The sequence below is a fragment of the Megascapheus bottae genome, chromosome X, assembly GCF_031878675.1.
Source record: "Megascapheus bottae isolate mThoBot1 chromosome X, mThoBot2.hap1, whole genome shotgun sequence".
In the NCBI taxonomy this organism is placed as follows: domain Eukaryota; kingdom Metazoa; phylum Chordata; class Mammalia; order Rodentia; family Geomyidae; genus Megascapheus; species Megascapheus bottae.
Window position 1 is genome coordinate 43,687,389 of NC_143547.1, and position 288,358 is coordinate 43,975,746.

At 37.8% G+C, this 288,358-nt stretch overlaps 1 protein-coding gene, 1 long non-coding RNA gene, 1 other non-coding gene and 1 pseudogene across 3 annotated transcripts; 2 read left to right on the forward strand and 2 right to left on the reverse strand.

Moving 5' to 3' along the window:
- Positions 1 to 20,816: 20,816 nt before the first annotated feature.
- Ar (androgen receptor) lies at positions 20,817 to 191,128 on the reverse strand. Its single transcript, XM_090326049.1, has 8 exons — positions 188,853 to 191,128; positions 95,718 to 95,869; positions 52,278 to 52,394; positions 33,923 to 34,210; positions 27,858 to 28,002; positions 23,463 to 23,593; positions 22,218 to 22,375; positions 20,817 to 21,427 (listed from the first exon to the last, which is right to left on the reverse strand). Exons 1-8 carry the CDS (start codon positions 190,370 to 190,372, stop codon positions 21,272 to 21,274), a joined length of 2,667 nt encoding a protein of 888 aa, XP_090182175.1. The 5' UTR covers positions 190,373 to 191,128; the 3' UTR covers positions 20,817 to 21,271.
- On the forward strand, positions 81,063 to 140,462 carry LOC150040964 (uncharacterized). Its single transcript, XR_016533758.1, has 4 exons — positions 81,063 to 81,137; positions 86,764 to 86,882; positions 102,590 to 102,650; positions 140,299 to 140,462. It is a non-coding gene; the product is annotated as an uncharacterized LOC150040964 (long non-coding RNA).
- A 4,256-nt stretch (positions 191,129 to 195,384) lies between the features above and the next one.
- Positions 195,385 to 195,519, reverse strand: LOC150040965 (small nucleolar RNA SNORA13). The gene has a single exon (XR_016533984.1). It is a non-coding gene; the product is annotated as a small nucleolar RNA SNORA13 (small nucleolar RNA).
- Positions 195,520 to 234,028: 38,509 nt separating this feature from the next.
- On the forward strand, positions 234,029 to 235,641 carry LOC150040966 (5'-nucleotidase domain-containing protein 2-like; annotated as a pseudogene).
- The last annotated feature ends 52,717 nt before the right edge of the window (positions 235,642 to 288,358 follow it).

The window sequence follows — 288,358 nt, forward strand, 5'->3', positions numbered from 1 at the left end:
GCACAGGTGGACCTCAGCTTCCATTTGTGCTCTCTGTAGCTTTAAGACAAATGGTTGATTTCTTTCAAGGTAAAATTTATTCCAATTAAGAATTAGAAAGATCAGAGTGCTTCTATCATTTTTATTTATTAGGAGAATCTGGCCTAAGAATAGCCAGACCTACCAGAGAATAGTAGCATTAGGATGGAAATAAGGGAAAAGAAGTTCGGCCCTTGGCTTGTGGTCCAGGCCACGGGATACATAACTCAGATGATGCTGGGGAATTCTTATAGATCCAGAGTGTGCATGATAAACAGAATAATCATTGCTTATTTTCTTGTTATTTGTGAGTGACAATAAAAAGTATCCTATGTGAATGTGAGTGAAGATTGTAAATGGCTCCTTAGCTTTCCCACACATGGTGGTATATGTACATGAAGCTATAGAGGGGGAGTTTGTCATATAAGCCAGAATAAAGTAGTGGCAAAGGACCAGGCATTCTTATAGGTGTTCCTAATGACAAGAACATTAGATTTGCGATCCAAAAGTCGTAGTCCTGACTCTGCTTCTTAGTCATAAATAACTTTATCACCTTCTACTCAGCTATAATTTTCTTATCCTTAAAGTGGTTATCAGCTCTTTACTCTAGTTAAATGACAAAACAGAATATGATGCTCATTATGATGTCTCCAGAATATATTTGGTAAGCCACAAATCACTTGTGGCCCCCAAGATTTGTTCAAATTTAAGTTGAAAAGGTGAAGCCATGTATTCTCCCCAATATAGCCATAAATGTTGGCACAAAGAATAGAAATATGTTAGTCCTGACAGAGAAACATTGAAAAGGCGGTTCTCATAGTCACTGCTTGCTACCAGAGACTAGAGGTAAGCAAGAGGAAAAGGGAGAGAAGTGGACAGTATACAAATTTTAACAATGACAGCTTTGTCATTGTCATGGAGGTCAAGAACATGTTTGATTTTAGTGTTTGAATGGATGGAGATGAGGATTTGGTACTAAGTGCTCAGCAGTACCAGCATTTTTACTGCTGCCACCATCTCATTATCCTACCTAAAAATAGCCTTGATTCTTGTCATTTAACCCTATCCTGATGTACATACTATCTTCAATTTTGTAAGAGTCACTAGACCCCTGTTCTAATCAACCAATAGAAAATGCAGTCCACCCAGATGCAAAGGGTAAATAGTGATTATTGGTTAATATTATTTTCACTTACCTTATTGATTAAGAATACCTTAAGTTTACAGAAGTGAGAAATGAAGCATATAGACATAAAGGGACTCTCCTACAGCTGCAGATTTGGAACCAGGAGTAGAACTCAGGCATGTCCAACTATCAAGACTTCAAGAACAGTCACCCAAAAGAAGTTTGCATAGTACATTGGAATGAAAGGCAAGACATCCCCAGCCTGTTATTCCTTAGCACCTAGATTACTAAGCCTTCTTCATGACGTCCTCCTGGCCAGAATTTTTATAGCCATGGCTGTCTTGTACTGACAAAGTAAAATTTTCCTCTTGGAGTGATCCACATGTATACTCTTGTATTTCTTTCTATTTTTGCTGGGGCTTGAACTCGAGGCCTCAGCATCTGCCACTTTGAGCCATAGCACCACTTCCAGCATTTTCTTTGTATGTGGTACCAAGGAATCAAACCCAGGTATCCTTACATGTAAGTCAAACACTCTATCACTATGCTAACCCCCCCCCACATGTATACTCCCTACTAGACAGTACATATCAGTCTCAGGGAATTCTGTTTCCTCATTCCCCCTATCTCTACTCCATCATTGAGGCAAGTTTAATATTCCTCTAGCGTCCTCAAGGAAAATACAATTCATTCTGGTGGCGTTTGATGTACACAGGGTTCTGGTTTCATCTATTCCTCTGACAACTCCCCCATTTCTGAGTTGGATACTATTTTCTACTGTTGCCAGTGCCCAAATGCTTCTATCAACTCATGTAATTTCCAAATACTAACTCCACTCTAGGTCCCATTCCTTTTTCATTTCATTCCTGTTTTTCTAATGTATTTTCCAATCACTCAGTCTTTAGCTGTTCTTGCTCAAGCACTATCCACTGGCTCTCTTGGGATTCTTACTACTCGTTTTTTTTTTTTTTCAATTCTCGGGCTTGAAGTCAGGGCCTGAGCACTGTCCTTGGATTTTCTCAAGGCTAGAGCTCTACCACTTGAGCCCCAGCACCATTTCCAGCTTTTTCTATGTATGTGGTACCAAGTAATCAAACCTGGGTCTTCACACATGCTAGGCAAACACTTTACCACTAGGCCAAACGCCTGGCCACCTATTATTATTTTCTTAACTCTCTTAATACAAAATTATATGGTGTGATGTCAGTCTCTATTGGCTTCCAGGTAGCCTTTATTGTATCTAAGCATAATGATCAAGAAGTTTCATGGTAGCCTACCCTCCAAGAAATTCTGGGCTGGAAATAAGTCTAGGTAGCTCTATCATATGTGTAAGGAAGATCTTGAGTTTACACTGTGAATGTACCAACATACCATACTTGTAGTCAACCCCCCCCACACACTTGATGTGATATAACAAGGAGATATTAAAACATTAAGAGAGAAAGGAAAGCGTCTTTTGCTTTCTTGGGACCCCAAACTAAAACGCAGCAGGGAGTTAGGCCCTCCTGTGGCAGATTCTCCAATTATGGTACAAGTGTGCAGGTGGCAATTACTGCAGTAAGAGGTGTGTGTTGGAATCATTATGCTGCGAAATGAAATATTTGTATGACATTTTTTCTTCCATTTCCAATAAAATTAAGAGCTTTGGGGTCTAAATGCTATAACCTTCAAAAGATACAGTGTGAGCATGGCAGTGTTTGTCTATGTACCAGAATAAAGCTTATAAATTAGAATCTGTCAGTCAGAGTTCTCCATGGAAAGGTTATGCTGTACCTGAGAAACGTGTACTACCTAATTAATTCTAGTCTGGATTGTAGCTGCAGAAGCAAGATAGTGTGATGGGGGAGGAGAAACAGCCTCAAGTCTTTCTTTTTTAGGTTAAGTTCTGCTTTCTCTATTACTCAGATTCAGGACTTCAGGGCTTCCCAGACCTTAGTGACATGTGTCTGGTGGGGAGAAAATAGCCCAAGAGAATAATATTGTAACTATAGTGATAGAGTTCACTAGATGCAGCAGTCTAGTAAGGGCATGTCAGGTCAGGGCAGGGTAGATAGGGTGGAATTCTAGGTCACTCCATTACTTATAAGGTAAGTGGTGTGTTATCTAGCATGATTAATGGATTGGAAGAACACAGGAGTGGAACTTGTCCTGGGAAGAAGAAGACTAAAATAAGAGGTGATGTGATTGTTCAGAGCCCAAAACCTGTAACCATATGAGATTGTATACTCAGGAATAAGGCTAGGCTTATGTATTGGACAATCATAATGAAAATGTCAAATTACATCATTCTTTTACCCACAAAAAATCAGATTCAATAATTAACAGCAAAGTAGACTAGAGGAAAGCATAATTCCCAAGGATCACCTCAGGCCTGACAAAAGCAACTTCCTAGACTATTGATTAGAGAGACTAAAAATCCACAATTTTTGTCTGCCATGGTCATTGAGGAAGAAGAACTGAACTCATTAAACTTGCAAAATTTAGGATGGTAAATTTGGAAGATGACAAGCTGAGACTTGTATAACCTAGCCATTTCTTCAGCTCCTCATGCCAGCCTTCCAATTGAACTTTCCGTTTTGGCTCTGGGCATGGTATCAATTATGCCCAATTAGAAAGTAGGGATAACATAGGCTTTGGGATCAGATATAAGTCTTTATCCGGTATCTGCCTAATATCTCATTTTAGTTATGTCTTTTTTGCCAGTCCTGGCTTAAATTCAGGGTCTGAGCACTTTCCTTGTGGTTTCTCAAGGCTAGAGCTTTACCATTTGAGCCACGGAACCCCTTCTGGCTTTTCCTGTGTCTGTGGTCCTGAGGAATCGAACTCAGGTCTTCGTGCATGCTAGGCAAGCATTCTACCATTAGGTCAAACTCCTGGTCCCAATACCCTTTTTCTTCTCTCAACAACGTATCTTGGTGCCTTTCCTTGTTTGTAAAATAGAAGTGATGATCTCTTCTTGTTTTACAAGGTTCTTGTGGAGAGCAATGAAATTACATATGATTGTGCCTGACACAAACAGGTTGTTTTTGTCAATGCTTATAAATATTTGTTACATTGTTATATAAGCATATGTTGAGGCCAAATTGAGAACTATCTGAGGGAAAGATTGGTCTTTGCATAACTCCCAATTAACTGCATTTTCAACTAGTTCCTACACACTTAGAAGGAATTGGTCAGAGCTTAAAAGCAGGACCTGGGAGAGCTCAGTTAGGATTAAGACAAATGAGAGAAAGACTGAGACTGAGGAGACAGGAGAGAGGAGATGGGTAGAAATGATAAAAACAAGACCGTTGAATGAGGATGATTGAGATAGAAAATATGGATAGAAATAAAGATGGAGGAAGAAATAGGATGGGTAAAGAAGGTCAGAAAGGGCACGCAAGGGAGAAGAGGACTGAGAGAGGAAAGAACCGTGATGCACAAACAGATTGAGAAAAAAGGAAATAAGAGAAAATGCGAATGAAAATGAATGATAATTTACAATCAGCCAAAACTCAGTTGTCAGTTGGGCATATCCTGAGATCTGAAGAAGAGTAGGCAGAAAAGTGAGTCAGAGAAGATTTTGACAGAATGTAGGTTGTAGATTTCTTGTCTGTCTGGTGGAATAAAGGAATGTTAAGAAAAGTACTCTCTCAAGCCCTTACCCCTCCCTGTCTAGAGCTAATCTAACTAGGAAACCAAAAGTTGCAGGGCTCCTCATGCTCTTGCCTGCTTCTCATACCAATCCTTCTAAGGACCTTTTGTCCCATCAAATTGTGCTCCCAAATATTCCCTCCTCCCCTCTCCCGAAAACTTCATTGCCTGCTATTTCTGAATGGAAACCCAAGAGGTATTCATTCTTCTTCTTAATATCCCAAAGAGGAGTGTCATGCCTTTTTTATATCCGTGTTAATAAATCCCGTTAGGGCTAAGAGGGATAACTTGCGATAGACTTGGCACCAGGTCCCTCCATCCAACACTGATGAGGGAGAAAACAGAATTTGGAATTTGCAATGTGCTTCATACTGACATCTGAAGAAAATTCCAAGTCTTGTCTTTTTTCTCCAATTTGAGCTTATATATTACTAGATCTTAAGTGGAGAAGTCAAGATGACCAGGTCCTGGACATAATGACATCCTTGGATGGATCTTTCTAGGTGATAAAGCGATAGGCTGACAGATTGTTCTCTACATAGATATTTCCCCTCTTCAGTAACTTAAGAGAAAGTACGTCCCACACCTTTTGTTGCTTCTGGCCTACTATGCATTTTATTTTCTGGAGTCCACTGTCTGTGAACTCCCAACCCAGAAAGCTTCAAGTGAGATACATCCTTAGGATCCCCCTCTTACTTTAGTGAGTTCTCCTTCCAAATGTCTCAGTATAGCATCTTGTAACTTCCTGTGGCACAGCCTTGACTACATAAGGTTGTTGCATATGTACTAGGACCATAGCCAGCTCAAGGCCATTTCTCATATGCTCATGCTTCTCAGCAGTTATCTCAAAGCCAAACACACACACACACACACACACACACACACACACACACACACACACACACACACCCCTACCTGTTCTTGATGAGGAATTCTTGAAAGTATGAATAAGACAAAGAATGTTCTCATTTTGGTTGTTTAACTGAAATACCGAATGCAAGTGAATACAGCAGTTAAATTGAAGAATTATATAATGAGCACTGATTTCAATCACCTTGGGTCTTATTTAATCATATTTATCAATTTATTTTCTTATTTTTTTAGCCAGTCCTGGGTCTTGAACTCAGGGATTGAGCACTGTCCTTGAGTTTTTTCAGTATGGCTAATGCTCTGCCACTTGAGCCACAACACCACTTCCAGCTTTTTCTATGTATGTGGTACTGAGGACTAGAACCTGGGTCTTCATGCATGCTAGGCAAACACTCTACCACTAGGCCAAACTCTTGGCCCCTGATAATTTATTTTCTACAACCACTGGAGCTTGAACTCTGGGCCTCTCACTCTTACTGAGCTTTTTTCCTCTCATGACTGGAGCTGTATCATTTGAGTCATGATTCTGCTTTTTTATTTTATTTTTTTTTGCCAGTTCTGGGCTTGAGCTTAGGGCCTGAGCACTGTCCTTGGATTTTCTCAAGGCTAGAGCTCTACCACTTGAGCCTCAGCACCAGTTCTGGCTTTTTTCTATGTATGTGGTACCGAGAAATCGAACCCGGGTCTTCATGCATGCTAGGCAAGCACTTTAACCACTAGGCCAAACTCCCGGACCCATGATTCTGCTTTCAACTGTTTGCTGGTTCATTGGAGATAAGAGTCTCATGAGTTGTTTACCTGGGCTGGCAGACTGGCTTTGATCCTGGGTCCTTAGATCTCAGCTTTCTGAGTAACTAGGATTATAGGTGAGAGCTACCTGTGTCTGGCTCTTACATAGTTAGTATTCATTCAAAGTACAACTTCTGCTATGGTAATAACAGAGTCTACATATTTCTTACCTGAAGAATATGAAAAACCATATACACTGAATATCTATTAAATGGAATGAATAAATATTCATATGCACTAAACCGTGTAGGCAACCAAACTTGCCAATGGATGTCTCATGGGCATTACTAATGACTTCTGGATTGCTACTCAGGAAGGCCTTTCGTTTCTTATCTTGAAGTAGGCGGTCCCAAAACACATCTGTTAAATGAATACATGGATTCACGAAGACATTTTTTTGCTCAGTTCTAGGTAAAAACTAGGTATAAAGAATGCAGAGTAAAATAAGTAGCAGAGATAAACATATGTTTATGAACATAATGGATTAGAAAAATACAAGATGAAGAATTTGGAGGCTTTGGTTTCAATCTGAGCTAGAAGTCAGTTACTGGCTTTTAACAGTATAAATTTTCTTCTGTTGACAATCCAATTTATCCACTTGAATGTCCTCCAATTCTTTCAGCCTGTGGGAAGCAATCATTTCCACTAAAATTTGAATTTAAAAAGCAGTGTTTTCCTACATAAACTGTCCCATTGAATATCAGATATGTACAATGAGATTTTATTTTTACAGATGTATTGCAGCAAGTAAATGAAAAATGACGGAACTGAAATATTATTGTTTTTGAAATGGGATCTCACTATGTAACCCATGATGTATTTAAACTCATGGTCCTCAGTTCCTCAAGTGTTAGGATTATAGGCATGTGCAACCACATTTACCTGGATTATTACTACTTTGCAACCACTAAATGACTAGTATTTCTGGAAATCATCAATCAGGACTGTCACCACAGCAGCAAGATAGCCAGGTAGTTTGTACTTTAAACATTCCTATTAAATTATTTTGCAAAACAAATCAAACATGAATTTTGTTAAAGCACTTTGCTCCAAATACTACGTTGCAGAAGATCCAAAGGACAAAGAAACTTGTTACACTATGAGGAGGCAAAAAGACAAATGCACATTAATTATACTTTCAATATCATAAGAAAGCATAAAAACATGGGAAAAAATTAAACAGGTAGGTTGAAGAAGTATACACTGAAAACCCTATTACATTGCTGAAAATAAAAACACCTATATAAATGAAAAGATAAGTGCAATAATGTGAAGAATTAATGTTGTTAAGATGACTACATCTCCCAGATCAAAATGTGGATCTATGACAATTCCTATGAAAATGACTGTGATTTTTCTTAAAAATTTTGCAATCTGATCCTATTTCACATAGAATTTCAAGGAATCCTCACATAGCCAAAACAATGTTGAAAAAGGTCAAATTTGGAAGATATATTTCCGAATTTTTTTTAAAAAATTGTAAATCAACAGTAATTGAGAAAATTAGCCCTGGTGTAATGATAAACGTATAGAAAATGAAATGAAAGTCCAGCAATAAATCCTCTCACCTAGTATCAATGATTTTGACAAGAGTGCTATATGGTTCTGAAGCAATCAGATATTAATTTGCAAAAGAATGAAGTTGGGCCTCTATCTTACATAATATCTAAAATGAATGGAAGACTAATTGCAGTAGTTGCAAAATACAAAACTATAGGCATCAATAATTTTCATCTTGGATTAAGTTTGTATAAATGGTTCTAAAGGCAAAAACAGAAAAAAATAATAAAGATATGAACATTATAAAAATCAAAAGCTTTTGTATTTCAAAGATCATCATGAACCAAAGTGGAAAGACATTCCTTAGGATGGTGGGTTTTTTTTTGAAAACCATATATGGGCTTTATTTCTATAATATATACATATATTGAAACTCAACAGTGAAAAGGTAAAAAAAAACCCTCAGCTTGGAGACAGGAAAATAATCATTATTTTTCCAAAGAAAATATATAATTGAACAGTAAAATGTCACACGGAGATATTCAATGTATTTATCAAAGGAATGAAAATGAAATGTGCAACATGATACCATTTTATATCCACTGAAATAGAAATGAATAAAAAAGCCTTAACATATGTTGATAAGTATATGAATAAGATATACTCCTAATACACTGTTGGTTGGAATGTAGTGTTTCAGGCACTATGGAGAACAAACTGGCAGTTCTTCAACCTTGTAATCTTAGATCAACTATATGTTCAGTCTATGTGACCACCCTCCTAGATGTGTACTCAAAAGGAAATAGAAACATGTGTCAGGAGTTTGGCCTAGTGGTAAGAGTGCTTGCCTAGCATGCACAAAACCTGGGTTCAATTCCTGGGTACCACATACATAGAAAAAGGCCAGAAATGGTACTGTGGCTCAAGTGGTTGAGTGCTGGCCTTAAGAAAGCCCAAGGACAGTGCTCAGGCCCTGAGCTCAAGCCCAAGCCTGGCAAAAAAAAGAATCTTACATATGAGTATTCATAATAGCCTAATTTATACGTGGTAATGGGAATAGTTAGAATATGATATATCCACATGACAATTATCAATTGAGACATGAATGCAATGGGAACCCAAAGGGATGGGGAAGACAAACGGAGGTGATGTGTGTGTGTGTGTGTGTGTGTGTGTGTGTGTGTGTGTTTGAATATGACTGAAGTACTTTATATACATATACAAAAATGAATTAACCCATTAAAAAGTCTAGGAAATTGAGGTACCAGTGGTTCACATCTATAATCCTACTTACTCAGGAGGCTGAGATATGAGGATGGAGGTTTGATGTTAGCTTGGGCAGAAAAGTCCATGAGATTCTAATGTTCAATTAACCAGCCAAAAGCCAGAAGTGGAGGTGTGGCTCATGTGGTAGAGTGCTAGCCTTGAGCAAAAATATTAAAGTAGAGCATGAGGCCCTAAATACACAGTCCCGAGTGCTAACCATTACACCATGGAACCAGTGAGGCCCTAACTTCAGTCCCAATACTTGTAACCAGAAGTGCCTGCATGCGCACACACACACACACGCGCGCACACACACACACACACACACACACACACACACACATCTAAAGGGAGAGGGAGAACAAGAAACAGAAATTGAATTCGATTAAGGAATAGCATCTGTATGTATGAGCATATCACAAGGATATTCTGAGAATGGTCATATTGCATATACGTTTATGTTTATTTGAAGTAGGGAAGGGAAGGGGAAAACAAGATGATTGGGAGGGGGAAGGGGTATAGAAATGGGGATAAAAACATGAGAAGGGATGTCAATGTTCGAGAAGTAATGCACCTACTTCCTGACAAATGTAACTGTAACTCATCTGTACATTATCACGACAATAAAAAAGGAACGGTCACAAAAAATAATATACTATTAGGTTCTGCAACATGGATAGACCTCAGAAACATTAGGCTAAGTAAAATAAATAAGTCACAAAATGTATAATTTCATCTTTATGTAACATTCGAAAGAGGCAATTCTGTAGAAACTCAAAGTATATTAGTGTCTTCCTAGGGCTGCAGGGCAGGGCTATGTGGGGAAGTGTTGAAGGCTGATGAGGTAGGGAGTTTCTTCGTTGGGTCATGAAAGTGTTCTTTAATTCATTGTGGCAGTGAATGCACAAATCAGTGAATACACTATCACTGAATTGCACACTGAAATATATGGTGCATGACATATATATTTATATATATCAATGAAGTGATTGAAAAGGGAATATGAAAACCAGTCAAACTTTTGAAGATACTATACACAGTGCTAGAGGTTCCCTTGAGAGTATATCGCTAATAGTATAATTGTGTTTCCCTTGGGGCTGCTGAGAGTAACTGGTCTACAGAAGAAATGCTACTTCTTTTTAGTAGTGGTTGTGCTGGGCTTTGAACTTCAGGGATTTGAGTTTGTCACGGAGGTGTTTTATCACTTAAGCCATGCCCTCAGCCCTCTTCTCTTTCCTCTCATCATTTTTGAAAAGTGCCTTTGCCTTAAATAGTCTGGGCCATGATCCTCCTATTTACATTTCCCACATAGTAGGGATAAAAAATGGATATCAGCATGACCAGATTTCAATTGATTGAGATAGGATGTCATGAAGAGTTTGTTGCAGCTTCCCTACAGATCTTAGCCTTCTGAGTGGCTAGGACTACAGATGTGAGCCATTGTGCCTGGTGAAAACTTACTTTTTAATAGGATACATGAGGCTTTCATAATGAACACTAGCCCAGATTTATCTCTAACTTACTTTCCATTAGTTTCTGTTCGCTTTGAAAGCCCCCAAACAGAAGGTACACCTTTTATTCTACCTGCCAGTGATGGTATTCCCTCTGCTTTGGTTGTCTGTCCCCAGATGTTATGAGTTTTCAATGGGGTCTTGTATCTACAAATGTTTTTAGAAATTAAAATGTTGGTAAATGTATTGATGACAGCCCTCTAAGGATAATGGCCACATTCTTATCTAGATTTGCTTTTGCCTCCTTCTCTACCTTTATGTCTCAGAGTTACACTATTCTTCAAACACTCCCTTCATTCCCAATCAAAGTATTTTCAATTATCTGAGGAAAAAGAACCCCATTTCTCCACTCATAGCCCCATCTTCATTCTATTTAAATCATAGCCCTGGGTTTTCAAGGATTCTCTCTCATCTTTCTGTGGGAATTACAGAATCCTCAGATTCCCTTTCCTTAGTACCCATTACATGAGATTACTGTTGTCTGCATCTTTGTTTTCCCAGTAGACAAGGAGATCTATGCTGACAGAGATCATGTGCTTTTTGTTATATAGGGTGCAGGATGGCTGCACAAATAGTTGTTTAACAGGGGAAAAATCAAATGGGTCTGGGGAAGAATTATAATGTGCTCCTTGGAGGGGTCCCTGCAGTATTTTGAAACAAAGGGTTTTCTTACAAGGTTAGGCTGTCCTAGGCATTGTGTACATCCATTGAAAAGTTCTCTTTAGCCAGGCTCCAGTGGCTCAGGCCTGTAATCTTAGCTACTCAAGAGGCTGAGATCTGAGGATCATGGTTCAAAACAAGCCTGGACAGGAAAAAACTATGAGATACTTATGTCCAATTGACCTCCAGAAAATCAGAAATGAAGATGTACCTCAAAGTGGTAGAGCACTGCACTTAAGCAGAAAAGCTCAGGAATAGCACTCAGGCTCTGAGGTCAAGCCCCATAACTGACCAAAAAATTCTCCTTCTTTTGTGGACAAGTGCCACTCAAGGTGGTGAGTGATTGTGTTTCAGGCTATCTGTCGCCTCTGGCTGGCCTGATTTCTGGTCTGAGAGTTGTCTTCTAGTGGAGGTGTGGGGATGGCTGTTAACATAGTGTAGCTTAAAGTGGCTGTTCTATATGGTACCATCCTGGTCAGCAGCTGTGCCATGTCCTCCAAATGACCTTTTACTTTATTGAAGCCATGTAGGGGGAGAAACTAAGGAAGAAAAGGGAAATTGTGGCCTGGAAAACCTAGTCGAAGGCAGGTTTACCTGAGCATTTGAGTCACATGTGCCTGCTAACTCAGGAAGCTGATTTTATATCTCAGACTCTGTAATGTCTTTGATTGCTTTTGCAATCCCAATTACAGCTGACCCCATAATTCGGTCTTCTCTCATTCTACCACTCAGCCCACCCCAGCTGAATGACATGAAGAAAACCTCTGGGACAGATTGGAAGGTGGAGCAGGGTCTATAGTTTGGTTTCTTGGTATATGTGGGAGCCACACAAAAAGGTTATCTCTCACCAGGCTCTGAACCAACATGTAATGCAAGTGATGATAGGTGTTCTCAGAGTCTCACTCCAATGGCATGAGGCCTGAGTGAACATAAAGGTGCCAAGAACTGGGTTTGAATACTGGCCCCTTGTTGCAGGCTGTAATTCACAACAACATTCATGAAATATTTTGCTGCAGCTTTTTCATCTAGCAGTTTAGACAAGACAGTATCTGCAATCCCTTCCTATTGTCAAGGAAGTGATGAAAAATCAATGGTCAGCCCAACTCCTTTGGATGGAAGAATATGGGAGGGTTGAGAATTGTATGATGACTTGGAATCCCAGATTGGTCTGGCCTAAGGCCTTTAATACACTTTAAACTTACTGCAGGCACATATAGTCCATGGACTATGGCTTCTGTGTCTTCTACTTAGCTCTGCTATTTATGTGAGCATCTCAATGGGAAGCACATTATTTCACCTTTGAGACTTTTTCCATTCATCATGGCATTGATAGCCTCTCGTATACAAGATTTGATTGTCGTTTTGTCCCTCTGACTTCCACTTGTTCTGTAAATGTTTGTTGAGTACAGATATGGGGATTTGATCACCAATATTACATTTTGGGGGAAGTGAAATTTCCTCTCTTTTCTCTCTTAGGTAACAAATAAGAAAAGTACCACTGCCAGGCACCAGTTGCTCATGCCTATAATTCTAGCTATTCAGGAGGCTGAGTTCATAGGGTCATGTTTCAAGTCCAGCCTGGGCACGATAGTGCATGACATTCTGGTCTCCAATTACTCGCCAAAAAAGGTGAAAGTGGAGCTATCACTCAAGTGGTAATGTACCAGCCCTGAGCACAACAGCTCAGAGACAGCATCCAAGCTCTGAGTTCAAACCCAGGCCCTTCACAAAATATACTGTTATGGTTTGGAGTAGCCATGGTGTCCACACTGGAAGAGACTTCACATCTCATTTAGCTACCCAAACCTAATACACATTCATTTTAGAAACCTCTTTTCTAGGGCAGTGGGAGTACCAGTGTCATACAGCAAACCGGCATACCCTAATCTTAACTGTCCTCTAGATGTATAGCCATAAGCAAGTCAAACACAATATTCTTGGTTTCAGGATCTTTTCAACCTATTATGTGTCCTGTATCCTTGACCTCTGTGCTTTGCTACTCCTTGGAAGATCTGTAGTGAATGCTAACCATGTTGCCTCTTCAGAGAGAATCTGAGGAATCCAAGTAGGATGGGTTTTCATCATTGGCCACAGAAGAGAAAGAAGGCCTTAGCAATGATGGGCAGGGGCTTCTCTGAGTGCAGGCTTTGACATATAAATACAACTCCACCCCATTCTTTCTTTTATGCACACACACACACACACACACACACACACACACAGCTAAATATCTCAAGAATCACTGATTTCCTTCTCTCTGTGAAACATCAATCTGAGGAAAACATTGAGAAATCTCTACTTTGAGGTGGTCAGTGATAAACATGGCTCAATATGGGATTTCTTTCAGGGGTTCTCGAATCTTAACAAGGAGAGCCAGACCAAATAGCTCACCAGCTGTGTCACATATGTTCTCAACTGCATCCTGATTCCAGCCCAGGAGAGAGGCACTGGAACAATTCCTAACACAGGTGAACACCTAGCAGCAGAGAGAATTGTCATATTAGTCTCGTGATACCAGTGACACCTCTATCACAAGCCTAAAATTGCACTTCGGATTGTTATAGTCATCCAGAGTGACAGGTAACAGGAGCTGAAGACTCCAAGAAAAGCTGTCTCAGATTTCTCATGGGTTGCTGAAGACAGTATGACACTGCAAAGCAAAAAAAACCCAATGAGTATGTGATTATGCCCATTCTTTAACTAAAGTTTGGTTTCAACTAGATAGTGATGTCACCATTTTATGGTACTACAAGATGAGGGTGAGCAGCTGGGATGTGTGTGCTTTTCCCTGGAAAAGCATGTTTGCTTTATTTATTTATTTTTTTAATGAAAAGTTGTGATGGGCTGCCAGATCCTTTGTTATTTTGGTGGTCTCAGGACAACCAATGCTAAGGCCAATATGGGGCAAATTTATAACCCCTGTGCTAAGGTTTATAAAAGTGTCTGAAAATCAAGGTAGCATAAAAGGCCACTGGGCATGATACCAATTCTTGTCTTCAATAAAGAAGACAGCCAATAAAAAGAGCAAATTAAAAGAACTCTAATGACATTTGCCTGAAATTTTAGATTGTTTTATGTTTTAACAAATTAACAGCAGTGATAAGAGGATCTTAGCAGCTTTTCTTGGGTCTCTTTGTTAACAATAACTTGAGCCTACAGCCACAACAGGGGCTGCAGCCAAGTTGTAGCTGGCAAACCAGCAAGTCAGTATTTTACACAATAGATAATATTTCTGAAGCCAGACGCAGAAACAAACCCAGAGTCAAACATGTATTCCAACAAACAAGTTTCTGCCATTTTTAATTGTATTTAGAGCAACAAAAGATTTCAAGATTACAAAAAGAGAACAGAAACACTAGCGCTTGGGGCTGGTCCTGCTGCCCTGTGGAGGCCAACGGCTGCTGTGAGAACTGAAGCCCCATCAAAAGAAGTTTCTAGCAAAATTAATTGGTTTCTTTTAATAGGATTTTGAATAATTCTCTCTCTCTCTTTTTTTCTCAATATCAAAAAATGAATTCTTATCTCGGGTTACAGTCTGCTCTCTTCTGCTACTAAATAATTCTCAAGGCCAGCAAAATAATGCCTATCTGAGCCACTCCCTAATCAATGTCCAATCTAGGGGAAAGCAGAAAGTTGTCCCAGGACAGAAGAGGTCAGTGGGGATAAGGGCTCTTAATCATCAATTCATTTGTTTGTTTAGCTCATCCAAGAGGGAGCTGCTCTCAGTACTCAAGTGGCTTAGGAAATAGTAAGCCAAACTCCATAGGCACTTCACTGCCGGGCAGTTAGCACCAAGGGTTGTGAGAGACTGAAAGTCTGGCTATCCGTTCTGAAGAGTACAGGTTAACACACCACACTGTGAGAGGCAATAACTAGAGAAGATACCATCAGAGAAGCAGCATCATTTCAGAATTGTCTCTCCTTTGGGGTGTGTGTGTGTGTGTGTGTGTGTGTGTGTGTGTGTGTGTGTGTGTGTGTGTGTCCCAGTCTTTGGTGGTCAATGAAATCTTCAGCTACATGACACTCCTGCTCAGTAGCTTATGTGGGAAAGATCTCAGGCCACAAGGTCCACCCATTCTATAGCTTCTCATTTAATTTCATAATAGATTAAGAGAGAAATGGAATAAAGAAAGGAAGCAACTGCCCCCTGCTTCTGTAATGAATTGGGATTGAAAACCAATCAATACCTAGAATCTACTTTCTTGCCAAATTACATGGAGGCTGTATTACACTCAAGACCTCCCCTAGTTAAATTCAAATAGTACTCATTGCTTTTGGAGATAAGAGAATTGCAAGTGATACTATTATAGCTGAACTGTCTGAAGTGACAAATGTGGGGTTTTCTGCCTTCACCTAGAATGGATGAGGGTTGGGAGGCTCTGGGCAACAGACCCCAGTGTCGAACTCTTAATTGAAGAAAGACACTTCTACTGAGTAGAAGTGGACTTGTACCTATAGAGATACAACTTCTAGCGCACTGACAAAGTTTTAACAGAGAAAAACATATTTTTCAATTATCACAATCTTTTACAGACATATCCAAAATCAGAATTATAGTACGTAGACACCCAGTAGCAAGAGCACCTCAATCGCAGGGGAGAGAATTGGTGTGAAAGATGGAGCACTTGCTCCGGGTTCCCAAGTTCAGGTAATTGCCCTTCTCTCACAAGAATGATGAAGACCAAGGAATAGCCTTACTTGTCCCAATGGCTCAGATCCCATGATAGGCTACTGGCCAATCTTTTGGGGATGGGCAATTTGGCATCATGTCTATATCTTCCCTATGGTTAATCCCAGCCAGTTCCAATGAGTCTTCAGTACCTTTCCACATTCATCTGTCTTAGGCTAGTAAAGTGCAATACATCATGTACCCTGCCCTTTCCCCTCTCTTCCCCTTTGCAAAGCCTGTTTCAGGCCCAACAAAGGCAGAAATCTCTTGGTTATGTAATCAATCCAGGTGTCTGGTCCATTCTGAGAGAGCTTCCAAAATGTAACTGTGTCCTCTCTCATAAGTACATGACATCAAATAGGACCTGGAACCAAATACAAAGGTGCAGAGAAAGGTAAAGCTATTAGAACACATTACATCTATATATATAATTCAGTTTTGAAACATGGATACAAATACTCATTTACAATATATTTCAACTTTTCTGCCTTAAACTGCAGAGAACTTTTTTTGTGCTGTCCAAAACTGGGCAGAAATGAGTTTCTGCCTGCTGTCCTTCTAGTGCAAAATCTATTCTTTTCAATGTTCCCCTTCTCATCAAGGGCTTCACATCTTCAGATAAGCTAATATGGGCAACTAGCAAACACAATGGCCAAGACCAGCTCCATTTTCAACCATGCAATTATGGAGCTTCAAGAATTTGCTCAGCAACTACAAGAAATGGAAAGCTAGTTCTGCTTATAAAAATCACTTAGTGAAGGACCCCAGAATCCCATTTTTTTCTATTTTCTTCCAACTTTTCTAAATATGTAAATGGTGAGGGAGAACCTACCCTCACACACAAAACTCTGAGTCAGTAATCAGCATAGTCCTTTAGTCTGTCTTTGGAGAGTTTACCAAAGAGGCACTACTGCTTATTCTCTCTCTGCCCTCAAAAATTTTGGTGTCTTAGCAGATACAATGTAATCTTTGGTTACATAAGGTGATGCTTTCATCTTTTTTTGTTCTCTTTTCTCTCTTTCTCGTTTTCTTGTCTCTTTTTAAAGCAAATAACTTTTAAAGATTTTCAGAGATCAGGGAGGAGAACAAATCTGGCTAGAAAAGCAGTAGGGATACAGATTTCCTTTTGCAAGAAATTCCACATGCAAACAAATAGCATCTTTTTCCTTTAAGTTTGGGATTTGATCTGGTGCTGAAGCATTCCTCATTCCTAAGATCCCTTAGAATGGGTAAAGCATGAAAATGACCATGCCTTTGGCCTAGTGCCCACTTGACTGGGCAAGTGGCACAGGATAATTCAGTAGTCAGCCTCGTATTTTGCCAGGACTACATTAGATTCATGCAGGGATAGTTCCTGGGCTATCTGGAGAGAGTCTCCTAAAGAGCAGCACTGGCACAGGTAGGGCTGGCAATGAGTAGAGATGGGGGGGCGGTGGTTTGGGCCTTTGTGCCTGCCAAATGTCAAAGCAGAGAAGGGGGCAAGGCCACATTTGTGCTGTGCCTAATGGAACAAACAGAAGCTACTTGAAGCTCAAAGTCAGGTCATTATGTAGTGTCATTATCATGTGGATGGTAGACACAGTTTTCTCTTAAATACAAGTTGAATACATCTTGTTATATGTGTCTATATGTGCTGAGAAGTAGAGTATGGACAGAGAGGGCTGGAGCAGCAGCACATTATTTTGTTTTTGTTTTTGGTGTTTGTTTGCTTTTTTTTTTTAGCCTGGACAAATAACCCTAGCAACTACCCAAGTACGGAGTGAAGCTCTTTTTTTTCATGTTTTTCTGTTTTTTTAAGTGCCAGTGAACATACATAAAAATATAAGTATTACCGATTTTCTTTTTTTCAAAGATATATGAGAGTATCCTTCAAAAATCCCTTTCTCAAGAGTAATTGAAAAAAATAATGAACTTTCCAAGAACAACAATATTGTCTATGGTATAGAAAATCTACAGAACAAAGAATCAAAACCCCCATGTCAGCTCAGAGGCCAGATCCCAATGAGCTGCCCAATGAATGAGAGCTGAAACTGACACACGACTCTTATTCCATTGACTAGAGTTCGTGATCTTGACAGCGTCTGCTGCTCAGTAGAGATGGGGTCCTTCTCTATGGTATTCCTTCTTTTGCTCTTCTTCACTCTATCCTCTTCAAACTCCTTTGGAGATGATCACTTTGACTTGTCTGGTGAGTGAACCTCATCTTTGCAGCTCCCCAGGAGAGTGGGTCTGGGTAGTAAGTCCTTCAAAGGTGAACATGGCATAGCAATATATCATCTCCATAGAGGAAAGTGCTTGCAATGAGAGACCTCAGTTAATCACATAAGCTAGTATCTTATTGACCACAAGAGAAATAAAACAATCCTCTTCTTTTCATCTCTAGGAGAACAGAGCCAAACTAAAACCTCCTTTGCTTATGGAAACTCTAGTGCAGAAACAGTAGTGGAAAGCCTCCTTTTGGCTCTTTTCACCTCATTTTGCCATTTGGAAAGTTTGGCATAATCCAGTTGTTGCATTTAATTTCACTGCTGTTTCACTGATTTTTTTTTGGCTTTTGCAAATGAAAAACATACATTCATAAAGACAAGAGTCACAATTGGGAGATCTATAAAGATGGAAAATTTGATAAATGGAAAGGAAAGTCTCAAATATTTACAGAGGTATTAGAATGATATAATCAAATCCATGTACCACAAAAAGATAAAAATCACTTCCAAACAGATGCAAAAGAATTATTAAGATGTAACATAGTTTTAACTGAAGAGTGCTGGACAATTTTTTTCTGTTTAAGATAGCTAAAAGTGATCCTGTATATAAGCCAGATGGTGTCATCAAAAAGAAAACCAGAATCTACCCTACCCCAGAAGGAGAAACCGTCAGCATCAGTTTTTGTCCAGCAAGCTTGAATTGGTATATCACCCATCCTAGAGTCCCCTCTGTTGTTACTTCATGAAGCTGTTCGGCAGGTTTGTTTAGCTAGTAATACCAACATAGGAATCAAGGAAGTAAACTTATATGTATTGTATCATGTCAATTGCAAACTATATTCTCAACACAGAGAATACCAACTCAAACGGGCAGCTTGGTGACTGGCCTTTTGTGTCTTCATTGAACAGATTTAAGAGCTAAGTGAAGAGGCAGTGGCCAAGATGAGAAAGTTGGTGAATGTTCCCCACCTTCTGAACTGGGGAGCAAGACCCATTGGAAAGAAGTGTGTCAAAAACTGTATGAAACTTAGGACCCAGGGACAAGCCCTGAGTTCATGGGTGGCAACCTATGGCAGCCACATCAGATAGGATCTTTCCAAAGGAAATTGTGGTTCTGTTGAAAGTCTCAGTGGTCCAGCACTCAGGAATCTGAGTGAGGGTGGCCACTGTCAACCCCAAATCAGCAGCAGCTGAGGAGGAGGAGGAGGAGGAGGAGGAGGAGGAGGAGGAGGAGGAGGAGGAGGAAGAGTACACTGGTACTCATCTGCCAGAAATGCTATTCATCTGGCTTTAAACTTTGCCTCTTCAAGATTTCAGTAGTCCAAGACGAGTCTTCTCTTGGAGCCTTTTCTCTTCTCCCTGTGTCTTGTGCAGGTGGTTATGCTGGGTGGAGAGTATTTCAGTGTTTCTAGTTCAAGAACCTTCATTCCTCCCACCCTAGTTAATGAGTTTCTCATTCATCCCAATTTGGGTAGTCCCTTTAGCTGCTTTGAGAAGGAATATTATTTCTGCACTCGATGTGAAGATATCATCTTTAGGGGACAAGGGCAAGACGCTGTTTGTCGAATCCCTTTGATGCCTTCTTTCCAGTTTGTCTAAGGGCTCCAGCAATCTGACTTTTGGTGAGAAACATTTAGTAAGATGTCTCTCCAGACATCTAGAGATAGATGGCAGGGCTGCGGGCCTGCTAGCCCTCATTATACTGGGGCATGGTAGATGTTAGCAGAATCTAGGACCATGCCCAAAGAAGTGAACTTTACCACTATGGCAGAAACACACACATGGTGAAGTCCAGGCCCACCAAACACTGAAGGGAGCGTGGAAGAGCTTGCCGCTGCATGGAGTGTTTGGTCTTTCCAAGAAGGAGGAAAAGTTGATGGCAGTGAGAGATCAACTACTCAGAGCCCAAAGCAAGAGAACAACCAAGATATCACTTCCTTTTCCTCTGACTCTGGCTACAAGCTTCTTGTTGGCTTTCACATGGAAAAAACACCTACATCTGAATGGAGCCTTCCATGGGGTCAGAGGTCTCCTCTTTTCTCACTGATCTGATTCTTCAGTGAAAGTGCCCAAGTTTTGGCTGAAGAGAACATTTAGTTCAAAACTCTTAAAAACACTATTGAAAGTCAATTTAAGGGTGGATGCAGAGGCTGAGAGAGAAGGGTTTGAAGGGGGAGGTGTTCACATGCACACAAGTTGTCAAACAAGCACATTGTCAGTACAATAAATTGCACTGTAGTTGAGCGGTCTCACCTTCAGGACCCAAAGTAATGGGCAGGTACTGGTGACCCATCTGCCCATCTTGTCCTCTCTTTTCTCTAGCCCACCTCCCATTTAAGCTCTGGGGTCATTCTGTCCTCCAATGGCACTAGCCATTGGCAAATATCAAAGTCTCCCAGAGAGGGAGGGAATGACAAAAACAGTGATTCCAGCAATCATGTTGGCTTCTTTGGGGACCTCTAATTATTTGTTTTCGAGGAAACAAATCTGGCATGGTTTTTGGCATATACGTTTTTCATTTATGTACGTGTGTGTGTGTGTGTGTGTGTGTGTATGTGTGTGTGTATGTGTGTATGTGTGTGTGTGCATGTATGTGCATATGTTTGATATTTTTCCCCAGATACTTTTAGCTCTCTAAACTTCCCATGGCTTAATGTAAGTAAACGTTTGTGTGGCTGGCACACAGCGCAGTGCTCTAAACAAAGCACATCTCGACAATGGGCCACATGGAGACCATCACAGATTCAAAGAGATACAATACCATTCAAAACACATGTAGAAGCCACAACAGGGAGCAGAGTTTGAGGGTGCTGTGGGAGGGTGAGATAGGGAGGGAGGAAGGCAAAGAGAGGAGGAGAAGAGAAACCAAGCCCAGCAAATAGAAACATATTCATGACAAGACTATACATCAATAGAGGAAATTCCCCAAGGCACTGCAGAGAAGTAGTGCAGAGTAAGAACAGGCAGAAGACATCTGAAAAGGACAGTGGGGTAGGCAAGGGAAATAAAGGCTTCCAAAGCTTCATTGTGTATGGAAATAGATGGGCTTGACTTTTCCAGAAAGGATCTTGGGCACTTGCACAGAGATGATCTCTGCCATCATTTCCGGAAAGTCCACGCTCACCATATGGGACTTGATTAGCAGGTCAAAAGTGAACTGATGCAGCTCTCTTGCAATCTACAAGGGAAAATAAGAGAAAGAGACATTACAATTGACAAACTGTTTACTGCCAGATTCCGTCCCCCTCCCGTGCCCCACTGCTGACCTGTTTTGATTACTAGTTCTAGTCCTTCTAGTATGTTACCCCTTGCCTATCTTTTGGTCCTGTTCCATGATATCATGTGTGTGTGAATGGGTATGTAAGTGAGAAATAGTCTCCATGGACATCACTTGAGGGCTCCCAAGAGACCTTTTACACCATTACACCATTCAGGTCTGGGTGTTCTTTTTCCCTAGTACCCTCCCCTTCTCTCTTCCTCTCTTTTCTTTCCTCTCCCCCTGTCTACCTGTCTCCCTGTCTCTCTTTCCCTCTCCCTCCCTCCTTTTCCCTCTCTCTCCCCTCTTTTCTCTCTTTTCTTTCTGTCTATGCCTCTGCCTCTTCCTCCCCACCTCTCTATCATGCACATATCCCATAAGACAGAAAGAGAGAGATATAGAGGAAGAGAGAATGGCAAGCTCTCAGGTACACAAGTCAAGGAAAAGAGAAAAGAAAAAAAATCTAGATCTGCTTTAAGCTTTGTCCTGCAATTGGAATTTCTCTGTTCTCAGCTCCTCCACCCCTGTCACAAAATCCAGCAGGGACATTGTGACCTGTGCTCCTTTCTTCTCCATTGCATTTTCTTCCTGGACCATATTCAAAGCAAGAGGCAAATGGAAACTCCTCCCAACAAGTGGTGTCCGACCCTACTGGAGCCTATTATCACATGGCTCTATCAGTCTGATAAAGCACCCTCCGTCATTTGCTTACAGGCTGCACAGAATCCAGGAGCTTGGTGAGCTGGTAGAAGCGCCGTGAGCAGGATGTGGGATTTTTTCTTTTGCATGCAATGATACGATCGAGTTCCTTGATGTAGTTCATTCGAAGTTCATCAAAGAATTTTTGATTTTTCAGCCCATCCACTGGAACTGATGTGGGATGAAGACAGAATGGGGAGGGGAAGCATGCCCACGAAGGAGCATTAGACAAAGTACCAAGTTTCCTGACCACAAACTTGACCCCCACCCCCACAGGGAGGAAACTATCTACTCTGCTTCCTGTCAATTGGAGCCCATGTACCTGGGGCTATCTGTCTGCCAAAGAGATATTTGAAGTAAGGATACCTGCTCAAAATGAAATAAAATAAAATCTATTAAATCTTTCCTGTTACTAGTCTTTTCATAGATCTATTTCTTATTTATCTGTCTGTGATTTAGACAATCACAATGTATGGCTTTTTGCTTTCTTTTTGTACTGGCATTGTGGTTTTTACTCAGGGTTTAATGCATATACTAAGCTGATGGTTTCCTATTTGAGTCATACCAGCATTCTTTAATGCATGGCTTTGTACATTGTTTTGCCTCTTATGCCCACACAGAGGCTAAGACAGCACTCTATCTAGAGGAGACAAAACAAGCTTTCTTGACTGCCAAGTAGATGTTGCCTGAGTTGCTTAAATAGATCGCAAAGTATTGTAGAATCATATCCTGCCTTCCAGGAGATGATTCTTCTTGCTCTACAAAGACTATAAGGTAGTTCACTCTTGTTTGTGCAGAATTTTTCTGCATAAAAAATTCAGGGGCCTGGTGCCGGAGTTTGGCCTAGTGGTAGAGTGCTTGCCTAGCATGCACGAAGACCTGGGTTAAATTCATCGGTACCACATACATAGAAAAAAGCCGGAAGTGGTGCTGAGGCTCAAGTGGTAGAGCTCTAGCCTTGAGAAAGTCCAAGGACAGGGCTCATGCCTTGAGCTCAAGCCCAGGACTGGCAAAAAAAAAATCAGGGGCCTGCTACAAGTTAAAGAGAGACTTATAAGTAGATGAGGATCTGGTGGTTGAATTCTACCCAATAAATGGATCTCTAGCCATGAAATTGGTCTTCGTTAGAACAAGGGATGATGACAGAGAATGAAAGGGGAGGAGAAAGAAGGAGGGAAATGTCCAGGATCTGGTTCCTTAATAATCTATGAATAGAATAAGTGGCCTGTACCGAGGTTCTGTACTTCCAGGTACTTACTAATGCTGAAAAGTAGCAGTGCTTTCATGCACAGGAATTCCTGGGGGGTGATTTGGAGCCATCCAAACTCTTGAGAGAGGTGTCTCATTCGGACACACTGGCTGTACATCCGGGATTTGTGCATGCGGTACCTAGATGGGAGACACACAGAAGAAAAAGAGGAATGGGGAGAGGCCTCAACAACTTCTGAGGAAATATTTCTAATTGCACTCTCTTCCTAGATATCCTCCAAGAAAAGCTTGCTTCTTCTCCTGCTGATACTTCAGTGACAAGAAACAAGGTTGTTCTCCCCCCGCCCCCCAGACTCTCCAAATCCTGATAACCACTCATCTTTCCTGGCCAGGATATGGGTTAGCACATGGAATTTCCAGGTCTACATCACCCTTCTGTTTCCTGAGGCAGGAAATCATAACCAAATGAACACAATAGGGCAGGCACATGGTCTCCCTGACTTCAGATATGACCTCCAAGCAACGTTCAGAACCAGAGCCTGTGTTTTAGGCAGCCTGACTTGGAGGATTTCTAGAAGAGAGGACCCAGCAGTCAGCTTTTAAGAGGACACCAGGACTTGCAAGTGACCATAAGAGTTGATCCTATCAACACCCCTGCCTGTCATCTTTCATGGTAGAAATTTAATCATGTCTTTAAAATCTCCTAACAATGGAGATTTCACATTGTCCCTTTGAAATGAGTTCCAGTATTGTTGTTGTTGTTTTAAATTTTCAATTTCGAATCTAATGACCCTGCTAACAGGAGCCTATTCCCTTATAGATCAGCAGATCCTTTCCTGTTTGAGAGCTGTAAACATGAGATGCTTTTGCATAGTGACTTGTGAACAAATCATCCCATTATCACCTATAAATTTTATGGGGAAGTAGTAAAGGCTTGGACAGCTTCTGGGCAGGGGGTGGGAGGGTCAGCCTTTTTGATCCAAGACTGGTCACAGTATTCTTCTAAGAAGAGATACCACCTCTTTCTATTAGTTACTTTCTGGGTTTTAGTACTATAGAAATGAAGTGTGTGTGTGTGTGTGTGTGTGTGTGTGTGTGTGTGTGTGCGCGCCCGTGCATGGCGCACATAGACAGTAATTGATTTTGTAGCATGTTAAAAAAAAAAAAAAGAAAAGAGAATTTGACACCCACTTGTGTAGTGAAAACAAAGATCTCCCAGATGGGAGGTCTGTGCTTTGACATTTTGATTTTCACGACACTACCCTGGTCCATAGGGTGAATTCCAGACATAGGGCTGGAATTGCCAGGGACCTAGCTGAGCAACCTAGCTCACAGAGATCTTGATTGCCGTAGTAAAAGCAAAAAGGAGGAACATAGTGTAGAATTATTCAATTCACGCTGAAATCCAACTAGAAAAAGGAAGTGTTTAGGTAGTATCACAAGTCAATTGACTCTAACAATATTGTTTTAACCTTTTTCACAATGGAGAATTTTTTCATGGCAATACTAGGATTTGAATTCCAAGCTTTATGCTTGCTGGGTAAATACTCTAGCACTTGAGCCACAACCCCCAGATAGCACTTTTGGGGGTTGTTATTTGTCAGGTAGAATCTCAAGCTATTTCTTGAGGCTGGACTCAGACTGCAGTCTTCATACTTCTGCTTTTCAAGTAGCTGGGATTACAAGTATGGATCACAAGTGTGACTCCCTAAAGGGTTGTTTGTTTCAGTAAGATCTGCTGCCTCTGGAGTCTGTTCCTACTCTGGTCCAATGGCATTTCCATACCTTTGTTGATGAAAAATTGCAGTCTTTTTAACCGTGGAAGTCACGGTCCTGGCATAGGGATTCTTAGAATACTGCTGCAGGCCCTTGAGAATGGGGAAGAGGGAATGGAGAGAAGAAGAGAAGAAAAGGCAAGGCAAATAACGCAGACGGGGAAGAGAATCAGAAGTCGGGGGAACGGCTGAAAAAGAATCAGGAGAGAGTTAAAGGAAGAAAAGGGAAGTTAGCAGAGATTAGAAATGAGGAGGAAGGCTGGGAGAGGTGGCTTAAGCCTGTAATCCTAGCTACTCAGGAGGCTGAGTTCAAAGCCAGCCTGGCACGAAAGTTCGTAAGATTATTATCTCCAATTAACCAGAAGTGGGGCTGTGGCTCAAGGGGTAGGGCAGTAGCCTTGAGCTGAAGAGCTCAGGGACAGCACCCAGGCCCAGGGTTCAAGCCCCACGACCGACAAAAAAAATAGAAAAGAAAAGAAGAGGAAGGACCGGAATTCAGGATGGCAGGGGTAGGGGGAATAAAAAAAAGAGTGAATATGAGGGGACATGAAGATTGGAAAACACTAAGCACAGTTCCTGGCACATTTTAAGTGCTCAATAAATGAAACATAGGAAGGTGCTATAATGATACTAGTAATAATTTTACAGATGAGATTTGAAACTCAGAGATGTTCAGTACTTTTTCTCATGGTCATACAGTTGGCTTTAAGTTCCATTAATTACACACTATGTGTTCTCCATAGAGAGTGAAGAAAAGAAGTAACCTATGCTTGGTATCAGAGAGAACAGCAAATGGTCACAGCCTAGCTTATACAAGTTGCTTTCTCTCTATCTTCAGGTAACTTAGAGAGGCTGAAAGTGGCTCTCAACTGGAGACTGCTGGTGTCACAAATGGGTGGGGGCAGTTTGGGCTATCTGCATGACTGGAATATTATTTAATATTTAGTGGACATGGTTCAGGGATGCTGAATATATTCAAATATGCAGAATGTCTTACACAATAAAAAGTATCAACAGCATCCATGTTGAGAAACACTGGTTTGAGTGTTTACAGGTGTCCCAAAGCTCTAATACAGTGGCTTCTATAAGAGGAAGGGTCCTATTGTTTCAAAAGCCTTGGAATGTAGCGGAATGTAGGTCTCTGATTCTGTAAGGGGAGCTCTGTGGAACCTTGTGTGAGCTAGAAATCTGAGATGGGATATCACATGCTTATTTTGGGGAAGAGAAGGAAATGAAGTTTTTAGAAAAGAACCAATTTTCTCTTTGCAAAATTTCGAAGATCTCAGGGCTTTGGGAAAGATGAAGTAGTCAGTGAGAAAGTTGACTCAATCATTCAAGGGCAACAGGGACTTGATAGTAGGAGAAGAATAGTTAGAAGGCTTTTCAAGGTCTGCCCCAGAAGATGGCATCATAGGTAACTCTTCAGATGTTTGGAAATCACAGAGCAGCTCATGCCAACATCGCACTAGCTATTCATAGCTCTGGCTACCAGGACTGGCAGGGTTGAGTGAGGGCAACTTGGGACACTTACACTGCCTTGCATGGCACTGTTGTACTGTAAGGAATCATTGGCCTGTAGATTTTATTTTAAGGCTCATCTGGGTTAAAGGGATGAAGGAGGGGGAACTCAATCTTGGCTCCAATTAAAAGAATTAAAAGGATTCTCTGTGGCAAAAGTAGCTCAAGGTTCTTGGGGATATTATTCTTGTCAGCTCATTTACAATGTCACTAAGGGAACTTAGAGGACTATTATTGGTAAGGAAAGATCGAATCACAAAATTCTCTCTCTCTCTCTCTCTCTCTCTCTCTCTCTCTCTCTCTCTCTCTCTCTCTCTCTCTCTCTCCCTCCCTCCCTCCCTCCCTCCCTCTCTCTCCTCCCCCCCCCCCCCTCTCTCTCTCTCTGACCAGGCACTGAACACACCTCAGTTCCTTCTAAGGAACTGCTAATTCAGAAACTGAGTTACAGAAAGAAGGATGTTCTCTAAAGATGATAAATATGGGAAATAGACAAACCAATAGTTTCCACTTTTTAGGGGAAAAATGTAATTTCAGAATGTTAGCCCTTGGACAAATTGATGAAACACAAATATGGCTGGTGGTAGAACAGATATGTTTAAGAAAAGGAAAGTGGTAGAACCAAGGTCACTTTATTTGTCTATACCCAATCTCACCATCGATATATAAACATATGAATTAGCTGTAAAAAGTGATAAGAACCTGGGCATGGTGACTCATGCTTGTAATCCTAGCTACTCAGAAGGCTGACATTTGAGGATCAAGGTTCAAAACCAGCCCGGGCACAAAGGACCTGAGACTCTTATCTCCAATTAATCTCTCAAAAATGGGTAAGGCGGTAGCCTTGAGCTGAAGAGCTCAGCGACACCAACACCGATGGCCCAGGCCCAAGAGTAGGGCAGTAGTCTTTAGCTGAAGAGCTCAGGACAGTGCCCAGGCCAAGTTCAAGCTCCACGAATGACAAAAGAGAAAGATTGAGCGGGGGTGGGGGGTGGAGGTGGGGGGGGGACAAGATTATCAAGAAAACTAAAAGACATAAGAGTTAGGAAGTAAGCAGCATAGTCCTTTGAATACAATATGTATACAGCAAATGCTAACCAAAATAGCCTTCAACAGTAGCGAAAGGATCTAAGTCTGGAATTAGGAGCACTTACTCATTGAAAACCAGGTCGGGGGCGAAATAGAGCATCCTGGAGTTGACGTTGGTGAAGGATCGCCAGCCCATGGCAAATACCATGAGTCCCATCCAAGAGTACTGAATGACTGCCATCTGGTCATCCACGTGCAAGTTTCGGAAGCCTAGAGAATAAAAGGGGAGTAGATATATTGTCATCCAAGATGTTGACAGGCTGAGTTACAGTGAAGCTTCTACTGAGCTGAGAATTTCTAGCACTATGGCAGCCCCAGAGAAGCCTGAAGACATCAATAATGGTAGTTAGGTAAGTGGAGAGAGCAAAAGATTATATGGCAGATCTAATCTTCCTTGCCCTCCACACTTGACTGAACCTTTCAAAGAGATTATGATGGAGAGAACATGGAGCATTTTCATTTGGAAGAGAGTAAGAGTCAAACACTGAGTTCACTAGTCTTAGCCTTTTACTTAACATTAGCTCATATAATTTGTACAACTCCCATTATCCCCCATCTGTGAATCAGGAAATGTGAGCCACAGAGAGGTCAAGAAACATTTCCAAGATCATTTCACCAGTAACTGGTAGACCAAGTTCCATAGCCAAAGAGACTGACTTCAAAGTCCATGCTCTTGATCACTAGACCTTTGGAAAGATGCAGTACAATGACCAGTTCTCCTACATAGACAGCTCTTTCCCACTTTACAAAAGTCTTTTATTCCTGTAACCTTGTGTGTGTGTGTGTGTGCACACGCATGTGTGCACGCGCACGCGCGTGTGTGTGTGTGTGTGTGTGTGTGTGTGTGGCAGCCGGGGGTGGGGTGGGGGGGAGGTGGTTCTTGTGCAGAGCTGGAGCTTGAACTGAGAGCCTGGGTGCTATCCTTTAACTTTTTAGCCCAAGGCTAAAACTCGACTACTCAAGTCATAGTCCCACTTGCGGTTAGTAGCAGGGAGATAAGAGACTCATGAACTTTCCCACCTATGTTAGTTGTGAACTGTAATTCTCACATTTCACTCTTTTGAATAGATCGGATTACAGTGCCCAGTTTCTAGCTATAATCTTATTTGACCCTGATAAACATCCTAGGAGGGGGACTTTTTCCTATATCAGTAAATACAGATGGAGCTTAACAGCCACTGCCTTCATAACACTACCTAACTTTTCTTTGGCCCTCTTTCTGCACCATACTTTCTCTCCATTCTTTTCAACTGAGTAGGTAACGCTGGCCCTGAAGGTTTCCTATTCTTTCACTCAGAAAAAAAAAAGGTTCTGTATTATTTGCTATTTTACACTGCTTTCTTGAAAGCTCCCAGGAATTCTGAAAAACTTACATTATGCTGAACACTTCATGCTTTCCAAGGTTTCTGCAGCTCTGCTATCTGTACATAGTCAGTTGCCTTTGGCTATGATGTTCTCCTTCTTTCTAGGTTTTCTGATAAACACTTCATCATCTTTCTAGTCGTGACTCAAAACCCACCTCCTGTTAAGCCTTTTTTATTTCGTCCAAGCAGAAGGCTTTTGTACTGTGCCTTACGTACATATCTGTTTCTTCCACTAGAGTTGGACTTTCTGGAAACCAGGGACCATCTATTCTTATTTATCTTTATTTTTTTTTTCTAGTACATAGCCATTTCCAGTTATCTGATTTGTGCATGTAAGAAATATTACTTAAACAAATGGGTTAAGGACTTGTAATTCTTTGTACTTTTTGAAATGGGAATTAGCTGATTTCCAAATGACTTCCCTAAAAGTCAGAGAACAGAGCTTCCCAGATGTAACATCTGCAAGAACACCCAGTCATAGATAGCCATATTCTCCTGGATATTATAAATGTAGCCATCTCACCACACATCTTTACCAGCACTCTTTCTTCTTCCAAATCTGGAATTCTCTGTTTTGTCATGCTGTGTTTCATTAAGAACACTATCTTGAATTCAGATTAAGCTTCTCACTTTCCCATTGACGACCTCATTTAAACCTCACAATAACCCCAGTGGATAGGCAATGTGACACTTATCTTTATCAACATGGAACCTGAAGATTAGCTGCCTTGTCTAATGTCATCAAGTCAACATGGGCTGAATTGGTTCTGGGATCCAGGTGTCTTGATTCTTTGTTTAAGCACCTTTTCTACTTCATCACTGACAGTTACACTTCAGGAGCCATAAAATTACAAGCTTTCCTTTTGGACATAGGCTCAGATGTAAAAGTCATCACTCTCTAATGATCTGCTTGGTTGGTCCTTGTCTACTTACATATTGGTATTCCTCTTTGCTTTTAGTTCTCAACTAGTTGAGTCATCAAGGATTCTAAAATCTCTCATTGCACTGCCCTTAGCTTAATTCTTAGCCTCAGCAACCCATCTATACTGTACTGACATGTTAACAGACTGGCTGGTGCCTCAAAACCCAGAGTATTTCCTTCCTCTGGAATTTTTATAGTACAGGATGTCTGGACTTGACCTTTTCCAGTAGGATATAACAAGTAGGGTCCAAGTGAGTATACCTAGAGAACCAGCCTGCAAGTTTGAAAAATAGATCTCTGTAGTGGGAGACACTGGTCAGCAAAGAAAGAAAATGCCTTAGGTGGTAATACTTGATTTTTCTAATGGAGTCTATCAGTATCAAGATATTCTGAGGAAAACAGGATGAGTTCATCAGAAATAGAGATAATTCCCCAGTTTTGATGTACCAGAGAAATAACACAGAGATGAAAAGAAGGAAATTTTAGTCGTCATGCAGTACTAAATGGACGGTCCTTAGAGGTGCTTCGCACTCAATACTAAGAAGTGCATACATGGTATAACTGGCTCATTCACCTGTAGATCTGTCTATATGATTGTGATACAATATTGATCTTGAATGTCCAGCGTTTAGATAGCATAGTTAGCCAGGGATAAGTAGAAGAAATATCAGTCTCAGTACTACAGATTTCCTAAGGAATTCAGTCATTTAAGACTTATCTGTTACAGTGGTAGGCTATTCTGAAGATACACAAGAGTCATCTTGAGATTTTGAAACACATCAAACAGGTTAGAGGGAAGAGGGGCATTTGCTTATTTTTACAATCTAATCAACATCACTATTAGCATTTTTCCATGGAAACTTGTAGTTCTATGTCTAGGCTGGGAGAGCAGGCTCAAAGCAAGGTCAGTTTGAAAATTTTTGATGCTCTAGCATGCAAGTCAATAATAGGGTCCATGTATGAACTCTTGGATTAGATTGAAATATGTAAGAGTGGTAATTTAGCACTCTAGTTTCATTATAATAACCTATCATTTACACAGTACCTACTATATATCAGGTACAACACTAGGCACTCTATACACAATCTCTATATTGATGACATTGTCATGTTATAATTGTTCTATCATCTCTACAAATGAAGAAAAACAGGCACAAGCAAGTCATAAGGTAACATAAGCAGTGAAGGGTGAGGACACCAAATTAGATACATATGGTTCCAAATCCACTGTGTACACACCATCTGCTCATCTGCCCCCAATTATTTGTTATAATTTATTAATATGCCAGATATCCTATGAGTCCATTTTCAGATGTTAGTACCATTATTGAAAACTTTCAACAAAATTTATCTGACTAGGTTCTTAGCACAGTGCCTTAGACAGAACTGGCACTCAAGTCTGTCAAATGAGCAAAATCACTTGAAGTAGATGGTGATTATTGAAAGTGTGAATAGTACTTCTTATAAATGTACTAAGCAGTTTCTTTCAGAAACTATCCTTCTAAGCTACTTAGTCAGAAATCCTTTACTCTGGCAATCTAGATGGTGAACGAATTTTAACTTGCAAATTTGAGGAAATGAATTCCCATCTTGCAGGATAGGCCAGTGATTCTCCAGTCATACAAATTCTGCCATGGTGATTGGCACTATGTTGCTGACAAAACCAAGTAATTAGACACAAGAGGGTCTGAGTTTGAGTACAGTTTTCATTTGTTGAATCGCCAATGGATTAAGTTCATTAACTTCTTTGAGCTGTGGTATGGAAACAGAAATAATAATCCTTACAATTCACAGGGCTGCTTTGAGGTCTACATATATCTAAAGGTCTCCATCTAAAATGAGTCCTGTTAAGTATTTGGAAACTGCTTGGGAAAATTAAACTTTGAATCTCTATCCAGCACATGGCATCAAAGGACCCAGCAGAAGAAATGATAAGAATTACAACAGGTTTTTATTCCTTTTTATATTTGTTCCTCCCTGTGTGAACTCTCAGTTTTGGCACAATGAATGTGCAGCCAGAGTCCTTGGGCCTTCTTCCCAGTGATTTTACTGGCTTGTCAACTTCAGCTCCCTAAACTGCAAAAGTATTAGGGACAGTGTAGCAGCAGCCATGGGACGTTGTGAGTTTGAAATAACAACAACAAAAAAGGCTTGATAGCCAACACGAATATCTTCAAAAGCAGCAAATCCACCATATGGCCTAAACGGTTCTCAATGAAGCTTTCAGCCCTTAACTTTGGCAAGCCAGGACTTATAATACTGAAGGTTACAATAGACTATAGTGAAAGTAAAAGAAGGAGAGGATTTGGAATCAGAGGCTCAGATACTGGAAATGCCATTTTCTAGCTGTGTCCCTGTGAACCAATCATACCTCTTCTCAGAATGTCAACACCTTTGTAAAATGAGAGAAAAGAGCTTCTACTCCATAGCTTTCTTATGAGAATGAAATTAGGTAATATCTAGGAAGCTTCTCTTTTTACTATGAATATAAATATCCATCTGAATAGCAATTATTATTAGAAGGCAGGTTAATCTTTGACTCAACAGAAGGAGATTTAGATTGTTGATATTTCAAAAGAATCTTTGAATCATAGAATCTCAGGATTAGGGGAATCTTTAAAGAGCATATGCTTCACTGGTTTTCAAAGTGCATTCCCTAGAACCACATGATTATGCAAGAGCGACCTGGGACTTACCTGTGGTGGTGGTAAGGAAGAGGCTGAGCTGATGATGCCCAGACCAAAGACTCTGGCTTTAAGTCAATCAGTTCCACTTGTACAGTGCTTTGGAGAAATAAAGCATTTGGCTACTAAAGGAAAGTTTGTGAATCCTTAGAGGAACTCTAAAGCTGTTCTGTTTTAATAAGCACACATGTTTAAACAACAGATGACTTAGGAAGGAAGTTCTGTAGTATTGCAGACAGCCAAGAAGAACTCAATTACTTGCTCTCTAACTTTTGCTCCAGTTAGGATTGTTAAGGTTGTTTAAAGAGCAGTGAAGGTTCAATAAAGCAAAATTGAAAAACTGTCCATTTAGTCCCAAACATCCTTTATATACATAGATGAAGAAAAAGATGTAGAGGGCAAAATGCTTATATAATGAGTTACCTGTAGAACTAAGAGTAGAATGCAAATGTGTTTACTCTCAGCTTTCTACCTACTGTATTGGAAGTGTTCCTGTAGTAATCTTCTGTAGTGATAGTGAAGACAGAATGTCAATGGGGAGCAAGATTATCTTTGGGGTAAGCCTATATGTGTACATGTAGAACAGCATCCTATGGCACATGTCCATGGGTGTGTGATTATGGGGAAATTTGCTCAGCAGGAAGTTGAATAAGAATGTATCAATGTACCTGCTGTAGTCCAGTACAAAATAAATGGTCATAAACAACTTTAGGCAGGGTACAAGTGGCTCATGCTTATGAATCGTAGCTACTTAGAAGGCTGAGATCTGAGGATAGGGATTTGAAGCTAGCCCGAGGCAGGATGTCCATGACATTATCTCTTATCTTCAATTAACCAGTAAAAACAGACAAAAGTTGGGCTGTGGATTAAGTGATTAAAAAAAGAAAAAACTGCTCAAGGACAGTTCCCAGGCCCTGACTTCAAGCCCTAGGACCGGCATACAAAACGTTTTAAAAAGTATTGTGTATCAATGTGTGCCATATTTTTTCTCTTGTTCTATGTATCTCAAAGCCCTCAGTATTTTAAAGCAAAGAGGACAGCAATTCCTTCCCCATAAGGTTATAGTGAAAACTGCATAAGCTAATGATTACCTGGGTTCAGAGGAGCATTCACGAAATATCACATCCGTTATTCCACACCCTCCTTTTCCTTTTCCTTACCAGGCAAGGCCTTGGCCCACTTGACCACATGTACAAGTTGTCTTTCTCCAAGCTCATTCAGGCTAGAGAGCAAGGCTGCAAAGGAGTCGGGCTGGTTATTGTCATGTCCGGCACACACCACGCCTGGCTCAATGGCTTCCAGGACGTTCAGAAAGATGGGCTGACACTCGTAACCTTCAATGTGTGACACTGTCATCTTCTGGGATGGATCTTCTGTAGGGCTGCTGGCACTGGAGCTCTCTCCTTCTTCCTGTAGTTTTAGATTGCCAAGTTTCTTCAGTTTACGGGCTATTGAGAGAGGAGAGAAATTTGAATTTATCATCAGTGGCCCAAAATACACAGACTCAGCAGGTTCGGAAGATGGTTTGGGCTAAGAAAATAAGAATAAGAGTGTTCATTCTTCCTGGTCACAGAGTTTAGGATCCTTAAGGGCAAATCCTCAATCAGATTCATCATCCCAAATCCCTGCTAAGCACAAAGTTTCAAACCTGTTTTCTTCCTGACCCTACTGCCAGAATAACCTGGTATACCCTTGGATTAGGCTCTTTCTCAATGAAGCCTTCAGAACCTCATATCTGAGACACTTCATTTGTAAAGATATTCTTAATTTGTTCATTCATGCTACAGATACTGTGTTAGCACTATTTTTAAGAGTGAAAAAGGTACAAATAAATGAACATAAATAATTTTACAAAATGTCAGCTTGGTAGATGCTAGACTAGAGGCAACAAAGATGGAGAGTGAGCCAAAAATCACTCTGCATAAGTGGGGGGGTTAGCAGGTGCTTTCCATCAAAGGTAGAATTTACCCCAGTGCTTATAGACTGATGAGGATTTCACCAGATAGAAATGGGTAGAAAGGGTATTAACATAAACACTGAGAAGTGTTCTGAAAATCAATGTGGGGGGTCAAGAGTTTGGCCTAGTGGTACAGTGCTTGCCTAGCTTGCATGAAGTCATGGGTTTGATTCCTTGGTACCACATTCACAGAAAAAAGCCAGAAGTGGTGCTGTGGCTCAAGTGGTAAAGCTATAGTTTAAGAAAACCCACGTAGAGTGCCCATGCCCTGAGTTCAAGCCCCATGACTGGCAATAAAAAGAGACCAATGTGAATGGAGTGCACATTGTATATACGGGGATATTTATGGACTATTTATGAGATTAAAAATGCTGCCTGATTTTAAATGGGCATATATACTGCTGTAACAAGTTAAAGCTTTATCGTACAAGTGGTAGACAAATATTGATATCAAGAAAGTGATGTAAATATGTCAATTTCTAGTAATTGCTGGGAAAAGAAGAGTACATAGGCAAATTTGTTGAAGACTAGATTTACTTTCTGAGTAACAAAGAAGTACCAAAAAATGTAGGGACTTGAAATACTTGGATTTTTTTTGCCAGTCCTGGGTTTGAGCTGAAGGCCTGAGGACTGACTTGGACTTTCTCAAGGCTAGAGCTCTACCATTTGAGCCTCAGGACCACTTTTGGATTTTTTTAATGTATGTGGTACTGAGGAATCAAACCCAGGTCTTTGTGCATGCTAGGCAAGCACTCTACCACTAGGCCAAACTCCCAGCCCAGATTTTTAATAGTTACATCTCTCTGAAGACAGAAATGTCTCTAGGCACTCATGTTGCTGTAGCTGATCCAAGATTATGTACACAGCCATTGAGAATTTAAGCATGAGCTGGGAACGAGTTTTAAACAAATCGAGTTGAATATTCTTTGTATCCTCTGAATACTATAATCTATCATCCCACTTTGGGTACTATGAACAGGAATTTCCTAGTATTCAATTTCCCACTGAGCACTATCAAGAATTTTAGATGTCAGAATTATACCCATAGTTGAACATATAGTAAAGCACGTATTGATTTTTTTCCTTTAGCAAGGATAGAGGAGGAAGGTAAAGAAGGGCTGAAATCTATAAGAGTATCAAAGAAATGACAGTGTCTTAGCCTTCATCATTTGTCTGTAAATGAGAATGATGCAAACAGGCAGTCATTAGAAGGGTAATTAGAAATAACATTATTCTACATTACCACAAGAATTACCAAATTAAACATTCAGTACTATCTTTCTGACATGTAATTTTGTGTCTGTTTTAATGTCTCCCTCTCTCTCTCTTCTCTGTCTCTATCACACACACACACACACACACACACACACACACACGCACACACACACAGAATTTTGAGGTCTTGGGCATTGCATGAATACAACTAATTGTACAGCTCAAATGTTTCTGGCTTTTGTAGAAAAAGGTACATATCTGAATCTACCTGTCAGCTCGAACTGGAAAAAAGAAACCCCACAGTGCAAACTCAAATCACAATCATTACTCAGTTCATCAGTGCAAAATTGGATGACATTTTCATAACAAATGTAGTAGGGGTGAGGAAAATGGTGGGGTTGGGGGTACAACAGGAGCACAAAGGGGAAAGTAAGGAGAAAATAAAGCAACCCTGGGTACAAGACTTCTTCAATGATCATTTCTGTAGGGGTTGGTTAATCAGCTGCACAATCTCTGCTAACTTCCATCTCCCAACAAGGACCTAGGCTGGGAGACATTCAGTGGGGAGAGTCCCATTTTTTTCTATAGCTAGATTCTTGGGCTATACAATCAGCTTTTTATCTGGTAAATTCATTGAGTTCTTCAGTGCAGCTTCACAGACTTGCAATCTCTGTCAGATCTGGTCTTAATGCCATTCTTATAGATCATAACTCAACATATCCACCACTAATATCTTCTTGTCTTGAGCTTAGCAGTTGCCAGACCATGAAAATACCCCTTCTAACCTACTATAGGACAGAGATGTAATTAGCCTGGTTTCTGAGTAACTTAGAGAGATAAGAGTAATTACCAATTTTTCAGGGCTATCTATGGACCTGTATTCAAAACCACCTTATGATATTTAATTTGATGGCACTGGCAAGAGCTAGAGATTTTTCCTGTCTCTGGTTTTCAAGTACATAGAGATAACACAGCTATCAGAAAAGAGAAGCCAGTAACAACAGCCTCCTCTGCTGACTACAAAGTCTACATTTTGTCTATATCACGATGCCTCATCAAGGTGTCTGAAGCACTATTTAGCCTAATCAGAGACAGGTAAAGCTGGAGCTTTAACGTCCCTATTTGCCATCGTATTTTTTGCCAGTTGTGGGGCTTGAACTCAGGGCCTGAGCACAGTTCTTGGGCTATTCTCAAGACTAGAGCTCTACCACTTGAGTCACAGCACCACTTCCAGCTTTTTATCTATGTATGTGGTACCAAGAAATTGAACCCGGGTCTTCGTGCATGGTAGGCAAGCACTCTACCACTTGGCTAAACTCCTGGCCCCCTGTTTGCCATCTTTACTCACTCAAAACTTTAGTTTTGGCACATCCTCCAGAAAGGAACAGAAAAGAAGCTATGAGAATACAACTGTCACTTGCCTGAATAGAAACAGAGTTAGTGTACTACCATGGCATAAACATTCATAGCATGAGAAAACAGTCTGTAGAAATGTTGTTTTTTAATCCAGATTGAAATACTTCTACAGGTTACACCCATAACAAAGTATGAGGGTGTGTGTGTGTGTGTGTGTGTGTGTGTGTGTGTGTGTGTGTGTGTACACACACTATGTATGTATAGATGGTTGGTACTGTGTGTAGTGAATTGGAGTGAATGTCTTATTGCCTTCCTATGTCTTTTGACTCTCATATATTCTAAAGTTGAATCCAATTCTTAGTCACTATTTTGGAATTTGTGATATGAGCCCAAATTTTCAAATAAAAGATTGGGGGGATCTGAACTCAGAGAGGATAATATAACGTAGTGGATTAGAACTAGAGTACTTCTTTTAACTTAAATTTTTGTACTTCACTGGTTCTCTCTCTATTCTAACTTATTTCTGACCTAATCCAGCAGTCATATGCCATCCTGAACTCCCTTTGAAACCTGCATTTTCCAGTATCCAATAGCCGCTAAGCCATGTGTGATTGTTTGAATTTAAATGCTTTAAAACATAAGAAAATTTAAAATATACTTCCTTGGTTCACTGGTAATATTGCTAGTGCTTATCAGCCACATGTAGCCAGTGGGTGTTAAATTAGACAATGTAGATAGAAAATATTATAGTTATCTCACAAAGTTCTATTGCATAGTACTTTGAATACAGACTGCTCTCTGGGACATCTGTTCCCTTTTCCATACCATTCTCCAAGCTATTGATGAAGAAGAAAAGAACCCCAAACAAATTATGTACAAGTGAATCAACTGGCTTTTTTCAAAAGGTAGAGGAACAGAGAGCAATTGGTGCTGGCAGAAACAATGAGCTATGATCTGTCACCTCCACTCTCCCACCAGTGACTCAAATCTCAGTGGGGTGATTACTTGTGGACCTAAGCAAACTCATTATAAAAAAGATCAATATGTGCAGAGACTGTATGGAGAATCCATGAAGATGAAATAATCCCTCCCCCTTTCTGAAGATTGCCAATGAGAATTTGGCTGGCATTTTCACCTTCTCCCAGTCCTATAAGGCATCGGCTTGGGGAAGAAAGGCCCAATTTCTACTTGCCTCCAGGGCCTGGATAATGTGTTGTCCCTGTGGCCACAGGGGTATAAGCCGCACCAGGTGTTCTGGCCTCTGCCTAAAGAGGGTGACTGTACTGGACATAATTGAAATTAGATTCCATTCATTCTGCTGAGGGATCCTCTGTTCTGTCTCTGTGGTAGAGGCCAGCATATAGCTAGATGACTTGGAATGCTGCAAAATGAGCCTTGCTAGTCTCAGCTGTTACTCAAAGCCCAAGGCCTTGTTTTCATCCATGAAGGCTATCCCCATTCCCCTCCCTTCCTCTGCACCTGAGCCCCAGAGTCAATGATAATCCTTCTGTGTGAAGTACAGGCCACTATGTCAAGGCAGAGGCTCACTGGTTTACTTAAATGGAGGAATGAAGCTATGGGGGGAGGGGAGTGCAAGTGGATGCTTATCTAATAATGTGTTAGCTTCCTTTCATCTCTTCCATGCCTTTTCATCTTTGGTCAGAGCAGTCACAAGAAAAGACCTTTGAAGATACTTCCCCATTCTTAGCAGCTCTTCAGGGGCCAAATCTACCTGGATCCTAAAGGAAGCTCATTTCTCAGTCTAGGGTCCCTAGACTTCTCTGGGGGCTCTCTCTATAGCTCCAGGGAGTTTTCAAATTGGGATTCATGGTGTGTTTTTAAGAAGTAAATGTGATTAATCTGTAACTTCTCTTGGCCCTGTGACTGCCTGGCACTGTCCCAAACCCATTCTTCCTTCCTATTCAAGAAGTATGCCTTCTCATCCATGGAAGAGGTGTAGATGGGTTTGTGGAGTATTCAAAGTCTTAGAAAATTTGAATCTCTCAACTAAAGGTCAAGGGTGCTTCTCTTCCTCATATGTTATCATGGGGTCACATTCTGTGGGAGGATGATTTTGAAGCTGACCCTCAATATTTCTCAGGTCCTCAAGCATATACACTTTCTTCCAGTTATGTAATCAAGCAGTAATGTAGATATTGTGAAAAGACTGGGGCAGATATAATTAAGGTCCCAATTCAGCTGAATTTTAAGGGTAATTAGCCTTGATGGGCCTGGCTTAACCAGAAGAGCTGGGCTCTTTCCTTAAAGACATTCACCTAGTGAGAAATTCAGCACAGGGAAGAGTCTCTTTTTACTGGTTTTGGAGGATTTGGAGATCACATGGTAAAGAAAGGACATCCTTCAGGAGTTGAGAGGGACTGTTAGTCCTAAAACCACAAAGAATTGAATCCTGCCATAATCATGCAAAGTTGGCAGAGGACCTGAGCTGTATGGATTAAATACAGGCTGGGCAATGTGTAGATTTCATGGGTTTAAATTCCATCTCTGCCAATTGTTAGCTTAATAACTCTGTCCCTTTTGTTTAGATTCTCTAAATTCAGTTTTCTCATTTATGAAAGGAGAGTGCAGCTATCTGTTTCTTATGTCGTTCCTGAGGTCTCAATTAAAGAGTGCCTGGCACAAAGTATTTCTCCTAATGGTTTCTTCAGTCTCCATCCATTACTAAAGAGTAAAGAATAAATCGGCAGCAGGCAATCTAATTCAGCAGGTGATAGCAGGATTGCTAGGGGATGAGGATACAGGAGGGGATGAAAGCATAAGATATAATGGTATTAATAACTGAGTTACATGAGCACATGACTGCCTCCACAACTAAAGTCAGATCTTAAATGTAATTTTATATGTGAGAATATAATAATGTTTATTATAATGCTTAAATATAAAGGTCATGAAATCATAAATCTTTCCAAGTCAGGGACTTAGATAAATGAGTAAAAGAAAACAACAACAAAAAAGAAACAGAAAAAAAACTTGGAGAATATAAATAAGAAGAGCCAAAAACGTGACTGTGATTGATGACTTGCCTCCAGAATGACTATGTAAATCCCGACACTCTCCCAATACTGCTGTGGACAAACAGAATCATACACCTTAATATTGACCTGGGAAAGACTAATGTCTGGCCCATAGCTTCAATCAGGACAACTGTATTTTCTTCTACTAGGAAGATTTCCTAGCTACAGTTAAGGAATATCACTTTATAGCTTCAGGATTAAAATGCTTCTAAAGAATCATAGGAATGTCCTTTTGCTTTCCAGATGTTTGTTTCTTTACATAAGTAGAAAAGGTAGCAATTATGAGCAATGCTCTAGAATCAGATTGTCTCATTTATAATCCTGGCTCTATCATTGACTAGCTGTGTGACTTTGGTCAATACTGAACCTTCCTGTAGTTCAGTTAATTCATTTTTAAATGGTAATATCAGTTTCTGATTCATCAGATTGTTTCCAAGAATATAGATAGTGCGGTGTTGTAGAATAAAAGAATTCTTGAGCATGATGAAAAAGTGCATTAAATTTCAGGACGCAGAATTCATTAATGAAAGTGAAGTTCTAAAATGTTCTTCCCCCAAAGGCCTGTGATATGTCTTACCATGGTCTTATGTGATGGGTGACTTTGAAAGTCCCTTGATTTCTTCTTTACATCACTTTTCTCATTGATGAGATGACCTGACTAGAAGACGATTTTTAGGAAGAAATAACGTAAGTCTAATGAAAGCTCTCAGAATCCTATGAAAGTGGATGCCAATTGGAAGGCTGAGATATGCTCCATGGACTATCTAGGTAGAAAGCTTCCTGAAAAAGTGCATATAATGCCTTTCATCTTGGAAATCTTGCATGAAGCTAAAGATAGAATGACAAAAGGATAGGTTTCAGAAATCCTAAGCATAACCTCACAAGGTTCTTGTGATTTGTCCCAAAAGAAATGTCTGCAAAAGTATTCATCACAGAATAAGTTCTGTAGGCCAATCAATACTAGCTATCACAATTGCTAATTACTGATTGCCCTTGTTGCTTCACTTTCAAGCTGTTTAGTTCAAGCAGGTGAACTTCTTTCTAACAAAGCTAATTGATAAAACATTTCCACCAGAATTTCAGTCTAATAAGACAGAAGAGTGAGGAAGATGTCCCAAACAATCTAGTATTGTAGTTTACATCCCTATGAATTCCTTTAAGGGCCTCTGTGGGAAGGCAAAGAGGGCCCAAACACATAGCTTCAACCATGCTACACCCTTTCAAAGCAGAGCAGCAGAAGTTGATTCTATACCTACCAGTTGGGATTCTGTCAGATGTTGTTGAAGATTCTACTTGCAGAAAAAAAAAGATTTGGAGGCCCAAGATAACCTATTTCCTCCTTTCCTTTCCAAACCAATTCTTATTTTATGGATGAAGAGATTGGAGGCCAAACATAATCCTACCCGAGGTCACATAGTGGCAAGAATCCTTACTTCTAGGGTGATAGTACTGTGCTTTTCATGTGGTTAAGTAACATGTTAATGAAGAGCAGGGTCAGTTATGGGAGTTAGAGTTGGGTGGGGAAGAACTAGGACTGAGACAAAAGGCAGGGAGCAGAGCCAGTCTTTTGCAGACATAAAATGAGACATGGGGGGGTGTGCAATCAAGTGGGATTAATAAGTACACCAAATTCCCTCAGGCAAGACAGCTCTTCGGTCCTTCCCCCCACATACCTATTCTGCTCCCAGTCCCCATTCTGGGTCAGAGGACTAGCCAGAGGGGAAGAATATCAAATTTTATCTTTCAAGGTTTATGTAGGACTATTTAGTCTAATGGTTTTAGTTCATGGAGGAGTACAAATAATTAATAATAGAAGGATATGCAATGCTGTGTATCCTTGCCAAAGCACAGGACCTGTCAGAAATGATTTCCAAGTCTTCTTTCTCAGACTACTGAGCCAGAAGAAAGGGGTTCACTGTCTAAATGCTATCATGAGTAAGAGACTCAAAGTCACTACCCAAAGTGCTCCTATGAAATTGCAAAGCCTGGAAATGGTTTTGCACACCAAGCTTTTCCACTGGAAAAAAAGTAACTACATGAATTTAGAGCATACGTGCTTTGACAATTACATTTAAAGTGACATTAAAAACAAATGTGAAACAGTCTATGCTGAACAGGTCAGCATGACCTGAAAAGTAAATGAGAGAAAGAAGAAAAAGAAAAAAAAGGAAGAGGAAGAGGAGGAGGAGGAGGAGGAGGAGGAGGAAGAGGAGGAGGAGGAGGAGGAGGAGGGGAAAGGGAGGAGGAGGAAAGGAAGAGGTGAAAGAGGAGTAGGACAAGAGGAAAAAAATAAAGAAAAAGGGGAAAAGAAAAAAAGTCTACGGTTAACAACATGAATTCTGTTAGTCTGTTGTAAATAAGAAAATACCATTGGTGTATTAATGGTTTTATTAAAGGAAAATTTCACTAGCACAAATACACAGCATTTAAGCAAATAGAAATCAGTTAAAAAAAACAAACTACATTAACCTTTCAATTCACATTCGGGAATTTCTTGTTGGTCTGGAGATTAAACTTTTGCCTCAAGCAGGGGAAAATCCCCATAATGAATTAATTCCCTTGGCCTTTTCCCAAATGTTTCTGAATCAAGAGAAAAAGGAAGATGATTATGTGAGTATGCACATGTATGAGTGCATGTGGCCATGTATAGGTGAGTGTATATGTGGAAGGAATGAACAAGGACTATACAGTGGGAAAGGCAGGCCCCAGGCAAGGCAAAGAAAACACTTTCCTATTTTTCTGCCCTCGGCTTCACAGACTGGACCTCCAGCAGAAGGAAACTGCTTTCAGTACAGAAGCCCTGAGGCAGAGGCAAAGTAAGACACTATAAATCCTAAGTGCCTCTTCTTTAACATCAGTGCAATTGTTGAAGCTAACTCAGGATATGTCATTCCTGATCAAGTGACAAGTTTGTGACTTGAAGGAGTAGAGAAGAACTGTGGGAGCACTAGGGCCAAAAGTAAGAAAGTCAGATCCACTTTTGTCCACTGTCCTAACTCCAGTAGGAAATAAGCGAAGTAGGCACTGCTCTTCATATTTAGCTTTCTTCCTTATGAAAGGTTCAAGTGTGTGGGTTCCTGAAAACAGAGTCACCTCGACTTGGAAAGAAGAGAAATATCTGCTTTTCATCTCCTCGTATGTTTTAAGAGAGGGGCTGGATAGTACCTCCTACAGAAGAGGCAGAAATCTGGTTCTTGTTTACTCAGTACCTTCCGATCCATAACTACTTTAGCTCAGGGATGAAGCCTGAGACCAAGCGCTAGACCCTTGACAAGGGTACTGAAGGTTGGGAATAAGATGGAGGACATCCATGAGCTGCCTAATAAAACAGTAAAATGGGCCACAGGAACCTCAGACATATATAGTGACTTCTTGTCCAGGTTAGGACCTCAAGTCTCGTTGGCAAAGTTTCTTCCCAGCAGCTCACACTGAAAAGCAAACAAGTCAGCCACTGCTTCAGTATGTCCACCTGTCAATGTCAATGTCTGGTTGCCATCACATGTGATCACAATCAAGAAATAATCTGCCAAATGTGCAACCATCTACATAGCCACTCCTCTGCTTCTAGGGATAACTCTTAACAATATCTGTGGGTCCCACTGGGGAAGAGTCATCAACCAAAGTTAGAGTCTATTCAGAGTTAGCTGCTAAGCTTCAGACTCCAGACTAATAAAGTCTATGCACTACAGCCTTCATTCTTTGTACCCATACTGGATCTTGGACTCCAGGTCTGAGTGCTGTCTGTGAGCTTTTATGCTCAAGGCTAGAGCTATACAACTTGAGCCACAGTTCCACTTCCAGAAGTTTCTACTGGTAAATTCCAGATGAGAATCTCACAGAGTTTTCTGCTTGGGCTAGCTTAGAAACAGGATCATCAGATTTCCAGATCCTGAGTACCTGGGATTATAGTAGTGAGCCACTAATGTTCATCTAGATTCTTTTTTATTTAGTTTCAAATACTAGCTTAAGTTTTGTGTATGTACTTGGTGCTTACATGGTTTTAATTACACACTGCTAGAAGGTACTGAAATATATATCAACAATGAATGCTCACTTTAGCTATGAAAATGAATGAGTTATTAAGTACAGAAGGCATTGATATGACTGGATAAATGTATCTAAAAATTAGCATGGTTTAATTGCACTCAGAAAATGGAACCTGATGCCCAAAGAAGTGATGCCAGGCAGAAATTTCATTTCCAGTTTGCTTCCTAAAGGTATTAATTGTGATGGAACTATATCTCACAGAAAATCTGAAGGCACTACTGATTTTTAAATGGTATGTATTTTTTCCTTTAGTTTTACTTCTATGCACTATGATCTCAAAAGACACACAAAAGTCACTAAATGAGTATGTCACTCAAGTGTAAGTCTATGTGTAAGTTCAATAAAATAAACTGTTTCTGACTTTTATGGCTTTTGGTTTTATTTTCTGTGGTTCTAGGGATGAAGCTCCATCTCCATCTTGCTTTTTATGTTCTTAAAAATACACACACTGTAATTTGTAACATCAGGTGGTATTCTTAAATTAAATCAAAATTAGAATGTTTTCAAATAAGCAGTTAGGTTATTATAAAAATGATGCTTTTTAAAAATGATGCTTTTATATAACACTTGCTTTTGTGTGTACACACACAGAACACACACACACACACACTTTTATGTGCTATGTATACTTAGTTATTTTGCATACTACTTTCAAAACTTACCATTCAGGACATCAGTTTTACTCTATCATCAAGGTCAAAGGATTTTGTAGTGTTTACAATAAAAGTACAGAACAATACAACCATTCGACTGCTATTACATTTTTAAAACTCAAAGATTTGAAGGAGAAATTCTCCAAGTGAGATACCCATTCAAGTCTTAGATATGAGATACCATCAATTTTGATGACTGGAAAAACGTAACTTACTTCTAATCATAGTTTCCCCAAAACAAATGCTTAAAGATGGAATATATATATATATATTCCAAGATAATGTAGTTTGGAAGAATTAAAAGACAGAGTCTATGGTCTCTCAATGTATAAGGTCCATTGAAAACAACAATATGCATATAGATAGGCAGTGGGGCTATGTAGACTATGGGGAAAATATTTCAAGTTTAACTCAAGGACCAAAGAACCAAGGATCAAGAACCAAACATTGTACTGTAACATCATATAAAGGATTATCTGCCTTGGTGCCCAGTAACTGAAAGGAACACCAGTGCTTATCCCATGAATAAGATGGGACTGTGATATTTATTGTGTGCCGACTACATATCACTTTCTTTGTACACTTATAGCAATTCTATAAGGAGTTTATCATTCTTACAATATAGTTGGGAAAACAGGTTCAGAGTTATATAAGATTTTCCTGAGGTCAAGACAGTAAGTGATAAGGTTAAGACTATCTGTAGCTGAATTCATCATATTCATTACCTTCTTTCACAAGACCTTGTTTGAAAAAGCAAAAAAAAGGGCTGGATGTATGGTCCAGTGGAACAGTGCCTTTCATGCATGCAGCCCTATTTCTATTATCTTCATCACCATCATCATCAACAATAGCACAACAGCAGGTAGAGAGGATACAATTATTGTGTGGTTTCTAGACCTCCTATTTTGCAGTGTGATCATGTGGTTGCATCATGTTGGGGGTCTAGATAGACTTGATGATGCAATAGGATGCTTAAACATTAGAGTAGAATGCCTAGATACCCATTCTGTGCAGTACTGAGAGTCAGTATTTGTCTTAGAAATCCACTCACTAATGAATTCTTGTCTAATTCATCTAAATAATGACACACATTTACAAAATGGATGATCTGGACTAGACATATTGTCTGCCTACAAGATAAAGTCATTATCTGTATCTAAATTTTGTATTATGCAGATTAATTATTCTATTATGCAGGTTATTATGCAGAACAGTGTTTTGGTAGGATATATGCAGGTGATCTATGTAAAAGAATCTGTTGTTGATTTAACTGTGGGAATCCTCAATTGCAAAGTTCCTCAGTTTACTTAATGGCAGAACTTGCCGGCCCTATACTATGCTAAAAAGTATTGTAAATCTTCCAAAGAAAGATTATAGTATTCCAGGTTTCCGTCATTTAATTGGTTGTACAAATTCTTTTTCTTTTATTGTGGGCTAAGTACTGGGCTTTATTCGGCAGGTGCTCTCATATGTCCTAGAGGATGCAATGGAAAGATATTCTGTTCAGAAGCCACACAGAGAAATGGTGTCCTGGACAAAGACTATTGGCTTTGGGGATTAGATAGGCTCCTTATACAAGCCAGATGCCTTGGTCAGGATCAGAATTTCCTCATGTACATGATTAGTCCTGTAGCGATCAGTAGAAACAACTAGAATCAGGACTCAATCTTACATATTTAGCAAAAGTAAGGCAAGAAATCTCTCTCTACATGGTCTATTTTACTTTCTAAAAATCTGATCCTAATATAATACTGCTATGAATGCTTTAAAAAACAAATAAGAATAAGAACAAATTGCTAGGTAGCTGAGTTTGTCTAGTGGGAATAAATCTTCAAATGCCTAAAGCTCAAGCTTCTAAGCTTAATAACCAAGTAAATGGATACGAGTTAGTGGATACAACTTTTCTTCCCATTTTCCTCTCTCTGGTCATATTAAATTACTTGCTCTTCCACAAATTTCAAAGCAAATTTCTTATGTCTCTGTACCTTTAGTCAAACTGTGCTCTTTGCCTTGCATGTCCTGTTTTCCATGTTACTTCTCACTAATTTCCTGTTTATTCTTTAAGGTTAAGGTATTCATTTTTACTGCCTTTGTTTTTATGTGTTAGCACTAGTCCTTGAAGTCAGAGCCTGGGCACTGTTGCTTAGGATTATTTATTTATTTTAATTCTAATTAATAGAAGGGTTACATTATATTCTCCAGATAGAAGGTGCATTTCTTCACAAACATTGATACCCCTTCTCATGTTTTTGTCCTCATTTTCCTCTCCCACCTCCTCCTCTCATCTTGTTTTCCCCCCTTCCCTCCCCTATTTCAAATAAACAAAGAAACACCAGATAACAAAGGTAAGATATTGTAACAATATGAGATAACAAAGAGACAACAGAAGAGATGAGAAATAACAATATATTAAGAACATCAATCACACATTATATGGCTCTTGTTTCCATATCCTAGAGGTCCTTTCATTTAGCCTCATCCTATATGGCCTTATGTATCTAGGTTTTGCCCTGTTGAAAATTTCTGCTAATAGAGTCCAAGGTTTAAATATATATATATATATATATATATATATATATATAGTTAGTTAGTTCCATACCACTGGAGGCACAGTTCCATCTCTGACTTTTTGGTTAATTCGATATGAGTGTAATAGAATTTTTCTTCCCCAGACTGTCTTCAGATTTTAGCTTTTGGAATAGCTAGAATTTCAGGCTCGAGCTGCTGACACCCAGCCCCCTTATGTAAATATTATAGCAAAGATTATGTCTTACTTGTCTTTGCTTTCCCTAAATGTATAGATAGCATCTGGTAAATAGTTGGCACCAAATAAACACTTGCTAGGTGATAGAGGAGTTGAATGAAGGGAAGGATGAAAGAAATTGTTTCTTGAGTGGCTGGAAGGATGCATGGTTAGATGAATGCTGTAAAGACCCAGGCTGTGAATGATATTGTAACATTGGAATTACTTTCTTGCATCCAGGGTATATGGTTTAGAAGTAGCAGTGCTAGGATTCTCTTGAGCATGGCTTCAACACTAGAAACTGCTAAGATGATCATATATTCTATGAGGATATCAGATTATGACCAGAAGCTCTGTTGAGCTATTATTCCAATTAGAGAACTCATAGAGGCTGTCAAAACTTCAGACATGTTGTTTTTATTCTTGAAATACAGAGTTTAGTGTCCACTAAGAAAGACACAACTCAAATAGCGTTTGAAGGAAATGCTTCACATGTCAGGTTCTCACATAGAGGGGAGATCCATGCTTGTGCTTCTCTAGCTGCTGTGTTAAAGGCCTATAACATTTCATGTTTCGGGAGATGAAGGTGTAAACAGGGCTGTTCTATTTACTAAAAGCAGAGAAGTTGAGAATTGAAAAATACAAAAAGAAATAATGTTTAGGGAAGAACAGCCAGGCAAGTGAGAGATGATGACAGGATGAGTGATTCTTCCGCATTCCATCTTAGAAACTGGAAGTGTATCCTTGGAAAGGGCAGGGACAAAAGAGATTTGTTTGTGTATTTATTCTACTTGTGCACTGTGAAAAAGATATTTATGGCAAGGCAAGGGGGACTTATATTTGTTTGTTTTCTTAAATGAAATGTAGGCAATTTAAATTCTTGAAGCAATTAGTAATATGTGGTTTCCAAAAGCAGCCAGAAATTAATCACATGAAAAGGACGACCTAACTTTTTCTTGGATGAGCACTTGAGAGCCAGCATGTGGTCTTTAAAGGTACCATCCTGAGAGTCTAACTTACAGTACCCTTTCAGAAGAAGACCTGCTAAGGAAAGAAGGAAGGGATTGGGTAGGTAGGCAGGCCTGGAAAGAAAAGGAAATAATGTACTAAATATCTGTTAGTTGAGGAGCTCCCATCACCAGAGAATGCAACACAATAGAGCCAGTGCTGTGGTTTGATTTCAGGTTCTGGCCTATCCCTTATCTTTTCTGTTCAAAGGTAGCACTCTACCATTCAAACCATAGCTCCACTCTACTTCTGAATTATTATTTAAGGGGTTTATTGGAAATAAGAGTCTCACAGACTTTCCCTGCAAGGGTTGATTTCAAACTATCACCCTCAGATCTCAGCTTCCTGGTTAACTAGGAGTACAAACAAGCCATTACTGCTCAACCCAGATTAGAGATTTTGAGACAGAGCTACCAAACAACCATAAGCCTCAGAAAGCCTTTCTGCCCTCCATTCCCTAAGCGACCTACGTATTCACTCTACTTTTAGATATCTAATATATCTTATGTAGGTGTGAATTGAGTGAGCTAGGTGAAATTAGTGTGCAAATCAAAACATTTAAGTCTCAATTCTTTGTGTTTCTAGGAGCAAGCCAAAACAGTGTTAATAAACGTTAATGCCAAAATGGTCTACTTTCCTAATTTATGAAGGGAAAACTGAGCCTTAGTGGGGAAAGGGGACTTGCCAGGGCCATATTCCATGTTGCTAGATTGGGATATATTAGATGGTTTTGATTTGAATGGTGAACAGGAGAAAATTAAATGATATTAATTCTTCTTCAAGGTGATCTATCTGTTTATGCTATACCCAAACCATTTGAAAATGGAAGTCCATTCCTTCAGTATGCACAGGCTTGCTTTATTTTCTTCGTTGTTTGAGGTAGGAGGTGACATATACTGTTTGCAAGTTAATAAACGTTGGAGGTAGCCAGGTAAGAAGGCAGGGAATGTGAGAATAAATTTATCAAAATGTACAAGATTCTTTTTCAAGCAGTGGCTTAAGTGAACAAACTTTGACTTCTGGTAAACCCTCTGCTTGGTGCAGCTCTTACATGCTATAGGGCAGGGCAAGATACTCAAGTAAAAGTCTTTAGAATGAGCTATTTTCAGGTAGACAGTGAAGTCACTGTCATAAAAATGCCCTATATTTATTGAGCACAGCTAATGAAAGTTGTTCATATTCATCTTGTTATTTGACCCTTACCATAATTCTGTGAGAATGATGTTTCTGAGTGATGAACAAATGGAGGGTCAGGAGAAGTAAACAATAAATAATGGAGCTGAATTCTTAACCTAAGTAAGTCTGACCCCAATGACAAAATCATCAAGAATCCTGGGAACTTGTGAGCATTTCTTGAAGTATGTCGGCCTGAAGCTTTAGAGCCAAGCGCAGTGATATACAAAGCAGATAGGCAGTAAATATGGGAATAGAACTGAAATGAAAGTCAGACAGGGCTTCTTGGCTTATATTTATTGTGTTAATCAGGTTTTCTCAAATTTGAGATTTTTTTTCCAGGAAATTAATGCACAAAATTTATATTTGAGTGCTCATGTGTGTTATACATAGGCTCTTTTGGATTCATTGTAATCTGATCACAAGCCTGCTCTCCTTCCTTCCTTCCTTCCTTCCTTCCTTCCTTCCTTCCTTCCTTCCTTCCTTCCTTCCCTCCATCCCTTTCCCCTCCCTTCTGTTCTCTCTTTCTGACTAGGCCAGAGTTTCTTCAAATTGCTCTGTAGTCTAGGCTAGTCACAAACTCTTGGTCCACCTAACTTAGGGATCTGAGGTTTGGAATTATATGTACCACCACACCTGTCTATAAAATAAATTTATATTGGAGCATATGATCAAGACATGGCACCAATGTCTTAAGATTTGTATCTAAATGCAATGAGGACTTCAGTGACTGATAAACTTTACCTGTATCAAAGTAAGCTTAAAATTCCTATCTGCAGATGGCAAATCACGGGGTTCTTCTTGTGGGACCGAATGCCTTACACATAATTCATAAAAAGCTAAATAATTGAGAGGTGATGTGTCAGAACCTTTTGTTTGATTTGCAACCTTCATATGGAGAAAATTCCTCTTTTTTGTTCCCATCTTGTCCTCTTCTCTATTACAGACAACAGTTGTTGGACTTCTTTGGAGTACAATGAACAAGCAAAAACAAAGGTGATTTATCTCAAATATTTCAGTGTCAATTTGGTTATTGGGAAAGGTCCTTCTATGCTATAATATGCCCATGATAGGTGAAATTATTAGATATTACCTGAGATGCTGCTGTTGAAACACAGTCAGATTGAGCATGCGCCAGTCCATTTGTGATAGTTTTGTCTATATAATAAGCACTATCAGCCACTGGGGAGGGGAGGATATAATTATTCTACATAGAAACCTATATGTGGCCCTATTCCAGACTTAGCAAACAAGTTGGTTTCTATAAATGTGCACATAGGCAGCTGAGATATTAAATATTCCATAGAAGACAAAAGATGAACAATTGCTTTAAATTAGCCTTCAGAGAATGGAGAATGGGTTGGATTCCAGGTACTTGGTTTGTCCAAGCGGATAATGAATAATCACATATGAGACTCTAGTTTTAGGCACTCAGAAATAGGTTTGCCTTTTCTTCAAGTTCCATTTCTAAATCAAAGTACACTAATGAGCTTGCTTTTCTAATGAAAGATGTGCCTTTTACAAAGCAGCAGGCACAGGGAGGCCTCTGGCACTAGACAGATATAAATATGAACAGATGAGGAGTTTCGAGAGGGAAAATATAAGGGTCATTCAACTGGTGTTAAGCCATTCTGGAACAGTGACAATGCTCATGGTAGACACAGGCTTAGGGGATAGAGAGCCTTATGATAGAGGGTCATTCTTGAAAGAGATGTATCTTCCTTCTATTGAGCTACAGCACTACTAAAATGCTTTTGGAAATGATCAATAGGTTTGGAAATAAAAGGAAATGATTAAAAGGTCTGCACATCCCTGGGAGATGTAGGATAGGAAATCATCTCTGTTTGGTGGGCTGAAAAGAGAGGCAGCTTTTCATTCCAGGTGGCTGGCTTTACAACATACACAACACTTAGCGAAGGATACTCCTGAGCATTCACAGCCTGCCTGTGCCTGGGTCATCCTGCACCTGTTACCTATCTCAAAGTCCTTAGGTAGTTTATTCTAGCTTCCATTAAAGAGCAGCAGACCAGTACCATTATACCCGCTCCAGAACTCCGTTCCTTATGTCCACTCTTACCTGTTGTTGGCTCGTGATTCCTGCTTCACAGTCCTGCTCTTATGTTGAATCCAAGAATAAGGAGTGGTATGTTAAAGGTTAAAAAGGCACAATCGGTCTGATAGCCACATTGTATCCGAAAAGCTCAGCTAGCATCTAAAGCATTGCTGGTATTATTTGCTGTATCACAGAGGGAAATCAGGTTTAAACATTCAAAGTTGTGTGTGTATTGAGGGTGGGGGGGTAAACCAAGAGAAAGAAAAGTATCATACCTCCCAAAGTCATTCCTGCTTCATAGCATTTCCTGAGACGGCACGATGGACAATTTTTCCTTCGAAATTTATCAATGGTGCAATCATTTCTGCTGGCACACAGATACTTCTGTTTCCCTGTATAAACAAGTACAAGAATAACAGACTTGTTAATGTGTTTAAGAAGTCTCTTTCTTTGAGAATTTCTAGATGAGAAGGCATCAAGATGTGTGTGTATGTGTGTGTGCATGTGTGTGTGTGTGTGTGAGAGAGAGAGAGAGAGAGAGAGAGAGAGAGAGAGAGAGAGAGAGAGAGAGAGAAAGTGAACAAACAATAGCTCCAAACCATTTGATAACACAGAATCCATTAAAAGATTAGAACACCCAAGAGAAAAAAAAATCGAGTGAAGAAATTATCACTTTTGATTTAGCATGGCCCAGCAGATGTATCCTCCAGACACTTTTAATCATGCATAAAATTGTATTTGAGATAAGGTGCTTATTTTTCATAACATCTGTACAAACAAAAGTTCCAGAAAAAGGAAATCTTTGAGATCCCTGACTGTTTAAATTGCTAGTAAGCATACTCCCAATCCTGTGGGTTACAAAATTCAAACAGAGATGAAGTCTACTTTTTTATGGTGAGTGGTAGCAGCAAAAGGAAGTATTGCAAAGTTCATAGGAGAACAAAGATCATCATTGTACACAATTGCGGTTATCACAAATAACTCACACACACATGCATGCATATACACATGTATGTAAGCAACAACATTGTCTGGATACCATGATGATAGCAACTCAAAGAAAGGAATGAAGATCCACCTGGAAACAGATGTTTTCCTCAATACTTTGTACTTTTGCATCCAGTACAAACCTGGTACAGAGTATATGCTCAATAAACTCAGACACACAGTCACTGAATACACACATGTAACAGAGGAATATGGAGGCAAACAGATCCACCAGCATTAATAGACAAAATACATCCTCAGCTATTCTCAAACGGCCAAATTTCTCATGTGCACATCTGTGCTGTGGCCTGAGCTTGTGTATTTTCCCTACTCTGCCTTTTCATTTTTCAAGACTTGGCATTTTCTTCTCATATATATTGCTACAGATAGATTGAGATTTAGATGGGAGTTTATTTTGGCAGAGGAGAAATGTTTGTGGTGGGAAAAGTACAAACAAAACAAAATGAGAGTCTTTGCTACTTGGTAGCAAGAAAAAAATATCTCCACAACCAAACAAATTGACTAATAGCTCAGTTTTTCTCCCTTCGCTAAGTATAGACTATGTGCAGAAAATGCATTCATCACAGGAGGTGATTTTTTTTTATGGGAGATTCAGGAGTAACCAGGTCAGAAAAGCACTGCTGCTTTCAAGAAATACTGCAGGAATATGGGGTTCCCTTTACTCTAATAAAGGACTCTTTTTCCTTCTTTCCCTTTTTTGGTTTTCTATCCTCATTTCTTGTCTTTTGCATATCTTCTTTCTTTCCTCCTTTTGTCAAAGGATTCCAAAATGCTGGGTATAAAGGCACTGTTAAAAATCACACCCACACAGTCTTTTCATTCCAAAGATGAATTCTGGGACAGTGACTAGTGTGAAAAACCTTACCAAATTAAGGTCTTTGAAGAGAAAACTATCATTCACTAGGCACCTAGTACAAACTAGGCCTGTGTGAGAGCTTTGCATACTTTCTGAGTAAATTGCACCAGAAAATTGAGCTGGAAAACATGATCACATTCATTTATCAAATGAGAACACCATGGCCTCCTGGCCAGTAATCTTTCTTTTTTCTTTTCTTTTCTTTCTTTTTTCTTCTCTTTCCTTTTCCTTTGTGTTGGTACCAGAATTTGGTTTCATATCGGATTGGCTTGCTCACAAGAAGATCCTCTACCACTTGAGTCATGTCTCCAATCCAGCATTTTACTGGTTAACTGGAGTTGGGGTTACAAGAACTTTTCTGCCTTGGTTGATCTTCAACAGTAGCCCTTCAGGTTTTGATCTCCTGTGTAGCTACAATTACAGCCATGAATCACTGATGCCTGATTGTGGCCAGTACTCTTTCTACCATAGCAAGGGATTCTATTTGTATAGCTAAACACCCAATATGCAAATAGCTTTATTTCTTCTGTAAACTGAAGAACGTAATGAGTAGACACAAAAAGTGGCTCTATGAGTGTCAATATAGCCTTAGGGAGTCAAATCTTAAAATCAAATGCTAGATCCAATTCCAGTGGGTTCAGTTCCACTTTTGTGTGTAGTCTGCAAGTGAGACACCCACAGTATTGGCACAGCTGTATTGCTCAAGAATACCTCAACACATCAGTTCCTGAAATAAGCTCAAGTTGACTTATCCTCAGTAGAGCGCTAGCTCTATGGAAAGAATTCCTTTACATCAAAAGTGTTCTAGATTCCATTTCTGAAATAAAATCATCATGTGGCATAAGGGAGGTTAGAGTGGGAAAAAAACTAAAAAATTGGGGTTGTTCAATTTGTAACTCATATCATTTCCTTATACCTTTCTTAGGTATATTTTGACTTAAAACTAAGTGATCTAATATATATATATATATATATATATATATATAATGATTTGCCCTGGTACAGTGCAAAGCCTGGATAACCAATGTTACTGCATATTAATTAAATAATCATTGAGCATGTGTTAAATGCAAAGTATTATACAAGGGGTTGAGGTTATGGAAGAAAATATCTGCTAAACATAATATCCAAACACCACATAAGAGCACTCAGCTGGAAGTCACAAAATCTGGATACTTGTTCAACTTTATCACTAACTCATTACATGACCTTGGGCAAGTTATTTATCCTCTCCATACACCATTACAAATATGAAAGGAATTGCACTAGAAAATCTCAATTCCACATCTGAAAGAAAATGAACATTTTTTCCAATCCAGCAGGTCTTGAAGGATGTCTATGTTTTATATTTAAATGGCTTAAGTATATCCGGTAAATAATGAATTATACAAATCAATGGTTGATTGTCTCTTTACTCATATTTTTGGGATAGTAACTAATAGTACATCTTGCATCTAGAGATCTTTAGTCTTGATTTATTTTCTAAATGCTACCAGAAAAAATCATGGTGCTTTAAAGAGGCACTGATTTTGCAAGCTGTATCCAACCTGGGCATAGCAGCATAATTATGCATGAATGTCTATTCATGCATGTGTTAATATACAGTGTGTGTGTGTAAGAGAAAGCAGGAAAGAGAGAGAGAGAGCGAGAGAGAGAGAGAGAGAGAGAGTGAAAGAAGAAGAAGAAGAAGAAGAAGAAGAAGAAGAAGAAGAAGAAGAAGAAGAAGAAGAAGAAGAGGAGGAGGAGGAGGAGGAGGAGGAGGGAGGGAAAGAGAGAGGGGGAGGGAGGGAAACAGAGAGAAGAGAGAGAAACACTCTGTAATTCCTGAAAATAAGACCAATACTTCAATACTTTCCTGCAGAATTTTGAACAATGTACAGAAGTAAGGGATGGATCTAAAAGACTCTCCACTATATTTCTTCTATCTGATTTGTCACTTTTATCAAAAGATATCAAAGCCAGTGTAAAATCTTCCAGATTCTATTACTTTGCTGTTGATTCTGTTTCTCTACTCATGTGGCCAAAGGTTTTAAGGCTGTTAATAAAATCAACAATAATTCCTAACATTTGATTTGTTTTTAAAGTACTACTAATTTTGTACAAAGTAAGTTTATCAGGATGATTAGCTATACCTTTATATAATAAAGAAAATTACAATCATCAAGATGGACTCCACTATGGCTTATAGCATTAATGTTGACTAGAAGTGCTGAAAGTAAGCACCTTCATGTCTTTATTGATCTTAGTGGGAGTACTGAAAGCTTGTCACTGTTAATTATGATTTACCTATACCTCTGTTCTATGTGTTCTTCACTTAGTGTCGCAGAGTATTTGTTTTATGTATAACTTTTTGAGAGTTCTTCAGCTCAAGGCTACGGCTCTACCACGTTGAGCCACAGTTTTCTACTTCCAGGTTTCTGGTGGTTAATTGGAGATAAGTGTCTTACGGATTTTCATGCCTGGGCTGGCTTTGAACCATGATCCTCAGATCTCTGCCTCCTAAGAGGCTAGGATTACAGGCGTGAGTCCCTGGCACCCATCTTGTTGAGAGTTTTCATCACGCGAAGATGTTGAATTTTGCCTTTGGCTTTTTCTGACTCTAAGATGATCGTCCTTTTTTGTCTTTCATTTGTTCTGTTGATGTCATCATTGCATTTATTGAGCTACAGATGTTGAACTATTCTTACATTCTAAGAATGAATCTCATTTGATCATGGTGAAATGTCTTTTTAATATGCCATTGAATTTGGCTTCCCAGTCCTTTTTAAGGATTTTTTTAAATCTATGTTCATCAGAGCTATTGATCATCCTGGCATCATGGCCTTGATTTTCTCTAAATCTCAATCTATATGGCTATGTATGTAAGATATTAGAAAGAATTTTAGATATTGTTCAATGATATCATTCCCACTCCTTCATATAAGGCTTGAATCATCTCTGTAGCACTTCTGCAAGGTAGTTGCTCCATATTTCACAGCCCATTGTATCTCTAGATTCCAAAACTCTTCCTTCTAGAAACTCAGAATTTGTCTACAATCTCCGACTCATCAGATCTTTTTAGAAATACTGAACCTCTGAGTTGTAAAGAGCTTCAATATGATACTTGATGCCTCAGTAATGAAAATGGACACAAATTATTGAGATCCAGCAAGTTTGTGATAGAGCCAGTATCAAATCTGGCAATTGCAGCTAATGGAGACATGATTGGGTGTGATTATATTCTGAAGATAAAGCTTTCTGAGTGTGTGAAATCATGTTTTTTAAACCAAATGTTAATGGTAAAAAAGGGTTTAATTTTGATATCCCACACATACATGTGATATACTTCGATCAAATTCAAATCAATTATTATTCTTTTTTTATCCCTCTTCACAGGTTCCATGGCCTTATGAGTGGGTTCTCTATACTTAGTTGTCAGTGAGTGTGTAATTGGGGTCAAAGCCTGCTTCAAGGTAGTTCTAGAATGTCCCATGTTTCGATGATGCCGTTGAAGTGACTGAATAATTAGCACACAGCATACAAACTCCTATCCACCTCTCTCACATCAGCTACCACAAAAAATTAACTCAGTTCTTTGACACTGTTGAATTTCAGCTGTAAAATACTATCAACAACCTATAATCAAGATTTACAAAATGTCATTGTGAATAGCTGACAAAATACAAAACCCTTCTTGTATGTTAAAATATGCAAGGCCACAGAAGAGATGTAAACTCAGTTAAATTCTTTGTAACAACATTAACTATTTAACCAGTTTAACTGATCACACAACGAGCTGCTTTGAGGTATGGTACATGTAGGTTGGCTCTGAAAATTCTTGATTGCTTGATGGTGCTCTATGTCTTTCTTCAGGGTCCCATTCGTTCATCATAAACCTTACGGACCATTCAGTGCCCTAGCATGGACTAAGAATTTGGGAGTAGCCTTTAGGTTTTTATGTTTTGTTTTGTTTTTTGTCTACAAGTTGTCCGAGTTTCCTATTTTGGTGTGCTTCTTTTAGAGGAGGGGATTCAGACCCTGGTGTTCCTATGCAGTAAAAACTTGAAGTCAACCTTGGATTAAGCTTTCCATTTTGTCATTGTAAAACAATTATTTGGTGTTCCAGAGAGCCTGAGGTAAGGCAAGGGAGTTATCCACTATTTATCAAATAAATGAAGAAATAGTCACTCTATCATCTTTATGATTAACCTAAAGAGAATGCAGAACTTCTTTTGTGTGCAAGTGCTGGGGCTTAAACTTGGGTTCCGGCTGCTGTCTCTTAGCTTTTTCACTCTACTGCTTGAGCCACAGCTCCACTTTTTACTGGTTAACTGGAAATAAGAATTTCTCAGACTTTCTTGCTAGAATGGCTTCAAATCTCGATCCTCTGATCTCAGCCTCTTGAGTAGGAGAATGTAGAATTTTTACACTTTATATAGAATGTGTTAATGAGGAACCCATGTGAACAAAATAAAGAATCCACTGAGGTATGTACGAGAAGACTTGCATCAAATGTTCCAGATTCCTAAATGAGATTTAATATTGTGAAATTTCAGTTCTCCCCCAATGAAGTCTATAAATTTACAACCTAAGCAAAATACTGATAAAATAATCCCAAAGCTTATCTGGAGGTATAAAACATGTGACAAGGCCAAGAAAATTGGGGAAAGGAGTGTAGTGAGACTTTTTCTACTAGGCACTTAAAGTATTGTTAAGTCATAAAATTATAATACTTTGGTATTGACTTCAGTATAGGTCAATTACCAGAAGAAAGCAGAAGAGCCCAAAACATACATAATATAAGAAATATATCATTTCAGTTCAGTGAAGAAAGAATGGATTATTCAGTAAATGGTGTCAGAACAATTGGTTGATCATTTGGAGAAAAATATTACTAGTTAAAATAAAAATAAATTTCAGATGTTTGTAAGAAAAAACAAGTAAACCAGTACTTTTAGAAAACAGGTTAAAAATAAAAATAAAAAGGCGCAAATGGATTTTTAAAGGCACAGCAATGAAGAATGCATAGGCAAAAATATTCACTAGAAAATATTTGAATTACTTATGTCACATAGGCATCCTAATAAATACAAAGACAGACCACATACTAAGAAAGATCGGTGCAATCATATATGTGAAATCAGTGTTTAATATCTTCAATATCACAAGATATAGTACAGTAGAAAAGCAGGCACTTGAATGAGTAGGCAATTTCATGAAAAAATACAAATAACTGATAAACATAGGAAAATGGTTCATTTTCCCTAAAATAACTATGACTAATTATTACTTTAAACAAGTACAATTCGTAAAGATTAAATATCTTTGTTGGTGAGAGTTCAAATTCTCCAGAGAGCAATTTTGTAATATTATTCAAATAATTTAAAATGTGCATAACCTTTTTCTAGAAATTCTACTTCTAGGAATATTTCATAAGAAAATAATCAGAGTGGTACAAAAGAAATTCATTGTGGCATTATTTAAAGAGGGAACTTTTGAAACATTTAAATGTCCAACATCAGGGGAATGATTAAATAAATTATTCCATATTCATGCAAGGGAACACTGTGCAGTTATTATTGATGATCTCAACTTTTTTTTGTAATTTGAAGTACGTTCATAATATCCTGGTTTGCTAAAACAACAAAAATGAGTTGTTAAACAGTGTACTTGGTTGGATCTTATTTTTAATACCTAAGACCTTACAAACTATCAAGTGCAGGTTTTGAAATATTTGGAATTGAGAAATAATTGTATAGCTTATGAGGCATGATGTAATATTTGGATATATGCCTTGTAGATAGATTAAATCTAGTTAACATCCACCACTTTACCAAATTATTTCTTGTTGTGAGGATGTTCAAAACCTACTCTTTTTATCGGTTTAGCAATATACAATACATTATTATGAATTATGATTATATGTTATACAGCAAATTACTAGTTTGTTTTTTCTTTCTGTATCACTGCAATTTTAGACTCTGACAAATATGACCATTTTCTCCAATCCACTCCCAGCCATTCAACTCTCAGCCTCTGTGAGTCTGACCTCTTTTTAGAATTACATTTAATTGCTATAATATAGAAAGAACCAAAGTGTCCATTATTGTATAAAGGGATAAATTCAATATAGTATACATACAGATTGGAGTGCCATCTAGCATTTCAAAAAAAAAAAGGAATTCCTGTCATTGTGACATTCTGAATAAACATTGGGTACACTGTTAAGTGAAAAAAGCCAGAGACATGACAAATGCTGTATGGTATCACTTATGTATGTGATGTAAAACCAATTAGAAATAACTAACGGTATTTTTTTCTTTTGTAGTGAACCCTTTGTACAAATCAATATGACATAGAGCCCTACATAATCTAATCTGACTGAAGCAAAGGAAATTTGAAACTTCTGTAAAACTATCCCATTGTCCCGTTTTGTGATGACACAGCCTTTTTGTGATATTACACCTTAGAAAATTGCTGAAAGTTGTATTTCCTCAAGACTTTATATCAGCATAAAGACCTGTGAATTTTTTCCAAAATTTATATGCCTTATTTTACAGATTGATAGACTGAGGTTTTACAAAATAAGAGAAACTTTTTAAGGTCACATCATGTATCAATGTCAAAACAAGATCAAGAATCCAGATGTCCTTATTCCAAATCCTAGCAGTCTGACGCTAATCTCATGTATGATAATAGATGGAAAAATCTATAATATTACAAAGCATCACACAAACTTTTCTATAACTGCTTAGTTAATTAATAAACTCCTTGCATGCCAGATCAAACAAGGAACTCTGCAGAGAGCATTAAACACCCTTCTAACTTTCCATATGGGGAAACACATCCGAGGAGCAGGGTGACAAGAATTATATATGTCAATGACAGTGATGAAACAAAAATCCCACTCTTCTACCCGCCACATTCTCTGCATATGGGCTTTATTATCTTGAAATTATCTTCATATTGATTATCTTGCTCAATCATTCTTCAAAGTAGAAAAGATGTATAATTTATCCTCAATTCATATATCAGGAAACATCGGATATTTAGTACTTACTAATACCAGCCAGGATCATTATGGGTCCATATGTTTTCTACTTAACTACTGAGAAAATATTTGCTTGTTTCCTGATTTATCTGTTCTGTTTGCTCTAAACCGGCCAACTGTCTCTTCAAAATGAGGAAGAGAAACGTTTCAATTGCTTAAAGAACAAGGGAGAAAGGTGAACCTGCTCTTTTCATTCTTCGAGATGACTAAAAAGATGTTACGTTATTTCCTTTGGAAACTTTTCCAAGTGAATGCTATCCTTTATTTTAGAGATGAGAAAAAGAAGACTCCGAGACACAGAACGACTCACAGGGCAGTAAGTGGCAGAAGCAGGAAAGGAAGTCAAGTGTGTATGACCCGGGTGCGGGGTTGAGTTCAATGTAACATGTCCTCTGAAATGGGGCCTGGCTCTGTGCTTTAAAGAGAGCAAAATTGGTGTGTGGGGGTAAGAGCACAGAGGAAGAAGGCAGAGGATCTGAGGACTAGCCTTATTAAATCATTTTGTGACTTTATGTATATCTCTACTTCTCTTTGATCCTCAGTTCCCTTCATCTATAAGAAATGAGTGTGAGCTACACTAAAAGAACACTAGTGATCCGTGAAAGTTAGGCTCAAGAATTTTCTATTCACAGAGTTTTTCTGGGAGTTTCAGTCTACTGAATATGACTCCAGGAAAACTCAAGCCAGTTTATGCTCCCAGCTTTCTTTCCCCATCTCAACTTTCTTAGATCTGAAGATTATCTCTTAAAGTACCAATATACTTCCCTACAGAAAGGAGCAGTTCCTCTTCAGAGTGATCAGATTTAATTGAAAAGAATGAGTCTAATATCTATATAAGGCCATGTACATGGACATTACATTCTCAGGATGAGCTGGCCAGTGTGGCTGTCACATGATAAAGGAGGGGAGATAGCAGAAGAAGTTGAATAAATAAGACCAGATTGTATATGGCAGTAATTATCAAACTTGGCCATCAATAAAAATCAAAGGAGAGTTTACAAAATATTGAAACCTGATTTTCATCCTGGTAGTTCTAATTGATTAGGAGTAAAGTGTCAGAAATGTGATTTTTAGAAAGTTCCTCTGGGAGACTGCTGCTGCTGAACTCTGTAGGTACTTAATTCTCAGGGAGTTTTGTAGCTGATACTAGATTAATACCATAATGAATATTTGGCGCTGGAAGAATATCTGACATTTCTCTTCTATGACCTGGTGAGTTTCAAGCCACTAAGTCAAAGAGGATGGGAACACGGAACAGATAATGTTCTTTGGTTGAAATCTGGATAGACTGCCTGGGAGAAGTAGAAGACCAGTCTTATGGAGGAAAACACCAATAGGAATGGCTTAGCCCTTCAATCAAGATCATCTGACATCAGAGCAGACCAACATTTATATTATCACACTACCTTGGAGCTGGCTTATACTGACTTGCAAAAATGATTGTGAACACCTCTTCTCCAATTCATTTTGTTTTATCACTTTCATAGTAGTTTAGAATTGGCTGTGGTAATAACAGATCATAGAAATGAGCAAGCAGTGAAAAGTAGCTCAGCCCCTAGAATGCAAATTTAGAGTTCTGTTCTTGGGAAGGTTTAATTTTTTTTGGCTGGATTTTACCCCCTGGTTCATTTTCCTCTACATTTCCAGCCAAGAATGTCATCTGGAATTTAGTGATAAAGTGGGAATCACAGCTCATAAAGATTCAGTTGCATTTTAAAACACATGTCCGGGCTGGGAGCGTGGCCTAGTGGTAGAGTGCTTGTCTAGCATGTGTGAAACCCTGGGTTCAATTCCTTGGTACCACATACACAGCAAAAGCTAGAAGTTGTGCGGTGGCTCAAGCAATAGAGCTCTAGCTTTGAGGAAAGCCCAAGGACAGTACTCAAGCCCTGAGTTCAAACCCCAGGACTGGAAAAACAAAACAAAACAAAACAAAACGAAACATATTGCCAACTTTATATGTGTTATGCAATAGATACAAATTGTAAAGTGATCATTTCTAACATATGCTCTGGTGAATATTGTTGTACACGGGTTCACCCTTTGTCCTTAGTCCAATCATCTTGTTTTTTTCCCCTCCCCTTCTCTGATTCAAATAAACAAATAAATGTGTATACAATACACCAGGTACAAAATCAGACACAACAACAGGGGATAAACTACAAGAGGAAAACAATAACAACAACAGAAAAAATGAGTGAAGAAATAACTTCATATAGTACATTAAAGCCAGCAACAACAAGGATAAATCACTTGTTTCCCTGTCCTGGAGTTCATTTTGCTTAGCCTCATCCTACATGGTCATATGCAAATAGATTTTTTTTGAGTTATTGCACTCCTATGCTAGTAAATTCTTAGACACATACTATTTATCACAAATGAGGGAAACCATGGAGCGTATGTTCCTTTTAGTCTGGTTTACTTCACTTACTATGATTTTTTCCAAGTCTTTCCATTTTCTTATGAATGGGACAAGATTATCCCTTCTGGTGGCAGCATAGAATTTCGCTGTGTATGTATACAGCATCTTCTTGATCCATTCATCTACTGAGGGGCCTCTGGGTTGGTTCCATACTTTGGCTATGGTAAATGATGCTGCAGTGAACATGGTTGGCTGGTAAGTTTAGTATGTCCTTGTTTGTGGACATTTGAGTAAATGCCAAGGAGTGGGATTGCTGGGTCATAAGGGAGCTTTTAACTGAACACTGCTTTAGGGTTTTAACTGAACACTGCTTTCCAGAGTGGTTGAATGAGTTTATACTCCCACCAACAGTGTAGTAGTGATCCCTTCTGGCCACATCCCCGTCAGCATCTGTTGTTATTAGAATTCTTGATCATGGCCATTCTAACTGGGGTGAGATGGAATCTCAAAGTTGTTTTATTTGCATTTCTTTTATGGCCAGAGACATGAAGCATTTCTTTATGCATCTATTGGATATTCTCATTTCCTTTCAGAGAAGACTCCTTTTAATCCTTCAGCCCATTTATTACTGGGATGGTTGTTTCTTGGAGGATTTTTTTATTTGGGGATTTAATTTTTGAGTTCTATGTATTTATATATATAGCTAGTGCCAGGGTTTGAAATTAGGGCCTGAACAATGTCCTTAGGCTTTCTCCAGGCTAATGATCTATGATTTGAGCCACAGCACCATTCCTTGTTTTTTTTCCTATGTATGTGGTACCAAGGAATCAAACCCAGGTCTTTGTACATTCTAGGCAAGCACTCTACCAGTAGGCCAAACTCTCGGCCCTTGTATGTTTATTTTTCATGTAAGGCCCCTGTCTGTTGTATAGCTAGCAAAGATCTTCTCCCAATATGTGGGCTTTCATTTATCTTGTTAGCTTTGCCCTTTGCTATACAGAAGCTCTACAGTTTAATGTAACACCATGTATCCAGCCTTTCTTTGATTTGTTGTGCTTCTGGATCTCTGTTTAGGAAGTTTTGACCTATGCCAAGGAGCCCGAGGGAATCCCCTATTCCTTTCTGTAATATTTTCAGAGTATCTGCTCTTAGCCTGACGTCTCTTCTGGGTATCTGCTCCTAATTTGACGTCTTTGATCCATGTGATTATGAAAGCTATGGAGAAAGTAGGAATCCATGACACATTCCTCAAAGTAATCAAGGCTGTATATGAAAAACCTTCAGCCAGTATTATACTTAATGGTGAAAGGTTAAATCCATTTCTTCTAAAATCAGGGATGAAACAAGGATGTCCACTCTCTACACTCTCCTTTAATATTGTATTGGAATTCCTAGCCTGTGCAATGAGGCAAGAGATAAACATAAAAGGGATCCAAAATGGAAAAGAAGAAATATCTCCCACTTTGTAGGTGACATGTTCCTGCATTTGAAGAACCCCATAGACTCCTCTCCCAAGTTACTTGAGCTGATATAAAACTTTGGCAAATTAGCAAGGTATAAAATTTATCCACACAAATCAGTAGCTTTTCTGTATTCCAACAATAAGAAGAGCAGATTTAAGTGAGTGATAAACCCTATCATGCTCCTGGATTTGGAGAATTAACATTGTGAAAATGGCAATAATGCCCAAAGCTATCTACAAATTCAGTGCAATACACATCAATATACTAACAACATTCTTTAATGAACTAGAAGAAATAATCTAAAACTTCATTGGAACAATGGAGGATCCCTGAATAGCAACCAATCCTTAACAGGAAGAACAGTGCTGGAGGAATGTCAATACCAAACTTCAAACTCTATTTTAAAGCTGTAGTTACAAAAACAGTGTGTTACTTACTGGCACATGAACAGGCCTGAGGAACAATGGAAAAGAATTGAAGACCCAGAGGTGATCCCATAGACCTATGGCCACCTAATCTTTGATAAGGTAGCCAAAATTATCTGATGGAAGAAAGACAGCTTCTTCAACAAATGGTGCTGGAAGAATTGGTTCTACACACATAAAAAACTGAATTTAGATCCTTATATATCAGAGTGCACCAAAATCTACTCTAATTGGTGTATTTTCAGATATGTTCATAAATGTTATACTCTATAAGCGTAAATGGAAAACAAATATATAAAATATAATTAATTTTATAAATTAAACCTTTATAATAAAAAGTAATTATTCTGCCTGTGAGTAAGAGACATGATTTTTGGGTGGATAAGGGATTACTTTTCACTGTTTAATCTTCCATATTTAAAGAATATAATGTCTATCTGTATTTTCTACTGTCAGTATCAGTTTAAATGGTCCTAGATCTATTAATAATATTCCTAGGATACAGAAATAAATTCTATTCTTTCTCTGTCTGGACTTTCATAGGTCTATCCATCTACATAATCAGAAGTTTAAATTTAGTAATACTTCAGTAAAAACAAAGGCTGCTCCCAGCAGATTCTAGTTTCCAAATTCTAGTCACTATTCATAACATATAAAATGCCTATTCAGTCCACTATGTAATCAGGGATGCTCTCCTAAAAGTCAGTAAGTTGGTCTCTGTTGCTGCCCCAAAACATCAAGTAGTGAGTTAAATGCTTTCTAAAATCCCAATGGTCTATCACTCTGCAGAAGTCTGTAAGGGAGGAAGGGAAATTACAGCTCCTACCTTCTAGAAGTTTCCAATTTAGAGGGAGCTAATATAAATATGTCCAGGTCTGAAATAATACAAAGGACTATATGAGAATATGGTGTGGTTTATCAGCATTGGCTATTTACAACAAATTTTAAAAATAAATTCTCCCACAGCAAGAGGTATTCATACTGAGCAATATCTAAGAAAAGTTAAATACATTCCTAAAGGTGAATTTCCATGATGTAAGTAGAAATCCAAATAATACAAATTATTTTAAAAATGACCCTTCCTGGTTTTGTGGGGCTGCTAGTTTTCAGCATCATTGCAGGCTTTTCCTTTGTGTGTCTGTGAAACTGGATAGTGGAGACAGACAAGTCATTTTGAGCAAGTTATTTCCACTGGCTAATTGTGAGTCCTTGGAAAGAAATACTTTTTTCCTTTGATCTTCAGTTTCTTCATATAAAATGATAGAGTGACCCAAGTGCTGGTGACTTACACCTGTAATTCTAGCTACTGAGGAGATTTGTGAATCTCAGGAAAGTCTGTGAAACTTTTTATCCCCAACTAACAAGCAAAACTCAGAAGTGGAGCTGTGGCTCAAGTGCTAGAATGCTAACATTGAGCAAAACAAGTAAAGGTCAGTGCCTGGGCTCTGAGTTCAATCCCAGAACTGACACCCTCAAAAATGATAGTGTGGATGGAATTCTATGCTGCCATCAGAAAGAACGACACTGCCCTATTCATAAGAAAATGGAAAGACTTGGGAAAAATCATTTAAGTGAAGTAAGCCAGACCCAAAGAAACATTAGCTCCATGGTTTCCCTCATTTGAAATAATGAGAATGTCTCTAGGATTTTACTAGCTGAGGAGCACAATAGCTCAAAAACTATGTGCATATGGCTAAATAGGATGAACCTAAGCTAAAGGAACTCCAGGACAGGGAAACAAGAGATTTATCCTTGTAATTGTTGTTCTTATTAATGTACAATGTGAAGTTATTTCTTTACTCTTTTGACATATTTTTCCTCTTTTTCTGTTTTCCCCCTTATGGTTTATCCCCTGTTTTTGCTGTATCTGACTTTAGTACCTGGTGTATTGTATATACATTTGTTTATTTGAATCAGGGAAGGGAAGGGGGGAGAAGATGAGACAAAGGACAAAGGGTGAACCAGTATAACAGCAACAGTCACAAGACAATATGTTGGAAATGAACTTTACAATGGAGGAGAGGGAGGGGAAGTGGGGAAAAAGATGCAAAATGTTAACAATGTTCAAGAGCTAATGTACTTACTACTTTACAAATGTAAATGTATCCCATCCATGTAGCACTCTGATAACAAGATTTTTCAGAATGATAGTATGAGGGAGGTAAAGTAATTTCTCTGTAAATTTATATTCAGTCAGGAGATTGAGAAGCCCACAGACATTTATGGTAAGTTTTACAAGTGGTCTTTCATGTTTGTTCATCACCATAGCAGTGTGACATATGGTGGCAGGAGGCCAGAATTAGGAGTCAGAGAATTGGTGAACAAATCACTTGAATGTCACTTTTGGCAAACTACGTAACTTCTCAGATTCTGCTTTTCTTTTTAAAAATAATATGGATAATGCAACGCATACCTTTGCACAGCTGTGGTGTTGAAATGTACACACATGTGAAGTATCTGGCAAATTTTAGGCACCTTATAAATCAAAACTATGGAATGATGGGTAGTCTCTCGGGAATCACATGGAACTTAAGAAGAGCTGATCAGGACAGAAGTGTCTGTTGCAATGTTTATTGTACAATACTCAAGGACTGCACATAATGTTGTTGACTTATCAAGTGTTTCACAATAAGAGCTTTTATCATTTTTTCCCATTTTTTTCTTCCTATAGAATCATAAAAGTATATAGTCGTTGGTGATTGAATTTGAAAACTTAAATGCAATCTTCAGCTTAGAGGCATACCTGTATTTTGCTCTGCTTCTGGGTGCTGTTCTGCTTTGCTTGCATAAATATTCACAGTGATTACAGTTTTTCTCTTAAAGGACATATGCCACTTGATGATGATGGAGAGAAGAAGGAAACGGGAGAGAATAGAAAAGGAAGATTGGGAGGGAGAAAGGAAAGAGAAACAAAAGAAGTCTATAAGGGAGGAAGAGAAATTAAAATTCCTACCTTTTAGGAGTATGCAATATAGTAGGAGCTAACATAAATACACCCATGGCAGGTCCAGGAGTATAGCCTAGTGGTAGAGTGCTTGCCTAGTATGCACGAAGCCCTAGGTTTGATTCCTCAGTACCACATACACAGAAACCCAAATTCTTTTTTTTTACTTCTAGAAAAACCTCACATAAGTACCCAAAGATAAGATATGATACCTTTTCTACAGAAAACTATCAAGATATAATTCTTCTATAAGAATCAATGGCAACTAAAGAAAGAGAGAGGAACCCCTGCAGTATGTAGGAAGAAATGCTACATGGATGGTAGTATGATAGGTGTATTTAAATTCTTGCTCTGCTTTTCACTAGCTGCATTTGTTGAATTCTCCAGACTTGAGTTTTGCCTATACAATAAATTTAATAATACATACATTTGTCACAATATTTACATGAAATAATGTATGGGAAACAATTCAATACAATGTCTGGAACAAATAGGCATTACTAAAGATTGTGTTAGAGACATAGAGTTTTTAAAGACGAGACCTAATAGAAGATCTACAAAAACATTAGACAAAGGCTAGTAATAGTCATCAAATGTTACAAGAACATACAATAGCAGGATAATAATCTATCAAAAGAGAAATAGTGATGTGTATTAAATTATTGAGTGGTAAAATTTGCATTTCACAGAAGGCATATTCTTGATGAAGCACAGAATTTTGCCTAGTAAACAAAGCCTTATTATGGTATTCTAGGCACACAGGATGCTGAATTTGAAAGCACAGGATGGTTGTTTCTTTGAGGATTTTTTTTTGAGGGATTTAATTTTTTGTGTTCTCAGTATATTTTAGCTATAATGCCTTTGTCTGTTGTATAGCTAGTGAAAATCTCCGAATCTGTGGGCTTTTCCTTTATCTTGCTCGCTATGTACTTTGCCATGCAGAAGCTCTGCAGTTTAATGTAATCGTATTTATCCAAACTTTCTTAGATTTGTTGTGTTTCTAGGTCTTTATTAAGAAAGTTTTTATTTATGCCAAGGAGCTTTAGTGTTTCTCCTATTCCTTCCTGTAATATTTTCAAGGTGTCTGCTTTTATTACCCCATTAAAAATGGGCTAAAGTCTTAAGAGAGACTTCTCTGAAGAGGAAATCAGAATGGTCAATAGAAATATGAATAAATGCTCAATTTCTCTCACCATAAAAGAAATGCCCCTCAGTAGTATGCATATAGTGGAATTCTCTGCTGCCATCAGAAAGAATGACATTGTCCCATTTGTAAGGAAATGTAAAGACTTGAAAAAAAGTCATTATAAAGTGAACTAAGCCAGGAAATTGGCCTAGTGGTAAGATTGCTTGCCTAACATGCATGAAGACCCGGGTTTGATTCCTCTGTACCACATACATAGGGAAAAGTAGTGAACTAAGAAGGACCAAAAGGAATGGTTTCCCTCATTTGTAATTAGTATTTGTCTGAGATAGTCCTAATGGATGATCACAATAGCTCAATAGTTATGTATATATGACCAAATAAGATGATGGTAAGCAAAATGAACTCCAAGAAGAAGTTGATATTTTTAAAGTAGTACGTGAAGTTTGTTCTTTTTTTTTTGCCAGTTGTGGGCTTGATCTCAGGGCCTGACCACTGTCCTTGGACTTTCTCAAGGCTAGAGCTCTACCACTTGAGCCTCAGCAACATTTCTGGCTTTTTTTCTATGTATGTGGTACCGAGGAATCGAACCCAGGTCTTCGTGCATGCTAGGCAAGCACTCTACCACTAGGCCAAACTCCCGGCGAAGTTTGTTCTTTTATCTTTCATTTTGTGCCTATGATTTATCTCCTGTATTTGATTTTGATACCTTGTGCATTTTATGTGTTTGTCTGAATTAGGGAAGGAATGGGGAACAACAAAATGATGAGGCAGAGGACAAAGGGGCAACCCATGCAACAGTGACAATCTTAAGACAATGTGTTGGAAATGAACTTTACAACTGGGGGGGGGAGTGGGATTGAGAGGGAAAATGAGAGAGCGGTAACAATATTTGACCAGAAATATACTCACTACTTTACATATGTAACTGTAACTCCTCTGTACATCACCTTGAAAATAAAATTAAATTACAGAAAAGAAAGGATATGATAGAAAGAGCCAAGATTTATGCATAAAACAAGTTGTGATATCCTGTTTTGTTAGTTCTCAAAAACTCCAAAATATTTAATCAACCTTGAGCAAGTACACTGATTCTATCTTTTCCTACTAAAAAACATTTTGTTTATCTTTTAAATCAAAACTCATTTTTTGGTGCTGGTGCTAGGTCTTGAACTCAGGATTTAGATGCTGTCCTTTATTTCTTTTCTCACGACTAGCATTGAACCATAGCTCAACTTTCATCTTTTTAGTGATTAACTAGAGAATCTCTCAATTTTTCCTGTTCAGGCTGGCTTTGAACAGGAATTCTCCTATTTCAGCCCCTTGAGTAGCTAAAATTACAAGTATGATCTAATGCACTGAACCAAAACCCATTTTTTTTGCCAGTTCTGGGGCTAGAACTCAGGGCCTGAGCACTGTCCTTGGGCTTTCTCAAGGCTAGAGCTCTACCACTGGAACCATGGCACTACTTCCTGCTTTTTCTGTGTATGTGCTACCAAGAAAACAAACCTGGGACTTTGTGCATGCTAGGCAAGCACTCTACCATTAGGCCAAACTTCCGGTGCCCCAAAACCATTTTTTAACTCAAAGTGTTTTTATTTTTTTAAGTTGACTGCAGTAGCTTCCAACTTACTATTCAATTGAAGTTGGAAATCCAGCTCATGATTTTCCTGTGTCAGTCTCCTGAATGCAGGTAACACATGAAAATACTTTCTTCTTAGATTTATGTTAAGGCAAAAAGAAGTCTGATTTTTTCCCTTAATCTCTATTTTGTCTGGCACCAATGTGATTAAAACCTGTAAGACCAGTTGCAGGAGCTATGCAATGGGCATGATCCCCAAAATGTCATCTGGAAACTAGTGGAGCATTGTTGGCATTTTGAGAACTTAAAGTAATTTTTTTCATCTCCCACCTTATCAAAGGAAGGAAGATAGATTCAAAGAGAAAGGTTGACCTACATCATCCACTTGGCCATGAAACTAATGTATTTTCTTGACATATATTTGAGTTACTTTAAAGAATTCCAAATGGTGAATTAGTTTGGGTTTTCTATGGCACAATAGGGTAATCATGAAAAGTTCCAAATTAAGTAGAAAAGATGAGCATTAATGTTTCCAACATATAGATTTTATTAATATTTATAGAGAGAAAAGTTCTTATTACGATTGAAGTTGTCATTACACATTGTATGTATGCATGCATGTATGTATGTATGTATGTATGTATGTATGTATGTATGTATCAAATTATACTGCAGTCTATATATACTGAACTATGTTTATATTTTGCAATATTTTATTTTCCCCAAATGTTGCTACCTGACTTGTTTATTAACAAAATAATGGCTACTGTCAAAATAAGAAACCCCTCATGGCTAACAAATTAAAATTTCTCTATAACATAGAGTGAATGTTGCCCTTTTTCATATGTGATTTGGAAGGTCAGAACGACTCCAAGGTAAATGCTACTGGGATTTCCTTGATAGAAAAAATATAACCCTCTATCACACCATAGCCATCTTGAACAGTATCAGCTGAGAAGTAGTTCTGATTTCACCTGTTATGTTTCTCACTGTCCTCAGAGTACTAGTTATTTGGAAGCATATGTATTCTACATCATATTTTCAACAGCAAAGGTACCAGAGATTTCCCTGGAGATTAGAAGTGTCATCTTTGGCTTCAAAACATCATAATTTTTAACAATCCAAAGCAAGGAAACCTATGAAATTTCAATTTAAATGATGACTTGCAAATATCAGGAATGGATAGTTACATTCCATTAATGCTAATAATAGTGGAGTTATTGAGGCTTAGCTACTGTCACATTGAGTATGTGCCTTCTCGGCTACCTAAGCACCTAAACACAGTCCTTTCCTGAATCATAAACATTTATATCACTTGCATTTATAGGTAATTTTACAACTTTCAGATAGTGTTCCTATGAATTATCTTCCTTGGACCTCATACAAATTTAATCATGGTAGTTATAATTATCATCTTTCCTATGATCCAACTTGTTTATTTTCCATGTTCAGACAGTAAAGTAAGAGATGAAGCTGTAGAGATGAAGTCATTATCAGGACGAAGTATCCTGACTCTTATTCCTATCATTTTCGTAACTTCATAAGTATCAACAAAAATGTTAAATTACAGTTAGTCTGCTGTGCTCTGCAAGGCATGCAAAATATTTATTTCACTAAAGAATATATAAAATTATTAAAACTTGGATCTTTTCAAAGATCAGTTTTTTGGGGAAAATTCACTTTTTGTAGAACATTTGGTTTGCCAGTCAATAAAGTGTTAGAAACAGCAAAATACTCATTATGCTAATCAGTGGAAAATTATTAACACCTACTAAATGCCAGGATATGTTAGATACTGCTTCCTCTCTCTCTCTCTCTCTCTCTCTCTCTCTCTCCCTCTGTCTCTCTGCCTCTCTCTCTCTCTCTCTCTCTCTCTCTCTCTCTCTCTCTCTCTCTCTCTCTCTCTCACACACACACACACACACACACACACACGACTTTAAACAAAATCATCAGACATGCTTAAGAAATTCATTCCTTCATGCATTCATAAATTCATTCATTTTTATTCAATAAATACCCACAAAATTCCTACTCTGTGCCCAGAAATTCTATGCATAAATGGAAAAGATGCAGATACATCTGTCTTGAGGAATATCCATTGTTAATGTATGTATGGAAGGAGAAGGTCCAGGAGCATAGACAAGTCAAGAAGAGGAACCAGGCAATAAAAAAAATTGAAGTTGTGCACCTTGTCTCATGGCTGTAATTCTAGCTGCTCTGGAGTCTTGGATCTGAGTATGCTTATCCAAAGGTAGCTCTTTCAGAAAAAGCAGATAATAATAGATAACTTTTATCCCCAATTAACCTGCAAAAAGTCAGAAGTAGAGATATGGTTTGAGTAGCAGAGTGCTATCTTTGAGCCAAAGAAAAACCAAGTAAGAGTACGAAGCCTTGAGTTCAGGCACCAAAAAATGAAAATGAATTAGAAAATTAGATTGCATGTAGAAACAGAGGCCAGGCACTGGTGGCTCATGCCAGTAATCCTAGATACTCAGGAAGCTGAGATATGAGGATTGTGGTTTGAAACCAGCATAGACAAGAAGTGTGTGTGACTCTTAGCAATTAAATACAATATAAAGCCAGAAATGGAGCTCTGGGCCAAGTAGTAGAGCACCAGCCTAGTGTGTTTGTGCTGGTACTGGGACCTGAACTCTGAGCCTGTGTGCAGTACCTTAGCTTTTTTTACTTAGAGCTGGAAATCTGCCACTTGAGCCATGGCTCTACTTTTGGCTTTTTGTTGGTTTAATATAGATAAGAGTCTAAAGGACTTTATTGTTTGAGGTGGCTTCAGACTGTGATCATCAGTAGCTAGGATAACAGGAATGAGCCAGTGACAGCAGTAGAAGATACAGTTTTAAAGCAGGTAATTTTGTTTTGACTTATCTAGTGATTCCCTGGAAAATTCCAGTCTGAAGGATACATTTAACTACATGTAGAACTTACCTATTTTGAATATTATTTTTCTTAGGAGAGTTCATAAAAAGCATACAACAAACAAACAAGAAAAGCCAGAGGCCAATTCTGAATCATGAATTCTGGTTAAATTGTTGGGTAATAACTGAGAAAATAATAAGCTAATGAAAAAAGGCTTAAAATTAAAAGCTAGGTGGAACATACTTCATGAAGGACTAAATTTGAAATAAGCTAGTAATTCTATATGGATTGAAAATATAAAAATGTCAGCTCCTCAAAAAGTGAAATTACAAATAAATAATAAGAAAACTTGAAAAATTTACAAATCAGTAAAAAAATAAGCATTACTGACAGCCAAGAAATGAGACAATAAATTACAAGATAAATAAATAAATGATTTTGGAACAGTGGAAATGAAGAAAATCCAAAGAATCTGAAATCTTATGCAAACAATCCTTTGAGGGAAACTATGTAAGTTGTGAGTGTCTAATACAGATTTAGCACTGTAATCCTACCAAATCTGAGGATTGAGGTTCAGGCCAGCCTAGGCAGAAAAAAACTGAGAGATTGGTATTGCTTATTAACTACTCCAAAATTCTTAAAATGGAGCTGTGGCTTAAGTGGTAGAATGCAAGCCTTAAGAGAAAATAAGCAAAAAAGCTTAGAGACAGAACCTAAACACTGAGATCAAACCCTAGGAGACTCTCTCTCTCTCTCTCTCTCTCTCTCTCTCTCTCTCTCTCTCTCTCTCTCTCTCTCTCTCTCTCTCTCTCACACACACACACACACACACACACACACAGAAGAAAGATCTCAGATAATAACCAAACAGTAAAAGGTCAACTAAAGAGAAAGCAAGCAGGTAGAAAGAAAGTGTAATTAGAAATAAATGAAACAAATAATTAAAATTAATATGCGAATTACAGAATGAAAGAAAAAGCTTGTAAATCACATATTTGATAATTACTTGTAGTAACTCATAAAGCACAAACACATACATATACATACATACACACACACACACACACACACACACACGCACACGCACACACACACTCCCAATAGTAAAAGCCAAACATCGAAATGTTTTTGTTGGTCGTGTGACATGAACTCTGGGCCTAGTCATTGTTCCTGAGCTCTTTAGCTCAAGGCTATCGCCCTATCCCTTGAGCCACAGTGTCACCTCTGGTTTTCTGGTGTTTAATTGGAGATAAGAGTCTCACTAACTTTAGTTCCCCGGGCTGGCTTTGAACTGAGATCCTCAGCTCTCAGCCTCCTTAGTAGCTAGGATTACAGGTATAAGCCACTGTGCCTGGCCCATACAATGTTTTTAACACTGGCAAAGGATAATTATGTTTCCATGGAAGACATAGTAGCACATGAAAAGCTGCACATTTTTATATATTGGAAAAATCCAAATCAATTGAAATATTATAGAAATATTCATAATAAGCAGATTACATCTACAATGAATACATAAACAAAATTTGGTTTAGCTGTATAATGGTTTATTATTCAGCCAGAGAAATACTGACATATCTATAACATGAATGAACCTTGAAAATGCTATGCTAATTAAAATGATCTAGATACAAAAGGTCATGAATTACATGAATTCATTTATATGAAATGTCCAGAATGTAGGACAGAATTTAGATTGCTGTCTGTCAGAGGCTGGGAAGAAGGGAATTTGTCAGCAAGGTCTTATGAACACAAGATGTCTTTTTGTGGTTATGAAAACTCTCTAGAAATAGACAGTGGTGATGTTTGCAAAATTCTTTGAACGTAATTCTTAAAATCTATATACTTTAAAAGAGTGTGTATTCTAACATATAAATTATTTCTCAAATTAAAACCATCCTAGAGTGTCTTCTTTGTGCCAGTAATTCTTACTCTCTAGGAGAGAAATCAGAAAAAGAAATCAAGAGAACCTTATAAATTAGATTAACTGGCTTTATTTAAAAGAATCCAAAGATCTGGGGCTGGGAGTTTGGCCTAGTGGTAGAATGCTCATCTAGCATGCACAAAGACCGGGGTTTGAGTCCTCAGTACCACATACATAGAAAAAAGCCAGAAGTGGTGCTGAGGCTCAAGTGGTAGAACTCTAGCCTTGAGAAAGTCAAAGGATAGTGCTGAGGCCATTAGCTCAAGCCCAGGACTGGCAAAAAAAAAGAATCTAAAGATCTTTAAGGTCATTCCAGTCATTAATAAAGATTTTCTAATTTCACGAAGTCCCATTTTTTCATATATTTTTATTGTAATTAATAGAAGGGTTACATTATATTCAAAGCCCTATTTTTTATGATAGGCTGCCATTGACAAATGCATCACCTCTCAATACATTCTTGAAGTAGAAATGGCAAAGCCCATTAATGGCTTTGTGGATTCAGAAGCATAAGTCCAATGAGCCTCCCTGACTTGCCTGCAGTCACATGACTGGCCTTCTTTGTGTCTTCTTTGTGACTTTATTCTGCCATTGTTCATAAAGTAGTCTTTTTGCTAAAAGAAAATGAACTCTAACTCTTCCCAATTTCTCATCTCATTCATTTCATTCTATTACCCATTTGGTCGCATCTACTGACAGGAAGATTCTATTATCTGTAGTGCAATGGGGTGGTATTTCAAAATAGCCCTTTGAAACTGCAATCCTGGTATTTCAAAATGGAGCTTTGAGACTGGCTATATCCACATTCAATCCTTCATCCTCTGGCCTCTGTCCACTTTTCAATCATTGCTTTGTGCCATTACCATGTGAATATATCCAGCAGTGTATGAAATGTTACAGGTCATTATATACTTCAGGAATGGTCCTTTTCTTCATTAAATTTTGAAGGGAGCCAAGTGTATGGCAGATTCTTTCTATCACCCACTGTCGAACATACCGAAAATTATCAATACAATTTGCATAATATTTTCTATCTGTCTAAATGCAATGATCCCTGTACTTTCTCCTTTGCTGTTTGACCAAGGACTATCTGTCAGTATATGTAAAATTTTATGTTCCCTGGAAATTGAAGAATTTACTTGTACTTTACAAGTTGCTTCTCAGGTGCATGTGTTGTTAATGCTTTGATATCTGATTTCAGCCAAAATGTTAATATATTTATAGGTGAAGGAATTAATTATCCTATATCCAAATTTTCCTTTCACCTCCCATCTGTCATAACTGTTCACTAAAAATCAACCTTTTAAAGGAGTAATTTCTTTCTTGAGGTTGAGATTATCCACCCATAATAATGTTGCGATAATCACTTGTAATAATGGGAGCCTTTGCTGGATGTCATTGTCTCACCCCTTTTCTTTAGTTTTTTTGGGAATCTGAGATGGGGAAGATTATAGTTTGAGGCCATCTTGGGCAAAAATGATTGCAAGACCCCTTCTTAAAAAATGGTTGGAGTGTGTTGGCAAGTGACTGTTATTCTAGTTTCTTAGGAATTGTAACTAGCTATATCACATTCCAAACCCATATCCAGGAAGAAAGTATAACAGTTATCTCAAAATCAGCCAGTGCACCAAAAGGACTGAATGTATAGAATAACAGGAGAGCACCAATTTAGCAAGCAAAATGTCTGAATTCAAATCCTAGTACTGCCAAAAATAAAAATCATGAAACAGTCTTCTTATAACCACAGTATATTTTATAGTATAATTTTTTTTGTTGGTCATGGGGCAATGTTCCTGAGCTCTTCAGCTCAAGGCTACCATCTTATCCCTTGAGCCACAGCCCCACTTCCAGTTTTCTAGTGGTTAACTGGAGATGGTCTTTTGTGCTGGGCTGCCTTTGAATAGTGATCCTCAGATCTCAGCGTCCCAGAGTAGCTAGGATTACAGTTATAGTATAACTTTTGAGTAGTATTTTACAATATGAAAGTGCTTCAAAAAGAGACAGATTTGATTCATCTTTCATGTAAAAAGTGATTAGGTTCAACTTTGTAAGCTCCGCTGAAGAATGTAGAATTTACTTTTATACTTACAAGAACTAAAATTTTATTGAATTACTGCTTAAAATGACATTTTCACTGAGATTTTGGTTTAATATAAAGTTGTTTAACTAAAGCTATCAAGAGTACTATTTCTGTTATAAAATACTCTAAAAGAAAAATCTTCCAAAATAAAATCCAAGTATAAATACCTGAATTCAATGATTGGTGGGTTGATATTTTATAGATTGCTGGCCAAGAGAGTGTGCTTAACAGTAGCCCAGGTCCTTCCAGATACAGTATCTTTCTCGAGTAAAAATAACCAGTAGAGGCAGTACCTAGATTTGTAAACTTTCAGTTTCCCTCCTTTCAGTTAGTCCTAAAGTTTCATTAATCTCACTGCACAAAATGCTGGGTGTCCCTAGCATGAACAGTTCAAGAGAGATCTGAGGGCAAATGTCAGCTTGCTGCCATCTTATTGTCAGTCAACTACTGTTGGTCCACCACTACTGCTCCTGGGTGCTTGGGCAGCAAGAGCAAACAAAGAAAAGGACCTTCAAATACAATTTCATAAGATCCATGTGTGTGCCAATAGGGATATTATCCATGAACTCAAAACAGGCACATTAAAAGCTGAGAAGCTATTGTCACTGTGGAACACAGCTAAAGTTTAAAGGTTGATGGGGTTGGAAAAGCCCATGTACTTATAAGTTAGTACAAATATATTCATTCCTGTAAGATGACCACTGGAACTTTAATTGTACACAGACAATTGGGAAACTACACTATTGCCAAATGTCAGATCAAAGGAATGTGTGCTTGAGTTTCAAAGCACTACACAATGAAACAAAGACTTGCTCTTGGAGAAAGTTTTGCTTCTGCAATAAATTCTATAAGTGATCTACACAAGCTTCTAGTAACCTTTCAGCTAAGATGGAAAGCTCAGCCTCCATGGGAAGGCACTCATTATTATCTCCTGGCCATTTGCTGACCACTGTTTACTTTCTGAGACACAATCATCATCTCTATAATGAAATTATGTATCTGTCTAGTCTTGCATTATGAAAAAGAGATTGGCTATACTACCATTCAATTTGGAGGTTATCTTTGCAGTACATTATTAGGTTGAGAGCAATGGAAAATTCACTATGAACAGGTACTTGAAGGTACTTCAAAGATAACATCATCATGAATATACAGAGCAAGGATGCATCCAAGGGAGAATGAAAAGCCTTTCCTAAGTGCCTGCTCACTATACAGCAGGGCCTGCTAGTCTTTATCTTACAGAGGAACTCATAATCCGGTCTCATGACTGGTAGACACTGATTATTTTGTGTGTTGAGCATTACACACTGCTCTCAATTCTCCTGAAACTTTTCTCATTTCCAAACTTTCATGGTTTTCTGATGTCAAAAAAGGCTGATTTCTGACCGTGAGTTGGCCTAGTGGTAGAGTGCTTGCCTAGCATGCACGAAGCCCTGGATTCCATTCCTTGGTAGCACATGCATGGAAAAATCCAGAAGTGATGCTGTGGCTCAAGTGGTAGAGCACTAGCCTTGAGAAAGCTCAAGGACAGTGCCAAGACTTTGAGTTCAAGCCCTAGGACTGGAAAAAAGGTCAACTTCAACCAGTATGTCTCCTTTGGCAATGATTCTTACAACTCTTAATTTCCAAATATATGCTGCCTAGTTTAAAGTGATTTCCGTGCTTCTGTTGTGTTCATGATCCAAGTATAATTTCAAGTCAAGTGGGTGAAACATAATCATCTCTTCTCCATAACCCTTCCTTTAATTCCATCATCTTTTTTTTCATCTTACCAAGTGCTTGATGCCTTGGATCCTCAAGTGCTTATACCTGTACCTTCCTAGTTCAGGTAAACATCTTCTGTTCAGAACCTGTTTTGAACCCTATTCCTTTCAAAATAGGAGATAAGGACTCCATTTTTCCAGAATCCTGCTCAGAGACCTATAGATAGTCTGATTCATCAGTAATATGTGCTGATGTGCTATGTGTTTTCCAAGAAGTAAGGGCTTCCAAAACAATTCAATGTATAGGAATTTTGAGAGTATATAATAGGAGTTTCAGAAAATATGACAAATCATGGGTGTTAATATATTTTTAGGAAGAAAGCACATGGCCAGGAGCATGGCCTATTGATTGAGTACTTGCCTAGCCTGTACAAAGTCTTGGGTTCGATTTCGCGATACCACATACACAGAAAAAGCTGGAGTGGTGCTGTGGCTCAAGTGGTACAGCACAAGTCTTGAGAAAGCCTAAGGATAGTGCCTAAACCCTGAGTTCAAGCCCCAAGGCTGGCAAAAATAAAAGAAGTCATGCTGATCTTAGTGCCTAATGTCTGTATTTTTAACTACGCAGGAGGATGAGTTCTGAGGATCATAGTTCAAAATCAATCCAGTAAAAAAAAGTCCTCAAAGCTCCTAAGCTCAGAGAGCCACCAAAAAGGTGGGCATGTAGCCAGGAGTTTGACCTAGTGGTAAAGTGCTTGCCTAGCATCCATGAAGACCTGGGTTTGATTCAAGAGGTGCTGTGGCTCAATTACTAGCCTTGATAAAGTTCAAGGACAGTGCTCAGGTCCTGAGTTCAAGCCCCAGGACTGGAAAAAAAGCTGGGCATGGAAGTGTGGCCCAAGTGGTAGAGTACCATCCTAAATTTAAAAAAAAGCCAGGAAGGATGGCAAAAGCCCTGAGTTCAAGTTTTTCTTTTAAAGAAGAAGAAACTTGATTTACTTAGCATATAGATATATATTGTGCTGTACACTTTCCTTATATTCCATTTTCATTTTGGAAGATTTTATTAACACTGATTTTACATCATATTTCAATGATGTTACATGAATTCTTAAGTCATAAAATAATTGCTTGTTCCCACCTACAAATCCTTTTTATTATTACTTGATTTTTTAGTCAATCTAGTATTTCCATTGATGGAAACAGAACCTAAGAAAAATTTCAAAACAGAAAACACATATGCAAGAATATAACCTAAGTAGATGGAAATGACTGAAATTTCCAATAATACATGTGATAGCCAAACCAAAAAAAATAATAATGACTGCACACATTTTGCAAGGGGGTGGGGCCAGATCTAGAGGAAGTAAAGATAGCTGAGTGCTGAGCTTTTCAAAAAGCTACTAGTAGAAAGTATAAATCTCAAACCAAGTGATAAAATTGCACATATTTAAGAATGAAAGGTGAAGCCCACCAGGGTCAATTTACTCCAAAAGCTATTTTTGATGCATTTGCAATAAAATCATAGTTTCAGAAAAAACTGAGCTTTCCACTAAGGAGCTCACAGTACTGGAGGCAAAAGATCAGTTAAGTGTGTTACTGAAAGATAGAACAGGAAGTGGTAACAACCACGAAAGACAACCAAGAAGGGCTGTAGTATGGGAGAGGAAGGGGTACCTTTCTATGGGGTCACAGCTTCATGGAGGAGGATGTACGCTAATTCAGCCTAGAAGAAAGGTAAGACTGGTATTCACTTGTGGAGAGTAAGTACTGTAGGCAGATAATTAGAGCTGGAGAACCAGTGAAGAATGGTGTGGGGAAAGATGAACATGCATTGAGGGATCAGAATAGATTTGACTATCTTGTAGTACAGTTTCCAGTAGTAGCCTTCTAAACTTGATGGGAAATGAGATGAAATACAAACAAAAGCTATTGGCTATAAGATGGTAGCTCATGCTTGGAGGCTGAGATCTGAGGACTGACATTTAAAGCTAGCCAGTCTGGGCAGAAAAATCCATGAGGGTCGTATTTCCAAATAACCAGCAAAAAGCCAGAAGTGGAGCTGTGGCTCAAGTGCAGAACACAAGGTTTGAGAAAAAGAAAAGCTGAGGGACAGAGCCAAACCCTGAGTTCAAGCCCCAGGACGGCACCAAAGAAAACAAAAAGAAAAAGCCAAACAGCAGAAAAAAAAACTATCAGGCACAATGAAATAAAATGTGAAGATGCAGTGTACATTGAGTTTATGTAAATCAATTAGTTGCTGTCTAATTCTCAATAATCCAACTAATAATTTGCCTCATAATCTCTCATTTTATACTTATCTCTCTCATGCTCCTTATCTAAGAGATATTTAATCTTTCCACATCAACATGCTGCATTAAAATTTGAGATCTTTGAGAGAAGGTTTTCATCTAATTAATAACTGAGTTCCCACCTTTGTGCTGTCTTTTGTTTCCAGTCAGTTGAGACCATCCGGTACCCTTCTCTTTCTCCCTAGAGAGACAAGGTCTGACACATAACAGATGTATAATGTTTATTAAGCTGAGATGGATTGGGTGCATTTAAGTTCCCTTAGAAAAACTGAAGTACTGAGTACCTTATTTGTAAGGTAAGAAGAGAATTGAGTAAGCATATAACATAGTATCTCAACTACAGAAAAGGTTTTTAATAACATTGGGTGCTGTGTCTATTTATTTTTAAATTTATTTGTATTTGTTTTGGCCTAGAACTCAATACTTAGCTCAGGCTAGCCTCAAATTCCTGATCCTCCTGTCTCTGCCTTCTGAATGCTGCCATAGCCATGATATCTAAGTGTATGCTGTGATAATTATCACCATCATCACTGTTTGTTGGTAATGCTTCTAGACCTTCCAGATGGGAAAAGATTTATGAACTTTTGTCATCTCAGTCAGAGTAAGGGTTATCCCTGGACTGGGGCAGAGGGTTTTGGCATGGAAATTTTTGTCTCAAGTCTCATCACATTGCTTCTGCTGTATTTCAATACACCATTCAGTATTAACATTGTAGCATTGGACTAGTAGTTCCCTGAGTATATGACTGGCTCATCTTGATCTCTGAGCCCATTTGGGACCTACCATAAAACATGCTTTCTGAGAAAATGAGTGAAAGCTATTTGCCTTTGTGTCTTCTCCCATATGAGAATACAAATGAGTCTAGAGTTTCTTCTAGTAAGAGCCTAGGGCCTAAGTTTAGTAGCCCCCACATTGTCCCGGCTGTAGTCAATCTTAGATTTTGGTACATGAGAATAGAGTCAGTCACCTATTAAACTGCAAAAGTGTTCATGCCTAGAAGTTATCACTATCCATGTGAATGACTATTCACTGTAACATTTCTATAATAATACTGGAGATCTAGAAAAGTGTTCTACTTTGTTGGGGGACTGATTTTTTCCTTTGTGCACTAGGAGGCACTGACAGCAGTGTTTAGTTCACTTTATCCTTAAAAGTCTGGCACTGGAGCCAGGAGTTTGGCCTAATGGTAGAGTGCTTGCCTAGCATGCATGAAGACCCACTTCCTTGGCACCACATACATAGAAAAAAGCCGGAAGGGGTGCTGAGGCTCAAGTGGTAGAGCTCTAGCCTGGAGAAAGTCCAAGGACAGTGCTCAGGCCCTAAGCTCAAGCCCAGGAGTGGCAAAAAAGTCTGGCACTGTGCTGGGAAATTTCAAGTAGTGTTATGTTATATCATCTCAGTAACTTCTCTGTGAGAGCTTATCATTATTCCCATTTTTCAGGTGCGAAAACTAAGCCTAGGGTATGATTTCTCATGATGTTGTATAATGGCAGCAAGCCCCAGCTCCCAGTCAGCCACGAGATTATGACTACATCCTTGACATGTACTATATCGTTAAGTTTTGATGTTTAGGAGGTTAGATGTCTTAAGTGCATTTTAATTTGGGTTCTAGTTTTAACACCATCATGAACTGAGGATCATTGATATTGAACAGAAGATGAAATCTTTTGCCCTATATCAATAAAACTCTATGATAGAAAACTAATGTATGTGTAGAGCTCAGTAGGTAGGCAAGAAGTTGGTCTGCATCTGCTCAATATAAGCCTTTCTTTTGGTTTCCCACATCTTTCTCTGTTCTTGTAAACCTACAATCTACACATAAACTTGTTTCCTGGTTCTTGTCCAGTTGCTTAAGAATTCGTGTGTGTGTGTGTGTGTGTGTGTGTGTGTGTGTGTGTGTGTGTGTTTTAGGTAGGTAAGTACACACAAGTACAAAGAAAGGCTTGAACTGAGTACCTAGGTGCTGTCCCATATACTTCTGGATTTCTGGTTATTAATTGGAAACCAATCTCACAGACTTTCCTGCCTGGTCTAGCTTTGAACCATAATTCTCTGATCTCAGTTTCCAGAGTAGCTAGGATAACAGGCAAGAACCACTGGTGTTCAACTCAAGAGAAAAATCTTTTCAAGTGATTTCAACTGTAGAACATTTTCCATGGAGTTAACAGTACATAATGGTGGTATGGCAGAAGAAATAAGTCATGCAAAAGAGTAGAAAGTAGGAGTTTTAGTCATAAGTAATAAAAATGAAGGACCAATCGCATTTTATTCTGAAGTTGAGCAGAGCTAACATACCCCCTAAGGACTAGATACCAGTTTATTAATGAGCCCTCATGGCCTTAGGCAGAATGCTAACATCTTCTCTTCACATGTGGTATTGGAGAAGATCTGAAATTGATTCGGGTAGGAGTCAGAGATCAGCAGTATGTACTTGCTGGTTTGGGTTGGCTGCTTTTGAAAAGCATTAAAATTTGTTAGTGGGTGGTGGTAGATGGATATAAAGCCAATCAATGAGAAAAATGATAAATTCTAATGTATCAATAAAGTTTCATTTTAAATGTAGTAGACATCCCTAGGCCATATACCAAGGCATTACCTTGCATTTAAAAGAAATGTTCCCTCCCTCTCCCCCCCCAAAGGCAAACAAAACAATATAAAATTATAAATAACCACATTCCCCCTAGTGGTCCAAAGCACTAGGAATGTGAGAGATGGCACTCTAGATAAAAGATAATCTGGCTGAGTTTTTTTTTTTTAAACTCATCCGGCTGCAGGAAGAGAAGCTTGAAAATTATTTACACAGGTGCTGGCTCAGGTTTCTATTGAATATGGCCTCAGCATACTTTCAGACACGCCTCTGGTCAGACAAGGGAAACCAATGGCTGAACAAAATGGAGGATGATTTATGAGCTTTGTTAGCTTTTTTCCTTGGTCTGTATTTGAATTTGCTGGGGGGAGACTAGTCCTATCCTTTTGGTAACAAAGATACAGACAGGGCTCTGACACCTTCAAATCTGAAGTGTGGAAACTAAGAGAGTTACTTAACCTGGGTCATCTGGGGAAATGTTACTCACAGGGTCCTAGGAGGTGAAGAAGAAATAGGAAGAGACTGACTTTTGCTATATTCCAGTGCAAATAGTATTACACTTTCTGCTCACTAATTCATACTGAAGAGAAGTGGTTGACTATAAATCTTACACCAATATTGGCTTCCTTTATCCAAGAGTATGGCACAGATCCAACTCCCAATTTTACCTTCTATTTCTCTATCTACTCTGAGAGACTTCTAGAAGAAAGAAGCAAAAACTTACTGGATATCTAGAAACACATTATTTTGTTCTTCCAACAACCCTGTGAGATATTATCACCCTCACAGAAATACAGAGAAATTAGGTAAGTTCATTTCTTTTCTTTTTATTTTTTACTTGCCAGTCCTGGGGCTTGAACTCTGGCCCTGAGCACTGTCCTTTAGCTTTCTCAAGGCTAGCCCTTTACCATTGGAGCCACAGCCCCATTTCCGGCTTTTTCTGTTTATGTCCTACCAAGGAATTAAACCCAGGGTTTTGTGCATGCTAGGTGAACACTCTACCACTAGGCCACATTCTTGGCCCCTGGCTGATTTTCTTAAGATCATTTATCTATTCAACTTTGGAGGTAAGAACTGAACACAGGTCTGCCTATTTCAAAGATTTATACATTCCAAGTAAATAGTTTACTAGTTAATGGACATATCTGGAGTATTTTCAACAAATTAGAGATATATTATAAAAATGCTAAACGTTTAGATTGTTATATATATGTGTGTGTATATATATTTATACAGATACATATCTTTGTTAAAATATTCATGATCATTCAGTTCAACTATTTTGCATGTCAAGAGACATGCACAGCGGGGAACAAGTCATGCCTAAGGCTACATGTAAATCAGTTGCAGAGCCTCTGGCTTAAGATGCGCTTGTATTGCATCTTGTTTCACTACCTGGATTATATAGTCTGCTTTAAAAAAAAACTCAGAGACTAGACTTGGGAACTATGCACGGCTTAGCATGGGAATGGGACTCGGTCATCAAAAGTCAATCACAGCCCTATGGACACATTTGCTGGAGCTGGTCTGGTAGGAATCTCCACAAGCCCTTCTAGATTCTACCTGGTTCCTCAAACCTGCCTCGTGCTTCCATATTGCCTTGTCCTTATCTCAGTCTTTCCCCCATTCCTGAAGGTCTTTCCCTACCTTTTTTGGGGAGATTATGGTAATGTATAGAGGGGTTACAGTTACATTCACCAAGTAGTAGGTGCATTACTTCTCACACATTGATACCCCTTCTCATGTTTTAGTCCCCATTTCTCTCCTTACATTTTTGTACCTGTTAAACTCTTATACATTCTTACCTTAAAAACTTAAATATTTAAGTCCTTTATGATATCTTATTAAAGTTTTCTGATGAAATAAATTATTTTCTCATTCTGTCTGTTAAGTGAATTTTCTATCTAAATTCTAGCACATGACTGACTTCACTCCATAATAATGAAAATTAGATGTCACATTTACCTCACAGTGACTATCTGTATGACTTTGGGTACATCACTTAACTCATCTGTGCCTCAGTGTTCTCATTTTAAAATTTAACTTGAGGTCAATCATAATGTTGTGAGAATTTAATGGGAAAATGTTTATAAAGCATCTAATGTCTTAAGTGCTCAGCAAAGAGTTTTTGTAGTTATATCCCCTTGCTGGTGCCTTGTACAGATCCAGTATACACAATAAGCATAAACTGATGAATAAAAATGCATACCCTATATTGGGAAACCGTCAGTTACCAACTAGCCTTTTGGATGTCACTGTTGTCAGGATACTCTCTTATCAGTGTATAGAGTCCATATAAAAAAGTAGAGCAATGTCCTGTAATCTTCTCTGAGTGATATATCCTGTTAGAATCACTTGAAAGCCATGGAAAATTTCCCTAAAAATTCATACATGCACTTACTAAAAATGAACTAGCAAAAATCTTCCAACCATTGACTTCCATTATCATGCATTCTCCTACTAGGTGGAAAGACACACAGTTACAGAAGATGCTGTCACACAAATTGCAGAAGAGTAGATTAACAAGGTGCTGAACATGATGAATGCTTACTATGCTGCCTCATATCCCTTGAGGTTTCCAAGGTAACAATCTCTACAGTGCTGTTGATCAGCTGTTGGGATAGGAAAGGACCTCAGACTAGAAGTATTAATGTGGGTAGATGCTCTGCTTGTGCTATTATGGAGTTAAATAAACCTAGGTATCATTTCCCCTCTCTAGGCCTTAGTTCTTAGTTTCTTTTCTTTTGTTTTTTGAAATGGGTTGGCCACATTTTAGATTTCCAAGTTTCCTTTCTTCAACTTTTACTAGATGTATAACTCTTATGATTCTGAGAACTTCACATTTTGGCGAACTATCATCAAACAACTTTTAACTGAATGACATATCTTGGACATGAACAAACCTGTTTGCCATGTAGAAGGATGCATTTGTGTCTTTTAAGAAACTGAAAGAAGGGCTCTAATCTTCAAAGTTCACAAGCCAAGACCACAGTGAAGTTAAGGGTGGTAAGGTGTATACAATGAGCTATCCCAAGCATGAAAGGAAGAGTAAAATTTTAACACACTAATGGAAAGAACAAAATTTTTTGCCAGTCCTGGGGCTTGAACTCAGGGCCTGACCACTGTCCTTGGACTTTCTCAAGGCTATATCTCTACCACTTGAGCCTCAGCATCACTTTTACCTTTTTTTCTATGTATGTGGTACCAAGGAATCAAACCCAGGTCTTTGTGCATGACAGGTGAGCATTCTATCACTAGGCCAAACTCCCAGCCCCAAGAACAAGACTTTGTAATCTTTTCACTTCCTAAATGAGAAAGGTATGTCCAAGGAGAGGAAAATATATTTTTCTTGTCCTTGGCCCTGTGAAAAACACAGGGCATGCTTTTCTAGGACAGCTCAGAGGAAACTGCCAAAGATTTATGGGTGAGCCATTTCTATCCATATACTCTGACTTGGAGGTATTCTACCTTTCCCTAGCAATAAGGAGCATGATGGTCATGAGTACATATGTTAACTTGTGTTCTGTGGTTATGTCGAGAGAGTAAATTAAAAGCTACCAGGCCTAGTGTCAACTGAATCAGATCCTTGTCTTCTGAAAAGTATGAATCAGTAGATGATGACTCTCATGTCTCTGGCCCCACCTAATTAGATGGAGCATGTGAATTACCTTCTGTTTCCTGTACTTCTGTGCCATCTTAGAAAGATAGGCTTCTTGTAATGTCAGTGCTATTTGATAGCTCTTCCATCCCTGTCCATTGTACTTATCTATTTCTTGGATTCTTTCTTTCTTATTTGACTCTGTTGTTCCAATTCATTATTGTCTTTCTTGTTTATCTAGGCATAATATTTAATTTTTACTCGGAGTTACTATATTTATATATATGAGGGGGAAATTGTGGTGTAGCAAAGTGAATGCTGCCATTGGCCTAGAAAGACCCAAATTCAAATTCCAGCTGTGCCATTTATTCCCTATCAGTTTACTAATTGGCAAAGCGTCACGAGGCTCCTTCAGAAAACCAAAAGAAGGACCTTTGTCTCTCCACTTGTCAGGAAGAGTAGACAGGGTAGTCTTTCATCCACTGAAGAATATTAAACATAGCCAGGATTATGTTCACTAAACTCTAAGCTCCTCCAAGTGTTCTCTGTGGCTTGAGTGTGTGAGTCTATTATTCTAGGGGTAGTAAGCACTTGGAAAAGGCTTACTGACTGCTTATCAGGCCTACTTATATAAGTGTTCCACCGGAATCAGCATTGACCCTGCCAGGAGCTTTAGTCATTTTACTGAGGTATCTCAGTATTCACCACATAGACTAGAAGCAAAGGGATTGAGATTTTTTTAATTCCTGGTTCCCTTTATTCAACTTCTAATCTCAGCTATGCAGTTTATAGTTACAAAGTTCAACTGCCTCCTTGGAAAGCTGAGGGCATTTACATAGCTAAGAAAGGGCACAGAGGAAGCAGGAACACTTGACGAACTGGTTCCAGAGTATGCACACATATCCATTATAGTGGAGAGATCTTTTTGACAATGAGTTCTTACAGAGTTCAAGTACCTCACTGAGTGGTATGTTTGTTGCCCTAGGAATAGAATACAAAGGAGACACACATTACCTGTTATTTCTGAACCAAAAGTGTACCTAGAACTTATCCTTGTTAAAACAGCTGACTACAAAAATGAACCACCCAGAACTTGACAGTCACCACAAGATTCTTTTGACAGACTGAAGAATCTTCTGACATCAGTTTATACACATGCCCACATACAAACACACACAGAGGATAAGAGACTGGGAAATCAGTAAGACATGACAGAAGGAGGCCATATACTCAAGAGATTTTGCAAATGACAAAGGTCATGTAAACATTCCAGATATTTACATAATGGGGCAAGTGCTATGGGAGGGTTTTTTTTTGTTAATCACTGTTTAATAAAATGAGCTTGCTATAAATAAGCAGGCTAAGAGCATCAGTGGCAAACTCTTGGCATAGCTCCCAAGTTGGGCAGTGACAAAGCCTTGGGTGGGCACCAACTGCAGTGAGTTATAGATCTAAATTATTTATTCTGTAAGCCTGTGGTCCAGTCTTGTTGTGGGGAAGTCCAGAATGAGGGCAGCATGTGTGTGAAGTCAGATGACACATCTATAACTCAGATGATCATCTGGCTTTACTCTGTATGAGGCAGTGCGTTTTTAATATAACATTTGATACCAGATTGTCCATAATATCCTTCCTTATTACTATCTGGAAGATATGTGCTATTGAGAAAAATTATTTCATGAAAATATTACATTCATTTGTGGAAAAACATGTCTATGTATTATTTATGTTTGCATGTCGTAGTTAAGTATGTATGTAGGCATGCATTTTCTACTTATGTGTAAAGTTGAAGTACAGAATGTCTGAAAATGTGCAAAATTCTTTCAATTTTTCCTCTTGGCCTTGTAAATATAACATCTTCTCATTACTAGATTTGTGTTTGTTTCTCCTATCTGGTTGAAAAAAATGACTGAGGCAGGCCACCATACTAGGCATTCTGTGTAGACTCTGGCCAATTGGGAAGAATTTTAAAAATTAGATAGAGAGTTCCAAAAATACCAAGAGACTTGGAAGAATAAAATTTATTATGCAGATTTATAAGCACAAGAGAGACCATTGGAAACATGAGCTAGGAAAAACCGGAGTCATAAGCCAACTCCAATGTACCACCTGTTTGGGGAAGACTTAACTTAAAAGAGTATATTTTTAATCCTTAATGGCTATAAAAGGTCAAAAGAAAAATAATATATAATGTCATGTGAAAATTAAAGAAATTCAAATTTCAGCATCTGTAATATTTTTACTGGAACACAGCTATGCTATCCCTTGGTGTATTCTCTGGGGCTGCTTTCACACTACAAAGACAACATTGAGTAGTTGAGATAGACTCCATGTGACCTATAAAGCCTGCAATATTTACTACCTGGCCTTTTATAGAAATAGTTTATCAAGCTGTGATCTAAGGTTTGGCAGTAACATTTAAGAAAAAAAAGAGATGGAAAGATAAGAGGAGTTTTTGTGGCAAGATGGCTAAGATTAACAAAGCCAGAATCAGTCAATTCCCTGGCTAAAGTAACTGATCAAGTCTTTGCTGAAGCTACAAGCAGATTCTCTTAGTAGAATTAATTTGTCCCTGGGAAACAGTACTTAAAAAGTCAGGGAGTGAAGAGGGCACTGACATGTACCAAAAATCCTATGCACGTCAAGAGGTAACATTCAATTCCACATGAGTTGAAGTGGGACAGACTGGATTTAAAGCACAGAAAGAGTTCAGTAAGGGTTCACTTACATTTCTTCCTTCCCTAAAAAACCCTGGGGCAAGAGACAGAATCAAAGCCATACTTATATAAAATTTGCCAAAGGAACTAAATTGGGACCTATTGTAAACATCAGTGAAGATGGTGTAATTCTTTGAATTCAGAATGTAAACTACAGTTTCAATTTTATGATGTGTACCAAACAACGCTCCATGTGTACAAAACAAATGGATGTACAATCTCAAATGTTTTACTAGAAAATGTCTGAAAAATAGTAAATTCTTAAGCACATAATGCACATGATGAATTAATTAACCCTCTTTGAAACATGATGAGCTAGAGATGGGGTTCCATATCCTGGTTTTTCAGATGAGAAAATGGAAAAGGAAGGAAATTACTAAGCTACGAGGGAGAATCTCAACTCTTGCCTGTGTTTCAACACTGCCGGTCAATCGTCCATTTTCTCAGTTGCTTCTATCCCTGGCTGAATGTTTATATTTCATTCAAAGAACTCCGGATTTGACATTTGTTAAGAAGGTAAAAATCCATTTTATTTTCTTATACATCATTTTATTTGATTTTTTTCCCTGCAGAATCTTTCTGTGTAGTATAGGATAGCCTTGAACTGGAGATAATCTTCCTCAGCTTCTGATTGCTGGGACTATAGGTGGGCACTACCATGCTTGGCTTGGGAAGGCATTTCCAAAAATCTGGTTCGACTCCCCTATTACAAACAACAACAAAAGCCTGATGCCCAAAGGTGAACATTTCTGTTGTTGTTGTTGTTGTTTTAAATTACCTTTAGTAGTTGTACAAAGTGTTTCATTCAGCATGTCAGTTTATGAGTACAATGCATGTTGGTCAATGTTATCCCTTCCATCTTTCTACTAAAAAGGGGTAAATTTCTTATCTCAGGCTACATAATTAAAGCCCTTCAGAGCTTTGTGTATGACATAGTATCACCTTTCCATGGATTATCTGACCTATTTCCAACCTCAAAATGATCCTCTACTTCCTCATTTATCCTATCTACTAAACAAAGAGTTTCTTTAAATACCTGTATCTAACCTACAAACATTACCCCCACAACTACACTTAAATCCACACTCACATCATCCCAAGTATTTTATTCTCAGCGTGATGTGCAGAGGAGTTATAGTTACATTTGTCAGGTAGTAGGTCCATTACTTATTGAACACTGATACATACCCCCTTCCATGTTTGTCTCCGACTTTCCCTTCCTCCATCCCCTCCCCATCATCTTTTTTTTTCTTCTCATCCCTATTTCAAATAACCAAACGCATATATATTATACAAAGTACAAAAGTCAGATGCAGTAACAACATGAGATAAACCATAAGGGGGAAAAAGAGAAAAGAAATAACTTCACATAGCACATTAAGAACAACAATCACAAAGATAAAACTCTGTCTTACTGTTAAACCTACTTCAACTGGATTTCTGAGACTTTTGCTCCTAGTGTGGGTCAACACTATGCAAATTTTCCCCTGCTCACTTGTATTCTTAATCAATCCCCAGTATAGCTAACAAACAGGGAGACTCTCTCCTCCAGTTCCTTACCAGCAACAAGAAAAAAATGTGGCCAGGGCCAGGAGTTTGGCCTAGTGGTAGAGTGCTTGCCTACCATGCACAAAGACCCAGGTTCATTTCCTTGGTACCACATACATAGAAAAAAAAGCTGGAAGTGGTGCTGAAGCTCAAGGGGATAGAGCTCTAGCCTTGAGAAAGTCCAAGTCTGTCTGACATATTAGGCTTTCAACTCTTGTATCCATGCCCACTCCAGAGATTTCTGAAAACTATGAATGGAGTTGTAATCAATAATGACTATTCTGTCTGAGCTAAGTGACAAGAAATGAGGAAGAGAAATGTTTCTTCTCTTTCCAAGGCAGGTACAATTCCAAGCTTCAGCAAGCTAAAATCAGAACTATCTTCAGAAAGGCCACTTGGGCAATAAAATACATTGAAGGGATTAGAGACAAGGGAAAAGAGGAGAATGTTAGAAGGCGAACCATGTCAAAATGAATTGCATCTGTGGATGAAGATAGGAAAATGAAAGTAAAACTGTTGAATCAGTGGGGGAGGTGAGGAAAGTGAGAGTAAACAAAGGAGTTAATCTGATTAAGGTGTTGTATATGCATGTGTGAGATACCTGGTGAACCCTCTTTGAACAATTAGCATACACAAAAAGTGTCTGGCAGGAATGTAAAACAGGTGGGGAGGGTAGGCAGCAGTATGAGAAAGGAGAGTAAGTGGAGAGGGAGAAGGGTGAGTAGGGTTAAAAACAAACAACTTTATATACATGTGCGCAAATGGAACAATGAAGCTTGCTGAGACTGGTGTGGAGAAAGGGGATAGAGGATGTGAAAGAGTGAGACAGGGATTAAGTCTATTTAGGTTCATTGTATGCATATATGGACATGTCAAAATGAAATGCCCTTGAACAACTGATTGATGTTAGCACCAAATGAAGAAAAGTAAGGGAAGGATTGGGTAGAAGGAGAGTAAAAATGGTGGAGGAGGTGACTGATCAAGATGCACTGTATTTATAAACTGCTTTGTTAAATGTCAATCCCTTTGTAAAAACTACTTAAAGATAATAACTTTTTGTGTGGGTCATGGAGCTTGAACTCAGCCTGGGCACTGTCCTCAAGGCTACCACCCTACCCTTGAGCCAAGCCCCACTTCCTGTTTTCTACAGGTTAATTGGAGATAAGAGTCATGGGTCCTTTTGTGCTTGGGCTGGCTTGGAACCTTGATCCTCAGATTTCAGCCTCCTGAGTAGCTATGATTACAGGCATGAGCCACCACGCCCAGCAAAATAATATTTTTTATGTGAGGGAAAAGATATGTTGTAAAAACTAGAAGCAAGTCAAAAATTGTTCTTTTGGGGTAATAACATAGCAGTAAACTCAAGCTACCTAGATTCACTCATTGGAAAAGACAGAAACACCAATAGTGTTTTGCTTTATTCCCCCTAAAACCACCTTTCCCCTGTCTTTCAAAGGGCTCAGAAGTACAATCTTGAGTACATACTCCAAAGTAGCCAAGAGATTCAGGTTTCTTTTCTGTAGCTTTTCAAGAAATCCATTGGTAATTTCGTCCCATGAGCTCACTAAGGGTCATTTTTCTTAAAGAAAATATGCATTAGTGTTTTCTTAACTTAAATGGCTCTAGGACTGGAAAAATTTTGAAACCTTGCTGGATTTCTCAGTGTTCTTATATTGGATGATTCTTCATCCCCACTTTCTTATTTCCTCCCTTCTCCCTGGCAACACCACCAGCTGCCTTTCTGCCCACCTCTTTTCCTCAGCTCTAACTTCCACAACAAGCTCCCTGTGGAATATAAAACATGACAGCAGTCTTCCTTTCCATGATACAGTTGATCATTTACCATATTTTCCAAAAAGTTTGGTGACCCAGATTTATAAACTCAGAGGCAGCATCAAATCTAATCTAATCTATGTGGCTATTGAATTTTTTTTGCTAACTTAGTCACTTGAACTAATTTCTCATCTGATGTGGCTCCTACACTGGTCCAGGTTTGCTAAAATATAAGCTCTGGATGGCTTCTTAGGGTTGTTCGTGCCTGTGAGGTGGCAGAGTATGTGGAAGCAAGAGAGGCTTAATGGGAAGTTGAAGTTATCTAGAGCATCCCATTATTTCCTTTTTCTATGAGTAGGAAAGGCACTCTTCTCAAGCTCTTCCTTTTCTTTTGGTGAAATATATGACCTAACTACTAACTTTTTAGCCTTTTCTCAGAGTTTATAGCCCTTATTTAAGGATAGGACCTTCTGTTTTTGGTTTTACTTAAGAGTTTAATTCTTCTTGGCTGAAACAAAGATAGATAAAGGCCCATACAAAAAAGAAGTATATCCTCTGTGACAAATGGGGGCAGGGTGCAAATTAATGTTTAATAACTCAGTCTAGTCCCACAGCCCCCCATAGCCTCCTATCTAGGTAATGCTCACCAGTGTCCCTTTGAAAAGGAAACACTAGTACAGACATGGAAGTGAAGTGGATGAATAGGAGGCTTACGCCTAAGCTGATTCAGTTCAGAAGGAAGGATTCATCAGAATATATGAAGTCTGGCAATGTTGAGATCCTGCTAGAGGACATAAGTCAAACACCTCTGAGGCTGAGTATCCTCCAAGGTTGGGAGAACTAACCTCAAGGGGAGCACAGGCCCAGACTTTCTCCCTAAACCTTTCCTGGTCTGGGAAAGTACAAGGTTGAAGCTCTGCCCCTGGACAAGGAAACTACAAATTCCAGCTCCCCCAAATCTCCCACCATCAGGCTTGAGACTAAACTAACCTCTGGGTTAATCTATGCTAAATATGACTAAAGGGCTGAGGCTTCAGTGCATTTAGGCAGGTAGCAAATTTGCTCAGGACTAAGTGCCAATGGGAGGCCCTTGAGGGCAGCTCTCTGGAGAGGAGTATGAATGTGCTGTTTTCCTAAGGCCCTTAACCTGCCTAGGAACTATTAATGCAAAGAGAGGTCCCAAAGCAGCAGCAGCAGCAGCAGCAGCAGCAGCAGCAGCAGCAGGAGCAGCAGCCGCAGCAGCAGCAGGAGCAGCAGCCGCAGCCCCAGCAGCAGCAGGGAGCAGGTGCAGAGACTGATGATTTGCTGAACAGTGAGAACACTTCCTTTCTGGTGCTGAAGCCAGGAAGCCTTTGCTAAGGAACAGTCTTGTATTCACCACAGAGAACAGCCTGGGGACTCAGTTGGGGTTTCTCCACTTCTAACCTCTCTAATAGGCACAATATTTTTTCCCCTCACTGGACAGCACAGTGCAAAACAAAAAGGTAGGAAATTAAATTTTTCTCAAATCATTAATTTTTTTTCTTTTCCTCTTAGGATCCACCAAACAGCAAACAGCAGCTGGGACCATTTTCATTTTGCCTACATTGCCTGTATAAGCAAGGCAAATCAAAAGCAGGAGACTGGCATGTATGAAAATTCATTTCCTCAGGTTTGTGAGGTCATTGAGAAGGCCCTGCCACTGTCCTTGACATTGGGATGAACATTGGGCCCTTGAGTCAACATCTTTCTCTTTGAAGTGATAGAGGAAGTGATAGACAAGTGAGTGTGGAAGTTCTTTACCTTCAGCAGCTCTTTTAAAGAAGACTTTGCAGCTACCACAAGTGAGAGCTCCATAGTGACAGCCAGACGCTTCATCTCCACAAATCAGGCAGGTCTTTTGAGGTGGAAAATAATAGTCGATGGGCAAAACATGGTCCCTGGCATTTTCCAAACTGGAAGGACACAGACAGACACAAAACAAAGTAATATATGTTAATACATAGCAGAAGTAGGAGACTTTGGGAATGAACTGTATGCATTATTTATAATTCATTGTTTACATGAGTTTGCACAGAATTATTTCCTGGGACATTTTTGCCATGGCCTGAACAGAAAAAAATTTAATCCTACCAAGTGGTTACAGAAATTCTGCTCAATTATTCAATGGCATGGGCTCTGTCTATATGGTACTTAAGAAAGTATCTACTATAATCACCTTTTCTCTCGGAAGATCTGAAAATAACTTCTCCAACTAGATTAAAAGGAGAAAGGCCAGAAAGCCAATTTGAAAACCTTCATGGAATGGTAATTCTTGATATCTCAAAGTAATTAATTCAATTTGGAACAAATGTAGCACGGTTCTTTCTAACGAAAGTCAACTTTTAACCTAAACAAAAGTCATACAGATGAAAATTGCTCACACTCTCCAAGGAATATAAACTCTGTGCTTATTAGTACTTCATCAAGGAAGTTGAATAAGACTGTATGGGAGCCTATTTGCTGGTTTGGGTAGCATTAGCAACCTCAAATAAAACAGGTAGATAAGAATATTTTCTCATTAGTATAGCCATTGACTAAATAAACTAGACTGAGAGAGGATAAGCCCAAGATGGTCTGACTCCACGTTAGTTTGTGTTCCTGTGGTAGCTTCTACTACTCACCTTCACTTTCTATGACCCTTGGATTAATCATGTTAAGCACAGTTCCCAGAGTCAAAAAATGCATCAAAGTGTTTCAACCCCAAGAAAACTGCTTTTAAAGTTCAAGAGCAAAGGAAGCTTTCACGTAGACAAGGCTTTAGAAGTATTTTATCTCCAAAAGCCAAGTCATCAGTCCCAAGTACAAGACAAAGCTCTCAGAATGTTCTGTTGATAGGTAAATTTAGCAGCAGGTTATGGTGGCTTGTCTTCCCTCCCATAGTCCTTTCCTCTTACCCTAACTAGAATGCCAGCAAGAGTCGGTCCACTAAATCAGGGCTATCAGGGTCATAGGTTTCACAGAAAAGGAACTACAACTCAGTTAAATGTGAAGAGCATCACTCTTCAGTTATTTCCTTATGTAGCAATTTGTGCCCTGTCCTCAGTCCTGAAGCAGTAGTAGCAGAAACTTTCACAAGTTTGATTTTCTTCTTTCTACATTTTGACTTTTTACAAAGAAAATAAGCAGTAGACATAAAATCAGAAGAAAAGCTATTTAGGTAATCCAGATACCATTTAATTTCCCCAGCAATTCTGCCCAGTAGCCCTATATTATAAAATAAGAATTAATACTGAGAATAATTTAAGTAAATTTGTCAAAGATCACACATCTTGGTAAACTGCACTGCCAGAAATACATTTTGGAATCTAACTCCAAAATTCAAAGTTCTTAGTTTCTTAACCACAGACAAATTTCATTATGAGATTTGAGGTTCAGATTAAGTAGTTTATTCAGTTGAATTCTTGCCATCTAGTCCTAGATAATACAGGATATAGGGATTATCAAGATATTTTTCTTTCCTCACAGCAACTCATCAGCTAATTCAGAGGTAAGAGGAAGACCAAAATAGTAAAATGACACAGCAAATAATATGCAGATAGTTACATGATGAGAAAGCACCTCAAAGACAGGGCTATTTTTCAAATATGTTTTAAATAAGTTTGAAAAAGATGATTATAATTATCACATAGTTACAAAATAAATAACGGATATACAGAATGGATGCTTGCAGTAAAGAATCCTTTGATAAAGATCTTTGAAAAAAATAGACTCGGGTAGTTGCTGTTTAATTGGACATAAAATTTCAGTTAAACAAGATGAACGTGTTCTAGAGATCTGCACATTATACCCATACAAAATAATATTGTTCAGTGGAATTTTGTTATGAGAATACATTTCATTGTAAATATATATTCAAAAATATTAAATATGAACATTTCTGTGCAGTGAAAACTGTTGTAAATATTGTAGTCAAATATGTGATCCATACTAAATATATTTTATATGAATCTTGACTTTTATTAATAACAATTTTTGTTGGACTTGGAACTCAATCTGTCCCATTCAAAGCTGGTCCTTTAACACTTGAGCGAAAACTCTATTTCCAGATTTGGAGTGATTAACTGCTGATAAGTATTATGGACTTCCTTGCCCAGGCTGGCTTTGAATATTGATCCTCAGATCTTAGCCTCCTGATTAAGAAGGATGGCAAGAATGAGGTGTGGGCCACAAGATGCCCACATTCATTTTAACTAGATGTCTGAGATAACTCTAGGTCTCATTAGATGAGCTTTCAGATCTCTCTTTTCCTTTCTTCCTCTTCTCTCTCCTTCTCGTTTCCCTCTTTCCATTTCTCCATTCAGCCCCTTTGCAATATTTTGAGTAACACTATCATTGATCCTGACTTACTTGGAAAATAAGTGTTCTTTGGTTCTGGGTCATAGATTAATTTTTTAGTTGGAAATGAGAATTCCAACCTAGAGAAACTAACTCATACACATGTGTACTGGGAAGGATATGCAGAAATGTTCATAGCAGTTGCTTATAAAAACAGAAATGGTAAATGTCCACTTTGAGCATAAGGAAATATAAATTATGGGTCATTCATTGAATAAAGTAGAATCCAGCAAACACAAACAACTGGGCAAACCTATAGATCTCTCATGCTAATGTCATGTAGTAGGTCTAATGTACTTATAATTCTATGAAAAATCATTTTAAAATAAGTGAAAGCAAGCAATATGTTATTAGAAACTTATTTTTCAAAATCAACATTGCAAGAGAACAATAAACTTCAAATATAATAGTGTGGTGAGCTCTGAGTGGCAGCTGAAAGGCCTGATCTAAAGACAGATTCATATGTATTTATATATTTTTTTTGTAATCTACATCTTGAACTCAGGGCCTTTTGCTCTTCCTAAGCTTATTTACTTTCTACCATTTTAACTCCATCTCCATTCCTTGTATTTTGTTGATTAATGGGAGATAATGAGTCTCATAGACTTTTTGCCTGGGCTTGCTTCAGATCTCAGACTCATGAGTAGTTAGGATTACAGATGTGATCACTGGCTATACATTCATTAAAAATACCACTAGGCCCTTTCTGCATACCATGCACCCTTCTAGATCCTGAATAAGTATAGTAGGGAACAAAACATAAAAACTCCAAGCTCTCACTGAGCTTGCCTTTTAGAAGTGTTGATGCAGGTGTGGTTAATGTTGTTGCTTTTTTTTTTTAATAGAGCTCCTGAGTATGCATTTGTATTGGTAGTTTGTGTCAGTTAATTGTAAGTTAGTCTTTCGTATGGTAAAAGCAAATTCAAGGAAAACTCTCAAATGTTTTGAATATTCCCCTAACATAGAATAGCAACATTTTAACATGCATAGAATTTGCATATGTCACTGTGTTCCCTTCTATCTCACCGGAGTATATTCTTACTTAGTATCCAAGAGGCAGGGCATGTGCTTTTTTTTCATATATTTTTATTGTAATTAATAGAAGGGTTACCTGATATTTGCCAGATAGATGGTGCATTAATTCCTGTACATTGATACCCTTTCACTTGTCTTGGTCCCTATTTCCCTCCCCCCCCACCCCTTATCTTGTTTTCCCCCGTTCCCTATCCAATTTCAAATAACCAAATACAAATATATCCGATATATCAGGTAACAAAGTGAGATACTGTAACAATATGAGATAACCAAGGGACAGCAAAAGAGATGAGAGATAACATAGTACCTTAAGAACAACAATCATTCATTATATGGCTTATGTTTCTATATCCTAGAGATCCTTTCATTTAGCGTCCTACTTTATGGCCATTTGTATCAAGATTTTGCTCTATTGCAAATCTCTGCTAGGAGAGCCCAAGGTTTCTACTGATTATGACAAATGAGGGAAACCATTGAGCCTAAGTTCCTTTGAGTCTGGCTTACTTCAGTTAATATGCATGTGATTTTATGGGCATTGAAGCAAAGGACCTGCCACATAGAACTGGTTTTCTAATCAGAATACTACTTGCTATTTTGCAAAAGTTTTACAGCTAATCAAGTAAAAGTGGATCATTAGAACTATCTTCAAGTTTTACCATAATGAAGTTGAGCTCAGAAAACTTTAGTACTATCATGACTACTCCAAATTTCTGTCCTGGTTTGTTCTTTTTTTTTCTTTCCTCACTCTTTCTCTCAAGGAAGACTCAGGAACTACTTATAAAGTGTGACCCCTTTGGGAATATTCTCCAATGAATATGGAACCAGGGTAGAATGCAATAGTCACAACATTAGGTTTTTTTGGTTTGGAATCACGTGGACCTGGGTTGAAATTCTGCCTACATGACATTGGGTAAACACATTAAGGTTTTCTGAGTTCCAATGGCTTCATCTGGAGAGTTGGAGTTTATCTCATTAACTCCATAGGGTTTGTGAGGAATACATTACATAACACACATAATGGGTTTCCCTCTCAAGCCATATAGAATGTCCACTGAAAGTCTTCATTATTCTTACCTTTTGTCTTATAAAAGGAAATACCTAATACTTTAAAGGACTTCAATCATTCTTCTTGGCCATAGAAATAGCACTGAGTTGGGCACTAGTTGCTCAAGCCTGTAATCCTACTTCAGGAGGCTGAGATCTGATGATCCTGGTTCAAAGCCAGCCCAGGTGGGAAAGTCTGGGAGAACCTTAGGCCCAATTAACCACTATAAAGCTATAAGTGAAGTTGTGGTTCAAAGTGGTAGAGCACAACCTTTAGCACAAAATCTTAGGGAAAGTGCCCAGGCTCTGAATTCAAGCCTCTTGACCGACAAAAAAAAAACAAAAAGAGAACAGAGCTGGAGTACAGTGTCCAGGCCCTAAATTCAAGCCCCAGGACAATAAAAAACAATAGCAAAGAAAGGTTTACACAGATTATTTTTTTACACAGAAATGAAATTTGCATGTATTAGCAGTCGTTCCCCATTTCCTTGTCCTACAAGACCCTGATAGCACTAATTTCCTTCCATTCCTAAAGATTTTTACTTTTAGAGACATTGACTGGGAATGAAATTATCTGGCATGTGATCTTATGTGACTGTCTTTTTCTTCTAGCACAGTGTTTCCATGGTTCATCCACATAATAGCATCCATCATATCATTATTTAATTTTTGGTTATTGTCAGATTATATTCTGTGGCATGGATCTACTAGATTTTCATTTTGCTGTTCATCAGTTATTTATACGTCTTTGATTTTGGGGGAAAATGCTGCCGTGAATATTTGGGTACAAGTCTGTGTGAACATATTTTCATTTCTGTTGGGTATGTACCTTGGAATGGAACTGTTAAATCAAATAGCACTTTAAGACACTATAAGAAACTTCGAAGCTGATTTTGAAAGTGGCTGTATCATTTTATATATTTTTTTTTACCAGAAAAGGATAAGAGCTCCAATTTCTCCACATCAAAGCTAATATTTATTATTTCTTTCTGTCTTTCTTGAAATGGTATGACCATTTGGTAATTTTTATAACACTTTATTAATTGTACCAAAGAGTTTCATTGTGATATTCTCAACACATACATAATCCTTGATCAAATTCACCCTTTTTTTTCTTTTCAATTTTCATCCCTCTTTATTAATCTTTCTTTTTAACTCTCTTCCTAATCCTAAAATATTATTAAATATTTTTTATTCTGTTTTCACTTCATCACCCTCGCTTTTTATCCTCCTTTTAGAAGTAACCTCCTTCTCTAGTCTCCATTCTTTTTAGTTCTAAATTCCACAGAATCTCCATTTCTGTATCTGGATTACTTTAGTTTAATGTGATGATTTCCAGTTCCATTCATTTCTCTGCATATGGCATTGTTTCATTCTGCTTTTCTAAGATTCATTTTTTAGCCTTAACACTTAGATCTTAATATCATTTGAAATGAATTTTGTATAAGTGTGGTCCAAATTCAATTATTTGCAATTGGCTATTCCATTGTTGCAGCAAAATTTTTTTGAAAATTCTATTTCCCAGCCCTGCCCCCTCCACCTAGTTGAATGGTCTGGACAATATTGTTGAAAATCAAATGACCATAAATATGAGTTTATATTGGAATGCTCAATTGTATTGTATTTTATCTATGTGCCCCCCCTTATGCCAACACCACACATTCTTAATTAGTGTAGCTTTGCTGTAAGGCTTGCAAAAAGAAAATTTGAATATACTAACTTTGTTTCTCTCTCAAGATTGCTTTGTCTATTATAGGTTCTTTGTATTTCAATAGGAATTTCAGGGTCAGCTTTTTCATTTCTACTAAAAAGTCAGCTAAGAGTTATACAACTATCATTATTAACACATTTTCACAAATTAGTTTCATTCTGTTGTGTTTCATTTGGGTCCCCTCCCCCTTCTACCCATGCTTTCCCTCCTATCTCGAGAGTTTTCAGTGAATTAGCTTTGCATTTTTTTAGTTTCATGTATTTGAAGTGTTCTGGAATTTTGGTGATATTATACATGATGTATTTTCTTTAATTCGGTTTTCAGATTACTCATTGTCAGTGCATACAAAACTATTGAATTCTGCACATTGATTTTGTATTCTGTAACCTTCCTAAGCTCATTTTATTAGTTGCAATGGTTTGTTTTAGATTCTTTAGAATTAGCTAAAATATAAGAGAACATAAGATCTATTAATAAAATAATTTTTATTTAACTTCTTTCCTTTCAGTTTGGATGCCTTTTACTTCTTTTACATGCCTAATTCCCTGGATAGAAGTTTCAATACAATGGTGAGTGTAAATGTTGAGGAAAGTTACCTGTATAATTCCTGATTTTATAGGGAAGGGTCTCAGCAATTCATTACTAAAGTATGATGCTAGCTTTTTTTCACAAATGTCCATCAGGTTAGGAAAAGTATTTCCTAAACCTAGTTGTCTGAACATTTAATCATAAATTGGTGTTGTAATTTTATCAAGTTTTCCCCTATGTATATTGATCCCATACTCTTAACATAGTGTATCAATTAACAAACTTTTAGATGATGAACTAAATTTTATTCTTGAGTTAATCCCACTTGGACTACCTTTAAAACATGATGATAAATATTCGATGGCCTCTATTTATAATACTTTTATTTGGTTAAGCTTAAATAATCTGAGTGTGAAAGTTATATTAGCTTATATTTTTCTTTTTTATTGTAATTAATAAAAGGGTTACATGATATTTGCCAGATAGAAGGCAAATTTTCATTTTCAGCTTTATTAATCTTTCTTTTTCCTGCTCGCTTTGTTTTTACTTTGACATTCTTTACCTAGCTTACCATGGTGGACAATTAGGTTGCTTATTTGAGATCTTTTGTCTTTGTCGTTATAGGCATTTTACAGCTATAAATCCCTCTATATGTAACTACTTTTGTTACTGATTTATAATTATTTCCTTTGTGAACACAAAACTTAAAGCAGTTTTTCTCCAATAAACACTTCTTTCTTTGTCAGTCCAGGGGCTTGAACTCAGGGCCTCGGCACTGTCCTTGGCCTTGCTCAAGGCTAGCACTCTACCACTTGAGCCATAGTACCACTTCTGTTTTTTTTCTGTTTATGTGATAATGAGGAATCAAACCCAAGGCTTCGTGCATGCTAGGCAAGCACTCTACCACTAGGTCAAACTTCTGGCCCCTAAATGCTTCTCATACTTATTTCTTTTCCAGAGTTCTGAAGTCACTGACTTAAAAACGTACTTTTGTTAGCATTTTTATGATATGGTGGCTCTAAGAAAGTCTTTACCACTCTTGTAATCACTCTTCTCAAGTCATATTGTAGTTTATGTGACACAAAAGAGAGCAACCCCCTTTTATCAGGAAAGAAAGGATATTTATAGACTTCATTCATTTATTCATCGAATAATTCTTTCATTCAGCAATTCTGTCATTATAAAGGGACAGCTCAGCTAAAGGACAGGTATGTAAAGATGAGAAAGACCTTGCCTCAGGGAACTTTCCTAAGCTCTTCCAGTACACAATAAATCAAGTATGCAAATAATTAATGGGAAATATGGCAAGAGAAATGCTGCAGAAGGGGACAAATTGGTGACTACTATTGAAAGAGGAAATTTGTTTCACCTTTAGGTATTGAGGAGAATTTTTGCGATGTACTGAACCCTACTGTTTATAAAACTAGACATTTTACATGCTTGCCAAATATTTACTCTAGAATTTAAATATCAGATGGTGGTGCTCGTGTCATATTAAATCCTCAAACTACGTACACAGCAACTGCTTTGTATAACACATAAACATAATTTAGGAAAATGATTTCTCTCTATGCATCAGACAGTTACAGTCTTACTGGTGGCTTCCATTTTTCTAAATATTATATCACTGACAAACACAACAAGACAGCTGGTAGGGTGATAGCAAGACTTTTTTTTGTCAGTATCCAATCAACATGACAAATCTGGATTTTACTCATGGTATCACTCTTAGAAATAGAGCTGAACAGACAAATCATTATTATTGTCATACCATTGCATTTCCTAAGCTACATCTGTTATCTTTCATGTGCCAAAATTTTCCCAATAGCATTCTAGTCATCGTAGCCAATCGGCTATGGAAGAAGTAGCCAGATTGTTTCCTGTAGTGTCATCAAATCTTAAGGCAAGTGCTGTTTCCACATTCTGTTTCCGGAATCCATTGCCAAGGAAACAGGAAATTAAGAGAAAAGAACTTAGTTTCATTTTACATATTAAAATCTCACTGGACACTATTTTCCTCATATTCTTTATTTGATCCTTTGATACTAAAGAGACTATTTACTAAAGGTTTACTGTTTTCTGGACACTGCTGAAATCTTTAATCTCCACAGTTCTTACTGTTGGGGTACATAGTATATCTCTATTTGACAAATGAAGGAATAAAACATTTAGAAACATTTGTGATGGTTTCAAGATCACTCAATATAGAGTCAGGATCTGACATTTTAAACATTTATTTCTAGTTTCACATCTCCCTCCTGCACTCCCTTTCCCATATGATCTTCCAGTGGTGCCACCCAGCTGCAATACCCAGTCTATTCTCACTGCAAGTCTTTCCACTTTGAGTTTCTTCTTTCTGTCCCCAACCATCTGTAACGTTTGCTTCATGCACAGGTCATAATTTGTGTCTCAACACAAGTAGTCACTACCTTGTTCATGAATCCATTCCTGACTATACATTTCTTAGATAGAACATGCCCACACCCCTACTTGTGCAGTCTACTATCAAAGACCTGAAAGTGTTTGCAATCACAAATACTGAATGCACATTTCCACTTCCCACCTTCCACATGGCCTTCATTGATTCCTGTGTGGTGTCTAGTTCAGACACTGTCTGAAAAGGTCCTTTTCAGATATTTTTTTTTGCCAGTCCTGGGCTTGAGCTCAGAGCCTGAGCACTGTCCTTGGTTTTTCTCAAGGCTAGAGCTCTACCACTTGCCTCTGCACCATTCCGGCTTTTTTTTGTATGTATGTGGTACCGAGGAATCAAACCCAGACCTTTGTGCATGCTAGTCAAACACTTTACCACTAGGCCAAACTCCAGGCCCCTATTTCTTTTCTCTTTATCCTTCCTTCACTGAAGCCACCAAACAGACTCTGTAAAAAATCATCTTCCCTTCCAAGCAACTTGAGCCCCATTGGGACATTCTTAAACTACATCAGACAAATGGCTTTTTTTCCATATGCAAAAGATTTCACAATTTCCGCTAATCTCAATACTTGGAGTTATAGCTAACTCCAATCCCTCAAATCTCTATTCTTGGTAGGGATGGAGAAGAAACATTTTCGTTATTCTTACCAAAGCCATCTCTGTTTAAATTCTCTCACACTTGTCATCTTCTTGAATTAGGAAAAGTGATATGGTGAAAGTTGACATTGTTGAACTGCTCGATTTGATGAAACATACCTTTTCATTCTCCAAAATGATCATGAGTTGCTTGTCATGATATCTTCTTTCCTTTATGCCAGTAAGAACGAGGTGACAAACTGCAGTCAGATAGACCCCATTTCCCTTAACTCTGGTCAATACCTACTTCTTTTCACTGTTTCTTCTCTACAATTTGCCTTAGTATACTAGACTGAGAAATGGAAGCCTAAGATTTCTGTTGCAAATTCTTACACCAGCCATTTTCATGACTTTGAGCCCATATATTTTCTTTACATTCTTCTTGTTTTTATCTGTCAGTATTGGGGTTTGAATTCGGAGGTAAACACTTGCAGATTGGGCACTCCACCACTCAAACAATACCACTACTTATGTTTTTGCTGGTTATTTTTGAGATAAGGTCATACGTCCCTTCTGAGCATGCTTGAGCAACTTAAATTAGACATCTCATCATTGATAGCATGATAGGAGTTACCATGTCCAGGTTCCTTCCATGGAGAAGACAGAGCATCTTATGACTTTTCTGACCCAGAAAAATGATGCTCCCAATCACAGCCTTTTCTTTAGCTTAGGATGACAGATATGCACCATTCACCATTGTGCCTTGCTATGTGTTTACAAGCATCTTCCATATTTTTCTGCCTGGGATGGCCTCAAAACATTACCCTCCCCATCTCAGCCTCTCTAGTGGTTAGGATTACAGGTATGAATCACCAGTGCTTGGTTTCAATAACCTAATTTCTTGAGTGCCAGCTTTTTCATCTCCTAAATCTTGTATTTGTAGGGCACTATAAGCACATAAGCATATTCACATGATCTTATCTCATGATATCAGTGAGGCAAAATGAATCAGAAGAACCTTGAGGAGGTTAAATTATTTCTCTAATGTATACTGGGTAAAAAGAAATAAGGTTGTTATTTGCCTCTTCCTAATATCGTGAACTTCCTTTTGCTATCTATAAACCAAGGGGTTGGATGAAAGGATTAAATTTGCATAACATTTTGTCAGTTCAAAAAATGTCTGCACATTCATCATCTTCTATCTGTCAGTAAAACTGTGTTCAGAGCCAAGAGACAGTGGCTCATACCTGTTATCCTAGCTACCCAGGAGGCTGAGATCTAAGAATCCTTTCTATTTCTATGTTGTTTCATGTATTATCCCCCACAAATGGAAACTTTCTTAATACAGAAATTTATCTTGATTGTTGACTGGTGATTTTTCTGACATAAGTATAATGGTGCCTGACTTCTGGCATTGGGGAACCTATCTAATACTTAATGCAGTGTTCGTGTGTGTGTGTGTGTGTGTGTGTGTGTGTGTGTGTGTGTGTGTGTGTGTGTGTGTGTTTGCCAGTACTGGAGCCTGAACTCAGAGCCTAGGTACTATCCCTTAGCTTTTTCACTGAAGGCTAACACTCTACTACTTGAGCCACAGCTCTACTTTCACCTTTTTCTTGGTTAATTGGTGATACGTGACTCAGACATTCCTCTCTTGGACAAGGCTGACTCTAGAACACTTGGTTCAATAAGGCCCTATATCTGAAGGACCATGAGATGTAAATGAAATGCTGAGTTTGCTGTTTTCTGGAAATGAATGGACATACCAAAGAGATAGATGATAATGGGCATCCAGTAGGGAGTTAAATGGAACATTACTATATAAGAAACAAATCAAGCAGGAGAGGGGATAGCTACTCAGGAGGTAGAAATTAGGAGGATCACATTTTAAAGGCAGCTGGGATAAAAAGTTAGCAAAACTCCCACTCAACAACATCAAAAAGCTGATCATTCCTATGATCACCTAGAAATTCACATCTATAGTCCCAGGTACATAGCAGACAAAGAAAGGAAGACTGCAGGTCCTGGACAAAAGTATGAGATCCTAAAAAATCATTAAGGCGAAATTTCAATAGAGCAAAAATACAGCAAAGCCATGCCAAGGAGATGGTTCAAGTAGTAAGTTTGAGGTCCTGCATTCAAACCCCAATACTGTCAATAATTTCTTTAAAAAGCAAAGCAAAACAGGACAATGAAAATGAACTTCTTTCTCTGTATACTTAGCAGAAAACTATGGTATGCTTCTATTCTCTACCCCTGGGAAGCTATACTTTGCAACTTTCACTTCTTAAGCAGTAAAGAAATAACAGATCTGTAATATGATGCCTATTGCCTTCTGTACTATTTACTCCTCAAAAGAGCCAAATGAGGACTAGAATGATCTGGAAACATTTCTCAGGGAGAAATAATGGTGAGCTGTCTGGAGCCTTTTGCTCTATTGCCAATAAGCATCCTAATTGCTGTTTATTAAGAGATGTGTGCTATACACATATTTAAAGCAGAGAATTCTAAACACCAACAACTCTAATGGAGAGAGAAAATTATTCCCTTGGGAAAAAAGAAATTCAACATTTATTCTTATTCCACACCACCAATGAAGTACCTACAAGCACATTTGCTGAATAAGTATAAATTGTCATCTGGATAACTGGGGATTCCCAGTACCCACACATCAGTTTACTCTGTAGTTTAAGTGACCTGATCTATGAATATTGTTCAGCACAGTGTCTGGCATGTAATATGTAGGCATTGCATAAGTCAATAGCTTGATACCACCGCCATCATTATCATTCATATCTATGTGCAATTATAGGTCAGATGCTTTCCTAACAATTATATTGTGTATCTTTCCCACATATTGCATGGTATCATCCCTAAGAATGTACAACTAGCAAGAAACAGAAGATAGGTCCAAGAATTAAAAGACAGATGCTCTGACTAGCCCCACAGTGCATTATAAAAGGCCAAAAGAAAGCCCCGCAAGTAACAACGAGTGGTAGACGATCAAAATTAAGAACTGATTTACAATTTTCATTTACCTACCAATACTCGAAGTGAATGTACTTGAATCAAACACCCTGAAATTTGATGTTTACTAGTTGTTAAACTAGAGGTGACTGATGATGCTGAAAAACTCATCAAAGATATTCTTTCAGACATAGAAGGGAAAAACATACTCATAAAGTTTCCAAGCAAAGAAGAATCATAAGATGAACTATATTTAACCTCCCATATGATAATGCATGAAGCATGTTTTCCACAATGAATCCTAACAATTGAACTGATCTTTCACAGATTTATATAGATAAAAATGTCACATCCTGTATTTTCTATATAGCTCAGTGTCTTTACCAGTCTTATACTCATTCAAAAGGTGGCAAGAAAATCCGTCTACTGGCTACAAAGGAATAGAACACAGTTTTGAGGTTATGAGAGATAGTATAGTTATTAAAATATAATTTGAAGGAAATTTATGGAATGATACAGAGATATGTATATGAACACTATTAGCTTATAAGTTTTCAAACATAACATTCGTCTACTTAAAGTGCAGAATTCAGTAGTTTGTAGCATCTTTATAAAGTTGTTTATCATATTACCACTATCCAATTCTAATACTCTACTAATAGTGAAATATTTCCCTCTTCATGGACTTTAGGGATCCTTAGATATCTCAATGTTTGTAATGCTCTATCAACATGCTGGTTGACCCTTTATTGTAAAATGTCATTGTTCATTCTAGTGATAATTTTTTCCTAAACATATTTTTGTCTGTGGTTATTAGAAGTTACTCCCAGTGCTCTTTTGGTTACTGATGGAACATAATACGTTTTTGAGTTCTTTCATTTCCAACCTATTTCAGTTTCACAATCTTATATCATATGAATCTGATATGGAGACAACATGCATGCATTTTTTTTTTAATTTAGTCATGATGACAGCTTCTGGATTGACTTGATGTTTAATACTATAGAAATCATTAAATTTTCCTCTTCTAATTTGTTCTTGTTTTATATTTCTCTTTACTGTTTTGTTTATTTTGCTGTGAAGCATCTTAATTTTATTAACTTTTTAAGATAAGCTATACTTTAGGATTATTTTCTCCATGTTACTTCAGATTTATACTAATTTAATGTCAGTAATTATAGAAACTTTACTCCAATGGCATTACTCTCTTCTTGTGTAGTTCTAGCTATTACATATTAATATGTCTACATATGTGGCCAATAAAACATGTTTATAAATATTATTTTTTTGCCAGTCCTGGGCTTGGGCTCAGAGCCTGAACACTGTCCTTGGTTCTCAAGGCTAGAGCTCAACAACTTGAGCCACAGTACCACTTCTGGCTTTTTTCTATGTATGTGGTACCGAGGAATTGAACCCTGGTCTTTGTGCATGCTATGCAAGCACTCTACCACTAGGCCAAACTTCTGGCCTCTATCTATTCTTTTTTATAATATATTCTTTAAACTTTCTAACTTTGAAGTTGTAATAATTTCTCATTGTATTTCTGTCTACATTTCCTTTGAATAAAATTTTGCTAATACATTCATACAGCTTTTGGAAAAATATATATATTCTTTAAAGAAGCAAAGAAATACAAATATAACCAATTTTAAAAGGTTTTCTGTCAATTAATTTTGCTATGAACCATTTTTTGCTTCATCATCTCGTCCTTTGGATTCCATATACTATATATTATAATATTTTCTTGCTTCAATTTGGTCTGCCTTTTATTGTTAAATATATTTCTACATATTACTCTTCCAATAATGAAATTTTACCTATGTTATTTTATGAAATATATTTTAATAATTTGAAAGGAAAAGAAAAATTAATCAATAAATATGCATTTTAAATCATGTACACACATATGTTTTACAACTTTCTAGGTATTTTTTATACAGATTTTAATTTTATCTAATGTTACTTCTTTTTATTATTGGTTGCAGGACATGCCAACAACAAATTGTCCAAAGTTTCTTGGGATTTTTATTTTTGCTCCTTATTTCTGGTAATGGGGCTTGAACTCAGGGCCTGAGTGCTGTACTTGAGCATTTTTACTCAAGGTTAGCAATCTATCACTTTGAGCCACAGTACTAATTCTGGTTTCCTGGGGGTTAATTGGAAATAAGATGGTCACAGATTTTCCTACCCAGACTAGCTTTGAACCACAATCCTCCTCATATCTTAGCCTCCTGAGCAGGTAGGATTTTAAGTGTGAGCCACCAGATCCAGCCTTGCATAATAGTTTTATTCTTATTTTCTGAGCCATTATCATATTTTTATTTTTCTACTTGATTCCAATATTTGTAACAAAACGTCAGTATCAATCTCATGATCCTGCATATAGCTTTTCTTTTTAATATTCTTTGGTTGCTATTTAATTTTGTCATCAAATTTCTGAGGATTTGGACCACTAGTTCTTCAAATAGTCTCTTCTCTTTTCTCTTCTGGTTCTTCCATTACATTCTAGTGACATTACTAAACTGTCTCACATTTCTATGAGGGTCTTTATTTTTCTTCCTTTACTATGCATTTCACAATCTTTATTGAGCTGTGATCAAATTTACTGATTCTTTCTTCTAGCAACTAAAATTTACTTTTGAGCCTTTCATAAAATTTTCATTTCAGTTATTATACATTTCAAATGCAAATGTTCCATTTTTTTTAGTTTGTAATTTTCCTTTACTGGTATTCTCTATTTGGCAAGAAATTAAGTAATTTCTTTAGTATTTTTAGATGTCATTTTTCAATTCTTTGAATATATTTTGAATCACTGACATAAAGTCTTTCTCTAGTAAGCTCAGTATCTATATTTCCTCATGGTCATTTAAAAAAATTGCCTAGGGAGAGTGTGAAGGAAGTAGTGATACTGTTCAAAAGGAATTTTACTTGTTACTGTATCTGATTTTGGTATCTGGTATATTATATATACGTTTATTTGTTAATTTGAAATAGGGAAGGGAAGGGAAAACCAAGATGGGAGGAGGTGGGCAGAGGGAAAATGGAAGAAAAGCATAAGGAGTGGTAACAATGTTTACGAAGTAATGCACCCACTACCTGACCAATGTAATTGTAACCCCTCTATACATAACCCCAACAATAAAATTAAATACTAAACAAAACGAAACAAAACAAAAGGAAATGTACTCATTACTTGACTCATGTAACTCACTTCTACAGCAACATTTAAAAAATTGTCTAGAGCATACTTTTTCTTTGTCTAAAAAAATTTGTTTGAAATGGATATTTTATTTTATCCAAATAACTATGGATACTGATTAGTTCCTCTTGTGATTTGTTATTTGCTTGCTGTTTGTTTTTGTTGTTGTTGTTTGGGTTTTTTTGTTGTTTGTTTTTTTTGCTTCGGCATTTGGTTAGCTGAACCATTTTTGACTCTTTCTTTGAAATGGTGAGCTTGCTGATGTTTCTGCTCACATGATTCCTTGTTTTCAATCTTTTAGACTAATTTCCTATTCATCTAGTTTGAATTTACTTAAATTACTTTTTTATTAGAAATTGCTTTTAAGTTCCTTAAGTCAGTTAGACTTTTGCCTTTTGCTACTTAATAGTTTGGAGACTTTCAGTTTTTGTTCCAATTTAGCAAGGGAAAAATGGTTGACAAATTCTTCCTCTGGGTGCTTTTCAGAAGGCACAGCCTTTTATTACACTAGAGAAAGAGGTGGTTTTGTTATTAGGCCTAGCATTGTAGGGGATGCCCTTGGGTTGAAGTTTCATCCCATTCAGGCAATATTTGGTCAGAGGATGTACCTTTTCAGCCTTATACTCTCTATAGATTGCTAATGGAGCTATATCTGACTTGAACAATGCTTTAAAACTAGTCCTATATTCTGCTCACAATGCTCCTGAATGGTTACCATGTAGCATATGTGTGCAACTTTCTACACACGAAACCATGAACATGAAGGCTCATTTTTAGCTGTCTTTTTTTAGCTGTCTTCTTCCCTGTAACTCTGATAACCTTTTGGTTCTTTGCTGTTCATTTTTGTTGTTATCAGTACCAAGATGCTAGGATGCAGCCTTTTTGTGTATGTGTATTGGTCCTGCGACTTGAACTTGGGACTTGGGTGCTGTCCCTGAGCTTTGTTGCTCAAGGCTAGTACTTTACCATTTGAGCCATAGCTCCACTTCCAACTTTTTGATGGTTAATTGGAGATAACAAACAATAAATAAAGTCTCATGGACTTTTTTTTCCCAGGCTGGATTTGAGCTATGGTGCTCAGATCTCAGCCTCCTGTGTAGCTAGGATTATAGGAGTGAACCACCAGTGCCTAGTAGTTCATTGATGTTTTTGCTGGGTAAAAGGCCCACTATGAATCTTAATATATTATTCATAAATAATTCCAATGAAATTAGATTTAATCCCAGATTTTGGCAAGTATTGAAGAGGTTAGAATGTACTAGACTGCCAGTCCAAGTCTTTTCAGTTCTCACATCTATCAGATAAGAAATCTATGTAATTTCTGTTATAATACATGCACTTGTACTAACCATAATTTAAAAAGTAAAGAATGGATTGCTCCTTTTGTTAGACTATTTGCACCTCAAGTGTGTATGTGATTTATTTTGAGAGAGTTAATATGCTATTTTTTCTCTAAATTAACAATAATCTGAAATGGAAAATTAAATACATCTTCAAATGTCATGTACTTTGTTCAAAATAAATCCTGTCATTCAGGTGCTTAACAATGTATTTTTAAGGAAGCCGTTTTTTATTGTTAAATGGAATGATCACTGGAACATGAATTGAGTGTGTGGGGTGTAGTCAATGTATCATCAGCTAACTGTGGATCGTTTAGAGTTCATTCTCTTCCTTGAGAGTAAATATATTTTCCTGTGTAAAGAAAAATAAAAATATACAAGGAAAGTTTCAATTAGTACTTTGGCAAAATACTTTCAAAAAATACTTTCAGAACAATTTAAATGAAATCTACCTAGAAACAGAACCTTTGAAATGTGACCTTCCAATAAAAAAGAAAGTTGAACTTAATTGAAGTATATAATTTAAGATCACTGGGCAGGAAAATACAGAAACAGAGTTGAAAGATAAATAGGGGAAAGTGTTTGTAAAAGCATATGACAAGGAGCCAAATTCCTTTATATACAAAGAGCCTCATAAGTCAATAAGAACCAGATGAAGAGCCAAATAACAAAAACAACAACAAACGGCAAAGGCCAAGAACAGGCAGTTCACATTGAAACAAATATAAATGCCCAATAAACATGTGAAAAAATGCTTAGTTTTACTCATAACTGAATTGAAGCAACATAAAACAATGATAACTGTTGTTTTACCTATCAGATTTTCAAAGATTAAAAAGTTTAATAACATTCAGTGTTTGTAGCTTTGGCAGAAAAAAAGTAATATTAACCAGGATTTGGAAGGTATACACTTTTTTGGCCCAGCATAGTGGGGTATGTCTGTAATTCCAGCCATCCCAGAGGAAGGAGGATCAAGAGTTTGAGACCAGCCAAGGGAAAGTTAGTAAGACTCTTTCTCAAAAACAAATTTTAAAACAGTATACTTTTTTATTCAACTATTTAACATCTCAGATTTATTTGATGTTCAAGAGTATGCTAATAAAAGTATTCAGCTGTATTAACTGATAATTATATAGTACTTACTATGCTCCTTAATGTATAAATATCTAAGATCTTAATGTACATCATTAACTCATTAAAGGCTTACACTATACTACAGTGTAGAGACTATTATTTTCTTACTTTCAATATAAGGACATGTAGATAAAGAGAAATAAAGTCATTTCCCAAAGGTCATGCAGTAAGGAAGCAGTGGCACCCATAAATGAACAAACTAGTCTGGTTCCAGAGCTATTTCACTAAGTATCATATATACTGCCTGCTGAGGATGCTAATAATAGCACTTTTTTTGTCAGTACCAGAGATTCAATTCAGGGCATTGAGCCTTTGCTCAGATTTCTTGCTCACAGCTAATGCTCTACTTTTTGAGCCCCACATTCAGTCTGCATTTTTTGCTGATTAATTAGAGATAGAGCCTTCCAGTATTATCTTCTCCAGTAGTTCCGAACTGGTCTTAGTCTTTTGGGAAGCTAGTATTACACAGGTTAACCATTGGGACATGTTTTTTTTTTTGTTGGTGGTGGTGGTAGTGGTGATGGTGGTAGTGACGTGTGTGTGTGTGTGTGTGTGTGTGTGTGTGTGTGTATGTGTGTAGATTTCTTTTCTTCCTTTTTTTCCGCTGATACAGTGGCTTGATCTCAGGGCTTCTGTCAATTTTTTGACAGAATTATTTTTAATATCTAAGAATTTAGAGAAAAGTGACTAATTAGTCACAAGCAGAGGAAATGACAAAAATAAATTAGTTTATTAATACATTTGAAATTTGTGCAAACTTTAAGAAAATTAACATATATTTCTATATACTGTATGAAGAGCTACTGTATAAAGCTATACTGTATAAAGAGCTATTATATACTGATATATACACTTACACTGATGTAAGAAATCAAAACAGAGAACAGTAATTATAATGAAATGACATTTGTGAAAATGCATATATTTAACTACACAAGCATTTTTGGAGTACTGGGACTTGAACTCAAGGCCTTACTCTCTGCTTTGGCTTTTTCACTCAAGGCTGGTACTCTGCCATTTGAGCCACACTTCCACTTCCAGCTCCTTGCTGGTTATTTTGAGATAAAAGTCTCAGATTTTGACCTGGAGTGTTTCCTAATGGTAGAGTGCTTGACTAACATACATGAAGCCCTTGGTTTGATTCCCTGGTACCACATACATAGAAAAAGCCAATGTAGTACTGTGGCTCAATTGATAGAGAAAGCTCAAGGATAGTGCCCAGGCCCTCAGTTCAAGCCTCAGGATTGGCAAAAGAAAAGAAGTCTCAGATTTGTATTCCCTATGCTATCTTTGAACCACAACCCTCAGATCATAGCCTCCTGAGTAGCTAGGATTATAGGCATAAGCTATCAGCACACGGCGACAAGCATATTTTTAAATCATCAGACATAAATCATCAGAAGAATGTCCGTATGGCCCACAAAAAAGTTGGTCACCATGGTTATCTCTATAAAGTGAAACTTAGCATGAAAAGAACAGGGGAGGTCAGGAGTAGAACATTCATATTTTAATACCCTTTTCCTCCATTTAAACTTGTATTAATTTTATTGCTTAAAGAACAAATAAATAAAAAAATCATGGGGCTGGGGGCGTGGCTCATGTGGTAAAGCGCCAGCTGAGCAAGCAAACCCAGTGGACAAGACTCTGAGTATAAACCCTGATTTTGCCAAAAAAAAATTACACATTAAAAGCAACTCTAAGCACCTTAACCAAAGGTTTCAATTGCTGCCTTTCTCCCTATTGAAAAAGAATCTTGGGGAGAGTAACTTATTAGTATGACATGAGATACTATAATACTGAAGTTGTTCTAAGTTCTTTGGATTTGGAAGACTGTTGGGTAGTCCTTTGTGTGTGAACATAAGTGTGTTCTCTTTTGTCCCCTCTCTGTGAGTATAAAAAACAGTTCAGTTAGCCAAAGCTATTGAAGGGACTGAAGTTTTATGTTCTAGTTTAAGTTAGGGGTTTGGGAGCACTTATAAAACAACAAATCCATCACTCCCCCCGTCTTGAAAGCAATATTTGTATCTTTTGAATTTCCAAAGGGTTAAATTGTCATTCATTTTATTGAGGAGTGATTTTACATTCACTTCATTCTTTGATACTTTAATGAACATTTAAAACTAGCACAAAATAATCTTTGGAAAAATGTCTTAAAACACTGGTATTTATTTAAATTTTTCTAGCATTTGATGGATAAGGTATGGTTATATTGTGTTAAAAACATTTTGTAATGATTATATTGGTGTGAGTTGATGTTATTATTATAGAGACAGGCTTCATTAAAATGGCTAAGGAAGACATTAAGAAATTAAAACGTAAATAGACTAAAATGTAAGTATCCAATTGCATTTGAAAAAGAAATCATATCATAACCAATATTTAAAAATGTAAAGGAAATAAGACATAAGTAATATCCTAATAAAACAATAAACTGTAAAAACCCCTGATGCCCAATGTCAGTGAGGTTACATAGAAACTATCATAATAATGCTACATAGGTTTAAAGTTAATGTGCATTTTTAAAAGGATAATGACAATACACTAAAGGTTCCAAAGAGTCTGGTCATATTCTCTGACCAAATAACAACACTTTTAAAATTGAGTCTATGAAAGAATTCAGCCAAAACAAACTGCCAGTGGCAGGGCACAGGCTCTTCATTGTCAGAATACAATAGCTAAAACTGAAAAATGACATCAAGGGTGCATAATAGAAACACATATGTGTTATGACATTTTAGTATATGCACTCTATAGCAGTGCTACCCAAGAGAATGTTGATAGGAATGATCTAAACCTACACCCGAGCAAAATTGTACGCACTGAACATGTTTGACAACTGAGCACTTTGCTTGTGTTTATTAAGTTCGAAAAATGAAATTTATAATTTTAATTTTAGTTTATATCTACATAGGCACTTGTATTGAAAAAAGTAGATCTCTGACATATGAAGCAATTAAAAACTCATAACTCTAATATGTTAAAAGAAAAAATTAAATCATAGGTAAAGACATGAAAAGCCAGGGTGGAGAGAGATGAAAAAAATAATTAAATAGGTAAAAAGAAAGCTGAGTTCTGACAGGATGGTTAGATAATTAGTGATATATTTGTCTTTAATTTGTGTGCTATTGTTCAATTTCAAATCTATTTTGTATTATAAATTGTACAAAGCAACTTTGTTATGATGTTACTATATATGAATGTAATGTATTTTGCTCAAATTCATCAGTCCTATTACTTTCTTTTTTCCTATATATTTTTATTGTAATTAATAGAAGGGTTACATTATATTCACCAGATAGAAGGTGCATTACTTCACATACATTGATACCCTTTCTAATGTCTTGGTCCCCATTTCCCTCCCCCCACCTCCGCCCTTCATCTTGTTTTCCCCCCTTCCCTATCCAATTTCAAATAACCAAATACGCATATATCCAATATATCTGATAACAAGATGAAATACTGTAACAATATGAGATAACCAAGAGACAGCAAAAGAGATGAGAGATAACATAGTACATTAAGGAAAAGAAAATCACTCGTTATATGGCTTTTGTTTCTATATCCTGGAGGTCCTTTCATTTAGCATCCTATTACTCTTTTGTAGTAGGTTTTGTAATGCTATTTTCATATACACATATTAATTCCATTATATCCAACCCTACCCCTGACTTTCTCTCTTTTACTCTCACTCCAAGTCTGGTTCCATTCTTAAACAATTTTCCTTTTCCACCATGTGATTTTTTTAAATCTATATTCTATTTGGGAGGAAAAAACTGATAATTATTTTTTCCTAATTCTAGCTTATCTCACCTAATATGATGTTCTCTAGTTCCACCTACTTTCTGGTGACTAATATAATTTCCTTCTTGTTTATTTCTTTTTTATAGCTAATTAATACTCTGTATCTGTTTATGGTTTGATGGACATTGACCATGATTCCATAATTTGGCTATTGTAAATAATGCTGCCATAAGTGTAAGTGTGCATGTTCATCTGTTGAATGCTGATTTAAATTCCTTCAGCTATATGCTTTTAAGGGTATAGCAAGATTATATGATAGTTCTATTTTTGGTTATTTGGGAAACCTCTTACTGATTTCTATAGTGGCTGCACTTACATCCTCCTTTACAGTATATAAACTCCACTCTTAATGCAGTCTGGTATTTGTTATTTGTTTTCTTGATGAACTTGTTTACTTTTTGAACATTTTATATATTCTGCGTATTAATCTTCCATCCAAAAATTGTTGTTAAATATTTCCTCCCATTCTAAAAGACAACCATCTTTTAGTTCTAGTAAATGTTAAATTTGTTGTGAAGAAGCCTTATAATTTTTGCAATCCTTTTTGTCAATTCCTATTTTTATTTCTTGTAGTTTTATTAGAAAATAATTATTATTGGGCATAGGTGGCTCATGCCTATTATCCTAGCTACTTAGGAAGCTGAGATCTGAGGATGCAGATCCAGGCAGCACAGAAAGGAAAGTCTGTGAGACTCTTATTTCCAATTCATCACAGAAAAAACAGAAGTGATGCTCTGGCTCAAGTGGTAGAGTGCTAGCCTTGATCAAAAGAGCTCAGGAACAGAACCCAGACCCAGTGTGTATGCCCGGGGACAGGATGGTAATAATGATAATAATAATAATTATTATTATTATATGATAAATTGTGCCTATATCTTCAACTATCTTCCATATATTTTTCTGTAGTAAATAGAATTGACATATATTACTATGAAGAAATGATGCTAGAATTTCAATGGGGATGACTGCAATGAATTTATAGATGATTTTCAGTAGTAGAGACAGTTTTTTTTAAAATAATTTAAATTCCACTGATCTATAAAGACAGTATTTGATGGTTGTATTCTAGAGGTCTTTCAACCTATGGTCCCTACTTGTTCCACAATTCTCCCAGTGTCTAACCCTAGCAATAGAAAGAATGCAAGCAGCGGTTGGAGATTGTCTTCTGAATGTATTAAAGAGTGCTTGGAACAGAATGCTAAATTCTGCCATGGCAAAGGGGAATTAAGAGATTCAAGTACTTGCTTGCCTGCTTGGTTTTTTTTTTTTATGCTGCCCAACAACAGTTCACTACTCTATGGGAAGGATGAGATTGGGAAAATCTTGTGATCTACGGGTTCTGCACGCAGAGTGTTATCTCAGTCTTGCCTGAGAGCAGACATACTCAGTCACGAGTCAGTTTGTGGAGACTGACTTCAATAGTTTGGGGCCTCACTCTGCAGGAAGCCACCATACGGAAGGAAGACATCTGAAGAAATGGCCAGGATAGCAAGACCTGGCCTCACAATCTCAATCTTGTTGCCATGAGACTGAGATAATAAACGCATAACTGGTGTCACCTCTTAGAGGATGCTCAGTGTCTACAGAGATCCTACGGTGATGCAATTTGCTCCTTGCAATGGTCCTTCACTGCTCATGCTCTCCACTACTTAAATTTCTCAGCTGGTTCATGTCAGATCTTCACCTTTTCCATAACTACCTATTCAGTGGCTGTCTCTCACCCAGATGCTGTGACAAATTGTCATCAGAATCTGTGAGCCACAATTGTTCCTTGTTTGGAAGTCTCCACAGTATCTGAGCCTCTAGCTGTAGGCTTATTCTAAAAAGAGCAGCTTGTGATAGCTCTCCAAAGTGTGAGGAGTGACATGTCATTCTGCATAGCCAGTCTACAATGCAAGAATCACTGTCACATCAAATGCCTACACTGGGTATAAGGACTATTAGGAAGTGGATTCTTATCCTGAAGCTAGAACTGCACATTTGTTGCCTGGGCCACTTGGCTTTTCTTATGGTCCTGGTTTCAGCTTCTCCTCAACACGTGGGAGTTGAGATTCCATTTAGAGACGATTTTCTACTTTTTGCTTATGCTTTTCTGATTTTTACATGGTTTTTAAACTGTCCTATCACCTTTTTCATAATTTTGGTATGTTGTTCTCTTTCTTCAGAAGACCATCTCTATTAGCCTGAATCTTCTAAATCACATAATAAAGATGGAGAAACCATTTCATCTGGAATCTTGCCCCTTACTTTTTCAATTTTAAACATTTTTTAAAGAGTTCTATGGCACATAATTGCCAAATGCATTCAATTCACTATTGTTGTTTTAGCATGTCAGCAAATATGGCATTTCTTTAGACAACTGTAATCTGTTTTTGCCAAAGAGCAGAGAGATATGGAACTACATTCTTCCCAGCCTTCTTGTAATTAAAAGTAACAGTTTAAAAACATGAAATGGTCCATGGAGGCCAAAAGCCAGAGCATCTTACACTGACTTCACTAAAATAAAAATAAAGGATAATGGACAAAGGATGACTATGTACTAGGAATATACTTGTGTTACTAAACAAAGGATAGAAGGCTACTCAAGGCCTTTTTATCTTGGAATTTGGAGGGTAGGAGTGGGAACAGTACTGGTTTCTCACCTTTATCTTCCATCTCATAGATACCAAGGGCAAAGATTTATACAGTCATTAACTCCAATGAAATAACAAAGTGTGATGGGGTTTGCCTGCTAGGGTATTTCCACTGACCACAAGCAGCATGAAACTAGTTTTACAGATCACATCTGGTTTCATACTGATTGTTGGCCTGTAAAAAACCTGTGGCACTGTTGGGTATCGAACTTGAAGACTGGTGTGCCCTCCCCAATTTGAAGAAACTTTAGGATTCTGGTTAGATAAGGTGGTATAGGGAACTTGGGCCTAAATTCAGTATGTGCAATGGGCATTGGGTAACAAAACTAGATGTGAATGTAAGTTGGCAGCAGCTTCACACAAAATGGGTGTCTTGTCTGTCCCACAGCCAAAATATGACAGGGGAGAAGCCAATGCACAGCACATCTTTTGGTTCTGTTTGATTCAGTTCCATGTGCAACTCTACACTGCAGAAATGCAGTAGAGGACTCCATCTGCACAGCTCTGAATGAGCCCACGAGTCACTGTGAAGATAAAACATCTGGATGGAAGATTGAATTGTTCTCTTTTATTATTTTTACTAATTCCTAACATTTGAATCACAGTTTAAAGCTAGCAAAATGCTTTCAATCCATTATCCCATTTGATACTCACAAAAACCCTCTGAGGTAAGCACAATACTCAGTCCATTAACAACAGCTGCCTCACAAACCAATACTTGTAAAAGCACATTGTCTTTCAAGGGTATTAGCTCACTGGTTCCTCAGAACTCAAGGAAGTAACTAGAAAGTTTCAATTTACCAATTTATAACTGAAGAAACTGAAGGCTAGGTGATTGTAGGGCAAGAAGATTCTGACCAATTCACAACTAGTTATTCAAAATTACCAGGACTTAAAAAAGTCCATGCTGAAGGTTCCTTCCAAAAACACTGATTTTCTTTGTATACAAGTATGTTGTTGATATGCATAGGCAATGGAAGTTTTACACATACAAACAATCTATGCATTTGGAATCTCTAAACTGTCCAGCTGTTAGTTCAACTGAGTTCAGGCAATAGCCTCCTGAATGGTCCTTCTAACTTTGGTTTCATCATATTGCAACTCACAGTTACAAACTGAAAACTGCAAATTTTTTACCAGAGTACACTATTTGGAATCTTTAAAAGAAATGGAATTTCAATAAGTCAGTAAAAACCACACTGACTTAACCTTTATAGATAAATATTCAGCCTTGCCAATAAAGATGTCAAAACAAAAACAAATCAGTATTTACCAAGTTTCGGTTAGGACATTTAATATTTTAAATGGAAATATCCATTTCATTGCAAGTGTACATTTTATTCAGTTAAATCTTTTTTAAAAAAATCCTTTGAAAATAACAAGACCAAATTTAAATCCTTAAAGATGTCAGATGCCGCTGACTTACACCTGTAATGCTAGTTAATCAGGAGTCAGAGACCTGAGGATCGTGGTTTGAAATCAGCCCAATTCATATCTCCAATTAATTGGCAAAAAGCTGTAACTAGAACTGTGGCTTAAGTAGCAGAGTGCAAAAAAGCTATAAGACAGTGCCCAGGTCTTGAAAGAAAACATTTTGACATCTACTCTACAATCTGAGAATTCAAGTCAGTAGCAATGTATATTTCAAAATTGCCTAGAGTAGGCCAAGAGTTTGGCCTAGTGTTAGAGTGCTTGCCTAGCATGCATGAAGACCTTGGTTTGATTCCTCGGTACCACATACAGAGAAAAAAGCTGCAAGTGGTGCTGTGGCACAAGTGGTACAGCACTAGCCTTGAGAAAAGTCCAATGACAGTGTTCAGGACCTGAGTTCAAGGCCCACGACTGGCAAAAATATTGCCGAGAGTGAATTTCAAATACTCTAACTGCAAAAAAAAAAATTAGTATAGGGCTGGGAGTTGGGCCTAGCGGTAGAGTGCTTGCCTAGCATGCACAAAGCCATGGTTTCAATTCCCCAGTACCACATACACAGAAAAAGCCAGAAGTGTGGCTGTTGGTGAAGTGGTAGAGCACTAGCCAGCCTGGGCAGGAAAGTCAAATAGAGTTTTAAATGCAATTAACCAGCCAAAAAATCATAAGTAGGAACAGGGCATGTAGCCTAGTGACAGAGTGCTCACCTAACCTGCAGAAAGCCCTGGGTTTGATTCTTTGGTTCCACATACATAGAAAAAGCCAGAAGTGATGCTGCGGCTCAGGTGGCAGAGCACTAGCCTTGAGAAAAAAGTGCCCAAGGACAGTGCCTAGGCCTACGACTGGCAAAAGAAAACACATACATGCACACACACACACATACACGTAGAGCTGTAACTCAAGTTGTACAGTGCTAGTCTTGAAGAGAAAAGCTCAAAGAAAGTGCCCATCCCCTGAGTTAAAGTCTCAGGATAGTGGCACAAAAAAAAAGAAAGAAAAGAAATTACTGCAAGCATAAAAAGCCTTACAAAGGAAATGTAAAGGCCTTGTTGGAATCCCTCAATTTCTTCAGCCAATAATTGAATATAGTACTATTATTCAATGTTGATGTTTATAAGATATGAACTTATTATATCCTCACACAAATTTTGGGAATGTAAAGAAAGAATTTCCAATAATATTAAAGTCCTATCTATATTCTTTAGACATATATATGTACTGATAATTGAATTTTTTATAAATGTTGAGAAACATTAGTGATAATGTATAGCCAGAAATGAGGCCAAGAAATACACATCTATAACAGGCTCCAGGCCACAGGACTCTGTAGAAGAAATATTGAAAGTACATGTTTCAAATCCTGCCACCCTGTCAATGGTACACATCTTCCAACAGATCTGTTTATATGTGTTTAGAGTCAAAAGAAGTGGTCAGAAGAAAGTTGGTAAATCTTTAAAATAAAGTCAGGACACACAAATGTGGATTCTCAATGTGAAATTGGGGCCTAGGGGAAATGAAATCTCTCAAGTGCTAGACCCAGTGCTAGTTGGTGATGTTGAAATCCCAGCTACAGGGTAGAAAAGTCCATGGGACTCTAACTAACAACAAAAAGCTGGAAGTGAAGGTGTGGCTCAAGTGGCAGAATGCCTGCCTTGAGCAAAACTGTTAAGGGATAGTGCTCAGAACTGAGTTCAGGCTACAGTACTAGCGTATACACAAAAAGTCAGTGATTTCTCAGACTGTGGTAATATTCAAGGGAATTTATTCATGTATTTAAGGTCTTTTCTGAGACCAGGTGAGTGCTAATATCTTGTAGGCTCCACTACAGCACCTTTGTGTAATCTGATATCTGATTCCCATGCCATTTCTAGTCTCTGTCTGTCTCTCTTCCTCTGTCTCTGTCTCTGTCTCTCTGTCTGACTCTGTCTGTCTGTCTGTCTGTCTGTTTGTGTGTGTGTGTCTCTCTCTCTCACCCCCCCACTCCCCCCACACACACTTCCCCGATTCCTAGCCTATCCAAAGCAGCTTTAAGGTCAGATGGGAGTGTCTTTCATGTGACATCATGATCTGACTATTGTTGGCTAGCTCTTAGGATTATTCCATAATGCTTAAGCATAAGTTCTAGAGCCAAGTTGTCCTGACTCTTACATTTCCTAGTCTTTTAACTCACATTTATCTCAGAACCTTACAAAACCCTAATGCCACACTTTCATTTATCTCTGTGACATTCCTGAAACATTTCTTTTTTCCCAATCCAATCTTATAAATCTTGCCTTTATTATGCCCCACTTTCTTTTTATCCTAACTGGTTTCCTTGTCTCTAGTTTCTACCTTACCACTGTCTGTACTTCACTACGAAACCTTATCTACATTGCTACCAGGATTCATTCTCTAACTCACAAATCTAACCAATTCCCCACTGTTCAAAAATGCATTGCAAGAACTCTTAAGACTGGGTATGACTGGCCCACATTTAGACTTTCATTTCCTATTATACTTATTTTTAGGTACCCTAAACTTCCCATTGTAATGAACTAATCATGTCCTCACATGATCTTCAAGGTTATCTAAGCTTTTGCTTGTGCTCTTTCCTCTTACTGGAATGCTTTCCTTGTTCATCTCCTATTAATCAAATGTTAACTACTTTTGAAGACCCAATTCACAGAAAACTTCTAACTTGAGGCACCAAGCATGTTTTATTTTATAGTACAGTTAGTGTGAAATATAATGTCAATTTTCTATTCCATTAAGAGATTCTTGAGGGCATAGGATCGTGTCTAATTCCCTCTGTGCCACCTACAAAGCTTATTACAGTGACAAGTACAGTGGGACCTTTCAATATGCATGATATAAATGCACTCTTTCCCAGTATCCAAACAGTACAAGCGTAGGTAAATGAGCCGAGTATCTTAATATCATACTGTGAGAAACTCTACTTAGTTGAAAGTCTTATACTATTTAAGTACCAAAACAATTTTATAGGCCTGCTGGAATGTCAACCACTATTAACACAAAATATAATAAGCTAAGTCACCTACTACTTTGAAAATCATGTTTCATCACTCTAATTTCACAGTAGTATCAATTATTTCTATTATATCAGGCTACAAGGAACCTCTTATGTCAATGCACAAGAGAATAAATGAATTGCCTTGTATCATAAGTGTATTGTTTTTGATTCCTGTATATAAAATGATCACAACATCAGCAGCCTAATATAATACTCATCTATTAGCTCACAGTGCTATAGACCAGAAGTCCTGGCAGATTTCAGCTATGTTTTATCCTCAGAAACTTACTAAGTACAAAGCAAGGTCAAAATTAATATCATGCTGGAGTCTTACAAGCAAGTTCTAGATGAAGACTCTATTTCCAAGCTTATGTTATTAACAGAGTTCCATTCTTTAGTGCTATCCATCAAAGAAACCCATTTTCTTGCTTGTTATTAGCCAGTAATCACTTCTATCCATGTGCTCATTACCATCTTTAAGATAGTAGTGTCTCATTAATCTCACCCCCAACTTCAAGTCTCTCAATTTCTTTTATAAACCTTTAATAATTAGTCCTTTCTTAAGTACAGTCAACTATGTCACAAAATATAACCTAATCATAAAAGTGATATCATACTTAAAGAGGAGGATATCAAACAAGACTAAGGCAACAGAGGTTATATTAGAATTTGTCCTATCATACTAGTTTGTTACTGCAGCTATCGTCTTAACTACATGAGTCAGAGGAAAATATTTTTGAAAGAAGTTCGATCTGAGAGAAAAGATATAGTGCAATAAACTGGGTAGATTATTGTTATTTTAAAATAATAAGGTAAATACAAAAGATCATCCATAATAAGTAAAGATAAATATGGCCATGTAAACTTTCTAGTAAAAATTTTATAAAAAAAAAAGGTCATGGCCCTGCCTCCCACTTAATTTATTTACATATATTTTTGAAAAGTTACTCTGGTTGTGGAAGAAGTTTTGGCATTTGCATGAATATCACCATAAGACTCTCACTAAAATGGATGCTTGTGCACCCAATTAGGCCCCCTTCTGACTTGCTAAGACTGATGGTTTTTCCCACTCCTGGTCTTTAGTTTCTATATCTGTAAAGGTATTCACTTGAATCATTCAAATTCACTCTTCCATACTATTCTCTGAATTAAAGATGAATTGTGCTAGAATATATCTTTACTGAAAGAGATGAAATACTAAAACCAATGGGAAAGTTAAACACATACCAGAAATTGGCATTAACTCAGGACTTGGGTAGTGCCTATAGCTTTTTCATTCAAGGCTGGTGCTCTACTGCTTCATCCACAGCTCCACTTCTGACTTTTTGGTGGTTAGTTGGAGATAAGAGGCTCCTGGTCAGGGATGGCTTCAAACCACAATCCTCAGATCTCAGCCTCCTGTATAGCTAAGATTACAAACATGAGCCAATGGCAACTGGCTGCATAAATGCTTGAAGCTCAAAAAATTCTTTTTTGGCTTTTGCATATTTGAAAAGGATAAAATGATCAATGTAAAAGTACTTACTGTAGGCTCAAAAGACCTTCCTGAATAACTCAAAGTGTGTATTCTCTGCTTAATGTTTATCACTGAGAGGGGAGGCTTCAAGCATCAACAAGCTGTACTTACTACATAGTTGGTATTTGAGGCTTATGATCCTAGTTCTTAAGTGATATATTCTAAGATACAAGACATATAGTAAGGAGTATAAGTCAAATTCCAAGCCTAGTAGAAAAACATGAAATTATTTGTGAAGTAAATTGGTTTAAAACATGTTTGTTTTCTCCAGCTTATAAATAAAAGTAAAAAGTACACATTATCAAGCATTCATTATAATACGACTTTTCATTATGTTCCAAGAGAAACTATCTATTTAATTTAAAAACACATAGAATTTACATTTGAACAAACCTTATATAAATACATATACTTTTACAAAAAATATATGGCCTGCCAGAAAACTAAGCAGTTTGTTGAAATTGTTCTCAAGTGACCTCATACACAAAATATCGCTAAATATTCAATTTAATTAGAGATGGTTTTCCTCCCTTTTACATTAGCGTTTGTTTAAAATTTGGAGTGAATCTAAAATTTTAGTATGAGAATTTCAAAAACAAATATGCTAAAATGTTATGAAAATAATTTATAAGCATTTTAATAACAATGTCCAATATTACAGAGGTGTACAAGTTAAAAATTCTCATTTACTTTCCTAGTGGATGTGCTTTTAATAACACACACACACACACACACACACACACACCTATAGGTTCATTTAAATATGGTAACTTCCTCCTTAAAAAATCTATTAATAAAAATAGTGATTTGAAAGTTACTTTCCTCTCTTAATGTATTATGTAGGCATACACATATTTGTTTCATTTGAGGACCATATGAAATTCCATATTATAATTTGTATACTAACTTCTCCAAGTGGTAATAAGTAAAAATCATAAATGTGGACTTAAAAACTAAGTATGAAATGTTGTTCAGATTTGTCATCCAAACTCAAATTTAATTTTCATGTGGGGCTGGGGGATTTAGCCTAGTGGTAGAGTGCTTGCCTAGCATGCATGAAGAGCCGGGTTCAATTCCTCAGTAGTACATACATAGAAAAAATACAGAAGTAGTGCTGAGGCTCAAGTGATAGAGCTCTAGCCTCGAGAAAGTCCAAGGACAGCGCTCAGGCCCTGAGCTCAATTCCAGAACTGGCAAAAATAATTTTCATGTAAATTCAGTACTGTAAAAAATATATAAAATAAAACTCTATGTGTAGTTCTAAGTGGTAAAATTGGACTTTTAATCATTACTTATTTGTCCTATTAAATCAATAGTGACTGAACAACTGTTTATGAATGGGCACAGGGATAGTGTAGGTTCAAAGATTAATAAACTTCCTCCCTCTCTCAAAAGAGCTTATATCATTGGTAGGTCAGTGCAAGACAAGTACAGTTCTTAACATTCAAAACACAGTGCTGGTGGTTAAATAACTGCTCAAATGTCCTTTCTTAACTAAGGGCCTAAATCCAGTCTTCTGAACTAGTCACTGAAATCAAATCCATTCTCAAGAGCTCACTGCATTGTAAGTCCTAACTACTGAACATTCTATACTCTCTATGCTACAAAAATGACCAAATTATCCTCTATGGCCTGCACAGTGAATCGGCTATACATACTAAAATATAGAAACAAAATGTATGGAAACATTGTCAATATATCATAGAGCATATTCATAAAAGCCACAAATAGGTAAAAATCAGAGTATATTGAAGCAAATAAGAACCCCATATACCACCCTACCTCCTTAACTATAAATAGGACATTTTTCTAATGAATACTTGTTACTAGTTTATTTGAGTTCCTTCTTCTGGCTAACTCTCTCTACCTCCATTCTCACTCCTCTGCCAATACCTCTTCTTTAACTAGTGACATTTTTAAATACTCTATTACCATCCAGAGCTACTCTGGATGCATATTGAAATGCCCTAAATTCTCAGAAGGGCAAAGACTTAGATATATCACTCCGCTGGGCGTTGAGGAAATGTTTGGAGAATAAATCATCATCATAACCGTTTTAAAACTACAAGAAGATATTATTTGTCTCCATCTGGTACCTGAGCAGAAAAAGGTAAAAAAAAAATGAGTGAGAGACTAAGGAATATGCTTCTAGTGGAGACTAATTTTATATGCATTAAATAACATTTGAACTAATATTCCATGGATAAGCCTTCTTGAGTGTAATCTCAGCAAAAATCCCCCAAAAACCCCAAACCACAGCTCATTTTTATAAGCAGAATGAAAATGAAAGATGTGCTTTTTTTGCCAGTCTTGGGGCTTGAACTCAGGGCCTGAACATTGTCCTTGTGCTTTTTCAAGGCTAGAGCCCTACCACTTGAACTACAGCACCACTCCCAGCTTTTTGAATGTGTGTGGTACCTACGAATCCAATCTGAGTCTTCATGCATGCTAGGGAGGCACTCTACCACTAGCCCAAACTGCCAACCCTAAGATGTCCTTTGTAGGCAATAGATCTTTTCTAGTACTTTCTGCTGCTCCCTCAAATATCTCACCTTCTCATTTTTTCCTCATATACATTTGGGACAAAAATATGTTCACATCCATTATTTTAGTGTGTAATTATGAGGTAATTATGATTACCATCCCTACTTCAAAAGTAATCTGAGATCAGAGTACAAATTACTTTTCCTAGGCCCAAAAATCACTATAGTTATCCTGGTAGTAAAAGCAATCTGGACTTCAAAATCCCATGCAAGTATTCCATCTTTGAAATGAGCTACTTTTCACTAAAGGTGTATTTGGTTTGCTAAAATTATTTTATACCAAAAGAAGTCCAGTTATAAAATGGAAGTTGGTGAATTCTAGCTTTCCTTTTCCATTCGACCCTGCTGGAATTTACTTTTTTTTTTTCTTTTTTTGATTGATGGTGGGACTTGAACTCTGGCTTGGACACTGTCCCTGAGCTCTTCAGCTCAAGGCTGCTGCCCTATCCCTTGAGCCACAGCACCACTTCTGGGTTTCTTGTGGTTAATTTGAGATAAGAATCTCACAGACTTTAGTGCCTCGCTTGGCTTTGAATGGTGATCCTCAGATCTCAGCCTCCTAGGTAGCTAGGATTAAGGGTGTGAGCCACCGTGCCTGGCTCCTGCTGTAATTTATCCAATATAAATATCTATGGTTTCTAGGTTCTGTAGAAAAAATTTAACATATACTCCCCTGGAAAATAGATAGGAGGACAGTGAACAGACAATCAACAGGCTAGCATGAGACAACTGTTCTCCATTTTATATCATGTATTTCTCTAGAAAACCTCCTTTCATGCTTATCAGGGGGTCTAAAAGCGTGTGGAGAATGGAGCAACCCTGGGGTGAAAAATTATATGAGGTTAATGGCTGATGACTTGAGGATCCCAAGGTCATAAATACCCTTACTATAATATATCTAATACAATTTTGAACCCAAGAGCCTCACAAATAGTAATAAGAGATACAAATACAAATAGCAAGGACATGGGATTTTAGGAAACATTAACAGCTGTGTCTGCAAACTATAGTCCCAATGTCACATCTGGCATACTGCCCTTTCTGTAATTTTGTATTGAAACACTTCTACATCCATTCGACTATTGGTACATTTGCTTCTATGCTTAAAAAAAAACTTAGGTGAGACTCTTATTTCCAGCTAGCCATCAGGAAACCAGAAGTGGTACTGTGGTTCAAAGAGGTAGGATGCTAACTTTGAGCAAAAGAACTCAAGGACAACATCCTGAGTTCAAGCCTCATGACTGATACTGCTACCCTCAAAAAAAAAAAAGCATACTACTAAGAGCAAAACAAAGAAAAAAAATGAAGATTGTCTAGATTAAACTATGACTTCATACAGCACAAAATTTTTCTTCTGTAGTAATTAGAATAAACAAAGGCTTTGCTATTTAATTTTCTGTTTGTTTCTGTTTGCCCCACCCCCTCTCTCTTCCTCTCTCCCTCTCTCCCTCTATCCCTGTAATCCTCCCCCTTCCTCTCTCCCCCACACCCTGTGCCTGCTTTTTTTGCTCAAGGCTGACACCATCCTAGTTGAGCCACACCACCACTCTGTTTTCTTGCTGCTTAGAACTGCAATCCTCAGATCTCTCAAGTTCCTGAGTAGCTAGGCTTGCAGGTATAAGCCACTGGTACCAAGCAGCTTGCTTAATATAAGTAAACAGAACACTCATTTCTCCGAAATCTCTTACTATGTCTACAATTTTATTACCTATGAAAGTAAAAACAAATCTTTCTAATGAATTCTGTGATGTCCATGGAAGATATGGAATGAAATAATGAAGAGAATCATTTCGATTTACTAAAATGTAAATATAGCTTTATAAAACTAAGGTTTGAGGGGCCGGGAGTTTGGCCTAGTGGTTAAAGTGCTTGCCTAGCATGCGCGAAGACCCGGGTTCGATTCCTTGGTACCACATACATACAAAAAAAAAAGCTGGACGTGGTGCTCAGGCTCAAGTGGTAGAGCTCTAGCCTTGAGAAAGTCCAAGGACAGTGCTCAGGCCCTGAGCTCAAGCCCAGGACTGGCAAAAAAACAAAACAAAACAAAAAAAAACCTAAGGTTTGATACATAAGGCCATATAATATGAAGCTAATTGAAAGGACCTCCAGGATATTGAAACAAAAGCCATATAATGAATGATTGTTGTCCTTAATGTACTATGTTGTCTCTCATCTCCTTTGCTGTCCCTTGGTTATCTCATATTGGTATAGTATATCACTTTGTTATCTGATATATTGAATTTATTTGTATTTGGATATTTGAAATTTGATAGGGAAGGGGGGAAAACCAAGACGGGTGGGGGGTGTGGGGGGGGAGGGAAATGGGTACCAAGACATGTGAAAGGGTATCAATGTATGTGAATTAATGCACCTTCTATCTGGCAAATATCATGTAACCCTTTTATTAATTACAATAAAAAAATGCAAAAAAATGAAAAAAACAGAAAAAAACAAAAAAAACAAAACAAAAAAACTAAGGTTATATAAACTTCACTGTCTGCCATGAATCTAGAATGACAACTTTTAACAAAAGAGTTTAAAAAAATCAGGTCAAAGCAAGCAATGATTTTCTTGAAGATCATTTTGTTGGCAAAGTTGTCAGAGTTCAATGAACACTTTCTAGACCTTCAATTACTAAGTACGAGTTAACTATAGCAGAGCACCAACCGTGAATTCTTTAAATAGTAATCCCACAAGTGCTCAAGCTAATCTTTTCAAGAAATATATTTACTCTGACTATTTTAGCATCAAGTTTAAGCTTTGTTGAGGTTATTTTTCAATGAGCAGATATTGTCTACCTCAAAGTTCAGTACTGGCAGATTTGAAAAGGTAACTCTCTTCCTTATGAATCTATTGTACTGTATTGAGAAAATTCTTGAAGGATTGAAAAGACAAGGGTTTTCCATTTCTTGTTTCCAATAGATTAGCTGAAGACTTAGTCTTGAAGAGGAAGCTGAAGAACAAGTTGGTCCAAGCATTAATACATTTAAATTTTCACACTGATTTATAAGAAAACATATATTCATTTTGTTATTTTTATTGTAATTGTGTCTGTGTGTTTAAAAAAGAACTATTGTAAAGTTTTATTTTGGGGGGCCGGGAGTTTGGCCTAGTGGTAGAGTGCTTGCCAAGCATGCACGAAGACTCAGGTTTGATTCTTTGGTACCACATACTTAGAAAAAGCTGGAAGTGGTGCTGAGGCTCAAGTGGTAAAAGCTCTAGCCTTGAGAAAAATCCAAGGACAGTGCTCAGGCCCTGGGCTTAAGCCCAGGACTGGAAAAAAAAAAGTTTTATTTTGGTTTGTTCATCTACTGATGCTTGGCTTGTTAAAACATTCTTATTTATTGCAAGTTAAAGATAACCCTTTCATTTATTTAAAATTAAAGCTATTATAAAGATTTTTATTGGGGGTGTGTTTCTACATCCATTATGGTAAAAAAGTGCAAAATATGTTTCATTTTTTCTCTACATTAGAAGTTATTTTTCCCAAAGTTTGAAAAACTCTGAAATAAACAACTCATCCTTCAGTTCTGTCTGATTAAAAGTCTTGAGGTTAAAATCAATAGACAAAAATATTTACTTTTCTGAAAACTTAGTCTCAAAAAATTAAGTAGTTGCTGTTTTAAATTTGTAATGTACTTTTTTTTGCCAGTCCTGGGCTTCAGCTCAAAGCCTGAGCACTGTTCTTGGACTTTCTCAAGGCTAGAACTCTACCACTTGAGCCTCAGCACCACTTCCCACTTTTTTCTATGTATGTGGTACCGAGGAATTGAACCTGGGTCTTCATGCATGCTAGGCAAGCATTCTACCACTAGGCCAAACTCCCGGGCCTGTAATGTACTTTTTAACAATTAAAATTACACCCAATAGCTGCAAAGATGTGTTCATTACAAAGGTCATTGGACCCTGTTTTGAAAAAAAAATTAGAAAAATATCCTGAGACTTTGATTCCTAAATCATTTGGGTGGGAATGGACTATAGATTGCATTAGAATACCATGAACCGAGTAAAAGTTACTTTGTATTTTGGGTATAATTATATTGTTTTTATTTATCACCATTTTACTTTTATTTTTTAAATAATAATGCTAGAGTGGCATTCTTTGGATTTTTAGTTTTTGTCATTTATAATCTGTTCGTTCTTCTATGCTAAAAAAAAGAGGTTCCAAAAATCAGGTGTTAGAAATGATTCAATGTGTCAGTTACACACAGTTCATAGAGTAAGCCAACCAATCTCTTTGAGATATGTTCAAAATTTCATAGTAGTAAGAGCACCATAGAAATTTTATATGTAATCTATTTTAGCATACCCCTTTCCCATGTTTTTCTCCCACTTTCTTTCCCCACAACCCTTCCCAATCATCTTGTTTTTCCACTTCTCTTCCCTATTTCAAATAAACAAATTAACATATATGCAATATACCAGGTACCAAATTTTATATTTCTCCTAGGAATATTGTAAAAAGTACAGAGTGGGTACATTTTGGCTCACACTTGTAATCCTAACTGTTCTGATGTCTGAGATAGAAGGATCACTGTTTGAAGCTAGCCTGATCAGCAAAGTCTGTGAGATATTTGTCTTCAATTAACCACCAAAAAAACAGTAGTGGACCTATGTCTCAAGTGATAGAGCACCAGCTTTGAGCAACAATGCTAAGGGACAGTGCCCAGTCCCTGAGATCAAGCTCTAGTACAACGAAAAAGAAAAGAACAGACAACAGAGAATATTATATGAATCCAGTAAATCCATTTTGCAATCTCTCAACAGTCCCAAATGCAAGAAGAGATCATTCTCTGTTTCTAAAAGTCGCAGAGTTATGTATTTTTATCCACTGGAGACACTACTAGAAAGGCAAGAATACATTGAACAATTAAATCAAAGCATATTATAAACAATTTCAGGGTGGTTGTTCCTGGTTGGAATGGACCTTTTTCAGTGATTTTTCAGGACGCATTAGCCTTGGATGCCGATTTCAGTGAATTTACAAAACATATTTCCTTAATAATAAGTCAACTAAACAGAAGAAAAAGTATTCTAGTGGAGTGCATATCAGCACAGTACTTCACTCGAACATATTAGTTTAAGTTTCATATTTGCTTATAATGCCTTTTATTTTTGTGCCAGTTCCAGGACTTGAACTCTGCCTTTTTTCACTCACAGCAGTCATTATATCCAGCTTTTTTGCTGATGAATTGAAAGTAAGAATCTCATAGACTTTTCTATTTTGGCTGGCTTTGAACTGGGTCCTCAGGTGTTAGCTTCTTAGATAGCTAGGATTATAAATGTGAGGCAGCAACTCCTGGTCTGAATATATCTTTCCAATCTTGCATTGCTCTTCTTGCTTGATTATTTAAGTCTCTGCACATTCTCTGTCAAGAGAATCATGCTTGGGTGAAGAAATATCTCCCCCTCTGAAGCTCATCTATATAACTCCTATTGGGTCATTGACAGACTATACATCTTTCTTATTTAAGGTAAGAAATTAGTTTACAAGTGCTCTTAACAGTGATAACAAAGAAGGAAGCACTCATATATCAGAGGGAAACTAAGAAATGGCAGTACTACAACATATTCCTTCTAGTCTGTGATTTTTTACCTCACAGATCCACATTGGAATCTTCTTACCAACTCTCTTGGAGGACTTTATGTTTGGATAATCTATCCTGAGATACATTTTCCCTTGCTTGCTTTCTTTAATAGAAACATATCCTAAGGTGCTTGCCTTTCTGTTTTCTTACTTTGTTTTATTTTCTTGTTTTTGTTTTGTCATGATAGTGACTGAACCCTGGTTTCATGCATACCAGGCAAGTGCTCTCCCACTAAAGACCTTACCTCCTTGAAGAAACGTATTGCACTTTATTGGGGGAAAGTTTACTGGGAGCACACAGTACTAACAAGGAGCCCAATGTCCCTAAGGAAGATCAGCTTCAAAGGATATCAATTGCATTTGGGAATGGAAAGTGTACTTCATTAAACTCATAATCAGAAGTCAAAAGCTCCAGTTTATCTCTCACATCCTAAATTGTGATATCATGTTAACTTGAAGAGCTTATAATTTCCCCCTCCATATGTTTTTCAATTCTTTGCTTCTCAGCATCACAGAAACTTGTATTTTGACCTGGTTCTATCTGATATAGGTGACCAGCAAAAATATTCTACCAATCCATGCTACAACCCTTTTCCAGTTCAACATTCTGTCTTTGGCATTCAGTATTATGCTTGTTTCTTTCCTACAATCTTGTTCAATTCTTTTTGGTCATACTTAATACACATATCCATGGATGATTTAAATTTCATCAGCTACTGGGAAAAAACCCTGACAAATAATACAAAAGCAAAAGATAAATCCCAAGACGTGTGTGAGGCTGTAGAAATAGAAAATTCAAAGGTCACAATGACCGTTAACAGTCTTATTGTTACCTCCAAGTAAAAATAGGATTCAACACTGAGCCAATTTCCTGTCATTTGCATTTTACTCTTTATTTGAACGATGATCAGACACCAGAATTTAATGTGTGTGTGGGGCTATCTTTGATTACATTTGAAGCCACATTATCAAAACTGATAGGTTCCAGTTTTCTATTCTGATTTACAAGACTATTTCCTTACTCAGTATGACCTGAAAGATGAAAAGTACAGTTTACAAAGTCATAAACTAGAACAGACCTTAAGAGATCATTCTATCTTGGAGTCACATCTAAATTAACCATGCTGCACAAAATGCAAGAAAATCGAAGTGTTGGAAGAATAGTGAAAGGTAACTAAGACCCATTAAAATCATATTTTATCATTTACAAAATACTTGTACATTTTCTATGTGAGTTACCTCTCTATCGATATAGTTATTGTAATGAATCTTTGTGAAGTAGTAACTAGTCATCATGGTTTCTTTTTTTACATATGAAAAAATCTAAACTGGGAATGGGTGTCTCACAGCTGTAATTCTTGCTCTTGAGGAGGCCAAGATCTGAGGATCATGGTTCAAAGCCAGCCCAGGAAGGGAAATCCATGAGACTCTTAAGTCCAATTGACCAGCTGAAAGTGAGAAATGGAGCTGTAGCTCAAGTGGTAGAGTGAAAAAGCTAAGGGACAACACTCAGGCCCTGAGTTCAATCCCTAGTACAGGCACAAACAAAAAAACACATGTAATGAAGTTATATTGTATGCCTTGAGATCATTAAATGACATAGCCAGTCCTTGACCTCTAATCTTCAGATGAGAGAGCCTGAGCAATTGGTATCACAACAAATAAATAGTGATATATGTGACAAGTCAAGGCTTTCATTCTGAGATCTAAGTTCTTTCCGTTTAGTTAAAAGGGAAAAGATCCCCCCCTCTCCCATCTGATCTTAGACCTTGACTTTCAATAGTATTTGTTGCCTAAACCAAATTCTGCCAGGTTTGAGCAATGAAGCTCATGCTGATCATCAAATACTTAGGAATATGGAGATAAGAAAACAAAAAAGAAAGTTAAAACATGGTTTGTACTCTGTAGTTTGAACTCGTGTTGCTTTCATGAAAGCTCAAAAATTATTTCAGGAGAAGTGAAAGAAGGTAAAGGTTTCTTCAATTTCCAAAATTCTTTTAGAAATACCAAATTTCAAATAAGCATGGCAAACAAGAAGCATTCAAAGCTTCTCTGCTGTAATAGTCATTCAGCAAGGGCCAGAAGCCACTAGACAGGCTACAGGATCCAGCTCCTCCCCCCAGAGACTTAACTCCACCCTTCAGCCATGAAAGCAAAGGAGAAAAGAGAGGAGAAACTGGCTGCCTGTATCCCACCCGCATACCAGAAACACAGCTGCCATGTCTAATTTTAGGCCTCTCTGCTTTGAGAGTGTGCCTCTAATTCTCTTTTTTAGCAGAGTATAGGCAGAGATCTCTTGGAGACAGATGGAGAAGGCTCAATCTATTCAGATCTACTCAGTCTGCTCTCAAATGTGTATCAAAGACAAATTTGTTCTGAGGAACAAACCAGTCAATTCAGCAGAAAAAAAAGAGAGCACTGTTCACAGGCAGGACAAAGGTTAATGCAAACATAGATCAAATCCATACCAATTAGAAGGCATGGAGAAGGGAAGTTTAATTTATTCTTTTGGTTTGCTTTACATTAGCATAAATTAATTTTACAAATTAATGGGCTTCATTATGATATTTTCATAAGTTAAGCATATATTATTTACAAGGCCATCAGTTAAAATTTGCTTTAGGGTATAGGGAAATAAAAACAAGATAGACTACAAGTAGAATGGGTCAATCTGGTTACAAGAAAGACAGGCAATAAGGTACTAGCTTAGGGAGTTCTTGAAGGTGTACTAATTTATATTTAATCATTTTTGAGGATTTGCTTATATGTGCCTGACAAGAGAGTGTGCAAGACATAGCCTTGACTTTATGAATCTAAGCAGAATTAGACAAACAAGTTTGCACTTGTCACTACAAGTATGTTGAGTGCTCCAAGTAGAAACAAAGCTCAAAGTGCTATTGCAGTTTCATTTTCAAATTTCATCTTGATAAAAATAATGTCATGGCATGCTTGTGACCAATGAGAAAAGCAGAAAGAATAAGGATCTTCCTACAATGACACACCATCCACTCTTTTGACTGGCCTCTGCCTGAGAATACTCTGCAGATAGGTAAAGGAGAAAGAAGTAACAAGGAAGCTGAAAAAAATACAGACAATTTTAAAAGGAAGTAAGAACAAAAGCCAATCATGAGATTAAGCCTAGGTTGACACTGTCCATTCTACTTTGGAATAGTGAACATTTTGCCTGAGCTGGTAACTCAGGTGAATTTTGAAGAGGTAAGGGCACTTTCATAAATGATGCATGGGAAAACTGCCAACTGACATTCCCTCCCTCTATTGCTCTTCCAGTAAAAACAGGCTTAATGAACCCAGGCTTGGCATGACTAATTGTGATGTGTTGGGTGGTGGCTGTAGTACTGGCCTATATGGCCAGTGCTTGTCACTTTGCCTTGGAAGGAGCCTTGGGATTCCTCAAGGACAGAGGGTTCCACCAATCAGTTGGACTCTAGTCTCCAGAATCTGATAAATTTAAGGTATTTCCTTTTAATCCAATGGTGTGTGAGGACAACCACAGCTTGGGAAATCTCCCTGGACAAGTCTGTGCCTGGTCTTTTCACCCTTAAGGTGGCTCTGGATGCAAGAAGCAATGGTACCAATATGGGCTCCAAGAACTGGAGTATGGCTTCACCTGGAGCATTTGCAAAGAGCAATTGCGACTGCCGGCCAGGAGATTGGGTAACAGGCTCTGATGTGTCATAGTACATCCTGTACCTGCCCACTCTGAAGCCCCCAGCAGTCGATGAAGGGAAGAACAGGAGGTTTGGTAGGAAAAGAGGCTTGAAAGAAAGAAAGAAACAGTCCTTATAGAAGCTGTGAATCCCAGCAAAGAACATTCAATATATGTCTATTACCTGTAACTGGGGACAAGACTGGAGTGGGAAGAAAGAGAAAAGTAGAATTTGCTTAGTAGCTTCTATGTGCTTAATACTGAATTCTCATTTTCATTCTTATACCAATAAAGTAAGATGACATTTTAAAGGGAAGGGGGAAAACAGGATGATTGGGAGGGAGTGGGGGCAGGGAAATTGGGAGAAAAACATGGGAAGGGGTATCATTCTTCAAGAAGTAATGTACCTACTACCTGATGAATGTAAGTGTAACCCCTCTATGCATTACTGTAACAATAAAATGCAATAATAATAAAATGTGTTAAGATGAAGCAAAAACTATTTCACTTCAAAACTTAAGGAAAGTGAAGTTCCGTAATGTTAAATCATTTTCCCTGGATCACACCGTAAGTGACCATAACCCAACCCATTTGAAAGTTCACCTCTCTCCCCATTAAAATAGGTAGTCTTCCCATAGCCTTCTATTACAGTTCTCTAATCTGTCAAATGTGGTGATAATATTCAAGAAGTATATTTCAATAAGCAAACATTCTGGGATCCAAAATATTTTCAATGATTCTTTGGATAATATCCATCCATGTAGGTGCGGTTTTTTTTTTCAAGCAATAGCTTAGCTCTGAAGGAAAACACCCAAACTTTGTCTATTTGTCTTCACTTGCCTTAGCTTGCCTTCCCCCTGGAAAGTCTATAGGTAGCCAGATAAATGAAAGGCCTATAACTGAATACCTACCCAGAATAAATTGTGGCTGCTCTCCAGCAAGGATGCACACACAGGCAAACATCTCACTTGGCATTCCATTCTCTACTGATTTGACTGTCTATTGCTGATCCAGTGTTTCAGAAAACAGCCATGGTCTGAGGGCTATTTCTAGCTATATTATTTAAGATGAATTATATATTTTCAACAAGTAATTTTTACCAAGTTGAGCTTCAGTTCTCTCGTTAGAAAAATGAGAATGTCTATTTATCAGGGCTGTTCAAATAATTAAATAGGATAATGGAAAGGAAGGATATTGTGACAGTGCCACCAGAAAATGAAATTGTATTAATATTCTCACCAGGAAGCTAAGGAAATTAACAAACATACTGAAATTGACAGTGATTAAGTTCCTAGCGTTTTAACAAGGTAACAAATAGGGAGTGTCATTTGTTTTGTATGGCCCAATATTGGAGCTTGAACTTAGGGCCTGGGAACTAGCACTTAGGTGTTTGTTTGTTTGTTTTTTCTCAAAGCTCAAAAGCTCATTCTCTACTTGAGCCACTACTCCTTTTTGGGATTTTTTTCTGGTTAATTAGCAATGAGTCGTCTAAACATTTTTTGCTCCCTTTCTGTGGGCTCGTCCCCTCCCTCCCCCAGCTTGCACAGCTTCAAACTGTGCTCCTGAGATCTTAGCTTCTTGAGCAGCTGAGATTACAAGAATGATCCACCCACTGATGTCCAGCCTGAGAGTGTAATTTTTTTAGCCCTGTCTTTAAAGAGAAGCAAAATAGCTGGAATTTACTCTATAACAACCACTTCTGTAGTAGACTTTACCTTTGTGGGAGACCACTTTTACCCCCAAATTTTGCATACAAAAATATATACCTCCAAACTGCCTCAAAAAGAAATGGCGTCTGCACCAACCTAACAATTATCATTGAAAATTGGGAGTTTTTATCTGATTGTTCTTTTTTAACAGAGACAACTGGAAGCTTGGAAAGTTGAACAACATTCAGTACATCATATACTTCACCTTCTAAATCTAACAAATAGATACAAATACCAGAGGTATGAGATCTCAAGATGCAAAAGACATTTACTTCCCTCATAGAAATGTATCTGCAGGACAAGTCCAAAATTACCACAGAGGTAAGGGTAATAAAGGACGAATGGACAAAGTAGAGCTATAGTACCTTTCATTTGGATCATATTTCCAACCCTCTCCCCTCCCGCTCGCCCAGAGAAAACAAAAGAAAATCTTAGCAAAAGAAGCAGAACATGCAATGCCACAGAGGCGTGAAAGGCAATTTTATATGGATAAATCACAGTGTGTGTGTGTGTGTGTGTGTGTGTGTGTGTGTGTGTGTGTGTGTGTGTAATGAAGGACGGGAAGTGATAGGAAATAAAATTCTATAAGGTTGGAAAAAGAGGTTATCATTTCCAACCGTTATTTCAAAGGCTTGTGTGAGCTTATCCTTCCTTAAAATATCTACCCTTACACATTCACTAATTCTTACCATTCCATTTAAATAATTAACGCCTTTGGATTTTAAAGGCTTTCTCTATCAATCAGGAATCTTTTACAGTTATGTACAAAACCATAATTTTTCCATCAGTGAGCAGCTGATGGTCCTCCAGGATTGCAATGCCTAGTGATATCTTAGTCACCTTAGTTTTACATAATGCTAAAAGAATGTAACAGTGTAGTTCTACCAACGCATACTCATCTTTTAGTGATATAGGATTGCATTAAACTACAAGCACTTTTGGGGAAAACCACTAAGAATATAATACAAATCACAGTCAAGTTAGATTAAGGAAGGCTTTACAAGAACGGGACAAGAGAAATGGTCTGGAGATTTGGGAAAGATGCCTTTCACTAACTTTCTAGTGTGCTCCTGGCTTTCTTTTTTTTCAGATGACAAGTGATAATGTAGAATTGTAGGTTCATTATACTAGGGTCGGTGATTCTGTGACGTGTGTCCACCAAAGCTGACAAGCTATACCAGGGGCTAGTGGCCACCATGAGCTAACTTGGCCCATTCACATACTCTCTCCCATATCCAAACACTTGTGTTCAATTCTGACATGCTATTTCTCAAGCTGCTTTGTGGTGTTAAGAATAGTCTATCATCACCCAGCAAAGAGGGAATGAGATCTCACACATGACTCAAAACCTTGGATGCCCTGGTTTCACTAGAATATTATAACCTCAGTATGCTAAGGATTTTCATCTCAGACTTCTCAGCCCAGAGATACACTTTATAAGGACAATCATTTGAGTCACAGTAATATTCCCTTTGGATTGCCAACTCATTGATAGAGTTCAAGTGGTGATTGACAAGTTGCACTACACTGGAATCCACTTGACTTTTCCCACTCATGAAAACTTGATCCTTATAACTTACTGTTACTGCTAATCAGACTGAAATTGAAAGAGAAAAAATTCTGAGGCCCATAATAAAGTTATTTTACTATCAATTCTTATATTTTTAACAGAAGAGGTAATTTCTCACTGTTAAATGATTCCAACGAGACTACTATAGTAAAATTGGCAGAAAATAGTGCCATTTCCATTCTAACCTCCACATGACTACCACAGTACACTAGTCTATTATGGTATATATATATTATATTTAGTGTACTGTATATGCTGATATATACTATATATTGTATATATAGTATATATACAACATTGTATATACAATATGCTAAATATACTATAGTATATACACTATATATGAGGGATATATAGTATATGTATGCATACATGTTTGTTTGCATATATGTAAATAAATGTAAAGGAGAGTCAAAATGTTTACCAGAATAACCCATGTCAAACAACATTCAAACCCAGTATCTTAATTCATACTAAGCGTTTAACTCCCAAATCATTCCATCAACAAAAATACAATTGTCCATCAACAAGGAAAATATCAGAGATTCAAACAGTTATACAGATCCATGGCAATGTTAATAACCATACAAATATCAAAAAAACCTCATAGCTAGTACAATGTTCTTTGTACATATCCTTGATTTTGCAACAGAATTGGTGATCACTGACTTATTAAGGAGTAACTCTTGAGAAGGTTAGAAAATTTTATAAGTCAAAATGAAATAAGGTAGAATATGGTTCTTCTAGAGGCAATTGGTAGAGGGGAAAATCTAATGAGAAAATCTCTTGAAGAATTAACTAATTTGTTAACTTTTCATGAACTTTCTCTTGGATTTCACAGTGGCCTATGGCCTAGAAATAAAATCACCCTTGTCATTAGGGAATCTATTTGTAAGCATAGAGGTATATCAAAACTTCTGTATAAGGTATTTTAAAGTTGATGAGTACCACTTCTTTTTTGCCAGTCCAAAGGCTTGAACTCCGGGCCTGAGCACTGTCCCTGGGCTTTCTCAAGGCTAGAATTCTACCACTCGATCCACAGAACCACTTCTGGCTTTTTCTATGTATGTGGTACCAAGGAATTGGACTACGCTCTTCATGCATGGTAGGCGAGCACTCTACCATTAGGCCAAACTCCTGGCTGCACTTTTATTTTACTTATTTGTGTGCGCTGCTTCTATTTAAAATGACTAAAGGTAAAGATATCATTTTCTTAATGGGAAAAAATTCAAATTCTACTTGTCATATTTGTGAAAGTTTTTCTTAAAAAAACACTTCTTTTGATGTGAAAAATCTCAACATGAACTCATATATTTTGTTTCATTTACTTCTGTTAATTTCTTTTCATTAGTGCTGGCAACAAAAGCATGGTCTTTTACATATTGAGCTACAGTCACATCCCTCTCTTTGTCTTTTAATGTTCCAGTTTTACTTGTGTCAAGATGGAGCTCAAATATCACATTTGGGAATATTGTGTGGACATGGTTTGGTCATGTTCTGTCACAGGTTTTCAACTTTAGCTGAATATCAATATCACTTGAGTACATTTTGCTTCTTTCATGATTTTTAGAAAAATGCTTCATTATGACCAATAATAGCATATGATGGGAATAAAGGTTGTATATTATGGATCAAAGAAGATGTAGTAGACATTTCAGATGAAGTTTCCCTACTATCTTTTCAAAATATAAATAAGTTTACCTTTATAAATACCAGGATAATAAATACTAACACAGAAGTGAAGCAACGTAGGATATCATATTTATTTTAAAAAGCAACCCTAGCTTGATGTGGTGGTTCATGCCTATTAATCCTAGCTACTTGGAGGGCTGAGACCTGAGGATCACGGTTCAGAGTCAGCCTGGGCACTGAAGTCTCTGAGACTTTTATCTCCAATTAACCACCAGAAAACTCGAAGTGGCACTGTGGCTCCAAGTGGTAGATCTTTAGCCTTGAGCTGAATAACTCAAAGACAGAACCCAGTCCAGTGTTCAAGCCCCAGATCTGACAAAAAAAACCCCATAGTTTCCCTATCCTAAAAACATTTCAATTCTGGAGACGATCACTGTGAACATTTTTTGAGAGAGCTTTATACAGTTCAGGATAGTCTCAAATTTGTTATCTTGTTGCTTCAGCCTCCTGAATACTGTAATAACTGACAGGTATTACCATACTCCACTTTAAAGATACAGATCCAGTTGATTGTATGTTTCCATCAGAAAGAGTGACATAGCCACATTCTCAAGGAAAGGGAAAGACTTGGGAAAAATCATAGTAAGTGAAGTAAGCCAGACCCAAAGTAAAATAGACATCAAGGCTTCCTTCATTTGTAATAATGAGTATATGTCTAGGATAGTCTTCGAAGATCACACTAAATCTACAGATATACACATATGACCATCTAATATGATAGTAAGTGAAATGAACTCTAAGATATGGACTTAAGAGATCTTTCTTAGTTTTTTAAATGTACTATGATGTGAAATTGTTTCTTTTTTTCTTTCCTTTCATTTATCCCCTGTTCTCACTGTATTTGATTTTGGTACCCCGTGTCTTGTATATATGTTTAATTGAATTGAGGAATGGAAGGGGAACAACAAAATGGTATGCCAAAGGACAAAGTTGAACCAGTGCAACAGTCATACTCACAAGACAATATGTTCGAAATGAACTTCACAACTTAGGGGGCAGGATTGGGAGGGAAGAAATATGGGAGAAAATGAGGGAAGGGTGACAATATTTGACAAGAAATGCTGCCTATGCAACTGTAACCCCTCTGTACATCAACTTGAAAATAAAATTAAATTAAAAAATAAAGATTGTGGGGACCAGGAGTTTGAGCCTAGAGGTAGAGTGCTTGCCTTGCATGCACGAAGACCCAGGTTCAATTCCTTGGTACCAAATACACAGAAAAAAAAAGCCAGAAGTGGTATTGAGGCACAAGTGGTAGAGTTCTAGACTTGAGAAAGTCCAAGGGCAGTGCTCAGGCCCTGAGCTAAAGCTTAGGACTGGCAAAAAAATAATAAAGATCCCAGGGCTGGGAGTTTGGCCTAGTGATACATTGCTTTCCTAGCATGCACAAAGACCCGGGTTTGATTCCTCAGTACCACATACATAGAAAAAGCCAAAACTTGTGTCGTGGCTTAAGTGGTAGAGCTCTAGACTTGAGAAAGCCCAAGGACAGCGCTCAGACCCTGATCTCAAGTCCCAGGACTGGAAAAATATACAGATTCCTAGCCTTTATGCTAGAGCAAATGAATTATAATTTCTAATAATAAAACTATAAAACCAAGCCTGCTGATATACACTCATAATCCTGGCACTCAGAGCTCTGGCAGGAAGATTGCTAGTGATACAGATGAGGTTAAAGACAATTCTTGTTGAGTACAAAAGATTTACTTTGGGGCCAGGAGTTTGGCCTAGTGGTAGAGTGCTTGCCTGGCATGCAGGAAGACCTTGGTTTGATTCCTAGGTACCACATGCATAGAAAAAAGTGGGAAGTGGTGCTGAGGCTCAAGTGGTAGAGCTCTAGCCTTGAGAAAGTCCAAGGACAGTGCTCAGGCCCTGAGCTCAAGCCCAGGACTGGCAAAAAAAAAAGATTTACTTTGCCCAAACTGACATATATTAAGCAGAATTTTCCTGTGGAGAAAATACCTCCTGATTCTTTGCTGATAATCAACATCCAGAATCTTATTCTAGGCCTCTCCTGGGGATGCCAAATCTCCTAATCAAGTGATGAAGAAATAATGTTAGAACAAAAGAGTACTATGTGATGTTGCTCTGGCCATCAGCCAAAAGGAGCAAGAACAGAGATGAGGAGACTTGGTTCTTGAATTGGGAGTATTTTAAACCTTTCCTTCAAAGAATCCATCATATGTGCACAGCCAAGAAAATTCATAGTTAAATTAGGAAGCACTGCTATGTCTTCTGAATTTTACTCCAACTTTCAAAATAGATTTGATTCTAAAATGCTCTAAGGAGAGTAAAATGCCACAGGGAAGTAAACTATGACTGAACATGACCTTACAAGTGATTTAAATTACAGCACTGGAAATGCATTTCCATTTTGGAGAGATCTTTCAAACAAATCACATGAAGACTGGATGTAGCAAAGGAGTTAAGACTAATAGGACAGATACTGTCAACACCTGCTTCAGTAGCTTGAAAATATATTCGCACTTTCTTTCTTGCTGGAGTCCTGTAAAATCTTCTCTTTACCAAATCATCTGTTGTAGGCTGCTTTGTTTTCTCGTACCTATCCCCACTCTTAGCCATCTAGGCTTAGCTACCTATTGGCTATGAAAGCTAATCAGCCTAGATAATCTCTTCACTTGTAACTATTCTGAACATTTATTATGATGATTATTCAAAATGCTTAGCAAAATAGTTGGTGTACAGGCATTAAATAATCATAATCAGTATTATGTGTTATTGTAAATGAATGAAAAAAGAAATAATTCTATTCCTACAAAGAAAGTACCAGGACTGAGTCATGTGGTGAAAACAGGAATTGTAAATGATATAACTGTATAAGTTTGGGCATAACGTTAAATTTGTTACTCATGATTTTATGAAGAGTCAGTCATGAATTTTCTACATTCAAATTGTGTGTGTGTGTGTGTGTGTGTGTGTCTGTGTGTGTGTCTGTGTGTGTGTTACTAGGATTGAATACAGGGCCCTAAAGCTTGCTATGGAAGTTTTCTACCTCTGGAGCCAATTCAAAAGTCATAAAATGTATTTTTTAATTAGCCTGTATTAATTGTACCAAGGTGTTTCATTGTATTTCTTTTCCTTACGTGTACTTTGGAAAAAAAAAACATCCCTTCTAGGCAGGTTCCAATAGCTCACACCTATAATCCTAGATACTCAGGAGCCTGAGATCTGACGATTATGATTCAAAGCCATCCTGTGCAGGAAAATCCCCGGACTCTTTATCTCCAATTATCCTGAAAAAAAAAAAGCCTGAAGTGCAGCTGTGAGTCAAATGGTAGAGCTGAAGTCTTGAGCAAAAAAGCTCAAGGGCATTGTCCAGGCCCTGAATTCAGGCTCCAGGACTGACACTCCTACTAGTTCTGTTTGTTTTTTCCCCCTTTGAAATCAATTTTTCTATTGAGTTTTATTATTATGATTCATATATGTATATGCATTACGTCAATCTTAGTAATCCCTCTTCACCCTCTCCTTTCAACCTCACCTCTCCCTGTTTAGCACTTACCCACAGTCTCCTTGTTTTACGTTCAATTTGTTTATTTGCCTACAGTTTTGTTTGCTCTTGACTCTACACATAGAAGAGTCCTTCTCAGTCTAGCCTATGTCACTTAAAATGATAATCTCCAGTTCTATCCATTTTCTGGCAAATAACCTACTTGTATTCCTCTTTACGGCTGAATAATACTCTTGAAATTTCTTATAATGAGTAATACTTCCTAAAATCTCACACTGTATTGAGTCACCATTGTTAAATCTAGTTGTAACCTCACTTGCATCCACTAAGGGTTCAACAATGGACAGGGAGATATATGTTCTCTATGTATGGAGCTTAATTAGTTTTTTTCATATATTTTTATTGTAATTAATAGAAGGGTTACATGATATTTGCCAGATAGATGGTGCATTAATTCCCATACATTGATACCCTTACACGTGACTTGGTTCCCATTTCCCTTCCCCCCACCCCCACCCCTCATCTTGTTTTCCCCCGTTCCCTATCCAATTTCAAATAACCAAATACAAATATATCCGATATATCAGGTAACAAAGTGAGATACTGTAACAATATGAGATAACCAAGGGACAGCAAAAGAGATGTGAGATAACGTAGTACCTTAAGAACAACAATCATTCATTATATGGCTTATGTTTCTATATCCTAGAGATCCTTTCATTCAGCGTCCTACTATATGGCCTTTTGTATTAATGGTTTGCTCTATTGCAAATCTCTGCTAGGAGAGCACAAGGTTTCTACTGATTATGACAAATGTGGGAAACCATTGAGCCTAAGTCCCTTTGAGTCTGGCTTACTTCACTTAATATGATCTTTTCTAAGTCTTTCCATTTCCTAACAAATGGGGCAAATAAAAAAAATCTCACACTGTAGAAAAGATACCTGAAACATTCTTTTCTTTTTAACATGGGATATTTTTTATTGTAATTAGTAAAAGGGTTACATGATATTTGCATTAATTCATATACACTGATACCCTTTCACATGTCTTGGTACCCATTACCCTCCCCCCCCACCCATCTTGGTTTTCCCCCCTTCCCTCTCAAATTTCAAATAACCAAATACAAATAAATTCAATATATCAGATAACAAAGTGAGATACTGTAACAATATGAGATAACCAAGGGACAGCAAAGGAGATGAGAGACAACATAGTACATTAAGGACAACAATCATTCGTTATATGGCTTTTGTTTCAATATCCTGGAGGTCCTTTCAGTTAGCTCCATACTATATGGCCTTATGTATCTAGGTTTTGCTCTATTGCAAATCTCTGCTAGTAGAACCCAAGGTTTCTACTGATTATGATGAATGAGGGAAACCATTGAGCCTAAGTTCCTTTGAGTCTGGCTTTCTTCACTTAATATGATTTTTTCTAAGTCTTTCCATTTCCTAACAAATGGGGCAAATAAAAAAAATCTCACACTGTAGAAAAGATACCTGAAACCTTCTTGAAGGCAATTTGTTAATGTTCCATGAGAAACCTTAGCAATATAAATTAGTCTGCTATTAGACCATATTAAGTTCATAATTGTGAGAGAGTAGAGGTGAGAAGAGAAGAGAGGCAATAGTTGAGAGGGAGGGTAGCTACTAGACAGCAAGGTGAAGATTGATTCTGGTTGTTTTGATTACTACTAACTGTGATTACATGGTATGTGCCAAGCATTTTCTTTATTTGGATGTATGATAAAATTCTTGTAACCAACACAAGCCATGTTATAAGTACCATCATTCACATTTTACAAGTGAGAAAATTGGAATAAGCCGAAGAAAGTGATTTTTGTAAGTCATCCAGACAGTAAGTTGGTTTCATAGGGTTTAATCAGAAGCTCTTAACCCTAGATATACAACAAAATCAGTTATTGTCCCTTAAAAATACAGATACTAAACTCTAGGCCTCTGGATTTCAAAAGAATAGAATGGGACAGCCTTAGCATTGTTTTCCAACTCTACTAAGGACTCTTTAAGAACAAGCAATGTTGAAAACCCTTGGTTTAGAGTTGTTCCACGTCAGAGGTGAAAATATTTGCTCTTTTCCTAAGCACCAGTGGCTTATTTCAGCAGTCCTAGCTATCCAGGGATCTGAGATAGCCAGGCAGAAAAGTCCATGAGACTCTTCTCTCCAATGAACCAGCAAAGAGCCAGAAGTAGAGCTGTGACTCATAAGGTAGAACTCCTCCCACTGTGAATGAAAAAGCCAAGCAAGAATGAGAGACTCCAAATTCATGTCTCGGTACCCATAGAAAAGTATGAACAACTCAGGCTGGGAGTTTGGCCTAGTGGTACAGTGCTTGTCTAGCATGCACAAAGACCTGGGTTCAATTCCTCCATACCATATACATAGAAAAAACCCAAACTGGTGCTATGGCTCAAGTAGTAGTGTGCTAGCATTGAGAAAGTCCAAGGACCGTGCTCAAGCCCTGAGTTCAAGTCCCAAGACTGGCAAAAAATATGAATGCTCTTATAAGATTGATTCATTCCACAATTATTTGCTGAGCATCCTCTATATTCAAAAGTACTCCAATAGTGTTGGGAATGTATACAGCAATAAATAAAAATCATGAGGTTCTGCCCTTATAAGGCTGACACTCCAGTAGGGAAATGGGTAATAAATGAATAAACATACTTATAATGACAAATTGGAAATAAGTATTTCAAAGAAAACCAAATTTGACAACAGGGAATACTGACAGAAGAGGCTTGAGTTACGGAGGAGCTATTAAGTTGAAAACTAAAGAGTCAGAACAAGTATTTCACAAGTCTCCAAGTTAGGCGTAAATTATTACAAAAGTAATCCTCAAAGCCATTCTTACACCATAGCTAAATGAATGGTTACATAAAAAAATGTCCAAAACTTTGTATATTTTTGACAAAGGATAGTACTCCTCCTATAAATTATTATTGTTTACAATACAAATATTGATCTAAACATGATAAAAGATAAATGGAAAGAATGAGTTTTGATTAGTGTGGGGGAAGTAATTACTGTTGGGTCTTTGAGGTAATAAGTTTCCCATGGGGTTGTTTTTTCCTTGGAGATTTGAATAAGATGAATTAAGAACTGCTGTGGAGTCAGGGAAGCATGATCTGGCCAATTATGTGTGAAAATACCCATGAAGAGCGGTCAATAAAAGACAAAAATGATCATGGCATTAGTGCTTTGGGGTCAGGATCTTGTGCCAACTAGGAGAAAGATGAGAAAATTAAAAATCTATGTTGCCTCTGTCAGAAGGAACCAGCCCAACTCCTTCAACCTCCAGGGTGCTGCCATTTTGTTTTGCAAGGGATGGCCTAACAGATGAAAAATTACAAATGTTTGCAATAATAACAATGGAAGGAAAACAAGCCTGTTTAGAGCCTGAGTTTGACAGAAGGAGGGAGGGAGAGAGGGAGATGGGAGAATAAACCAGTAAGAGCTAACTTGAAGCAGACTCAATGCTTTAAATAACTGCATGGAACCCTGAAGCTCATAAATTTCCCTTCATGTGCCTAGGATGGCAGGGAATTGCAGATTTATGAGCTTCATGATGGAAATCTGTAACAGAATCTTTGACATTGGACTGTTTGCTTGACATTAATGAAAATAATGCAAAGGAATCATCTGCTACTTTTCAATCCTTGCTCTCAGCCCTTATCTCATCCAAAGTGCTTATTTTGACCTCACAACACTCTTCTGAAGTAGTGCTTTTATATAATACAAAGTACCTTGTAAATAGCTGCAATACAAAGTCAGCTAGCCCTGAAAGTGATTGGTGTCAGCTTACTAGTCTTCTGTAGTTCTGAAGGAAAGATTGCTCTTCAAAACCAGCAAATGCTGACATATGGAAAACCAAGGTTTTACACCCCTAAGAGAATCTTCCTGTACCAGGTGCAGACCTGAAATACCAGCTATCAAAGAAGCTGAGGTTAGGAGGCCACGTTGGGCAATTTGAAATAAGACCTTGTCTTCAAAACAGAAAGAAGAGGAGGAGGAGGAGGAAGAGGAGGAGGAGGGAGAGGAGGAGGTGAAGGAGGAGCAGGAGGAGGAAGAGGAGGCGGAGCAGGAGGAGGAGGAGGAGCAGGAGGAGCAGGAGGAGCAGGAGGAGGAGGAGCAGGAGGAGGAGGAAGAGGAGGTGAAGGAGAGGAAGAGGAGGAAGAGGAGAAGGAGGAGGAGGAGGAGGAGGAGGAGGAGGAGGAGGAAAAGGAGGAGGAAGAAGAGAAGGAGGTAGATAAGAAAGACATTCTATATTTTACATTTTCATTATGACTGACGTAAGAAAGATAAGTCTTGATTCTTAGTCAGAGTTGTCAGTGAACTACTTACTGTGTGAATTTAGACACATCATTGAAAACATCGTCGGACCTTAGTTATTACACCTAAAAAGTAGAATTGCTTCAGTGGACAGTCAAATGAAAGATATTGTAAATGTTTCTAAAGAATAAAACTGTACAAGAAAATATTATTTGTAATAAATTTTTGTTGTGTTTTGGTCACAGTTGCTTAAAAACATCAAGAGAATAATTACTAAGCATCAATGCCTAGAAAAAGGCAGAAAAGAAACCGTGGCTTTCTCTTTCCCAGTGTAGTCTATATTCTATTCTCTCCAATTCATTCCAGAAGCAAATGTATCATTAGTACTCAGTTCAAAGCCTACTTGTCCCTATCATCAAACACAAAATAGTAACTAGTTTGTTGAGTGCCAAGCACTTGACCTTCATTGGTTCATTTTTGTCCTCACAACAATTTTAGGTGAGTCTTATATTAACCTCACCAGCAAAGAAATGAGGAAAAAGAGAGGCAAAATAACTTGTACAAGAACACAGCTAGGCAACAACAAAAGCAATATTTAAAACTGAGATGTGTAATTGTAAAATCTGTTTTCTTCTGACATGGGCTTGTCCTATGACTTTAGGGGTTTTATTTGATGTTTCCCTTTGTGCTGGGGTTTGAGCTAAGGGCCTGGACGTATTTTTGCTCAATCCTAGTGCAGTAACATTGGAGTCACAGGTGTACTTTGGTTTGTTTTTTATGAGTAGTTTATTATAAGTGAGTAGTCACACAGACTTTCAGGTCTGGGCTGGCTTTGAACTACAATCCTCAGATCTCAGTTTACTGAGTAGCTAGAATATTGACTTGAGCCACTTGCACTTGGTAGTTACATACATACATACATTTATTTATATATATGTTTATTATTTTTGCCAGTTCCGGAACTTGAACACAGGGTCTGGGCACTGTTCCTGAACTTCTTTTGCTCAAGACTAGTACTCTACCACTTGAGCCACAGCGCTACTTCCAGCTTTTTCTCTTTATGTGATACTAAGGAATCAAGCCTCATGCATGCTAGGCAAGGACTCTACCACTATACCATATTCCAAGAACCTTATTTAATTTTTAAATATAAAAAACATGCAATTTTCCACCTATTTTATCACTCAGAATATAGAGGCCACATTTAATGTAAATATATATTGGATCATTCTTATTCTTGTTGGTCCTTAAAATATCACAGAGATGAAGAAATGAGATTTCTTCAGCCAAATGTCCCATCACACAGACGGACATGAATATGCCAATTTCAATAAAATATGCTCACTTTACCTAAAGGTAAAATGAGAAAAAAAGATATCAAAAGAAAACTAGCTAAAGTTTAAAAAAGCTACAAATCTTTAAATATATAATTCTCCTGTTCTCATACAAGAGTGGAGATGAGGCTTCAATATTAATTTTTTTACACTTTCTTGGTAGATTTTGTGCATAGGATGCATTCTTAGCAGAGAAGGCAAGGTCACTCTTAATTCTGCTGGAATTCATACCTGACAAAGTGGCAAATGCAGCTAAAATATTCAACACCACTAGATTCATACAATGCCTCTTTCAATCATACATGACTTTAAAACATCTCCCTTAAAATGATAAACATATCTAAAATAAATTTGAGCTAGCTGCTGGTGGCTCATGCCTATAATCCTAGCTACTCAGCAAGATCTGCAAGAATTTTATCTCAAGGCCGGGAGTTTCGCCTAGTGGTAGAGTGCTTGCCTAGAGTGCACGAATACCTGGGTTCGATTCCTCGAAGTGGTGCTGAGGCTCAAGTGGTAGAGCTCTAGCCTTGAGAAAGTCCAAGGACAGTGCTCAGGCCCTGAGTCCAAGCCCAAGACTGGCAAAAAAAAGAATCTTATCTCCATTTAACCAGCAATAAGGAGCTATCTTTGAGCAGAAATGTTCAGGGACAGAGCCTAGGCCTCAAGTTTAAGCCTCAGTAGTGCACCAAATACAAATAAAAAAAGAAAAAAAATTCTGAAAATTTGGGTAAGGAAAAAGTGGGAATTGGAGGCCAAGATGTTCCATTGATCGGGCTGAAAGGAATTAACTCTAGATTGTCATTGAAATACACACACACACACACACACACACACACACACACACGCACACGCACACACGCACACACGAAAATAAATAGAGTACTAGAAAAGACAGCTATAATTATAAAATACAAATGTATATATTTCCTCCTCCTTGCTTCTCAAGTTATTTAGGAAACAGTTATATAAACTATTCATATATAAATATACATGTATACATACAACGTATTGTTTGATTTATAACATGTAGGGTTCTAATATATTTGCTCATTGTACCACAAAAGAGACAAGTGATAGAGAATCAGGATTGAACACAAAAGCAAAGTGAGAATGTGAGGCCCTGAGTCTGAGCCCTAGTACTGCACAAAACAAGTCTTTCAAAACTTCCAATTGAATCATAAAAAGACAACCTAATTGGAAGTCAAACAACTCACAAATTCCTAAGAATGTGATCATCAACATTACCCCAGAAGGAATTAGAAATCGAAAGCACAATGAACCCTCAGTTCACATCAACTAAGGTACCAATTATTAAACACTAAAAATGTTGAGGATGTGGAGAAACTGAAACTCTCATATACTGTTTTTGGGAAGGTACATAGTTGAACTGCCTTGGAAATGTCAGGCAGCTCTTCAAGAGATAAAGCATTATCTTACCAGTGACCAAGCATTCTTCTCCTAGAAATATACCGAAGAGAAATAGAAACAGGTGTTCACACAAAATCTTGCCTGGAAATGTTCACAGCAGCATTCTTTATAATAGCAAAAATTGCAAACAATCCAATGTCACCAACTGATGAACAGAAAATCAGATGTGTTTCATTCATATAATGGAATAGTATTCAGCTCTGAAGAAGAAGTAACTCATTAATACTTGCTATCAGTTGGATGGATTTTGAGAACATTATATTAAATGAAATAAGCTAGATAACCTCTTGCATTATTATTTATAAGAAATGTACAGAACAGGAAGATAAGTCAAGACAATATGAAGATGAATGATTACCTAGGGGTGGAGGAATTGGAGCAAGGGGGAAGGACATGGAGTATCTGCTAATGGGTAAAAGGTTTCTTCTCTGGGGTGATAAAAATGTTCTCCATTTGACTTTGGTAATGGTTCTCTATTAATATATAAAAGAAACACGGCATAGTGCATTTAAAATGGGTTAGCTTTATGGTATGCAAATTTTCTACCAATTAAACTATAAAAACCGCAATATGCGTCATATGAAAATGATCACTTATATTTACCCCAAGAGAAAAAGAAAATAGCAAAGAAAATAAGAGCTTATACACTCAGGATGATCAGGAAGAAATCAGTACAGAGGAAGAATGGTCGCTTCCACCATCAGCCTACTTCCTTTGACACATTTGCATCTTCAGCTTTCAGCACATCAGCTCCAAAGACCAAACTCTAGAAAATAAAATCTCTCCTGCTTGGAGAAATCTAACCACAAGACCACTGAAGCTGAAACAAGGTGTTTTTTCATGGAAAAGTACAAAAAAAGGAGAATTATTTCCCAGTCTCTTTTGTTTCCCTTTCTATGGTTTTCTTAACAAAGGAAATTTTCTCTGGCAGTGGTGGCTCACGCATGTCACCCTAGCTACTCAGGAGGCTGAGATCTGAGGATCAAGGTTCAAAGCCAGCCCAGGCACAATAGGACCTGAGACACTTATCTCCAATTAACCTATAGAAAATGAGAAGCGACGTTTGGCTAAAGGATAGGGCAGTAGCTTTGAGCTGAAGAGCCCAGGGACAATGCCAAGACCCTGGGGTAGAGTGGTAGCCCTGAACTGAAGAGCTCAGGGACAGAGCCTAGGCCCAGAATTCAAGCCCCACTACCAACAAAAAATCCCCGGATCATGCCAAATTACAAATTCTAATTGACAGCTAGAAGATGGGGCATAGTCATCTTCTCCACTGTGTTTTGTTTGTTCAATGTGTGCTGGTACTGGGTTGAAATCAGGGCCTCGGCACTCTCCTTAAGACTTTTCACCCAAGGCTGGTGCTATACAACTTGAGTCCACAGTTCCACTTCTGGTATTTTGCTAGTTAATTGGAGATAAGTGTCTCTCCCTAGGAAAATGAAAATCTGGAGCCTGAAAATCAAATCCCAGTCTTATTGGAGAGTATAGAATGTCCATTCATATGCTAGCTTTCACTTCATTCTTTACCGGCACAGCCATCTCTTCCATTTCTTCAGGGATGAAGAGTACTTTATTGACTCCCTAGCAGTACACTGACAAATTTCTTCCAGTGTAATATACATGAAACACCATAGGTTCTCTAGATACTTTGTGTTTTGTTGATTGCTTTTTACCATCTTTTTATTGACAAGATTTTTCTCTTCCTTTGCTTTGCTTATCCTATACAAATACCAATAAAACACTGTGGTTAGAAACACAACCCATCCCAAAGAGACATCTCAAATGTGAGAAGCAGAGGAAAGAATATATGAAGTTATTAGCAAGCTAAGATCTTGGCAATTATAGTTTTGAGATGTTTTCCAATTTGACTTACAGGGAAGGGAAAGGTGAGTTGTTCTTTCAGATTAATTTTACAGCCATTAGCAGTGTCTCTGTATAGCACTTAAGGTCTGAGCCTTTCAAAGTTCTTAATGCCCTGCTTTATTATCAGGCTGCCACAAGCTCTACTGTGAGCATGAAGGTATAGCATGGTGGCAAAATACTTACCTAGTAGGCATGTGATGCTGAGTTTGGTCCCAAACAAACAGAAAGAAAACAGCAAGGCAAACAAATCAATAAATAAACAACAAAAAGAAAACCCACCACTACTTCCCATATTTATATTAATACTATTGAATTGTGTTAACCCATGAAGTTTGAGTTATCTGACAATTGTGTCAGACAATTCCAATTGGTAAAGTTTTCACTACATCTGGACCTAAACTACCTATAATTATTTCTGCACCCTCTCCATGTTTTACAATAGAAAACTCCCTGAGCTCTACAACTGTGAGGGCAAAAATGCACATACCAACAAGCCATGATAGTTAAGGATTTCTAATGGTGTTGGGGTTTCTTTCAAGGTTTCAATGAACAAATAGCCCAGCTTCATTTTCTCATTATCTCACCTTTTAAAAGATAAATTACACATAGGTTTTCACTATCTCCATCTTATCTATCTTCAGTCACAAGCCACTAGTTTCTTTATCCAACTTATAAAATCTATTAATTCTTGGCCTAATCCTCACACCTTCATCAGACCTACCTTTCACTTCGTACTTTGACAGCACTTGAAAGCAGGCTCAGCTACCATAAGAACCACAGGAATGCAAACCACAGAGATCCTATGTGCTATCCATAATTTTTTTTCCCTTTATCTTTCCTAATGCCACTAGTCAGAAGTTGCCATACCTATATGAAGGATAAGCCTCTTCTTTTACTTGGATTAATCATACAGTTTCTCTAGAATTTGCCTTTCTTTTTGTATGAGAGGAATACAGCTTGAACTCAGGACCCCGAGGCTTTCCTTTTGCGTTGTAGCTCAATGCTGGTCCTCTACCACTTGAGTTACACCCGCACATCTGACTTTTTGCTGGCTTCCCTTTGCAGATACGAGCCTCAGAAACTTTCTTGTATGGATTTGCTTCAGTACATGATCCTTTAAGTCTCAGCCTCCTTAGTAGGTAGGATTACAGGCATGAACCACAGATATCCAGCTCAAATTTGCCTTCTAAAGGCTAATGAACAATCAGTAAGAATCACACCATTTAGCTCAAGTATATTCAATACTATTGCCAGGGTTCTGCGGATGTCAGACTAGACTTAGGGTGCAAAGCTACTCAATGAAATCTGAGAGGCAACCAAGTGAGACACGACGGTATTCCTAGGATCCACAGCTGAGTGACATAAATGTCTTCAACAAGTTAAGGAGCAGACCTGAGCCAAAATTCAGAGCACAGAGCACGTGCATGTTTAAACTAGCCCAGTAAGACACTAGGACACTTGAGTCGACTTCCATTTTGACAATGGGCGTTTTCAGGATTCATCTTATGGGAAACTATATAAATACCTTTGTTGTTTGAAAGGGTGGGTGGAGAAGGGGAACGAAAGCCAAATCCAACTCTAACAAAAAAAAAAAGCTGGAACTCATCACCTTCTTGAAGACATGTCAGAAGGAAATATACTTACTTAATCATTAGACTTTTGTCATACTACCCTGCATGGGTGGGGTCCCATTGGTTTCTGTAGGTGCAAACACTTATGGAAAGGCAACACATCCTCATGTGCTGGAAAATGCCTTAAAGCTCCTCAACTCTTGCCTTGCTTGTACACATTCTTGTCTTATATATGGAGAAAAACTAGAAGCAAAGAATATAAGGAGATTTGGGATAGGTTGAAGATCCACAGCTATGTTAACTATTCATGAAGTAACTACTGGAAGGGTGGTGAAATATACTTTTAAAAATTAGTTGAACATTTATTTTAATTGCCAGAAATTATCATTTTTTATTTTTTTAATTTTTATTTAAAAACACTTTATTTTTTTAAATTTTACAATAATCACAATAAAGTCATACATTCTACAATTTCAAACATGATAAGTACTCTAATAATACATATCTGTGTGACCTGGGATACTCCCTTTCCCACTGTGAGCCCCAAAGGCTCCTATATATCACTAGAGGAGTTGACATCATCCTCAACTGTAAGTGAAAGGGGCTTAGAGCAGAAGCCTCAGTCCATCTACCCAGTGAATCTACTTACAGCCTTCTGTTAATCACAACAGGCAACAAAAGTGATGGGAAATCAAAGCTTTGGGTCAGAGGCTCCTGAGAAATGTCACAGATCTTGTACAAGACTTTTAAAAGTCAATCAGAAGCCAGGTGCTGGTGGTTCATGCCTATATACCTAGCTACTCAGGAGGACAAGATCTGAGGATCGTATTTTGAAGTAGCTCATGCCTATAAACTTAGCTGCTTAGGATGATGAGATCTAAAGATGCTAGTTCAAATGCAGCCTGAGAATAAAAGTCTACGAGTCTCATTTCCAACTAACCAGCAAAAATCCATTACTGAAGCTCTGGTTCAAGTGGCACAATACCAGCTTTGAGAGTAATAAAGCTACCTGACATTTTAAGGCCTTGAGCTCAAGCCCCAGTACTGGCACAAAAAATACAGAAATAAATTTTTGCATAGCCTTTTAGGTAATACCTCAGAAAATCATTCTATTTGGGCCAAATTTGCCATTCCCCAATTCAGAAAAATTACAGGGACTTTTAGAAGAAATATGACAGCTGGCTTCTATGTCAGAACACAATAATTACCATTCCAGGGAAGAACTGCTCCTTTCATTTTACTCCTTTCCATCTCAAAGCCAAATTATCTAAGGCTAAACATTTTCTAAGTACTTTATTTTAAGTATTGAAGTCCAATTTGTTTTCTTTCCCTTCACTTGAGCATTGCTAACGGTCCTCTGAAAGTGTAGAAAGTTGGTCTGAATGGCCTTTCTATTTCTCAGTTGTAGAATGATTTGTCACAGGTAGTAGACTAAGGAGACTTGCATATACTCATAAAGCAAATGTCTTTAGGGAGACAAATATATACTAGATTCAAATCTTCACTTGATCATACTCCAGAGACAGGGGCCTCAACGAGTTAATTAATGCCTCTAAGACTTCCTTTAATATTGAGGCTAAAGAGGGCTGCCGATGTAATAGAGTTGTTGGGAGAATCAAAATATCAGAGAATTTTTGAAAGAACATAAATAGCTGAGCAATTTAAAAAAGTTGAGGGTGGTCTTAGAAAGCACTTATTGTATAATTGAACAAGTTTTAGAATGCTGATTTGGGTATTTAGCTATTTTTGATTAGGATATTGAGCTAGACAAATACATGGCAATTTCCTAGCTAAAAAGTAATGTGTATAATAGACTGGGTTACTTTCATTTCATGAGACTCAAGGCTTACAGGATAGGATAATTATGTAGTTTTTAGACTTGTGTGAAATACCACTAAAACAGAACACACACACACACACACACACACACACACACACGAGCTGATGAAACTCATGATAAACTGCGAAATCTGTGTTTTCTTTTGGTATACTTGTATTTTTTAATCTAACATTCTATCCATAAATAGGGCATAATAGGTATTAAAAATACCGTAAAAATGTGTTATGTGTGCATGCTGGTACTGAGGTTTGCACTCAGGACCTCACACTCCTCCATATTTTTTTTCCACTCAAGGTTGGTGCTTTATCATTTGAGCTATACCTCTGCTACCTGCTTTTTCTGGTTAAGTGGAGATTCATTTGTGTTGGCTGGCTTTGAACCACAATCATCAGCTCTCAGCCTCCTGAATAGCTAGGATTTCAGGTATTAACCATTGGCTCTTACCAAAAATATGATGATTTTGCATAAGTATTTAAAAAATAGAGTCAATACATACCTGAGGTCAGAATACTGCTTACATATGCTAAGCATTATTTCTTTTTACCAGAGATATATGAACACACACACACACACACACACACACACACACACACACAACTTCAGAAAAATTTTAACTACTGTGCAATTCAATACTCACTATTTCTTCCTTAAGAAAACAGAAAGGCCAAGGCCTGCTGCAAGAGACAATCTTAGAATACTATGTAGGTTAATTAAATATATTTTGCATCATGAAAAATATACCCTTCTATTATTTTTTTTACATTTTCTAAGTGAGATCTTTGGTATATGCAAGTACTTGTAGTGCCTGAGACAAATTTTGTTATTACCATCTACAAATAAAGAAATTATCTTTGAAGATATCATTGTCTCATTGGAAAACAGTACCATAGACTCATCTGTATTTAAACCAGCATAACAAAATACTCAACTAGCAGAGTTATGAAATATGATAGATCCCTCATTTCTAAATTATAAAATATTATTCATTCCTCACCTCTACTCCTCCTGGCTTTGTTATTTGCATTATTTAACACTCAATAGTTTGAACCAAGCTAAAAAAGCCTACTATAAAAAGATATGAGTTTTGGGCCGGGAGTTTGGCCTAGTGGTAAAGTGCTTGCCTAGCATGCATGAAGACCTGGATTCGATTCCTTGGTACCACATACTTAGAAAAATCCAGAAGTGGTGCTGAGGCTCAAGTGGTAGAGTTCTAGCCTTGAGAAAAATCCAAGGACAGTTCTCAGGCCCTGAGCTTAAGCCCAGGACTGGCAAAAAAAATATGAGTTTGGTGTCTGACAATTATAAGTAAATAGTATATCTAATAATAATTTTATATGCTCAATTTTGAATATTTTAAATATCCTTAGATAATCTTATAGGAGGATCAAAGTACTCTTGAAATAACTGTTGTCTTTATTACACATAAAGCAATTTATTTCTAGATAGATGGTTCCTTAGTGATATAATAATTTCTTACACTTTGATGACTTAGATATTTCCACTGATCCTAATCTTCATTCATGACCACGTTACTCAGCATTGCCAAGGTAAATTGTGTTCAGAAGAATTCTATGGATAGCTAAATGAAGAATTATGACTGCCCCTTCAAAAGAGCATAGATACCCTGTCAAAGGTACAGAACTGGCAAAAGGGACCCCTGCCACATCAGTGGTTCAGTCTGTATGAAAGTTCAAGTGACATATAACAATTTCATCTCATTATCTTACAAAGTAATAAATATGATGAATGGTGAGCCATATATTGAAATTTCCTTCTTGCAATGGCAAAAAATAAACTTTATGTTCACAAGGTAACTTTTCACAAAAAAGATGGGGGAGCTTTGTCATCCTCTTCCTTATTGCCTTTCCTCACCACCTTCCTTAGACACAGGAGCCTAAACTAAGAAAAGGTGGGACTCTGTTAAAGATGGGCCTCTTCTTTACATAACCCTCATCTTTCCATTGCCTGTGAATGCCATAATGGGCCCCTGGCTAATTTCACACAGATAAGGAATATGACTATCTCTCTGTCATATTTCATTTATGTCTTTACTCTGTGTCTGTATTGAGTGTGCTAAGTCAACCTCCAAATCTCTTAAGAGACAATCTGTAGTGACTGTTCAAAGCCATCCAAACAAACACAGTCAGAAATACACTTTCTGGCCAGGCACACTGATTTACGCCTGTAATCATAGCTACTAAGGAGTCTGAGGATCAAAGCCAGCCTGGGCAGTAAAGTCCGTGAGACTTTTATCTCCAATTAACCACCAGAAAACTGACAAAAAAAGAAATACAACACTTTCTAACCCAGTAAATAAAGAACCCAAATAAATCTTCACAGTACAAATGAATATTTTCTTTGCCATCATTATGATGAATGTTTGTAAAGGCATATTTTATCTATCCAGGAACATTTACTGACATTTATTTATCAATTCATATTACAATAACTGACTTAGTGACATTAACACGAAAACACATGATCTATATCCACCCAATTCCCAATAATTTCCCACATGTTAACGAATATTTATGTGCATCTTTCTACTAATACACTCTATTACCATGGTAGCTAACAAACCAGATAATCAAGAAGGTGAAAAATAATCTAGTATTTGCCTCTGAAAGAAGATAACTTGCTTAGGAGACAAAAAAGAGGTACAGACATTGAGCCAACAATCCAGAAAGCAGAAAAATTTGACACACAGACACAGATTCATGGAAATAATCTTGTCACAGAAACAAAGACTTGTGAAGGAACACAGAGACAATCAGATGAGCACAGACTACACACTCAGAGAGACACAAAACTGATTATAAAACAGAGACAATTCTACTTTGCCAAGTCAAACTAAAGAAGGAACATACATTGTTAACCAAAAAGGTGAAGAGGTCAACTATAATTGATATATAGAAAACATAAATGAGCTCCAAACTTCAGGAGTTCAGAATAGCAAGACAGAGATGCATGCCTAGAGAAACATGACAAAATTAATACACAGAGAAATGCCGACGTGGAAACATAGAAGGGCTACTACCTTTCAAAAACAGTTGCCCAAACAGGCTTGTACAGACATACAAATGAAGACCACACAGACCCGATAAAAATCCAAACATAAGCAACAGGAAATATCTATATTTTCAGACACAGTGGTAACAACCATATATAACAATCATATATCTAACAATCATATATCTAACAACCATATATATAACATACATCTAACAACAATATATCTGAAATGAGTCAAATATTTGAAGAAAGCATAGAGATACATGATCATAAAAAGTGGTCAAGGGGCAGAACATGGTGACTTAGCATGACACATGATTATATAAAGATATTGATTCCAAAGAAAAGTTCCCACTAGCACAGTACACAGAATAAATATTTCTAGAGCTTTGTGTCACAACTGCTCACAATAACAGACGTATTCTTCTATATAATCATATATAAATAGCCAGGAGAAATGTGTGTGTGTATGTGTGTGTGTGTGTGTGTGCGCGCGCGTGTGTGTACGCGTGACTGTTCCCTGAACACAAAGGCTGCAACAGGGAACACACTAGGTAAAACTGCTTATACTCTCTAGAGATTCTACCAACAGGCCAATATGCATGAAAAAGAGAACTTTGGCCAAGGTAAAATGTTTTTCATGCAAAAAATAATTAATTACTCATTCCTCCCCCCTTTCACAATCACTGCAAAGCTATCTGCCCCAATTGACTGCATGCTAAAACAGTTTACCAAACTAATCTAGTTGCCTAACATCATGCTAGGGTTACAGCCTACAAACTGAAGTCCAAATCTTACAACACTCACTACCTTAGAAACATAATTCTAAATTTTCAAAGCTGACAAACCTCCAACCTGCAAGACTAAAGTCTCATAAGACAAACTGACAGAGTGTCCAGAGCATTTTGCGTAACTTTCCCTAATGTCCTGTACAAAACAAGTCTCTAGCAGTGTGGGGTAGACTTTGGAATAGGCAGGAAGAGGGAGAAGTGCTCAATAGCCCCTCAGCTCTCAGCACCTGCAAGATAAATCAGAGCTGATTAAACAGATTTGGGGAGTCTGGAGTTTGGCCTAGTGGTAGAGTCCTTGCTTCCCCTGCACCAAGACCAGGGTTCCATTCCTCAGTATTACATATATAGAGAAAAGCAGGAAGTGGTGCTGTGGCTCAAGTGGTAGAACTCTAGCCTTGAGAAAAGCCCAAGGACAGTGTTCAGGCCCTGAGTTCAAGCCCCAGGACTGGCAAAAAAACAGATTTGGGATATTCGGTCCCCAGTTTATAGTAGGGACAGTCAAAATCATTGAGGTCAAAAACTGCCTGAGCTAGAAAGGGCATGTGGAACTGACCTGACAACGGAAACCATTATTTTCCAATCTGCTTGTGCCAGAAATGTTCTTTGAAAACTTGGCCACTCTTCTTTCCAGTGTGGGTTTCAGTTGCTCAATTCATACAAAAGAGACTGACGTTTAGACACCAATCATTTCTAATTCTTTGGTCTGATCATCTCAGATTCTTTGGTTTAAGCTTGCCCTCTCTAGAGGCACAGTTAGCTCATGCAAAGGGAAAGAAAGAGCAATAATGCTTCACAGCAAATGCCTGTTACATACAAAGAAGGGTGAAAGGAAATGAAAGATACTGATATGCATACCTGAAACAAGCTTCAACTTTCATTTGGTTAAATAGGAGGGGCTTATGGGGCTATAAAGGGTGGAGAGAGTGGGAGGGAAACTCGAAAGACTTGAAGGTGCTGCTTTGCTTGCTATCTGCCCACTTTTCCTTTCACTCCTCCTCAATGAATCAAGAGTCCACTGTCCTCGTCCCACAGTGAACTACAATTACAAAGCAGCAAAGACCTCCTTTTAAATCAAGCATGCTCAGAATATTAGAGAAAAAAATAGGACAAGGTTTCATAACTCAAATATGACATTAGTTTGTAATAATAACAACAGCTGTACTTCAAATCTACAAGTTCTCTCCAAGTTCACAAAACACATTTCAAAGCCAAGTGCTGGTGGCTAGTCAGAAGGCTGAGATTTGAGGACTTGCCAGGACAAGCCAACCTGGGCAGCGAAGTCCATGGAACTATTATTTCCATTTAACGTGCTGGGAGTGTGGCACAAGTGGTATAGCAGCAGCCTTGAGAGAAAGAGCCAATTGAGATCAAGACTCAGAGTTCAAGCCCCCAGTATAGAAACACACACACACACACACACACACACACACACACACACACACACACACACACTTCACCTTTATTTTTCATATATAAAACAAAATTTTACCTCAATCTGCAAATGAGGAACCAGATAGATAGTAAGCCACAAAGTATGTACATGAAAAGCTGGTTATGTGATTTCTCTCATTTGTAAGAACTAGAACATGTCCAAGATATTCTTAACAGGAGATCCCGATAACCCATTAGTGCATTAGACCATATATAATGTAGTGTAACAACATGAACTTCAACATATGGAAAGATGAGGTTCTTACTATGCCTATATGTAGTTTTTTCTTTATGTTTTTGCTTCGCTTAGTTTTCTGTACTTTGTGTCTTGTATATAAGATTGACAGGTGGAAGGGAAAGGGAATCACAAAAACAGCAGGAAAAGGGATGAACCAAAGCAAGACTGATACTCACTTGACTCTATGTTGATATGAACCTCACAGCTTGGGGGGAGAGTAGGGAGGGATAGGCAGGAGAAAATGAGGGATGGATTAACAATGAACAAAAACAAGTATACTCATTCCCTTAACTATATAACTGTAAACCCCCTTCCCATCACCTTTTCAATAAAAATTATAATTAAAAAGAAAAGGGTAAGGTCCACTTTTCTTACAAGGAACCCAGCCTTCTCTAGCCCTGATTTCCTGGTATCCATTTAATTTCTTTTCCTACTTCACTCAGGATGAGCTACGTGCTATGAAGAGCTCATATCTAGCTCCCATCTCTATCTTTGCACAAAGACTAGGGAAGCAGGAGGAGGAGTGGCACTTGGCTGAAGGGTTCTTGGAAAGGAAGAGAAGGAAGTGATTCTCCATCATCCCCATTACTTCTAGTCCTCAGGGAACATTGTGGGTAAATTTATGAAGCTGAAGAAATAAAAACGAGATGACAAGTTGCCCAGGAAATTCACATCCCAAACTCATTTTTCCTGAATTAGCTGTGACTTTGATTTTCCATTTTACAGTTAACCAAGGCACTTAAGTGCCTGGATTAAGACTCTGGGCCACAGTACCCAAGAAGGCTGTAAAACGTTTTTCAGAGGATTATTAAGAACATTCTAGAAAAGAGTTATGTTGAAGGAAGGCAAGAGGCTTTGGCTAATGGAGGGTAGATTTAATGGCCTCTATGAAAAATAAAACTAAAGTGGTTCCGAATAGTGAAAACAGCATCGAGGCCAGAGGGCAAAAATTGAAAACTCAAAATTTAAATCCCAAATCCACCAATGTAATCATTGTGTGACTCTGAATAAGTCATTGACCTCTGTGAAGTTCAGTCCCCAATCCATAAACTGGAAATAATAAAGGACACTTAGGATTCAAGAACGGATTAAACAAGAAAAAATCAAAAGCAAATATCTAGTAGCACCTAGTACTGAAGAGGTAAATATAATCTGCAATCAGAAAGAGTTTACCAAATGTTTTGAAAGGTCCTCAAATATCAGAGTTGTAAACAGAAATTAGTTGCTCCAAATCTGCTGAGCATTTATGTGGAAAAAATCTTAGTTCATATGCCATATATATGGATTTGAACTCACCAAGACTCTCTAGGTTACTCATAGTTTTTCTCTAGCAATCTCCTATTTTCCACCCAGATTCTCACACATACAAGATTCATATTCTTTCTTTTCCTCTCTCTCACCCTCTCAACCTCCCTCTCCCTCTCTCCCACTTACTCACACACACAGATGCTGAGATATTTCATGTTTCTGCTTCAGAAGACAAATTAGATTGAAATGTATTTAGGGAAACTGGGAGAAAAACACAGGAATGGATAACAATGTTTAAGAAGTAAAGTACTCACTACCTTACGAATGTAACTATAACCCCTCAATACATCACCCTGACAGTGAAATAAAATTTAAAAAGTGCATTTAATCATCATGTTTCATCTTCATCAGTTCAAAATATAGCTCATACACAGCCATACTTACTAGCTACAAGGAACTAAGTAAAATTTGCTAATGGTATTTTATAAGCAGCTGCTCACATGTCTACTACTGAAATGCCAATCTCCAATGAGATCTCTGAGGGCTGAGATGGTAGTTATTTATTTGCTTTCTATGCCAGGAATCCATCACAATATTCTGTATGAGTTTGGCATTCAATAAATGTATTGATGAATAAAAGAATTAGTGATATGAGTGAGATATTTATTGTTTAGCCATACTAACATTTATGAGAATTAAAAACATTTTCCAACCCAAGCGTAGCGGCTATAATGTCCTTCCAGATATAAGCACTTGGTGGCTCTATAATCTCAACTACTGGGTTGGTAGAAATAAGAAAGCTCGTGGTTCCAAGTCAGCCTGGGCAAAAAGTAACTGAAATTCTTTCCATCTCAATAAATATGCTGGGTAGAACAGGGATAGATCAGAGAATTTCTGTTTGGTTGGCCCTAGTTAAAAAAAATAAAAGGGAATCCTTATTAGAAACAATAACAAAAGCAAAACAAGGCTTGGGAGAGGGGATGGGCTCAAGTGGTAGAATACCTGCCTAGCTAGCTTAAGGCCTTGAATTTAAGTACTAATACTACAGAAAAAAAAAACCACCACAAAAATATTCTGTGAAGGTTAGAATATATCCTTAACCAAAAATTGAGAAGTCTCGAATTACATATATCCTTATTCATTCATTTATTTGGTAACAAGTCTGCAGTTCAATAGGAGGTCATATGCCAAACATGTGTGAAGTCCTGCCTGGGATAGAGCTTGAAATTTCCAATTGATCTCTACTAGAAATGAATGTTCTACTTCTTAGTTGTGCTTTTCATTGCCTAAATTATCTCAAAATGTCCCTTAATTGTCTGATCTCAGTCTCCTCATATATAAACTGGAGATGTTGAATTCTCTTTGTACTTAGCTCCAAATTGTTTTTGCGAAGTAAAAGATACAATGCAAGGGAATATCCAACAACAACTGTCACATGTATTATAATTTATAGTGATTGTAATAATTTAGCCTCAAATATATCCAATAGTCCCACTCCCATTTTCTGGTCCTGCAACTTCATAGTCACCACAGTTGGCTATGATAAAGCTACCCACTGGATCCTCTGAAAATTATCTAATAATTGAATGTAAATTGGGAAGGGAGGCAAATTACTAGATGTCCTTCTCAGTCCAAGCAACTTTTTGCTTACTTGATTTCACTTAACTCTTGGGCATGATTACTTGGATAAACTGGCATTACCATCATTAAAATATATTAATGCCAATCTTTTTCTTTTATCTGAAACCTGGTTTTGGTATTGGGGTTTGAACTCCTGCTTACTTAACACATGTTACCACTTCAGCCACTCCTCCAGCATGTTTTGTAGATTATTTTGGACATGAAGTCTTCCTGACTTGTCTCCAAAAGCTAGCCTCAAACACAGATGCTTGAAATCTCAGCCCCCTAAGTAGCTATGATTACATGAGTGAAACACCAGGGCCCAGCATTAACACGAAACTTGTATTGAAGTCCTCCAAGAAATCATGCTTTCATGGTCCACTCTGACTCCTCTGCTCCAGCAGAAGGAGAAGCTTTGGGAAGGTTTCCACAGCAGGCAGATAGAGCATGGTGAAAGAAGAGTAGGAGGCTGCATCATGCGTAGGAGACAGAGTGATGAACTAGAGATGGGAAAAGTATATGAAGCAACATGCAGTCAATAGCCAAAAATAGCAGATGTCTCAAAAGAGAAAGGAGCTTGAGGTCTATGTAACCCAGTCCAAATTGGCCAGGACCAAGGAGACGATCTGAGCTCTCCTAACTTTCAGGATTATTGGTTCAGAGGATACAAACCATGGACACAAGTGACTCTAAGAACAGCTCAGTGTGTGTCTACAATGAACATGTGCTAACAGTTGCTTTCTATACGAATTAAGCAGTTCAGAAGTGAGGTGGGAGAAAACAGTTAAAGACCTATGAATGTATGAGCGTAATGCATGTGTGTATGTACATCTACACATATTCATATCCATTTTCTGGCACTCATCAAAAGTCTAAGTAGGGCTCGGAGTTTGACCTAGTATTACAGTGCTTACTTATCATGCATAAAAACTTGGGCTCCATTTCTTGGTACCACATACATAGAAAAAGCCTGAGGTGGTTCTGTGGCTCAGGTGGTAGAATATTAATCTTGAGAAACTCCAAGGGCAGTGCTCAGGCCCTGAATTATAAGCCTCAAAACTGGCAAAAACCTGTAAGTAATCAGAAACTGAAAGTGGAAAATGTTCTGAAAATGAATACATCAACCTGACACTTCATATTATCAAATTTTTCTGTTGGTCATGGGGCTTGAACTCACGACCTGGGCATTGTTCCTGGGATCTTTTGCTCAAGGCTAGTGCTCTATCGCACTTTAAGCCACAGTGCCACATTCTGACATGTCATAATATTGTCACTTACCAGTGGCAGGAACATTACAATTCCAGACAGGAGAGCCACTGACAGAATTGCTCCCACTGTTTTGATTATTACTTCTTACAAACTGAAGAGTGTCAATGTGATTGAATAGGAAGTGTTAATAGACGCTTTCTAGGGTTGCACAAGCTAGAATTGGGTCACGTTTTTAGTCCCCATGGGAGAAAGTCAAACTGATTTCATCTCTCAAAGTACTCTCGCACAGACTAGGGTATGGCCTGCAGATCCTTAAATATAACCAGGCAAGTAGATGTTCTGAGCTACAGCTTGCCATAAAAATATTTTTTTTGTTTTCATCCATATGAAGTGTTGAGAGGCAGGACAGCAAGGTCCCTTGTTAGCATGAGGTTCCCATGCAAATTCAGCATTGTTGTGAAACTCACTTCATGTTGAAAGGCATTTTTTGTTCTACTATATGCCATTTTTCCAGCTGTGTAGATCTCAAGGATGAAAAGGGAGATGGTTCCAGGCCATAGAAGGAGTCAAGGAAATTCCAGACCAATGTGTGCACTGGAGTGACTGGTTGAAATATACAGGCCCAGACTGACTAAGGGCTCAGATTTTGCACTGGGTCATTCTGTTCTCTGCAGAGGACCATGACCTTTGGCTAAGAAGTCTCTCTCTCTCTCTCTCTCTCTCTCTCTCTCTCTCTCTCTCTCTCTCTCTCTCTCTCTCTCTCCCTCCCTCCCTCCCTCCCTCCCTCCCTCCCTCCCTCCCTCCCTCCCTCCCTCTCTCTCTCTCTCTCTCTCTCTCTCTCTCTCTCTCTCTCTCTCTCTCTCTCTCTCCCCTCAGATGAACTGATGCTTGCACTTCAAAGCAAATATATAGTACAAAAATTTCAGCTGGACTGAAGGAATTAACTTAATAACTTGCATTTCCAAAGCAAATCAAACTCCCCTGTTATCTGTAATGACCTCATGTTTATACTTCAGCCAATACATGTTGGAAACTGGGAGCTTTGTGGAAGGGAAGGCCAAGCAGACGTAGCCTGGGAAAAGCTCATATACTTCAGCTGGAGTTGTATTCCCAAGCTCTGCTTATCTGATCTAACATCAACAGCAACAACAACAAACAACAACAAGAGAAGGAGGAGAAGGAGAAGAAGGTGAAGAAGGAGGAGGAGAAGGAGGAAATGGAGAGGAGGAGACAGAGGAGAAGGAGGAAAAGGAGAAAGAAGGAGGAGAAGGAGGAGATGGAGAAGGAGGAGACAGAAGAGAAGGAGGAAAAGGAGAAAGAAGGAGAAGAAGGAGGAGGAGAGGAGGAAAGGGGGAGGAAGAGGAGGAGGAGGAGAAGAAGGAGGAGAGAGAAGAAGGAGGAGAAGTTAAAGAAGGAGTAGGAGGAGAAGGAGAGAGGTGAAGAAGGAGCAGAAGAAGGAGAAGGAGAAGGACAAGAAGGAGGAAGAGGAGGAGGAGAAGGAGAATTGGAAGAAGGAGAGGTGGAGGAGGAGGAGGAGGAGGAGAAGGAAGAGGAGGAGGAGGGAGAGGACGAGGAGGAGAAAGCAGCATCAATAATAATGATAATGATGTGAAAGGCACCATTTATTAAGCTTCTACTTTGGGCCACACACTGACTAAATTTCATTCATCACCACAAAAATCCAATGAAGAAAGATTAGCCCCTTGGACAGTTCTTTACTCCCTCTTGTAAAAAGCAAAAGCTCTGGGAGTAATGAAGTTTCTTGAGATCTGACAAGGATGGCATATCCAAAGGCGTGTAAGGGTCAAGTAGTTGACTTCGATGAGTATAACATGTTGGTGCATGGTCAAATAGGAAAGCACAAACTCCATCTAGAAGAGCAACTGCTTTTCAACTCCAGCTGCTCACTGTCAGGCATCCATGATGGCCCCATAAGGCCATCTTCATTCTCCAAGGAGGAAATCTGAATATGCATGTAAAATGTTAGTAATTCAGGGAACACACATTTACACACACACACACACACACACACACACACACACACACACACACACACAACTTTGCTTAGGATAAACAAAATGGATTTGGCCAGTTGACAACTTTTCATTAAGGCAAAGCCACTATAAGATAAAATTGTTCTTTTACTAAACTATAACCTCTCTTCATTGTCATTATTCTGTTGTTTGTTTTGTTTATCCCCACCCACAAGGCATTAAGGATTTAACCTTGGAGCTTCAAGCTTTCTATGCTGGCTTTCTATCACTTTGAACATGTCTTCTGTCAAGATTTTTGCTAATTGTAGATGAAGTGCCCTGGATATTTTGCCCATGCTGACTTCAAGAAGTGATTCTCTAGGTCTCAGCTTCCTGCGTAATGAGAATAATAGGTGTGAACCATTAATGCCTGGCTCCTTACTGTCTTTGATCTTTATGTAATACCAAAAAAAAGCTTAAAACTTCTTTATTTGAAGAACATCCAGTCTCACAGACTGGCTTCTTCTGCCTGGGCTGGCTTCAAACTATGATCCTCAAATCTCATCCTTCTTAAGGATCTGGGATTATAGGCATGAGACACAGGCACCTAGCAAGAAATATCATTTTGTAGGAAGCTTTATGGGGATAGCCTTCAAGATCAAAGGGTTAAGAGTGAAAACAACCATTCTGAAAGACAAAAGAATGAGGACAGTTGAAAGTGGCAAGTACTAAATCCATTTGGCTAGATCATAAAATTATATAAGGGAACAACAGGAATTCAAGTGGGAAAAATAAGCCAGATCATGAAAAGACTTGAACTCCAGACTTACAGAACTTAAACTTTTGCCTAAAAATGAAAGGAGATGAACTGATTTTTTTTCTGGCTTTGTAGTGATTTCGATTGAATCTAGGGTCTCCTCCAGGCTAAAGGAATTCTGTTCTATGAAGTTATAACCCCCCAGTGCAAAGGAGCTAAAATTTTAATCATACATTATATTACTGCTCATTGAGGCTCACTTTATGTCAAGCATTAAGAGTAAGAGATCAAATCAGACAGAACATTTTAGGAACTTATAGAAATCATAGATGCTGTGTAAAGCAAGGTATTTACAACATTTGAGCTAAACTGTTGGAGGCAATGTGGTAGCTGGAATACAGTATCAATTAGAGATTAGCAAAGAGTAACAGAGTGGTATAATGAGGTCTCTGCACTAACTTAGGTAAGAAGTGCTAAGCATCTGAACTAGGGTAGAGAAAAAGACTGAGTATTTAGGAAACAACATAGCCTTTCAACACCCTAATTCTCAAAGCCTCTTCTGTGGCTTTTATCCCATGCTGCACAGTCATCTCAGTCAGACAGCTCTGAACTGGAAGGGTAAAGATGTTCCAGAGAATAATATTCCTTGTTCAATTCCATATCTGACCTGGCATATTTTGAGTCAATTCACCACCTCAGTGAGGTCTAGCAAAAATTCCAAAGCAAACAACATACTATCGGAAAATACAAGCATGGTTAGCAGCTTTTGGTCTACTGTTCCACAAAGGATAACTGAAACACATCTAAAGTCTAACTTGCTAATTTTTTATTTAAAAGTCTGATCAAACAGATTGCAAATGTATACTGATAACTGCCACAAACTACACACTTGCTAACCTTGGTTGCAAGCACAGAGAAAAGGAAGCTGGGTTATGGTAGCTCATGACTTACTCCCAGCTACCCAGGAAGCTGAGATCAAAGGGTGGTGGTTCAAAGCCAGCCCAAGCAGAAAAGTCTATAATACCTTTATCCCCAAATATGAGAAAGCCAGAAAAAGAGTTGTGGCTCAAGAGGTAGAACATTAGTTTTCAGGGAAAATGTGAAGCAAGAGCAAGAGGCCCTGAGTTCAAAATCCAGGTTTGTTACCAAAGGGAAAAAAGATGAAAGGTAAACAGTGATAGGCAGATTAAAGCACACACAACATGTTTTAGATTTCTTTTTTTACCCAAATATCAAACATCAAATGTTTTCCATCTTTACTCCCAAACTCCAAGTTTGAGTGATCACATCTAATTAGTAGTTAGACAATGCTTCCAAGACGTGGCATATTATAACAAGTTTGCAGAGATGCTTTCTCTGAGGCACTGGCAATTTTCAAAAGGAATGCCTAGATTATTGCCATATATGACAGTGACAAGATTATGCTTCCTTTTAACTAAAACCTGGAGCAAGGCACAGTTTTTCAGCAACTGAATTCCATTTTTACAATAACAAAAATATTATGTAACATTCACATTCAGGACCTCCTATGGGATCCAGAATAACCCATGGGGGCATAGAAAAATGGAAGTCGCATTTTCAAAGTACTGAAAATGTTTCCTTATTTGGTGAAAAATCCCATATTGTACTTTTTTTTTTACTGACTTTTATTTTCCTTTGTTCGGTCTTGTGAAAGGAGATGGCCTCTATCCCATCTCATTAATAACAATAGTTTGGTTTTTTTTTTGGTTTGGATTATATTTGTATCAGTACCAGGGCTTGAACTGAGTACTTCAAACTCTCACTGGGCTTATTCCTTGAGCCATGCCACAGTCTACGAGGTTTTGCCAGTCCTGGAGCTTGAACTCAAGGCCTAAGCACTGTCCTCCAGCTTTTCTCAAGGATAGAGCTCTATCTACCATTTGAGCCACAGCAGCACTTAATCCTTTTATCTATAGATGTGGTACTGAAAATTCGAACCCAGATCTTCCTGTATGCTAGGCAAGAACTCTTAACAGTAGGCCAAACTCCTGGTCCCCAGTCTAGCATTTTGCTGGTTAATTGGAGTTGGAGACTCAGACTTTTCTGCTTAGATTGGCTTTGAATCATGATCCTCTAGGTCTCAGCCTACTGAGTACCTAGAATTACAGGCATGAGCCACTCCACTAACCCCAAGAATCGTGTTTTGTGATATTTAATAGATTGTGCTATTTAAAAATTCATCTTTCATTGTTTTGTTGAATGGTTATTAAAAACCAAATAGGATGGTATGCAAGGCTCAAGTCCTACTGTACTTGTCTAGGAAGACAAGGCACTGAGTTCAAACACTAGTTCTACATAAAGCAATGGAAGGAAGGAAGGAAGGAAGGAAGGAAGGAAGGAAGGAAGGAAGGAAGGAAGGAAGGGAGGGAGGGAGGGAGGGAGGGAGGGAGGGAGGGAGGGAGGGAGGGAGGGAGGGAGGGAGGGAGGCAAGGAAGAAGGAAGGAAGAAAGGAAGGAAGAAAGGAAGGAAGGAAGGAAGGAAGGAAGTTAGGAAGGAGGGAGGAAGGGAGGGAGGGAGGGAGGGAATGAGAGAGGGGGGGGGGGAAGCCCGATGTGGTGGTTCGTACCTGTAATCCTACCTACTCAGGAGGCTGAGATCTGAGGAATGAGGTTCAAAACCAGTCTGGACACTAAAGAACTTGAGACTCTTATCTCCAATTAATCACTAGAAAACAGGCAGTGGTGCTGTGGCTCAAGAAGCATGGTGGTACCATTGAGTTGAATAGCTCAGGGATAACACCGAGGCCCAGAGTTCAAGCCCCATGACCGAAAAGCAAGCAAGCAAGCAAGCAAGAAAACGAAAAAAAAGAGAAGAGAAGAAAAGAAAGGGGTGGGGGCAGTCACTGTGGCTTATGGTTGTAATTCCAGATACATGCGAGGCAGCAATTGGAAAGACCTTAACTCAAACTTATCCCAGATAAATAGCTAGAAATACCCCATCTCAATCAAGAAGCCAGGCATATTTGTCATACATCTGTCATTCCACCAAAACAAGAAGACATAGGCAGGTGATACAGGGCTGGACACCAGCAAAAATCACTGGAGGTTTGGCTCAAGTGGTAGAGCACTACCCTAGCAAGCACAAAATCTTGAGTCCAAACCTCATAAGTGTAAGTCACTGGTGCCCAGCAAGACATACTTTTTAAGTCAAGTAGAAGGAATGAAGGGAGGTAAGTGATTGTGAGAAAAGAACCATAGTGAGAACGAAGAGATCTGGTAGTCAAGTGCTACAAGTTCAAGTTCTGTTTCTGCTACTTTCAGTATAGCCTTTCTTTGACTCATTAAGGAAGCCATAAAAGAATTATTAAAGGACATACTAAAGCCACTAGCACAACGATGTTCATTGCAGTATTATTTACCATAGCAAGGATATGGAACCAAGCCAGATGCCCCTCAGTAGATGATTGCATCAAGAAGATGTGGTATTTATACACAATGGAATTCTATGCTGCCATCAGAATAAAATGACATCATCCCATTTGTTTTTGTTTTTTGTTTTTTTTTTGCCAGTCCTGGGCTTGAGCTCAGGGCCTGAGCACTGTCCTTGGACTTTCTCAAGGCTAGAGCTCTACCACTTGAGCCTCAGCACCACTTCTATGTATGTAGTACCGAGGAATCGAACCCGGGTCTTCATGCATGCTAGGCAAGCACTTTAACCACTAGGCCAAACTCCCGGCCCATTTGTAAGGAAATGGGAAGAGTTGAAAAAATCCTATTAAGTGAAATAAGCCAGACCCAAAGGAACATAGGTTCAATGGTTTCCCTCATTTGTCATAATTAGTACAAACCTAGGACTCTCCTACCAGGGGATTACAATAGCTCAAAAGCTAGCTACATAAGGCCATATAGGATGATGCTAAATGAAAGGACCTCCAGGATATGGAAACAAGAGCCATATAATGTGTGATTGTTGTTCCTAATATACTTAATTTCTCATCTCTTTTGTTGCCCTTTGGTCAATCTCATATTTTTGTATTTGACTTTGTTACCTGGTATATTGTATACATGTTTATTTGTTTATTTGAAATAGGAAAGGGAATGGGTAAAACCAGAAGATTGGGAGGGGGTTGGAGGAGAGAAATGGAGACAAAAACATGGAAGGGATATCATTGTGTGACTAATAATGCACCTAATATCTTACAAATGTAACTCTAACCCCTCTATACATTTCCCCGACAATAAAAATAAAATGAAATAAAATAAAAAAAAAAGAATCAGTGTCTGAAATTCAGTCAAAATGCCCTTGAATTTTATAAACTACCTTACTTTCTATAGTCTATTCCCTAAATGTAGTGGGAAACAATTTCACGGTCTAGACAGAATATATCCTACTACATACAGTCTCTTCTGCTTGCTTGTTCTAAGACCCTGGGTATATTATTTCATTATTCAGTACCTGTTTCTTCATCTGTCACATTGGAACAACAATAGAACTTACATTAGCAAGTAATTTTGAGGATTCAGTGAATTAAGATTTGCTAACACCTAAGTCTTTTAGTGATTCAAAAATACTTGGCTCCTTTCTTTTACTTACATTGGTAGTTCTATTTAGGAAGACATTGAATTGCCTAGGTTTGTAGTAGGCTTGGAATTTTCAGCCATCTTAGTTAGGGTCAATATCCCTTTCTCAGGAATTCCCATAATTTACTTTTCTAGTCTTTCACTAGTCTGTCACTTCTTTCTTTCTTGAAACTCCCATTCTATATTTCCAGGCCACTCAGCTTTTTAATGAGAAGGAACAGTGTAAAATGAAGTCAGCTCAGCCACCAGTCTTTTTTGGAGCGAAAAGGTAAACAGAGGCTATTGGTATAGGACAGGTGTTAAAATCTAAAACAGACTCCCTGGAAGTGCACATAGGTTCTGCTACTCCTTCGCTGTGTGACACCTGGTATCACAAGCTGCTTAGCCTCTCTATGTCAGCTTCTTAAGGTTGATGTGCTGATTAAATGTCTTAGCTAAGGTAAGCTTGACATACAGCAAGTGATCTTATCATTGCCAATATTATAATTCTTTATTCTCAGAATGCAATCACTTTTCTTTCCCTCTGTCCCTTCCATACTTTCCTGCCTGCCTGCCTCACTGTTTGCTTGCTTGTTTTCTTGCTTTTATTGTTTGTAGGGCCTGAACTCAGGGCCTGGGTACTGTCCGTGAATTCTTATAGCTCAAAGCTAGTGCTGTACCACTTTAAACCACAGATGTACTTCTGATTTTCTGGTGCATAATTGGAGATGCGTCTTGTGGGATTTCCTGACTGAGCTGGCTTCAAACTGCAATTCTTATAGTCTCCTGAGTATCTAGGCTAATAGTCATGAGTTACCAGTGCCTGGCTTTACTTGTCTAATGTAGACTTTTCTCTGACTTTTCTTCTAATCCTTAGAAGAGGCTGAAACTGGCATTGAACATTAGGTTGCTGTGTCACTTTGTCTAAGTACCCCCCTTATCTCTGTGCCTCATACACCTTATTCATAAAATGAGGTACTTGGAAAAGATGGTCTCCCAGGTCTTATGAACTCTAATAATTGATTATTTTAAGCCATTTCTATTCATGTTGCAACTAGAGACAAAGCTCACTGTTTTTCTGGATTAAAATATTTAGATATGCATTTCAGTAAAAATATAGCAATAATATTTTTGTTTTGATTGAGGGTAAACAACAATTTGTATGTTTGGCAACAATTTAGATGGGGATTTAAGTCCTAGTTAAGGGTTGGGCAAGAGAACTGAATTTGTTCTCTCAGTCTAGTGACAGCTTGTTATTTCATCTTGGACAAGTCCCCAACTTTTTCCAGATTTCTTTTAAATAAAAGAAGAGAGATGGAAATAGTGGCAAATGCCTGTTATTCTAATATAGGGAGGCTGAGGCAGGAGGCCCTTGAGTTTCAAGGCCAGTCTAGGATATACAATGAATTTGAGGCCCTGTCTCAAAAGCTAATAGATGAAGGTTGGACATTACAGGCTCATACTTGTAATCTTAGCTATCCAGGAGGGTTAAGCAGTATGGCATCAATCTGGGCAGGAAATAGTTAGACTTTTATTACCAATTAATGACCTAAGAGGCAGAATGGTCTTGTGACTCAGGATGGTAAAGTGCTAGTCTTGAGCAAAAAAAGCTCAGGGACAGTGCCCAGGCCATGAGTTCAAGCCCTATAACCAGCAGAAACAAAAATTGATGAGAGATGAGAGAAATGAAGCTAAAAACAAGTTCATGAATAGCTAAGATGATCTCTAAAATACCTTCTATTTTCCTTGAAGAACAGGAAGTTGGAAGACACTGCAACAAACCTGAGAATAATCTAGGAGCCTTAGCTAACTCAAATTTCTATATGTCTGAAAAACAAACACTTAATTTCTACCCTACACACACAATGTACCTACCCTACATAGATACAGTTTCACAGCTCATATTTGGCAATTTTTTGTCCAGTTGTTAAAACCAAAAGTTTGATAAGCATCTTTGCCTCCTTTCATTTTTGCACAAGGAATATAAAATGTCAGTAAATGCTTTGATTCTTCTATCAAAACACATCCCACATACATTCATTCTCACCCTTTCCACTACCTTAACCTGAGCTACCATCTCTCCAGTTACATCACAGCTATAGTTTTGTCTCCCTGCTTTGTCCTTTCTCTTACAATCTCTTCTTCAACCAGACCAGAAAGTTTAGCAAACAAATGGATAATATATCAGAGAGTGACAGCTGTTGTGAAGAAAGATCTTGTAAATTAGGTCATGTTACTCTACTCAAATTCTCAGACTAAAATCCAGACTTCTAAAAAGCATGTGAAATGGCCTTCCTTAACTCTGATGCAAACTGAATCATTTCTCTCACTTACATAACCCAGCCATAACCCCTGAGGTTGTATATCATACCAAGCATGTCCTGACCTCAGGACATATGAACCTAAAATTTTCTACTTCTAGATATGCATATGGTTCAGTTCTTCATTCCCTTTTGATCTCTGCTCAAATTTCATCCTCTTAGTAAGACCTTCTCCAACAAAAGTAGAATATTTCCTCCCTCAATATCTATCCCCTCGCTTCGCCTTATTATTATTTGTGATACCTATCACTCTGATGTCTTCTTCATGTTTATCCTTACTAAACTGTCAGTTCTATGGAGAGTTTCTTATCTGCCTTTTCAGTACTGTATCACCAGTGCTTACCACAGAATTTGGCATAGAATAGATGGTCACAAAACATCCATTGGGTAAATTCAGTCCTTAAAAGTATTAAGAGTTTTAGTACTCAGAACTCCCCACAATCACTATCAGTCCAGTGGACAGTGAAAAGACTTAGAGCTAAATTTCCTTTACCCAGTTTTTGTTACTGATACTAGTTGTGCTTGTGTGCTTCTCGAAATCACATCTTTCCTATCTATCAAGTAAAAAGAACTATGGGAATGAAGCAAGAATACACAACTTAAATTAAAAAAAAAAAGTGAGGGACCGGGAGTTTGGCCTAGTGGTAGAGTGCTTGCCTAGCATGCACGAAGACCCAGGTTCGATTCCTCAGTCCCACATACATAGAAAAAAGCCAGAAGTGGTGCTGTGGCTCAAGTTGTAGAGCTCTGACTTTGAGAAAGCCCAAGGAGCTTGACTAGCAGAGATTTGCAATAGAGCAAAACCTTGATACATAAGGCCATATAGTATGAAGCTAATTGAAAGGACCTCCAGCATACTGAAACAAAAGCCATATAATGAATGATTGTTGTCCTTAATGTACTATGTTATCTCTCATCTCTTTTGCTGTCCCTTGGTTATCTCATATTGTTACAGTATCTTACTTTGTTATCTGATATATTGGATATATTTGTATTTGGTTATTTGAAATTGGATAGGGAAGGGGGAAAACCAAGATGGGGGGTGGGAGGGAGGGTAATGGGGACTAAGACATGTGAAAGGGTATCAATGTATGTGAATTAATGCACCTTGTATCTGGCAAATATCATGTAAGCCTTTTATTAGTTACAATAAAAAATATATAAAAAAAGAGAAAGCCCAAGGACAATGCTCATGCCCTAAGATGAAACCCAGGACTGGCAAAAAAAAAAAAAGAGTGAGACTGAAATTCCTTATCTACTTCTATGAAGTTGTCTGGTCATAGGCATGCTACCTAAATTCTCTAGACATGCTTAGGAACAGTAATCTAATGGCTTGAACTCTAGATACCAATGAAGGATAGAAATGAGCTTGAAGATCCAATATCATTGTTCTTAGATCTGTACTCACAAAAAGGTATCAAGGTGTCAAATGCTACAGTCAAAACTCTTTGACACTTTGAGAAAGAACATCCTAGATGAAATAATAAGTATTGTGGTAGCTTATATGTTATCTGATCCTATGTGCTTCTGGTTCAAGTTATTCTTTTCGTGGTCTCAACTGTGTGTTGAAAGCAGCAGCCCAGCTCACTGCTCCTAGGGGAATCCTGTCATGGGCCACTCATAGTCCCCCTAGTGGCAATACAGTGGGTCTACATTTCCACAAGCACTACTAGAATCACAGTGATGACTATTAGGGAGTAAGTCATTAAAAAAAAAAAAAAAAGCAAAAACAAAAACAAAACAAAAAAACCCAAAACCAAAAAACTCTGTTATTTAATTCAGAAAAGTCCTTACTGGAAAAAATTCTTATGTGTCTTTGAAATGTTTTATTTGCAGTTATCACTTGCCTCCTTTGGCAACATCATAAAAACACATTTTTGAGAACCTCAAAAAAGGCCACCAGGAACATTGGAAACTTTAAGAGTAGGAAAATAATTCTTGATCTGATCATCACACTGGGCATCTTTATTGGCTCACAGAGAAAACACACATTCAATAATCACCATCAACTTTAATTCAATACTCTCATGACTGTGAATTTGTCCAGTCAGATACATCAAAGCAAGTTCCCAACAATATGCAATGAGATAGCCAAGAAATTAAACATGCAAGTCGTAATTAAATTGACTGGAGAGTACTGTTGAATTAGGAAATACATTTCAACCCCTGGCGGGAGTTCACACATCATTGTTATTCCAGAAATAATATGTTCTATTGCTTGAATTATTCCTCTAACCTGTAATTTTTTGTTGAGATCAGTAAAGTCTCCACTTGTTTTCATAAAGGATTAAAGCAGCCAAAGGTAATGAATATCGCTCACCATTTCAACCTGCATTCATCTGTTCTTGAGTGCCTATATTTTAAAATTCCTTACATACAGCATCTTACCAAACACTTATCATGGTGCTAACTTTATTCCTTTTGGTTTTTTAGTGGCTAAAATTTCATGGAGATTCTCAATCACATCCTCTTTCCTTTACTTGTGTCTCCTCCTAAAACACACTGGGCATCTAGCAACTTCTTAATGAAAAATGATTGACTGACAGATTCTTTATAAACCTGCTTTATTAGGGTAATCTCTAAATCCAGCTACTTGGTCAAATAGGACATTTTTTTCCAGGGACTTTCAGTTAGTTTCCTTGCCATTATCAGAGTAGTACAATCGTAGTTGATTTTCCATGACCCTTTAGCCTAGAATGTTAATGAGGCTAAAATTGGGTCCTCAGATAGATGAATTTTATTTTTGCTTTATGGGTATAGAATGCATCACTGAAGAGAAGCCTACACTATTTGACAGTAAACAAATCATTTCATCATATATACCCTCATAAAGAGTGGTATTATCTACTTCATCCAGTGGAAAACATATAAAAAGCATACAATTATTTCAGCTGCTTACACAAACCTAACATAATTTTCAGTGGCCTAATTTACCTTTACCACCTCTTCATAATTATTCCACAATCCCTTGCTGATAGGTCCTATGTCAGTTTTGTTACATAAAAAAGATAGTTACATAAATCTAATTAAGATTTTCCCTTGCTGTTTTCCAAAGAGTTGAATGTTCAACAATATTTTTTCTTCATCCATGAGAGGGTTGGGTTACCAATTCCAATCCCAGTTGATTGAAACTGAGAACAGTTTCCCTACAGAACCTTCACATGGGATAAAGTAAAATACACTTTCATTTCAAAGTCAGTAACAAAGAATCTCTTGGTATTGAATTCCCAAAGGAATTCATAACTAAGATAGTTCAAGTAAAGTTTCAAGATCCAAGATCAGTATTTAAAAATCAATTCTATATATGTACATTAGCAATCCATAATCTGAAAACCAATTAGGAAAAATTTATTTGTACTAATATAAAATAGCTATGAAAAAATAAATAGAAGTGCAAACTTTCATTTCAGAAAATTTTATAAAACATTGTTGAAAGAGAAAATCTCAGTAAATGAAATGACGTGTCACGCTCTTGCATCAAAAGACAGGACATGAAGAATGCCAAGCTCTAAAAACTGATGTAAAGATTCAACAAATGCTTATCAGAATCACAGATCATTTCTTTGTGGAAACTACCAAGTTGATCTCAAATAATATAAAAACTCATGAAGCTCAAAAATAGAAAAATATTCTTTCAAGGAAGAACAAATTTGGAGGACTAACACTTCCTCATTTGAAATCACATTAAAAACCTATAGTCATTAAGACCCTGTAGTAATGTCCTAAGAAGAGACCTACAGATGAGGAAGATTGTTGAAAGCCTAGGGGGAAAAAAAAACTTGCATCCTTTTTCAACTGTGATTATACACCAAAACTGCTGAGACTGTTAAAAGGACAAAGGTTCAACAATGGTGGCAAAATGACTGGATGGTACATATGAAAATTTAAAAGAAAAATCTTGATAAATCTGGATTTTTTTGTGTGTCCATCATATAGGTCTTGAACTCAAGGCCTGTGTTCTTTACCTGAGTTTTTTCACTAAAGGCTAGTACTCTACCACTTTGAACTACAACATAACTTCCAGTTTTCTGGTGGTTAATTGAGATTGGAGTCTCAGGGACTTTCTTTCCCAGGCTGGCTTTGAACTGTGATCCTTAGATCTCAGTCTCCTGAGTAGCTAGGATTACAAGCTTGAGCCACTGGCTCCTGGATAGGCCTGGATTTCTACTTCACAGTCCATATAACTATAAAATCAAAATTGACCAAGGGCCTAAATGAAAACTCTTTAAAGTAAATATCAGTATAATTCTTTTTTTAGAATTATGCAAAGCCTTCTTATATATGACATCCAAATCATAAGTCATAAAAGAAAAAAATGGGTAAACTGAACTTTATCAAGCTGAATAACTTTTGTGCTTCAATAAGCAAAAGATATGAATGGATATTTTGCCAAAGTCAAGATATAAACAGGCAAATAACTGCATAAAAATGCTGATGGTTATTAGTCATTAGGAAAATGCAAATTGAAAACCACACTGAACTACTACTTCACTTCCGCTAGGCTAGCTATATTTTAAAAAAAGAGACACAAGTATTGTCAAATGGGAAGACAATGAAACTCTCAAATATTATTGGTGCATTTGCAAAAGGCTACAATCATTTTTGCAAAAGGTTTTGTAGGGCCTCAAAATGTTAAACATAAGTTTCCTATGACCAAGAATTTCCTTCCCAGCTATGTACTCAAACTATCAAAACATATGTCCACCAAAAAATAATCTGTGCAAGATTATTCACAATGATATTCATAATAATGCTACCAAATAATAAAAAACAACCTTAATGCCCATCAACTAATGGATAGATAAAATTTGGTATATTTATGCAATGGAATAATATTTGTCTATAAAAAATGACCTGTGCTTCAAACCTTGCAAACATTAGCCCATGTGATATAAGCTAGAGGTGTAAATGACCATACATTACATGATTACATTTATGAGAAGTGCAAGAATAAGTAAATCCATAAAGACAGAGTAAACTAGTGATAGTTCAAGGTTGGGAGTGGGTAGGAGGATGGCTTCTTTTATATTGTGATTAAAATGTTCTAAAATTGAATGTGGTGAATAATATGGATTGACAATTATGTCTCAATAAAGCTATCATTAACAAATAGAACTCAGATATTACAGGATCTTAATTGACAGCATTCTCCAGTGAACAGCAAATTACTGCTATATATCTATTGAAGGGATGAGGCTGCAGGTTGGCAGCAAGATTCTGCGGAAGAACAGGGTTGCAGTATTATCATTTATGAGTGTGCAAACAGTAGGTGGTGAATTATCATGTCTCTGAGGCAGCCACTGAGTGTAACCCTTACTAAGCAACAATCTAAATCATTAAAGTTTAGTAGAAAGCTACCAGAAGGAAAAGCTGTAAATTCTTCTCCAGAGAATTCTCCTCCAATGGTAAATAAACATCACAAAATTTCCTCAACTAACAAAGAAGAGATGAACAAACCCCTTCTTAACATATTCTACTTTATGTTGATTACTGCTGAATAAATCAGAAAACACTGATATTTTCTTTAAAAGAAAGAAAAAAAGAAAGAAAGAAAGAAAGAAAGAAAGAAAGAAAGAAAGAAAGAAAGAGAGAAAGAGTATTATGTGCCAGGCATCAGTGGTTCATGTCTGTAATCCTCACTATTCAGGAAGTTGAGATCTGAAGGTTGTGGTTCAAAGCCAGATTGGGTAGGAAATTCTATGAGATTATTATCTCCAATTAACCAATAAAAAGCCAAAAGTGGAGCTGTGGCTCAATTTGTAGAGTGCTATCCTTGAGCATAAAAGTTCAGGGACAGCACTGAGGCCCTGAATTTAAGCTCCAGAACTGACATATGCAAGAAAAATAGTGCTATGTAACTATAAGATTTCATAATTCTCTTCCCAATAATGAAGTACGTTCAATGCTGGTAACCGTACGGACCTTTACTAGCAGTGAAAAGCAAGTAAACTCTGTATATGGGATGAGAATAGTTTACTGTGAATTCACATCCGGGAACCTGGTGGAATCAGGCAGGGCAAGTCTGAAGGTCATCTCTCTTTAATAATGTCTTTTGTTTTCAGATGATTGATTTACATAAATTGGAGCAGTTGAGCCTAGCTGGACACTTCTAGGAAGTACCACAATACAGATTAGGTAGTATCCTGACAGCACTGCTTTAGTCTGAACCAGGTGAAGCTTTCTGGAAAGGGAGAGAGTCCTATTATTTTCAGGAACTTGAAGGTGTTTTTGAGAGGGCCAGTAGATGGAAAGCAACAGAGACCAAGAGAATGAGATAGTTCATTGCCAAACACTTCATTAAATCTTAAAATTCTGAAACCATTTATATAATTCCCTCAGCCACTGTTGAATTGGACTCTCACTTCAAGTTAAAAACAGACAGTTATAGATTTGGCAATCCCTTCATGTCATCTAGTCTTGAGAGGTGCTGTGGTTGATCTGATCTGTTACTTTCCAGATATTTTTTAAAGGAACTCTTTAGGAGCATGCCACAGGTGTAATGAGAAAAATTTCCTGAGAAATAGAAAAAAGATCTATATTTCAATGTCAAAAGCATGAAAGGAGTGGATCAAAAGAAAATTAGGGATAGGCAGCACTGGAGGAAGTTGCAAACAGAAAATGGTGAATGTGGGGGAGGGGCTTCCTTTTTCCTCTCTGACCAACTTCATAAAACTTGGCATTTTTTGCTTTATTTTTTGGAATCATGATTTCCAATTTGACTGTAAAATAAACCCATTTCTTTGCCATATCCAGACTGAATAAACTCCCTACTTGCAGCAGTGTTCCAAATAAATTCATGGTCTACATCTTACCACTAGTAATAATTATAATAACAACAACAACAACAATAATAATAATAATAATAATAATATTCTTTGTCTAACTCCTGTGATTCCACCTGTAGTAGCTATTGTATGTGTGTGAGTCAAGACACCAAAGAACTCTTTGCTTTAAATGTGTGCATGGCCACTAGATAAGAGCGTTTTTTTTTACAGCGAGTAAAAACCTTTAACAAAGAAAATTAAATGTGCCAGAAAATTCAATACATTATTTCAAAGTTTACAGCTCAAAGAATGAACGTCTGATGAGGTAAAATTAGCACTAGCAAGAAAACACCCCAAACTGACCCTGCAATTGGAAGGCTGCAAGCTCCTTTGAAATCGTCTCCCACTGATATTAACCTTCAGCAGAGCTAAGAGAAATTAAGTCCATGAACAGGCAAGAGGGCCTTTCCATGGCTACACTGCGGATAACTACAGATGGGCTGTCTCCTAACATGGCTCTTTGGTCCTCAGGTTCTGATTACTGAGATTCAGGCAGAACTCACCAGCCATTTGAGGATAGCAGAAAGAGAGACTGCCGATTTGCAACAACCTGATCCTCAAAGCCTATGGAGAGAAAATATCTCACTTGATCCCAAAGCAAACTTTTTGCTTTTCAAAAAAGACTAATAGCTCCACTGTCAAGAAAAGCTGATAATTAAAAAGATGAGAGGAAATGAAAAGAATACTATATTTTGAAGAAAAACATTAATACTAAAGGAGGACTCGAGTACTCAAATACTATTACGGAGAGTAGAACACACTACCAAGAGACTAAATATAATGTTTATCCATATAATATTACAACATGGCCCACCTTATCCTTTATAATGGGGCCCACTTGAGCCACAACTGTCAATAAGAATGTTTCCTATATTCTTGGGTCCCTTGCAGAAATACAAATGGGCTAGTTGTCAATTAATGTTGCAGTCTCCTTTGACTTGAGAGAAGATAGCTCTACAAAATTATCACCAGAGTTGTAAACAATCCCAGCACTTTTCAGCAGTCCCTCTGTTCAAAACATAGGCTAAATGAAGGAAAAACAGGTTCTCTCTTTTTTCTAGGTAGAAACATTGTTCATATATAAGAACATGGACTTTGCAGAAGTAACTAAAGTTAAAATTGGTCCACTGACTAAGTTAGGTGTGTAAACAAATACACAATTGTAAAATGAAGGAACCCAATAGCTGATTGAAAGCTTCTGGAATGTTGAGATTTTTTTTAAAAAAAACTCAAACTTAGCATGTAATACATACAATACACAGATAAAGGACACTCTGGCTTTCTGTGGGGGAAAACATGCGTTCTATCAAGATGTAAACCTAAAATAAGTGAGGGGAATAGAGTAAGAAAATATTTAAACTTTTATAGGGGGATTAGCTGTTCTGGTTAACTTGAATAATTCCAATAAGCAAAATCAAAAATTTTCTGTAGTCTAGAAATGGGAAATGTCAGTCCACAAAACAGAAATGTCAGGTTTCCTTTTAACTAGAATCCTTAAAATCACTGTAGCAATCACAAAGCTGTCAAAATTAAATAATCCACTTCCTTTTGGGTACTGGTAAATTCTTGCTAGGTGAGCCCATTCATTTGAAAGGAGCAAAGGAATTATCAAGGTATTGTAGTGTTCCTAACAGAGATGTCACTTTTTCCCCATTAGCATTTGGTATTAAAAATTAGCAAGCTAACCACACACTTGACAACTGGAATAACTATAAGCTGCTTAATGAAAATTTAGATTGTATTTTCAGAGACATATATCCCTCAGCAAATACAGGGAACTATTAGTTGGCTTCCTTTTCAGTTAGAGGGAGAGGCATGACACAGAAAATGATAGAAAGTTCCAGTGAGTAGATTTAGCATCATGGTAGGTTAGGAAGCACCTTAGACATTTCTACTCCTGCCCCTGCAGGAATGTTTATAGTAAAAGAGACACTCTGCTCTCTAGTGTCAAGCTTAGAAAAAATTAACCCGAACCAAGTAAATCTGTTCCCATAAAATAAAGATCTTTTATCCCACAATATAATCCATCACACACAAAAAACACTGTAAATGGAACAAATTTCAACGTTTTCAAAGGAATTGTTTGACAATCCTGTAGGATAACCCTTAAGAAATTAATAGACTGATAAAGGTGACCAGAAGCTGTTTCTTCAAGAAGAAGAAGATAATGTTTTGTGAAATTCTATGCTTTTCTCTCTCTTTTTTCCCCAGCACTGTGCTTTGAACCTTCCTAGGACAGAAGCAGCAGAAATAAGAGACAGATTGTTATACTGAAATTACCAAACAAATATGTTCACGCTAACAGAAAAATAAATGGAGATATTACAGCTCTAGAAACTCACAGTAAGACATAAATCCATAGGGACTTCAACACCTGAACCACCTGAGGAATTAATTCCCAGGCGGGTTCCCCCTCCCGGCTTCTCATCAGATTAACTGATAGCTTAAGTGGCTGCAAGAAAAGAAATCTTCAATATGATCTTCAGGAAGCTCAAATACTGCAGTGAGGAAGAATTTTTAATAAATAAGATCAAATTGTCCATCAGTTTTCCCATGTCCTAATTAAAACCCTGTGGGGAAGAACTCTGACGCATAGGTCAATAACATTTCTTATTCAAGTGGTAGCACTAACAATTTATGTTTTTAAATGTAAGCACACGTCCTTAAAATGTAGAGACATCATGAATAGTTCCCTCTCCTCCCTCCCCAGTAGAGATTTGTGAACACACTGAAATAGCAGGAAATACATTACAGAAATTCTTCCAACAGTTTTGTAAGTCAGCCTGAAACCTGGTGAAATTGTTCATTTAAAGTATATTCTCTTCTTCACAGATCCTACGCAAATCTGAAGCTGGAGACTGAATCTTTTATGATCCACATTGTGAGTGTGTGTGGGGGGGTGGGAGATTAATTTCCAAGAAAAAAAAAGTCACCCAGACAACGATTTCCAATGTTATCAACGTCAAGAAAGCTGCAAAGGCAAATGTTGCCTGATTCTTACCAACAAAGATGTCCCTGTGCTTACTCTAAAAGTACATTACCCTAGTTGCAAGCAGTATGCTCTATAGGAGGACCCTTGGCATTCATATAACTTTATTTGTTCACTAATGGGGAATTCCATTTTATCTCTTTGGAGGAGGCGGGATGAGAGACGTTTGGGTCAGTGCTTTGAGGTCTATTTTTTGCTGAGACCGGCCACAAGCAGAGAGACAAAAGCCGATGCAAGGTGGTGAAAATACCCATGTTCCTATCTGAATTTCTAGGACTTTTAGGAGTGGAAGAAAAGGAGTGGAGGAATTATGGAGTCTTAGCTCCAAAAGTTAACAAGTGCAATCGGATTTGTTTGGAGCCTCTGGGACTTGGAGTATTAGAAGGGAGCAAGGACTTTAGGCAGCTTGGGGGAGTTGTGTAGCAAACTAGAAAGGCACAAACTAGCATGCAGGGCACGTCTTGAGGCCTTAGGGGACTTTCAGGTGTTTACTTGAGCAGGCCAAATGAAAGTTCCCTCCCTCCTCTCCTCGGGGAAAGTTCCAGATGTAGGGCAACCTTTCCTATATCACAAACTTGAATTGTGCCAGGGTCAGTGAGAACGTTCTGGTGGGGGGGATGGGGAGACGTGGCTAGATCTACGAGAACTGTGAGCGACAGTTTGCCCCCCCCCACCCGGTTAAAGGCAACATTTCTGGCAGGAGAAACTTACCGCATGTCCCCGTAATGTCCGGAATAGCTCTCCATCCAGGGTCCCATCTCGCTTTTAACACAACTGGGACTCGGATAGGGCATTCTGCTCACCACGCCACTGGGATACCACACATCGGGGCCAGGGTAGTCGCCTTCCTGGCTTGCCAGCCCCTGGGGTGGTCGAGGGTAGCCGTAAGGAGCGACAGCTCCTGTGTCGCCTGCGTTACCTCCTCCACTCCCGCCGCAGGGCCCGTATATTTGGCCTTCTTCGGTGGCAAAGAGAGTATGCCAGGAAGAGGAGGTGGAAGTGGAAGGCGATCCGGAGCTGGGTCCTGCGGTCCCCGCACCGTGCAGGTTCGCCAGGTCCCCATAGCGGCACTGCGCCGCCGCAGCAGCCCAGGCGCTGCTGTAGTCGAGCGGGTTCTCCAGCTTGATGCGAGCGTGCGGATGGGGAGGTGGCGGTGGGCCGGGTAAGGCCAGCGGAAAGTTGTAATAGTCGCGATTGGGATATGGTGCGGCGTCTTCTAGGGTTCCAGACTTGTAGAGAGAGAGCGTGGAGGGAAGCTCAAGTGTCCCAGAACTCCCCGCTTCGCCGCTGCCAGAGCAACCGAGGCTGTCGCCGTCCAGCCCTTTGGCATAACCTCCCTTGAAAGAGGAGTAGTCAGCGGTGTCTTCAGTGCCCTTGCCTGGGCCATTGTCCAGCAGAGGGCCTTTGCATTCGGCCAGCGGGGCACAGGGAGTGGGACGCACGGCGGGTGGACCTCCCAGGAGTGGCGCGTACATGCAATCTCCCCGAAGCTGCTCCCCAGGACTCAGATGCTCCAATGCCTCCACACCCAATCCCATAGACACAGAAACTGCTTTACACAATTCCTTGGCGCTGTCAGATATGCTCGAGTTGCCCCCTAGGTAACTGTCCTTAGAGGAGGAGGAAGCCCCAGCGGCCTCCCTGCTTCTCGCGTTGCTATTGCCTTCGGATACCCCCTCCTGGTGCTGTTGTTGCTGTTGCTGCTGCTGCTGCTGCTGTTGCAGGAGTTGCATGGTGCCGGCTTCGCTCAGGATGTCTTTAAGGTCTGCGGAGCAGCTGCTTAAACCCGGGAAAGTGGGGCCCAGCAAGGACATCGTGGATGGGGCAGCTGAGTCATTCTCATCCGGAGGTTCTGGCGGCTGTTGTGGCAGCCCTTTGCCGGGAGCCGTGGCGGCTCCAGGCTCTGACAGGCAAGCACTCTCGGGGTGGCCCTCGGGGGCTGTGTGCTGTTGGGAAGACTGCTGCTCCTCATCCAGGGCCAGGTAGCTCGGGGGGCCTCTGATGTGGGATTGGGGAGAGCCATCCTCACCGTGCTGTTGCGGCCGCCTGGGACTAGTCTCCTGCTGCTGTAAACGAGAACCCGGAGGTGCTGCGCCTGCCGCTTCAGGTTGTCTTGGGCCCGGGTTCTGGATCACTTCGCGCACGCTCTGGAAGAGATTCTGGAAAGCTCCTCGATAGGTCTTGGACGGTGGCCTGGGGTAGACCCTTCCCAGTCCTAACTGCACCTCCATCCTGGAGCTTGACTGAATCTTCCACCGAATTCCCTTATTCTACCTCCCTTTCTCTAGCTCCCAAGTTTCAACAGGCTGCAGGAGATGTGTTAGTCCTTGCAGTGAGCTGCCCACCTGCGGGAAGCTCCAGGAAAGAAAAATTAAGTAGGGTGTGTGGGGGGATCCAATCACCACCACTACCACGAAGCAGAAAGCGCTCGGGCGGCCTCACAGTCTCCTGTACAGGAAGACACCAGCCGGACACGCACCGGTAGACTCACAGTCAGGCCTTGAATAGTTGGAGGGGTTATTTAAAAGATGCTCAAATGTTGACGTTGAGGGAGGGGGAGGGGAGAGGAAAGTCTGTTGTCCTCCAAATTCAATGTCCAAGGAAGCAGGTGCAAAAGAGTCCAGTTCTCTCTCTCTCTCTCTCTCTCTCTCTCTCTCTCTCTCTCTCTCTCTCTCTCTCTCTCTCTCTCTCTCCTCTTTTGGTTTTGGGGGGTTGTTTTCCTTTGCTTTTGCTTTTGCCTACTGAAGCTGGAACAGCTTTTTCATCTTCGGATCTTTGGCTCCACACTCAAGGGTGGGGGTGGGGGAGAGAGGAAGAGGTGCGGGCCCCTTGACGGAACCAGGGAGCTCTCCTGGCTTGCTGCTTTCGGAGCCAGGTCCCCTGGCTAGTAGTTCTTGAAGCCGATTCCTACTCACCGGGATTCCCCAGAGCCTTCTTTGCAAATGTGCAAGGCTTAGCTTAGCGTAGCCCCGCTCGTAGCCAAAGGGAGTTACCTCTCTGCAGATTGACTGGCTGCGTTGGGCCGACCAGGAGTGAAGGGGAGGGAGGGGGGGGGCTGGCGGCGAGGAGCTTTGCAAAAAGCAGCTGCAGGAGGGGAGACCCAGGAGAGGGTAAAGGGGGAAGGGGTAAGGTAAAGGGGACGAAGAGACAAAGGCAGCTGACAGTCCTACCCCGCACTTTCAAGGCTTCCTCCAAGTCTCTAGCAGCTTTTACAAACTTCCCCGAAGAGGAAAAGGGCAGCTCCGGGGCGGCGGCTTCGAAGCCGCCGCGCTGCTGCAACAGGCGTTGGCTGTCGCCCTGGCCAGAGCCGGCGTGGTGCGTCTTTTCGGCTCCTGGATTGCACCAAAGCGGCTAAGCCAGTCCTTTTTTCCCCTCCGTAGCTGTCTCTGCCTCCAGGTTTGCTCTGGACCCTCCGGGCTCTCCCAGCAGGCTGCTTCGCCAGGATCTCGGAGGGGGCGCTGGGCGGTGAAAAGCGAATGCAACAGTTAGCGACTCGGTCCCGCCCCCACGGGCCGGCCTCCTCGCCTCCCCACCTCCTTTCTCCCTCCCCTCCCCTTGCTTTGCTCCCCTCCCCTCACCGCAAGCTCTCCCGAGTGGCTTTGGAGAAACCAGGGCTGGCGCAGCGTGGGTGAGGGCACTAAAGGAGGGGCTCTTCTACTTCCAAACAACTCCCTGCTTTGCAAACCTACTTTCTTATGCCAGAGTCGAAGTACCAGCAGCAGAACCTCTACCTTGGAGCTTTATTTGCAGGATATGGCCATTGGTTTCTCCCTCCTCCCCTTAAAAAAAAGAAAAAGCCTGATTCTCACTACATTTACTTCCAAAATCCAATTCCCCAACCCAAACGGATCCTGGCTTGTGAGGCCTGAGGAGAGAAAGGGGTGGGGAAAACTGAGTGATAGAAATACCGGTTAATAGCTACCAGGAGTTCTTTTTCCGGGCCAATAAGGAGAAGACTGAGACTCCTACACTATTTAAACTACAGCCAAACCCGAAGCCGATACTTGCAGAAACCTTTGACATTCCTTCATAAGGGTAGATTAGGCCTGGTGGCACCATGCCATTTGCTCTGGGAACTCTAGGCCCCAGGAACCAGAGGTCATTTCTAACCCTCTTTTCTACCCATCTTCCTGTTTGGAAATGCATTTAACCAGCTCTTGTTACCTATCTATGCTGTGCAAACTCGCAATTCTCTGTCAAGCAGGCAAACATACAAACACCAGAAACACTCACCCTCTGTATAAGGCCCATGATTTTTGTCCAGAGTTTTGCAAACATCTACTTTTCTAAAACCTTACGAGTTTCTAAGTTGTCTTTCCATATTTTTAAGCTCTGGAATTTAAGCACTAAACAAAAACTAGAGTCTATGTAAGAGTATGAATACGATTGGAGGTACTAAAACTGCTTTTCTGCAAAGTTCTTGTGTAGATACAAGAGGAAGTGGGAATGGAAAAGTGAAGAAAATGAAAGGACAGACCTATAAGCAAAATGTCTTGACATAAACACACTTGATCTGTCTACGGATAAAATTCCCTAGACTTCCGTCTAAGGTGATCTGTGTGTGGCTGAAAGTAAATGGAGATTTTCACCTGAAACTCTTTCACAGTACAGGGAGGGATTAGCGCATTGTCTTGGGAACAGCAAAATACCGTGCACATTTACTTACTTTGACTTTGAGCAAGGAGGTAACTCAAAACTAAATGCAAAAGAAAAAAAAAAGGAATGGCCACAAGGAACTCAAATTGCACATAAGCAAATTGAACCAAGGATATAATTTGTTGTTTCACTTCAGTGGAACCTAAAGATTTCTTCCATTTCTTTGCTATTTTAGCCACATTTAGCAATATCATGGATACTTGGCAAGTGACTATACAGAACACAAAGACCCCAAGACTCTTTCACTGGAGGAGATGAAAATTTATTTGCTGAGATTTTAGTGGCTGCAACTTTGCCTGGTCATATCCCTATAAATACACTCATACCCCTTTTATTGGTGACATACCTTGTACTTAACTACTCATAAAAAAACAATTTCTTTTACCTTTCTTTTAAACTTTTTCTTTCTTTTCTCTTTTTTCTTTTCTTTTCCTTTCTTTTTTTCTTTTCCTTTCTTTTTTCTTTTCCTTTCTTTCTTTCCTTTCTATCTCCTCTCTCTCTCTCTCTCTCTCTCTCTCTCTCTCTCTCTCTCTCTCTCTCTCTCTCTCTCTCTCTCTCTCTCTGTCTCTTTCTCTGGTACTGGACTTCAAGTTCAAGCCTTCATTCTCTTAGTGAGGTGCTCTATAATTATGGCTTATGAGCCATACTCCTACCTCTTTATGTTGTTGTTTTGTAAAACAAGAACTGACATCTATGCTTAGGTTAACCTGGATGATGATATTATTATTTATGTTTATGTGTAGTTGGAATGACCCACACATACCACTGCTCCCAGATTTTATTGATTGAGATGAAGTCTCATAATCTTTCCACTCATGGCTGCCTTGAACAGAGATTCTCCTGATCTCTGCCTTCCAAGTCAGTGAGATTACATCAGTCACTAAGCCTGAACCACTTGCTCTACACATTCTCTCCTCTCTTCCCTCCCTCCTCCATCTTTCTCTCTCTCTCATTCTCTCTTCCAATCTCAGGGTTTTTCAACTCTGAGCCTCTTACTTGCTTTGACTGCTGATTCATGGCTGGCACTCTATCACTTGAGCCATGCCCCTAGCCTAGCTTTTTGGTTATTTTTGAGGAGTGTCACAGTTGCATCTACCTGGAGTTGGCCTTGAATGAAGTTCTTCTGGATCTCAGACTCCTGAGTAGCTAGGATTATAGGTGTGAGCCAGTAGTGCATGGCAACAAACAGCCTTATTCTTACAGTGTCAAACTTCAATATGGCTAATACTAAATACTCTGTGGTATGGGAAACAAGAATATATAACTGAAGTGCATAAATACATTGAAAATCTTATTTGAGTATTGATCATACCTCAAATCAATCAAAGCTTATAACTAGCATTGTTCAATAGATTGAGTCAGCTGGCAAGATGGAAGAATGAAAGGAACATAGATTTCAAAGCCAGTTTGCCTAGAAACTGACCATGAATGAAGTGATTACGACAGTGAATGAACAATGGTGGAATGAAGGAGAAAAGTTAGCAGAAAAGAGGCATACATATTTTAATGCACTAGTGACTCATGTCTGCTAATCCTAGCTACTCGGGAGGCTGAGATATGAGGATGGTGGTTTGAAGCCAGCCAGGGCAGAAAAGTCCATAAGACTCTTTATCTTCAATGAACCAGCAGAAAGCCAGAAGTAGATCTGCTATTCTTGAGCAGAAAAGATCAGGGGCACCATTCTGGCCAGACTAGCACAAAATAATTGAGGTTAAAAATAATGTTCAAGCCATTTGCCAGTGCATCACATCTATAATCATAGCTCAAGAGGCTAAGATCTAAGGATTCTGATTTTAAACCAGCCAAGGCACAAAATCCATAAGTCATTTAATCAGCAAAAAGCCAGTGGAAAGGGGAAGGTATGGCTCCTGTGGTAGAGCACCAGCCTTGAACAGAAAAAAAAGACCATGGTGCCTTGAGTTCAAGTATCAGATGCACAAATAATAATTGTGCTTTGTAAAAATAACAGCCCAAGAGGGATTCAAAGCCATGTATCCAGGACTTCAAATTTCATTAGTTTCCACAGCACCAAAATTGTCAGTTAATAAAGATAAAGCATATGAAACACATTTTTATATAGGAAAACAATCTGAAGACTCATTTATAAATAGGGAATACACTGTCAACAATTATAACATTATCAGGAAAGTTAACTACTGTGCTGCTCCACTGCAGCATATGTACTTGAAATTTTTAACTTGGAAGATTGAGAGACTAATATCAAGGAACTATTAAAGAATGTTAAATAAATTCAGTGGTCGCATCATCTTTCATCTTGGTTATTCTTCTGCTCTTTCTATGCTTTGAAATTTCTTACCAGTTCGATAGAATCAGTGGTAGTATCATAAACTGTAAAGTTGCTATTTTTTTAAAAAAATATTGAAACATTTACTTTTATCCTGCCTTAAATGTATATTTGTGGAGGATCCAAAGGTATTCCCTACTTCTCAGACTTCTGGGGATATTAATTGATCCAAACACCTTCTGAAGATTAAGCATTCAAAATCCTCATGAAGAACATCTTGAAGTCACCTTCGCATCCCAAGTGATATTCAGCTAGAGCAATCCACCCCAAGAAGTCATCTCTCACTGTTGCTTACGCAGCTCCTGCACCAAAGATTACAAAATTTAAGAGCAGGAAAAGGCTGCAAAGCATTTATTTGTGCCTTTTATTGACACCACATTCACTAGTTTTCAAAAGTCAACAGACAACACAAAGGCTACAATTGCTAATTAAAAACACATAAAATATTCATAGACAGAAGAAATTATCACACAATCAAGGTAGTAAACTTAATTCTTATCGCCACAGTTTTCTTTGGTGCTACTTTACATTCCTTCCCTTTGCACACGATCTGTTATATATGTTTTCATTTCTAGAATATTATAGTAATGAAATCATATCTGTGACGTTTATGTCTTTTTTATTTCACTGAGCACAATGCTATGATATCCACCCAGGGTGTTAAAAAAATGGATCATTTTTGTAGCCCACCTTCATCCATCCACTTGTCGATTGGTTTGTATTTGTGTTCTATTCCCTTCAGAGCTGTTAAGAATGAAGCTTTTTGTGAATTTTCACAGGAAAAACTTATATGCACAAGAACTTTAACTTCTCTTGAGTAGATACTGAGTTGTGCAGTAGATGACTTACCGAGTGGGTGTGTATTTATCATTTTGAGAAAGTGACAGCCTGGTTGGGAATATGGCTCAGGTGGCAGGTTGTTTATCTTATAATTATAAGGTCCTGACTTCAAGTCTCAAAACTACAAAAAAAAAGAAACTATACTTTATATTTTCACCAGCATATGAGAATGTTTCTTTATGCCTTCACCAATATTTTACACGGTCAATACTTTTTAGTATTCTATGTATATAAATAACACTTTCACATTTAATTTTTTACTTATCCAATGAATAATTACCTGTGTAAAATATTTCCCATATACTAATTTATCACTGGCTTGTTTTTCAGATGAAGGCTCTGCTCAGAATTTTCCTTCTTTTAAAAATTGTGCTGCTTAAATTTTATTATGTAGTTTTTGGATATTTCATCTGTGAAAATAAATTCTACATTAGATTAACAATAATTTCCCTCTCTATATTTAGCTTCCATTGTCTTTCTTACTAATGTATCTTTACAAGCAAAGATTTTTAATTCTAATGAGGTCTAATGTATCAATTTTTTCACAGATGGAATATTTTTCTTTTAATTGTAAGAAATGATTTTCTAACTCAAGATCACAAGAAATCTGCTCCATTTTTCCCCCTAGAAGCTGTATATAGTTCAATTTCAGTTTTAGGCCAATGATGAATTTTGCCTTGATTTCTGTATGTAGAGGTCCCTTTAGCACCGTTTATTAGATTATCCTTTCTCTGTATGATTGCCTTTGGATGTTTTTTCCAATTGTCACTATAGGCTTGGATGTCATATAGTTCTTTTAGGATGTTGAATGTGATCATATAATTTCCCTCCTTAAATCCTCTTTGGCCTTTTGTTGTTCATAGTATGAACGTCCAAATTTTCAACCACACCCACATGACCTGGCCTTTCTCCAAACTCTCTGACCTCATCTCTTACAACTTTCCTTTCTGCTTTCTGGGCTTCACTCACTCTGCCCTTTATCCAGTTCCTCAAATGCCCTGTAGTCCTTCCTGCCTCTGTACATGCTAATCCTTCTACATGAATGCTAGCTTATCCTTCTCCCTACTTACCTAGTACCTACCTAGAGGCTTTGTCAGTTCCTGGAAGACATCCTGCATGTTCTAAGCTTGCTCAAGTCCCCTTCCCCCACAACTTTGAGTGTTTTGATAACATCCAGTATTTCTCCTTCACAAGACTCCTCCCAATGCTTGCCTCATTGAACTACAGGTTTCCTGAGAGCAGATTCAGCTTTCCAAAAGAATCTTATATAAAAATGCATGTTGGCAATTGGGAATTGACAAATAAATATCCAAAGGCAATTATGTAGAGAAAGGGTAGACTTTAAGAAATGGTTCTAAAAAAAACATTACTACCTCTTTGTCTTTCTCGTTCTCTCTTTCTTTTCTGATTTGATTGATGTTAGTTGTACAAAGGGATTTCATTGTGATATTGGCTATTATCAAATACTGGAGTAGGTGGTTCATACCTATAATCTTAACTACTCAGGAGGCTGAGATCTGAGGATTAAGGTTGAAAGTCAGCCGGGGAAGACAAAGGTGAGTAACTGTGATTTCCAATATCAACAAAAATCCAGAAGTTGAAGCTTTGAGCACAAAAACTATGTCAGAGTGCAAGGCCCTGAGTTCAATCCCCTCACTGGCATGTGCACACACACACATACACGCCATCATCACAACCACCACTAACACCACACCTCCCACACAGAAAAACTATATGTGTATATGCAAAATTAAAAATGGATCCTTAATTCAAAAATAATTAAAAATTATTTCAAAATGATCAAAATGAGTTTTGTCTACCTCTGCTTCCTTAAAACTCATGTTCATACTTTGTGTTAGTCCACTCTTTCTTCATTATGATGAAATATCTGATAGCACAACATAAAAGATGGAAATACTTTAAGAGTTTTGGTTCATGGCCTCAGAGGTTTCATTCCATGGTCAAACATGTCTGCTGTCTCTGGGAGTTGATGAGGAAGAGAATCCTGGCAGAGAGGATAGGGAGGAGCAAGGGAGCAAAGGAACAAATTTGGCTATCTCATGGCAACCAAGAAAGAGAGGAGAGAGGAGAGAGGAGAGAGAGGGGGGAGGGCAAGAGAAATGGAGAGAGGGATTTGAGAATAAGATGGAGGGAGGGAGGAAGTAAGGAAGTATAGAAAAAAGAAAGGAACCACAGGATACGCATTCCCAGTAACACTTCTTTCAGCTAGGTCTCATTCCTAATGTGTCCAGAACTCCCCAAAATAACACTGCCATTGGAAAGAATACTTTATATCTAAACTATAACTGTGGTTTATATTGACAGTATGCATATATTTTTCTGTGCAACTAAAATAATAACCCATTTAAGAACCATCTTACGCCAGGTGCTTGTGGCACACATCTGTAATTCTAGCTAATCAGGAGGCTGAGGTCTGAAAATATGGTTTGGAGACAGCATAGGCAGACAGATCTGAGAGACTCATATCTCTAAACAATCAACAAAAAGCTGTGCTTTCTTGTGGATAGAGTACCGGTATTGAGCAAAAAAGGTGAGTGTTGGCAAAAATATACTAGCAAAGTACAAAATTCTAAGTCGTGCATTGATTAAATATTTATTAATTTGCCAGGCTCTGAGCTAGGTACTTGGGATTGACACTTTAACCAGACACCAAACATCAGAGACTCATATCTATAATTTCCGCTACTGGAGTGGCACATATCATGAGGATCATGATCCAAGGCCATCCCAGCAAACCTAAAGAGAAGCATGAAATGCCATTCTAAGCATTAGCTGGGTATGATGGAATATGCCTACCATTCCAAACCAGCTTAACATAAAGTGAGATCCTGTCTGAAAAATATCCATAGCAGTTGGGTATTGGTGGCTCATGCCAATAATTGTAGCTATTCATAATACTGAATTCTGAAGGGTAGAGTTTTAGAGCTAGCCTGGGTAGAAGAGTCTGTGAAACTCCATTTCCATGTAAACAGTACAATGCTAGACTTAAGGTATGACTCAAATGGTGGAGTGCAAGGAAGCTGAGTGACCACATGAGGCCCTGATTTCAAGCCTCAGTACTAGAAGAAAAAAAAGAGCAAAAAGATCTAGAAGTACTCAAGGGGTAGAGGACCTGTCTAGTATGTAAGAAACCCTGAGTTCAAACTCCAGTTCTGCCAAGATTTAAAAAAAAAAGAGGCTGTGAAATCTACCTATTGTTGAGGAGCTCATTCATGGTCAGAAAGGAGAGTTCAACCTTATTTAAATAAGTATATGTAAGCTTGAACTGGCAATGAGGATTGAGGAATACGGAAACACCCTCAAGCTCTATAACTCTTCTTTTTGTGGCTATCTGTTATTTCCTTCTGCTCAAAGGGTTATGAAATAACCCTTTTCTCATACTTTTTTCTTCTCTTCAGTGTCAGAACCCACACCTTATCCTTTTCTAGATCTCTCTGACTTGCTTTCTGATTCCCACCTGGTAGGCTATTTTCAGCAAAATTAGAATCAGAGTTCTTTCCAAAACAATAACTTTAATAACTTTGCTCCTTTGCTCTATAATCTCCAATTGCCTATTCCAGGGGTTTCAACTCCAATGTTTCCTAAGTAACATCAGGGACAACAAGGAATGAATGAAGAAAGCCTAGTGTTAGACAATGGGTTGTCTTAGACTCTGTGGCCAATGAAAAAGTAGATACTCCTTCTAGAGCAAGCAGCCACTTCTTAGCTCTAACTGCTGCCAGGCAGGAATGTAACTTCAATGTTCCAGATGTTCCATCATTCTCAAGAATAACAGCATTCCAGAATTTCAAACAACATTTAGTCCAACCCTTTGCAAGCCAAAGAAAACATGTCTGTGGACGAGAATCAGTTTGTGGGCTACTAAGCTGCTACTCTATGGCCTGTAGCTGCAAGTCTGTCACAGTTAGAAATCAAGATCTCTCTCCACAACCACTTCTCCTAATTCTTCCTCCTGCCAACCACCCGCCTCTTGAGTCACATCAGATTTCTTGGGCTTTCTCTGAGCATATCTTATACACAATACCTATCTTTGGGCCCTGGTATGTGTTGTTTTTACTGAAAATTTATTAACCTTTCATGATTAAATCAAACTTCATTTTTCAAAACACAGCTCAAATGTAGACTTCTCTGGAAAGCTTCTGTGGGTTTCCAAATCTCAGTTTATTTACACTGTATTTTATTTTTTAGTTCATTTTTGGGGGATGTATGCTATTACTGGGGATTGAACTCAGCCTGACCATTGTCCTTGAGTTTTTTGCTCGACTTAGCCCTCTGACACTTGAGTCACGTCTGTACTTCTTGCTTTTTGCTGATTATCTGGAGATAAAATTCTCTTAGGGTTTCTTGCCTGAGATGAATTTGAATCTCAGTCCTCAGATCTCAGTCTCCTGAGTAGCTGAGATAACAGGCATGAGCTATTGGTGTACAGCTTACACTTTATTCCTATGTTGTTTAAGTACTTAATGCAGTAAATTGTATTTAATTTTTCTAAATATAGATTCAGATCTTACTCCTCTACCAGACAATATTTCCCACTTTTATTCAGTGTCATGTTTTGATTGGTTCAATGAATGGGTGGAAACTTCATTGAGCCAGGGAGGACTTGGCTAGACACTGGGACTAAGAGCACTAATTGTTCATTTGATGAAATTATAGGTATGAAATTGTAAAATGTAAGCATACTATAAAAGTGATATATGATACTGAGTGACAAGCCTGTCCACACCTCTGCTATTTGACTGCTAATGATGATTCAGTAGGAATTCACAGGCTATACTGGAATGGCAAGCTATTGATAATAATATTTATGCATGAAACCAGGTGAGTAATTATGCCTTTTTTCATAACTAGGTCAAGTGAGGCTCAGAAATAAGGATTTGCCCAAGATCAGCAAGCATATAAGAGGAAGGATCTATACTCTGAAGTTAGATGTCTTATTAAAAAGTAATCTGTATCTTATCATTCATTATATTTCAATGGCCTCTCTGATGCTATTGTGAGGTAGTTGGTCCATTTATTATTGAATCTTTGATATAAAAATGCTTTTATTTTATTTCTCCAAAACAAATCTTCAAAGAAACAACTATCTCATTAAAAAATGAGCCACTTCTCTGAAGAGGAAATAAGAATGGCCTACAGACACATGAAGTAATGCTCAACATCTCTGGCCATAAACGACATGCAAATCAAAACGACTTAGTTAGAATGGTCATGATCAAGAAATCTAACAACAGATGCTGGCGGGGATGTGTCCAGGAGGGATCTCTACTACTCTGTTGATGGGAGTGAAACTTATTCCTCAAAAAACTAATCGTAGAGTTCCCCTATAACCTAGCAATCCCACTCCTTGGCATTTATCCAAAAATCCAGAAACAAGGACATACTAAAGCCACTAGCACAACGATGTTCATTGCAGTATTATTTATCATAGCAAGGATATGGAACCAAGCCAGATGCCCCTCAGTAGATGATTGGATCAACAAGATGTGGTATTTATACACAATGAAATTCTATGCTGCCATCAGAAAGAATGACATCGCCACATTTGTAAGGAAATGGAAAGACTTGGAAAAAATCATATTAACTGAAGTAAGCCAGACCCAAAGGAACATAGGCTCCATGGTTTCTCTCATTTGTAATAATTAATACACATCTAGGACTCTCCTAGGAAAAAATTACAATAGCACAAAACCTAGATACATAAGCTCATATAGGATGAGACTAAATGAAAGAATTTCTAGGATATGGAAACAAGACCTTTACCTTGAGTGATTGTTGTTCTTAATGTACTATGCTATTATTTCTCTTCTCCTCTGTTGACCTTTGGTTAATTTCATATTATTACTGTATCTGACTTCATTACCTGGTATATTATATATACATTTATTTGTTTATTTGAAATAAGAAAGGGAGGGGGAACCAAGATGATTGGGAGGGGGTGGGAGAGGAAAATGGGGACAAAAACATGAAAAAAGGTATCTATGTGTGAGAAGTAATGCACCTACTATTTGGTGAATGTAAATGTAACCCCTCTATACATGACCTCGTTAATAAAAAAAATTAAAAATGCTTTCATTTTGTAATAGAGTTTTACATTGATGCACTGGATTTATAGATGATAAATAATACAAATGGTTCTTCAGTCATTTAACATTCATACAACTGCTGGCTTAATCACTACAGATTTTACTTTATTTTTCAAATGAAGACAGTCATAACTTCTTTTTTATGATATGTTGTGAAAAGAAAAATATAATGATGAATGTAAAGGAAATTTGTAATACAGATTATGATCATTTTTTTCCATTGTGTGATGAAGATATGTCAGTTTTTTTTATTTGCTAATTCTTACAATAGCAAACAGAGGAAAACGTTGTTTTTTATTATTTCCATTCTTTTCAGTGATAGGAATGGAAGCCAGGGCCTTGTACCTGCTTGACATATACTCTACAAATGAACCATACTTCCCGCCTATTTTTCACATTCTAATAATGGCATTTTTCACATGGTTACATGACCGTAGGATATGGTATATTTGACTCCAGAGGTAACTCTTAGCCATTAGGCAATTTTATTCACTGATATCTGTATGTGGCTTTGCCTAAGGATATTTGATCCCAAATTCAAGTACTAGAGATAGCATTTTCATTCAAATTTTCAAGTTCATGATTTGAAACATTTCAAAATATGTGAAGCAGGTGGCAACTTTTTGCAAAAGCTCTTCATCCTCCTCATTCAAAAGTCATTCTTCCCCAGCTTAAAGGCCTCATTGAACTCTACTCTAGATATGTTCTTGGAAAGATTCTGGTAGATTTCAAAACATGTTACTTATAGATGGGAAAATACACCAAATCTTGGTACCAAGGATTGAATCAGTGGCTTCTGAAATGAAAAACCATCATCCTGGGCTAAGTGGGAGAAAATGAGGGAGGGTTAACAATGATTAAACAAAAAAGTACTCAGTATCTTATATAATTATGACCCTTTGCTCATCACATTTTCAATAACAATAAAATTCAAAAAGAAATACAGTCATCCATAAGGGAACATATATCACCTATGGGCCTTTAGGAATGCAATATTCTGTACCATAGTGAAACAAGATACCGTACTCCCTACACTCAGTAGTTGAAGGTGGGAAAATTGTGAGATTGAGGCTACTTGGAGCTACATAGGGAGAGCCTGTCTCAAAAAAAGGAGCAACCAAATAAAAATAATATTCTAGGGAAATCCAAATGAGTCTCAAAGATGTCAGACCCCTCTAGAGACATCAAACTGCAATTACAGCCATATTATTTATCTGGATTAACTGGAGGCTGCCATTACTTTATCTGAACAGCTTTGTTTTCTCAAAGCAAGTAGCACCTGAATGTTGTAGAGTACTAGGTGGTTTATAAAGCACATGTACATATAACCCTTCAATCAGTCATTAAAGAAACTTCAGAGCTTAAAGCAGAGTAGATACTATTGTCTCTGTGACATCGAAAGTGAAACTGAGGGCATGGAGATTGGCCTAGTTAGAGTGCTCTCCTAGCATGCATTAAGACCTTGGTTCGATTTCTTGGTTCTACATACATAAAAAAAAAACTGGAAGTGGTGCTGTGGCTCTAATATCAGACCACTAGCTTTGAGAAAGAAAGTCCAAGGACAGTGCTCAGGCCCTGAGCTCAATCCCAGGACTGGTGAAAGAAAGAAGGAAAGAAAGAAAGAAAGAAAGAAAGAAAGAAAGAAAGAGAAAGAAAGGCAGAAAGGAAGGAAGGAAGGAAGGAAGGAAGGAAGGAAGGAAGGAAGGAAGGAAGGAAGGAAGGAAGAATCTGAAAGTCCTGAAGTTAACTAAGATTTAAGTAAGTCGTATTCTAGATATTCGTATGCAATTCATATGTATTATCCTTGTTTAGAGCTTTCTCTTCCATGTCAGATACTTTGGTGATTAGTTTGCTTTAACAAGTTACATCTTAGTGCTAGACATACAGATTATTTGCAGCTTTAACTGAGCACTGATTACAGATTGCAATCCAGTTCCTCACAGCTGTTTCTGAGAAAAATGACAGTGAAGATACACGGGGTGGCACTAGGCAATGTTATAGGTGAGGCTCTGTGATTGTTGGCTACTGCCTTCCTCTACATTTATCTCCCAAGCCCCTTTAATAAGGTCCCATGTCCATCTTGATCTCAGGCAACTACTTACAGTCATATGACTCAATCTGTGAACTCAAAACTTTTATTTCTGTGTGAGTTAGAACATAAGTCAGTGAAAATAAGGGTCATCTTTTTCTCATACCTTGGAAGGTAGATGGATTATTAGTAGGAATTTTTACACTTTACTTAATAAACCACAGAATGCTTTGATATTTGTCAGACATATATTACTGATTTTCAGCAGATGACTCAAGCTTGTTGTAGTTTGAAATATGACCAGAGTCACAGAGAAAAGAAACTGGTATTTTCCAGCAATGCCAATTTCATCTCTTTTGCCTTCCTAAGTAAGCTTAAATACTGAACTAATGAAGATTCAAATAAAATAATCAAATATTGGCTTATCAAAAACAGTGTCTTTCTCTTCTACCTAACAATACTATTCCTTAGTCATCTGCTTTCCAATGCTGACAAAAATCAAAATGTGTGTGCTATGGATGTGCAAAGAATACTTGTTAATAAATTTGTTAAAAGCTATCCCTGTCATAGATAAACCAGGAGAGGGATAAGGATGTAAAAGTGATACAGTATTAGAAGAACACCTGGACTGAAATGAAAGTGTCTCATCAAGAAATATCTAGGCTAAAAGATGAATGGATCAAAATATAGCAAAGATATGGAACCAACTTAGATGTCCCTCAGTTGATGAGTGGATCAACAAGATGTGGTATTTGTACACAATGGAATTCTATGCTGCTGTCAGAAAGAATGACATGGCCCCATTTGTTAGGAAATGGAAAGACTTAGAAAAGATCATATTAAGTGAAGCAAGCCAAACTCAAAGGAACATAGGCTCAATGGTTTCCCTCATTTGTCATAATCAGTAGAAACCTTGGGCTCTCCTAGCAGAGATTTGCAATAGAGCAAAACCTTGATACAAAAGGCCATATAGTAGGATGCTAAATGATTGGATCTCTAGGATATAGAAACATAAGGCATATAATGAATGATTGTTGTTCTTAAGGTACTATGTTATCTCTCATCTCTTTTGCTGTCCCTTGGTTATATCATAGTGTTACAGTATCTCACTTTGTTACCTGATATATCGGATATATTTGTATTTGGTTACTTGAAATTGGATAGGGAACGGGGGAAAACAAGATGAGGGGTGAGGATAGGGGGGAGGGAAATGGGGACCAAGACATGTGAAAGGGTATCCATGTATGGGAATTAATGCACCATGTATCTGGCAAATATCATGTAACCCTTCTATTAATTACAATAAAAAATATATGAAAAAAAGAAAAAGAAAGGCTAAAAGGAAAATCTAAAAAAAACCTGAAATATGTAGGCTAAAAGATGAATGGATCAAAATATATATGTATGTATATGTGCATACATACATATATACATGTATATATATGTATATATGTGTACATACATATATACATTGTTATATATGTATGTATACATTCATGTATATGAATATTCCACAGATTGGGAAATGGCACTTGTTCATGTTTTTTCTCATTTGTAGAAATTAGATCTAAACAATAAACTTAGGGTTATATGTATAAATACACAAACAAATGGACTAAAAGGTGGTGTTCTAAAGGGAGACTTCCAAATGGTGTGGCTCTTCTATACTACTGATGATTGGTTATTCAAAATAAATATCAGGAAACTGGAACATATGTTACTGGGAGGGAGATGAGATCCAGAGAAGGGTATAAGCACATCAATGGGGACAGAAGGGTGAGAAAATGCAGTCATCATCTTCATTGTACATCATGTAAAAATTGAGCCGCAGAACTTGAGGATACTGCTGGGATTGGGAAAGACAAAGGAAAATGGTGGAGTGAGTCACATTGATCAAGAAACATGGTTCTCATAATCTGACATCTTGAGTTGAAGTCCCTTTGTACAATGATTTAAAATTTAAAAAGAAACAGACCTTGGTTATATTATTGAGGGTATATGGAACCAACTACCATAAAAGCTGACAGTTATTCCATACTTAGTTTATCCTCCTGAAAGCTTCACCTGAGCTACCTCATTTAATAGAAATAGTGCTTACTCTGTGCTCATCCATTCTTCTAACTGCTTTATGGTCATTAACTCATTTACTCTTCACTAAGAACCTGTGGACAAGATTCTGCTCTTACTCTGATTTTACAAATTATAAGATAGTAACTGAGACCATGAAGCAGCTGGTTCAAGGTCATACAGCTAGGACGTTGAGATAATCAATGCTGGAACACTTGAAATCCACCTTCAGAACTTATAGTGTACTCACTACTAAATGACATTGACATATCACCTGTTTGAGCCTCCTTTTCTCACTGACAAAATGCATGGAAACTCTCACTGATTATCTTCCCTTTCACAGCACTGTCCTTTCATGAGCTAGGCATTTTATTCCAAATTTCACAATATAAAGGAACCAAACTCAGCTTTAGCAGAACACATTTTTATTTCATTAGATACTCAGAACAAGCAGGATGCTGGTAGCTCATACTTATATTCCTACCTACTCAGAAGGCTGAGAACTGAGGATTGCAGATTGCAGTTTGAAGCCAATTAGGGTAGGAAAGTCTCCAAGGCATTGTTAGCCAATAAATAAGCTACAAGTGTGGTTCAAGTGGCAGATACAACTTTGAGTGAAGATGTCAATCTAGAACACGAGTCTTTGATTTCAAGCCCCACTGCTTGTCCAAAAGAAAAAAAATTAGAACAGTGGGAATGTGTTTAGTATTTTAAGATTTTCAAAGCCATTTTTTCCTCCATCTAAACCTAGTATTCCTTTTACTTTTTTTATCATATTTTATTTTTCAGGGTAATATATAGAGTGATTAGAGTTACATTTGTCAGGTGGTGGGTACATTATTTCTCAAAACTTGATAAACTTCACATGTTTTTGTCCCCCTTTCCCTCCCCCTCCCAGACATCTTGTTTTCCCCTTCCATCCCTATTTCAAATAAAGCAATAGGTGTGTATACAGTATACAAATTCAGATACAGTAACCTCATGAGATTAACCATAAGTGGAAAAAAGAAAAATGACAAAAATAGAAAGAAAGAATAGCTTTACACAGTACATTAAGAACAGCAATCACAAAGATAAATCTCTTGTTCCATTAACCTAGAGTTCATTTTGCTTAGTCTCATCTAGGATTCTCCTATCAGTGGACCACAATAGCTCAAAAGCTGTGTACATACAGGATGAGACTAAACCTAGTATTCTTTATGGATTAATTTCTGCCATTATTTATTTAGCTGAACTTAGGTTGACTTGCTCATGGTTGACACTCTGCCAGTTAGGTACACTCGAGCCTGGCTTCTTTTTTTGAAAAAAAATATTATAAAGGAAATGTAGGAGGGGTTACAGATACATAAGTCAGGTAATGAGCCCATTTATTTTTTAACATTTTAAAAACAATAATTTGTACATTTTTCTACATTTCTCTTATTTTTTAATTTAAATTTTATTGTAAGGGTGATATACAGAGGGGTTATAGTTACCTAAGATAGTAAATTTTTGATCAGTGTTACCCCTTCCCCCAATTTGTGTGGCTCCCCTCCCCGCCCTGCAAGTTGTAAAGTTCATGTCCAGCGTAGTGAATATCATTGCTGAATTAGTTCTCCTGTTGTCCCACCATTTCTATGGTTTCCCTTTCTCTTCTTCAGAGAACTTGATTTTACATCGTCTAGGCCTAGAGCCTGAAGTTCTTGGAAGGGGATCATATTACAGGGGTACCCCTTTAAGCTTTGGGCTTAAAGTCCCTCAGGCTCAAATTCATTAGACTGTAGGCTCTTCTCATAATGTCTTGTTCATCATCTAGCTACTTTTGTATTCTCTTAATAGTTGTAATGCAAGATAATACTGTCACCCAAGCTCACAGGCCAAACTGCTGGTAACTCCAGCTACTGCTGTCTTATTGGGCAAGTACTTACATTCTTATTTTACATACGAGAAAGCAGACTAACACAGAGCTTGAGTACTTGCTGAAGACACAGAATTTGAAAATGATAGATTCAGGATTCTACTGCCTCACTCAATAGCTTTTTGTTGGTTAATTGGAAATAGGAGTGTCATGAACTATGCTGTCCAAGCTGACTCCAACCACAATCCTCATATCTCAGTTTACTGAGTATCTATGATTACAGGTGTGAGCCACTGGCGCTGCAGTGGTGCTAGGATTAACAATTTATGTTTGGTCAATGACTGTATGACTGAAATGTATGACTTGACCACGTTAGACTTAGAATGGCTATGCTCAAAGTTTGTGGCAGTACTTTTGGGCCCACAGATTCTTTCAGTAAGTTGGCTAGAAAAAGTATCTTGGCTAAGCCAGGTGGGGTGGCTCATGTCTGTAATCCTAGCTACTCAGGTGGCTGAGATCTGAGAATCAAGGTTCAAAGCCAGCCAGGGCACAAAGGACCTGAGACTCTTATTTCCAATCAACTTCTAGAAACAGGAAGTGGGGCTTGGCTTCTGGCGGTAGCCTTGACCTGAATAGCTCAGGGACAGTGCCCATGCCGAGTACAAGCCCCATGACCCACAAAAACGAAGTATCTTGGCCTTTTATCCTGTAATTTCCATCAGTGAAGTCAAGACCCTCTACCTTGGTCTAAAACAATGAAGTTCAGGAATGATCCCAAATTATAACATTTGATATATATTCTGATATTGATTTTTGATAAATACCTGCATTGTTCTATGTCTGTTTTTAGCCACATAAACAGCATCTGGCCTACAACTTATTTGTATATTATGTGACAAATAATATAAATAAAAGAAGAAAATATTTATGTAACAGTAGAATTGTGTGAACCTGAAAGGTCATGAATAAGTTGCCTTTGATTTTGTTAAGTATATAGGACTTTATTAGAGGTCTTGATTGTCACAATAAAAACGCTGGCTGATCTTGCTTATGCATTAAAAAAGAAAGAAAAGAACAAATTTAATACCATGCTATTTTTTATGAAGGTATCTCAAAGAACCAGAGATATTTTGGTCCTTGGATACAGTTAGAAGTAAGTACTTAGCACTGCCACAACTCTTTCTCCCTTTATTGTCTCTATTTCTCCTGCCACCTGTGCTCTTTCTATTCTGTCTATAGATTAAGTTCTCTATTTTAGGACTGAAAATGTAGAAAAATGGCCATTATTACCAACTATCTAGTTCAAGTTCAGAAACACATTGAGTCGAACTGTGTTGAGCCACAACTTTTAAAATGAGGATTCTGATCTTACTAACGTGTATCAAATGCTCAGTCTTTAACTAGTTAATTATTATAGGTCATGGGATCTTATTGTAGGAACATCCTTGCCCTCAGAAACCATGTGAATTGAAAATGATCCTTCTGGAGGAAATAAAGGAAAGATTCCTTCAACCGAGATTCTGATAAGACAATAATATGCATAGATTTCTTCCACAGAGGCACAAAATATCATTTTTGCCACTGCATGCAGCCTAAAGACCATATTAATGAGATAAGGAGATGAATTTCTTATATGTATAGCAAATATGTGTTTAAGTGCAGTCTTAACCATAGTTCACAGAAAGGTCTATGCTTTGGGGGGTATTAAACAGGATTCCCAGGATAATTAGCTACCACATTCATTAGCTTCCTTTGAAGAATAAGAAAATGATTAGTGTTCTAGGGAATATAATTTAAGAATTCGGTTTAGCTCTGACATTTCATGGATCTATTATTAAGTCTCCTATAGGGGCAGCAGGATTCACCTGTCTGGAACTATTTAAAAGGATCCTGAGCTTCATTCATATTCCCCAGAATTGTACTACTAGCTCTAGGTTTGTCATAAATATAAGCCCCCTTTCATTGGAAATGTTCACCCATCATTAACACATTCATATGGGTTGACCAGGGTATTTCCTTACAGCAGATTCCATTAAGAGTAGGAAAGGGAGAAAATTGGGAAGTCAATGGAAAATGATTATTCTGGCTTATACATTATATTAAAATGAGCCTCATCTTTCATCTATTTAGTGCTCTATCTCTGGCTCCTTCAATGGAACTTAAGTTAATGATAACTTATTGAATGCGTAGATTAATTTCCTTTACTTTGTGTATACTGTTTCTGACTATCAAATCTATATAATATCAGGGCAATAGGCAAGAACCGATATTCCAAAAATATCACAGGTCTTACATATGCATGCCATGTTAAGCCTGCAGAGGAATTCTGTAAAGTAGTAGGGATTACTTTTTCTCTCTGATGCTTAGAGAACTGTTAAAATTTCATAGAAGATCCGGTGTTTGAACCCAGACATTGTCTCCATAAGCCTGTAGGCTGCTTCCACATTGAACTGTAAAATCAGTTCTCATTTTCCAGAGTCACAGAGGAAAATGAATCCATGCACATATCAAAAATTTAATAATGTTGTGCAAAGTGAGTGCTGATTATTCATATTTCTGGCCCATTCTATGAAAAGCTTTCACTTAATAAAAATTCATCTTTTCAAAACCCATTTCTTCCAAAACATTTCCTCAACTTCAAAAGACTAACATGTTTGAAATTCCAATAATCTCATATCAATGGAAGATAATTTGTGTGTATAGCTTTTCTTGGATTGCGGAAAGGATTATCACTCAATAATGAAAATCAGACAGTTAAAATTTTATTATTGTAATTCTATTATCTTCAAGTAATTGTAAAAAGGAGCTTTAATTCAACCTGTCAGTTTATGAGTAAAAAGCATCTTGATTCTTGTTACCCTTTCTACCACTGTTTCCCATCTCTCAGAACACAACCCATCACCCCCCCCCACACACAAGTTACCTGATTCCATTTTAACATAAGAAACTTGAGTATTATGAATATATTTACCCATACTTCATTTCTCCATTTTTCTGCCCTTTTCCCTTGACCTCATCTCTGCCCAAAACATGTCCCAAATTTCTGGTATTCATTTCATTAATCTGTAAGCTACTTAACTAAATCCTCCCCTCTATATACCATACTCTAATACATTTGTGTACAAAATTGGTGATGACTAAAGTAAATCACTTCTTCTATGGTAGAATAATAATGATAAGAATTTATTTTGTCGGGCACCAATGGCTCATATCTGTAATCTTAGCTACTCAGGAGAGAGAGATGAGGACCACAGTTCAGAGCCATCTGGGGAATGAAATTCTGTGAGACTCTTAGTTCCAATTAACCACCAGAAAACTGGAAGTGGCACTGTGGTTCAAAGTGGTAAAGCACTAGCGTTGAGCTGAACAGCTCAAGGACAGCACCCAGTCCTAGAGTTCAAGTGCCATGACTGACAAAAAACAAAAATTGTTTTTTAATTTTTTTTATTGTAGGTTGGGAGTTTGGCCTAGTGGTTAAAGTGCTTGCCTAGCATGCATGAAGACCGGGGTTCGATTCCTCGGTACCACATACATAGCAAAAAGCCAGAAGTGGTGCTGAGGCTCAAGTGGAAGAGCTCTAGCCTTGAGAAAGTCCAAGGACAGTGCTCAGGCCCTGAGCTCAAGCCCAGGACTGGCAAAAAAAATTTATTGTAATTGATAGAAGGGTTACATTATATTCACCACATAGAAAGTGCATTCCTTAACAATCATTGCTACCCCTTTTCATGTTTTTGTCCCCATTTCCCTTCCCCATCCCATCTCCTCATCTTATTTCCCCCCTTCCCATCCTATTTCAAATGAACATATATACAATGTATCAGATAACAAGGTAAGATACAGTAACAATATGAGATAACCAAGGGACAACAAAAGAGATGAGAAATAAAATACTACATTAAGAATAGTCACCCCTTATATGTTTCTATATCTTGGAGGTCCTTTCATTTAGCCTCATCGTATATGGCCTTATGTATCTAGGTTTTTCCTTATTGTAAACCTCTGCTGGGAGGATCCAAGGTTTATACTAATTACGACAAATAAGGGAAACCATTGAGCCTATGTTCCTTTGAAAAGCTGTTTTTTTAAAAAATATTCTCTATGCTCATTGTATTTTGTAGTTAACATGGTAACTTCTGTTTACTCCTTTCATAACCTTGATCTACTACTCACGTTTTAAAAATTCACCTTTCAGTCTTTAAGACCAGTTTTGTTTTCCTCTATCATATTTTGTTCAAAAGTTTTGTCTTTTGCCAATGATCCAACCAGTGATGCTTGCCTTAGTTGTGCAATACTCTTCTCCATCAATCAATGTTACCCCTCAACTGACTTTTTAAACTAAAATCAGACTATCTTGCATGACTCATGAAATTTCACTTTTCCAATGAGTGATTGTTGTCCTTAATGTACTATGTCTCATCTCTTTTGCTGTCCCATGGATATCTCATATTGTTACAGTATTTTACCTTGTTATCTGATATATTTTATATATGTTTATTTGGTTATTTGAAATCGGATAGAGAAGGGGGGAAAACAAGATGAGGGGTGGTGGTGGGGGGAGAGAAATTGGGACCAAAACATGAGAAAGGATATCAATGTTTGTGAAGTAATGCACCTTCTATCTGGTGGATATAATGTAGTCCTTCTATTAATTACAATAAAAATATATGACAAAAAAGAAAGAAAGTTCATTTTTCTGGAAAATCTTCCAGTTCTACTTCAACCTGCAAACTTCATCCTTCTCTGAAAGGTCTAGGCCTGAGCTATTTCTCATATTTACTTAGTACTTGCAGAGTATATCTAAGAGTATTTTGTCTACATTCTTGTTATGTAGCAAATAATTATATTTCAGTAAATGTTAATCATATTACTAGTGATCGCAATAATATGTCATGAATGTTCCCAAATGTATAGAAATGAAATTGATTATATTTCAATTAAATATTGAATGATTACTTTTTGTGCAGTCATAGCATGTAATGGAACTTTGGATGAGTAGAATCTCTCTATCCATCATAATTAGCTGTGTAAACTTAAATGAATTCTTTTAGATTAGCAGATGATTAATAAAGATGTGGAATTTTTAACTGCCCTATGAGTTCACGGATTGAGTCTTTAACTCTAATCTGATATCAACCTTTTATTTTTACATTGACATAATTTGTTGGCAGTATTTGAATAATTGGATTCCTTTTGCTTCTGATTTCCTATTTCCTTTTATGAATATTGTTTACATGTCCCTTTTACTCTGACTATTTTGTTACTTATTGCTAAATTGTAAACTTTTACAGTTAAAGATGGCTTGTACAAAATTTATACACACACACACACACACATATGCACACATTTTCCTGTCACAGAATTAAATTTTCAGAAAAAAATATTGGAGCCTAGAGTTTGGCCTAGTCATAGAGTACTTGCCTAGTACATAGAGAAATCTGGAAGTGGTACTGTGGCTCAAGTGGTAGAGTGCTAGCCTTAAGAAAGCTCAAGAACAGTGCCCAAACCCTGAGTTCCTACCCCAGAACTGGTAAAAAGAAAATTCTTGAATTTAATCCTAATTAAATGCATTAGCTAATATAGTATCCAAATGAAATAAGTCCTTTATTCTCATAATGTTTGTCAGTTTCCACATCTTTCAGTAGAGATTGGAAATAATTTCCCTGTACATGTTTAGGAAGTATAGAGTCAATATTAACTTTATAAGATGTGTGATATATGTTAAATGTTTTCATCTTCACAGTTCATACTGAAACTTAATCACTAATACAATAGTATTGAATTAAGATATGATTGATGTATTAGCTCTGCTTCCATAAATTGGATTAGAGACTTTTAGGAAGTCTTGATAGAGGGAATTGATCACCTATTATGTTCTGACTTTTACCATATAATGGCACAGTGTTCCTTTCCTCCAAAAGATGGAACATACATAGTACTCCCTGGAAAGCAAAGAAGGGAGCCTAACCAATGAATCTAACAGAACCTTGAAGTTGGACTTTTTACTCTTCACAACTAATAGCTAATAAATAGAAATTCTTTATAAATTATTACTTATATAATCTATTGTTTTAGAAAGACAATCAGGCTAAGACTGAATGCTACTTATACAAAATAAAAAATTTTTTTCTTTATATAGAGAACTTTGTAAATTATATCTGTAAAGAAAATAATTAATGTCAGAATTGCATGAATGAAGGCTTGATATGGGGATGACCAATGAAGAAGCTGAAAAACTTAACAAAAAATGAAAGGAGCACACAAACTATAACAATTATGCAAATACTATTGGGGGTGCATAGAAAGACCTCATGGAATGGTAAGGAATGAGAGAGTTGGAGGCAGATGCTGTAGGGGGTATTAGCATATACAGAATCGAGAAAGCACCTTATCTGGAGAAGATATTACCTAAAGGAAAGCTGACAGAAACTTGGGCTGCATAGGTTAGGGATGGATTATGGAGCCTCTTACATAGCTTTGGGAAGAATGATGTAGAAGTGATATGAACAAGGAGGCAAGCTATTGTGTAAGTGTTATTCATGCAGTGACAGGATGCAGATGGCCTTTAGAAAGATATGTTAGAAAAAAACTGAAGCTGGGCACCATGCCTCAGAGGCCTGTAATCATAGCTACTCAGGAGGTTGAGATCTGAGGACCAAGGCCAAAGCCAGCCTGGGCAAAAAAAGAACCTGAAACTCTTATCTCCAATTAACCTGTAGAAAATGGGAAGTGAAGCTTGGCTCAAGGTTAGGGCTGTAGCCTTGAGCTGAAGAGCTCAGGGACAGTGCCAGGCCGAGTACAAGCCACATGACCCACATAAAAGAGAAAATAATTGCAAGTTTCAAACAAATTTGAATTAACAGGACCGTCTATGCAGATTTTGATATGGTTCAGAGATAAGGTGGTATAAATCTACCTATCATTTTATGCTTTGGCCTACCACAGAAAGGTCTTGGATCAGGTGCTAATGGTTCATGCTTGTAACTAGCACTCAGGAAGTTGAGAAGCAAGGATTGCAGTTTGAAGTCACTTCTGTGAGGCTCTTCTCCCCAGTTAACCAGCAAAATGCCCGAAGTGCCTTCTCTCTCCCTCTCCTTCCCCGCCCCCTCTCTGTCTCTCTCTTTCTACACACACACACACACACACACACACACACACACACACACACACACACACACACACTCAGGAATGTCTTAAAATCCTCAAGAACTGTAGAGCATGATCCTGGGCCTACATTTACCATGAGTTAGGTGCTAATAGCCCCAGCATTAGCTGCCAGAATCCTGAGGCCAGCCATTATACCTCAATAATTGTCACTTAGAAGAGATACTAAAATGAATATTTGTTTTTCTTATATCCCATGATTTTTTCATCTGCACAGTGAGATAGTATAGCTTTTACAATCTTTGTAAAAGATTGCACTGAAGGCAAAGACAGGAACTTTTTCCCTTGCCAAATCCAAAATGGAAGCAAAGGTTTTGAAATCCCAGAAGGCAGTGATGAAAGGTGTGTAAAATAGAAGTAGAAAGAGAAGGCAAAAGAGAAGAAAGGAAAATAAAGGAGGAAGAAGAGAAGGAGGAGAAGGAAGAGGAGGAGGAAGATAGAAGGAAAAAAGAAAGAAAGAGAGGAAGAGAAAGAAACGAAAATGAAGGAAGGAAAGGAAGGAAGGAAGGAAGGAATTAAGGAAGGAAGGAAGGAAGGAATTAAGGAAGGAAGGAAGGAAGGAATTAAGGAAGGAAGGAAGGAAGGTAGGTTAGGAGAGGGAGAAGGAAGAGGGGAGGAGAAGAGGAATAGGAAGGGAAAAGAGAAAAAGGAGGAGCAGGAGGAGGAGGAGGAGGAGGATAAAGAAGAGGAGAAATAGTTCTGTAAGTGTAGCTACCCATTAAAATACCCCAGCAAGTTAAAATATTGAAACTGAAGTATATACTTCTGGAGATGTGATTAGCCTGGGATGGAGCAGAGATGTCCAAATTTTTAAGTTCCTAGATGAATTGAACATGCAGCCAAATTTGAAAACTTATACCTTTACATCCAGGTAGGAAATGTATAAAAAATAATAATAAAATCTGATCTTTTTGTCTGGTTTGTTTTCATTTTGACAAAGTCTTTCTCTGTTGTTCAGAATGGCTTTAAAGTTGATCTTCTGGACTTAATTAATTCTCCTATGTTAATCTCATTGGCCATAGGCCAATTCAGCCATGCCAGACTGTAGTTTACTTCTGGTTGTGGAGAATTGGTCTAAATATTAAGAAGGTAAATAAATGTGGTACTTTGTTGGATAGAGATTTCTAAAGAATGATTTGTTATGGAGATGTATTAATCAAATACCCATATTTGCATGCGATTTTAACTATAATTTAAAAACAGACAAAGCAAGCTACTCGTTTCCCAAATGCATTACAAGGGATAGTGGACATGGATAAAGAAATTAGGTAAATTTTCACTGATATAATAATCACTGATCTTAAAAAAATTAAAAAAATCACTGATCTTGAATGTGAGGCCTTAGTAGACTAGGCGTCAACAGGTAGCAAGAACTATCCAAACAAGAGAATAACATGTGAAAAGACCCTGAAAGTTGCTAGACCATAGTTACTTATAGAGTCAAGGAAAATCATTTATGCAAAAGCAGATAATAACCATATTCTATCAGTGCTTTTATTTTAATTAATTATTGTTTGTTTTTACACTCTCTTGTGGAACCCTTTAATTCACTTTTTCAGGGATAAGTCCACACAATTTTAGTTTTTCAAATTTGAAATCGGAAACGGATTAGTATCACAGAAATTCAGAGGTCATCTGAAATGAGTCAAAAAAGAATTCAGATTATATTTTCACAGTAAATACAAAGCATTTAAAACTAAGTACTGATTGATACTTTCATTGACTATCCTGTTTTAGATGTTGTTGAGCTTTCTCACTTTACTATCAGCTAGTTAGGAAAAGACTTCAGCATTTCCTGTCTATGTATCTGTCACTCTAATTTACTATCTAACTCTATTTTACTATCTATCTATCTATCTATCTATCTATCTATCTATCTATCTATCTATCTATCTATCTATCTTCCATTCTATCATCTATATCTATCTCACATGTTATTCTTACCTAGATTGTTCCATTCTGTCTTTGGTTTCACAAGTGACAAAATACAAAATTAAGCAACAACAAAAAACCCAACTACTTTTTTAGAGTGGAAAGTACTAAGAAAATAAAATAATAAAATCGGCCTCTCTTTTCTTCCCCCCTACTCCCTCCATTCGCTGGTCTTGCTGTTTGAACTCAGAGCCTGGGAGCTGTCCCCAAGCCTCATAGTGCTGAAGGTTAGCACTCTACCACTTGAGCCACAGTAACACTTTTGGCTCTTTCTGAGTCGTTTGTTGAAGATAAGAGTCTCACACACATTTCTGCCCATGCTGGCTTCAAACCATGATGCTCAGATCTCAGCCTCCTGAGTAGCTACAATTACAGGCCACCATCATCCAGCAAAATAGATCTCTTGGATATGAAAAGCTCCAGAAAAGAAGGTGTAATCTGTGGCATTTCTCTTACAAAGATCACTTTGGGAAATAATTTTAAAATAGTTTCACTTTCCTTTAAAATTTTGTTATGGCTTATTAGTTATACAGGGAGGTTTCATTGTGACATTTCCACCTGTAGACACAAAGTATTCAAGTAAATTTCATTCACTCACTCACTCTCCCTTCCCTGCTGGGGAATGTTTTATACATATTTTGGGGGGCTAGCCTATTGGGTCCAGGAAAAATCAAGACAATGGTATGCAAAGTTTATCTGTGATCCTTCTATGGACTCATTCTTTGGATACTCAAATTACATTATAGAGAGATAGAGACAGAAGTGAAGACAAAGAAATATGTGCTTTATTCTGGGTGGGTGAAAAGATCTGGTGTCTCTTTAGGTACTTTTTGTACTTGTCAATGCTATTTCTTTTTCCTTTCCATAGCCTCCATTCTCTTCTAGGAGCTAGGAATGAAGATTAAAAGAATGACACCAAAGCCTGGCACCAGTGGCTCAGGCCTGTAATCCTAGCTGAGTTATAAGGACCACCTTTGAAAGCTAGCCCAGGCGCCAAAGTCTGAGAGATTCTTATCTCCAATTAACCACCAGAAAATCAGAAGTGGCACTGTGGCTCAAAATGGTAAAATCCTAGCCTTTAGCTGAAGTGCTCAGGGATGGTGCCCAGGCCCAGAGTTCAAGTCCCCACTACTGACCCCCCCAAAAAAAGAAAGAAAGAGAGAAAGAAAGAAAGAAAGAAGAAAGAAAGAAAGAAAGAAAGAAAGAAAGAAAGAAAGAAAGACAGACAAAAGTAAAGACAGAAAGAAAGACAGACAGACAACATAGTGAAGAACTGGATCAGAGATGAGAGAGGGACAGATAGTCTTCTAGAATAGCTATTGGAGCAATATATAACCTGGGACGTTGAGGCCTAGAAATATAAAAGAATAACTACAGTAAATCAACTACAGGAACTACAGGATATGAAATGGATTCTTAGTCCTTCTTACCACTGTTTTCTTATTCCTGACCTGTGCTCATGGTCACATCTTGCTGAATGGCCAGTGAATCTCTCCAAGTGTCCACATGATTACACTCACTCTTTTCAACTTTCACGGCTTGATTTTTAGATTCTCTTAACCAAGATTTATTGAGTGTTGATTATGTGAAGTGCTTGGCAGGTAGCAATAAATGAAGAATCTCTTTAGTGTTGGAGCAATTGAAGCCAAGTTGGAAACAGTTGAGGAAACATACTTACACTAGTTGTTCAACAAAGATTATAGGACATAGAAACCAGAGGAGAAAAGAAGTAACTACAAGGCAGAGAAAACTTCGTAGAGAAAGTGGTCATTGACCTTCTTAGCCAAGACTGATTGGGTTCACCAGAGAAGGGTAAAAGAAAGTGGTCAATTAAAATAGGGAGCAGTATGGGATTTAAATAGATGAGTAGTGAATTTTGTTTGATTAGGGAATGGAGTGAGTTGAAAAGTTTTTGTTAGAGAAATTCAAAAATTTCATGAGGCCGCTGGGAAAATTCTTACACATGTAAAATTATCATATAGATGTATTTATTCATTCATATACTTATTACAGTTCCGAAATCTTTCTTTATTAAAAATGAGGTTAGCATATAACAGTTGCATATATTTAATGCATATAATTTGATATATGTAAGTATTTTATGATGATCAAATCAGGATAACTAACATGTTTATATTCTTTTTTTTGTCAGTTGTAGAGCTTGAATTCAGGACTTGGGTGTTGTACCCGAGTTTTTATGCTTAAGGCTAGCATATTAAGCCATAGCTGTGCTTAGGGTATTCTGGTGGCAAATAGGAGAAAAGAGTCTCATGAACTTTTCTGCCTTAGCTGGCTTGGAGCGGTAAGCCCCAGATCTAAGTCTTCTGAGTAGCTATGATGACATGTGTGAGCTACTGGCATCCAGCCTTACTTACATTCTTTTTTTTTCTCTTTTCTTTTTTTAAATTTTATTTTTATTGACAAAGGTGATGTACAGAGAGGATACAGTAACATATGTAAGGTACTGAGTACATTTCTTATGGAATGTTTTTACTTAAAGTCTTCAGGCCTTTGTTGTGACACCATACAAAATCCCATCTTCTATCCAGTGCTGTGATGTATGTCTGTAAACCAAGCACTCAGGAAGCAGAGAAAGAAGGATCAGGATTTCTAAGCCAGCATAGTTTACATAATGAGTTTTGTCTTACAAAACAAAACCCTAACCCTAAGCTACTAACTCCACTACCTCAAATAAAACCCCTCTTCTAGATATTTCTAAGGACAAGTTACACTATTTTAAATCCTTGTCACTGTACTGTGATCAGCACTTATTTTGTCTATCTAATTGTTACTTTCTATCAGTGAATAACCACTTATTCCTTACTTCTACCTATTTTTTGGCTTCATCTAAACATTGTTATACTCTGGTTTCTCTTCAGATTGTATAAATATTTCGCCTTTTACTAAACATTCTTTACCTTACGAGAACAGCCTCTAAGATTTTCTGTATTAAGTGCCTTTGTCTTTCTGTACCTAACTTGTATAACTTAACATCCAACTAAGGTTGGATGGAGTCTCTCTATGTCATTCCAAATTACAGACTCCTTTACTGTGCCTGCATAGTATTCCAAAGTGCATGTATGTCTCATTTTTTATGACAGTCCTGGGGCTTGGACCCAGGGCCTGAGCACTATCCCTGGACTTTTTCCTCAAGGCTAGTGTTCTACCACTTGAGTCACAGCACCACTTCTGGCTCTTCTATGCATGTGGTACCAAGGAATTGAACCCAGGTCTTCGTGCATGCCAGCCAAGCACTCTACCACTAGGCTAACCTCTAGGCCCCATATTTTGTTTTAATTATCCTTATTAGCATATAGTAACTGTTCTAGGAGATTTTATTGTGACATTCCATACATGCATAAAATGTACTTTGTTAAAGCCCCCTATTAGTCTTTCATGTCTTCTGTCCCCATGTATCCTATTTTTCTTATCTTCTCATGAGGCTGGTAGAATCTTTGTTTCTACTGTTTACCTTTTGTGATGGAATTATTTTAGATATGTAGGTGTTATTTTGATATAGGGATTTTCATTACATATATAGTCAGTAGGGATTGAGGAATCACATAGTAGTTGTAATTTCAATTTTTTTGTGTGCTGATACTGAGGCTTGAACAAGGCCTTAGGCTCTCCCTTGGCATTTTCAGTTCAAGCTTAACTCTATCACTTGAGTTCCAGCACCACTTCAAGTTTTTTCTGATTAACTGGAGATAGAAGTCTCACAGATTTGTCTCGATGTGCTGGTTTGGAACTGCAATAATCATATCTCAGGAGTGAGGTAGGATCACAGATATGAGCCATCAATCCCAAGCTGTAGTTTTAATTTTTTTGAGGAACCTCTACACTGTCTTCCAAAATGGCTATAGTAATTTTTTGTCTGTCATGGAGCTTGAACTATGGGCCTGGGCACTGTCCCTGAGCACTTCATTTCAAGGCTAGTGCTCTAACACTTGAGCCACAGTGCCACTTCTGGGTTTCTGGTGGTTAATTGGAGAAAAGAGTCTCATGGACTTTATTGCCCAGGCTGGCTTTGAAGGGTGATGCTCATATCTCAGCCTCCCGAGTGGCTAGGATTATAGGTGTGAACCACCAGTGCCTGGCTTTGTACTAATATTATTTTATTGTCAATAACAGCATGGCAATGTTTCATTTTCTTTTCTTCCTCATCAACAGTTCCCTTTTGCCTCTAACAGATTTGAGGTGACAGCTCATTGAGGTTTCAATTTGCATTTCTGCAACATTTACCTATATTTAGCATATTCATGTATTTTTACTATTTTGATTTTTAAGTTTTATAGTAGTTATTTGAGTTTCTTCTAGATATTAACTTCTTGTTAGATGTATAGTTTGCAAATCTTTTCTCCCATTCTTTATCTAAGCTCTTTTGCTTATTTTCTTGGCTAGGCACAACCCACATAAATGTGGGTTGTTCCTAAATTTAAAAATTTCTAACTGGTTCTGTGTAAACTTTAGCCTGTTGAACTGGACTTATAGTTGGTCAATTTGAAGTTTCTCATAGCCTAAGTCCCTTTAATACTTTGAGATCCATTCAGGTCTCCATTGCTACCAAAGTCAAGTGCCAAAGTCAATAGAAGACTCTATTGTAAGCTGTGCCTACAGAGCTTTTGCAATCACTTTTTGGTAGCAAACTTTTTAAGACAGGTTATGTTGCTGCTAACAGCCTGATCCAATTAAAATCCTGAATCTGAGGTAATGCATGAACTCCCATTGTCCTTGGCCTTCTGAAAAAAAATTGCTGCGGTGACCTGGTTTACCATGCTCACAGCCTGCCCAAGTAATGGAGTTATAGATGTTCCTTGGCCCAAATGTGTGTTGGAGCTGGAGCTCCAAGCTATGGTCAGGCTGCCTTTACCCTAGCACTCTGCTTTCAGGACACTACAATAAAGACATTCCTATCAGGCTGCACTTATGGACCACATGGAATTAGGAATGTCATAGATGCTCCACACAAATCTTTACCAAAGAAGAAGGTGAAATCCTGTCCCAAATAATGGAAAAAGTAAGAACCCAATGTCCTTTCCCTCCAATTCCTACTTCTAGCTGGGACCTCCCCAGTGCCAGAATAACAGGATAGCATATAATAGTAAAATTATTCATGTTGTCTTAAAAATGAAATATACATATGTATCTCAAATGACTGTAATGCCAGGTTTTGATTCTGAATTTCCTTGAGAGAGGTTTCTGTGCATAAATGATGTAACAAAGTTAATTCCAAATACGGTGTCTTTGACTATGCTTCTTGTAATGTTATAAAGTTCTTTCTTGTTCAGAATCCTGTCGAGAGCATTGGAATGTATTTGTGGGGTGAGAGAGAGTAGGTTCCAAAGGTTAGGCACTTGAAACAGCCAATGACCTCTCCTGTGAGGTAATCCAGACATTCAGTACTGGAGCTGGGAAAAATCTCATCAGAAATTCAAGCTTCTTTGAATTTTGCAGGTTCACTGAAGGGAAAGTGTAGCCACTCAGCTACCACAAATCTGTAAAAGATCACTTTGTATAATGACAGCAGTTCTGTAAGGAAGAACAAACCCTACAGTTCTCTGATCTATTTACGTTCAGTGTTTTCTCTATCCACCAAGATTTCATCTCCAAAGTGTTTTTAAACAAATATTAACCAGTGATGTTTCCTACCCAACGCAGATTCAAAGCAACTGTTGTGTACTGACCTGAATGCTTATGAAGGTACAACAAGCCAAGGTGGCTTGCTTGTTCATTTTGGCCAAAAGACATTTGGGATTAGGCCAGAGCATGACCTACTGGTAGAGTACTTGCTTAGCATGCACCAAGCCTTGGGTTTGATTCCTTGGTACCACATACACAGAAAAAACTGGAAGTGGTTCTGTGGCTGAAGTGGTAAAGCACTAGCCTTGAAAAAACACAAGGACAGTGCCTAGACCCTGAGTTCAAGACCCAGGACTGGCAAAAGAAGATACTTAAAATTTATCAAGGGACACAATTGAAGATCATAGAATTATATAATTGAAAAAAGTGATAATGGGCTAAAAGTCACTTTACTGTCTTTACGTCATCTCCTAACCTACTGAAGTCTTCTAATGCTTCATTTGCATCATTGGATAATGGTCATTGCATAGGGGGGTTATAGATAATACTATCAGTCTAGAAAGGGTTTGAATTTGAGAATCGCTGATATATTTAATCAGGAAGCAGAGATAACTCCACAGGCAAGTAACTCATAATTATACTGAGTATACCTCCTCATGATTTAGAGGAGGAACCAGACTTCTTTTCATGATCTATAATCCATATCAAATTTTAATATTTAAAGACTAGGCACTCCTTATTTTTAGTTGGAATTGAGTTGCCAACAATTTATATCCACAGTCCTAACAGATTGGTAATCCCTCAAAATCCTTCACATCTTTTCATTGCTAAAGCTGTACACTATCAATTCTGAGCTCACCTATCATGGGAACAACAAGAGTATTATGAAAGTTTAAAGACATATCTGCGGATATTGCGAATTGAAACTCTTCTCCCACAGCAAGCTGCAGACAGAACAGGTGTTGGAGATTTCGGTTCAGGCATACCTGTGGAAGTTATGGCCAGATATGCAAATCTATAAAAAAATCTCAGTGTCTCATATTTAACCTAAAATCAGTCCCATTTTGAACCATTCAAGTTACTCGGTGAAACAAGGAAAAATATCTGTCAAGCTTGTGGATTCCACCAGTCCTGTGAAAAGTACGTTGGAGTCTTTCTTCCTTGTATTTTGATTGGTGGAAAATGTCTAGAAACTCTTGCTGGCAGAGCATTGAGGATAGTAGAAGAGGCAGAACCCAATCCAATTCACTGTTTTCACAGCTGTCTTAGCCCCTGACAGCTGCAAAAATTAGCTTTTATACTGTTCTGATTCCAAACAAGCCTTAGAAGGAACAGGGCCCTGGGAAGCTAATTGCATACTAGTTAGCCCCTCACTACAAGCCTTTGTCATGTATGGAGCTCTTAATCAGACAATACACATCCCAAGCTTGAGAATTAAACTGAATCTGCTTGGCTTATTCACTTGGGTAACAAAAAAGCAGCAGGAGAGTCTCTGAGCAAGGCACCACAGCCTCTTGTGAAGGTCTGAAGTCTCTTACAGTGGACTATAAACTTTAAGCTCTGCACAGGAGAAAGAGAAAAAGGTTATACAGAGCTTTCACAGCTTTCATTTTTATCAGCTCTAATTTTCAATTTTCATGTTTAAAACTTGTCCTAGGTCATCTTAAGAGGTTTTCTGACTATGCAATACTAATACTAGCAGCAAAAAATGATAAACCTGAGACACATAATTTGGCTTGAAAGTCCATAAATTTATACCAAAGCTTTTTGGATTAGGTTCCAAGCCATATATCTATCATTTTTGGAAATCTGGTGTGTATATGTAGAATAGTCCTCATAAAGGATGTGTTGAATGAGAAGCAGTGTAATCAATGAAAGGTAGAAAAAGAAAAATGAAGATTGTGCTTGAATTTTCTTCCATTGTAACTATATGACATCTTTCAGAGTGTCAACTTCATATTTAACAATGAGCAATGATGTCTTTAGTCTTACCTCCAATACCATGTTGAGATCAAACATAATCACATTTTTAGTTGCTCTTTATACTTGGTTGTACAAGATATTATATGTAGAAGTGAAGAATCAAGAGCTAGGACTTTACAAGGAGATACCATACTGGCCATTAGGATGTGGAAGGGATCCTGGAGTGTTTATAGGTAGAACAAAGCCAAGGCCATTCTAGCATTGAAGAACAGTGACATTATTTTGTTACCGTGTGTTAACTGGGCATTTCATCATGACATTTCCATATATGCTTATATTGTATTCACCAACTCTAATACTTGTTTTGATATGGGTACTAGAGCTTAAACTCAGGGCTGAGACAGCCTTTAAGTTTTTATTGCTGAAGCTGAGTGCTCTGCCACTTGAACCACAACTCTACTTGCAGCTTTTGATTAATTGGATAGGTCTCACCGACTTTCCTGCCCGGGTTGGCTTTGAACCATGATCCTCCTATTTCAGTTTCCTGAGTGGTTAGAATTACGGTGTGAGCCACCAATGCCCAGCTTCTATTAGTTTCTCACCTTTTTCACTTCTCCCCCTTTTTTTATCTCCTTTCATATCCCTAATAGTTTGCCCTTTACTCTCATATTTATAAATAACACATCAAGAAGGAAGATACAAGATAGTTCTTTGTGTTGTGTGAGGCAAGGACATTGAAAACATCTCTAGAACAATATACTTCCTTTTGCAAAATTGGCTTATTTTACTTAACACAATGATTTCATGAATAATGGTTGGATTTTGTTATGGAATGGACATATTGGCACATGCCTGTATTCCAGCTATATAGGAGGCAGAGATGGGAGAAATGTGATATAAGACTAGCCTTGGTAAAAATGTTAGTAAAACCCTGTTGCAAAATCAAGCTCACTTGCGGCCGGGAGTTTGGCCTAGTGGTTAAAGTGCTTGCCTAGCATGCATGAAGACCCGGGTTCGATTCCTCGGTACCACATATAGAAAAAAAGCCGGAAGTGGTGCTGAGGCTCAAGTGGTAGAGCTCTAGCCTTGAGAAAGTCCAAGGACATTGCTCAGGCCCTGAGCTCAAGCCCAGGACTGGCAAAAAAAAAATCAAGCTCACCAAGGTAGTGCATAATTTCAATACTTGGGAAATAAATGCATAAGGCTAGTTCTAGGCAAAAATACAGGTCTTTGTCCAAAAAATAAACAAAAAGCAAAAAAAGGATTGGAACATGACTCAAGTCATAGAACACTTGTCTAGCAAGCAGAAGGCCTTGAGTTCAAATCCCAGTTGTACTAAATAGACAAGATTAGCTATTTTTTGACTAGGAAGAGGTAGGGGCAGATGGGTACTTTAAGAAGAGCAGGTCTGAGGGGTCAGCAAAGACCAAAACTTCAGGAAAGGACAGATTGTGTGTGAGAGATATTGGGTAGTTCAAATAGAATGGAGCACTTAGTAAAGGACTGAACCAGCTCAAGTTTCAAAAGCAAACAGTTCAGTTGCCCCGTAAATGCTTAATCTTTTTTCTCTCTCTCCTACCTCTCTCAACTCTGTTCCATTCTCTTCTTTCCCTCCTACACCTTCCTTTTCCCCTGGATTCCTATCTTTAGATAATGTAGTAATCATTTACAACTCCATAAATATAATTTTCATCCAACATTTTCAGTTTCACATGGGCTTGATAGGAGAAGCTGCCCGGAAACTACCTACTTCTGTTGTCTCCCCACCACCAGTTCCCCAGGAGGTAAGCATCTAGTTTGGATAGATGAATAGTAAGGGCTATAGTTTCTTAACCTCAACTGAAAAGTGGACATTAACTTGGGAACCTGGTTAATCACAGAGGGTCACAGATTTCTTCTTGGCATATGGGGGCCAAATGCACGATAACTAGTACCAATTCTACCTATCATACCTAGACATAATGCGTCTCCATTCAGGATCTTTGTTCATCATCTGGAAAATTCTTGCTAGCATAAGAGAATAGTAAGCATACTACTCTACAACTTAAAGTCACGTGTCTTCTTCAAAATTTTTGGTAGTTCATTTGAGATAAAAGTCTCATGGAATTTTACTGACATCTAAATGCAATGTGCTTTATTCATATAGGACCATGTATAGCAATGCACGTTTGGTTCAAGACTTACTGGCTGGTTTTGAGTGAATGTATTTTTCTCTCTCAGTATTGTTGGTTCCATCTTAATAAGAGAGTAGGGGGAGATTTTATTGAATTAGAGAATCTGTGAGGGCCTTACCACATGAACATGTTATGATTTGTGAAATATTTCTTGTGTGTGCAGATGGTGGGGCTTGAACTTAAGGTTTAACAATCTACCTTAACTTTATTTTTGCTCAAGCCTGGCACTCTACCAGCTGAGCCACACCTCCACTTTTATCTTTGAGCTAGTTAATTGGAGATAAAAGTTTTATGAGCCTCTCTACCCAGGCTGGATTTGAACAGAAATCTTCAGATCTCAGCTTTTGAGCAGCTAAAATTCATGTACATATGTACATAAAGGTTATGCATAGTCATAAGACTGATTTAAATAACTCTATTAGGAGTAATATGATACATTTTTCCCATGAAATGTAAAGTGGAATTAAAAAGTAATAAAGATGAATAGCTATGGAGAGATTTGTAAAGGTTTATTCTGCTATGATATTCTAGGATTATAATTTTTAGTATACTTCTTTGTAAAATATGACTGCTTTCACATATATGCATATATGTATTCTGCCTTGAACCATATTCATTGCAGAATTTCTAATAATAATTTCAATGAGATTGTTCAGTGATTGAAAATTTATTTTTTGTAAAGGGCATAAAAATGACTGTTATAAATGTATGGCTTTATACATAATTTCACATTGTCATTAACATGGTGTCTGTGAAAATACCCAACAACTATGATTACATATTCATATGTAGAGTTGCCTGGTATATTGTGAACATTCTGTCACTCTAGGTTATACCATGAGGGTAACATAGGTTACCAAATAGAATCTAAAGGAAAAAGTAGATTTTAAATAAGTCTTTGGCATTTCCTTGTGCCTATTCAGGCAAAATATCATTGCTATTGATGAGCAAGTCATTTGTGTCAACTCAAGAAGTGACTTGTACAGTTTACTCTTCATTTATTGAAACAGAATTGTTAATGTTTGAGCACATATTTGTGACACATATTCTGCATACATTGGATGTGGGACACAGAAGTGATACATAGTTTAAGGGATATGGTTTATATAATAAAATACTTGAATTTCTTTAACATTTCAAATATGTACAGAGAAGTCAAGAGAGACTACTAACAATCAAGGTTCCCTAAACATATGTCATGCCCTTAAGACAAATAACTACCAACCAAGAATACTGTACCTAGCTAAGCTCTCATTCATAACTGAGGGAACAATAAAAACCTTCCATTCCAAGGAAAAGTTGCAACATTACATAGCCACCAAACCAGCACTACAGAAAAATCTCAAAGATGTTCTACATATTGAAAACCAACACAAACATGATAATGACAAAGAAATTGGACCTAAAAATCATACCAGCTAAGTACCACAAGAACTGTCAAGACACAGGCCCTAATAAAAGCTTTTAAACATGACAGGAACTAGTAAATATTTTTTAATCCTGACTCTCAATATCAATGGACTTAACTCTCTAATTAAATGACATAGACTATCTAGTTGTATCAAAAAGCAAGATCCATCATTCTGCTGTCTTCAAGAGGCACATCTTGCCCCCCCCCAAAAAAAACATTTTTTGAAAGTGAGAGGTTGGAATAAAGTTTATCAAGCTAACAGCTCCCATAAACAGGCTGGAGTTGCCATCCTCATATCACATAAAATAGACTTCAAACTAAAATTAGTGAGAAAAGACAAAGATGGTTATTGCATACTAATAGAAGGATCTCTCCTTCGGGAGGATATAACCATCCTAAATAACTACACACCTAATCTCAGAGCACCGAACTTCATCAAGCAAACATTACTTTCGCTAAAATCACACGTTGGTGAGTTTAATATACTACTCTCACCTATGGACAGATCAACCAGGCAAAAAACTCAACAGAGAAACCTCAGAATTGAACAACTGTATAGAACAACTAGATCTAACAGACATCTGCAGATTATTTCACCTAGCAACATCACAATATATGGTTTTTTTTCAGCAGCACATGGAACATTTTCCAAAATAGATCACATTTTAGGGCATAAAGCAAACCTACGCAGATTCAGAAACTCTGAAATAATTCCCTGCCTTCTCCCAGACCACAAGGCCATCAAATTGAAACTGAACACCAATCTCTACCAACAAAAACTCCATAACTCATGGAGATTGAACAATACATTGTTGAATCACCAATGGGTCACTGAGGAGATCAGAACAGAAATTCAACTGTTTATGAAATTTAACAAAAAGCAGTACACAAAATATCAACTCCTTTGGGACACAGCAAAAGCAGTACTCAGAGGAAAATTTATAGCTTTGAGTGTTTACATTAACAAATTGGAAAAATTGCAAACCAACAATTTAATGTTGCACCTTAAGCTCTTAGAAAAAGAGCAACAAACCAAACCTAATCCCAGTACAAGGAAGCAAATTATTAAAATCAAAGCAGTACTAAATGAATTGGAGTCCAAAAAAACTATAGAAAGAATCAACAAAACAAGGAGCTGGTTCTTTGAAAAAAATAACAAAATTGACAGACCCTTAGCAAATCTTACCAAAAATAGGAGCACACCCAAATTAAAAAAAATCACAGATGAGAATGGTAATATTTCGACAGAAATTACCAAGATCCAGAACATCACGAGGGAATACTTTTCAAACATATATGCCAACAAATTTGAGAATCTAGAAGAAATGGATGAATTTCTAGCCAATATTAACTTACACACAAGAAGACCTTGTCCAACTGAACAGACCTATTTCAAGCACTGAAATAGAAGTGGCAATAAGAGATCTTCCATCCAAGAAAATCCCAGGGCCAGATGGATTCACAGCTGAATTCTATAAGGTCTTCAAAGCAGAGCTCACACCAGTACCCCTCCAGCAATTCAACAAAACTGAAAATGAAGGCTCTTTGCCAAACTCATTCTACGAAGCCAGTATAAGCCTCATCCTAAAACCAGACAGAGATTCATCAAAGAAAGAGAAATATACATCCATTTCTTTGATGAATATTGATGCAAAACTTCTCAACAAAATACTGGCCCACCAAATTCAGCAACTCATCAAAATATTATACACTATGATCAAAGAGGATTCATCACAGGGATGGAAAGCAGGAACAACATAGGCAAATCAATGAATATAATTCAACACACCAACAGGAGCAAGGACATGAATCACATAATTGTCTCAGTAGATGCAGAAAAGGCATTGACAAGATCCAACATCCCTTTTTGGTAAAACCTCTGGAGATACTAGGAATCCATGGAACATTCCTCAGTATAATAAAGGCTGCGTATGACAAACCCACAGCTAGTATTATACCTAATGGTAAAAGTTAAAGACATTTCATCTAAAATCAGCAACTAGACAAGGATTCCCACTCTCTCCACTCCTTTTTAAAATAGTATTAGAATTCCTAGCCAGTGCAATAAGGCAAGAAGCAAGCATAAAGGGGATCCAAATAGGGAAAGAGGAAGTGAAACTTTCCCTCTTTGCAGATGACATGATTTTGTATGTAAATAACCCTCTAGACTCCACTCCCAAGCTGCTTGAGCTGATTCAAAACTTTGGCAAGATAAACAGGGTATGCAGTTAACCCTCAAAAGTCAACTGCCATCCTATATGCCAACAATTAGAGGAATGAGGCAACAATCAGGAAAGCAACTCCTTTTTCAATAGCCTCAAAGAAAATAAAGTACCTAGGAGATAACTAAGGATGTAAAGGACATTTTTGATCAATACTTTAAAACCCTGAAAAAGGAAATTAAAGCAGAACTGAGGAAATGGAAAAACCTCCCATGCTCCTGGATTGGAAGAATTAACATCGAGAAAATGGCAATATTGCCAAGGGCTATCTACAAATTCAAAGCAATACTCATCAATATCCCAATGTCATTCTTTAAAGAAATAGAAGAGGCAATCCATCATTTCATATGGAATAATAAAAGACTCCATGTAGCAAAAACAATTCATAGCAGAAAGAACAGCGCAGGAGGAATTTCAATACCAAACTTTAGACTCTAATACAGAGCTATAGTGACCAAAACAGCTTGGTACTGGCACAAGAACAGGCCTGAAGACCAATGGAATAGAACTCAGGACCCAGATATTAAACCGCAGACCTATGGCCACCTAATCTTTGATATGGAAGCCAAAAAAATAGAATGGAAGAAAGACAGCCTCTTCAACAAGTGGTGCTGGCAGAACTGGTTAAGCACATGCAGAAACATAAAGTTGGATCCTTCTTTGTCACCTTGCAGTAGAATTAACTCCAAATGGATCAAAGACCTCAAGGTACAAGCAGATAGACTGAAAACTTTACAAGAAGGAATAGGAGATGCACTAGGTCTCCTTGGCACAGGTTGAAACTTTCTTAATGAGGACAAAGAAACAACAAATCATTGAAAGTCTGAATAAGTTGTAATGCATTAATCAGCAAAGTTTCTGTATGGCAGGGGACATAGCTAGCAAATTAACTAGAAAGCCTACAGATTGGGAGAAGATCTTCACTAACCATAAAATGGACAAAGGCCTCATATCTAAAATATATCAACAGCTCAAATAATCGAATCACTCCAAAACTAATCTCCAATGAAACAACCATCCCATTAAAAGATGGACCAAAGACTTAAAGAGTCTTCTCTGAAGAAGAATGACCTATAAACACATGAAGAAATGCTCACCATTTCTGGCCACAAAAGAAATGCAAATCAAAACAACTCTAAGATTCCACCTCATCCAATTAGAATGGCCATGATCAAGAAATCAAATAACAACAGATGCTGGAGGGGATGTGGCCAGGAGGGATCACTACTACACTGTTGGTGGGAGTGCAAACTCCTTCAACCACTATGGAAAGCAGTATGGCAGTTCCTCAAAAGACTAAACACAGAGCTCCCTGATGACCCAGCAATTCCATTACTTGGCATTTACCCAATCGTCCAGAAACTAGGACATACCAAAGCCACTAGCACAACAATGTTCATTGCAGCACTATTTACCATAGCAAAAATATTGAACCAACCCAGATGCCCCTCAGTTGATTAGTGGATCAACAAGATGTGGTATTTATGCACAATGGAATTCTATGCTGCTTTCAGAAAGAATAACATTGCCCCATTTGTAAGGAAATGGAAAGACTTAGAAAAAACATATTAAGTGTAGTAAGCCAGACTCAACGGAACATAGGCTCAATGGTTTCCTTCATTTTCATAATCTTTGGAAACTTTGGGCTCTTCTATCTGGGATTTACAATAGAGGAAAACCTAGATACATAAGGCTGTATAGTATGACGTTAAATGAAAGGACCTCCAGGATATAGAAACAAAAGCCATATAATGAGTAATTGTTGTTATTCATGTACTATGTTATCTCTCATCTCTTTTGCTGTCACTTGGTTATCTCTTATTGTTACAGTATTTCACCTCCTTATCTGGTATATTGGATATATGTTTATTTGGTTATTTGAAATTGGATAGAGAAGGGGGGAAAACAAGATGAGGGGCGGGGGTGGGGGGAGGGAAATGGGGACCAAGAAATGAGAAAGGGTATCAATGTATGTGAAGTAATGCACCTTCTATCTGGTGAATATAATATAACCCTTTTATTAATCACAATAAAAATATGTAAAAAAGATTCTCCTGAATCTCTATAATGGTACCATGCCTTCAAATGTGTATATATATATATATATATATGTATATATTAACCTTTTATCTTCAATAGGTTACATGTATTTTGGAGATAAAAACAGCATCTAACACTTCTCTTATCCTTAGTCTATTGAAAAGCACATGCGAGGTGCTTAATCTTTTGGATCTTATTGAATACCAAAACCAAATCACTACCAACCAAGCACATAGTGAGGAAAGTTGAAAGACATTATTTACAGTTAAAATTTTCAAAAAGGGGTATGGAGTTTAACCTAGCTGTAGAGTGCTTGTCTATCATGCACGAAGACCTGGGTTAGATTTCTTCATACTACATACAAAGAAAAAGGTGGAAGTAGTGCTGTGGCTGAAGTGGTACAGCTCTAGCCTTCAGAAAGCTCAACGACATGCTTAGGCCATGAGTTCAAGCCAGGACTGGCAAAAACTCTCCCTAATAAGATTGATTGAGTGATGGACAATTTGCCAGGGATTGAAGACAAGGTAGATGAATCAGAACGTTCAGAAATATTGAAAGAAAAATCAAATATTCAGAGACTTTTTTTTGGCCAGTTTTGGACTTGAGCTCAGAGCCTGAGCACTGTCTTTGGACTTTCTCAGCACTTGATCCTCAGCACCACTTCTGGCTTTTTTCTATGTATGTGGTGCCGAGGAATTGAACCTGGGTTTTCGTGCATGCTAGGCAAGCACTCTACCACTAGGCCAAACTTCAGGCCCTATTCAGAGACTTTTAAGAAGAAGAGTATTTATGAATAGAATGCACATGAAGTTTTGGCATATACAAAGACACCTAAATAGAGAGCACCTGCCTAGCAAACGTGAGTTCCTGAGTTGAATTTCCTGAGTGAGAAAAGGATATAGAAAATCATTTCTGTGAAACCATGCAGCCTGTTTCTTTGGAATTCCAGTGTGAGTCTGTGTGTGTGTGTGTGTGTGTGTGTGTGTGTGTGTGTGTGTGTGTATACCCTATTTTCTTGATCCATTTATCCACTGAGGAACATCTGAAGTGATACAATATCTTAGCTATGGTAAACAAGATGCAACGAATATGATTGTTCTGGTGGCTTTAGTGTGGCCTGGTTTGTGGTTATTTCGATAAATGCTGACATTGCTCATCATACGGAAGCTCTGTGTTCTGTTTTTTCAAATGTGCCTATGAATCTACAAGTAAACACAATGTATAATGAAAGAAAAGAACTTACACTTGGGCATGACTTATTAAAACATATTCCAAACATTCACACAGTAAGAACAAAGGAGGATATTCTTAGGAGATGATCACAAAGGCTCAATACCTATGTGCATGTGATCATATGAAATGATGCTTATTAAGAGTTGGAGGGCAGTAGGTAGGCAGACAGGCAGAGGGATAGAGTGGGCAGCATGCAGAGGACATGGTGGGTGCAGGACAGTGAGGAGGCCCCAACAGGCAGTGAGCCACCTTATCCTCACCATGCTGCGCTGGCTATGGCCCGCTGGGTCCCAGCATCCACTGCCCAGGAGCTCTGAGATCTAGGCAGCATCTAGCGATGATGCAGAGCCCCGTATATCATTACCAGGACATGAAGAGACTGTTGCATGAACTTCTTCCCCCTGAGGACTGTAGCTTCCTCAATCCAGCAGCTATCTAAACCAACAATGAGATCAGCCAACATGATGTGGAGGTCTATGGCTTCAATTATGACTATACATTGGCCCAGTTTGTAGATGCACTGCACCATATCTTCTTTGCCACCCAGGACATCCTGTTTGAGCACCACAAGTACCCAACATGGGTTTGAAAGTATGAATACAATCCCAATGGTGCCATCTGTGGTCTCTACTATGACATTCAGAAGTGTCTTCTAATGAAGACTGATGCCTTACTTTATATACAACTGGAAACAGCCTACAGGAGCCTCCAGCCTGTACCAGATGAACAAGTGATTGACCTATATGGGACATTCAGCACACCCCACTGAACCAGATGTGTAGCTTCTATGACAAGGGCCTTTCTACCAAGCAATTCATGGATATCTTCTTCTTGCTGGAGATCTCACTGCTGTCCTATGTGTGGACCACTTCTTGGACCATGGCTTGGCGTTTGAACAAACACACTTGTATAAGGACATGATGGATGCCATCTGAGTTGTGCATCCGAAGGGCCTCATATACCAGTGGATTGAGCAAGATCTGGACCAGTACATCCTAAGAGGGTACAATATATTGACAGTCCTGAGCCACCTGGTGGCTCATGGGAAATAACTATTCCTCAACACCAACAGTCCTTTCAGCTTTGTGGACAAGTGAATATAACACGTGGTGTAGGTCCTGACTGATGTGAATTCTTTTCTTTTTTTTGTATTTTTGTTGTTTTATTTTTATTTTTTAAATAATTTTATTGTAATTAATAAAAGGGTAACATGATATTTGCCAGATAGAAGGTGCATTAATTCACATACATTGATACCCTTTCACATGTTTTGGTCCCCATTACCCTCCCCCCTCACCCACCCCCCCGCTGATGTGAATTCTTTTATGTGGTCATTATTCAGGCAGATGAGCCCAGCTTTTTCATTGACTGTCACAAGCCTTTCCAAAAACAGGATGAGAAACTCTTTCTCCACTAGGACCATATCACCTGCCTGGACAAGGGCACCATCTGTCAGCAGGGAAATCTGTTAAACTTCCTACACGTGCAAGAATGGGAAGGCCCAAGTGTGCTCTACTTTCAAGACCACCTTTACAGTGACTTAGGGGATTTCATTCTGTGGCATGGCTGGAGCAAAGGTGCCATCATCCTGGAGCTGGAGCATGAGATCCTCGCTATCAACAGAGAGCACTATATGTACTCATTGATCTGGCAGCAGGTATTAACATTACCATTAGAGCACATGCAGATGTATCAGGATGCAGGGTCACTGCAGGTGCTAGTTGCATCACTAAAGCTCTGTTCAACCCTCAATTTGGATGAATATTCTGGACCTTCCATAAACCCACCTATTTATCAAGGTGCCTGGTGCACTTCTTAGATCTCTACATGGCCTCCCTCAGCTGCCTGCTCAACTACTGCTTGGACTTCACCTTCTATCCACTCAGCACACTCCTGCAGCATGAGGCACCTCTCTGGATGGACCAATTCTGCATTGTCTGCATGAAGACATCCTTCCTGGGGGACATAGTGCACATCCGCTGAGAGTACATTTATTGTCCAGGACAGACCCCATTCCTTCCTACACCATCCACCTGAGCAGGGTAGATGGTGTAGGAAGGACAAGCAGTAGAAGTGGTCAAAATAGTGATGCTTATTGAAATGAACTCCAAGAGATGTTTCTTTTTTTCATTGTACTGCTTGGGGTTCTTTATTTTTTTCTTAGGTATAGGCCCATTTGATAATATTTTTCATTTCTTTATGTTTTTGTCTTATGAATAAGTTTTTTGTCTTGTGAATAAGTTTATATGATTTGGGGAAAGGAGGAGGGATCACAGAAATGGTGGGACAAAGGATGAACCAATTCAACAGTGATATTCACTAGACACTGCTGGCAACCAACTCTGGACAGGGAAGGGAGTCTGGAGGAAAAAATCAGGGGAAAGAATGAGGGAAGGGCTCACACTGTTCAATGGGAAATGTACTCATAACTTCACTTATGTAACTGTAACTCCTCTGTATATCACCTTTGCAATAAAAGTTTTAAAAGAATGATAAAAACAGAAAACATTCAGGAAAAAATATCAGGAAAATCTTCAAATCTTGGAGAAAGTATGAATATCTTTCTCATGCATTTAGAAACTCAGATAGATGTGACTAGAAAAGAAACTTCACTTGTATTGTAGCTGAAATGGCAAAGGAAGAGTTTGAAGAATATTGCAAGCTGTAAGAAATATCAAATAACTTACAAATTCTAACTTATCATTAGAATAATAACTAATATATAGTAATAAAGACCAGTGGAACATAGAATGATGTATTTTAAGCTTTAAAATTTTAATTTATATTCATTACTGTATTCAGCAAGAGCAGAATTGCATGAAAAATAAACACTTTTTAAGATAAGAACAAACTACAATTTTAGCTATTAAACTAGCACTGCAGAAAATACTCAAAGTAATACTACAGATGAAAGACAAAACTGAAGACAACTATGAGAGCACAGAAAAGAATAAATCTCGGGGCCGGGAGTTTGGCCTAGTGGTTAAAGTGCTTGCCTAGCATGCATGAAGACCCGGGTTCGATTCCTCGGTACCACATACATAGAAAAAAGCCAGAAGTGGTGCTGAGGCTCAAGTGGTAGAGCTCTAGCCTTGAGAAAGTCCAAGGACAGTGCTCAGGCCCTGAGCTCAAGCCCAGGACCGGCAAAAAAAAAAGAAATAAAAGAATAAATCTCAATAGAAAAGTAGGCAAATAAAAATTAGGAAAGAATCAAGCATCCCCAAAACACCAAAATGTGGCCAGGAGTTTGGACTAGTGGTAGCATGCACGAAGACCCTGGTTTGATTCCTTGGTACTATATACACAGAAAAAAGCCCGAAGTGGTGCTGTATCTTAAGTGGTAGAGCTCTAACTTTGAGAAAACCCAAGGACAGGCCCTGAGCCCAAGTCCAGGACTGGCAAAAAAAATACAAACACCAAAATGACTGGTACATATGTTTCAGTGATTTCCCTGAGTGTATAAAATGTTAATTCTCATGTTGAAACTTAGAAAATAGCTTATTTGGATAGGGAACTGAGACCTGACTATTCAACACCAGCACAAAACTCACTGCTTTGGCAATGACATACAGACAAAAAGTGAATACATGAAAGATGCGTCAAAGCAAATTAAAGCAGTAAGTAATGAGCAGTTTGTCTATATCTAACAACAAAGAGTTAGAGCAAAAATTAGAAAAGACAAGGAATTCACAATATTTTCATGAAGGGAATAACTAATCAAGTGTATATAATTATTTTTGAGTTTAATTTTGTAAGTGAATGGATCACTGCCTGCCTGTGCTATTCCAAGCAAAAGGCTTAGCCCTTGATACAGAGTATTTAACCAGTATATTTCCATTTTTTCCTTAGTTCTCAGAACTGGGCAAAACAAGTGCTAAGCATCTTCTTAGAATTTTCATACTATCAATAATTTTGTCTGTAATTTAAAAATATTCAACCAAAGCCGGGTACAGTGGCTCATGCCTGTAATCCTAACGACTCAGGATGCTAAGATCTGAGGGTCACATTTCAAAGCCAGTCTGGGCACTAAAGAACGTTAAACTCTTAGCTCTAATTAACCACTAGAAAACTGGACATGGGGCTGTGGCTCAAGTAGTAGCCTTGAGCTGAAGAGTTCAATGACATCACCCAGGCCCAGAATTCAAGCTCCATAACTGCCAAAAAAATTCAACCAAGACCAAGTGGATACAATAACTTTAAATATATACATAGAATATTGGTGCATTCAATTTTATAAGCCCAACACTATTGGACATAAGTAAATTGACCACAATACAGTAATAATTAGAGACATCAATATCCTACTTTCATCAATAAGTAGATCATCTAAATCAAAACATCAGTAAAACTAAATTGATTAAGATGGGCAGTGGTGGCTTATGTCTGTAATCCTAGCTACTCTGAGATCTGAGCATCATGATTCAAAGCCAGATGGGCGATAAAGACCAAGAGACTCTTATCTCCAATTTATCTCTAGAAAATGGGAAGTGGGGCAGTGTTGCTTAAAAGGTAGGGCAGAAGCCTTGAGCAGAAGAGCTCAGAGATAATGCCCAGGTCCAGGGGTAGTGTAGTAGCCTTAAGCTGAAGAGCTCAGGGTCAATGTTCAGGCTCAGAGTTTAAGCCCCATGACACCCCCCCCTCTCTCTCTCACACACACACACACTAACCTAAATGGAATAGACTATATTACAGTCCACAGAGACATCTATAGCCTATACTATTTAATGGATATGAACACACATATGCATTTTAGTATCTCATAGAACTCTATCTAAAAGTGATAATATTTTAAGGCATAAAACAATGATAAACCACTTCAAAAAATAAAATAATTTCTAACTTCTTTCATCTTATCAAATCATAGTGGAATCAATGTAGAAATTAGTAACAAAAGAAAGTATATGAGCACTAGGAATTCCCCACCAATCGACATACAAGGAGGAAAGACTCCAACGTACTTTTCACAAGACTGGTGGAATCCACAAGCTTGACACTTAGATATTTCTCCTAGTTTCACTGTGCAACCCGACGGTTCAAAATGAGACTGGCTATAAGTTAAATATGAGATATTGGGATTTTTAGAGATCTTTATATCTGGCCATAACTTCCTTAAGTGTGCCTAAATTGAGATCTCCAACACCTCTTCTGTCTGCAGCTTGCTGTGGGAAAAGAGTTTCAATTTGCAACATCTGCAGACAATGTCTTTAAAATTTCATACTTCTTGTTCCCATACTAGGTGAACTCAGAATTGATAGTGTACAGCTTTAGAAATGAAAAGATATGAAGGGTTTTGAGGGATTACCAATCTGTCAGGGTTATGGATATAAATTGTTGGCAACTCAATTCCAACTAAAAATAAGGAGTGTCTGGACTTTAAATATTAAAACTTGATATGGATTATAGACTGTTAAAAGAACCCTGGTTCCTCCTCTCAATCATGAGGTGGTATACTCAATACAAATGTAAATTACTTGCCTATGCTTCCTGATTAAAGATATCAGTCAATGATGCACTTTTTGAATAATCAGATATCATGAGGTAAATTTAAAATTTTCTAGAATCAAGTAATTATTGATGCATAACATATTAGAAACTGTGGAATACATCAGAAGCAATGCCAGAGGGAAAATATCCAGTCTTGAGTAATAATCTATTTACAGAGATTTCAGGTAAATAATGTAATGATACAGGTCAGTGTCTTAGAAAAAACAGAATAAGCCAAATCACAGATTAGCAGAAAAAGAGAAATTATCAAGGTCAAAGTTGAAATTAATGACATAGAGACTAAAAGAACAGTGCAATGGTTCATCAAAAGACAGAAGATTATTATTTTATTTTATTTTTTTATTATTGAGGTAATATATAGAGGGGTTACAGGTTCATCACCAGATAGTGGGTGTATTGGGAAAACTGAATAGCTTTTAACAAGTGAATAGTATGTTGTGTCCATATTATGGCAGGGTCATGATTAATAACTTTGAATTCAGCCAAGTAGTGGGAAAAGTGCTTTCCTGTCCTAGGAATACCTTCCTTGGGTCTGAGTGCAAATGCCTAGTGACCTGTCATGTCCCAGTCTTTTATCATCTAGTTACCACAAATGAGGGAAACCATGCAACTTCTGTTTCTCTGGATCTAGCATCGTTGCTTAATATTATTTTTTTCCTAAATCCTTTCATTTCCTTATGAATGCAACAATGTCATTCTTTCTAATGGATGTCATTGTTGCTGTTTTTTTGTTCTTTTTGTCTTGTTCTCTTGTTTATCTGTCACAGGGAGGAGATGGGAAGATACAGAAATGGACGGACCAAGTGTGAACAAATGCAGCAGTGGTGCTCCCTAGACACTGTGTTGAAAATGAACTATACAAATTGTGGGTGGGGGTGGGAGAGAAAATTTTGGAGAGAGTCAGGGAAGTGGTGACATTGCTCAAAAAGAAATGTACACTTTATCTGACTTACATAACTGCAGCCTTTGTGTACATCACATTTACAATAACAGTATCTCACTTTGTTATCTGATATATTGGATTTATTTGTATTTGGTTATTTGAAATTGGATAGGGAAGGGGGAAAAACCAAGGGGGGGGGTAGAGAGGAGGGGAATGGAGACCAAGATATGTGAAAGGGTATCAATATATGTTAATTAATGCACCTTCTATCTGGCAAATATCATATAACCCTTTTATTAATTACAATAAAAATATTTTTAAAATATGGGAAAAATGAAAGTGGGTTTATTTATCAATACGTATTCAATAAATTTTGTCCCCAATCATACATACTTTTGGTATATCAGTCTTCAATTTCCTCTCATCTCACCTGAGATTAAGAAGTTCATTTGTGATTTGTCAAATACACTTTCTTCTCCTTTCAGATGTTGCTTAATATATTTATCTATCTTCAACTGTGCAATTTCCCTGCCATCATCCAGGGCTGTGTAATACCCACTGGTTTGACCTTTATTCACAATTCCTTGCTAAGTGATTTCTCTACTTTAAATGCTCTGAACTCATTTTAAGCAACAACATTCTCTTTTACATTCTCCTCTGGTCATTTATGTTTCAAGTATTTCTAACCACTGTCCATTCAACATGCTTAGGCCCTAGGACCATTCTCACTCTGTTTATTACTGGTTGCAGGAATTAATGCCTCAGATTAGCTGATTGTCTCTCAGAATGGAGCAATACTTGAGCTGTAAGATAATGTATGTAAAGCCTATTAAAGATCTGAGAATTACCTGGAATGGTCTAGCAGCAGGGGAGCCCAGGTGGCATCTATATAGGCATTAGTAAATGTCACCCTTACCATCTCCACATTCCTATCTCTACCCCCAAACAACTCTCTATCTGCCATTGAATATGCTATGGCAAACTCAGGGCCTGAGTGTTGATCCTGAGCTTTTTTTGCTCTATTACTTGAGCCACAACTCCGCTTCTGGCTTTTTAGATAGTTAAGGAGGGTTTTCACAGATTTTTCTGCCTAGGCTAGCTTGTACCTTGAACCTTAATCCTCATATCTCAGCCTCTTGAGTAGCTATGATTACAGGCATGGGTTGCTAGCACCTGCCACACAATGGCTTTTTGCATATTAACAAAGGGTTCTCCTCTTTTGAGAGGTGCAGATAAAGTAAGTGGATTGTGGGTTGAGTTTTAGCCCTCATTGTGTTCTCTGGCAGGTATTCTTGTACAATTAACCAGTGAAATTGCATGATGGGTCCTCCCATGAGGGCAGAAGGCAACATCAATACTTAGAAGAAAGCCTCTGTCAACATTTCTCCACATCATTACAGCTAATGGGTTGGCTCAGGGCACAGAATTCACTTCTTATCCTACTTTCCTAGAATTATATCTCTTTTCAGAGAAGTTTCTCTAAGGAAGGACTTATCTCATAATAATTTATAGAGATGTTAATTCTAAGCAAAATTGACAAACAGTTTTCTGCTTCCAAACAAGGACCTGGAAAACATTCTACAAACATTAAAGAAAGAATTACTTTCTGGAACTTGACTACCCTGTCAGATCAAGATGTGTTTTGTAATTTCACTTGCAAATGTGTACACTAGGAGTGATTTCTCTTTGGAGTGACCTTAGGGCTTCCAAGCCAAACTATCTTGTTCCAAATCAGGTGGTGTCCCTATCATTTTCTAACCATATATCCTTGATCAAGTCAATTATTATCTGTGTTCTGAGTCTCCTTTAAAGCCAAATGAAGAGAATTGCAGCAACAATTTCATAGATTTATTCCAGTAATGGAATGAATTGGTCTGTAGTATATGGTGAAATATAATGCCAAAGATTTGGTGTGCCTGTAATAGCTATTAGATATCATTACTAACCACTAGTTATTATTAGGCAGCAGGTTTTGTAGTCAAAGCTGAATCAGAATGCAGAAAGTTTACTCCATTCCTCAAAAGTCACAATAAGCAGAATTCCAGAGACACTCGAAGTCTAAAGCAGAAAAGTTCTACTGTATAGGAAAGTGAGTCTTTTAGCTGGAAAGTGACTTAGTGTAGTTTACTCAGAGAGTGAGTCGTAGAACCAAACATTCTTGCCCAATGTGTTTGACACTACATTCTTAGCTAAGACCAAAGATTTATAAGGCAGATTTTTAGAAAGATTATTTAAAGCTATAGATCAAGGAGACTGTTATTCTTTCTTTCCAACTCTCCTTATGGGCTTCCCTTTATTCCCTGAAGGAAGTTACAGCTACTAAATAACATAATGATTTTACTGATCAAGAGTAGCATAGTAAAGGATACATGACATTTTCTTGTCCAGTGACTTAAATTTTCAGATTCTGCCACTTAATCATCTATCAAGACAAGTGCCATAATTGGAATCCCAGTTTTTTTCATATGCACTCTGTAGTTAAAAATAGGTGTCCTGTTTTCTTGACTTGAGTTCTTAGAAAACTGAACGTGATGGTTCATGTGTGTACCAAGAGCTAGATAAGTGTTGATTTTTAAATTGATTGTATCATGTTAGTACTGGTGGTTTATGACATTTCTCAGGATTTGTTAAAGTGCTTTCATGGGGGGCCTGGTTTGCTTTTGCCTTTCTAATTATGCCAACATTGTTCTCCTTCTTAACTTGCAGGAAATGTGCTTGGTTTCCCCACTGGCTGATGTCTATTACTGGAGATGTAAGTCCACACTGTTTGTGGGGGATCACTGAACTCCCACTATTATTTTACATTGACATTATCAAAATTTGCTTCTGGAACTTAGTGATCCAATTCTGCTTACAAATATGTGAATGAAGAAGGAACAAACCACCCAGTTCCATTTACTACATAAAATCCTTTAATAGTCTGGAGGTATTTTTTAGCCTTTATTTTTAATACATGTTTATATGAACAGGTTTGCATATTTGCAATAAATAGCATTTAAATTATATTAAAGTCAAACTTGAGAATATCAATGCTTTATCATTTGTTTTATCTACTTAATGGAACTTGTTAATATACATTGGAATGTATATTAATTGGCTTCTTTTTTGTGATGGCACTTAAGTGTGAACTCAGGTCCTCTTACTTGCTCAACTTCTTTGACTCTACTATTGAGCCATGTCTCTACCCAAGACTTTGTCTCTTTTTTAAAAAAAAATTGTTTTAGTATGGGGACTTGAACTCAGGTGTTGGCACTCCAATTTGGCTGGTGTTCTTTCACTCGAATCATACCTCCACTTGTAACTTCTGACTCATTATTTGGAGTTAAGAGTGTCATGGAATTTTCTACCTGAGATGACTTTGAACTGAGATCCTAAGACCTCAGCAGCTAGAATTACAGGTATGATCAATAAGTGCTGATCTTTATCTCTTTTAATTAGGGCATAGCATTCTTTATCAGTGCCCTATCAATGAACTTTTGTTTTCAATCTTTCACAATACCATATAATTCTGCAACTGTAGATTACTGTCCTGGAGGTGAAAACTTCATTGTTATTTTAACTGAAAATTACGTACATGAGTTGAATATCTCTTCATATACTTAATGGCTATTTCTAGTTCTTCTTTCTTGCCGGGGCCAACCGGCAGCAAACCAGGGTTCGCAGATTGGGGTTCCTGAAATAGGGGACAAGGACTAGGAAGAAAAAGAAGAGAGACAGACACACCAGGTCCGGGATGTCCACAGTCCAGGCCAAGACTGCCACTCCCCCTTCTCCCCTCCTCCAGACCCCGGGAACCTCCAGGTGTTACATTCATATGGTAATTCTCAGGTCATTTACATAGAATAGGGCCAGAAAGCAATAAGACAATAAAGCCATGGTCTGATGCAAGTCAAGGTACAGTTTGATTCCACTCTGGCTCCCAACACTTTCTGGTTCTCATTTCTGTCTTCTACTTTTCTTAAGAATGTTGGCCAAAAGTTTATATGTTTTGCAAACAAACTAAAATCAAAATAACTTGTCCATGTGATAGAAAAGTGACCAGACAGGAATCATTACAGTTATGTTTGGACACTTACCTGCTGTACAATCTCCAATAGTTCAGTTAACTTCTCTGTTTCATTTTCCACAACTCTAAAATGATCTATTAATGACTATTTTACTTTTATGGATAACAGCATTCTTATAAAACTCCAATGAGAAATTTTTGCATACAGACTTTGTACACTGGAATCCTCTGAACGTATAAAGCAATTTTGCCAAATAAGGCAGTTAGACTGAAATGGGCAAAATAATCAGAAAACTGCAATTGGGACTTCAAAAACCAAACTATTTGTTTAAAAATATTTTTGACATTAAGATAATTTTTAATTTTAAATCAATTAACCGTTGCAGAAACATTTGCAAAAGTCCGGAAACATATATAAAGATGCTTAATTACATTTTCTTAAAACTGAAATACCTTAAGATAACTATAAATAGATGGTTAAACATGTTTCTAATAACAAAATACTCTTTTTTATTATAAAGACGATGTACAGAACGGCTGCAGGTACATAAGTTAGATAATTAGCACATTTCTTTGTGAACAGTATCACCTCCCCTCATTTTCTCTTAGTTTTTCTTTCCTGACTCCTCGTCCCTAAAGTTGCATAGTTCATATGCAACATAGTGTCTAGTGAGTATCACTGCTGATTTAGTTCATCCTTGTCCCATGATCTATGTGTGTGGATATGGGAAGTTGTAAGGCTATGGTATTCAGTGGCTGAGCCCTAGCCCAATGTGCACAAAGCCCTAGAGTCAAATCCCAATGTCTCAAAACAAAACAAACAATAAAATATAAATATATATGTATTATGTGATAATAGCTGTATAAACATATAGCATTATATACATGCAATATTTGTGCTTCTAGATTATATACATATATATGCACACACGCACATATACTTGTTATGTATAATCTAGAGCAGCTATCATTGTACAACAGTTTGAGACAAATTCAACTTTTTTTCATTTTTTGTACTTCTGGGGATTGACTCCAGGGCCTCATTTAGGATAGGAAAGGATTCTATCACTACATTACCTCCCCAGTGACTTGCCATCTGTGTTTGTAAATAAAATGATATTAGAACACAACAAAAATTATTTATTCATAAATTATCTCTGGCATATTTCATGCTGGGGCCCATAAGACCTAAAAAAGTCACTATTTGGTTCTTCAAAGAAAGAACTTTCTGATGTTTGCTGAATAGAAGACATCTATATCATACCTATAGCAGGAGCCAATTAACTCAGTGTAGAAAACTAAAAGGGAGCCCGGCAAGGTGATTCACACCTGTAATCCTAGCTACTCAGGAGGCTGAGATCTGAGGATCAAGATTCAAAGCCAGCCCGGCACAAAAGATTGTGAGACTCTTATCTCCAATTAACCACTAGAAAACCAGCAGTGGCACTGTGGCCCCAGGTGTGGAGTCTTAGCCTTGAGCTGAAGAGCTCAGGGACAATGCCCAGGCCCAGAGTTCAAGCCCCATGACTGACGAAAGAAAAATAAAGATTATGCTCTTTGTAACTTTCTAAGATAGGTGTCTTGAAAGAAAATGTGTACCAATCATCCAGTGCCCTCAAATGTTAATATGTAATATAATTATATTATTATATAATATGACAAAAATTTTATATTGGTTGAACATACATGTGATGTAGATATATATGTGTGGATACATATCTTTTTTGCCAGTCCTGGGGCTTGAACTCAGAGCCTGGGCACTGTCCTCGGGCTTTCTCTAGGCTAATGCTCTACGACTTGAGCCACAGCACCACTTCTGGATTTTTTTTTCTGTGTATGTGGTATGAAGAAATCAACTTGTGATGTTATGAGTACAATGTACCTTTTTGCATTGTCCCCCATCCTTCATAACCCCTCTCCGCTCAATTTTTTTTCAGAAGACATATAATGAGTGTTATGACTGCAATGTCTCCTCTTTCTCTCTTCATTTACAATTGCTTTGAAAAAAAAACAGTTTCTTTATGATTAATCTACATGTGGATTCCATTGAGTTTATCCATTTGAGATTTGGTTGAGTGGTTGAGTTTCTTGTATCTGTAAGTTTTCACCTTTTTCTTTTCTTTTTTTTTTTTTTTTTTTTTTGGCCAGCCCTGGTCCTGAGATCATGGCCTGAACACTATCCTTGGGGTTTTTTTTCTCAAGGCTAAAGCTCTACCACAAGAGCTATAGCACCACTTCTGGCTTTTTCTATGTATGTGGTATCGAGGAATTGAACCCAGGTATTCGCGCATGCTAGGCAAACACTCTACTGCTAGGACAAACTCCCGGCCCGAGTTTTCACCATTTTTTTTGCCAGTCCTGGGCTTAAGTTTCAGTGCACTGTCCTTGGACTTTCTCAAGGCTAGAGCTCTATCACTTGAGCCTCAGCACCACTTCTGGCTTTTTCTAAGTATGTGGTACCAAGAAATCGAACCCACGTCTTCGTGCATGCTAGGCAAGCACTCTACCACAAGGCTAAACTCTCAGCCCAACATCTTTTTCCTTTCCCTTCTGAAATTCGGATGGCATGAATATCAGAAAATTTGGTACATATGTCCAACATTACCTGAACTGCTTATTTTGTCATATTTTAGTTTTAATTAGCATTTTGATATTTCCATACATGCACACAGTGAACTCTGATCAAATTAACCACCTCTACCATATTTTCATTGCTCTTTTCCTTTACCTTTTTTTCCCCAAACAATATATACATACATATTTAAAGTCCTTCAATCCTCATCATTCCATAGGAACCCTAAATCCGGTTTCCTGCTGATTCCTTTTGAAGTGGTCCTCACTTTTACATGCATATGCTCTTATCTTTGGTATTACTGTCATCATGGTCATGATTATTAGATTACCACCACCACCATCCCCATCCCCGTACCTCCAATACCAGCCCCCCTCCCACCCCCACCATCACCACCACCATCACCACCAGCATTCCTACCACCACAACCATCCCCACTACTACCATACCACCACAACCACCATCACCACCAGCATCCCCACTACCACCAGCATCCCTACCACAAAACCACAACCATTATAACCATCACAATCACCAAAACCACCAGCCTCCCCCCCACCACCACTACCAGTACCACCACCACAACCACAACCACCACCACCACCATCACCCCCACCAACACCCCTCACCCCCACCACTAGCCCCACCCCCACCATCACCATCACCACCATCACCACCACCAACACTATCATCATCCCAACCAGCACCACCTCCACCATCACCACTCCCTCCCCCCACGATCATAATCATCGTCATTTCTCTTTTCCTCAAATTACATCGTTTATCTTACTCTTGTCATCGGGTTTACTACCTCCCATTTTATCTAGTCTTACATATTTTTTATTATATCCAGTCAATTTTTGTTTGTGAAAGACCCCCTAAATGTGGGTCAATTTTATTCAAAGATGCTACAGTGGCATAGCGTCCACCCCACCCCTCAGCAGGAAGCAGCGTTGAGACATGGACGCTTCCGTGTTCTTTAGCAGGCTAACACAACGACGGGATGTCCAAATCGGATCCCTGAGATTCCTGGATGTGGAAGTGATGGGTCATGCTCTCTACTTCCAGAGTCTCTCCAGAAGCAATTCTCTGGGCCAGTGACACCAGTTTCGATTTCAAATATTGCCATACGTGTAACACCACCTGAGGGACTCGAAAGTTGAAAAAAGGTGTCTGTTCTACCATCAGTGGAATTTCGATTTCCGATGCATCAATAGCTGAATCAGAAACAAATCGACAGTCTTGAGCCATCATGTTGGTGCGTGGCAGGGCAGGCCTTGTTGAGTTATCTTCAACCGGACCAAGTGAGTAGAGACTGAGATGCTGTGCCCTCTTAAGTCTTGGGCTGGCCCCAGTATCCATGGACACTGCAATGATGTCACAGAGGGGGGCTTTACCACCATCTGACCAATCACAATTTTGATATAGCAGTCACTCATACTGCCCTCTGCCTGAGCAGTCTCTTTCTATAACAAGTGCCTTTAGAGTACCATTTCAGCCACAGGTCCACTTCCAGATTTTCAGTGGTTAGAGGTGAGAGTCTCGAGGACTTTCCCTCTCAGAGCTGGCTTTGAATATCGATCCTCAAATCTTGGGCTCCTGAGTATCTACAAGCAACCAGGATTTTTGTAACTTCTTGTTATATTTCTCTAGAGCCACAAGATTTGAGACTGTACTGTTTTCCAAAAAGGCATCTTTAAGCCTCTTTAACATCCAAATCTACACATATTCTCCTCTGAACAATACCACATTCTGGGGCTTGGCTAGAGAAAATTCAGAAGGTAGAAGTACCCAGCAGAACCTCCCCACCCTCTCTTTAAGGCCTTATATTTTTGCCACTTGCATCTTGGTTATATACAGCCTTTTTATTTTTTGCTGGTCCTGGGGCTTGAACTCAGGGCCTAAGCACTGTCCTTTGAGCTTTCTCAAGACTAGTGCTTACAACTTGAGCTTCAGCAACACTTCCAGCTTTTTCTATGCATGTGGTACAGAAGAATTGAACCTAGGGCTTTGTGCATGCTAGGCAAACTACACTACTACGCCATGCTCCCGACACCTATATCTAGTCTTACAGTCTTACACTGTTTTTTTTTTTAGTGAATGTAGTATTTTAGTTGTATTATTTATACCTGGAAGCAGGTCTAAAATATCTACAACATCCTTTAAAAATTAACAAATATTTTATTCTAGCTCTATTATTTAGACTCAGAAACAAATCTAAAATATCCATGTCATTTTTTTAAATTGTATCTTTTAATTCTCTGCTAAGATTTTCTATTTTTTATTTCATTTCCAGGATTTTTCTCTTCATTTTAAGATATTTTTACAAGAATTGGAAAAGCTAGGGTATCCCTGGGTTTGCATCCTTTGATGATTTTTCATTTAATTGCATATAGATGAGATTTTTCTACTTTTTCTATTTTGAGTAAGTCTTATAAGCTTAGCATTTTAAATATCACTATGAAACTCTAGATCTTGTTCTAACCCAATTGCAAATTAGTTCATTTTTGTTTGCTTTGTTGGCTTCAGTTCTTCTGTGCCTGTGGTTCAATATCAGTTCCATTTTAACAATTTTTGCAAAGTTTTAGTTCCATCTTATTCATGCACCAATCACAAGCCAGTTTGAAGGCTTATATAGATCTCAATGCCTTTCATGTGTTTTTTAGGATCACATCCACACATGCACAGCTTTAGGGGAAGCCCACAAACTCACAAAAAACTTTATTGCATATTTCCCAACCTCCTCTCACTCTGGACCACTCCAGATGCCAAGGCTCTCTTTTCTGATCTGTGGCTAAAAAGGTTGGGGCTGTTTTTTTGTTTTTTGTTTGTTTGTTTTTTTTACATTGACATATTGTTTTTCTCTTCCTCAAACTGATTCTATGTTCAAACTAAGTAAAGAAAATATTGAGTAAAAGAAGTGGGAATAGACTTTCTATTCACATCCTCCAGACCACAGTTGTTAGGGTCAAATGGAAGAAGTTTTCTCCTTGAGAACAGTGGGGTTCTCTTTAGCTATTTCCTTTTTCCATCACTACGATTTTGCACTTTAGAGACTAGGAAAGTTTGGTGGCTAAATTCATAAAAAAGTAAAAATTATAAGAGTGGGATAGTTTTTCACTTCTCCTCTTTATATATGACCAAAAAGGTAGAACTTCTCAGAGAGTTCTTTCTGTCAGTATCTGTAATATAGTTTTGAACTTTATATTGCCTTTGAATCCAGCATAAATAACACAGGAGAAAAGATGTAAAACATTTACATCTTGTAAGAATTTCTGGACTTCCACAATTTATATGTTAGTTTTCAGGAAATTTCTGCATGCTTCTTGTATAGGAAATTTGGTTGCATTTATTTTACTAGATGGAGTATATTTCACTTTCTTCACCAGAATAAGAACTTGATTTATTTGCCACTAATGAATACAAGAAATAACACTATCTGGCACAACTAACTGTATAGCATACCCTATGTGGTCATAATGATTCTAATTAGGAAGATTATAAAGATATGGGGAAAGGTTTCTGATTTTCATTAGGTGTTTTGAAAGTGGAACAAAACTACACACACACTAAGCTTATATCTCTGTGAAATTTGTATGGCAAAAAATTAAAACGTTTGGAAAATCATATCATTTGTGGTGTTCTGTTAGTATCTTTTCCTTTAAATGGCCCTTTAAAATATTAGAGTGATAAAAACCAACATTTCACAACCGGGAGTCTGGCCTAGAGGTAGACTGTTCACCTAGCATGCACGAAGACCCGGGTTCAATTCCTCAGTACCACATACATAGAAAAAGCTGGAAGCGGTGCTGTGGCTCAAGAGGTAGAGCTATAGCCTTGAGAAAAAAACAAAGAGAGTGCACCGACTCTGAATTCAAGCCCCATGACTGGCAAAAAAGCAACATTTCTATGCCATAAATCAATGATATAAAATAAATTGCATAAATACTAATGTATACTGAATTGTACCTATTTTAACATTTTTATTTGAATCTTCACAAGAGTAATAATAAATAAGCTGTTTGCTTTATATAGAATTGTATAAAATGATCTATTAATTTCTAAGATAAATGCCCCTAACTCCCATTTTTGTGGGTCATGGGGCTTGGACTTGGCATGGACGCTATCCCTGGGCTCTTCAGCTCAAGGCTACCATCCTACCCCTGTGCCTGGGCACTGTTTCTGAGCTCTTCAGCTCAAGGCTACTGCCCTACCCCTGGGCCTGGGCATTGACCCTGAGCTCTGCACCTCAAGGCTACCACCCTATCCTTGAGACAAGCCTCACTTCCCATTTTCTAGAGGTTAAATGGAGATAAGAGTCTCAGGTCCTTTTGTGCCCTGGCTGGCTTTGAACCTTGATCCTCAGATCTCAGCCTCCTGAGTAGCTAGGATTACAGGCATGAGCCACCGCACACATCTCCCCTCTCACTTTTTAAAAACAAGATCAGGTCTCTTCATATTGTCTTAAGTGACAAATTTCACTGTAATTCTGAACCAAACTATAGCATTTTGATAATTGCACTTTGCTAATTGGTTTTTCCTTCATTATATATTATTGATTTTTTTCTTTTATAGCCTGTTGATATGATGGAATTAATTATTTGTGTCCCAAATTACATACAGAATAAATTCTACATAGACCTAGTGCATAATAATTTTTATATATTGTTGGAGTTGAGATTTGTAATATTTTCAGGTTTGTGATATAAATCATTCTGTCATCATCTTTTTAATTTTTGAGCTAGCATTACTAGTCCAGGAGAATGTCACTGTAATATTCATATAATCATGTGCAGTATACTTTGAATACATTTCTTCCCTCTATTATATTTCCATACCTTCCTCCTCCCAATTTTACTTCGTTTCATTTCAATGTATTTACATGCTTTGATAGTATAGTGATTTCACAAAATGAGGTAAGAAGTGTTTTCTTTGCTTCTTAATTTTTAAGGGTTTTAAGAGTATTAATGTAATTATTTCTTTTTTAGATATTTAGTGAAATCTAGCAGTGAAGCCAGCAATAAAGCTTTGTGCTATATTTTGGAAAAAATATAAATTACTCAATGTCTTCAATAGATATGACTATTCACATTATTTTTCCTTGGGAATGTTTTCCTGGTTTTTAGTTACTTTAAAAAATGGTTCTTTTCATCTTAGTTACCAAATTTGTAGGTATTTAGTTGTGTGTGTGTGTGTGTGTGTGTGTGTGTGTGTGCGTATGTATGTTAATTACCTTTTTTAGTTAGTCAGTACTTATGACTCTGATTCCATTAGGGGTATTAATCTATATCTTCTTTCTACTTTTCTCAATTATTTGACTAGCGATGTACCATTTTATCTTTATTTTCTTTATATATTCTTGTATTAAATTCCATTGTTTTTTCCTTCAGTGTTTATTACTTCCTTCCTTCTACTTTCATTGTATCTAAATGATTATACCTTTTACATTTTCACAGGTAAGAATTTGAATTGCTGATTTTAGACAATTGAATGTATACATTCAATACTGTAGGTTTCCCTCTGGGCACAATTTTATGCCGTGTCATACTAATGCTCATAATTTCATTTCTAAGATAGTAAAATTATTTGGAGACATCTTCTTTGATACATATAGTATTTAGAAGTGTGAGTGTTAGTCTCCAAAACTTTAGATTTTCCCCTATGTGTTTCTGTTATTGATCTCCAGCTTCATTGTAAATCATTAAAAAATACTTGGTAGAAACTCTATAATTATTTTATGTCCCGTGGGTTTTGAATTCAGGGTTTGGGAACTGTCCCTGAGCTATTTGCTCAAGGCCAGGGCTCTACCATTTTGCGCCACAGCTCCACTTCTGGTTTTTGAGTGGTTAATTGGACAGGAGTCTCACAGACTTTCTTTCCCAGGCTAGCTCCAAACTGCGCTCGTCAGAGCTCAGCCTTCTGGGTACCTAGGATTACAGACATGAGCCCCCAGTGCTCAGCTGTTTATATATATTTTTTTAATCGGACTGAAGACATAGATCAGCTTGTAGATTGCCAACTGTGTGCAAGAAATCTGAGAGAGCATAGGGCCCTTAATCTCCAGTACTGGCACAAATAAGCAAATAATTCCAGGAGCCAGTGGCTCACACGAGTAACCCTAGCTACTCAGAAGGCTGAGACGTAGAGAATCAAGTCTATGAGACTCTTCCAAAGTAACCAGTACAATGCGGAACTGCAATTTCTTTGTATACATGCATCTTCTGGATATTTTAAAATAAGTGAGTTGTAGTTGTACAAGATGTGGCTTTTTATGTCTACCTTCTTTTACTTATCAAGATTCATGGCTACAGTTGGACATAGTGATACACAACTATAACTCAAATTGCTCAAGAGACACAGATAATAAGATGACCTTGGTACCAAGCCAACCCAGACAAAAGTATGACACAATATCTGAAAGAAAACCTGAAAGCAAAAGGATCAGGGTATGGCATGGATTGAACACTTGCACAGCAAGTGCAAGGTCCTGAGTCTATTTTTCACTACTACCAAAAAAAAAAAGAAAAAAACTAACTACCTACGTTCATCATTTATTTTCATTGCCAAATATGAATATACCATAGTTTTTTTGCTCATTTCTTACCTGACAAGCATTTTGTTGTTTCCATCTTGTGAGAATTATGAATTATGCTGCAAAGAACACTTGTATACAGGTTTTGCTTAAATGTCTATTGCTGAGTTATGGTTAATTAATTTTTTGAGGAACCACTAAATTTTTTACAGAAGTTGTGTTATTTGTGAGTTGTGTACATTGTTCAATGTACAAAGGTTTTACTTTGTCATACTGTATGCAATGCTGATTTTCTATTTTTAATTTTACACAATGCCTAGCATTTGTAATGTTTTATTCTATTCTATGAAAGAATAGTCAGGGTAATGATATTTAACATTTTTTATGTTCACATTGGCAACTTGTAACTTTTGTTTGTTTGCTTGTTTTTTTGCCAGTCCTGGGGCTTGATCTCAGGGCCTAAGCACTGTCCTTGGGTGTTTTTCAAGGCTAGCACTCTACCCTTTGAGCCAGCATCACTTCCAGCTTTTTCTGAGTATGTGGTTCCAAGGAATTGAACACAGGGCTTTGTGAATGTTAGGTAAGCACACTACCAGTAGGCCAGGCTTTAGGTCCCATAAATTTATTTTTTTAATATTAATTACATTCCTTTTTTCCCACTTAATTTGAGTTATCATTGTGTGTGTGTGTGTGTGTGTGTGTGTGTGTGTGTGTGTCTGTGTCTGTGTCTGTGTATGTGTGTGTGTTTCTCTGCTGGTTCTAGGGATTGAATTCAGGGCCTGTTCAAGGTAGTGCTCTACCACTATAGTTTAATTCTGGCCTGTTTTTGGCTGTTAATTCGAGATAAAAGTCTCACAAACTTTCCAAGGGCTTTGAGCCATGATCCTCACATTTCACTTTCCTAAGTTTCTAGAATTATTTGTCTATTTATTTGTCCTTGTTCTTTCGTTCCATGTGTGTGTTTGTCTGTGTGTGTGTGTGTGTGTGTGTATGTGTGTATGTATTTATATAATTAGCAAATATACTTCTCCCATTATATGTTTCTTTTTGGTGTTCCTTTTTCAGTCGTGGGGCTTGAACTCTGGGCCTGGGCACTGTCCCTGGGCTCTTCAGGTCAGTGTTAGTGCTCTACCATGTTGAGTCACAACACCACTTCTGGTTTCTGGTGGTTAATTGGAAATAAGTCCCACAAACTTTTCGTGCCCAGGCTTGATTTGAGCCACAATCCTCAGATTTCAGTCTCCTGAATTGCTAGGATTATAGGTCTGAGCCACCAGAACCTGGCTTTGGTGTTCTTTGTGGCATAAAAGTTTTAATTTTTAAGAAGAACATATTTTATCTTTTTTTCTGTACCTTGGCTTGAACTCAGGACCTGGGCATTGTCCCCGAACCTGTTTATGCCCAAGGTTATCATTCTACCACTTGAGCCACAATGGTACTTACATCTTTTTCTGAGTATTTTATTGGAGGATTTCAGGTGTGAGCTACTGTCTCCTGCTAAAAAGGCAAATTTATAGATCACATTTGTGTGATTTTTTTTGCTTCTTTATTTTCTAGCATATATAAGAAACTATTGCCAAATACAAGATCACTATATATATATATATATATGTATGTGTATATATATAGATACACACACACACACACACACACACACACACGTACACATTTTCCTCAAATGTTTTATGGGTTTAGCTCTTATGTTTAGATTGTTGATCTGCTTTGTCAATGTAAGTATCCAGTGCATGTGGATATTATCTATATTACTATTATTTTTCTAAGAGATTTTATGGTCTTGGCTCTTATATATTCTTTGAGTGAATTTTTCTCGTAGGGAAATAAAACAGTATTGAACCTCATTATTTTGCTTTTGGATACTTATTTGTGTCAATATAATTATTTGAAAGAAATATTTTCCTTCTTTCCTTAGTGAAAAGTTTTGTCTCTTTCATCTATAAGCAATTGACCCTAGACATACAAGTATATTTTCTGGCTCTCATTTCTTTTCCATTGAATTATGTATCTACTTTATGCTTATATCTTACTGTTTAAATTACTAGGGACTAGTTATCTTTCCAAATGTATTCTTTTCTTTCAAGGTAATTTTGAGTACATGAGGTTCCTTCAATTCTATACAAATGGTAAAATCAACTTTCCCATTTCGGCCAAATGCTTTGGTAAGAGTTTGATACAGACTGCATTGAGTCTGTAGATTTACTTGGTATTATTATTTTAGGTCTCTTCATCTTTTCTGGTTGTTGGACTAAAAAGAAACAGCTGCAACTAAGGAAGCTATCCTTAGCCTGAAAATTTAAGCCACAAAAGGTGCAGTGAAGGAACAAAAGGCACATGGAATCTTTAATATGTGGCTGTTAGATCCAAACAGTATAAGAGAGAGTACTCAATACTTGCTTACCCAATGCTACAGACATGGTATTGGAAATGTAAACATAACTACATAGACATAAAAATCTATGACTCTATAGACAAAATGTTTTATCTCATAAATTAATATGTATCTATGATATACAAACCCTTAGCCTAATTCTGATTATGTTCTAAAAACTAAGTGCCAGTGATTATATATAGAGATTCCCTTCTTGAATATTCATTTGTTAAACATGTCATTTGAAATATGATGTAAAAATCAATGTTAATAAATTCTTTAATTAAAAAAAGGTGCAGTGATGATTAAAAGATGCCATCTCAGCCTTTATTTTCTACCTTCAAATTAATTAGGTGATTGAATGTAGTTGTCACTGGCTAGTCCCTCACACAAAAAAATGGGATAAAATATTCCTGAAGAATAAATAATTATATTTGATTAAAGGGACTGCAGACGTATACCAAAGAGTAACAGAGATGTGACAAAATCCCCTGGAAGTGTTAAAACCTAAAATAGAATTGTAAAGAATACTTGGTCTTCCCCAAACCATCTAATTGCCTGGATCGGTTTGAACCAAGAAAGACTTCAGGATAAACATATAATTTTTGTTCCTGAATAATGTCTGTCTTCTGCACAAGTGACTTCACTGCAGTTTCTGAATAAGCCTCAGTTCAGTCCAACAGTCAGATGGCAACTCCCGCAATCAGAGATTTTCTTATATAGATTCCAGCTCTACAACACAGTGGGCATCGATGTCCAGCCTGACAGTCAGGCAACAGCTTTATATACAACAAAACTAATAATTTCAGGGCAGGCACAAACCACTGCAGCCTGGTTGGTGATACAACCATAGATACTGCTGCTAATAAAAATGACTGATGAAACAACCGTTAGTAAACAAATTGAACACATTGTACCAAAACAAAACCCTATATCAATCTATAGGGAAAAGTTCTTGTCTTTCTGAGAGAAAGAAAACATAAAATTGAAGACTTAGTATTGCATAGGTATTAATGCAGGGGTATAAGAAATATGAAAATAAATTCCAAGCAATATGAAAATTCTTTTGTAACAATATCAAAAGGAAATAAATTTTAAAAATACTCCCAAAGGGAATTTTCACTAATGACCTTAAGGAACATCAATGATTTACCAAAAATAACTACAAATAATTAAATAAAAATTTTAACATATTTCATGATTAATTAAAAACAAAAAGATAATCATAAATAGAAAAATCTTACAGATAAATAACGTTACTAACAAAATAAAAAGAAAACTCTGAGACACAAAACACACTAGATCAGCAAGAAAAGAGAACACAAAAACAGGTCTTTTGAATTAACCCAGTCAGAGGAAAAGAATGAAAGAGTGAGGAAAGCCTAATGGACCTATTGGACACTGAAAAGTAAACAGTCACATTATGGGAGTTCCAGAGGGAGAACAGATGGAGAAAGACAAAGAAAGCATATTTAATGAAATAATAGCTGAGAACTCCCCAAGTAATGGGAGAGATATAGACATTCAGATCCACAAAGAGCAAAGAACATTAGATTGACCCCAAAGAAGTTCTCTCTAAGATAGATTACTATCAAGCTATCAGTGTTACAAAGAAAAAAAAAATTCTAAAAGCAGCATGAGAAAAAGATCAAGTCACATATAAGGATATCTTTTAACCAAACAGAATATCATTTAGCAGAAAACTTATGTGCCAGGAGACAAGAGGGTGACACATTACGAATGTGGGAGAGAGGAGAAAAGGAAGTAATACTGAGGAATAACAATGATAAATATGTGTCATACTTATCTGTGTGTGTGTGTGTATGAAGAAAATATAATGAAACCTCATCAACACTGAAAAGGGAGGGGAAGAAAGAATGTAAATGTAAGGGAGGGGGCGAACTTTTTCAATGCATAGTACATGAATGGAATTAGTCCAATAAAACCTGCACATAGTATTAATGCATTAAAATTAAAAGATTTACAAAAATAAATTAAATCTGAAATACAATATACCAAACCAAAAGGATATATCAATATCAGGAAAATTTATGAAGGAAATAGTGTTATATGCATTATAGGAAAATACATATAAGAGCATTGATAAAAAATATAACAAAAATATGGCCATATATGATGAACCCACACATAACAACATACCGAATGGAGAAAAGTTGAAAAGGTTGAAATTATTTGTTGCTACATTTGAAATAAGGGAAATCTGCCTACTTTCACCACTCTTGTTCAATATGGTACTGACAGTTTTAGCCAGAGAAATTAGACAAGAAATGAAAAAGTAGAACATTAAAATTAGAAAAGAAGTCAAGCTGTCCCTATTTGCAGATGATATAAATATAAATATATATATATATATATATATTCCTAACGAGTTTATCAGAACATTGAAAAGTTCCATAAAGTTTCAGGATACGAGATTGATATATAAAAATCAACGGTGTATTTATATACCAAGAAGAAACTACCTGAAAAATAAATCCTAATGTGTGTTATTTCTATTAGCTTCAAAAATAAAATTACTAGGAATGAATTTAAACAAGCAGGTAAAGAATTGTACAATGAAGACTATAAAATGGTGAAGAAATTGAACATAATATCAAAAACAGAAGATCACCTATGTTCTTGGGCTTGAGGGATGAACATAGTTAAAGCATCTGTACTACCCAGTGCAATCTCCAATGAAATAGTCAATGAAATCTCTATCAAAATACCAAGGAAACATTGTACAAATATAAGAAAAAATTATAAAAATGACATGATAATCTGAAGACCCTAAATAGAAAAGGAAACCATCAGCAAAAACAATCAAGTGGGCAGAATTGTGTTACTCAACTTCAAAACATTCTTGGTAGCTAGTATATCCAAGGATATTTTTTTATAAAACCATGAACAATGTATATTGCCAAAACAGCATTCCATATTATAAGTGATCCAACTTGATATTTGTATGCAGAATATGAGCTAGTCATAGTGTAGTAAAAGATCATCCCCAAAGGAATCAAATATTTAAATAAAAGTGTTAAATTATGGAGTTATCTAAAGAGAATATGCGAACTGCTGTGGACAGAGACTGTTGGATATGACTCCAAAAGTATCAGACAACAGAAGCAAAAAATTTACAAACCAGAAAGCTCCTGAATGGCGATACAATTAGCACAGTGCACCAACGGAGAGTGTACATTGTGAAGAAAAATATTTGCAAACTGACAAGGAACAAATAAATAGAACATACAAGGAGCTGAAAAAATTTAACACCAAACCCAAAGCCAAACCAAACCAAACCAAACCAAAGCATAACAAAAAAGTGTCAGAACACCAAATAATTTAATTAATGCAGTAATGGCAAAATGCTCATGCTAGATATTTCTCAAAAGACAAGACAAATGTTGAACAGATATATAAATATAGTATTCATCATCACTAATCACCAGGGAAATGGAAATCAAAACCACAATAAAGTATTAAGTAGGGAACGCTGGGTCATGGCTATAATGCTATCGACTTATGGGCTGTGATCTGAAGATCATAATTTAAAGCAAACCGTGACAAGGAAGTCCCTAGATCCTTATTTCCAATAGAAAAACAAGGGAAGGGGTATCTATGGTCAAAAAGTCATGTATTTACTACCTGACAAATGTAACTACAACCACTCTGTACATCACTTGACAATAAAATACAATTATTAAAATTAAGAAAGAAATTTTATATAGCAATAAATAAATAAATAAAATGAGCAATGAAATAAAATGAGCAATCCCTGTAATTCTAGCTACTCAGGAGGCTAAGATTTGAGGACCATGGTTCAAAGCTAGCCCCAGCATCTATCAAAGCCAGCCCAAGCATTAAAGTCTAAGAGACTCTTATCTCCAGTTACCCACCAGAAAACCAGAAGTGGCACTGTGGCTCAAGTGGTAGAGCAGTATCCTTGAGCTGAAGAGCTCAGGGACAGTTCCCAGGCCCAGAGTTCAAGCCCCAAAAGTGACACAAAAATAAAAAACAAGCAGCAATCAACAAAAGAAAATGATAAAAATTGTCTTCTCAAACATTCCCTTAGATCTTTAAGTTATTTAAGTAATATCTTTTGGGTGTTTTACTTGCTGGTTAACAGGACATAGATTTGAGAACTTCTTGGCCTGGGCTGGTTTCAAACCATAATCCTCTGGATCAACTTCCTGAGTGACTAGGATCATAGGCAGGAGACATTGGCTCCTAGCTTCACAATTTCTCTCTTTCCCATTTCATAGTTTTCATTGTAGAAGTGTTTTACCTCCTAGGTTAGTTTTTCTTTCCATTATATCCCTCTATTTTGAGGCTGAATTTTCCTGATTTCTTTCTCAGTCTATTTGGTACGTATATTTCATTTTGATACTGAGCAAATAGTCAGATAAAAATAAAACTGGCCATAGTAACATCTATATGCCTAGCACTTGTATGCTCCCAGAGATTCTTCTTCTGCTTGATCTGATTGACTGATGAAATTTCTCTTTATGATTTTAACTCAAGTTGTTGAGGATTTCGTTTTTGAAGTTTCCATATTTTTTCCTGAATCTGTTTTCATGTTAGAATTTTCATTCATGTTTCTTACTTTCTAATTCAGATTTTGAATTAATTTCTTCTTGATTCTTTTGTTTGTTTGAATCCTCATTTATAACTCAAAAAATTGTAATACTAAACTTCTGAATTCTTTATCCAGCACTTCAATAATGTCATTGTCTTTGAATCGGGTCATTGAGTACTTCCTTGCTTTTGATTGTGTCATTATTACCTTGCTTTTTTTATGTGTGTCTATTAAATTTCTCTATTGTAATTTGCACATGTGAAGGGATGTTATCTCTTTCATTTTTTAGATTTTTTTTGCCAATCCTATAACTTGAATTCAGGGACTGGTCACTGTCTTTGAGTTTTCTTTAGACATATAATGAATGATTGTTGTTCTTAAGGTACTATGTTATCTTTCATCTCTTTTGCTGTCCCTTGGTTATCTCATATTGTTACAGTATTTCACTTTGTTACCTGATATATCAGATATATTTGTATTTGGTTATTTGGAATTGGATAGGAAATGGGGGAAAACAAGATGAGGCGTGGGGGTGGGGGGGAGGGAAATGGGGACCAAGACATGTGAAAGGGTATCCATGTATGGGAATTAATGCACCATGTATCTGGCAAATATCATGTAACTCTTCTATTAATTACAATAAAAAATATGTGAAAAAATAAAAAAAAGACTAGTGCCCTTCCACTTGAGCCATAGCACTATTTCTGGCTTTCTGGCTTTCTCTGTGTATGTGGCATTGAGGAATTGAACCCAGGGCTTCATGCATGCTAGGCAAGCACTCTACTACGAGGCCACAATCCCAATGCTCTCTTTCATTTTTTATTGGAATCTTCTGAGTGAGCAATTTCCTTTTGGAGTTATTACTTTGACTACTATTCAGAGAATAGAACATAGATAAAACTATTAAAAAACAAAGCATATGGGCCGGGATTTTGGCCTAGTGGTAGAGTGCTTGCCTAGCATTCACGAAGACCCGGGTTCGGTTCCTCGGTTCCACATACATAGCAAAAAGCCAGAAGTGGTGCTGTGGCTCAAGTGGTAGAGCCCTAGCCTTGAGAAAATCCAGGGACAGTGCTCAGGCCCTGAGCCCAAGTCCAGGACTGGCAAAAAACAACAACAACAACAACAAAAAACAAAGCATATGTAGTAAAAAAAAAAACAATTGAAAACATCAACTGCATTATTAGTGGCAATATAAAAAGATAAAATTTGAAAGATAAAGGTAAAGGTATTAATAAATCAAGCAATAAGAAGAAACAGAATGAGAAAAGGAAAGAGAAGAAACAAAATAGGAAAGAAGGGAATTATATGAGATGAGAATATAAGAAAAAACAGAGGGAAACACAAAACAGTGAAAATAAACTAATCACTTAAAATCCAACCACAAAGCACCAGGGACTACTACTTCAAAGCTGAGGAAAAGAGAGAAGATTCTCCCTGAATTTATTTTGTAGCATACTCCTGATGTGTTAAAAGAATGGTAATGGATATGATTAATCTGTATTGTATTACTGTAGGGAAATATTACAATCAAGTGTTAATAGTTATAATAAAATAAGTAGTAACTGGGTACCAGTGGCTCATGCTAGCTATTCATCCTTGCTACTCAGAAGGCTGAGATCTGAGGATCGTGATTAAAAGGCAGCCCAGGCGGGAAAGGTGGCGAGACTCTCATATTCAATTGATCACAAAAAAAAGACGTGGAGCTGTAGCTCAAGTGGTGAAGCACAAGCAAAGTTCAAGGGAGAGCTTGTGCACACACACATGTAATAGCTGGGCGAGGGTGGTTCCTGTATATAATCCTACCTACTTAAGAGACTGAAATCTAAGGATTGTGCTTTAAAGCCAACCAATGCAGGAAAGTTTGTGAGGCTCCTATCTTCAACATATTAGCAGTAAGTTGGAAGAGGAGCTGTGGTTCAAGTGCTACAGTGCCAGCCTTGAACAAAAAAGCTAATGCAAGAACCCTGGCCCTGAGTTCAAGCCATAGTATCAATAATAATGTAGTGTTGTTATCCTACTTTTCTAGAATTCTCATGATTCTGACAGATAAAAATGAAGTCCTGCAGTGGAGGTGGTGGGAAGAGTGGGAGAGCTGAGCTCCCCTAGATCGGGGCTAGCTCAGAGGTCATGGCTGGATTTCAGTGCCTCCATATTTGTGTTTTATCCCACCACACCTAGCTATAAGAGGGTAATGTTTATTGGATAGGGTCAATGGTCAGGAGATTAAGCTCCATTCCATATTGGGATTCTAGGCTTAGTACCTTTGTGTCTGGGATGTCAAGAAGACCTGTCTGTTGGTAGTTTCACACAGAAATTGATTTTAGGATCTGTAGACTGTTTTTGTTAGAACTAGGCTTCACCAAATGCATATCAGTCAGTGTTCAAAAGATGGGGTTTATGTTCAGAACTGAAGGTAAATATCTGAGACCCAGCCTAGTTGTGTAGTTCCTGTTGGAATACAGGGCTGAACATCGAGAAAGAATCATTGAGAGCGAAGTTTCAGGTTTTTGAACTTTGGGGTCTGCTGACTTTCCAAATTTGCAGAATATGTTCATGGCCCAAAAGAAGTTTGGTAGATCAAACGGTGGTATGTGCACTTTAGAATTTGTGCAGAATCACCGTAATGTGTCAATACCAACTGGATGATACTTTGGGATTTGAGATGTTAAATTTCTGTGGTGTTGTGGCCAGTGATGGAAATGTATTGAAATCTGGTTGGATTTATATACAGGGAACTAGGGCTAACTGTTGCTGTTTGGGGTTTGTTTGGAGTGTGAAATCTGGGCCTAGTTTTTCTATTAGGGAGCTCACCGTCATGCTCAAAGCTGTGATACTGATTGGAGGGCCTCAAAAGGGTGAGGAGCCAGAAGGCCAGGGTTGGTGGGTTGAGGGAGAGGATGAGGCAAGAGGCTGAAATATTCTAACAAAAATGAAATCCTAAGTAGCTGTATTCATGGTACTGTTCTCTAGAATCTTTACAAAAGCATGAATTTCTCTCTTTTTTGTATTTTCAAATATTTCATATCAGCTATCCAGTCATCATCCCCTTATTCAAAGGCTCGACAATTGGGTGTTCATTATTACACTGAGGTAAGTTTACTAATTACCTCACTAACAATTATTGAGGGTTTATCATGTGTCAGGCACTGATCTTGTCCAAAAATTGGCAACTGTTTCTGATGATGACAAAGCACTCATTTTTAGATGTTGTTGGATATGTATTTCTGAAGAAACTACTCAGTAATATTCTTCCAGTGTGAAAACATTTACCCATGCCTAAATGAGAAAAAAATTCTGTTTTCTGTATTTCTGAAGATGTGGTGGTGCAAATTTGGTATGTAGATCATAGTTTTACAACCTGTCTTTTAGATGATAAAGACATAGTGCTGCATTAGTTCAATGTTCCCCATTTGAGATGTTACCGTCTATCAGAGAGGTATATTCATTAAGCAGATGATTACAGATGTGTGAATCTTCTCTTAGAAATACTATAATTAACAATGAATGTAAAGAATAAACAGATAAAACTTTGTGTAGTCAAGAAAGGCTTCCATAAAGTGGTGACATTCAAATTGAAGCCGGAAAAATGAGTGTGAGTTTTCTAGATAAAAGGACGGAGGGAATGATTCTAGGTCTAGTTGTAAGAATTAGTACTAATTGGGCTGGCAGCATAGCCTAGTGGTAGAGTGCTCACCTAGCATGCATGAAGCCCTGGGTTTGATTGTTCTGTACCACATACTCAGAAAAAGTGGTGCTGTGGCTCAAGTGGCAGAGTGTTAGCCTTGAGCAAAAAGTGTCCAAGGACAGTGCCCAGGTCCTGAGGTCAAGCCCCAGGACTGGAAAAAAAATAGTACTATTTTCACATATTATCAGTTAATTAAAATGGCACTTATTACTATGCTTTGCTTTTAAAATCTTACACATCATATATTTTAAGTGAGAAAATTAAAGCCAGAGAAAGCAGTATGTCTTTTTTTTTTGCAAGTCCTGGAGATTGATCTTAGGGCCTGGGCACTGTTTCGCACACCTTTTACTCAAGGCTACCATTCCTCCTCTTCAGCCCCAGCACCATTTCTGGCTTTTTCTGTGTACGTGTTACCGAGGAATCGAACCTAGGGCTTCGTGTAAGCTAGGAGAGCACTCTACCACTAAGCTACACTCCCAACCCCAAGAAAGTAGTATATCTTGTTTCTCATTGAAATATCAATGGACATTCTGGAAATTAATAAAGTATATAGCCAAATGAGTTGTGAATCTGCTTAAGCAAGTTAAGCTTGTTTATTAATACTAAGACATATTGGAACCATTGATATTTTAATATGTGTTATAATGGTCCAAGAGTGGAAAAAGTCAAGATGAAACATGGGGATAATATTTACATCAAAATATCACGACTTGGGGTGGGAGTTTGGCCTAGTGGTAAAGTGCTTGCCTAACATGCACGAAGACCTGGGTTCAATTCCTCAGAACCACATACACAGACAAAGCTGAAATTGGTGCTGTGATGCAAGTGATAGAACTCTAGCCTTAAGAAAACCCAAGGACAGTGCTCAGGCCCTGAGTTCAAGCCCCAAGACTGGCAAAAAATATTATGACTTTTAAATAGTAATGCTTCCGTTGTTCCTTGGTTATTCTCACATTGTTACAGTATCTTAACTTGTTATTTGGTACATTCTATATACATTTATTTGTTTATTTGAAATAGGAAAGGAAAGAGGGAAAACTAGATGAGGGAAGAGGAAGGGGAAGGGGAATGGGGACAATATCATGAGAAGGGGTATCAATGTGTGTGAAATAATGCACCCTCTATCTGGCAAATATAACTGTAACCCTTCTATAAATTACAAAAAAATTAAAAAAATAAATAGCAATGCTTTATCCTTAGTAGTCATTCATTTTGTTTCAGCTTCTTTTATTCCCACTCACTGGCCACCATTTAAGGTAGACTATAAAGGCAGGTCCTAAAGATGCCCTAGTACTCTATGACCTATGATTATACCCAGAAATACAGGATGTCCTCAGACTTGAATTCCTGTGCTCTGGCAGCCAAGTACTTCTCTGGATCCCTCATGACTTCTGATGATCCCTTGGTTTTGTATGGTACCCTCTAATTTCCCAAAATTCACTATGGTAAGTGTTGATGGCCCTTTGTGCATGGTCTATATTGTAATTAGTTATATTCCTATTCGAGTGAGTAAGCTTACTGATCAACTATTTGGACAGTGTGCTAGGAAGAGAGACATTTACACATCTTACACAAATAGTCATGACCCAGATATCTTTCTAGTTTAGGTGTTGGAACATGAGTGACTTTGTGCAGACATTGAAATTTCTTTTTCCCACCCATCATAAAATTTCATTCCCCTCACATCTTTCTTTCCACTTTCCTATCCTAACAATAAAGTAATAGCACATGTTATAGCCCATTGCATTTTCAAAGGGTCATAATTTAAGTAGAGAGGAGCTCGGTTGTTGTCATTCTTGAAAGGGGTCAGATTTGAGGCATCTTCTGATTACCGAATTGAATAAGATGCCAGAGAGGTTATGCGACTCTCATGTGCTGTCTGACATTATCTCAGTCTCAGATACTATTCTTAGAAATTTGGCTTAGACTCCCTGATATCCTCCTTGCATTAACACTTTATTCTTAGCTAGAAACCTGATCTAAATTCTTCCACAGGTTCCTCAACCCTGTTCTCTGAACATGTCCAGCAATGTCCCAGAATGGCTGGAATTCAAATGTTATGCTTAAATGTAGCAGAATGCAAGCTTTGAGATTAGGTACCTCCTGGGGAGAATTTCCCTAGCAGACAGAGCTTTGAAGGTCAAACTTGTATTGCCTTAGCAGCAGGTGGATTGAGAGGTATCGAATGTATTGAAGAGGTATTATTCAGTCATTTTCTGAAACCTTGCTTTCTCTTTACCAATAGACAATGAAAATGCCTGTGTGGCAAACAAATTTTTTAGCACTTGATATAGTACTTGTCTCATTTTAGCTTCAAAATAGTTTATAAGGAGCCACATATTTATTACAATTTTCAGATGAAGAAACTAAGACCTTAAAAGTTAAATTATGGGCCTAGAGTTTGGCCTAGGGGTAGGGTGCTTGCCTAGCATGCATGAAGACTCAGGTTCGATTCCTTGGTACCACATCCATGGAAAAAGCCAGAAGTGGTGCTGTGGCTCAAGTGGTAGAGTTCTAGCCTTGAGAAAATCAAGGACAGTATTCGGGCCTTGAGTTCAAACCCTGGGTCTGGCAAAATAAATAAATAAAAAATAAAAAGGTAAATTACTTGTTCACAGTTATATAACTAGTAATTCACAAATCTGGAACTCCAGAGCCTATGATATTTAGTAATGTATTCAGTTGCTTCTAATGACTATTATGTGCTTGTAATCCTTGCTCTTAACTGAGAGCTTCATGAGTCATAAGAGAGGGATCAAGAACACTTGGCTATCATGCTCAGTTCTCTCTTCCTCACATTATCTTACCATATGTATCCAACAATTCAACTCTTTGCCTCTCGACCTACAGGCTGTCTTATTTCAGTTGCTACCTTGATACAGATCAAACTCTCTACCTGAAGTCCAGATACCATCCACTTACCATTCTCAAAAGTTTCACTTGGTTTCTTTGATCTCATGATAAATTATACAGAGATGTATGCATTTACACATGAACAAACTAACTAAAAAGGATATATGCAGGGGAGGAATCCAGAGACATAATCCTCTGAACATCTAAAATACTATTTATCAAAATAAATTCCAAGAAATTGAAACATGATTTTTCTTTATTTTGTTTTGTATTTCCTGTTTTGGCAGTGAGGAAAGGGGAGGGGCACAGGAATGGAGGGAAGAAAGATGAGCAAGTGCAGTCATTATATCCAATATACACTAGGTAAAAAAAATGAACCACAGGGGGAGAATACAGTCAAATTCAGTGTATATCATATAAAAGTGAGAAATGTGAGGGAAGAGGTGGGTTGGGAAGGATGAGTGAGAATACTGAAAGGGATAGTATGGATCATGATAGATTATATTCACAAACTGCTTTGTTAATGGCAACTCCTTTTGCTGGTCCTGGGGCTTCAACTCAGGGCCTGAGTACTCTCCTTGAGCTTTCTCAAGGCTAGCGCTCTACCACTTGAGCCACAGCACCACTTCTGGCTTTTTCTGTATATGTGGTACCGAGGAATAGAGCCCAGGGCTTCATGCATGCTAGACAAGCACTCTACCTCTAGGCCACATTCCCAGTCCATGGCAATTCTTTTGAGCAACCACTTAAAAATAATGAAAATATAGATAAAAGCAAATTTGTAGGGTAGGGGTAAGAGGAGGCAATGATGGAAAGCAAAAAATGGGATAACATTGCCCAAAAAACATTGCACTCGTAATCTGACTTTTGACATTGTAATTCCTTTACACAAATCCTTAAAATAACAATTGAAAAAGAACAATGTACTCAGCCCCCCAAATGTTTCACTTTGGCAATCATCTCCCTACTTCTCATGATCTGTCCTATTGGATTATTTTTGAGTATATACTAATGTGTCAATCCTTTTCTCCTACTTCTTCATTGGAATCTTGATTGTTCTTGACCAATTAAGTAAATATTTTATAACCACCACGTGGAATTTCATGAAATGCTTGGATGAATTTTCATAGTAGTTGCAAGGAATCTTCAAATCTGCTGGAAAGAATTTTTATACTTTATGAGGCTTCTGCTCTGCCATCAAGAGCACTGACCACTTACCATTATGTATACCAAGTCTCACAAATTATAGGCATCTTCTGAAATTTCCTTTTTTTCCCAGTCCTAGGGCTGGAACTCAGGGCCTGAGTGCTGTTCTTGGGTTTCCTCAAGGCTAGAGCTCTACAACTTGAGCCATAGCACAATTTCCAGCTTTCTTCTATGTATGTGGTACCGAGGAATCGAACCTGGGTCTTCGTGCGTGCTAGGTAAGCACTCCAACACTAGGCTCTGAAATGTCTTTTACTTTATTTTATTTTTTTATTAAATTTTTAAATTGTAATTAGTAAAAGGGTTACATGATATTTGCCAGATAGAAGGTGCATTAATTCCCATACATTGATACCCTTTCACATGTCTTGGTACCCATTCCCCCCCCACACACCCCCCACCCGTCTTGGTTTTCCCCCCTTCCCTATCAAATTTCAAATATCCAAATACAAATAAATTCAATATATCAGATAACAAAGTGAGATACTATACCAATATGAGATAACCAAGGGACAGCAAAGGAGATGAGAGACAACATAGTACATTAAGGACAACAATCATTCATTATATGGCTTTTGTTTCAATATCCTGGAGGTCCTTTCAATTAGCTTCACATTATATGGCCTTATGTATCAAGATTTTGCTCTATTGCAAATCTCTGCTAGTAGAGCCCAAGAAATGTATGTCTTTTAACACAGTTATAGTGTTTACAAAACAATAATTACCTTTCACATTTGTTAGACTATTTTCTGTAGGGAACTTTACATGTATTGCTACTGTAAGTGTTCTATTTTAATTAAACTTGTTTTTACATATTACAGGTTCAAATGCAGCTTGAAGAAATTAATAGAAGGAATGGCAAGTAGGAGACACAGGAGTCAATAGGGACAGAAGTAGAGAAGCACACGAATGGAAGAAAGAAGGAAAGAGTACAAATTGGAAGGAAGAGGAGGAGGAGAGGAGAGAAGAGGAGAGAGAGAAAGAAGGAGAAAGAGAGAGAGACAGAGAAGTGGGGAGATCCCATGCAATGTAATGTTCCAGGCAACCCCAATCTCTTCCTTATATGTTGAAAAACTATAGTACCATACCACAACCAGGGTATTGAGAATTGCTACATTTAATTTATAGAAAAGTTCTGTTACCTGAGATCTCCTCTTCTACCTCATTTATAGCTATACTCATTGTTGTTTTTAATCCTCCACCCCCACTACATGTGCATCCCTAAAGCCTGACATCCACCAATCCATTCTCGAAAACTGTCATTTCAAGAATGTATTTTAACATATGGAATCCACTAGTAAGTGGATTTTTTTTCAAAAAGTGACATTTCATCAGCATAATTCTCTGGAGATTAATCTCATTTGTTACATGTGTTGCCAGTTCATTTTTCCAAGGATTTGAGTTTATGGGTAAAATTGTCATGCTTATTCTCTATATTTTGTACACATTTAAATTTCCTGTTCTCTGGCATAAATGCCCAGGATTGTACTTGCAAAATTGTGTGGTAGTTGCATTGTTTGTTTTGTTCATGGGGCTTGAACTTGGCCTGGGTGCTCTCCCTGAGTTCTTCAGCTCAAGGCTAACACCCTACCCTTGAGCCAAGCCCCACTTCCCATTTTCTAGTGATTAAATAGAGACAAAAGTCTCATGGCTTTGTATTGCCTGGGCTGGCTTTGAACCTTGAGTAGCTAGGATTACAGGCATGAGCCACAACACCCAGCAGCATTGCTTATTTTTTTAAGAAAGTACCAATGAGAAAGGGAATCAATGTTTGTGAAGTAATGCACCTTCTATCTGGAAAATATAATGTAACACTTCTATTAATTACAATAAAATATATGTAAAAAATTAAATGATATAATAAAAAAGAAAGTACCAAACATTTCCCAGAATGACGGTAGTATTTTCTATTTCACCAACAATGTACATATGATGCAGTATTTTTTTTCTCATCATTGGCAATTAGTACTGTGAAACTCATGAATGTTTATTCTAATTTTGCCTATGTCAATAAATGTATGCTGACATCATAGTGTGATCTTAACTCATATTTCCGTAATGGATAATGGTGTTGAACATATTTTCCTGTACTTACCTGTCATCTGTATACTTTCTTCTTGGTAAATGTCTGTATGTCTTTTGTCATCATATCTAGTGGAATTATTTGAACTTTACTTATTTTGCCAGTCCTGGGCTTGGGCTCAGGGCATGAGCACTGTGCTTGAGTCTTCTCAAGGCTAGAGTTCTACCACTTGAGCCATAGCACCATTTCTGGCTTTTTTCTAAGTGTATAGTACTGAGGAATTGAACCTGGGTCTTTGTGCATGCTATGCAAGAAGCACTCTACCATTAGACCAAACTCCCAGACCTGAACTTTACTTTTGTGCTTTGAGAGTTCTTCATGTAGCCTGAACACTAATTCTTTGTTGAATAGGTAGCTAGCAATTAAAAAAAGGTAATCTGTAGCTTATCTTCAAGATTCTCTTTACCATAACTTCCATGCAATTAAAGTTTGTACTTTTAATAAAGTCTAATGTATTAGCTTTTTGAAAGATTAATTCTATTAGTTGTATCTAGTCTAAAAATTATTTGTCCAGATCTAAATCCAAAAAGATTTCTACAACTAGTTTCATAACTTTATGTTTTCTGATTCATTTTTGTGTAAATCATTAGATGGGTATTCTTTCTCTAAATATATTTTTGAATAGTTCATGGCCAAATAAACTCATCTTTCTTTCTTTCTTTCTTTCTTTCTTTCTTTCTTTCTTTCTTTCTTTCTTTCTTTCTTTCTTTCTTTTGTTCATTCGTTCATTTAATTATTTGAGACATGATCTCACTTGGTCTTGGACTTGGGATCTTTGTGCCTCAGTCTCTTGAATTCTGGAAGTATATGCATGCATGAAGATCATACGCAGATATATTTCTTTTTTTGTTTTCTTTTTCCTTTTCTTTTTTGTTAGTCATGAGGCTTCAACTCAGGGCTTGGGTATTGTCCCTGAGCTTGTTTTGCTCAAGGCTGGCAATATACCACTTAAGCTACAGTTCCACTTCTGCTAGGAGACTTCCCTGCCCAGGCAGGCTTTGTCCTGTAATCCTCAGATCTTCAGTAGCTAGGATTACAGGCATGAGCCACCAGGGCCCAGCCTGTAGATTCCATAAAAGTTAGTTTTTCATATTTGTGTAAGCCTATTTCTGGGCTCCTCTTTCTGTTTCCTTAATCTGTATGTCCATAAGTATAACACTTCTATATGTAGGTAATAGATCTTACTATGAATTATAGAGATTCTTAAACTTTATTGTTTCAACATTAGCAAATTTTTTCTAAGTGTTTTATATATCTTTTTTTGTCAGTGCTGTGGTTTGAACTCAAGTCCTTGAATTTTCTACCATTTGAAACATTCCTTCTTCTCTTTATGTTTTAGGTGTTTTTTCATGGTGCTTCTTGCTTTTCTTCTCCAGACTCTCCTGGACTGTGACTCTCTGACTCTGTGCCTCCTACATAGCCACACTGATAGGCACATGCCACAGAATCCAGATTTTTTTTCCACTTAATTGTTCTTGCTATTCTTTTTGCCAGGCTGGATTCAAACTGTGTTCCTATTATCTGCATGCCAAGTACCTAGAATTATAGGCATGGACCAATGCACATTTAGGGTTACTACAGATTTTACAATAGGCTTATTTACTTTACAAACCTTACAGAGATTTAAACAGAAATTCTATAAAGGTTAGAGGTCTATTTGTAGAGAACTGGTATCTTTTCTATGTATTCCAGGCTCTGGGTGCATATATATATATATATATATATATGTGCATGTGTATAATTTTATTGCTATTATTATGTGCTGTATAGAGGGGAAATCATTTCGTAAGTCAGATTATGAGAAATTTCTTTTTTGTACAATGTCACCCCTTCCTACATTTTCCCAGTTTCCCCCTCCAATATCTAACCACAAGTAACAGTTCATTTTCAAATTATTGTATACTATATAGCGTGACTGTACTTCTTCGACATTCCCCTCTCCTTTTCTTTGTCCCCAATGTCCTCATTTAAAAGACACAAAACACTAAAGGCAAAACCATATCACCATCACCACCACCAATGTCAACAAAAACAAAATCCGTGTTTCCATATCCTGGTATTAATTTCATTAATCTTTCTTTTCTCCCTACTTTAAAAAAATCAATTTAATGGGTATAGTTATTATATGCATGCATATAAAGTAGTTTGTAATATTCACCCTCATAGCCTTTAACCTTCCACCAGTTCTCTTTACAAACAAGCCCCATTTTTATAGTCATTCTGTTTTTTTTTTAAGTTAAGATTCTTAATATGAGAGAACATGAAATTCTTATTTCTCAATTTGACTTATTTTGCTTAACATGGTGACTTATTTTGCTGAAAAGTTCCATGTATTGTCCTCCAAATAATACAATTTCATTTTATCTTGTGGCTGGATAAAAGTCCTTTGTGTATTCATATTTCATTAAAATATATATTCATCAGTTAGTGGGCACCTAAGCTTATTCCAATACAATAGCTTGCTTATTGTAAACCATGTTACTATACACATGACTGTTCAGGCATCTCTATAGCACTTCCACTTTTTTGGCTATATATCCAATGTTATATCAGGATCATAAAATAGATCTTTCATACTGATTTTCATGTTAGCTAACCTTATTTATTTTTCCTTCCCTTGTGGACAAGAGTTCCATTTCTCTGCATTGTTATTAGAATTTGTTGTTTGACTCCTCCATGATGGTCATTATGCCTCTGATGCAAAGTACTGTCTAAATTTGAGCATGTATTCATGTACTGATTGGTCATTAGTACTTCTTTTAAGAACTGTTCAATATTTTCCTGTTAATTGTATTGTTTGTCTTTTTCTGTTTAATTCTCAAGTCACAACTAGTTGGCAAAGATTTTCTCCCATTCTATGGAACCCAAGGCTTCATGCATGCTAGGCAAGCATTCTACTACTTGGCCAAACTCCTGGCCCAGGTCACACTTTTTTCTCATCCTAGTTACTCAGTAGGATAAGATCTGAGGATCTGAGGAGGTTCAAAGCCAGCCCAAGTAGGAAACTCCACCCAAATGCCCAAAGTAGAGCTTTGGCTCAAGTGGTAGAACACTAGCCTTGGACACACACACACACACACACACACGCACGCACGCACACACGCACGCACGCACGCACGCACACATAACCTAAGGGGTAGTGTTCTGAGTTCATGCCCTAGTGCCAACACAAAAATAAAAATAGGGATTAGGAGTTTTGCCTAATGGTAGAGTGCTTGCCTAGCATGTGAGAATCCCTGGGTTCAATTCCTCAGGACCACATACACAGAAAAAGCTGGAAATGATAGCAAAGATATGGAACCAACCCAGATGTCCCTCAGTTGATGAGTGGATCAACAAGATGTGGTATTTGTACACAATGGAATTCTATGCTGCTGTCAGAAAGAATGACATCGCCCCATTTGTTAGGAAATGGAAAGACTTAGAAAAAATCATATTAAGTGAAGTAAGCCAGACTCAAAGGAACTTAGGCTCAATGGTTTCCCTCATTTGTCATCCTCTTAGCAGAGATTTACAATAGAACAAAACATAAATACATAAGGCCATATAGTATGATGCTAAATGAAAGGACCTCCCGGATATAGAAACAAAAGCCACATAATGAGTGATTGTTGTCCTTAATGTACTATGTTATCTTTCATCTCTTTTGCTGTCCTTGGTTATCTTATATCATTACACTATTTAACCTGGTTATCTGATATATTGTATATATGCTTAATTGGTTATTTGAAGTCGGGTAAGGAGGGGAGGAAAACAACATGAGGAGCAGGGATGGAGGGAGGGAAATGGGGACCATCCATAAGAAAGGGTATCAATGTTTGTGAAGTAATGCACCTTCTATCTGATGAATATAATGTAACCCTTCTATTAATTACAATAAAATATATGAAAAAAAGAAAAAGCTGGAAATGATGCTGTGGCTTGAGTGGTAGAGCAGTAGCCTTTAGAAAGCTCAAGATCCTGAGTTCATGCCCCACAATTTGCAAAAATAAAACTAAATTAAAAATTTAAGATATATGAGTGGACTACATGAGCTGAATTGTGAGATTAAGCATGGTTTTAGGATTTCTTTTTCTGTTTTTCATGATACTAAGGTTTGAACTCAGGGCCTCACACTTATTAGCAAGCATGCTGTTCCTTGAATCACGTTCTCAGCCCTTTAGTTTTGCCTTAGAGACAGTCTTGTATTTTCGCCTACTACTGGCTGATGACTAACAATTGACTGTGCAAGTGGGATTATGGGCCAATTTTATTTTGCTTTGCTTTTTTTTTTTTGCCAGTCCTGGGAGCTGAACTCAGGGCCTGAACTCAGGGCCTGAGCACTGTCCTTGGATATTTTTCCCCTCAAGGATAGAGCTCTGCCAGTTGAGCCACAACACCACTTCCAGCTTTTTTTCTATGTATGTGGTACTGAGGAATCGAACGCAGGTCTTTGTGCATGCTAGGCAAGCACTCTATCATTAGGCCAAACTCTCTGCCTTATTTTGCCCTTGCTGATCTCAAACTGTCAGCTTGTATAACTATTTTCCTCCAGTTTTTTGTCTTTACTTTCATGTATTTTCAATCAAAAAGTGCCCTTTAAATTCTCAGTAAGAAAAAGATCAACCTTACAAGTCTTTTTCTATGTTAATGTATACTTTTCATATGCACTATAACAGAGGCTGAAGAACTCAGCACAATCACAGTAGAATTTCCCCCTTTTTGGTGCTTCTTTGCCTCACTTACTCTGGAGAGAATTAAAATGAAGTTCAGAAGTTTGATTCAATAAGCCAAGGGTCATATAGTGAAATGCAGATTTTTTTGCCAGTGCTGGTGCCTCACACTTCACATTTTCCCACTCATGGTTTTCACTCTATAATTTGAGTCATGACCCCACTTTCAGCTTTTCACTGAAGGACTAGTGATAAAAATCTCAAGGATTTGTCTGTCAGAACTGAGATGTTCAGATCCCAGCCTCCTGAGTAAATAGAATTAGAAGCCTGAGCCACTAAAGGCAGCTTCAGATGTTTCTTTCTGGCTTTAAATCTTATTTTCTTCACACAACTATTTGTTCTTGCTGTTTATCAAAAAATCTCCGGATCTCAGGATCAGTCTGAGGACATATGTATGGAAAGGCCATAGAGGTAAGAGAGATTTGTAAGGGGAGGTGAAGAATACTCAAGACATGCCTGCCTTTTCCTCTTTTCCTTTGATATTCAGGCATTAATTCCATTGATTCTCCTTATCAGGGGCAAATTTGTCCCTTTGATTTCATGGAATGTTAGCCCCACAATCATAAAATAGTAGGATTCCAGTATTGCAGAGTCCTAGAATATGGGAGATTTTAGTTTCTTCTAAGGAGAGAGTTATTCAGGAAGATGTTAGATTCTGTATTCACTTTCTTGAATGCAGACTATTCTCAAAGCTGATGGTTTACCCATTGGAGCCATAGCTCTGCTTTTAAAATTTCTGTTATGTTAGTTGGAGGTTAGAATCTCATGGAATTTACTGCATGTGCTGGCTTTGAAATGCGATGTCCAGATCTCTGCTGCTCTGAAATCTTTAGTACTAAAAGGCTTGAGCCACTAGTGCCCAGCCCTCTGTTGTTTTAAACAATATGATTTTATCTGTGCAAACAACTACCTATTCTTTGCTTTAAAAAACAGAAATGTGTTCTCTGCCTAATTAAGAAAAGGTAAACTTTGCTTTCTTTTTTTACTAACAATTCTAAAGCACTAGAGCTGGTCAAGACCTCTGAAAACTTTCACCCTTCATGGCAAGGCTGAGGATTAGATAGGGAAATTACTTCTCTAAATTCAAAGAGATGAGTCAGGCACAGTGCTAAGAATAGAATTTATAGGTCCAGAACTCTAGCCTAGTGCTTTTTACATTGGTCCATATGACTTTTCTTGATGGATCTAAGTAGGAAGTGTGGAGAAATAGGAAAAACTAAAGAGACAACACTATTGCTTAAAAGGGGAAGATTGTAACAAAGGACAATAGAATGATAATAGCAAAATGATATGGCTATGATAGATGAAGTTCCAGACTTGGTTTTCCCACAGAATAGTGAAACAAACAAGACAATCAGATCTGTCATATGGCATTATCAGAAGAAGAGAGCTTAATAGGATAATAGTGGTACCTTTGGCGTTGGGGAATGATAAATGGGGAGATGGTGGTCAAAAAGGATAAAATTTGACGCCGGGAGTGTGGCCTAGTAGTAGAGTGCTTGCCTAGCACGCACGAAGCACTGGGTTCAATTCCTTGGCACCACATACACAGAAAAAGGCTGGAAGTGGTGCTGTGGCTCAAGTAGTAGAGTGCTAACCTTGAGGAAGCCCAAGGAGACTGTCCAGTCTCTAAGTTCAAGCCCCAGGACTGGCAAGAAGAAAAAAAGGAAGAGGCAACATCTACTTAAAAAAAAGTATAAAATGGGCCCGGAGTTTGGCCTAGTGGTAGAGTGCTTGTCTAGCATGCACGAAGACCCAGTTCGACTCCTTGATACCCCATACAGAGAAAAGGCCAGAAATAGTGCTGTGGCTCAAGTGGTAGACTGCTAGACTTGAAGAAAAACCCAAGGACAGTGCTCAGGCCCTGAGTTCAAATCCCAGGACTAGCAAAAGAAAAAGTATAAAATTTCAATGGTACAGTCAGTTGATCAAAGTTAACAGTACTGAATATACACTTGAAAATTTCCAAAAAGGAACTATTATTCACACACACACACACACACACACACACACATTCTGAAGTGACAGATTTTATTTTGATAATTATTTCACAGGGTAGCCACACATCAAAGCATCATCTTGTAGACTAAAAATACACATCCTTTTATTCCCTTCCCCTTCCCTTCCCTTCCCCTCCCCTCCCCTCCCCTTCCCTTTCCTTTCCTTTTCTTCCTTCCTTCCTTCCCTTCCCCTCCCCTCCCCTCCCATCCCTCCTTTTCCCTTCCCTTCCCTTCCTTCTAATCCATTCCCCTCCCAACAAAAAGAAAATAGACGAATTGCACTTTGTCAAACTAAAGAATCTTGAGTATCAGAGGTTATTATCAAGGGCGAAGAAAATATTGTTCATAGACTAGATGAAAATTTGTGGGGAGAATTATGGAAAAGGTGACATTTATCAAAATACATTGCACTCATAAATGGAAACATTGAATTGAAACCTATTTGTACTTCTTAAAGATAACAAAGTTACATAAAAAGGAAATATTAGCAAATCATATTTAATTAATATTCAGAATAAAATTCAATATATTTAAATTATAAAGAATTAAAATTATGGCAAATAATGTAATTACATAAAATTAGATGCATCAAGTAGTAGATGAATTATTTACTAATTTACATTAAATTAATTTATATAATACAAGTGCCTTATATTTAACAAATTTAATAATTTAATCAAAATAATTGAAAGTAAATGAGCTAATTAAACTTTAGTTAAAATTACAAATTAATATCAAGAACATAAAAATTGCTCTAACTCTACAACAAATAAAGCGCCAATTTATAAATGGGGAAAAGTGTTCTAATTTACTTTTCTCAAAGACGTTATAAAAATGTCCCAAAACACATGTAATGATGTTTATTTTCATGAAAAATTAAGGAGGCAGATGGAAATGTAAGCCAGAGCAATAATACAACTTCCCATCAATTGTAAAGCCATTATATTTTAAAAAGAAAAGTTTTTGTGTTGATGAGGGTTGTGTAGATTGGAACTCTTTGTTCATGTGGAATGAAAATGGTTGCAGATAGTGTGACACACCAACAGCATTCAAAAAATTTAACAGGGTTTGCACTTTCACATTAATAGACCTTTTCCTCAACCACATTCAGAGCAGCTTGTTACACAATAGTGTACAACCCAGCAAATGGATGATATAAAGGAATTGTAGTATATGAATATAAAGGAAAAATCCATATATGTGACAATAGATCTTGAGAGCATTATTATAAATTATGTAAGCCAGTCACCAATAGAAAAATAAATATATGTTGTAAGTCACATGTGATATCTAGTCAGAACCATAAAGACAGAAAGTAGAATAGTTGTATCTAGGGGATAAAACAGGGAAAGGGGGAATTACTGGAAATGTATATGAGTGCATTAGGAGAAAGAGTTAAATTTTTATGGCAATGGATAATTGTAATGATTGCACTGCAATGATACTGAATTATTAGCATGGTTAAATAGGTAATTTTTTAATGTATATTTTGATACAATTAAAGAATGATACAGAGTAGTATATATAGAATATTGGTTTGTGAGGGGAGAAAAACATAATAATTACATAGTGATTTAAAAGAATAAGTTTCAAAAGTTCAAAAGAAATGAATGTGAACTTTCCGCATGTGTTTATATCTGTCCATCTATAGCAATGTTATAGTGCACATATAATAGCAGCATAATATGCCATTTTATCATATTGGTGTAACAGTATTTTGATAACAGTCCCAAGATGTGATGTAAAATTTTCAACATTTTGAAATGCACAGCGTTTTTTTTTCTTTTTTTCTTTTTTACTTTTTTAGTGTAATACAACTATAGACAGAGCTGATGGTGGAGAATTTCCTCCTCTCCTAAAGAAACCCTATACCAAGTAGTAGTTACCCTTCATTTCTACTACCCTCAATACCTAGACAAGATAGAATAGTTTCTGTATCTAAAATTATTTGCCTAATCTAAACAGTTTGAGTGAGGGATAATGACAAGGACTTTTGCTTGTTGTACATATGTAAACCTTTTTTAAACTTCTTTTGTATATGTCTGCATGCCAATCCTGGGTTTGAACTCAGGGACTGAGCCCATTAGCTTTTGTGACAAGACTGATTCTCTACCATTCATGCCACAGATCCACTTCTGACCTTTGGGTTGTTAATTTTGCCTTGGCTGTTTTTTTTTCATATATTTTTTATTGTAATTAGTAGAAGGGTTACATGATATTTGCCAGATAGATGGTGCACTAATTCCCATATATTGATACCCTTTCACATGTTTTGGTCCCCATTTCCCTCCCCCAACCCCACCCCTCATCTTGTTTTCCCCCCTTCCCTACCCAATTTCAAATAACCAAATACAAATATATCCCATATATCAGGTAACACAGTGAGATACTGTAACAATATGAGATAACCAAGGGACAGCAAAAGAGATGAGAGATAACACAGTACCTTAAGAACAACAATCATTCATTATATGGCTTACGTTTCTATATCCTTTCATTCAGCATCCTAGTATATGGCCTTTTGTATCAAGGTTTTGGTCTATTGCAAATCTCTGCTAGTACAGCCCAAGGTTTCTACTGATTATGACAAATGAGGGAAACCATTGAGCCTAAGTTCCTTTGAGTCTGGCTTACTTCACTTAATATGATCTTTTCTAAGTCTTTCCATTTCCTAACAAATGGGGCAATGTCATTCTTTCTGACAACAGCATAGAATTCCATTGTGTACAAATACAACATCTTGTTGATACACTCATCAACTGAGGGACAGCTAGGTTGGTTCCATATCTTTGCTATGGTAAATAGTGCTGCAATGAACATTGTTGTGCTGGTGGATTTAGTATGTCTTTGTTTCTGGAGGATTGGGTAAATGCTAAGTAGTGGAATTGCTGGGTCATAGGGGAGCTCTATGTTTAGTCTTTTGAGGAACTGCCATACTGCTTTCCATAGTGGTTGAACGAGTTTGCACTACCACCAACAGTGTAGTAGTGATCCCTCCTGGCCACATCCCTTCCAGCATCTGTTGTTATTAGTTTTCTTGATCCTGGCCATTCTAACTGGAGTGAGGTGGAATCTTAGAGTTGTTTTGATTTGCATTTCTTTTATGACCAGAGATGTTGAGCATTTCTTCATGTGTCTATAGGCCATTTTTGTTTCTTCTTCAGAGAAGACTCTCTTTAAGTCTTTGGCCCATCTTTTAATGGGATGGTTGTTACTTTGGAGATTAGTTTTGGACTGATTAAATTTTTTGAGCTGTTGATATATTTTAGATATGAGGCCTTTGTCCGTTGTTTGGTTGGTGAAGATCTTCTCCCACTCTGTAGGCTTCCTGATTAGTTTACTAGCTATGTCCTTTGCCATACAAAAGCTCTGCAGTTTAATGCAGTCCCACTTATCCAGCCTTTCTCTGATTTGTTGTGATTCTTGGTCCTTATTAAGAAAGTTTCTACCTGTGCCAAGGAGGCCTAGTGTATCTCCTATTCCTTCTTGTAAAGTTTTCAGTGTGTCGGCTATTACCTCCAGGTCTTTCATCCATTTGCAGTTAATTCTAGTACAGGATGACAAAGAAGGATCCAACTTTAGTTTTCTGCTGGTGCTTAACCACTTCTGCTGGAACAACTTGTTGAAGAGGCTGTCTTTTTTCCATTCTATTTTTTTGGCTCCCTTGTCAAAGATTAGGTGGCCATAGGTCAGTGGTTTAATATCTGGGTCTTCAGTTCTAATCCATTGGTCTTCAGGCCTGTTCTTGTGCCAGTACCAAGCTGTTTTGAGAATTATATCTCTGTAATAGAGTTTAAAGTTTGGTATTGAAATTCCGCCTGTGCTGTTCTGTCTGCTAAGAAGTGTTTTTGCTATACAGGGTCTTTTATTATTCCATATAAAATTTTGGACTGCCTCTTCTATTTCTTTAAAGAATGCCATTGAGATATTGATGGGTATTGCGTTGAATTTCTAGATAGCCCTTGGCAAGATTGTCATTTTCACGATATTGATTCTTCCAATCCAGGAGCATGGGAGGTTTTTCCATTTCCTCAGTTCTACTTTAATTTCCTTTTTCAAGGTTTTAAAGTTTTCGTCAAAAAGGTCCTTTACATTCTTAGTTAAGGTAATTCCTAGGTACTTTATTTTCTTTGAGGCTATTGCAAAAGGAGTTGCTTTCCTGATTGTTGCCTCATTGCTCTCACTGTTGGTGTAGAAGAAGGTAGTTGATTTTTGAGGGTTAATTTTATACTCTGCTACCCTTCCTAAGTTTTGAATCAGCTCAAGGAGCTTGGGAGTAGAGTCTATAGGATTCTTTAAATACAGGATAATGTCATCTGCCAAGAGGGATAGTTTTACTTCCTCTTTCCCTACTTGGACCCCCTTTATACTTGCTTCTTGCCTTATTGCTCTGGCTAGGAATTCTAATACTATGTTAAAGAGGAGTGGAGAGACTGGGCATCCTTGTCTCGTTCCTGATTTTAGAGGCAATGCCTTTAAAGTTTCACTGTTAAGTATAATACTAGCTGTGGGTTTGTCATACGCAGCCTTTATTATATTGAGGAATGTTCCATGGATTCCTATGGATTCCTAGTTTCTCCAGAGCTTTTTTTTTTTTTTTTGCCAGTCATCGGCTTGAGCTCAGGGCCTGAGAACTGTCCTTGGACTTTCTCAAGGTTAGAGCTCTACCACGTGTGCATCAGCACCATTTCTGGCTTTTTTCTATGTATGTGGTACCGAGAAATCGAACCCGAGTCTTCGTGCATGCTAGGCAAGCACTCTACCACTAGGCCAAACTCCTGGCCCCCTCTCCAGAGCTTTTAACATAAAGGGGTGTTGAATCTTGTCAAATGCCTTTTCTGCATCTATTGAGACAATCATGTGATTTTTGTCCCTGCTCCGTTGATGTGTTGAATTATATTAATTGATTTGCATATGTTGAACCAGCTTTGCCTCCCTGTGATGAATTCTGTTTGATCATAATGTATAATTTTTTGATGAGTTGTTGTATACATTTGGCCAGTATTTTGTTGAGAAGTTTTGCATAGATGTTCATCAGAGAAATAGGTCTATAGTTCTCCTTCTTTGATGAATCTCTGTCTGGTTTGGGGATGAGGGTTATACTGGCTTCAAAGAATGAGTTTGGTAAAGAACCTTCATTTTCAATTACGTTGAAGGGCTTGAGGAGTATTGGCGTGAGCTCTGCTTTGAAGACCTTATAGAATTCAGCTGTGAATCCATCTGGCCCTGGGCTTTTCTTTGGTGGAAGGTCTCTTATTGCCATTTCTATTTCAGTGCTTGAAATAGGCCTGTTGAGTTGGGTTAGTTCTTCTTGGTTCAGTGTGGGTATGTTAATATTGGCTAGGAATTCGTCCATTTCTTCTAGATACTCAAATTTGTTGGCGTAAATGTTTGAGCAGTATTCCCTCATGATACTCTGGATCTTGGTAATTTCTGTCGTGATATTACCATTTTCGTCTGTAATTTTGTTTATTTCAGTATGCTCCCTTCTTTTTTTGGTAAGATTTGCTAAGGGTTTGTCAATTTTGTTAATTCTTTCAAAGAACCAAGTTCTTGTTTTGTTGATTCTTTCTATAGTTTTTTTGGATTCCAATTCATTTAATTCTGCTTTGATTTTAATAATTTGCTTCCTTCTAGTGGGATTAGGTTTGGTTTGTTGCTCTTTTTCCAGGAGCTTAAGATGACACCTTAATTTGTTGGTTTGCGATTTTTCCAATTTGTTATTGTAGGCACTCACTGCTATGAATTTTCCTGATTACTGCCTTTGCCATGTCACAAAGGAGTTGGTATTTTGTGTGCTCCTTTTTGTTAAATTTCATAAACTGTTGGATTTCTGTTCTGATCTCTTCGATGACCCATTTGTGATTAAACAATGTGTTGTTCAATCTCCATGAGTTACAGGGTTTTCGTTGGTTCAGTTGGGTGTTCCGTTCCAATTTGATGCCCTGGTGGTCTGAGAGAGTGCAAGGAATAATTTCAGTGTTTCTGAATCTGTCCAGGTTTGTTTTATGGCCTAAGATGTGGTCTATTTTGGAAAATGTTCCATGTGTTGCTGAGAAAAACGTATATTGTGTTGTTGCTGGGTGGAATAATCTGCAGATGTCTGTTAGATCTAGTTGGTCTATATAGTTGTTCAATTCTAAGGTTTCTCTGTTGAGTTTTTGCCTTGTTGATCTGTCCAAAGGTGAGAGTGGTGTGTTAAAGTCACCAAGAATCACTGTGTTTCTATCTATGTATTGTTTCAGTGAAAGTAAAGTTTGCTTGATGAAGTTCGGAGCTCCGGGATTCGATGTGTAGATATTTAGGATGGTTATGTCCTCCTGGAGGAAAGATCCGTTTAGTAGTATGTAGTAACCTTCTTTGTCTTTTCTCACTAATTTTAGTTTGAAATCTATTTTATCTGATATGAGGATGGAAACTCCATCCTGTTTATGGGGACCATTAGCTTGATAGATTATATTCCATCCTCTCATTTTCAAAAGGTGTTTTTTTTGGGGGGGGTAAGATGTGTCTCTTGAATATAGCAGAACGATGGATCCTGTTTTTTGATCCAACTAGATAATCTATGCCATTTAATTGGAGAGTTAAGTCCATTGATATTGAGAGTCAGGATTGAGAAATATTTATTAGTTCCTGCCATTCTTACAAGGTTTCATTAGGGCCTGTGTCTTGATAGTTTTTGTGGTACTTAGATGTTATGAGTTTTAGGTGCCATGTCTTTCTCGGTATTACATTTGTGTTGATTTTTCCCTGTGTAGAACATCTTTGAGAATTTTCTGTAGTGTTGGTTTAGTTGCTACATAATTTTGAAGCTTTTCCTTAGAATGGGATGTTTTTATTGTTCCCTCAGTTATGAATGAGAGCTTAGCTGGGTACAGTATTCTTGGCTGGTAGTTATTTGACTTCAGGGCATGGTATATATCGTTCCAATCTCTTCTTGCTTGCATGGTCTCTGCTGAGAAATCTGGGGTTATTCTGATTGGTTTGCCTTTATAGGTGATTGTTCTCTTTTTTCTGACTGCTTTTAGGATCCTATCTTTGTCCTCTATTGATCCAGTTCGGATTATAATGTGGCGGTGGGATGTCCTTTTCTGGTCAGGTCTGTCTGGGGTTCTAAAAGTTTCTTGTGTCTGGTGGGCCTGCCCTTCTGGATATTTGGGAAGTTCTCTGAGATGATTCCCTGAAGTATATTTCCAATACCATTGACCTTTTTCTCTAGACCCTCCTCAATACCAATTAGCCTTAAATTAGGCTTCTTAATTGTATCTTGGACCTCCTGTAGCGTTTTCTCATATTTCCTAGATTTGAATTGACTGTTTATGTTGAGTGGGAGATCCCATTCCTTGATTTGACATTTGTCTTGAGTGTCTTGTTCTGCCCATTTGAGGATCGGAGCAAGATTAATAGTAAACAAGATTATAATTTTTCAGATATAACCAACGTAGATCTTTTGAGTTGGCTGACAATAGATATTAGCTCTTTTAGATTGGTAATAACACTCTTTTTGTACACTTATATACAAATCTAATACAATCACAGATGACCAATTTATGACCAAAACAATAAGCCCCTCAATCCAATCCCTATTGTATTTAAGTCCCTCTGGACCTAGAGTATAATTGAACACCTAGATACACCGCATTGTTCAACAACCATCAAATGTAGATCCATGCATTATAAGAGTTGAAGGATGAACAGAGGACCAGAGATAGAAAAATAATATGAAAGATGACAAGGGAGGTAGGAAAAGAATAATACAGGAGTGTAAGGATATTATAGTAATGAAGAAAGGGTATCATGTAAGGATAACTGACCTAAGGTGATAGACAGGTAGAGTATTTGTGTAGAAAGTTTAGATGAACTTAGATAAAAATTATCAAAATAAGAAGAGTAATAAGAATATATAGAGAAAAGAGAGAGGTTGTTATAGGAGATTTCAATGATACCAATTTAAGAAAGAAAAGAAAAAAAGAAACAAAACAGCAACAAAATAAAAGAAAACAGAACACACACACACACACACACACACACACACACAAAACAAAAACAAAAACAACAAAAAAAGAAAAAAGGTGGGGGGAGATTCCTCAATGTTCTGAGTTCTTACCCAAGAGATACTAGGGTTGAGAACCCGGAGTTTAAAAAGCATGTGACTGTATCAATATGGATATCGTATTTGTTCAAACTGTACCCAGAGCTGTCACTGTGTTTCTAGGACCGACCACAGTGACAGCAGGATTGCAGGGAAAGAGAGGAGAAAAAAAGGAAAAAAGAAAAAAAAAGGAATGAATCCTAACATTAGAAAAAAAGGTGTAGGTTAAATGGCAAAGAGAAAAATAAGAACATTTAAAAATGCAAATGAAATGGGGTAAAAGAAAAAAGATAAAAAAGGGGTATTCTTCAGGTTTTTTTTGGTGGGGGGAGAGGTTAGGAAACTTGTGTCTCTACTAAATTCGGGATCTAAACACTTCACAAAGTCTTTTTCTCTTGTTATTTGGCTTTGTGGTTTTTCGGATGAGAGTGCTTGTTTCGTAAAACAAAGCTGAAAGATCCGAGGGCGGCTTTGTTTACCAGGTCTGCGGGCGGTGCAGGGGGATGGACTTCAGCAGTGCTGGGACCGGATTTCTGGCTAAGGGATCTCTGGGAAATCCTTTGCCAGTTAGGTGGCACTGTCAGCAACACCTCTCAGGCTCCAATTGCTTTGGCCTGGGTAATCGCCAGCAGTCAAGATGGCACTGCTCTCAGCTGGAGGGCAAGGGCCTCCCTCCCAATGCCCTTCACGGAGCAGAAGTGGAAACTTCTCCTTGGAGGTACTCACAAATTGCTGGGTTCTCCGGTTCCGTGAAGCTGGCAGGACCATGCAAGGCCGGGTGTCGGCTCTGGGCTCACACAGGCTGTGTGGCTCTGTCTGCAGCCAGCGGGTCTGCGCTGCTGTGGAGCACTTTCTCTACTCTGATTCAGAAGAGCCTTTGTCTCCCTGGCTGCTCCGTGGTGGAGCTCCACGCTCTCTTTTCGTGTTGGTATTCTTCCTTTTTTTCCTCTCTGCCTGAGGTCTTTGTGGTCCTAAAGCTTACTTAGGATCAATTTCTGTTAGAGGACTGCCTCCTGCACTGCCAGTACATGAATCTTGGCAGGAGCTCAGTATGTCTCACCCTGAACCACCGCCATCTTCCGCTGAATCTCTGCCTTGGCTAGCTTTTAATCATGATCCTTAGTTCTCAGCCTCCTGGGTGGGTAAAATAATAGATATGAGCCACCAACTTCTTCCACATATTTTCATGATTATAATATAAATTATAACGTCTCAGTGTTTTTATGTTGGAGTGAATTATATATTTTAAATATTTTATTCCTATATCAATTGAGGGACTTTTCATATACCTTTTATATATTGCAAATAATGGAGTCAGGATTATTTGAATAAATGTTTGTGTGAAAATATATTTTAATTCACTTGTGATTTTAGAAGTCTTCTAGATCATAAAGTATCTTTTACTCACATTTTGCAATTTATTGTCTTCTAATTTGTTTCAACAGTGTTTTGTGGTTTTCAGAATATATGTTTTGCATTGTTTTGTTAAATTTATTCTTAAAAATAATTTTCTTTCTTATCTAATTGCCATGGAGTTGTAATTTTAATTTTTGCTTTGTAATTGATGATATGTAGAAATATATTTGGGACCTTGTATCATTCAGTCTTCCTAAATTCAATTCCTCCTCATATACGTTAGTTGATTTGCTAAGATTTTCTATATGCAAGATATTTTTATCTAAAAATATAGAAAGGGTTTCTTTTTCTTTTCTAATCTTCCTGGCTAGGATTTCAGGAAAATATTGAGAACATGTTTGTCTTGCCCCTGATCATAGCAAAGTTTATATTTGTGTTCACAGTATAGGCTTGGGATTTTTCATAGATGTTTAATCAAGTTGAGGAAGTTCCTTTTCTTTCCTAGTTTATTGTGTTTTAAAAAATTGCAGAGTTAATGCTTGTGCATAGTGAAAGACTAGGGTCAATTTTTATTTTTCTGTATGTGGCTGCCCAGTTTTGCCAGCACCAATAATTGAATAGACTGTGTTTGCTCCACTCTATAATCTTTAGCTCCTTTGTCAAATACAAGTTGGCTATAGGTTTGTGGTTCTATTTCTGGATCTTCTATTCTATTCCATTGATCTTCTAGTCTTTTTTTGTGCCAATACTATGCTGTTTTTGTTATTATGGCTCTATGGTAGAGTTTGAAGTCTGGTATTATAATACCACCAGCATTGCTCTTTTTGCCTAGAATTGTTTTGGCGATTCTAGGTCTTTTCTTGTTCCATATGAACCTTTGGATTGAATCTTCTATTTCAGCAAAGAATGTCTTTGGGATTTTGATGGGGATTGCATTGAATTTATATATATATTTTGGCAGTATAGCTATTTTCACTATGTTGTTCTCCCTATCCATGAGCATGGGATGTCTTTCTATTTCCTACTGTCTTCTTTAATTTCTTTTGTTAGGCTTTTATAGTTTTCATCAAATAATTCCTTTACATTTTTAGTTAATTCCTAAATATTTTGTTCTTTTGGGGACTTGCGAATGGGACCATTTTCTTAATTTGGACTTCTGGATCAAAGACCTCAATGTCAGACTGGACACCGTAAAACTGCTACTTGATAGACTAGGAGAGACACTAGAACTCATAGACACAGGCAAAAACTTCCTGAACAGAATCCCAAGGTCACAACAGATTGGAGAAAGACTCAACAAATGGTACTATCTAAATATAAAAGTTTTTGCACAGATAAAAGCATAGCCACAAAAGTAGAGAGACAGCCAACCAACTGGGAAAAGTTATTTACCAATAATACATCAGACAAATGCTTAATATCCAGTATCTACAGGGAACTCAAGAAACTAATCCCCCCAAAACCCAATAAACCATTCACTAAATGGGCAAGGGAACTAAAAAGAGACATATCAGAAGAATAGATTAAAATGGCAGAAAAGCATATGAGAAAATGTTCATCATCTATGGTCATAAAGGAAATGCAAATAAAAACAACCCTAAGATACCACCTCACCCCAGTAAAAATGGCCAAGACTTTGAACTCAGACAATGACAGATGCTGGTGGGGTTGTGGAGAAAAGGGAACCCTACTGCACCACTGGTGGGACTGTAAACTAGTTCAGCCATTCTGGAAAGCAGCGTGGAGCTTTCTTAAAGAACTGAAAATTGACCTTCCCTTCGATCCCGCCATATCACTCTTGGCCATCTATCCTGAACACCATAACCCAGGATATGATAAGGACACTTGCTGAGCTATGTTCATCTCTGCACTATTCACAATAGCCAGGTGATGGAAACAATCCAGATGTCCTACTGCAGATGAATGCATACAAAAAATGTGGTATAAAGATATGATGGAATTCTACATAGCCAACAGAAAAGATAAAATAGTGGCATTTGCAGAGAAGTGGATGAATCTAGAGTGAATCACGTTGAGTGAGACAAAAGGAGCATGGTATCCTTAATACATGACTATTAGATCCAAAGAGTACAAGAGCGAGGACTCACTATTTGCATACCCAATGCTATGGACATAGTACGGGAAATACAAACACAACTACATAGACATAAAACCTTATGACTCTATAGACATAATGTTTTATTATATAGATTAATATGTATCTATGATATACAAACCCTTAGCCTAATT

Excerpts from the sequence above, each read along its gene's own strand:
- Ar (XM_090326049.1), bottom strand. The coding sequence starts at position 190,372 with ATGGAGGTGCAGTTAGGACTGGGAAGGGTCTACCCCAGGCCACCGTCC. Across the intron at positions 23,594-27,857 it reads CCCGACCTGGTTTTCAATGA|GTACCGCATGCACAAATCCC; the intron begins GTAAGTGCTCCT and ends TCTCCCATCTAG. Across the intron at positions 21,428-22,217 it reads TCCTGGATTCTGTGCAGCCT|ATTGCAAGAGAGCTGCATCA; the intron begins GTAAGCAAATGA and ends TTTCCCTTGTAG.